The sequence below is a fragment of the Bubalus bubalis genome, chromosome 6 (genome assembly GCF_019923935.1).
Source record: "Bubalus bubalis isolate 160015118507 breed Murrah chromosome 6, NDDB_SH_1, whole genome shotgun sequence".
NCBI lineage: Eukaryota > Metazoa > Chordata > Mammalia > Artiodactyla > Bovidae > Bubalus > Bubalus bubalis.
In genome coordinates, this window is record NC_059162.1 from 48,965,509 (window position 1) to 49,246,998 (window position 281,490).

The following is a 281,490-nucleotide window of genomic DNA, read 5'->3' on the forward strand; positions in this document are numbered from 1 at the left end:
AAACCAACAACTTTCCATCAGCTGCCAAGAGGGCTAGGATAGTTTGGAGGTGGTTTTGCCTAAAGGCTGAGGAATGACCCAGGTGGCCTCTCAAGAATGCTTCTAGCTTTGAGTCTCTGTCAATTATGTTTTATGTATCTGAGAGCTGTTTTGAATGGATTATTTCAGAGACACTTGTAGTTTGCATGGGTTGAGATTCAGTGCCCTTTGTGCTGAGCAGGCACTGGTGATGAGTGCCTCAAAAAAGGGATGGGATTTCACTGGCGGTCCAATAGAAAGGACTCTGCACTCCCAATGCAGGGGGCCTGGGTTCAATCCCTGATTGGGGAACTAGAATCCCATATCCTGTGTGGTGTGGCCAAAATTAAAAAAAAAAAAAAAAAAAGAAGAAGAAGACAAACTGGGGATGATGCAGCCTTTGGCCAGCCAGCTAACTCCAATCAGTCACTGTCACTGCTCCATTGCCGACATGATTGCTGACCTCAGGTCTATGGTGGGCAAGCCCCAAGCAGGCATTCCAAGATCTAAGACACTAAGAACCCTCTCCAGAGCAGGGCAGAGACCATCTCAGCAGAGCTATGTGGTCTGGGGCTGGGGCTGCCTCACACAAGGGGCTGAACAGGGTCTGAAATCAGCCTGCACTCTGCTTGCTGAGCCGTGTGCCCAGCAGATGCTGTGCCCACCTGGAGGACACATTGTCTCTTTCCGGCTCACACAGGCACCACACTGACTAGTTTCTCCCACCAGAAACACACCTTCCTTCTTCTAATCGTTTTCCCACATGAATTAAAAAGGAGTCTGAGGCCCAGCATGAATGATCGCCAGGGACGGGGACACACCTATAGAAGGCAGGTTTGTTCACAGTCCACAGGCAAAAAGATTTAATTTGTTTTCACATTGGATAGGCTGATTACATTTAACAACTAAATTTCTCATTGTCCTCTCATCAACAAAAAGGATTTGGAGCCCTAGAGAAAGAACTTGCCTTTTGTTTCATGCAGGAAGTTCACAGTGTTCCTGTGAACTTAGCTCACAACCAGACAAAAAGATTAGAGCTGGGCGTGTGGAGTTGACTCAAAAGCTTAGAGTGAGACCAGAGAAGAGCAAATATAATTTTTCTTTACTTCTTTTCTTATGGCCATGCCAAAATAGACACATTAGTCAACATCTTGAAATCTTTCCTACCTGTACTACAGGTACCTGAAGCTGAGGTCTTGCCAGAGGCTTGCTGCAGCCCAGACCTCATATGGCCTCTTGGTCACTCTTAAGGGGCACACGGATACCATGTAAGGGGCAAGACTGGCCACTTCTGCTAAGTTGCATCCACGGCAATGACACGTAGACTGAGGGCCTGGGGCTGGTGAGAGCGTTTAGCACATTTGTGCCCCAAAACCTTATTCTGAGTAAGTTGGGAAAAGCCTCTCTAGAGATACTAGAGAAATGAGAATAGAACTTGGCCTTGAGCTGTTCTCCGGGTCCATTTGATTGAATAACATTAGTAAACAAATGCGTAAAAATAATATCACAGATGAACAAGCTAGCCTGAATGATAGGGCCTGGAGTATCACTTGTTTGCTGTAATTTGAGCAACTTTGCCTCTGAGTTTAACATTTGCTCTTACTGAGGAACTTCCCTCTAATGGGAAAGGAACATAGTCACTATACCTTAGCAAGAATGAGTTTGTCATCTGGAACCAAGGGAATAAGAAGAGAGGTCTAGGGGTTGTATGAGGGTTGGAATGATTGTTACCAAATGCAAGTTTGTGTACCTGACACACAGTGAGGCCAACAAACCAAAACATCGACTTTTAGAGCAGAGAAAGGTTTATTGCATGCAAGGAGATTGGATTGTTCATGCTTAAAAAAACCCCAAACTCCTCAAAGTGTTTCCGAAAGCATTTTTTAATGGCCAGGTGAGGGAGAGGTGTCCCAAGGTATGTGATCCTCTCGAGCACAATATTCTTTTTTTTTTTTAATTAAAAATATGTAGTATTTATCTTTATTGGAGTATAAGTGCTTTACAATGTTGTGTTAGTTTCGAGCATGATTTTCTGATTGGCTGAAGGTGATCAATCCTTAGGCCCCAGAAGGTCTGGGGACTACATGCTCATGATCATCAAGTAGTTAATTTCTTCCATTTGGTGGTGGTTTTCAGCATCTGAAAAACTCAGGAAACATGCACCAAACACTATTTTCTGGATACTTCAGAGAGGAGCTACAGAAGATATGAGGATGGATCTGTCCCAGGAAGGCCCCAGAGGGTCCTGCTGGGTCACACAATGATGGAGGAAGACGAAGTGAAGCAGGGAGAAGGCCTGCTGTGTAAGTTTGGCCCCCTCCTGTGAGCTCACCTATTCCATGAACTTGTTGTGGGTTAGGCTATGTCCACATTTCGCCTCTGTTTTGCAGCAGGGAGTTAGGAGAGGTGGAATTCCTTGTTTCTGCACAACAGGGGTGCCTCCGACTTCAAGACATAAACAACAAATGCCACAGCCTGAGTCAGACTTGGGCTGTGGGACCCCACCAGGATCGGGGAACAGCCAGACTGAGAAGAGACTGAGCCTCCCTGAGCAAATCTATTTTGAATTCCAAAGTTAGCCGGAAGCATCTAAGAAAATAAATGCAGCAGAAATAACTGTCAGCAGAACACAGCTGCTCTGTTTGTTCTGTGGGACTAGGTGCCGACAGAAAGCCCTCCTCTTACAGACAGAACAGCACCCAGTAGGATTTGGAGAAAAGAAGCAACAAAACATCCAGAGTATTTATAACTTTGAATTACCTGAGTTCCTTGTGTTCCAAAGTGTTTTTCTGCACAAAAGATCTTAAATCATGTGGAAGTCCACTCATCGATTTACCCGTCATCCACCCATCATGCACTTAACCCATCCATCTGTCTGCCTATCCATTCACCTGCCCACCATCCATTCATTCATCCCTCCATCCATCCATCCCTCCATCCACCAAATGATACTTGATACCTAGTACGTGTGTCAGTCCAAGGACGGTCAGCCACATATACGCATCTACTCGCTGGGTGGGCAGAAAGTAGATAGCTCTTTTCTTTGGTAAAGGAAACAGCTGGCAGATATACTAAGGCCCAGTAAGATGCAGTATATTGTTGTTGTTTATTCACCATGCTGTGTCCGACTCTTTGCGGCTCTATTGACTGCAGCCTGCCAGGCTCCTCTGTCCATGGGATTTTTCAGGCAAGGATACTGGAGTGGGTTGCCATTTCCTACTCCAGAGGATCTTCCCAACCCAGGGACCAAACCAGAGTCTCCTGCAGTGAAGGCAGATTCTTTACCACTGAGCCAACAGGGAAGCCCCAAGATGCAGCATAGCATAGACATAAATAGCATAGTCACTGGAGTTAGCTGTGTTTTAATCATGATTCTGTCACTTTCTAGCCATGCAGGAAAGTTATCTAACCTCTCAGTGTCTCAGTTCCACTCTATAAAGTGAAAAATAATAATAGTTCCTACCCTACAGGACTATTGTAAGGCTAAGATGAGACTATGAATGTAAAATGCTTATCACAGTGCCTGACACATATAATGTGCTCAATGCAACTTAACCAGTGATGTTCAAAGTAGGAATTTGAACAGAACCACAGTAAATTCTGCAGTGTCTAAAGAGGTAGTGAGAAAGGGGAATTTTCCAAAATGCAGAACAATGTGTCAAAGGCCACGACCAAGCTCTGGGGACACTTTACAATGCCCCAGCCTCTGGTCATGGAGAGAGGAAGCTGATGGTGGGGTAGAGGGGAGTTAAAACCTGGGGCTTTTTTTCCCCCGATATGTTTGTCTTCATGGAAGAGACCCAGCAACAACTCAAGCCAACAGTTCTGTCAAAAGCATTCTGGTGGGGAAAGCCAGGGAATGGAGAATGTTCCCAGAAGATTAAAGGAAAAGATCAGAAGACCTAGGAGGAAGAAACCTTGCAGGATCCTAAAAAGGGCAAACTGACAGCCAGGGGAGCCTGCAGAGACTTTGAGAGACAAGACACATCAGAGCCCGAGAGCCTGTGGGACCCTGGCTCTTCTCTATTAAATATTCCCCAAGGAAGCAGTGATAAAGAGAAGTTAAAGGAGAGACAAAGCCCAGGATCAGACTAAGGGTTTCTATAGCCGTGACCACAGTGACTTCTATAATCCCACCTGAATGTCTGGAGAAAGGAGAGACCCTGGTTTAGTATCACACATCTGGTGATACAGAGAAGCCAGATACTGTCTCTGGCGGAGAAGAAAGGTAAACACCCTAAAGAAATCCCACCTGGTCTCTGGAAAATGGGAGTTAGGGTCGGGAGAGGGGAGGATGCTATGATGAGTAGGAGAAGACTCTCTCTGATCTTGCGATCTGCAATTCAACTTCTCTGGAACTCTTTCTGTATATCTTGAAGATAGAGGGTAGGTATCTGGACACCCCCTGCCAACGGCAGTGAGGCCCACCATCTGGCTGCCTCCACGTCAGAGGGACAGGATCAAGGCAAAGCCCGAGGAAGACTGGAGACCCAGGGCAAAGGAAAGAGGATTACTGGAGAATTCCACCTGCTAGTGGTGGATCTGCTCTGGGAGAAAGCCAGACTACCAGGGCGTTCAGTTCAGTTCAGTTGCTCAGTCATGTCTGACTCTTTGTAACCCCATGGACTGTAGCACTCCAGGCCTCCCTGTCCATCACCAACTCCAGGAGTTTACTCCGGGATTATTTTTCCCGAATTATCAAAAAAGTAAGAGAGTTCCAGAAAAACATCTATTTCTGCTTTATTGACTATGCCAAAGCCTTTGACTATGTGGATCACCACAAACTGTGGAAAATTCTTAAAGAGATGGGAATACCAGACCACCTGACATGCCTCTTGAGAAATCTGTATGCAGGTCAGGAAGCAACAGTTAGAATTGGACATGGAACCACAGACTGTTTCCAAATCGGGAAAGGAGTACATCAAGGCTGTATATTGTCACCCTGCTTATTTAACTTATATGCAGAGTACATCATGAGAAACGCTGGACTGGATGAAGCACAAACTAGAATCAAGATTGCCAGGATAAATATTAATAACCTCAGATATGCAGATGACACCACCCTTATGGCTACCAGGGAAGGTGCTGGTTATCTCCAGGCTTACACAGCATAGAGCACACTGCTTTGAGGGCAGACAGTCCTGAGATTCCAGCAGGGCTGCCCTGAGGATTCTGTTTGATACTGTTTGAGTTTGTCCAGTATGTGTCCTGTGCAAGACACACACAGAATCCTGCCTTATCCTTTGAGACTCACCAGGGTTGACTCAAATACCCAATCAAAGACCCTGGAAAGTACAAATCAACCCAAAGATATCTGCAGATTCTAAGAAGGCTTATTCATTATCAGCCTCGAATTGGGTCCATGTCTGACTCTGCTCCCTGTTCTAGAGCTGCTATCCTGGTTTTGCATCACAGTGACCTTTGTAGAACTCATTCCCTTCCCTTGGTTTCCACTAAAAAAGCCGGTTCCACCAGCATGTGTGAACACTTGTGATATAGACTCTTCTGAAGGCACAAGGAAGCTGTGGAGGTGGTTACTTTGGAGCAGAGCGACTGACTGAAGATTCTGAAGTAGATTTCCTTGTTTGTAGGGGTTCATTGGCCTCTCAGCAATTAGGCTGGTCATCTTTCTTCTCTCTCCACTCCCCTCCACAACTGGTAAAGACCAAGACACTGACGTAAAAGGTGCATTGGAATAGTTTGTTCAAACGTATCGCATTGTGGCTCGGTAAAAGCAATATTTCTACATCATAACCATGCTGTGATTTTTAAATATATGCTTTAAACTATTAACCTCTTAATTAATATTTATAAATTAACACACATTGTATGTGATTTGGGACTTCCCTGGTAACTCAGATGGCAAAGAATTCACCTGCCAATGCAGGAGAGGCCGGAGACATGGATTCGATCCCTGGGTCAGGAAGGTACCCTGGAGTAGGAAATGGCAACCCACTGCAGTATTATTGCCTGGACAATCCCATGGACAGCAGAGCCTGGCAGGCTACAGTCCACTGGGTCACGAAGAGTCGGATACAACTAAATGATTAACACTAGCACTGTCTAAATAATAAGTGATTTTAAGTATGTATATGTAATTAAAACAGCACATTAACTATTAGGCACAGATGTGTCTGTTTCATTTATATCCTGACACATTTGTATATTCACAGCAACAAAACCTTAAATGCTCCCTGGGTAAATGGAGATGCTCTAATATTCAGACTTACCTCACCCTTGTTACTTACCCAGTGTTTTGTGTCCACTGCTTCACTCTCCTGGAAGTGGTAGCTATATCTCCACACACACTATCCAGTGCACTGTAACAGTCTGTCCTTAGTCGAAGGTTGTTGAGTTGTTGCTGTTATTTTAGAGATAAGAAATGGCAACTCCAAAGGGTTAGAAGGAGCCAAAGCACACAGCCGTTAATGAACAGAGGTGGCTGATTCTAGAATAGTTTCCAGCATCCCAGCCAGGGCACAAGCCACTCTACCAGGCAAGGACTCATTCCTCCTACGCCTTTGGGAACAGAGCCCCATAGTGAGGCCCAGATTCTGCAGAGCCTTGGATTGGAAGCCATGGAGCTGGAGATATCTGGAGATGTGTTTTTCTTGGATATGACCGTTGCCCAGGCCACACGTAATTCTGGCCTTTGGATAATTTGTTATCAATTGTGATAGCTGGGAACCAAAATTGGCAACATTTGATTATTTGGTTTAGAAAGTCGCATTTTTTTTTTTCATTTCAGACATTATCTCTTTTATTTTCACATTTTTTTCAACACATGATAGTAACATTCTCTGTGGCCAGCAATGTGCTTGTGGGGCGAGCACATCCCTGGGACTCACTTTTCAGAGGGGACAAGCTCAGTGGAAAATTTGCAGATGTATGGGAATGTACGGAATGCGAGGAAAAGGGCTTTGACACAACAGGAATTGCAGCAAGGTTGGTCATGCTGCAAGCTGGTGTGGTTTGATTGCCAACAGTAAATTTAATTATGGAATAAAGAAGATTTTTTAAATCAGTTTTTTCAGATTTTGGAAATATATTCTCATGAGTTGAAAAAATGTAGTCTCCAAATATAGTTTTAAAAACAACAATTTAGACACTTCTGGTGATCCAGTGGTAAAGAATCCACGTTGCAATGCCGGGGACATGGTTCGAATCCTGGTCAGGAACTAAGATCCCTCGTGCCTTGGAGCAACTACTAAGCTGGCGCACCACAACTAGAGAGTCCACGTGTCACATCAAAACATCATACATGACGCAAGGAAGATCCTGCATGCCTCAACTGAGACTCAACGCAGCCGAATTAGTTCATTAATTAAAAAAAAAAAAAAAACACTTTAAAGGAATGCTACCATTTTCCTAAATAGGAAGTGTGTGTGTGTGTGTGTGTGCATGTGTGTGCTCGTGCATGTGGGTATGAACGTGCACATGTTTAAATCTCCCTGACTTCTGGAGAAGGGGACAAGTCAAGCTTTCACAGGCAGAACCATCTCTGGGTGGAATCATGCCGTTGCCATAGGCTGTTTCCTGTCTTGCTGCCTTCCCCCGAGTCAGTGGATCAAAAAGTCCTTGTTGACGTCCCACCTCTCCCCTTTTCTCTTCCATCCCTCTCTAGGCCCTGGCTGGCTCTCAGGGTCGTCCCCCATGAAACACTCTCCTGGGGAGGCAGCTGGGGACGGCACACCTCAATTAAGTGATTAGATCCCAGACCATGAGGGTGAAAGAGACCTCAAGGAATCCTCTGAGGCAAGGCCTTCATTGTACTCATGGAAAAAGGCTTAAGGAACAAAGGCCTGAATTGTCAGTGGGGACATGAGGGTGGACTCTGATAATGATGTTTAGGGGTTCCTTAGTGCCTCCCCAGAACCCAGGACAGCTGGATTCTGATGGAGGGGATCATCCTTGAGATACCAGCACCAGTCTATTCTTGGCCTTGTCTCTCTCCTCCCACACCCCTGCCCCCAAATCTCTGTCTTTGAATAGGCCTTGAGGGTCATACCTCTGAATACAACTGCAGGAAGACCCTTCCAGATTCAGACTGCTGGCAGAGCAGGAGAGCGAATACTTCCTCTTGAGAGGATTGCTGTTTAGTCACTAAGTCCTGTCCGACTTTTCTTCTGTCCCCATGGACTGCAGCCCAACAGGCTCCTCTGTCCATTGGATTTCCCAGGAAGACTACTGGAGTGGGTTGCCATTTCCTTCTCCAGGGGATATTCCTGACCCAGGGATCAAACCTGAGTCTCCTGTGTTGGCAGGCTGATTCTTTACCACTGAGACATCAGGGAAGCCCTCTTGAGAGGATCACCCAGGCTTAAACCATCCTTGTCAAGAACAAAATTTACTGTGAGTGCTTGATTTGCCTATTCTGACTGTGCTGGGTCTTGGTTTTGACATGCAGGCTTTCTGTAGTTGGGTCTAGTTGCCCTGCAGCATGTGGGATTTTATTTCCCCATCCAAAAATCAAACCCTTGTCCCCTGCATTGGAAGGTCAATTCTTAACCACTGGACCACTAGGGAAGTCACACCATGAGCCTTTAATTGGCAGCCTCTAAGATATGGCAAATTTACTGTTTCAGAAAGACGAAGAACCAAAAAGGAAGTTGTTAATTCTCAACTTGATTTATAAAATTTGTTGGCATAAGCGTCATTCCCTTCTTCCCTGACTTATACACACATATAATTCACCACCCTCACCCTACAAAGGAGTCTCATCATTCCAAGGAGATTCCAGGGCCCTGTAAAGGGCCCTCAAGATGGGACCTTGCTTACCTCTCTGGCCTCATGCTGGACCTCTGGCCCTTTCTCTGCATCCAGCCATCTTGTCTTCTTCTTGGGGGATGCTTTTTCTGATTCCCCACTTCCAGTCTGGACCTCCGACCCCACCCCAGGTATCCACTGTCTTAGCAACTTTTTAATCTTTGTAGAATTTATACAATTATATTTAAGCAAGTAATTGAGTAACTAGCTGGTTATTGACTCCACAGTCCTGAATGCCAGCTCCCAGAGGGCAGGGACATCTCTGTCTTATCCCTCAAAACCTTAGGACTGTGCTTTGGTACATAGTGGGTGTGAAACATTTGTTTGAATGAGTTGTAGGGGTGGGAGGTTGGAAATGTCTGGACAGCCACACTGAAAATGCAATGAGTTTGGCCCAGCTGATTAGCTCTGGGAGCCAGAAAGATGCAGCCTGGATGGGTGGGGCAGGCAACCAGGGGCCAGGGAGAGGGAGGCTCAGCCTTGGAGCATCTCACAGAAAGGCCTGCACTGCCCCGCTGATCTGGCTCCTCCAGTGTTGAGCAGAGATAGCACCCAGGGATGTGACTTCTGGTTCCTTGTTTTTCTGAGCAAAACAGAACTAGAAGGAAGAACAACACAACCTTAATGTGTTCCTTGAAGGCCTGGGGATTACAAGAAACAGGACAAGTTGGTGTGACCAAATTCCTTCACACTGCAACCCCAGAGGGCTCTGGTGTTCCATAGGCTTTAGGTGTTTCTGGCTCCTGTTGACTGTGGGCTCTGGAGTCAGAAAGACTCAGGTTCAAATCTCCCTGTTTCTATATGCTGGCTGTGTGAACTCAGGCAAGTGACATACCCTCTTCTCCAGCTTCAGCATGTTTTTTGGTAAAATGGACATGATTCCTGGATTACTACTGTAACTAATAAATCATAGATGAGGCATATGACATAGAGGAGACACTGTAAATAAAGATTATGATGGCTTGTTTACTCCATTAGCTCCTGGAGGAATGTGGGTATTTATTTCTGTGAACTTTGACCCTTCTGTTACTGGGAGTTAAATAGTAACTCATTGTGTGACGGGTGTTTATATATCTGTTGTGTGTGTGCTCAGTAACTCAGTCATGTCTGAGTCACCCCATGAAATGTAACCTGCCAGGCCCCTCTGTCTGTGGGATTATCCAGGAGAGAATATTAATTAGAAAGGTTTGCCATTTCCCCCTCCAGGGGATCTTCCCTACCTAAGGATCAAACCTGTGTCTCCTGCATCTCCTGCATTGGTTGGCAGATTCTTCACCATTGAGCCAGCTGGGAAGCCCTTATATAGCTGTTAGAAAGTTTGTTTTTCAAATAATAAGAAAGTTGCTTTTTCTCTAACTAACTCTTTGGCCCCATTAAATCCAAGTGTAGCACTAACTCTGAGGCTCTGTGCTTGGGGTTATCTCCAGCAATCAGGACTCTCTTGGCTTGGTGAGAAGAGAGCTCCCCGTTCTGCTGTCCTAGAAAAGCTGTGCTCAGGTGTGGAGCCCCATCGCCAGGTAACATGAGGAACACATCAGGAAGCCCACACATTCTTGAACGATGAGCTGAGCTCTTTGTCTGCTCCTTATAAGGAGCGAGTTATCATCAGTCCTGCAGAAAGGTCACTGCTATTTCTTTCTTTCTTTCTGTCTCCTCAAGCGGCTGAAATAAGTTTTATTTTTTCTTTTTTCCTCAGAGGGGTGGGGTGGTGATTAAACAAGGTAAATATGCCAGTGCTTCAGCTATCCAACTATGGGATGTTGATAGGCCCTGTAGTCGGCTTTTTTTTTTTTTTTTTTTTTTTTTTTTGATCCTAAGGACTCTAGGAAGATGGATATTGGAAGCCTCCCCTTCCCCTAAAGATGAGTCAGACTGGGGAGACTTGTTTTGCAGCCAGGGGGCAGACACAAAAGATTTTTACCTTCCCACAGCTGCTTGTTCCTTTCCTCCCTCTATGGTAGCCCTCTGCACTGATGATGAAGTAAGAGGCTGCTGGGAAGGGCAGGGGACCCAGGAAGTGCCAGGTGGTACTTTTCCTCTCAAAAGGACCAGCTCTTCACACCTTACAGAAGCAAGGATGTGAGGCCCCCACTCCAGAATCAATGAAGTTTGAGCCTCCCCTCCTCCCTGAAGCCCCCATCCTGCTGACCCCTCCTCGGTCTTTAGGATGCCCGCCACACCTCCTCACGCCCAAGTCTGACATTCACCTGCCAATCTTTTGAATGGATTGGGGTGCGTTCCTGGTCACGTGGGTCTTAGCTCCTCACCAAGCCCACAGGTTCCTCACAGGCAAGTGTGTCTTCCCCTTCTTCTGTGGGCCTGCCTTAGTGCCGGGTGTTAAGTGGCTGCTCAGTGAAAGATGGTTGATGGCTTGAGGGAAAGTGAATTAGGTGCCATGAAAGAAAGCCTGGATGCTCACCTTTCTATGCTTTGCTGAGAAGGACCCCAACGTGGTTGAGAACTGGCTAGCCATCTGAAGGCATCTAGGTCTCCTCCACCTGACACTTCTCCTAGCTGCCCCTGGAGCTCGCCAGGCCCAGCAGTTCCGCTCTCCCTCCCTCTTGCAGGTGTCCAGTGGTAAAGTCTACTTCCCAGTTGCTCCTCCAGTCCCATGTGACTGAGCCCCAAAGGGCACCCAGCCCTGTGCACAGACTCCAGTGTAAAGCAAGCAGAGCTACCGTCCTCCCAAGGAACCTTCTGTGTAATTCAGGCGTGAAAACGCACACTGGACAGTATCTCCACGGGCTCCCCTTCAACATCAGCCTTTCTTCCATCCCTGAGGGATGTTTTCAAAGCTTTTCTCATCTTATCCAATTTCCTGCTGTTCCTTTCCACAGCCTGAGAACATGGACCAACTTCTCAATGTTCTCTTTGTGGTTCTCTGACATCCTTCACGGACCTCCTTGCTTTTTTATGGATTTTATTGTTAATCATCATAGGAACAAATCAGAGTAACAGGCATGGGAGGTTACAATGTTCCCTAAATTGTTACTTTTTTTTTTCAATCAATTAAATGAACTTTATAATCTGAGCAGATATAAGATAGTGACACACATACACACACAAACAAGCTTACAATGTAAGCTGAAGTAAGGATCAGAACAAAAATACAAAAATAGGATATATAAGGACAAAAAGATTATTTATTTCTTGTTGGAAAAATTCAGACCCAAATCATTACTTTAAACTTCTGCTTAAGGAAGGTAAATTTGGTGCAACTTTTCTGAACAGAAAGTTGGCAATATTGCCTTTAAAAGATCACATACAACCAAATGTAAAAATAAACTCAAAATGGATTAAAGACTTAGATGTAAGACCTGAAATCATGAAACTCCTGCAAGAGAACATAGGCAGTAAGCTCTTTGACCTTGGTCTTAGTAATAATATTTTGGATGTGTATTCTCAGGCAAGGGAAACTAAAAGCAAAAATAAACAAATGGAACTAGATCAAACTAAAAAGCATTTGTACAGCAAAGGAAACTATCAACAAAATAGACAGGCAGCCTACTGAATGGGAGAATATATTTGAGCAAATAATATATCTGATAAGGGACTAATATTTGAAATATACAAAAAACCTCATACAACTCAACATCAAAAATCCAAACAATCCAATTGAAAAATGGGCAGAGGACCTGAAAAGACATCTTTCCAAAAAAGACATAGAGATGCCAACAGACACATGGAAAGATCCTCAATATTGTTCATCATCAGGGAAATGCAATTTAAAACCATGATGAAATGTCACCTCACACTTGTTAGAATGTCTATTATCAAAAAAACAAGCAATAATAAGTGTGGACAAGAATGTGAAGAAAGGGGAACCCTCATTCACTTTTGGTGGGAATGCAGGCTGTGCAGCCCACTATGGAAAACAGTATGGAGGTACCTCAAAAAAAGGTGTGGCTTTCACTTCCCCCTTCCTGCCTCCGTTAGACTGAGCCCACCCTGGCTCCAGAAGGACGCTGCCTTCCTGAATGCTCACTGCTATCGGGAGGCCCTGCTGCTTTCAGGGCAAATACATGTGAACCATGGATGCACACATGCCCCAGCCTATTACTGCAAAGCCCCCATCTCTGTCTCCTGTGGCCGCTCTTCCCAGTCCACCCCTTCCAGGTCTTTCCCCACCTGCCATACAGGTCACAAGGGCATGAACTCCTGTATCCTTTCTCCACCTTTGGTCAGATCTGTGGCTTTGCAAGCTGTGAACTGACAAATTGCTGGGGGGGACTCTCTTTCCCACCATTGTTTCACTGGGGAAACCCACTAACTGGTGCAGGGAGGGGAGGGGTGCAGCAGCTCTGAGGCTCCTCAGTGGCCCCTCCAGCAGCTGTGACCCTTGGCTAGCTGTTTAAGAAGAAAGTGCAAAGGGACTGCAAGGGCACTGCTGGCATGGCCCTCAAAAGAGGTGGATGGAATCCCAGATCTGTCTGTGCCTGCAGGCAACACACCCAGCGGAAGGATGGCCGTGAAGGTTTTAGGAGCTGATACAGGAGAGCACATTGTAAATTGTTCAGCTCTAAGTAAATGCCAGGTGTTGTTACCCAGAAAGGGACATGAGTCAAAGAATAAGACCAGAAAAACTGTGTGATTCCTGTCTGCTTTACTCACGGCTGCATCCCCAGCACTGAGAATGGTGCCTGACACATGGCTGGTGCTCAGTAAAAGTTTTTAAATGAATGAACAAATGAAGGCACTATCTATGGGGTCTTGGTGGTTTCTCCATTCTCTCTTTTGACCTGTGGCATTTCAGACTTATCCCCCAAGAAAGCAGATGCTGTGGGAAAGTGGGAAAATGTACTGGAAGAGAATGGTTTGTTTCTTGCTCTGTGAATTTGGGCTAGTTTTTCATCACTCTGGGCATCAGTTTCCACATCTAGCAAATGGAAATGATAATATGACCCACAATCTTCATCCCAGGGGTAGTGACAATAGCAAATGAGAGCACTAAGGTTTAAAGGCTTTCCTGGGGCTTCCCTGGTGGCTCAGTGGGTAAAGAATCTGCCTGCCAATTCAGGAGACATGGGATGGATCCCTGGTCTGGGAAGATCCCACATGCTTTGGAGCAAAATATGAATAACCTCAGATATGCAGATGACACCATCCTTATGGCAGAAAGTGAAGAGGAACTAAAAAGCCTCTTGATGAAAGTGAAAGTGGAGAGTGAAAAAGTTGGCTTAAAGCTCAACATTCAGAAAATGAAGATCATGGCATCCGGTCCCGTCACTTCATGGGAAATAGATGGGGAAACAGTGGAAACAGTGTCAGACTTTATTTTTGGGGGGCTCCAGAATCACTGCAGATGGTGATTGCAGCCATGAAATTAAAAGATGCTTACTCCTTGGAAGGAAAGTTATAACCAACCTAGGAAGCATATTAAAAAGCAGAGACATTACTTTGCCAACAAAGGTTTGTCTAGTCAAGGCTATGGTTTTTCCAGTAGTCATGTATGGATGTGAAAGTTGAACTGTGAAGAAAGCTGAGCACTGAAGAATTGATGCTTTTGAACTGTGGTGTTGGAGAAGACTCTTGAGAGTCCCATGGACTGCAAGGAGATCCAACCAGTCCATTCTAAAGGAGATCAGTGCTGGGTGTTCTTTGGAAGGAATGATGCTAAAGCTGAAACACCAGTACTTTGGCCACCTCATGCGAAGAGTTGACTCATTGGAAAAGACTCTGATGCTGGGAGGGATTGGGGGCAGGAGGAAAAGGGGACGACAGAGGATGAGATGGCTGGATGGCATCACCGACTCAATGGACATGGGTTTGGGTGAACTCCGGGAGCTGGTGATGGACAGGGAGGCCTGGCGTGCTGCGATTCATGGGGTTGCAAAGAGTCGGACACAACTGAGCAACTGAACTGAACTGAAGCCCGTGAGCCTAGAGCCTGTGCTCTGTAACAGGAGAAGCCACCACAATGAGAAGCCCTCACAAAGCAACAAAGAGTAAGCCCCTGCTCACCACAAGTAGAGAAAAGCCTGAGAAGCAATGGAGATCCAGCATAACCAAAAATAAAAATAAAAACAATTTTAAAAATCTGTCCTATGGTGCTTTTTAAGGATACCTTGTTGTTTTTAAGAAAACCTTTTTAAGTTATCCTGTACTGTTGGAATACAGCAGCCCAGAAAGGAACCCTTAAAAGACCCCTGTAGACCCTCAGCTAGGTTCCACTAACTAGTCAGTCTCAAAGGTGAAAAATAAAAAACACTTTTATTTATTAGAAGTTGCCTGTACTAAAATGAGTGAAGTTGTGTGTGTGTGGGTGGAAATTTGTTTGGTTAGAAATTGAATTCCTGGTCTGTGGCCAACCTTCCCTAATGATCCATATAAGGAAAAGGAAATACTCCTACACAGAATCAGTTTACAAAGTCTTGAGAAATCAATAACTCTCTAGGTTTATCTAACAAACGCGCCCGCTCCTGACTCAGCTTGCTTTAGTCAGGAGCCTTTCGGGAACGCAGCGAGCGTCCTAAACAGACATGAGAGCTCTTCTGTCATCATTGAAACACGTCTTCTGAGAAGCAGGGCTGAGCCCCAGCACACAGACCAGCTCGGACACCCTCCATCCACAGGGCCCAAGGCTGTTTGCAGAGATGGCCGCACTCTTATGCATATCAGATTTCCCGTCTCCTCTCCTCCCTCCTTTGCCCCTGCTTGCTGGCTGGGCCTGAAGTCTCTTTGAGGAAAACACAGTTTTTCACTGATGGTTGGAGAGAGAGCCTACATGAACATACATACCCCAGAACACAGCTTACATTCCTACCAGGCGGTCCCCTGTCAGAATCTGAAGAAGAGCAAGGGACCCAGAAAGGGAGACTTAGGGACAAGGACAAGTTTGACCTACTTTAGAATTTGGTCAAGCATCAGCTCTGGACCACAGTAACTGAGGCACTTTTTTGCCCATGTCCATCTCACCCATCCACACAGAACACCTTCCATCATTGTCTGCTTCTTGACCTCAGAGAGATTCAAAGAAGGTCTTCAAGAAAACACATGCCCTGATTTTTAGCCTTTTGTCCGTGAGGCCCAGGACGTAGGTTCATGGTTTGCTGTGCTGAACAGCGACATGAACTATGTAGGCACATGGAACTTCAGAGAAACCACCTGACCTCTCTAAGCCTCAGTCTCCTCATCTATAAAGTGAGGTGGTTAAACTGGAAAATTTCCAAGTTCTTTTCTAGTTCTAAAAGACTGCTCCACTCCCCAGGTCAACTGGTCCCATTTGGATTCAGTAGAGCATCGGTGATTCTGTCTGTTGCCCTCCCAAGTGAAGAGTCAGTCACAGGGCACACCCGATGTAGTCCTTTGAACCTCTACAATCGATTATGCATGGGTCCTCCAGCAAATCAGAGCTATCTGCGTTCCTGGTCTTTGAAGCTTCCTAGCTGTGTGTGACCTTGGGAAACCTTTGTACTTCAGCTTCTTTATCGCTAGAAGAAAGTGAAAGCCCCTGCCTGGCCAAGTCAGTGGGAGATTAGAGTTGATGGATTTCTTTCTTTCTTTTTTTAGAATAATGCTTGGCTCATCAACAAGGGAGCCAAGGAGTTATTGGCTCCCTTCCTTCAGTCTTGCTGATGGAGTCATAGTGGACTGAATGTGTTAGGAGAAGGTAAATTCCAAAAGTGCTTCACAGATGTATCAGTTAGGCTATTGGCTAAGCTGCTGTAACAAAGAGACTTCGAAATACAGTGGTCCAAATGTGTTCAAATTTAATTTCTTTCTTATTAACAGAGGTCATAGCCAGAGGTAGGAGGTTGCTGAGCAACTCTGCTCTGTGAAACTTTCATTTTCCACATCCTGCTCTTTTTCAAGACCAGCTCAGAGCCCATCTCTCGGAGGCCCTGGGTCCCTCTTGTCCACAAGGATCACATGTAGTCAGTTCTCCTCAGCAGACACTGTACTCACTGCCTCGCAGGGCTGGATAACTCTGCAGGTGAGAAAGCTTTATCTCTCCCACCAGACTGGGAACCCCTTGAGGTCAAGGGTCATGTCTTCTTGACATTTGTCCTCATGATGCTAGCATGTGGTAAGCTTTCTGGGAGGGTTTGCCCCGGGGGCAGGGGTGGGGGGAAGCATTCCTGGGAACTTCAGCCAGCCACAATCATGAAAGCTGAGGTGTTTGCTTAGTCATCACCGCTACATATTTTTCAGATTAATTACCATGCAGTTTCTTCATATCTTCCAATAAATGAAAGAAAAAATGTGTGTTGAGAGTGTGTGAATATTAACTCATAAAAATCCCTGACTCACCACAAAATTTCAAGAAATGTCTTACACTTGAACATGGAAATATGGATTCTCCTGTCGTGTGTAAGTTAAGAGCCTTTGGGTGGCCAAGTTGACTGTGGTGCCCAGTGGAGTGAATATTTTTACTCTATGGGAAGTTTATAGAATCAAATTTCGTAGTGGAAAAACTTGCTGCAGTGGTTAGTTGTGATAACTGCCCCTATTTAACTGGTTTATGGCTAATCCCAGGCTTCCCCAGTGGCCCAGTGGTAAAGAATCTGCCTGCAACTCAGGAGACATGGGAGATGTGGGTTCAGTCCCTGCGTTAGGAAGATCCCCTGAAGAAGGAAATGGAGAAGGACAGCAAGGAGGCTGGTGTGGCTCTGCTGGTGGAGCAGAGTGAGTAGGGTAGTGATGTGGTCAGACAGGTCTGGAAGCCAGACTGTGTAAGGTTTGGAAGGCTGTGATATACTCAGACAATGTGCTATATCAGATGAGAGGTCATCCAAGGGTTCTGACTATGGGGGAGGTGAAAGTTTAAAAAAATCACTCTAATAAGTTGAGATCAGACAAAGGAGACAAAAGTGGAAGCCAGAGAGCAATTAGGAGAGAATTGCAAGGAGGTGACGGTGCCATGAGGCAGCCTGGTAGTAGGAGCAGGTGAGCAAGGGTCTTGTTCTGAATATATTTTGTAGGTAGTGCTAACAGGACTTGTTGACAGATGCAATATTGGTATGAAAGAAAGGGAAGAGTTAAGGTCGACTATGAGGGTTTTGGCAGGCTGGAGCTTTTCACAAGCACAGCATGCTATATTGTGGAAGTACAATATGGGACAGCAGATTTGGACATACCAGGTGTGAGGGGCTGGTTAGACACCAAGTAAGGTTGGGGCTTCCCGGATAGGGCTAGTGGTAAAGAACCCATCTGCCAGTGCAGCAGACATAAGAGTCTCAGGTTCGATCCCTGGGGTCAGGAAGATCCCCTGGAGGAGGGCATGGAAACCCACTCCATTATTCTTGCCTAGAAAATCCTATGGACAGAGGATCCTGGTAGGCTATAGTCCATGGGGTCACAAAGAGTTGGACACAACTTAGCAACTAAACAACACCAAGAACAAGTCAAGTATAGTTGAAACCAGAGCTGCAGCAGTGACATCAAGTCATCACGTCAATGACATCATGTCATTTAAGAAATCTTTACCGAGAGCCTGTCATGTGTGGGCTTTTGGAGCTGGGGATACCAGCCAGCCTCCACCCCCAAGAAGCTTCTATTACAGTTGAGGAAAATGACACTACCTGACATGTAAATAAATACACAAGAAACATAAATTCAAATTGCAACGGATGCTGTGAAGAAACTAGAACAAATAAAGGAAGAGAGGGCAATTCAGGACAGGAGTGGTGGTTTCTCTGAAGACATACTATTTGAACTGAAACCAAGGTGATGAGAAGGAGGCATATGGTATTCGGGGAAGGAGGGAGCGTTCCAGGCCAAGGGAGCAGCCAGTGTGGAGGTCTGAGATGGGAATGTGCTTGGCTGTGTCGGGATGGCAGAAAGTAGACAGCTGGTGTGGCAGGGACACAGTGAAAGGGGAGCTGTGTGGGGGACAATGTTAGAGAGGTGGGCGAGAGGTGGTGTGGTCCAGGTTAAGTCTTGCTGACTTGGCAAGAACACTGGGTTTCATTTCCCAGTGGGGGAGTGGTGGTGGGCTTTGGTTTATCCTGATGGCTGAGTGTGGCACAGCCTGTGAACAAACAGGGAAACAGGCATGAGGAATGTCACAAGTGATGAGAGCAGAAATGTTCACGTGAGGGAGGGGCTCAGGTGATCTTTGAAGACCTTGCTGATGGACTGAATGAATGAAGAGAAAAGTCTAGGATGACTTCTAGGTTTTGGCTTTAGTAACGGAATGGCTGCTGGTGCTGGTTACAAGACAGGGGCAGACTGGAAGAGGGCCAGGTGTGGGGGAGAAATGAAGAGGTCCACAATGACTATGACTATAAGATGATGTTAAATTTGAGATGCCTGTTAGTCACTTTGCAGTTCTGTGTGTTATCTACAAAGGAAGTCACATATACATTCAATTAATAATTGTTGAATGAGTGAGTGGACGCAGGCCCTTTTTAGATGAGGGAGGCCAGACTAGGAGTTAAAGACTGGCGATTCAGAATGATGATGCTAATGTGACACAGTGGGAAGTCATGTCCATGATGTTGTTGTGATCATCTGGAAAGAGTGATCTCTCTTTATAGGTGAAGGGTTTATGTCAGGGAGACACTGCAGGACCAATGCGCCTGCCCCTGGGGGCAGATCCAGACCCTGCACCTGTGCTTCTTCCACTATCCTACACTGCCGGCTGCTGAAAAAGCCACCACGGAACATCCCACGTGATGTGGAAACAAGTGTGGCCCTTGAGGACATGATGGGTGACTCTAGCCAGACAGAAGCTGGGGACCCAATGCCAGCCAGGAATGGCTGGGGCCATCAACCATTAGTAGGCAGCCCAAAGCTGGCCAGAGCTTCCAAACAGGCCTGACCCAGCTCAGTGACAAAAGTGATAACACCCTCAGGCAAGGCTCCTCTCCAAGCCCTATGAATCAGAAATACCTTGGGGGGAAGGTTAGCTCTGGCTTCAGGAATGGAATCCAGGCCAGGTTTCTTCTGCAGGAGCCAGGCCTCTTCTCTGGGCAGTTGACTTCACTAGAGCTAATTAATGAGGGGGAAGGAAGGGTGGGTGTGGTCCCTGGCCAAAGCTATAGCCTCTCATGTCCCTGTCTTCAAGTCTACAATCTTACAACTCTTTCAGAAGGAACTGAAGAGCCTCTTGATGAAAGCGAAAGAGAAGAGAGAAAAATCTGGCTTGAACATTCAAAAAATGAATTTCAAGGCATCCAGTCCCATCACTTCATGGCAAATAGATGGGGAAACCAGAGAAACAGTGAGAGATTTTATTTTCTTGGGCTCTAAAATCATTGCAGATGGTGACTGCAGCCATGAAGTTAAAAGACGCTTCTCCTTTAAAGAAAGGTGATGACCAACCTAGATAGCACATTCAAAAGCAGAGACATTACTTTGCCAGCAAAGGTCCATCTAGTCAAAGCTATGGTTTTTCCAGTGGTCATGTATGGACGTGAGAGTTGGACCACAAAGAAAGCTGAGCACCGAAGAATTGATGCTTTTGAACTGTGGTGTTGGAGAAGACTCTTGAGAGTCCCTTGGACTCCAAGGACATCCAACCAGTTCATCCTAAAGGAAATCAGTCCTGAATATTCATTGGAGGACTGATGTTGAAGCTGAAACTCCAATACTTTGGCCACCTGATACGAAGAATTGACTCTTCGGGAAAGATTGAAGGTGGGAGGAGAAGGGGATGACAGAGGATGAGATGGTTAGATGGCATCACCGACTTGGACATGAGTTTGAGCAGGCTCCGGGAGTTGGTGATGAACAGGGAAGTCTGGTGTGCTGCATTCCATTGGGTCGCAAAGAGTCAGGCATGATTGAGCAATTGAACTGAACTGAACACTTTCAGAAATTTTATTTTGGTAAATGTTCACATCAAAGTTAAAAAGCTAGATATTTATTTTGCAGATCAAAGTAATGTATTAAATAGTAACTGTAACAATGAGTCTCAAGCGTAAGAATTAATGGGGAGAAGAGATGATGTCTTAGTCCATTTGGACTGCAATAACAACATACCACATATCTGGTGGTATAAACACCATAAATTTATTTCTCACAACTTTGGCGGCTGGGAAGTCCAAGATCAAGGCATCAGCATGGCCATGTTCCCTTGAGAGTTCTCCTCCTTGATCATAGCTGGGACCTTCTCTCTGTGTTCACATGATGGAACTTCTGGAAGCTCTTTTATTGTTTACTCACTCAGTTGTGTCTGATTCTTATGACCCCATGGACTGTAGCCCAGCAGACTCCTCTGTCCATAAGTTTTCCCAGGCAACAATAGTGGATTGGTTTGCCATTTCCTTCTCCAGGGAATCTTCCTGACCCAGGGATCCAACCCACATCTCCTGCACTGGCAGGTGGATTCTTTACCACTGAGCCACCTGCGAAGCAGGAACCTCTTTTATATAAAGGCACTAATCATTCATAAGGCTCCCCCCTCATAACCTAAGCACTTCCCCCAAAGCCCCACATCCTAATACCATCACAGTTGGGGCTTAAGATTTCAGCATATGAATTTGGGGAGACACAAACATTGTATCCATAGAAGATAGTATTGTGAAGTGATCAAGAATTCAAAATCTAAAGCCAGAATGCCTGCATATGACTCCAGGCTCTATTACTTACTAGTTACGTGCCTTTGGGAAAGTTTCTTCATCTCTTAGTACCTCAGTTTATTCATCTGTAAGATGGGGATAATAGTAGCACCCTATCATAGATTGTACAGAAGATTAAATGAGTTAAATAATGCTAGATACTTGGGATAGTGCCTGCACATAGTATTCTATAGGTAAAGCTACTATTAAAATAGTATTGTTTTTATTGCTCAGTTCAGTTCAGTCACTCGGTTGTGTCCAACTCTTTGTGACCCCATAAATCACAGCACGCCAGGCCTCCCTGTCCATCAGCAACTCCTGGAGATCACTCAGACTCATGTCCATTGAGTCAGTGATGCCATCCATCTCATCCTCTGTTGTCCCCTTCTCCTCCTGCCTCCAGTCCCTCCCAGCATCAGAGTCTTTTCCAATGAGTCAACTCTTCGCATGAGGTGGCCAAAGTACTGGAGTTTCAGCTTCAGCATCATTCCTTCCAAAGAAATCCCAGGGCTGATCTCCTTCAGAATGGACTGGTTGGATCTCCTTGCAGTCCAAGGGACTCTCGAGAGTCTTCTCCAACACCACAGTTCAAAAGCATCAATTCTTTGGCACTCAGCTTTCTTCATAGTCCAACTCTCACATCCATACATGACCACTGGAAAAACCATAGTCTTGACTAGATGGATCTTTGTTGGCAAAGTAATGTCTCGGCTTTATTGCTAGAAGTTTATTAAAGAGGCAAACTTCAGAGTCATACACATAGAGTTTCTGTTTCAGTGGGTCCCACTGAATTTTTCACAAGCACTACAAGAGATTTTTTATGTAATTGCAACAATGCGATGCTTTGAGAAAGCCCTGGATTATAAGGCAAAAATAGGCATCCAGAAACAGGGCAAGGTGTGATGTACCACAGAGAAAAATGGAAGTAAAGAAAAATGTGCGTGCGTGCTAAGTTACTTCAGTCATGTCTGACTCTTTGCAACCCTATGGACTGTAGCCTGCCATGTTCCTCCGTCCATGGGATTCTCCAGGCAAGAATACTGGAGTGGGTTGCCATGCCATCCTCCAGGGGATCTTCCCAACACAGGGATTGAACCCTCATCTCCGGCATTGCAGGCGGATTCTTAACCACTGAGCCATCGGGGGAAGCTAAGATTAATGTACTCTTCCCCGATTCACAATTTCATATACTTCAATGCTCTGTGTTTACAAAGGAATCCATTGAGCTCTTGCAATAGATGGAAAGTGGTTTTCAAAGAGAATAATTTAATTGTAATAATGATTTTTTTCATATTATTTTATTTTTATATATATCTCTCTCCACTAGATTATTTGAGATGTAATTCACATACCATAAAATTCAACATTTTAAAGTATGGAATTCAATTTTTTTTTAGTACATTGGCAAAGTTGTACAATCATCTCCACTATTGAATTGCAGAATGTTTTCATCACTATCCACTGAGAAAAAAATTATATATATATATATATATATATACACACACACCCATTAGCACTCCCCATTCTCTCCTCCCCCCAGGCCCTGGCAACCACTAATCTCCTTTCTGTTCCTATGAATTTGCCTCTTCTGGTCATTTCATATAGAAAAAAATCTCACAATTATGACCTTTTGTGATTGGGTTCTTTTATTTAGCCTGCTTTCAAGGTTCATCCATCTTGTAGCATATATCAATGTTTTTTCCCTAGCCAAATAATATTCTATTGTAAGGGTATATGATGTATAATTTATCCATTCACAAGTTGTTAGGCATTTAGGTTGTTTCACTTGTTTGGCTATTATGAATCATTCTGCAGTAACATTTGTGTACACATATATATGTAGATGGGGGCTTCCCAAGTGGCTCAGTGGTAAAAGAATCTGCTTGCCAAAGCAGATGTAGATTTGATCCCTGGGTTGGGAAGATCCCCTGGAGAAGGAAATGGCAACCACTCCAGTATTCTTGCTTGGAAAATTTCATGGACAGAGGAACCTGGTGGGCTACAGTCCATGGGTTGCAAAGAGTTGGACCTGACTGAGCGACTAAAAATACAGCATATGTGTGGACAGATGTTTTCACTTCTCTTGAGTATATGCCTAAGAGTTAAAGTGCCCATGTGGTTGCTCAATGTCAATTTTTTTTTTTTTAAAGTACTGTTTTCCAAAGGAACTTCATGATTTTATAGTCTTAGTAGCAATGTACGAGTCTCAATTTCTCCACATCCTTAACAACACTTGTTTGTACACTCTGTCTTTTTTATTTCAGCCATCCTAGTGGCTGGATGGCATCACTGACTCTATGGACGTGAGTCTCAGTGAACTCCGGGAGTTGGTGATGGACAGGGAGGCCTGGCGTGCTGCGATTCATGGGGTTGCAAAGAGTCGGACACGACTGAGCGACTGATCTGATCTGATCTGATCTGAGTGTGTGTGAAATGTTATCTGACTGTGGTTTGATTTGTATTTTTCTAGTGACTAAAGATGTTGAGCATCTTTTCATCTGTCAGTTTCTGGCCTTGCCAGGTTTGGGGTGCCCAAGCTGGGAGACCAGGACGTGATAGTATCTACAACACTGCTGTTGACTCCTTCCCATCAAGCCTAAAGAGGTACATATTTTATCAGGGTAGGAGCAAATATTTAGGCTCTTTCTGCAACAAATGTGGTTTTTACCTGAGAGCATAGCAAAAGAAATTAACCAAAAACTTTAAAAAAATCATTTCACAAACCAAATGAGTAGTTAAAGGAAATAAACTAACATAAATAAGGTTTAAGAGAAATTCTGTTGGAATAAATTTTATTATTAAAATACTTGCTAGAAAGATATTTATTTGCAGTGAAACCTGCTGAGCTGGCTTACCCTCCTATACTTGGTGAGTGGAACCACTGCTCCTGTGGACAAAAAAACATCACCGCCGTTTCAGTAAACAAAGGATGCTGCAGCCATAAAGGTATCAGCCCCTGCAGCTGCCCCAATAGTGCATTCAAGGGGAATTTAGGATGGAGAAAAACTGGATTCAGGGCCTAAGTAAGATACATATCGAAGGAATAATTTCAGGGAACACAGACTTTTATACCTTCTCATACACAGAAAAGATTAAAATCATTAACTTGAGATGTCTGGGTTTGTGCGTGTGTGATTAGCAGTTATCTTTTAATGTTTGACTGTGCAGGGAGTTTTGCTTGTTGTCTCTTCCTCCAGCAAAAACTCCTATATATCCTAGCTCCTCCCGTAGCTCGTTGGAACAGTCCCTCAGGGCTATCTGCCATCTCGGGCTATAGTTCTCAGTAACGCCCCAGATAAAAGGTAATTGTAAACTTTTAGGTTGGACATTTTTTTTCAGTTGACATCCTGGATTTATAGTGGTCCTGTAATATACAAAGATAAACAGGCATTTTCTTGGAACTAGGAGTTAAACTTCTTTCAGAGAGATCTCATGACAACTAACTCACCCAACGGGATGTTTCCTGACTGCCGAGGCGTTTATTGGAGTCCTCAGTTGCTCAATCCTAAGAATTTCCAAGTGTTCCCAGTCTGCTGTCTGGGGATTAGAAGGCTAAATTCCTGGGGGCCTGGAAAGGGAAATATATCACAAAAAAATCTAAGCCTAAATTTGATGGGAAATGGATTTTATTTTCACTTATAGTGCAAACCAGGAATTCTCTACAAATGAGACAGCAAATCCAGTGGGAATCCTACCTAGGACATTCTGAGAGGTTCCAGAACTTTTGTCGTTGTTCAGAAAATTCTAAATTTGGATGTCTCCTCTCCAGGCACGTTCTCTCATCCTGTGAGTGTCATGATGAATTACTCTGCTTTTTAGAGCTTATAGTGTAGAAATCTCAAACCAAGGCAGATTAAAAAAAAAAAGTTTGCAGTTTACACAATATTCTATTCAATGAGGGACTTGTATCAGAACCTGAGTGTTAGAACAGCTTTTCCGTCTGGGAAGCCGGCTAACTTGGAGAGACAATTACAGAGAAAGAAGGGCCAGTGACGGCTGCTATAGGTGGTATTTGTATATCTCATAAAAGGTCTGGCCTTTACGACTTAGTGGCCATGTGGTTTTGGGCAAATTACTTTCTGTGAACCTCCATTTCTTCCTCTGGAACACCATGATAAGCCTGCTTGCCTCAAAAGGTTAATTTGAGGCATATATAAAAAATGAAGGGAGCACTTGGATTTGTTTTGCTTTGTTTTTCTCCTCCAACTCTTCCCAGACCCCAGCCCCAAACCCAGGGAATAATTCCAGGCATTCAGAAAGTATTCTACAACAATTTTCTTAGATGAAACAAATCCAGTTTTCTGGTTGAATAAAATATTGAATAGATGAGTGCATTTTGTCATTTAACAAATATTTATTGGGTGCCTCTTATGTTCTGGAGACTGTTCTAGTACTGAAGAGACAGCTGTGAACAAAACAGACAAAAACCCATGCCCTCATGGAGCTTCCATGCTAGAAAGGAATGAGAGAGACTCTAAACAAATAAATCTTGAAATCAAAATGGATATTAATTCGAAAAGAGTGTTTTGATCAGAAATAAAGTAGAGTAGGAGAATGCAGAGTGGCAATGGGGAGATGCGGCTAGAGATGGGTCAGGGTACTCTATTTTTTTCTTTTTTAGATACTTACAATTTATTGAAGTATAGCATACACAAAGAAAAGTAGACCAGTCATGAGTGTACAGTTCAGTGAGTTACTGCAAAGTTAGAACATCAGTATACCCAATATAAACAACATAACCCAAAGCTCAGAAATGTCCCTGGAGATACTTCCCAATCACTAGTCCCTCCCCTTCCCTAAGCTCAGTGCTATTTTGATCACTAATGAAATAGATTAGCTTTGCCTGTCTTTAAACTCGATCCCCTGGTGGCTCAGCAATAAAGAACCCGCCTGCCAATGCAGGCGATGCAGGAGATGGATTCAGTCCCTGGGTTGGGAATATCCCCTGGAGGAGGCCACGGCAACCCTCTCCAGTATTTTTTCCATGGGCAGAGGAACCTGACGGGCTACAGTCCAGGGGGTCGCAAAGAGTTGGACATGACTGAGCTACTAAACAACAAAAACAAACTCTCTAGAGTGGAATCATCAGAAGGTCGAGATATTCTTAAGGGCTCCACTTTATAGTTTCAAAAGCTAGATTCTTTGGGGGTGAGTTAGCGTCCCAGGGCTCATTTCTAAAGAGGCGTCATCTTCCAGCTCAGTGGTCATTCGACTGGTCCCAGGCGCCAGGCGGACAGGCGCAGGGTCAAAAGCCAGGCAGCAGTTGTGAGGGAAGCAGACAGGCAGATGGAAGGAGACCCTGGAGCCATGCTCCAGGATACTCAACCCTAGCAATTAGATCACTTTGGGAAAGATTCTCCCACCTTAGTTCTGTCTAAAATGCCCCATACTGTGTTTCCTTAAATAGCAATGGATGGAGACTGGCTTCACGCACTTCAAAGCCCTTCCCTGTTTGCATTGCACGAATGACACATTCCTGTCCAAAGTCATCCAGACAAACAGCTGCTAATTTCCTAGCAACACTGCCCTAGCCATTCTTGCATGGAATGGAATTAATCCTGGCACAGAAATAGAGGTTTATATTTCAGAAAAAAAAAAAAGAAAACAACTCATAATTCCTTCTCCCCGCCTGCCCTACTACTCAATCTCCACCCCCAGGGACCGTCTTGGACCAAGCTCAGCCAGGGATTCCCTTTCTTCAGCAACTTAAAAGCCCTGACTATGTGATAGCTTTGTTGAGAGGACTCACATAAGTATTAGTACTTACAGCACTTGAATTTGTGGAAAGCCGCCATGGACTGCTTCTTGACTTCAGGGAATCATCCGTTTCTGCCTCATGACAAGTTTAGCAGGAAGTCTGGGCAAGTGATTTAGAATCACATAATATCAGGGTAAAAAGGCTTTACCCAACTGTCTGGTGAAGAATGGAAAGTAGGTTGTATCCTGCTTGTTCCAGTGCTTGCTGTGGCTCCAGGTAGCATATCTGTGACGGCATCTCAGGCAGCTGGGTGGGAAGGGAAGCAGTGAGTGATTGATTGGCAATGTCTGCCATGGATGAGATGTAGCAAAGGGCCACCTCTTGGGTATTTACCATGCCTGATCTGGATCCAACCTCTCATTTTACAAATGATTGAACTGAAATTCAGAGTTGGAGTGCCCCCATCAAGATCATCCCCCCAGTGAGAAGCAGAATGGGACCTCAAATCCAGCCCTCTAGCTTTCCACCTGAGCATTGTTTTTAACACCAACTCATTTGCTTCTGTTCATAAGGTCTGGAGAGGGCCGATTTAGTGAGGCAAGGGAAGATCAGGGAGCTGGCTGGCTCTAACACCTAACACGAGGCTCAAGGGAATGAGCGGTCCATCTTGGTTCCTGCTTACCCCACCCCCACCAGTGCCAGCAGGCTGCATCTTCAAGCTGTTGTGGACCCAGCAGGAAGAATGAGGGATCCTCCCCATGCAGAAATCCACGGTGATGCCCAGGGGCCTGAATTCCTGATCCAGAGCCTAACTTTATTCCCTCCTCCCTGTATTTATATTGCCCTCATCCAGGAGTCGGGCACCACTTAGCAATGAAGCACCCACCCATCATTCTTACCATCCCAGCTTGGATGTGCTCAAACTTGTGATGGTATGCACAGAGAAGCTTTTACTTTTTACTCAGAGTCATGTTGACATAAATTGCATTTACTTTTATTTTAAAACATAGCTTTTTTGTCTAAGAATAACTGATTTATTTGGTGAGAAAAGACATGTATGTGGATGTCAGTAGAAGGGCAAAGAGACAGAGAGGTTTTTTCCTTTTTAAATTTCATTTTAACTTATCAAGAGAAAACTTTTCTTTAAAAATAAAATAATCCCTGGCTCAATGGAGAATATTTGCCCTTTCTTTTGGCCCAGGACCTGTCTCACGCTAAGCTCCATGCTGGTCGTCACTTCCTCCTGAAATGCTCCGCTTTCTTGCCTGGCAGAAGCCATTCTTCCCTTTTGTGTCTAAAGTTCTCCTTTGCCTTGGGATAAGAAGAAAATATATTTAGTACAACAAACTGAAGTACCTTCAGTGCGTCAGCCTCCGTGCTCAGTACTCAGGACTCAGAAATGAATGCACTAAACCCTCGGCCCTTGAGAAATTTAACTGGAACTTGAGACAGAGAACCACAGTGCTTAGCCTTGTGCCCTGTTATCTCATTTAATCTTCACCCTAAATCTGCTCATCTAGTGGTCAAGGCTGTGTCTCTTTTCTCCACTTTATCCTCAGCACCAAGCACAATGCCATGGTCCTGGGAAAAGCTGTGACTCAGAGAATAACTGATTGCTTAAAACCTCCCTGAAACGTAGGCATCTTTTTCTTTTTTATAGATGAAGAACTGAAGTTGACAGAGACTAAGTAGCCTCTCCTAAGGTTTCCTAGTAGTGATGACTTGGGTCCTTTGTTTCCAAGCCCTTGGTTTTTTCCTCCCTTGTAGCACTTCTTCACCTTCTAGGCCCGGTTTTCTCACCTGTAAATTCAGGGGATCAGACTGAATGATTCTGGATGCTCTAGACAATTCTGGATGATTCTGGACTATCCCTTCAAGCTCTGAATTTCATAGCCAGTGTCCAAAGTTGATATTAGAATGCATATACCCATTTTCTCTGGGAGGATTTTTATATGTTGTTATTTTTAACCTGCATTTCTATTACCCTTATTATACCACCAGCTCTTGGATCTTAATATTTCATTTTGTAACTCATTTGTAGCACCCTCAGATCTATGTTCTATGCTCAAAGACTTCTCATTTTTTATAGTTCATGACCCTCTATAAACACGCTTTATTTATGCTAAGTAAGTCATACACACTTCACTTCCCCAAACCAGATTTTTTCCTATTTTCTCTCAAAAATGGCAGCATGATTTGAGTGCTCTGTGGCAGGCATCAAAAGGTTCTCATGTCATAGGATGCAGAAAATATTTATTGAAAATAATGATTCTTAATTTTGAAAGGAAAAACACAGACCTCAAAATTTTGTGGGATCATAAAAATTCCATTTCATACACTAACAATGAAAAAATGAAAAATGAAGTTAAGAAACAATTATATGTACAGCAGAAAATGACACAACATTGTATTCTATAAAGCAAAGCAATTACTGTAAAGTAATTATCCTTCAATTAAAGATAAATAAATTTTAGAAAGAAAAAGCAATTCTATTTACAATAGCATCAAAAAGAATACAATATGTAGAAACATATTAGCAAAAGAAGTGCAAGATGAAAATTTTAAAACCTTGTTAAAACTGAAGATCTAAATACATGGAAAGACATTCTGTGTTTGTGGACTGGGTTAATATTCTTAAGATGACCACTCTCCCCAAAGTAATTCACACATGCAACAAGATCCCCATCAACATCCCACATGGCTTTTTTCTTTTTGGCATTTGACAAACTAATACTAAAACCCATATGGAAGTGCAAGAGACCCAGAATAGTCAAAACAATCCTTAAAAAGAACAAACTTAGAAGACTTATACTTCCTGATTTCAAAACTGCAAAGCCACAATAATCAGGACAGTATAGCATGAGAATAAGGGTAGACATATAGACCCGTGGAATGGAATTGAGACTATGGAAGCAAACTCTTAAATTTACAGCTAGTCAATTTTGAGAAGATGCCAAGGCAATTCAATATGGGAAAGATAATATTAACCAATGGTGCTGGGATAAATGCATTTACACATACAAAACAATGAAGTTGGACTCCTAGCTCACATGATGTACAAAAATTAACTCAAAATGACCAAAGACCTAAATATAAGAACTACCATTATTAAACTCTTAGAAGAAAAGATAGGTGTAAATTTTCACCATCTTGGATTGAGTGATTGTTTCTGATATGTGACACCTAAGGCATAAGCAACCAAAGGCAAAAAACAGATAAGTTGGACTTCATAAAAATTGAAAATGTTTATGCTTCAGAGGGCACTATAAAGAAAGTAAAAAGACAAGCCACAAAAAGAGAGAAAGTATTTGCAAATCATATATCTGATAAGGGTCTGCTATACAGAATATATAAAACCACAATTTAAAAATAAGCCAAGGAGGAATTCCCTGGCAGTCCATGGTTAGGACTCAGTGCTCTGACTGCCGGGACCAAGGTTCAATCCCTGGTCACGGAACTAAGATCCCACAAGCTGTGCTACACAGCCAAAAAAATAGGCCAATAATTTAAATAGGCAATTCTCCTAAGAAGATAGACAAATGTTCAATAAGATAAGCACATAAAAAGATGCGCGACGTCATTTGTCATTAGGAAACTATAAATCAAAACTGTAATAAGATGCCACCTCATACACACTAGGACGGATTCATTTTGATATTTGGCAAAACTAATACAATTATGTAAAGTTTAAAAATAAAATAAAATTTAAAAATTAAAAAAAAAAAAACCCAAAATAGGATGAGGAAAACGTGAACCTTCCTTCATTGATTGTGCAAATGGAAAATAGTGCAGTTCTTTGAAAAGTAGTTTAGCAGTTCCTCAGAAAGATCAACATAGAGCTGCCATATGACCCAGCAATTCCTCTCCTAGTGTGTATAAATAGGAAAACATTTTTGCACACAAACTCTTATATATGAATGTTCAGTATTATAGCCAGAAAGTAAAAATTGCCAAAATTTCAATTATCTGATAAATGGATAAACAAAATATGGTATATCCATGCAATGGAATATTATTTGGCAATAAAAGGGTGAAGTACTGATTCCTGCTACAACATAGATAAACCATGAAAACATGTCACATGAAAGAACACACTCAGAAAAGACCACATGTTATATGATTTCACTTATGCTGTACATTCTGCCAATCCATAGAAATAGGAAAGAGAATAGTGTTTGCCAGGGACTAGGAGAAGTGAAGAATGGGCATGACTAGTGATGCGCACAAGTTTTTTGAGGGGAGTGGTAATGAAAGATTCTGGGAAGGAATAGTGGTAATAGTTGTACCACAGAGTTATTCAACTCTGTGAGTATACTATAAAGCACTGAACTTTACACTGTAAAGGGGTGACTATTACATATATATTACAAATATACATTATATCTCAATAAAATTTTGTAGAGTTGAAGAAATTCAATAGGAAAATGAGACACTAACAGAGCCCCGGCTAACCACCATTCTTAGCACCCAGGAGGCTCCCCACAACTACGGTGGCAAGTCACACCCACAGAACTAAATCTGCATGGATCCTCAGAGGTTGTCTTGTCTACTTAGTTAATGATTCTTCAACCACCTCTGCAATAGTCCCACCCGGTAATCATCTAACCTATCCTTGACTAGGCTCTTTTTCTTTCTCTCCACGCCTCTGTTGAATGCGTACTATGGGCTCAGCTCTGGGCTAAGCACTGAGAATATACTTTGCAATGTTGTCTCTAATGTAATAAACATTTATTTGAATATTGTAATGTGTAAAATGTTTTGTTTCTATTCCTTTTTGTTTATTGATATCCATTTTAGTTTGGATTCTACCAGAGGAAGATCATGAGACAAAGATTCAAGTGAAAATTGTTTATTTGGGAAGTACAGTAACACTGGTAGAGAAGTGGAAAGGGATCCAGGGAAGGAAAGGAAGCCAAGAAATCAGCTACCACAGTAAGCCACAGAAGCTTAATCCAGAGGGGAAACTCTGAGACAAGGCGTAAAACACTCTCCTGAAAAAGGATTTCATCCAAGAGCCAAGGAGCTGGGATATTTATGCATTAATTCCAGAGTCCCTGGCTGAGCATTCACGCTGCATGTATCTTACATCCTAGCATCCCTGGCTACTGAAGGAAGCAAGGACTATTCAGCCTTCCCCAGATCTAAATTGGACGATGGGAGAACCCTCAGGCACGCATGCAGATTCTGGCAATCGGTGTTTGACGGGACCTGTGCTCCAGAGGATACAGATGGGACGCTGACAGCATCAGCTAGAACACCTTCCTCCTTCCGCACACAGGAGATGGTGTACGGGAATACACAAAATTCCATGAATTAGGTAAAGATGAAGAGAAAAGAAGATATAAAGAAAAATTAGCCTTTCCGGTGAAGGCAAAGATCCTGTTCTGTGCTCATTTGCTCAGCCGTGTCTGACTCTCTGTAACCCCATAGGCTATAGCCTGCCAGGTTCATCTGTCCTTGGAATTTTCCAGGCAAGAATACTGGAGTGGGTTGCCATTCTTTTCTCCAGGGGGTGTCATCCAGACTCAGGGATCGAACCTGGGTCTTCTGCATTGCAGGAGGATTCTTTTACATTGAGCCACAATGATCCTAGTGGGCTCAAAAAACAGATGCTATTTCTTAGCATATCCTTTAAACTCTGGCTCTCCAAAAATACAACACCACACTGCCTTTTGAAAAGGCAAAACTGAGTTGCCTGCTTATCACAAACTTGAAACAGGTCTCAGTGGCATCTCACAGGTGAGAGGTTTGGTGGGTTGGAGATTTAGTTAAATGTTAAGCCTTTCTTGCAGGAGCATGCTTAGAACTAAGGAATCCAATATAGAGAAGACTGGCCAACATGGAAAGGCGATGGTTCTGATGGTAAAGGCAAGGATTTTGAGGTAAGAGTTTCCAAAAGTCTTGTTGGGTGTTACTTACTAAAAAGTTGGACAGTCATGAGTTCATTTAATGGTTTTGAGGCAGCAGTTCCTGAGGTGAGCAGAGTGATTTGCAAGGTTAATCCTCCTGAGCCAGTGTTTTGTGGGATGGGGAAGCGGTGCTGTTGCTGCAGCAAGCCACGTGGGCAAAAATGATTTCTGCTCATAGCTTCAGCCCCAGCTTATGACATCACACGGTAAAACATAATGAAAGTAGTTCCCCAGAAGTCAGCCACACGCAGCCCAGGTGCCCACAATTCTTGCTAAATAAAGGGATAAAAAGGTGCACACATTCCATCTTCAAGGAGGGGTAGGATTAAAGGGGAAATCAGGATGCAGGTGTGTGACAGCCTCTGTGGGTGTCAGCAGGCTTGTGACCCTGGGCCCGTGGGATAGACTGAGAGCCTAAGAGCCCTTTTAATGTTTCCTCAATCAGGGGGTCCCCAACTTCAAGGACCTTAGATGCCTGCTGATCTAAGATGGAGCTGATGTAATAATAACAGAATAAAGTGCACAATGAATATAATGTGCTTGAACCATCCTAAACCCCCCATCACCACCACCACTACCGTCCATGGAAAAATTGTCTTCGTCGAAACCAGTTGCTGGTGCCAACAAGGTTGAGGACTGCTACCCTAAATGACTCCTCTGGTGGAGAGGGGCCCCTGCAGCGGGTCCTGCCTGCCTGACTGCCAGGTTGGGCAATTCTCTCACTGGGGCCAGAAAGGAAGTCACAGCAAGCCAGGCCTCCCCCTCAGCAACCCCTCCCAGCCCCTGCTTCTCCCTGACTCATCCTTGCCATTGTGGCGACTGTCCTGTTCTCTGTGGGGGCGTCCCTGGGAGTGGCCGGAACTCTGGGCAGGACTCTCTCCACTACCCTAGCCTGATAGGATCACCGAAACCGCAGGGTTGCTCCATCACTTCTCCCCAGGGCCACTGATGCCAGCACATGATGCCGGGCACTGTGCAGACCCCAACATGCGTGCGCCACTGCCCTCACCAGGGGCTCGCTGAGCCCCTAGCAGGCAGGCAGGTAGTATCACGCTGTTCTCCCTGGAGAAAAACGAACTGAGGCTCAAGGTCAAGTGAGTGAAACAGCAGGTCAGCCACCAGGCCTTCTGTCTTAGTGCAGAACTGTTTCTGGGGTCATGTATCCCTAAAATAACTGTGATAAAATTGCCGTGTGAGGCTGTGGTTCCACATCCAAACAAGAGAAACTGGTTTGCATTTGGCTGCTGTCCGTTCGGCCTTGCTGTTTAGGCATTCACAAATACACGTGATTATTTTTTCCATGATGATAGTAGTAATAGAGCTCATTGCAGAAAATGTGATTAGAGAGTAGATTTCTGTGCTTCAGGAGGAAAACTTTTGGATGTTTTTTGGGGAAGGTGACCTCATTTTGAATGAATGCTCCAGGGGAGGGCGGGTCCGGTTCAGGGGTTTTGTATTTCTAAGGAAGGACCCACCAGGCCCATCTTACTCTTCAGGAGGGTAATTAAGTAAATAAGTACTTATGTTCTTAAGGGCTTAACAGACCATCCTGTTCTTTCTAACAAGCTGTTAAGACTTATTGCGTAAGATAAGAAAGAGCTTTTGTGTAACGAAGCTGGGGGTGGTGGGCATTGCTCCAGGGGGACAAAGATCGGTAATGGATGGCTCAGCAGCCACACTGCATCAATGAGGGTGGTCTGAAGCTGGGCTCGTGTCCTCCAAGTGCCCAGTGACAGGACAGGGGGAGAGCAGTAGGGGGAATGTTCTGACATCCAGGGGCTGTGCTGGACCAGAAGCTGCTGGACCCATTAGTAAGGGAGAGAAGACCACCCTCCTGACCCCAGAGTACATGACTGACTGATCAATGTGAAGCTTCACAGAAGCCTGCCCATCACACCTCCCCAGCCCAGGACACCTATAAGGCCTGGCAACCTGGTCCTAATTTGAGGGATGGATTCCTTCTTCTGTATTTGGAAGTCAGACAAGAACACCTAGGGCAGCCTGAGCTGGGAAGGGAGGGGAAGAGAGGCCAGTGTTGAAACATACAGAAAGTTGCAATTCCACACACTTGCCCCTCCCAGCAAGCTCAGTTAACAGTCCCAGACTCTGGAGAGCCTTCCACCCGTGATCCTTCCTGGAGATCAGGAGGAGCTGGCTCCAACTCTTTCTCCAACATAGGCTGCAGCACCTGTGCAGATGCAGCCTTTAGCCAGAATGTTCCACCCTAGGAGAAAGGCAAGTCCCAACACTCAGGAGTACCAGTGACATCGCCTTTCACCACCTTCCTTCTTCTCTAAGTCAGCAGCCTCTTGCAGCACCTCAAACTGATCAAAGCTGGCTGGGATTTGGCAATCCAGATCCTTGCAACAGAAGACACTTATCAGTGGAAAGGGTAAGCCCCAACGTCAATAGAGCAGTGAATGTAGTAAGAGGCTCCGAGCCTCTTAGTTCCAGGGTGCATGCAGGGCCTGTGATCCTGCTGTTTCCCCTGCTTGGGGTCTCAGTGGGATGGAGCAACTTTGGGGTGACCCTTCAGACTTGATGAAAGTCCAACCATCTCTGTCTACTGCCTCTCTAGTTCCCAGAACCCCTGTGAGGCAGGTGATGGAATGTGACTGAATCTTGGCTTGCATATTGTAAGGATCACATACATTTTTGTTTAAATTGAATTCAGTAATGTGTAAGCTGCATGGGGGAGGGGAATAATGGCCCCCTCCATTGTTGTTTATGTCTTGATCCCCAGAACTTGTGACTCTGGTAGGTTGCATGGCAAAGGAGAATCAAGATTACAGATAAAATTTAAGCTGCTGGGCCTTAGGAAGCATCACTACAAATAAAGTTAATGGAGGTGATGGAATTCCAGTTGAGCTATTTCAAATACTAAAAGATGATGCTGTGAAAGTGCTCCACTCAATATACCAGCAAATTTGGAAAACTCAGCAGTGGCCACAGGACTGGAAAAGGTCAGTTTTCATTCCAATCCCAAAGAAAGGCAATGCCAAAGAATGCTCAAACTACCACACAATTGCACTGATCTCACACGCTAGTGAACTAATGTTCAAAATTCTCCAAGCCAGACTTCATCAGTATGTGAACAGTGAACTTCCAGATGTTCAAGCTGGACTTAGAAAAGGCAGAGGAACCAGAGATCAAATTGCCAACATCCGTTGGACCATCAAAAAAGTGAGAGTCCCAGAAAAACATCTACTTCTGCTTTATTGACTATGCCAAAGCCTTTGACTGTGTGAACTGCAACAAACTGTGGAAAATTCTGAAAGAGATGGGAATACCAGACCACCTGACCTGCCTCTTGAGAAATCTGTATGCAGGTCAGGAAGCAACAGTTAGAACTGGACATGGAACAACAGACGGGTTCCAAATAGGAAAAGGAGTACGTCAAGGCTGTATATTGTCACCCTGCTTATTTAACTTATATGCAGAGTACATCATGAGAAATGCTGGACTAGATGAAGCATAAGCTGGAACCAAGATTGCCAGGAGAAATATCAATAATCTCAGATATGCAGATGATACCACCCTTATGACAGAAAGTGAAGAACTAAAGAGCCTCTTGATGAAAGTGAAAGAGGAGAGTGAAAAAGTTGGTTTAAAACTCAACATTCAGAAAACTAAGATCATGGCATCCGGTCCCATCACTTCATGGCAAATAGATAGGGAAACAGTGGAAACAGTGACAGATTTTATTTTGGGGGGCTCCAAAATCCCTGCAGATGGTGACTGCAGCCATGAAGTTAAAGACTGTTTCTCCTTGGAAGAAAAGTTATGACCAACATAGACAGCATATCAAAAAGCAGAGACATTACTTTGCCAACAAAGGTCCATCTAGCCAAAGCTATGGCTTTTCCAGTAGTCCTGTATGGATGTGAGAGTTGGACTATAAAGAAAGCTGAGCACCAAAGAATTGTTGTTTTTGAATTGTGGTTTTGGAGAAGACTCTTGAGAGTCCCTTGGACAGCAAGGAGATCCAACCAGTTCATCCTAAAGGAAATCAGTCCTGAATATTCATTGGAAGGACTGATGCTGAAGCTGAAACTCCAATACTTTGGCCACCTGATGTGAAGAGCTGACTCATTTAAAAGACCTTGATTCTGGGAAAGATTGAAGGCGGGAGGAGAAGGGGACAACAGAGGATGAGATGGTTGGGTGGCATCACGGACTCAATGGACATGAGTTGGAATAAACTCTGGGAGTCGATGATGGGCCAGGAGGCCTGGCATGCTGCAGTCCATGGGGTCGCAAAGAGTCGGATATGACTGAGCAACTAAACTGAACTGAATTGAACTGAGCCAAACAACTTTAAGATTGGAAGAATCCCAGATTATTCAAGTGAGCCCAATATGGTAACTAGGTCCTCAAATGTGGGGGAAGAGGGGGCAAGAGGAAGTTGAAGTGGTGAAATGTGAGTGCTCAGTGTATCCCTGCCGAAACCTTGATTCTAGCCCAGGGTGACCCGTGTCTGACCTCTTACTTACAGAACTGTAAGATGATAAAGTTGTGCTGTATCAGCCTCTATGCATGCATGCTAAGTCATTTCAGTTGTGTCCAACTCTCTGTGACCCTATGGACTGCAACCTGCCAGTCTCCTCTGTCCATGGGATTCTCCAGGCAAGAATACTGGAGTGGGTTGCCATAAGAATCCCATGGACAGAGGAGCCTGGTGGGCTATGGTCCATAGGGTCACAGAGAGTCAGACACAACTGAAATGACTTAGCATGCGTGCATAGAGGTTGACACAGCACAGCTTTATCATCCTGAAGTTCTGTAGGTAAGAGGTCTGACATGGATCACCCTAGGCTAGCATCAAGACTGTGGTAATTAGTTGCAGCAGCCAGAGGAAACTAATACACTGTGTAGTTACAAATCTTCAAGAAACAGCTCTCTAAGCATTGATGAATGCTTCAGAGTTTTCAGATCTCTGCTTCAAACAAGGAGATCACTCTTGCTTCATTTTCTAGGTTTCTCCAGATCTTGTGTTTCAAGAAGAAAATATATTCTTAAAGTTCCTAGAATTCCTGGCTGCAAAAACAGCGAGGAATCTCAACTAAGTGGAGAGCGAGTCTCAGAAGGTGTTCTTTTCTCCAGTCCCCATCTCTACCCATCCTGTATTGATGGAGGTTCCATAACCCACTGATCACACTCAGTAGCTAACACAGTCTGGGTCAAAACTCCAACCTCAGATGAGTTTAAATCTCCCCTTTCCTGTCTCGATGGGGAAGTCAGGCTTCAGCTCAGGACTTGAAGTAGTTTGGTGTGTGGTACGTCCTCTCTTTCTTCACCATCCCTTTCAGGGTCAAGTTGCTATAAGCTAGAGGGGTACAGGGAAGAGGAGGAACAGGGAATCAGGGCAATCTAAAATGACAGGTCACCTGTCTGTGCTGGGAAAATGTTGCTAGTCTCATCTTGGCTTAGTCACGGTCCACATGATACTGGATATTTTGGCTGGTGCTCTGATCTCAGCATGGGTGGGGGTAAGATTTTCTCTGGCCTATTCCAGCCACATCTGTGGACTGAGTTCCCCCTTGGAGCAGCTGTATTTCCTTTTGGCTAACATTGTTCTGTGCCTTTACTGTGCTCACTTGGCCTATTGGCTCATGGCCAAGCAGCTACCAGACAGGCCCCTCCCACCTCTACCCAAGCTGAGCCTGCAGGCCTCTGCCTGCAGAAACCTTCAGTTTTTGGTCTCCACACTCCAGGGACATGTGCTGGCCCCCTCAAGAAATTCCTCAGTCTCACGACATTCTGCTTCACTCCGATGGCCCCCTCAGTCTTCCAGCACATCCAACTTTCCATGTAGCTTTGGGGAGGAAGTAACATTTTCCCATGAACACTACCCTGGTGAAAACTTGTCCTCTCCCTCCTTCCCCTGGTTTTCCACTTACGATGTACAGGAGAGCCCAGAGAGGTTGGCGGAGCTGGCAGGGCCAGTTCTGAAGCCTCTTATGAAGCCTTGAGTGAGCGGTCTGGCCCTTCCTTAGAAGGAGGTTCCCAAGGCTCATGTTGTCAAGTATAGTGTGGACCTCCCTTTCCCATTCAACTTTCCAAACCAGCAGCTTTTCAAAAACTCCCATCTTTTGGTGATGCCTTTTCTAGAAGCCTGGGTTAATTTTAACAACCACCCTAATACTAAGACAGAGGACTTGAAACAAAGTTCTCTGTGAGCAAAGTCTTTAGGTTTTGGGTGTAATGAGATGAAAAAACCCAGCCCTATCAAAGTAGAAATGGGAAAGAACTGGAGAGTTTTTCTAAATATGAAAGAACAGCTGGTGGGGAGAAACCAGACCTTTGAGCTCTAGGCACCTCCCAGGACACAGCCCTTACCTTCTCCACACTTCCAGCTGCTAAGAAACTGACTTTGACTCTGGGAGGAGCCCTGCTGGGGCTTATACCGGTGCCTTACCAGTCAGCACTGTGAGTGTAGGTGAAGCCACATTAATGGTAATGTGAATCCACTTGTACCTGCCTCTTATCCTCCCGTACAACGCTCTCTCCCGGCACCCACCGCCCAGTCCCAGAGGCCTCTGCATCCCGAGACAACCCCCGCCTGCCTGTGGAGATCCCTGGGCGCAGCAGTCACTGTGCTATGCCCTGCTCTCTGCTAAGCTGGAGCCTCAGGTGGTCTGTGGAAAGGACGTGGTCCTTTCCCCTCCATGCGCCCCAAGCTTAAGGGTCCCCAAGTAGTGCTCTTGTGCCCTTGGGTTTCCTCACTTTGACAAACACTTGACATGTACGGTGTTCTAAGCAGTATGAAAGCCTTCACTCATTTGACTTCATAGCAACCTCTGAGCCAGGAACTACATATCACCAGTGGACAGCCAAGGAGCCCAGCACAGGGGGGCTTAGGTAGCTTGCCCAAAGCCACTAAGTGAGTGAAACAAAACTGGAATTAAAATAATAATGCCCTTCCTCTTCCTGTGACCCAGATAATACATCCAAGGGGCCAGGCTGAGGTTAGATTCCACTGGGCTGAAGTAGGAACCACACCCGATCTCCAACACCTGAAGCTGTGTTCCAGGTGTGGCTCACTCTCCCTGGCTCTCTCCTTGGAACAGGTTCTCCAGAAGGTTCTCAACCCCTTAAAAGCCAACTGCTGGCAGGCAGTCCAAGCAGGCTGAGAGGCCTGAGCTCCCCACAGAGGAGGAAGAAACTGGCTCCGTTGAGGCGAGTGTGGACCCCTTGATCTGATACAGGACTTGGGGTCTAGCTTAACTGCTTTCTTCTCAGGCAGGATCTTTGGAGAATGACCCTTCGTTGACCTGCAAAAGACCAGTGAGGAGGAGCACCATGGGCTCCACAGGCCAGGCTGGAAGTACCCACTCCCTATCTCCAAGCTCGAGGAGACTCACCTCAGAAAAGTCCCTGGGCTCTGCCTGCTCAGGAGGGGAGCCCAACGCAGAGTGAGTGCTAGGTCAGGAAGGGATATGTACCCTTTCCTGCCCTCCACTGTCTCCTGATTAGACAGTTCAGCTATGATGCTGTTGAAAAGAGGGGGCTGACGGTACACCTCAGGGAGCTTCAGTCTGTTCTAGTGTGGGATGAAGGGGGTTTACACTGGGAAGTTCTCTTTGCTGCATTCAGAACCTGGGAGAAGTGGGGAGGCGATGGCTGCCTGCTCGTCCTAAGGCCACTTCTACCCTAGGCTACTGTGACCCAGCAGCCCCAGGTCATGCTGAGCAGCATCATAGACTCCACCAACTGGAGGGCGGCTGACCGCAGGCCAAATGTTTAGACGAACACACACTCAGGGTGAAGGCAGACTCCTTCCCCAGCCCTTCCTTCCCACCAGAGTTTGGGCTGATCTCCCCCAGTGCTAATGAACAGCTCAGAAATACTAACAAGTGCCTTGGCACCCAGAATCCAGGCAGCATCACTTCCAATGTGAAGCTGGGCCAAGTCTCAGCCCCATTGCAGTCTCAGGGGTTTCCTAGGCCCCATGGAGCCTGGTGGCGTGGGACAAGCAGAAAGGCTCATGACGTTCCCAGAAGGCTGGCTCATTAGAGCCAAACGGGCCTCACACAGACCCATTTCTAGGTCACAGAAACTTCCACCTGCCAGGTAGGTGTGAACCCCGGCCCCTCCTTGATACTTGGAATATGGAGCAGGTTCAAGAAAGCCTGAGGTCAGATCCTGATCTCAGAGAACATTTATGTGAGGATGGAAAACAAGAATCACAAGACATTTCTCCCCAGGGCCTGCCCCTTACATGGGAAGATGCTGTGGAAATTGTACAGGGGACACGCTGAGCCCATCCTCAGGCTGTGAAGGCTCCATGTGTAAGGTTAATTCAAACCTGTTTCCCTGAGCCCTTGTGTGTTTTCAGAAGGAAACTGCTCTCCAGGGAGAGCTGTATGAAACAACACCTCCATTCCCCTGGCTCCCACCCCCCTACTGCCTGGTGGAGACAGAGGCCCACACCCCTGGGGTTACATTCCTCTCCTGGGGGCTGGGTATCCATTTCACCATTCCCACGCATCCTGCTGGCTTTCCTCTGAGTGTGCACACCCCTGCTCAGCTGGGGCTGCAGGGGACAAGGCAGACAGAAGCTATGAGGCCTTGTCCAGCTCCACTCCCACTCCCCTTTCCGTACCCCTGCACATTCTGCAACTCTGGATCTCTCTGTCTGTGGGAGCTCTGGCCTACAGGTGGGGCAGACTTACCAGGGGCTGGTAAGTCTCCACCAGTGAGTGGCAGAGGGAATTGACCGACGGGTCCTTCAGCTTCCTCACCCAGGCTAGGGGGAGTCAACACCAGGACAGGTCTAGACCGTCTCCTAGAGGTCCCCAGTGGGAACGGAGCATCTGTCTACACAGCACCCTGTCTGGTCCATGCACTTGGAATTTTATCCCCTTCATCATGAGCCCATTTAAATCCACAATGGGTAGAAAGTGTTAGAAAGAGGGAACATCAGAGAAAAAGTGTCTCCTTTAGGACCTCATCAAGCCCAAATCCAAGAGCAGACCCGGGTGAAGACTTTTTTCGAGCAGTGGGTTTGGGTTATTGTGTCTTTGGGTCAATAATGACCTCTGCGGGCTGCATGTCATCTGAGGCCACCAATAACAGAAACCGTGGCACAGTTATCCTTTTCCTAAGGTGCCTGGCACAGGCTTGGTACAAGTAGGTTCTCAGTAAACATTAAACTCAGTGGAGTTCCCTCACTCCAGGGAAGTTTGGAAGCAGCTTTCCAGAGACACCCACTTGAGAGAGAATGGCTCTTGGACTTTCTGTCCAACGGAAGCCACCAATGAACAATAGTTGAGGCATCCCAACATCTCATTCATCTCCATTACAGGAGCAGTCTGCATGCAGGTTCATGAGTGGATGTAGGGCCCTTGTGTGAGGACTCTGGGATCATCTTCACAACAGGGAAACTTAGAGCCCAGCCTCCCTCCAGGGCAGAAGGCCAAGGCCTAAACTGAATATTGCCGTGTGCCCAGAATGGCAACCAGGATGTCCAGGGCTCTTTTATGTGCTGTTTCTACAAGGCCCACTCTGAACACTGATCCATGATATAATAATATTTGGTCATAGCATTTATTTATTATGCATAATTTATTATCACGCAGGGAACTGGGAGGGTGTGGAAAAATCCTGATTTGAATCTGAGCTTGGGAAGAGTATCGAGGAGTCCATTTTCTATAACCCTGCTGAAAAATTCCCTAAAAAGTTAAAGAAGGAAAAAGAAGAAAAAAATGCCATTGGCACTTTGCAGTGAAGACCAGATCATCAGGTAGGATTTGTCACCTTCAGGTCTTAGACAACTGGTCCCCAGACACTCCCAGTTACTGCCTTGAGATCTCAGTGTCTGCAGACACTGCTGGGTTAGTAAGCTTGGGAGGAATTGGTGAACCACCATGTCTGGGCTTTTCACTTCCTTGGCCTGAGTCATGCCAGGCAAGCTCACCTCTACTTCCCAAGAAAGGCGGAAAAATGAGGAAGGCATGCATATCTGGGCGTGATGTTGCTGGGACCCAGCCAGCCCCCGGATTCTCTGATTGCAGAGTGACCTGGCCAGCTCACACAGGTAGCACTCTTGTACTTTTAGAAGGAAAAAAAGCATCCGAGTAAAAGTGGAGGTGGAAGGAAGGCTGGACAGGAATATTTTCCCAGTCTACTCTGCTTAGGAATTAAAAGTTTGCTGGGAAACACTTCTGATGGCTTTAAATATTACAAATGATACATTCAGAGGGAACACAGTCCCCACTGGATGTGGCCCCTGGAAAGTATTTAATATCGCTGACTGTTGTATTTTTCTACAACCAAACTAGACCCCCTTGAAAACAGAGGCTGATTTTCACTGCTCATCTCCTATGCAGTGGTCCCCAACATTTTTGGCACCAGAAATGGACTTCATAGAAGACAATTTTTCCAGGGACCAGGGCAGAGGGATGGTTTCAGGATGATTCAAGTGTATTGCATTTGTGTGCACTTTATTTCTATTATTTTTACATCAGCTCCACTTCAGATCATCAGGCATTAGATCCCAGAGGTCGGGGACCCCTGACCTACATACAGGTCCTTTCATGCATGTGCTCAAGAGTATATTGATCTACTTTGATCTCCTGTTGTGTAAGACGATTTCCTGCAGGAAAGAACAAGTGGTGAATTCATGAAACTTGGTACAGGTTTTGATCTCGATTTATAGATGGGACCATCTATAAAATGAAGCGGGTTGGGCCAGTCTGTGAGGCCAGTTCTGGCTCCAAATCGTGGCATTCTCTGAGTGTGGAAGAGTGTGGTCAGAGGGAGGCGACCGGCTGCTGGCCAGTAGGGCGGGTGGGCGCTGGGGCCCAGGGCTCTTCAGAGACCAAGTCCGCATTCCCTTTTTGCCACCACCAGGATGTACACACAAATCACATCCCAAGGTATTGTCTCTGGGTGTGTAGGCAAATACTGATTTAAATAATTTAACGAATTAGTATTTGCTGAGAACCTCCTGCAAACAATGGACTGAGGGGCTGGGTTGTGAGGGATACAAAAGGTGAGCATGTCAAGACCCTTGCCCTCAAGGAGGTTGGGCCCAAGTGCCAGCTCCATCTGCAGCAGGCTGTGTGGCCCTGCACACACAACAACCTCTCTGTTTCCTCATCTGTGAAACAAGGAAAATCAAAGCAATTTTAGTTGTTAGGAAAATGAGAGATAATATTAATCTATGTACAGCTTGTTGGACTGCTTCTAGGACTGGATTGCTGTTAAAAAATAGATATTACCTGTTAAGTTTCCAGACAGTGCCTAGCACTTGGTAGGTATTAAGTAATTGGTAATGTGGGGAAGCAGAATTTGCCACCCCAAAATAGGTCTCTTTAGCACAAAGATTATTTTAGGCTGGTTATTTTATATTTTGATTTTTTCCCTTTTTTTAAATTAAAATACAATTGATTTATAATGTATTAGTTTCAGCTGTACAGCAGTGATTCAGGTCTCTCTATATATTCTTTTTCAGATTCTTTCCCCTTATAAGTTATTACAAAATACTGAATATAGTTTACTGTGCGATACAGTAGGGCCTTGTTGGTAATCTATTTTATATATAGTAGCATGTATATGTTAATCCCAAACTCCTAATTTATCCCTTCTCTCTTTCCCCTTTGGTATTGTCTGTTTATTTTTTTAAAAACAGAAGACATAGAAGAAGCTCTGAAAATCAAGAATTTACACCTTGTAAGAGACACTTACCTATATAAGGGAATCTCGACTTGTAGGGGTGTCTCCCTTGCAGAGGGAGATGACTCAATTTCTTGAAACTCTTATCTGTGGAGAAGGCAAGGACTTAGATCTGCATGATACCTTACTCTTATTACTGTGCTTTCCCTGATATCCTCTCATAACTCCCCTCTCCTCCAGCATCTTCTTTTATCTTCAGCTGAGAATGGTATTTTGGATGAGGGTTTCTACCATTTCAAGGAACTACTTGGTTTTCCTGGGTCTCTCCCAAGTATACAGGACATAGACATATTATTAAACTTTTGTTTGTCTTTCTATGTGTCTCACGGCAATTTAATTATTAGACCAGTAGAAGAACATAGACTGGAAGAAGGGAATGTTTTTCCTTCCCTACAGTAATTGCTGTAGCTGCTGTTAATAGGCTCTTATCATTTTCTTAGCATGGGCCAAAGATAATAATACTTTCTTAAGCGAGGAGACCTGAGAGGCCCCAAAGGAGGGGAGGGCTCAGTGAACGGAAGCTCCAGCCAAGAGCTCTTTGTTTACCACACGCACCACCTATAGCCATCACACCCCCACCTTCGTTCCTAAGAAGCTACTCACATGCTTGTCATTCATTCTCCAGAACCCTTTCACTCACCATTCCACAGGTCTTTCTAACAGGAAATACAACTGCCAGCAGATTCCTTTTTTTAAAGTTAAAATCAAGTCTTAAGAAGAAGAGGTGGCAAGAATACACAGAAGAACTGTACAAAGAAGACCTTCATGACCCAGATAATCACGACAGTGTGATCACTCACCTAGAGCCAGACATCCTGGAATTCGAAGTCAACTGAGCCTTAGGAAGCATCACTATGAACAAAGCTAGTGGAGGTGATGGAATTCCAGTTGAGCTATTTCAAATCCTAAAAGATGATGCTGTGAAAGTGCTCCACTCAATATGCCAGCAAATTTGGAAAACGCAGCGTGGCCACAGGACTGGAAAAGATCAGTTCTCATTCCAATCCCAAAGAAAGGCAGTGCCAAAGGATGCCCAAACTACCGCACAATTGCACTCATCTCACACGCTAGTAAAGTAATGCTCAAAATTCTCCAAGCCAGGCTTCAATAGTATGTGAACCGTGAACTTCCAGATCTTCAAGCAGGATTTAGAAAAGACAGAGGAGCCAGAGGTCAAATTGCCAACATCCGTTGGATCATCAAGAAAGCAAAAGAGTTCCAGAAAAACATCTATTTCTGCTTTATTGACTATGCCAAAGCCTTTGACTGTGTGGATCACAATAAACTGTGGAAAATTCATAAAGAGATGGGAATACTAGACCTCCTGACCTGCCTCCTGAAAAATCTGTATGCAGGTCAGGAAGCAACAGTTAGAACTGGACACGGAACAACAGACTGGTTCCAAATCAGGAAAGGAGTATGTCAAACTGTATATTGTCACCCTGCTTATTTAACTTATATGCAGAGTACATCATGAAAAACACTGGGCTGGATGAAGCACAAGCTGGAATCAACATTGCTGGGAAAAATATCAATAATCTCAGATATACAGACGACACCACCCTTATGGCAGAAAGCAAAGAGCCTCTTGGTGAAAGTGAAAGAGGAGAGTGAAAAAGTTGGCTTAAAACTCAACATTCTAAAACTGAAGATAATGGCATCCAGTCCCATCACTTCATGGCAAGTAGATGGGGAAACAATGGAAACAATGACAGATTTATTTTCTTGGACTCAAAAATCACTGCAGATGGTGACTGCAGCCATGAAATTAAAAGACACTCCTTGGAAGGAAAGCTGTGATCAACCTAGGCAGCATATTAAAAAGCAGAGCTATTATTTTGCCAACAAAGTTTCGTTTAGTCAAAGATATGGTTTTTCCATTACTCATGTATGGATGTGAGAGTTGGACTATAAAGAAAGCTGAGCACCAAACAATTGATGCTTTTGAACTGTGGTGTTGGAGAAGACTCTTGAGAGTCCCTTGGACTGGAAGGAGATCAAACCAGTCAATCCTAAAGGAAATCAGTCCTGAATATTCATTGGAAGGACTGATGCTGAAGCTGAAACTCCAATACTTTGGCCACCTGATGTGAAGAACTGACTCATTTGAAAAGACCCTGATGCTGGGAGAAGAAGGGGACAACAGAGGATGAGATGGTTGGATGGCATCACCGATTCAATGGGCATGAGTTTGAGTAAATTCTGGGAGTTGGTGATGGACAGGGAGGCCTGGCATGCTGCAGTCCATAGGGTCACAAAGAGTCGAACATGACTGAGCAACTGAACTGAACTGCAAACCCACACTGTCTTTTGATTGGATCCCTCCCTGCTCTTTGAAAGAGGTAAGCCTGGTCTGTGTGTGGATCCAGAAAGCAGCTTTATTATCTTCCACAGTTCAAACTGGGTGGGCTTTGGAGGCTCTCCCTTAAGTGGGGCTGAGGCAGGTAGGACCAGGCCACTGCCTCAGAAGAATGTATGGAATCCCTTTGATCCCTAAAGAATGGATTAACAAGGCTTCTTGGTGAGTGAAGAAACCTGCTACAAATTCTAGCATCCAAATTCAAAGGTTTTCAAATTCTTATTTCTTCAGGCTATTCTCTTCATTAATTCCATGCACATCAGATTTTTTTTTTTTTGCTCTTTTCCTGAGCTCCTATTTTTCTCTGAAACCATAACCATATTGCAGGGGTTGGGGGGTGGGGGCAGCAGGGATTAATAAACTACTAATTGTAGAAAAGGTTTTTACTTCTCTCTCCCACAAAAGCTTTATAGGCAGAACTTTTATTGCAGTTTCCTTTTTTGCACTTTATAGATTTTGTGTTTTTTACAAATTTAAGATTTGTGGCAACCCTGTATTGAGAATTCTCTGGATGCCATTTTTCCAACAGCGTTTGCTTATTTTGTGTCTCTGTGTTACATTCTAGTAATTTTCTCAATATTTCAAGTTTTTTCATTTTTACTTTATTTGTTATGGTGACCTGTGATCAGTGGTCTTTGATGTTATTACTGTGAATGTATAAGATGGTCATGTAAAATGGGGCACTTAATCCATAAATGTGGTGTGTGTTCTGACTGCTCCATTAGCCATTCCCCCTTTCCCTCTCCTTAAGCCTCCCTTATTCCCTGAAACATGACAACATTGAATTTAGGCCAATTAATAACCCGACACTGGCCTCTACGTGTTCAAGTGAAAGAGTTACCTGTCTCTCGCTTCAAATCAAAAGCTAGAAATGTATGATTCAGCTTAGTGAGGAAGGCATGTCCAAGGAAGACTGGCCAAAATCTAGTTTCTTGCTTCAAACTCTTAGTCAAGTTGTGAATGAAAAGAAGAACTTCTTGAAGGAAATTAAAAGTGCTACTCCAGTGAACACACGAATGGTAAGAAAGCGAAACCGCCTTATTGATGATGTGGAGAAAATGTTAGTGGTTTGGAAAGAAGATCAAACCAGTCACAACACTCCCTTGAGCCAAAGCCTAATCCAGAACAAAGCCCTAACTCTCTTCAGTTCAAGGAAGTCTGAGAGAGGTGAGGAAGCTGCAGAAGAAACTGGCATGTGGCACTCCGATTTTCTGGGCCCCACTTTCTTCAACTGTGATCTGAAGTTAATCATACTTCTGAATACCCTGTTGCTGTGAGGGGTAAAACATGTGCAAAGTTAGAATGTGTGGCATCTGGCACAGTGCTGAGTCACGAAATACTAGAAATATTGATTCCTTCTCTCTTCCCTGCCTCCTGCCCTCATTGTGTTGCCTTATTGCTGCTGAAATTTCAGTAGCTGAAGATATCTTAATATTGAAATGTGGAACTTGGAAAATACTGTATGTTTATAGAGACAGAAGTAAATCGAGTTAATCTTTTTTGCATGGCTATTTACACATTTTCTAAATATCCTGATTAATGGGGAAGGAAGATCCAGAAAAGGAATCAGGGACTTTGCCCTAAATATTCATAAGCCTGGGCGTTGAGCTTTGGTTTCAGATGCTATTGTGACCCTCAGAGCACACAGGCCAGGGAGCATCTGTGCTGTTATGAAATTATCTTCCCAAGGTCCAAAGACTGCAGCTTCGGAGACAACCATGAGTCAGCACCAGTAGTGATGTATGAGTAGCGAGACCATCAGTGATAAGGAACAGATGACTCAACAAACGAGTCTTCAATTAAGTATGACTACCTGAACAAAGGTGGCTCAGTGGTAAGGAATCTGCCTGCCAATGCAGAAGACACCGGAGACGTGGGTTTGATCCTTGGGTCGGGAAGATCCCCTGAAGGAGGAAATGGCAACTTACTCGTGTTCTTGCCTGGAGAATTCTATGGATAGAGGAGCCTGGTGGGCTACAGTCCATGGGGTTGCAGATTCCAACATGGCTGAGCACGCACCCCCCCCCACCCCCACCCCACCCCCACACACACCTGAACGAAACTCCATGTAGGTGGGTATGCTGTGCCGAGTTGGGGAGAAGGGACAGAAGTCATCAGGACCATGAAGTAGGAGCATTCTTCCTGAAGAAACTTGGGAGGTGCTCCAGCAAACACCCATGCACCCCTCTCTGCCAGCCCCTTCCGCTCTCGGATCCCTTTTTGCTCCAAGAATCATCCTCTTGGGGAAACATTTACTCACTTTACTCATTACTGCCACTCTCCTTTTTTTCTTCTCTAAACCACACTTCTAAATGCCAGGGCTCAGGAAAAGAGCCTCTCCCTTCTCTGCCCCTCCAGTGTTACAGAACAACAAGCACCTATCTTCGAAGGTCACGTGAATCACCCAGGCATTTCCCAGAAAGAGTCTGGCCAATTCTATTTATAAAAGCGGTCACAAAAGGAATTCTGTATTGCATTCAGTATAAATGCTGATAGATCAGCATCTGCCTGGGGCGTCTTCAGGGGCACAAATGAACCATCTTATTTCTCTCCAAGCCTCAGTTGGTTCCTGCCTCCCACTTAGGTCCCAGAGCCTCGCATGCTAATGTGAATGACTTCCCGAGCAGCAGGGCAAGCGGTGAGATGCTGCAGGTTTTACTCATCAAGATTTTCAGCTCGTTCTGTGCTCTGGGGGATCTGCAGGCTTTGAATCAGGCTCTTCCCTCGGTCCTGGTGGGGACAGGGATGGAGCCAGGACAGGGTTTGACAGGAGAGGCTCCCCAGCCAAGCATGGCCCTGGTGGCCCTGGTGGCCTTGCAGTTACAGGTGAACTGCTTTCCCCTTTTGCAGCTGGAGCCCGGATCTCCTCTTCTATCTGGCTGCTACTGTTCACACACAGACCGCTCGCCCCAAAGTTAACAATGACTGATCCCTTCTAGAGCTCTCTGCCTGCACCTCTCCTTCTGCCTATCTTTGTTCCCCTACTATTTCCTAGAAGACCTTGTATGCCCCTTACCTCCTTGGCTAATGAGACCAGGAAGTTCTGGAAGGCAGGGCTCTGGTCCGGTTTTCTCCCTCCCCAACTCTCATCTCCCTGCTTGGAACAAGGCTTCAGATCTACTTGATTGTTTCCAAAATGCCGACTTGACCAACTCCAAGTGAATCTTTACCTTCAAGGATCCCTCAACCAAATGCGTGTCCAAAGTTAGAGCTGTACCCATCTGACAGATCCACAGATGTCATTGGCTCAGTCCTTCTTATCTGGAGCTCTCTCTGGGCCCTGCATCCTCCTCAATAAACATCCAAGCAGAAGGTAAGGGCTGAAGGGATAAGAGGGACCTGCTAGGTCCAAGACCCATGGAGGAAACCGAGGGAAGCAAGAGGAAGGGAGAGAATAGGAAAGAGATTACAAAAAGAGGAAGAGGAGGGAGACAGGCAGAGAGGAGAGTGACTGGAGCAGAGACAGAGAGATGCACAGAGAAGCAGAGAGGAAGGCAAAGGGGACAGAGAAAGGCAAGGGAACCAGGGTGGAATGGCAGATGTCTCAGGTGGGCTGGGGGTTGTTGCGCCACAATTTGTCCTGATTCTTGAGTGCCTGCTGTGGGCCAGGATCTGTTGCAGACCCTCAAGGATACAGTGGTCAAGAAGACTCTGTGACAACCTAGAGGGGTGGGATTGGGTGTGAGGTGGGAAGGAGGCTCAAGAGAGAGGGGATATATGTATACCTATGGCTAAGCCATGTTGATGTATGGCAGAAACCAACACAATATTGTAATTATCCTTCAATTAAAAATAAACAAAAATTTTAAAAGACAAGCTCTTTGTTAAAGGTGTTTATATTCCCATGGATGACTGATGACAAATAAATCAGTATATAATAAAAGTTGTTGAAGAAAAATAAAACAGGTGCTAGTACTCTTGCCTGGAAAGTCCCATGGATGGAGGAGCCTAGTGGGCTGCAGTCCATGGGGTCGCTAAGAGTCGGGCACAACTGGGTGACTTCCCTTTCACTTTTCACTTTCATGCACTGGAGAAGGAAATGGCAACCCACTCCAGTATTCTTGCCTGGAGAATCTCAGGGACAGAGGAGTCTAGTGGGCTGCTGTTTATGGGGTTGCACAGAGTTGGACACGACTGAAGCGACTTAGCAGCAGCAGCAGCAGTCTATTCTCAAATAGAAGGTTCTGGCTCCTAGTCCAGTGCTGTTGTGTTAATGCAAAAGACAATGCCCCAGACACTGAAAGAGATGCTTTTATTCAGTCTATTGCAACAGGGAGAATGTTCATTAAGGAGGAACATCTCAAAGAAAAGGAAGGGACCTGGGGCTTCATACAGGCAGGTGAACAAGGGAGTCATCCTGAATCTTACAGGAGCCTTGAGGAAGGATGAAGATGGGTCTATCTCAGAATATTTGAGGGTGGTGGTCCTTTGAGGTTTCACCTATGGATCACAAAAGGATGGTGGTTGGGTGGTGAAAACTCCAAAGGGTAGAGGATTTTGCGTGGCTGTTTTCCTCAGGTTAAGTTCAACCTTGTCACAAATATCACCCTAGCTCCATTATTCTAAAAGCTAAATGTGATTGCTTCCCTGTGCTTATCACCTGCCCCTTAACTCTGGACTTCCCTCAAGCCGCACACAGGGCCCTTTGGGGCCCGACTCCTCCTGCTCCCAAGGAGCTGAACTGGGAAGGCGCAGGGAAGGGCGCACAGGAGAGGACCCTGGGCGGGGCCCCCCATCACCCATCACCTCTGCACACCTGCCTCTGGCCAGAACTCAGTCACGGGGCCACACTCACCTGTAAGGGGGACTGGGTCATATGGTCGAACTGTGCACCCAGCAAGAAGGAGAAAATGGATGTTAGTGGTCACGGCTAGCTGGCTTTTCAGGCTGTTTCATCTCTAGGAACATCCCTCTGCCCCCTTCCTGGACCTTTCCTGATTATATGACACCTATGCATCCTTCCAAAGTCATTTAAGCATTCCATCCTTTAGAAAGTCTTTCTTGACTATCAGTGTGGGCCAGGTACCCCCAAAGGCCTGTAGCACCCAAGGATCTGTTACAATACCAATCACGCTAATCTACAACTGTTTATTTTCTCATCGGTCTCCTTACACTAGACTTTGAGGCACTAGAGACTGCCTTCTGTCTCTCTGTCCTTGGTGCCTAAGCCCTGCTGGGGCACTGGGTACCCAGTGATCCGTAATGTCTGTCAAATAAATAAATGGATTCTGGTTTGCTTCTAAACTACCAGGATAATTTTAACCAAAAGAGACCAGAGGGTCCCCCTCGTAACCCTAATAAAAGGTTTAATTTGAGACCCGGGCCTGGATCAGTTCTCACAGTGAGGCCTCCCCAAAAGACACCAAGCATTGTTGATATTAAGGTGCAAAGAGAGCTCAGATGCCTTACTTTGAGTTCAGCTCACTAACCCTTTTTCACAGCCTGATTGGCCCTTAGAGAGGAAAGAGAACTGCATCCCCGCTTCCTGGCAGATGAGGATGGAGGGAACAGGTAGGTACCCTTTGTGTGAGTTGGGCGAGGACCGTAGCAGACCTGGAGGGAAGGTGACAGGTTGCAGTGGCCTTACGCGCATCTGGGTAGTCAAGTAAGCAGTTACACGATGACACATGGGCACAGCATCCGTGATCTCATCACTCCAAGCCAGTTTGAGTCAGGACCAAAACCAGTAAAATCTTATTAACACACGAGAGAAAGGCTGAGTCATTTCTATAATGACTGGCTTAAGGCAGGAATCTTTACTAAGCCTGAGGATGAGAAAATAGCCTCTTTTCATGTCGAATTATTGGCTGGAGTCTCATCTTTATAACTTTTGAAGAAGGAATTACATGGCTCACACATCCAAGACAAGTAGGGAAATTGCCTTAGGGCACATAAGTAACCAGACCACAAACAGGACTCGGACCTAAGGCCTGAGAGGGCAGAGCAGCTACCCACAGCATCCTAGGTCTCCTGTTTTCTCCTGTGGAGTCCTAGTTATGTGCATTGGTTAGGCAGGAACATTGAGCTGCCCAAGTGATAAAGATAATGATTATAGCTTACATTTACTAAAACTTAAAATGCACTAGGGGGCTTCCCTGGTGGATCAGTGGTAAAGAATCCTCCTGCCATTGCAGGAGACACGGGTCTAATCTATGGGTCGAGAAGATCCCCAGGAGAATGAAGTAGCAACCCCCTCCAGTATTCTTCCCTGGGAAATCCCATGGACAGAGGAGGCAGGCAGGCTACAGTCCATGGGGTCACAAAGAGTCAGACATAACTTAGCAACTAAACGACAACATAAGGTACTAGGCACTAAGCTGGGAGATTTACACGTGCAACCTTGATTGATCTTTGCAATTATACATACAATTCTCAACTCTATAATTACTACATGCATTCATTGCTTTATGTGGGAAACACAGTGTGTGGAAGATGCTGAAAAATTCAGCTTGCTCTGCTCCAGCCACACTGGGCTTTGTTTTCCGAAGACTGCGTCAAGCTTGTTTCCCACCTCAGGGTCTTTGCACAGGCTGTTTCTTCTGTCTCAGCCACGCACTTTGCCCAGATCCTCCCCTGGGTTTACTTCTTACCTCTCAGGCCTCTGCTCAAATGCCACCTTCTCCAAAGAGGCTTCCCTGATCTTCCCACATGAAATAGACCCTGACCTGTTGTTCTCCCACCTGTTGTTCTCTGTCTCATTAGTTTCCTTGTCTTTCTTCATAGCATTTAATAGTACTCAAAATTATACCAAAGATTTATTCATCACTTGATGAGTGAAACAAGGACTTTTTCATACTTACACTGAGTCTCCAGGATCTTGAAGAGAGCCTGGCACATAGTAGGAGCTCAATAAATATTGGTTGGGTAAATGAATAAATACAGTCTCTGGAGAGCAGGGCCGCATCAACAGCTGCTCAGAGCACACAATTCTCAATGAGAACCAACAAAGCAGGACTTCCCTGGTGGGTACAGTGCATAAAAATCCACCTGCCAATGCAGAGAACACAGGTTAGATCCCTGGTCTGGGAAGATCCCACATGCAGAGGAGCAACTAAAGACCATGAGCCAAACTACTGAGCCTGCGCTTTAGAGCCCGTGAGCTGCAACTGCTGAAGCTTGTTCGCCTTCCTAGAGCTTTCGCTCCACAAGAGAAACCACTGCAGCGAGAAACGCAGGCACTGTAACTAGGGAAAGCCAATGCCCAGCAACGAAGACACAGCACAGCCAGAAAAAAAAAAAGAACCAACAAAGCAGAGGGGGGTGGGAAAAGGAGAAGAAAGGAGGAGGCAGCAGAAAAGCTCTATTCAGATTTGAATTTAGCTACATTTGTTTAGTTTTCCTTATGCATCAAACTGAGTGACCCCCAGTATCTCTTTCAATTCTCATATCCTGTGTAGTAGGCAATTAAAGGGAAAAAGGGGAAATATAAGAATAGACAGCAGAAACACACTGACATCAATTCCTTGATAAACTCTTTATCCATAACAGGAAAGAGGCTTTTATATTAAAAAAAAAAAAAAAAACAGATTCCCAATTGCTTATCTTTGTGTAGCCCAAACCACAGGATTTTGTGTTTATTTTTTTATGATTCAGCTTCATAAAACCCACAGGCTATTTAATTTACTATGTTTACTTTTACTATAACTTCAAGACAAAAGATTTATTACTAACCTCCACCCTTCCCTCAACTCAGCTTGCGAAATCTCTTCCATAGTTTACATATATTGATTCAATTCTCTGGATGCCTGTGCATTTCCTCTATAAACTGTTTCGTCAACTTTTATGGAAAAGGAGGCTGAGTTTTTCTAAAGGTGTGTCCAAACTAAAATTTCATTTTATAATAGCATTAAAACAGCATTTTAATTACATGTTAGAACAGTCTGACCTGACAAAATCTTGCAGGATCCTAGTCTGAAATCCTGGGAGCCTCTAACACCCTCCACCCCCCCACCCCCACACACAAAATCCTGCCCCTTATTAAAATTAAGAATTCTTCCGTGGGTTTGGCCTCTCCTTGTTCCCTTTGGCTGGTCCATGGTCACAACTAAACTTATGCACTGAGGGTGTGGCTACCATTACAGGGGTTGTGCAAAATGGGGGAATCTGATGGGCTCTGAGCTTTGAGCAGGATCCCAGTTTATGTAACAAGCCCCAATCTGACAGCTCCCTAGGCCTATCTGCCAGCTGGTGAACTTGACTGGTCCCTCCACTCCACCCTCTCTACACCAGTGGGAGCCCATAAATCCAAGCGGTGGCTAGGATTAGGGTCAGAGGTCACCCTATCAGGGCTCAGACGTACTTAGAGCTGCAGCAGCCCACAGCCTGCTTTCCAGAGGTGCCCGGAGCTCTTAAAGGAAAGTGCTTAGTTGCCCAGTCATGTCTGACTCTTTGTGACCCCATGACCTTGTAGCCTGCCAGGCTCCTCTGTCCATGGGATTCTCCAGGCAAGAATGGAGTGAGTAGCCATTCCCTTCTCCAAGGGATCTTCCCGACCTAGGGATAGACGCAGGTCTCCTGCATTGCAGGCAGATTCTTTATTGTCTGAGCCAGGAGGGAAGCCCTCTTAAAGGAATAGTTATGCTGAAATAATAGACACGTAACCCCTGAACAATGTCAGGGAGATGGAAACGGTAAACCAGTGTAACTTCAGAGAGATTCTTTGGGTGCTCATCCCCTTCTTTGTGTCCTGATGAAGAGAAATTTGTGTACGCTGTTGAGCCCCAATTCTCATCCACCACACTAAGCTTCACAGGAGGAAATTTGGGGAGACCCCTTCTCCTTTGAACACTCCTCCTATATCTACCAGAATTATGCCTTCCTGTAAACAACTCCTCTTCAAAACTTACTTCTGATTAAATATCTGCTAAAGGTGGGATGTGAGCCTCAGAAGGCATTTTTTCGTTAAACCAGCAAACATGACACAGCACCTTATGGCTTACAACAGGGTTCAATCCTTAACCCTGGATATTCTAACTACCTTTTTGATAGTGGGAAACCCAAAGCTGAGACCATAAAGACAGATGAAGACTGCAGTTTGAGTTTCAATCACTTTTGACCATAGGTTCCCTGGTGGCTCAGATGGTCAAGAGTCTGCCTATAGACCTGTGTTCAGTTCCTGGGTTGGGAAGATCCCCTGGAGAAGGAAACAGCAACCAACTCCAGTATTCTTGGCTGGAAAATCCCATGGACAGAGGAGCCTGGAGGGCTACAGTCCATGGGGTCACAAAGAGTACAACATGACTGAACAACTTCACTTTCTTTCTTTTGATATCATATTACAAGCAAGTAGGAATAATGATTCTTCCCTGGTGGCGCAGGTGGTAAAGCATCTGCCTACAATGCGGGAGACCCAGGTTCGACCCCTGGGTCAGGAAGATCCCCTGGAGAAGGAAATGGCAACCCACTCCAGTACTCTTGCCTAGAAAATCCCATGGACGGAGGAGCATGGTAGGCTGCAGACCATGGGGTCGCAAAGAGTTGGACACGACTGAGCGACTTCACTTTAGGAGTAATGAGAGCAAGCCTAAGTAAGCCTGGCTGTCTCTGGGCAGAGACCCCACTGCCACTGCCAGACGGGGTGCCACATTTTAGAGTTTACAGAACATCCCCAGGCTCTTGTCCAGGAAATGACGCTGGGGCTTACTGGACCACAGCTACGAGCCCATTGAGGGCAGGGGCAGACACCAACACACTCTAGTAGCCTCAAGGGCAAATTCAGAATGACCCCATAACTGATTTTCATAATGATCTTATGGGCAAATGGGACCCAATTTCCATTGCACTCGTGTTTCAAAAAGCAGTGCGTATACAAGGAAGTCAGGAGAATCTTCCATCAAAAATGTTTAACACAGGCACTGAATTTTTCAAAGGATAGGACTTAAGTAATTGAGTATGTGATTTCTCTGAAATGTCTTGTCCCCTGATGACCCCAGATTAATGAGGGGTTACCACACATGCCCACTACTCTTCCAAACCTAAGTTCTAGCACAATATTTTTTTTAAATCTGTCCAAAGTTGCTGCTAAACAATGAAAAAATTTAAAAATTTCCCCCATAAGCTTAAAGTCTTTTATTCTATTAAAATGAAAATAAAGCCTTCTTTTACCCAGTAAGCCTCCAAAATTCTCAAATTGTTGGCAAGGAATTAAAATATTGATGTGACATATTGCCTTCATGGTATTCAGTGCAACATTTTATTCTTTTTCATTTTTGTGCACCATATTTTCAGTGAATGTCAGAGAAATAAACGTTTTCTGCAGTAAATATGTTTCAGATATATTTGCAATCTTAGAGCTCTAAGAGAGAAATCAACAGACCAACGCCCAGATCCCCACAGCTGCCTGCCAGGCCGCAAAGGCCTGCTGGGGAAGGAGACAGGGTTTGACATCTTATCAGGTGCAGAGTTTTGATTGCTCTCCTGGACCGGACATGCTTGTTGCTGAGTCAAGTCGATACTGCCTAAAATGACTCTAGGATTGCCCATTATTAAGAATAAGTAACATGTTCTTGGGGCCTGCTAGAGTTCTCCAGGGGCAGGAAGGATTAGCAATAGTAAACAGATCATACAGAATGCAGACAGACTACAAATAAAAATGCATTTTGATTACTTTATGAGTCTGCTGTGTAAGACACAGGCTACTTCTGTTGATACATTGATATTCACACAAACACAGATGCCCTGCAGGAAGTTGGAGAGACCTGCCCTTCTGAGGAAGGCCTCAGGTGTCACATCAGAGGGAGCCACTTTGAGCTTCAGAGGACACAGGTGATGTGCCTGGCCAACTAGGGGAGGAGGCAGATCTTCTGTGAGGGGACAAGACTCTGGAGATTTTTTCTTTGGGCCAGTTTCTTCTAATCCACAAGGAGGTCCAGCAAGGGGCCTCTACAGCTGGTTGAAGCTGGCCTAGACATAGTATTCCTAAGATCATGAAGGGTTATGACTTGAGACCTGTGGAGCTTCAAAGCACCCACTGGGGTTCCTCATGTCAAGCTTATGAGAGTGTTTCACCTCGGAGGACTGCTCATTCTTCCATACTCTGTTGGGTGTCATGGAGGTGGGAACCCTTGCCTCTGAGCTGCCTTCAAGGAAAGATCCTGGAAAGGAATTGCTGTTCCTCCCAGGTTCCTCACCTTCATGGCCAACTCTGCCCCAACTCTATCAGACAGTCTTTCAAATGGGCGGCACTATGGCCATCACCACCAGGGCTTCCCAGGACTTACCTGACCAGGTGTGCACAACATGTTCATCACACCTGAAACAGGGTTGTTGTTTTTTTTTTTTATTACAAAGATTAAAATAAATAGAAATCAAGTAAGAGAAAAAAAAATGCAAATGGTGAGATCTACCAAGCACAGGGTTGTTCTGGGATAACCAGCTCTAGCCACACCTTGTCTGGGCTGCCGACACAGCTTCTGGTCCTGGCTGCATCTTCCCTTACTTTAGTAGCCCCTGAGAGACCACATCCCAAAGCCAGCTTTCAGTCCAGAAAGATTATATACACAGAGTTTGGGGGAAGAGGAAGGAGTCCACTCAAGTCCCAGTTTGGACAGTGGAGTTGCTGGAGGGGATAACAGGAACACACACTCTTCTAGGTGGACAGTGATAAACAGAAGACATAGACATAATGTCACACCCACTGGCAACCAGCCTCTCAGTTCCTCTTGTCTCATAATGGCTTTCACATGAATTCATTCATGCCACAAACATCTCCTGAGCACCTACTGAATGCCTGGGCCTGGGTTAGGTGCTGGGTTAGGTGTTTATGGAAATATTAATAAATAAGGTTCAGCTCCTGCCTTTGAGAAGCTCAGATCTAAAGGGCAAGTCATTGTAATCTCTAGAACATTTTACTAGCTTTCTAGCTGTCTCCCTGCTTCCCAACGTTCCCCCTTCAATCCATCCTCAGTTTAGTAATCACGGGAATTTCATTAAAACTTAATCACATCTTGTTACATATTTGTTCCCACAGCTTCCCATCTTGCCCATAATAAACCCAGCATCTTTATAATGGCCTAACAGCTGAATATACTCTGACTTCCCTGTTGCCTCTCATCCCTCTTCTTGCTTCTCTTCCTCTCATCCATTACAGCCGCCCAGCATGTTCCTGCCTCTGGATCTTTGCTCTTACACTTTGCTCTTCCTTGAATTATCCTCTCCCACATAATCCCTAGATCATTCTGCTGCATACTTCAGATACACCCTTGAAAGCTATCTTTTCAGGGAGAACTTCTGTAAATCCCTGCAATGGACTGAACTATGTTGGACTGAACTGTGACCCCTCAAAATTCATATGGTGATGTGACTACACTGGAGGGAGGGTCTTTAAGGAGGTAATTAAGGATAAGTGAGATTATGAAAGTAGAGCTCTGATTTGACAGAGCTGGTCCCCTTATAAGTAGAGGTAGAGACATCAAAGCGCTCTCCCTACCATGTGAGAACACAGAAAGAAGGCAGCCATCTGCAAGCCAGAAAGAGAGCCCTCACCAAACCCTGACCGTGCTGCTAATCCAGACTGCTGGCTCCAGAACTGTAAGAAAATGCATTTCTGTTGTTTAAGCCACCCAGTTTCTGGTATTTTATAATCACAGCCTGAGCTAATTAATATACTCTCCTGCTGCTGCTGCTAAGTCGCTTTAGTTGTGTCCGACTCTGTGTGACCCCATAGACAGCAGCCCACCAGGCTCCCCTGTCCCTGGGATTCTCCAGGCAAGAATACTGGAGTGAGTTGCCATTTTCTTCTCCAATGCATGAAGGTGAAAAGTGAAAGTGAAGTCGTTCAGTCTTGTCCGACTCTGAGCGACCCCATGGACTTCAGCCTACTGGGCTCCTCCGTCCATGGGATTTTCCAGGCAAGAGTACTGGAGTGGGGTGCCATCGCCTTATCCGAATATACTCTCCTACCCTATATTAATTAGCTCAGGCTGTGATTTTAATTTCTACATCACATCCTAACTTTGTTCCTTATGTCATTCATCATGGTCTAATATTCTACATATTCTGCTTATTTTATTTTATTTTTTAATATAAATTTGTTTATTTTAATTGAAGGTTAATTACTTTACAATATTGTATTGGTTTTGCCATACATCAACATGAATTTGCCACAGGTATACATGTGTTCCCCATCCTGAACCCCCCTCCCACCTCCCTCCCCGTACCTTCCCTCTGGGTCATCCCAGTGCACCCACCCCAAACATCCAGTATCATGCATCGAACCTGGACTGGCAATTTGTTTCATATATGATATTATACATGTTTCAATGCCATTCTCTCAAATCATCCAACCCTCTCCCTCTCCCTCTCCCACAGAGTCCAAAAGACTGTTCTATACATCAGTGTCTCTTTTGCTGTCTCGCTTACAGGGTTATCGTTACCATCTTTCTAAATTCCATATATATGCGTTAGTATACCATATTGGTGTTTTTCTTTCTGGCTTACTTCACTCTGTATAATAGTCTTCTAGTACAATGTGGTATGAATGAGGACATACAAAAGAAAAGCAAAAAAAAAGAAAGGGCAAGACACTCCTGTACAGACAGCGTCTAAGGGAGAATTGGCAGCTGTTCATCCCACCCCCACCCCTCAGCAGACTCTGAGACAGAGCTGAGTGTGAAGGGTGCCCCTGAAGTCTCATCTGTGGAAGGGCAGGAGAAAAAGCAGAGTGGGCAGAGGAGAGGTCCAGTGGCAATGCATGCCTGGTGATGGTGTCAGTGACCCACGGGCGCTCTGGCACTAAAAGGCCCTTCAGAGTTAGGCGGAGATTACTTCACAATCTGCATTGATCAACCATCTGGCCACCAGAAAGGGGCATGACTTGGGCAGCTGGGGCAAACCCTGGGGAGCTGGACAGGGTCTACTGACAGGTCATCCAGCAGATGGGGCAACAAGCCCTGGGATTCGAGGGACTGGGGTGATGTATCGTAGTCCCCATCACAGCACCCAGAGTGTTTAGAGAGCAGCGAGATGAGGATCAGAGGGGGTTTTAGTCTTCTACCCAGAAGAATTGTGAAGGCTTCACTGAGAAGAGTCCCAGATGATGAGGACCACTTTTCAGGCAGACAAAGAGGGGCAGAAACACGAGATATAGTGCCCACGGATTATTGTTGCCTGGTGGACTGGGGAGGGTGTGTTGAGAGGAGGTGAGAGGGTAATTCTCTCCTTACCCACCGTGGAGACCTGACTTCATCCCTTCCGTGTCAAGCAGGGTAGCCTCAACTTGTTCCATATACACTCAATGAGCATAAGTATGTGGATAAATATTAAACCCTTGTGGCCAGAAAGATAATCAAATCATGACTGGCTGATAAACTCAACAAGATCTTTCAATCGGCAAGTATTTAGTCTGTTAATAAACACAGTCTGTTCCTCCCTGACAGTGGGGCTGAAGTCCATCCCGTGCAATGGACAGGGAGGAATGGGCCCCGCACCCCAGACTGAGCAGCTGGTTCTGTGTGATCTTAGTCCAGTCGCTTCACCTTTTGGGATCTATTATCTGTAAAGCAGAGCTAATATCTTCTTACTGGGTGCTGTGGCTTAAAGGTGATACTATATTACATGGTGGGCCTTGGTACTGCTCTGCAGCCCTCAACAGCTCACTGGGCTGCAGGAAGTGCACCCGCCTGCTTTAAGGCCACCGCGGATCTTGGCTGCTCTGTCACCAAGACACCATTAGGGCCAGAGCAAGCCCGAGGACATAGTTATGTAAGCCATCTGCTCAGACAAACCCAGGACTGGTAACGAGCAGAAATGGGAAACGAGCAGCCTTGGTTTTTCTCCTCTTGCTGGTCCCGGGCTGGGGTTAGAGATGGTTGCTTAGCAACGCCGCTAATTCATCCTTGGGGCCATCACGCCAAGGCCCCCGGTTCCCACCAGGGAAGGAATGCCAAATGCCTCGGTGCCAGTCTGAGCTTTCATTTGTGAGGATTATTTTGACACTTTTTGCTGAAGGGGGTTCTATTCTGAGGTAAACTGGGGACATTCCTCTGATGGGAATTACCGCGGGATAAAAGAAGGGCTGGGAGATGGGGGTGGAGGGATGGGAGCTGCAACTTAGGGTTCCTGCCCACCCTTTTCATGAAGCAAATTATTCCGGAACAGCACTGTGACTAAAGAGAAGCTCTACAAATGGGCCTTTGTTTCATGCTTGGCAGGGAGAGTGCTGGAATCCTTTTTTCAAGTCTGAGTCCCAGCCCAGTGCTGTGCTGCCCTCGGACTCGAAGGCTCCTAAGCCATTTCGAAGTGGGGCTGAAGGAGATGAGTCAGAGCGCCTGCAGGCACCTGCCCTGGGCTGTGAGCTAGGAGTTTCTGGATTGTTCCCACCGAGCTGGCGTCCCAGAACTGTCAGGGCCCCTCCACGCTGGGGAGGGCAAACACCGGTCACTCTATGAGCCCACAGCCTGGATTCCAACTGCTTTTGAAGGTTGAGAACACTAAGGGGTGAGCCTGTAACTGTCCGATTTTCCATAAGATTAAAAGGAATGAGCGACAACGTTTTAAGAAAACATGATTTCCTGGGTCAGTTGCTTCAAATGCAAGGAGGAAAACATTGAAAAAAGCAGTTAGAGTAGCCTGGCTTGTTTTAAATTCATTTCATAATGCAAGTTTACAATTAGAGGACTCATCCTAAGGGCAACTAACTGAAGAAATCAACTTTCAGTGAACTTCTAAGTGAAAAAAAAATTCCGTAAATCACTCAATTGTCCAGCAAAACCCCTCCTTGAAGACAGAAGTATGCCGATCCCACTGGGACATGTCCGGTAGTAACAGGGTCCTGCCCTCAGCAGGCGTGGCTCTCCAGTCCCCCTGCACAGGGGCAGAATTTATACCCATTCAGCTGGGACTGTCCCTCATGGATAACACTCTGATCAGTAAGCACCAGATGAGCTGAAACTGCCCTACAGTTCACAGCTGCTACCTGAACCTTTTATTTTTTTTTTAATAATGTCCAACAGCCTGATATACAAATCAAAGACTAGTCTGTGTCATGGGGTGATGAGCCTTTTCTAGTTTCCGTCTCCAATAGTCTGAAAATCCAAAATGCCTTCTTGAGGAATTCCCTCGTCTCCTTTCTTAAAAATCCCAGGGAGAAAAAAACATGGGAAGCAACCACTTAGAAGTGCCCATTAGTCCTTTCTCAGTAAGAAGGAGAACCCTGTGTACAAACTGCTAAGAGAACCAGAGATAAGGAGAGTGGAGTGTAATTATTGAGCCCTATAATTCAGGAATGGTATCAGTGTGAGGTTTGGAAGACTTGTAGGGTCACTGATGAGTTAGCAAACCCTATTAGCATGAGTATCCATTACAAGAATAACCCGAGATCCTCATCCCTGCCCTTACCCACCCCCGCCCATGCCAGTCACTGGAAGAAAGGAAGGGTGGGGGAGAGAGTTGGACGTCTACTCTGACTTTTCCAGTTTGGGGTGCAAGACATAGATATTTATCCAGGTCAAATCAAAAGAAGAGAATTGCACAGTAGCCCTGAAAAAGAATATTTATGGAATGTTCTCAACTACTCTTCTCCTGCTCTTCTACCTCTATCATGTTCTCGTCCTCTGTTCAGTCTTATTTTTGTCTCCTGGCTCATGCTTTGGGTGTTACTACACCTCCCCACCCTCTACTCCCCTTAATTTTGGATGCTAAGACCATGGACCCTGCATGGTCCCAGCTTCATCTGCTTCTGAATGTGCCCTTCTGGGTTTTGCTCCTGATGTTAACTCGTCCTCTAGATATTTTTAGCTGAAACTCCTGGGTGAGCCCATCATCTTGAGCTAGGTCATGTCCGAGGTTGGTGAACAGACTATATATATATGACCTTGGGTTAGCAACTTATCCAAGGCCATTTCCTGTGGCTGGAGGAGAGCCTTGGGGAGGGAGATAGAAAAACGATCTTGTGTATCAGATATGGCTAAGGCAGACCCTTCAGCAGATGACCCCAGTTTTCTGGTGTTTAATGTAGACAACCCTTTGGTTCTGGCTGAATAACATAGCACCAGTTTTCAGCAGTCTGTATTGGATAGTAGGCAAGCATCCGGGGGATTATTTCATTTTGCATGAAAATGTTCACATTCAAGGGTACAGACATGAACAAATTGTGAAGTGCTTTCAGTGTTCAATGAATTGCTGGTCTTTGGAGAAGACCAAACCTAAGTAAGGCACAGTCACACAGAACTAAAAGGTTAGAGTGTCTAGAGTGTCTCAGCCTTTGGTGCAAAAGCCTTGATCCTACAGCTCTACTTTGGGCCTCAGCTCTACTTTGGATCCAGGGAACTTTGGAGAAATAAGAAGAGCTCTGGGCTAGGGTCAAGGGAGAGAAACTGTCAAAGCTAAGGGTCCAGATGAAGGAGAACTTCACCCATCCCCAGACAGCTGGGTCTCTTACCATCTTGCCCCTTCTCTCACTCCCACACGCCCCACACCCTCACTAGATGACTTCATCTATGCTTAAAGGAAGGTTTGTGACAGTTTGTTCTTTTAGAAAAATCACCATTAGGGGCTGTAAGTCCTAGCCTCCTTGTAAAAGTTATGCGCTCATGCTCCTCATTCTGACCCCATAAAGGGGCTCTTTGTGCTTCACAAAGGAGAAAATCTCCTTTGTTTCTCCTCTCAACACTCTGCTTTCAGTACTTCACTTCTGACACTCAGAGCACTTCCCCTCTGGTCACCAAATGTGTGTGAGTTTTTCTCCCATACCGAGAGATTTTCAGGCATCAGTGGGTGTCCTCTACAATTTATTCAATTCTGACACTCTCTACGTAGAGATAACATTAGATCACACACGTGAAGGGTTCAGTCCCCCACTTCAAATGCCAATTGCAAGTCCAGATTGTTCCCTGTGCTTGTGACCAATAGGCTACAAATTAGAGGCTCCCATGACCCCTCTTTGGGCTCAAGTAATTTGCTAGAGTGGCTCAGAACTCAAAAAAACAGTTTACTTACTGCTTACCAGTTTATTGGAAAAGGATACATCCATAAAGGGTACAGATGAACATGCAGATGGAATGTTCATAGAACAAGTTATGTGGGAAAGGCTATGGCACTATCTTCTCTGGGCCCCACTCTCCCGGCACCTCCATGTGTTCACCCCAGAAGCTCTCCAACCCTTGTACGTTTGGGATTTTTGTGGAAGCCTCATCCCATAGGCATGCTTGATTATTAACTCTGTTTTTAGTCTCTCTCCCCTCTCTGGAGAATGGGGGGTAGAGCTGAAAATTTCAAGCTTCTAATCATCAGTTGGTCTTTCTGATGACCAGCCCCCATCCAAAAGCCCACCAAGAATCACCTCATTAGAAAAAAAATGTTCCTCTCACCCAGGAAATTCCAAAGGATTTAAGAGCTCTATGTTAGGAACTGGGATCAAAGACAAAATATGGGATCAAAAGAGGTTCCTAATGTTTTTCTCACTTAAGAAATCAAAAGGGTTTTAGAAACTCTGTGCCAGGAACCCAGGACAGAAACCAATATATATCTTTTTTCTATTTTCTCACACTGTGGAGGTTCCCATGGCCCCCCTCTTTGGGTTCAGTCATATCCTAGAGCTGGTCACAGAACTCAGGAAAACAATTTACCTACTGTATTAACAGTGTACTATGAAAGGATATAGTCTTCTCTTGTAGCTCAGTTGGTAAAGAATCTGCCTGAAATGCAGGAGACCCGGGTTTGATTCCTTGGTCAGGAAGATCCCCTGGAGAAGGAAATGGCAGCCCACTCCAGTATTTTTTCCTGAAGAATGCTATGGACAGAGGAGACTGGCTGGCTACAGTCCATGGGGTCACAAGAGTTGGACATGACTTAGCTACTAAACAATAAAAGGGTGTAACTCCAGAACAGCCAGATGGAAGAGATGCATAGGGCAAGGTGTGGGAAGGAGGCAGGAAGCTTCCAAGCCCTCTCCAGGTGCCCTACCCTCCCAGCGTCTCTATGGACAGGAAACTCTCCAAATTATGCCCTCTTGGGTTTTTATGGAGGCTTCATTCCAAGGCCCAATTGATTAAATTATTAGTCACTGGCAATTAAGTCAACCTCCAGCCCCTCTCTCTTCCCCAGAAGTGGGAGGGGAGGAACTGAATATTCCAACCCTCTAACTGTGTGGTTGGTTCTCTTAGAAACCAGCTCTTATCCTGTGATTGTCTAGAGGCTTTCCAAAATTCACCCCATTAACATAAACTCAGATGTGGTTGAAAGGAGTTTGTTATGAATAACATATCAATTTCATGCTTGTAATTTTGAAGCTATTTCAGGAACTGAAGACAAAAATCAAATGTTATAACAAAAGATTCCTGTATCACTCTAATCAATCGCAGCAGCACATGCTTCTTAGCAAAGGAGGGAATCAGTAAGTGGTAATGGATCATCAGTGTTGGGGGTACTGAGAGTTCCTGACATCACAGTGATCCCCCACATGAATAGCAAAATACAGTTCCTTATTTGAAAGAATTTTGAGAAGGCATTCTTTCCAACTTTAGGTTTCCCTGGTGGCTCAGGGGTAGAGAACCCACCTGCCAATGCAGGAGATGTGGGTTCAATTCCTGGGTCAAGAAAATCCCCCCTGGGGAAGAAAATGGCAACCTACTCCAGTATTCTTGCCTGGGAAATCCCATGGACAGAGGAGCCTGACAGACTATGGTCCATGGGGTCACAAAAGAGTTGGACACAACTTAGCAACTAACCAACCACAGCAATTCTTTCCAGCTTTAAGTTTCTTGGATGTCAAATAGTGTCTCAAATTATATTTAAATAACTTTTAATATTAATAAATGAAAACATGGGTTCAATTTTCCTTTTAAATGTAATTTTTAATGAAAAAATACATAACTAACCTCATTTTAACATTTTTTATGACTCCACCACCTCATGATATTCCTTCTGATAAGCTCAAAATATATCCATATTCCCACATCTTTACTATCATAAGACAAATCAATTAAACCAGTTTTGTTCTTTCGTTGAAAATATCTAGGTGATTCAATTAATATATTTGCATTCTTATTAAAAATCCATGGGAAAACTTCCATCATCAACCAATCAGTATAAAAATAAAGAACAACTAGAACACTTAAAGAACTGCTAGCACTTCAGTGCTCAAGAGGCATTTTTGTGGCCTGTGTCCCAGCATCCTTGCATCTGAGTTTTTTCAGCCACCCTCTAAGATTAGGTGACTATGAGAAATTTCAGATCACTGAGTAAAGTCTATAAAACCCATGCCAGCTGGTAATCACCACTGCCATCTTGCCTGAAAGAACCCATGCCTTCCTGAAATCTTTGTGAACAAAAGTAGTTTTGCTGATAGCCCACATGACCCCAGCAAGAGTACCTGTAAAGGTTCACAACCTCATAACATAACCTCATAACAAGGTTCATAATAATTTGTCTGTCAACGGTGTCTAAAATTCCTGATATAAAAAGCTGTAAATCATTAGGCCTCTAAGAATCGTGAACACTTGATTGTGTTTGCCATAGATGTCATCATGGAAAATTTTGAAAAGTCTTGAAGGGCTTGGGTGTGCTCAGTCACTCAGCTGTGTCTGACCCTTTGCAGTCCCTTGGGACTGTAGCCCACCAGGCTCCTCTGTCTATGGGGTTCTCCAGGAAAGAATACTGGAGTGGGTTGCCATTTCCTCCTCCAAGGGATCTTCCTCACCCAGGGATCAAGCTCACATCTCTTGCATCTCCTGCATTGGAAGGCTGATTCTTTACCACTGAGCCACCTAAGAAGCCCTAAAGGGCTTTCTCCCCAAATAAGCTGTAAATGCAGAAAGGGTGAAAGCTTAAGTAGGGAGGGGGTGTTGCACTGGATGCAGAAAAGAATTTGGCCAATGAATTCAGATTCACTTTCCATATGTCATTTTTTTAAGAGCTTGCTTTTTAATTAAATGAAGCAGATATTATAAAAAGGGTGCATATTATCAATGTACAGGTTGATGAATTTTTACAAAGAACATAGTTGTGTAACCAGCATTCGGAACAAAGAAATCCAGGTTATCACTAACTACCCAGAAGACCCAGGTAGACTTCCTTTATGAAGGGCAATCCCAAACTGATTGGTTTTCTATGTTTTCTGTAAAAGGTAGCACATAGAGTTCCCCTTTAGCCTCTGTCTGCCTCCACTCACTCCCATGTTTGAGAGTAACCACAGTGATGCACTAGAGGGAACTGTTCCTTCCAACCCCAATAATGCACTCCACTGTGGGGAACATGCCCCGGAGAATTCAGTGTATTACTGATGGGTATTTGGGCCATATACTCTGAACCAATGGTTGTTGTCTGGTTTGGTAAAGTTCTAAAAAAATAATCACACATTTGAGAGAGACAAGTCAGGATTTTGATGCCAACATAGACAAAAATAATAGAGGGACCACTTTACTTGCTTAGATCTCTAGCTTTGTTCTGTTTTGCTTCCCCTGTCCAGCCCCTAGACTCAGGAGAAAAAAGTGAGTCATGCTTCGGAGAACATAACTGTTACAAGGAGGAGATTTGGAATTTCAGAGAATGAAGGGGACCCTTGGGTCTGCTCCAGTGGACACAGGAAGTTGCACGTGTGTGGAAACTTCAGAGAAGCCATCTGGTCATTGGAAAACCCTCTGCAGACATCTTGGAGCAGCTGGGATGCCTTGCTCCACCCAAGGTTATTATGACTTCAGTCTCCAGTGTCTCAACAAGTGAGGCTATCTGGCCACTTCCCACACCCCAAAACTCTCAAGAGAAAGTGAGATCGTGAGATGTGTATTTGATTCAACAAGCAATGGGGCTTAATGAGATAGATTTACCTTTCTATTTTCAATATAAATTTGACCAAAACCTTCCCTAGCATTCAGCTCACATTTCTCTCTCTTGCTCGCAAACATGGCAGTTAACCTGCGGAGGACTTCTTTGGGGAGCTCACTGTTCTCTGCGCACCTCATTTACTATAACTTGAGGTAAAGCTAGCTTATTTCCACAATGTTTCTGTCTGTCTGGGTGCAGTGATTTAATATATTCCTAAATACTTTAGTCAGGAAACTCTTGGAATTTACTCTCTGATCACCAGTACATAATTTCCAAGTGACTTTGGGATCTAAAGAAAACAAGAGTAATCATTTGAGGGAGGAGACTGAGAAAATACAAGGAAGTGTAGTGTTTAGATTCATTAGAAAGATTTTTAAAATATTTATATTAGTATCAAGAACTTATTTATGTTTCATTTCTTGCCAAGGCTTTGAAGAAATTACATGTATATCCTCAAAGTTTTAAAGCATTATTTCATAAAGAATATGCTACTGTTTATAAATGTAAATGTATGAGATGACTTTTAAAGAATTAAGGCTTTTATTATATTTTTTCTTTTTTCTGCCTTTCTTTACTGCATACGCTTTTTTCTTGGTTTTTTTTTTTTTTTTTTCCCCCCAAACTTTGTAATTTCCCATTCCAGTAATGTGATGGTGGTTTCTAAAAGGACATCTGGAAAACAAATTACTGATTTCTCAGATTGAGCGGGTACCTATTCTATGGTTCAAGAGCATCAGTCTCCTGATAAAGTTCATGGAAAGGCTTGATGTACAAAAATATGATGATGATAACATTTTTCCAGTTTTGTTGAGAAATTATTTACATACATCACTATGTAAGTTTAAGGTATTCAGCATGATGGTTAGATTTACATATATTGTGAAATGATTACCACCATAAATTCAGCTAACATTCAGTTCAGTTCAGTCACTCAGTCATGTCCGACTTTTTGCGACCCCATGAATTGCAGCACGCCGGGCCTCTCTGTCCATCACCAACTCCCAGAGTTCACTCAAACTCATGTCCATTGAGTCGGTGATGCCATCCAGCCATCTCATCCTCTGTCATGCCCTTCTCCTCCTGCCCCCCAATCCCTCCCAGCATCAGAGTCTTTTCCAATGAGTCAGCTCTTAGCATGAGGTGGCCAAAGTATTGGAGTTTCAGCTTTAGCATCATTCCTTCCAACAAACACCCAGAACTGATCTCCTTCAGGATGGACTGGTTGGATCTCCTTGCAGTCCAAGGGACTCTCAAGAGTCTTCTCCAACACCACAGTTCAAAAGCATCAATTCTTTGGCACTCAGCTTTCTTCACAGTCCAACTCTCACATCCATACGTGACCATTACAGAAACCATAGCCTTGACTAGATGGACCTTTGTTGGCAAAGTAATGTCTCTGCTTTTTAATATGCTATCTAGGTTGGTGATAACTTTCCTTCCAAGGAGTAAGTGTTTTTTAATTTCATGGCTATAATCACCATTATCTCCCTATATAGATTCAATAAAAAGAAAAGAAGGAGAAAAAAGTTTCTCCTTGTTATGAGAACTCTTTCCTATGTATCTCACAGCAGTGTTCGCTGTAGTCATCATGTTGTACAGTACATCCTTAGTACTTAGCTATCTTACAATTGGAAGTTTGCACCTTATGACCACCTTCCTCCAATTCGCCCTCCACTCTCCACATCAGGTAACCACAAGAGTCTGATCTCTCTTTCCATGATTCTGTGAGTTTGGTATTTGTCTTTGTCAGACTTACCTCTCTTGGCATAATGCCGTCAAGTTCCATCCATGTTGTTGCAAATGGAAGGATTTCCTAATTTTTTAGGCTGTGTATGTGTGTGTGTGCGTATGCCACTACTTCTTTATCTATTCATTCATCACTGGACAGTTAGGTTTCACAATGATAATACTTAGGATAGCTATAATATTAAAAATAAATCTAAAAATATAATAATAACAATAATGTTCTGTGTAGACCCTGAAAGCATAAAAGATATAGAGAGTTCTTCTTCCTACCCATGACTGTCAGTTCTTTAAGCCAACACTTTCTGTGCTTTTAACTTTTTGTGCCAGTCACTGTGTACTTTAATTTGCTTTCAAAATTAATCTTCACAATTACTCTATGAGGTAGGTAATAGAGCCTTCCGCTTTTTACAGATGAGGAAACTGGGCTTAGAGAGGTTAGTGCCTTGCAGAAATTACACGGTTATGAGTGACAGAGCTGGAACTTGAATCCCACCCTGACCTGCAGCTTGAGCATCTGCCTCTGCTATGTCCACTGCTCTTACACGTGGAAGCCGCCCATGAAGACTGACAGTGAGGGCAAATAAGTCTGAACTCAGAGGCACTGCCAGGCCTGGGAGAGCCAGAGACTTAAATTGCTAACTCCAAAGTAAAGACAACTTCCATTGAATTTACTGAAAATAATGAAAACTAGTTCTCCAACAATTTAGGGGACAATATCAGCATTAAAATGTGGTTGTGGTTTTGTCTCTCTTTTTAAGCTGGTGACATGAAGGGAATTCTACTGGAGTGCGAGGAGTATTATGTCCATTGAATATCTACTTTGTGCTGTTAGGTGTTAGGAATAGAAAAGTGAACAAAACTGGTTCCTACATAAAAACGTTTAAACATGTAGCCACTGCATCTTTGACACTGGGCAGATTGTTTTTCCTCTTAAATCTGCATTTATTATGAATACCTAGTCAATCTCTTAAGGATTAATAATCCATAGTGGATATCTCTTTGTCTAAACTGCTAAAGGGTATTCTTCCCTACCATAGGTAAGTTATTCATGAATAACACCATCAAGTGACCGAATAAGAATGCAGACTTTTTTCCTTTAAAAGTTCATTTGAAAATTTTCTGAGTGAACTATAGGTTTAATTTTCTCCTACAAACTTTTCCCACATTTATGTAAGTCTCTCCTTCCATCTTGCCGGGTAGAGTAGCCTTGTGCTAAAATCAAGCTCAAAAACAGATTTATGTTAGGCAGGATCCCAGTGAGACAGAATTCTAGAAAGTGAGAGCCAATGTAGTAGAACTAGCCATGTAGGACACCTGATCCTATTTCCTCTTTGAAAAATGGAATTACTGAAACTTTGAGAAACGAAGTGACTTGCCTATGCTCAGAAAGAAATAACTAACAAATCCAAGATATAAACCCAGGCCATCTTTTTTTTTTCTACAGTCCGATGGTTCATGTCAAATTTAATCCTAAGGTCATAAAAGACCCTAGTGTGTGCTCTGGCTCATCACTTTTTCATAATGCTTGGATGGCATCACCAACTCAATTGGACATGAGTTTGAGAAAACTCTGGGAATTGGTGATGGACAGGGAAGCCTGGCGTGCTACAGTCCATGGGGTCGCAAAGAGTCAGACACGACTGAGTGACTGAACTGAACTGAACTGGAACAGGCAGATTCTTAGTGAAAGTTGTTTGAGTAAATACATGTGAGGGGACTCCCAGTTTCTGGTGTAATCCCAGTTACCTCCCCATTAGCCATCTCTGTGCTGCATCTCCCCTGCCTTCTTGGACCAAATTATTCAACAATGCTAATACCTCTCTTGCCTGAGCAGCAATAGCAAGCACAGCACCTACAGAGATATATATATATATAACTTGGGCAGAGGTGGAGAGCACTCAGAACTATTTAACCAGTTCATTTACAAGGATGTATTGAGCCCCCCCAGACATGCCACACAGATACTGATGCAAGAGTGTTGTAGTAGTAGGAGTTGGTGACAAATCTAGGGCATAGAGAATAGAGAAAAGTAAAGGGAATGTCACTAAAGTGAAAGTGAAGGTTGCTAAAGCATACAAGAATGCAATGCAAAAGCAGGAGAAAATTGGTGACTTAACTGTCTCGATCAAGGTCACATAGCCACTTGGTACCAGAGTAGGGATTTGAACTCTGGCATTAAGATTAGTCTGGCAGCTTCACATGCTGCTACTCTTCCAATAGACCAGAAGCCATAGTGCCTAGTCTGGGAAATACTTAAATAGGGATAAAGAATGGTACAGAAGCATAAAGGGCAAGGGACAAAAGAAGATGCATATAATCAGTGAAAATGTTTATGGAGAACCTAATTCCTGTATGTCAGCACTTATTATGGACTAAACTGTGTCCCTCCCACATCCATATGTTGAAGGCTTAACCCTCAGTGTGACTATATTTGGAGACAAAGCCTTTAGGGAGGTAATTAAGGTTAAGTCAGATCATCAGTATGGAGCCTTAATCCAGCAGGATAGACGTCCTTAAAAGAAGAGGAAGACACCACTGGAGAATGTGTACACAGGGAAAAGGCCATGTGAAGACACAGCAGGAAGGTGGCCATCTGTAAGCCAAGGAGAAAGGCCTCAGGAGAAACCAAACCTGCTGGCACCTTGATCTTGGACTTCAAACCTCTGGAGCTGTGAGTAAACCAGTTTCAGTTGGCTAAGCCACCTAGTTTGTGGAGTTTGTTACAGCAGCCTGAGCAAACTAATACAGCAAAGATGAACAACAGTGAGGGGCTTCTGGGGACAAATTCTATCTCAGTCTCCTTCTGCTCCAAGCTTGCCTGGGCCCAGAGAGGAGATGGGGAGCTGACACAGGCAGCTGAAACGTCACCAGGTATTTTCAAGTTACTCGGTGCCATGCTGAAACAAACAGGTAAAAAGACATAAGTAATGATGAAAGTTGTAGAAAGCCATGAACAATTTATCATTTTCTGTGGCTTATCTGTTTGTATGTACGTTGTCTCCTTGGTGGTTTCACGAGAACAAATATTTGTCTCAGAAAACTCATTTCTTGAAAACTCGGAACAAATCTAAACTATTTGGGGCTTCAGATGATCAGTCAAGAATGAATTTCATTGGAAGAATCTGTAGAGGGATGTCAGCAAAAACAGCAGAGAAAAGACCTCTGGAATAATCTTTTCTATAAAGCAATTAGAACACTGGCAAAAAATTGTCAGAATCAACTTTTTTCAGAACTCTGGAAATTAATCAAAGACTTGTGGCAAACTGAGAAGAGTTTATTCAAGAAACAAGGCTGAATTTCAGAAAGAGCAGCAAGTTGTATGACATTTTAACTTGCTGTGTTTCCCCTCCCCAACTCAACAGTAGCTTTGATACCAACAGCCCACAAGTGCAGTGAAAATCAGCAGCCTGGCAACCACAGGAGGAGGCAGATGGGGCTGAAACCCCTTCAAAGCCCTATTCCCAGGTGATTGTTATTATTTGATCTACCTGGTGGTTCTTGGGAGACCCACTCACAAAGTTGTCTTTATTTAAATTGACTTGAAGTTTTACTCACTGTGAAAAAATCCTTTGCCCAGAGGCATTAGTCGAAAACAGTACAGCTGCCTAAGGTGGCAAATAATATTTGGGTCAAACAGTAGGCTAGCCAAAAATCTTAGAAGAAATATCTGGGGAATGAGATATCTATGCTGCTGCTGCTAAGTCACTTTAGTCATGTCCGACTCTGTGAGACCCCATAAACGGCAGCCCACCAGGCTTCCCCGTCCCTGAGATTCTCCAGGCAAGAACACTGGAATGGGTTGCCATTTCCTTCTCCAATGCATGAAAGTGAAAAGTGAAAGTGAAGTCATTCAGTCGTGTCTGACTCTTAGCGACCCCATGGACTGCAGCCTATCAGGCTCCTCCGTCCATGGGATTTTCCAGGCAAAAGTACTGGAGTGGGGTGCCATTCCCTTTTCCGGAGATATCTATAGAGAACCTTGAAAAACTTTGACATGTTCCTGGGAATCTAGAGTGCTACATGCATGTCCAGGGCTATGCACGTGCTCAGGAAAGACCCAAGAAGGACCAGGCTGACCCTGAGGCTCTACACAAGCAGGAAGTTAAGGCTAAGACCGAGTTTGGAATCTGCCTGTCTGAATGTCAAAGGTGTTTCCCAGAGACTCACAGAGTTCCTCAGCAAAGACCGTGAGGCTTACTAGTCCCAAGCATTTACTCAGGTTTCTGGGGCTTCCCTGGTGGCTCGGGGTACAGAATGTACATTCCAATGCAGGAGACATGGGTTCGATTCCTGACCTGAGAAGATCCCACATGCTGCAGAGAAACTAAGCCCATATACAACTACTGAGCCTGTGCAGGAGAGCTTGGGAGCCACAACTACGACACCACGTGCTGCAACCACTGAAGCTCTCACGCCCTAGAGCCTGTGCTCCACAGCAAGAGAGGCCTCCGCACTGAGAAGCCGGCGTGCTGCAACAGGAGAGCGGCCCCGCTCACCACAAGAGAAAAGCCCACACAGCAGCGAAGACCCAGCACAGCCAGAAACAAATATTAAATACCTAAATCAAATTATTTTTTAAAAACCAGGCTTCTGTCCAATCATTAACCACAAAGCTAAATAAGCGGAGACTTTAATAGCCACACAAGACAAAATATACAGAATTAAACTACAGAATTAGTTCAGAAAACAGGTCATCACTAAACAAAGCACCAACAACACTAGATGATGAGTGGAGAGACATCGATTTCCAGAGTTCCCGTGTTATGTTTTTTAATGTACCATTTTCAACAACAAAAAAATATGAAACACGCAAAGAAACAAGAAAGTTTGGCCATACTCAGAGGAAAAAGCAGTCAATAGAAACTGTCTGTGTGGGAGCCCAGATGCTGGGCTTACTTAACAAAGGCTTTAAATTAGCTATTTGAAATATGTTCAAAGAACTTAGGAAAACTATGCCTAAAGAACTAGAGCAAAATATGAGAAAAATGGCTTACCAAATAAAGAGATGAAAATTATTAACAAGAACCAAGTAGAAACTCTGGAGTTAAGAAGTACAGTACTGAAATGGAAAAAGTCACTAGAGTTCAACAGCATGTTTGAGTTGGCAACAGGAAAAAATCAATGAACTTTGAGACAGGTCAGTTGACATTATCCAGTTTGAGGGAAAAAAAAAAAAACTAATGAAGAAAAATGAACAGAGTATCAGAGAGCTGAAGGACAATACAAGAATAGCAAAATATGCATAATGAGAGTACCAGAAGAAGAGGAGAGAAAGGATTAAAAAGAAGAATGAAGAAATAATGACTGGAAACTTCCCAAATTCTATGGAAAACACCAATCACCCAAGAAGCTGAAAACAACAACAACAAAAACAACGCCAAGTAGAATGAATTAAAAAATGAACACAGATAATAATCATATCATAATCTAAGAGAACACTTAAATCATAACCAAAGCTTAAGGGAAAGAAAGAATCTTGAAAGCAGCAAGAAAGAAGTGGTTCATCATGTACAGAAGACTTTCAAGAAGATTAAAAACTGATTTCTCATCGGAAGCCATGGAAACCAGAAGGCAGTGGGATGATGTATTCAAAATACTGAGAGAAAGACTGTCCATCAAGAATTCTAGGTCCAGCAAAACTACCTTTCAAAAATGAGAAAGAAAGCAAGATATTCCCAGATAAACAAAAACTGAAAAAGAAAATCTGTTACTAGCAAACCTGCCCTACAAAAAAATACTAAAAGGATTTTCAAGCTTAAGTGAAAGCTTACAGTAACATGAACCCATATGAAGAAATAAAGAGCACTGGCAAAAGATAACTATGTAATAAATATAAAAGGCAGCATAACTGTGTTTTTTGTTTTTAATTCCTTTTTCCTTCTATTTGATTTGAAAGACAACCACATAAAATAACTATAAATCTGTGTTGACAGTCAAACAATGTAAAAAGATGTGATTTGTTTGACAACAACAGCAAAGGAGATGGGAGAGAATGGAGCTACACTGGAGCAAAGTGTGTGTCTACTTATTGTTAAGCTGTTATTAATTCAAAATGGACTTCATAGGTGGCAGTAGTGGCAGAGAATCCACCTGCCAATGCAGGAGACACAAGAGACTTGGGTTCGGTTGCTGGGTCTGGAAGATCCTCTGGAGGAGGAGATAGCCACTCACTCCAGTATTCTTGCCTGGGAAATCCCATGGACAGAGGAACCTGGCAGGCGACAGTCCATGGGGTCACAAAGAGTTGGCTATGACAGTGGCTGAGCACACGCACTATTAATTCAAACTAGACTGTTGTAAATTAAGATGATGATTGTAACTCCCGAGTCAACCATTAAGAAAACTTTGGAATAATCTGGGGTACAGATGATTAAATCCAGCAAAGCCTCACTAGTACTAGCAAAACAGTGGTAAAACCAGTATGAATTGGTGAAATCTCTAAAGAAAGGAAATTCTTCATTGAGGACATCATTTTAATTAATTAATTAATCAATTAGTTTATCAATACACAGTAACTGGAAGAGCCTACAAGATGTTCTTTCATTCGCCTTAGACTAAGGGTCTATTATGTGTCAGGCACTCTATGATGCTGTAGAATAGATGCTTAGCTGAATCTGTCTTAATGAAGTTATGGACCCATAACTTCTAGCAAGGTGTCTATTTCTGTTATTTTAATTTCCTAATAACGCTGGTCTCCCTTGATAGTCTCCCTCATTAACCATCTTCATATCTAATCTAATCCGTTTACTCCCTCAGCAAATATGTGTTGAATTCCTGCCATGTGTCATCTGTCAGCGATACAGTGGGGAACAAGGCAGGTGGCATTCTTGTCCTCCTGGCCTTAGGGAGTTTCCACATCATGTGTGACGTTGTGTGATATATGGTAAGGGGTGAATGTGCTGGAAAGAAAGTCAAACCCCAGGCATAGGGAGGGGATGCTTTCAGATAAGGGTATAAGGAAAGAATAGAAACCTCAATAAAATGCAAAGATCTGGGGAAGGAGTGTTTCAGGAAGGGGAATAACTATGAAAACTGAGGGGGACTCCCGAAGCTGAAAGCTCTAGAGCCTGTGCTCTGCAACAAGAGAAGCCCCCGCAGTGAGAAGCCCGTGCAGCACAGCTAAAGAGCAGACCATGCTCGCCACAACCAGAGAAAAGCCTGCGCAGCAACGAAGACCCAGCGCAGCCAAATAAGTAAACAAATACATAAAATTATTTTTTAAAAAACTGAGGCAGAAAGAGCTATACCTGTGAGGATTAGGAAGGTGGCCAATGTGAGTGGGGTCTCTTCTTTCAACATTCACCCTGCCTTCTGTGCCTCTGACTACAATCCAATCCTTAGCTGTGGCACTCACGTCTAAGTTACTTCAAGAATCTTCTTATTCTTTTTGCCCCAAGTCTGTGTCCCACATAATTTATTCTACACTCCACTGCCAGAAACATTTTCCAGAACACTTTCATCTTGTCACCTCACAGTCAAGAGTTCCAACAGCCCCTACTGCGGCCAAGCCCTTCAGTTCCCCCACAGCATTCACTGGTTTCCGACCTTGTACCGGACACTTTTCTGGGCACTTGCCTCCACCAGTGCAGCATGAAGACCAGCTTCCTGCTCTCACAGGGCTCTCGTTCCTGAAGGACAAGACCGACACCAGACACATATCAAGATCATTTCAGGTAATAGTGTTGTTGTTAGTCACTCAGCCACGTCCAGCTCTTTGTTACCCCATGGACTGTAGTCTGTCTGTGGAATTCTCCAGGCAAGAATACTGGAGTGGGTAGCCATTCCCTTCTCCAAGGGATCTTCCTGACCCAGGAACTGAACCCAGGTCTTCCACACTGCAGGCAGATTTTTAACGTCTGAGCCATCAGGGAAGCCCAAGGCAATAGTAAGCGCCAACAAGAAAACAGAGAAATTGTGACAGAGTGGATGACCTGAAGAGTTCTGAGGTGGTCTGGAAAATCTGGGGGTGGAATCTGTTCCAAGAGTGGGAACAGCAGGTACCAAAGCCCTAACATGGGGCCCTTCAGGGGCTGACCTCCTTGGGGAAGTGTCCATCCTCTATCTGAGTGCTTGTCAGAATGGTCGTTTGTCACCCTCCTGCAGACTACAAGACCATAGAGCACAAGAACCCTATCTAATTCTTACCAGACCACCTGCAGTGCTGTGGGTCACTGATGACCTCCTAGGGAACTGAACCGAATCAAGCTCAGTGTCCTAATCTGGCCAGTGGGGTCACAGAGTGTTGAGCTCCAATCCAACCTTAACTCACATTCCTGAACCTTTTTAAGCTAGCATCCTCTCTGTCCTCCCCTCGCTGGGTAAAACTTGGCAAAGTTTACAAACTTTAATAAATCAATATTATATGAATATAAATTTTCAGAACACAAGTTATTCTTTGCCTCATTAGATAAATCTCCTCTCAAGAATGAAAAGGTTTTACCTGCTGGACAGATTTAGACAACTCTTTGAAAAAGCATTTAAACTTTTGAAATTGATATTGACAATAGTGACTTGTGGAAAAAGCTTTATCTTGATGTAGCAGTTTTGTTTAAAGATGTTTGTTGAAAGGCTGTCACTGCTTTACTCATTGAATTAATATTAATAATTAATATCACCTTTGCGCTTCCCCTGGTGGCTCAGCGGTAAAGAGCCTGCATTGCTGGAAACATAATGAGATACAGGTTCAATCCCTGGGTCAGGAAGATCCCCTAGAGGGGGGCATGGCAACCCACTCCAGTATTCTGGCCTGGAGAATCCCATGGACAGAGGAGCCTGGCAAGCTAAGGTCACAAAGAGTCGGACACGAGTGAAATGACTCAGAACGCATGCAGTATTACCTTGAAGCACTTCTGTGTGTTAGGTATGTCACATATTCCTGGGCATACAAGGGTGAGTAAAATATACGCATTCTGTTGCCCTTATATTTTACAATCTTGTCAGGGGATACAGGTTAGGAAATAATAAGAGAGACAAATACATAATTTTGGCTTATGATACATTCTGTTAAAGAAACAAACAGCATACAGGACAGAGAATAACAGGGAGAATTTTGCATAGAAATTTGTGGTCAGGGAACACCTTACCTTTAAACATTGACTCAGCTGTGCAAACAGAAGGGATAAATTTCACAGATTTTATTAAATTCTAAATAATTTGCTTAACACTGACAGGTAGTTTCTGATCTTCCATGGCTAGTATACCTTTGTACATTCTTACAGAAAGGATGTATTAGCTGTGTCGACACTCTGTTCTTTGTGTCCCAGAAGCATATTCTCTACCAGTCATTTGAGCTGGATAGAGTGACAGTGTGTTTCCCAATGAGATCTATCCCTCTGAGGAGTTCCAAGCATGCCGATGGCTGTGGTCTCCTGGTGGTCAGGTCCCACAGACACCCGGCAGAAGCCCTGCAGGGCACACAGTTCACCTGGCTAGAACGTGGTGTCCACAGAACATCTGGGGGACACTGGGGTTGGAGACCAGTGACCATGTCCGTCCCATGGCCACAGGCCTCATTCCACCCTTGACCAGAGACTTCACAGCCCTGGGCTGTGGGTCCTGTGAGGCCCACAGGAGAGCATAGACGAATTAGGGCCGATACTTCAGGACCTCACAGAGTTAATACAGGAAGGCACTTATGAGTCCAGTTAAATGGTTTTTTCTGAAGCAGCTGCCCCAATCTTCTCAGGGGCATGAGAAGCATGAAGCAGGCTTGGAGAGCTGTGTCTGTGCATGCCCGACACAGACAGAAATTGTTGTGAATACCAGCGACCAATGAACACATGTGGCGCGTCCCTCCCTGCATTCCTGAAGGGAATGTGGAAACACTGATAATGAGAAGGACAATTAGAAAGTCACAGGACAGAATTTGATGAGATCCCTGAGCTGGTTTTAAGCAATTTGAGGTATTCTGAGCAGGAGCCCCCAACAAAGAAACATGTCTAGGATTGTTGGACGACTATCAGTTAGTGGTTCATCAAATAAAACAAAGTGTTTCTAGTCCAGGCCTGCAACAGGTGGAGAAAGATAAGAATAGCAATCAGGGAGTCAAGCGGGAGACCCCTGTGTGAGGCCGAGTAACCCAGATGTGTGGCCATTTCATTTCTCCTCAGATGAGTTCCCAGTGCAGGGAACACTTACTTAGTCCAAAGACTAAACTCAATTAAGAACCTTAGATATAAATTGATCACTGTTATGAGAGCCCATAATTCCCATAAGCATTTCTGACCAAGGATGGTTTCTCCCTTTTATTCATTCACCAAAATTTGTTGAGCTCCTACTATGTGCCAGGTACTATTGCTGCTCTGTCATCGGGGCCTCCAAAGTCAAAGAGACAGTCTCTGCCCTCACAGAGTTCACTTTCTAGTGAAGTCGGTGGGGGAGACAGAAAATAGACTAATAAATAAGCAAGTGCTATGAAAAGCACTAAATCAGGTAAGAAGGGGATGAGGGTGCAGGGTGATGCTAAGGGGGCCTTCAGAAAAACCCTTTTTAAGGGATATTGCATAGAGGGATCAAGGAGGCCCTTCTGATAAGTGACATCTGTGTAGACAGTACAGAGTAAACTGTCTGGGAAGATGTAGGGAGAGGATTCCCGCAGAACAGGAGAAGCAAGTGCAAACCCTGGGGCAAGGAGTGTTCTTGGCATGGTCGAGGAAGAGCAAGAAGCTGTGTTGCTGAGCAAATGAGGGAGAGGATGGTAGGGAATGAGATCAGAGATGTAGGCAGGGGTTGGACCGTGTTAAGCCATGAAAAAGACTGGGATAGGAGCTGTGGAAATGTTTTGAGCAGAGAACAGATGGTATCTACTCCAGACTTTGAAGCAGTCACTCTGGCTGAGTATACAAAACAGAGAGGAAGCAGGAATAGCCCCGGGAGGACACAAGGGAGTTAGATCATTCACAGGTTGTTCACATGAGATTCCCCAGCCATACCAGGAAGCCCTGGTGAAGGTGAGTTAAGAATGAGTCACATTTCAAAATTATAGAATTTCAGTTAATCAGAAAGTCTGTGAAATGCCACAGTCCTATATAGTAGCCACTAACCACATGTATATATTGACAACTTGAAATGCAACTAGTCTGAATTGAGATGTTCTGTGAGTGTAAATTACACTGAGTTTCAAAGACTTGGTACCAAAAAAAAAAAGAAAGAAAAGAACAAGGAAAAAAAACCTGAAACTAGAATGTGAAGCATCTCATTAAAAATTTTATACTATACTAATTAAAAGTTGAAATGATAATGTTTCTAATATACTGAGTTAAATAAAACATACTCTTTTCTCTCCTTAGAATTTTTATCACATAATAACACATATGTCACATGTTAATTTTTTACTATATATTGCATTCCCAGGTGGCTCAGTGGTAAAGAATCTGCCTGCCAAGGCAGGAGAAGCAGGTTCAGTCCTTGAGTTGGGAAGATCCCCTGGAGAAGGAAATGGCAACCTACCCCAGTATTCTTGCCTGGGAAATCCCATGGGCAGAGAAGCCTGGTGGGCTACAGTCCATGGGGTTGCCAAAGAGTCAGATATGACTGAGTGACTAGATAACAACCACAACCCTGTTAGCCACACAGTTTAAATGCTTGATCTTGGATTGAAAGGAAGGTCATGAGTGCCAAGCTGTTGACAAGCTGCTCTGAGAATTTTCAAGCTTGTCTTAACATGGGCATTCACAGAGCAAGCTGTAGACAAGTTTTGATAAGAAGAATAATGTGGCCTCTCTTCTCAAAGGATTTAATTTAGCAAAGTTAATGACAAAGGAAAGTAATCTCATTTAAATTAGGACCACATTTTTCAAATGAAGTCAAATGCTTCCATTACAGGCTCTTTCTCTTTTTCCTGCTACCTCTGACCCCATGGCCTCCAAACCACATTCCTTATGGTGGAGTTCAGTCGTTAACGGATGTAAATATGACTTGCCTTAGGGCTCATGGAATCCAGACATTAGGGCTAAAATTTATCCCCTCAACCAGGAGGAAGCAAATCCTTCTTAGACTTGGAAAAACCTGCTCTAGAAATTAACTTCACCTATTTCTTTTTACTTTTTAAAATGGAGCTACTAGGAAATTTAAAATTAAAATTTGTGGCTCACATTATATTTCTGTTGGACATCACTGGTATTATAAACTGACTTACTTATACAAAGAAATCCTTTGTGATTTCAAGACTTGAACGTTTTTCTAAAATGTGTTGTCCATTTTCCGGTTTTAGTAGCCAAAGTTCTGCAAAATATAGCTAACGTAATTGGACTTACTTTCATTAAGCAGCTGAGCGTGTCAGTGATTTTGCATCACCAAAGCTTTGTTCTAAACATCTCTCAGTGTCCCGGTTCTTGTAAAGACGGTAAAATGGCTCTTCCACACTGGCTTTGCCCTTGGAGGGGCCCCTGGCCTGGAGACCTGAGCCTCACAGGTTCATAACACGAACTTCATAGGTTTCCTGGCTGAGCTCCTAAGGACAAATTTCTCAAGAGTTCATATGAGAACAGTGACTTTCCAGAAGGACAAGCTTTTCTGGGTCATTCTATCTGGCATCTTGCTAATTAGTTTTTTCGCCTGTCAAAGGTATCTATGTCATGGGTTGGGCTCCAAATCCAGGTGGGGCAATGCAAGCTACAGGTTGGATCCATTGCGCAGGGGCCAAGCTGTGCTAAAGATGAACGGCTTTACAAGTGCAAGGTTGCAGTGTGGGAACGGGGTGGGCAGACCTCACAGAGATGGCCACTAACGTGAGCTCACCTCAGCTGTATGTCTCCCAGCCACCCCCCCCCCCCCGCCCCAGCTTTCCAACATCTCACTTCCCAGGAATAATCGAGCTTTACAGGAACAAGTTGAACATTCAGATTCTCTAAAGGTGTCCATACCCTCTCAGAAAGCAACTTAATAAGAAAGGAATCATCAGGAATCAGAACATTTGGGTTAGACCATCCCATCGCTCTGCTCTCTGTGGGAGAGATTGTTCAGGAGGGCAAATCCATCCGTATTTGGAGTCTGCTTGGTAGGCAAAGACTGTGAGTAGGAGAGATAGAAGGGTGTCCTAAACATTTGGAAAAGGGAGAGGGGTTAAATCATAAAGCCAAATCGCCCAGTAGGTTGAAGAAGAGCCATTTCTATTGCTTACCTTGGAATAAATATTCAAGAGATATTTATGGTCTACGTGCATGTCCAATCTAAGAGTCAGTGAGACAGAATGATTCCTGGGGCAGAGCAAGACACGACTGAAGTATTAACATATTTTATGGAGGAATGAGTTGATCACCCACAGAAGCACAGAAAGGAGGGAGTTTCAGAAACAAGCTTTGGCTGTGCCTGTTGGTATCATCCCAGGAGACTAGGGTGAATTTATTTGAGGTGGATTAGAGGTCAATGCGGAGAAGGCAATGGTACCCCACTCCAGTACTCTTGCCTGGAAAATCCCATGGATGGAGGAGCCTGGTAGGCTGCAGTCCATGGGGTCGCTGAGAGTCAGACACGACTGAGCGACTTCACTTTCACTTTTCACTCTCATGCACTGGAGAAGGAAATGGCAACCCACTCCAGTGTTCTTGCCTGGAGAATCCCAGGGACGGGGGAGCCTGGTGGGCTGCCAGACGTCTATAGGGTCGCACAGAGTCGGACACGACTGAAGTGACTTAGCAGCAGCAGAGGTCAATGAGGACATAGAGGGCCCAACTGAGGAGAAGGACATACCTGGCTGTCAGAGCCCAGATCATCCAATATCTGAGTCCTAGAACTATTAATATGCTACTAGGTTCTTAATCCAGGATCACTCAGGTGACAATTTGGCTTCCTGCAGCTTTCCACTGTGAGAGACTGTGCTAATGAGATTTATTTGATTATCTAGCCTGTCTAAGAGTTATATTTTTCTATCCTGGTTAGTTAATTGAATTTATAGTTAAAGATAGCAACATTTTTGAGCATAGAATTTATTCACACAATGAAGCATTTAAATGAATTGTGTCTTCAAGTCCACGAGACTTACTCAAATGGCAGATTCAGTAAGTCCAGCTAGCGCATCCTTCCTATCGAGATCCCTGTGTGTTACTGAATTCCACTGCCTTCCAATGCAGTCTTCAGCAGTGAGTGCAAAGAATCACATTCCAGTCTGACTGAGATGGCCAACTTGGAATCTGTAAATCCAGTCAGCTGACCACAGCCCCACACTTTGGATAGCTGTGTGGACTATAGGTGTTGTTGTTGTTCAGTCTCTCAATTGTGCCCAACTCTTTGCAGCCCCATGGACTGCAGCACACCAGGCTTCCCTGTCCTTCACCATCTCCCAAAGTTTGCTCAAACTCATGTCCATTCAATCGGTGATGCCATCCATCCATCTCGTCCTCTGTCGTCCCCTTCTTCTCCTGCTTTCCGTCTTTCCCAGCATCAGGGTCTTTTCTACTGAGTCAGCTCTTAGCATGGAGTGGCCAAGTATTGGAGCTTCAGCTTCACCATCAGTCCTTCCATTGAATATTCAGGATTGATTTCCTTTAGGATTGATTGGTTTGATCTCCTTGCAGTCCAAGGGACTCTCAAGGTGTTGAGAAGAGAAAGAAACTGAGTTGAATGTTTACTTACCTGAAAACAGCTCTTGGATGTTTTTCAAAGGTCAGTCTCTATTATCAGCATTTTGATGTATGAAAATATAAAATCAGTGTTGTAGTTTATTCATGCCTGCTGTATAGTCAGGCCACTCAAGATGGGTGCTCTCTTGCTCTCTGTACATCCTCTGCTCAAACACTGCCTGCTACACCTACACCACACTCACATGACTGACCTTCCTACATACTTGACGCAGTATTGATTTTGAATCAATATTGATTCAAAAATACTGATTATTTTTGAATCAGTGTTTCATGTAACTTTTTCTCTTTTTAAAATGTTTTATTATTTTAATATTTATTTCATTTTATTTTTCCCTGGTGGCACAGATGGTAAAGAATCCACCTGAAATGGGTTGGGAAGATCCCCTAGAGGAGGAAATGGCTGCCCACCTAAGTATTCTGGACTGGAAAATTCCATGAACAGAGGCAGACTACAGTCCATGGGGTTGCAAAGAGTCAGACAGGACTGAGAACACATGCATATGCATATTGGTTATGAAGGTAAATGTCAGGCTTAGAAACCAAAGAGGACACAGGAAAGAAATCTTGAGGGGAACAAAAGTGGACTTTTCTACTCCCCCTGGGGATGGAGAGACAACAGGTCGTGTCCCAGGGTGAGGACTATCTCGTTGGGTCCATGGAGGAGATGCAGCCAGCAGTGGGCACACAAACCAAAGTAGGGGCTGGGGATGGGTGGAAATACCTCAGCTTCTCCCTTCCTCTTGCCTTCTAGTCTTATACCAATTCCTCCCAATGACTTAATTTAGCAGTGAGGAGGCAAGGGAGCCTGGAAAATACATTTCCCTACTTTAAAGGGCTAGACAGAGAAGGGCCAATCTTGAATCTAAGAGCAAATAGACACTATGCAAAAATCAGCAATGTAGTGGTAAGTAAGCCACAACTATGGCAATGGGTGGGTGGGGATGGGGAAAAGAGAGACTGAAAGTTTACTGTAGCCAGTGATTAAAGAGAGGAGTTGGTGGCCCACAAGGACTTTCTTCTGCTTATCTTGAGCAAAAGTGATTTTCAAATATTTTAAAGGATTTTTAGGAAAGTGAGGGAGAGTGTCATTAGAATGAGCTAAAATCCAGGAAGCGTAAACTAGTAGGAAGTATTAAAGAATAATGCATGCTTGGTTTGCAAAATAAAATGTTTAGAAGTAGCACTGAACTAACTTCTTATGGATACAACTCATTATAATAAAGGTGGTCTAGAAGGATGGAGATTAAAAACAGACTGAGGAGGAGCCCCTAACCAGGACAGAGTCAGCCCCAGCTCCGGAAGAGAATGGAAGGCTATAGGTCTGGACCCCCACGTGTCTCACTCTAGGATTGCAGAGGGCAATCCCAGCTGATGTTTGCAAGGCTGTCCCATCCCTGGGGTGAGTAACCATCATTTAGTCACTCATTTCATGTTGACTCCCTGCAGTGTACTGAGAACTATTCTAAGCAATGCCAAGAAGAAAGCAAGCAAATAATAGGAACGCCTCAATCCTTCATGGGAGCCAAAACAGTATAATCTATCCCACTGGGAGGAGGAGAGGGAGGGAGGCTCCTGGCAGGGAGTGATTGGAGAGAACATTTAATCCCTACTTCCTGGGTTATTCCTAGTTCTGATAGACACATTTATGGTAGTTAAACATGCACTAGGGACATATCTTTGTCATTAATAAAGATAATACTCCAAAGTCCAGTATTTCCCCCTGGGTCCTAGTTTATTCAGTTTAATTCAGCAAATGTTTGCTTGCATGCAAGCCAAGCCGCTTAAGTCGTGTCCAACTCTTTGAGACCCCATGGACTGTAGCCTGCCAGGCTCCTCTGTCCATGGGATCCTTCAGGCAAAAATACTGGAGTGGGTTTCCATGCCCTCCTCCAGGGAATCTGCCCCACCCACAGATCAAACCCACATTGCTTACATCTCCTGCATTGGCAGGTGGGTTCCTTACCACTAGCGCCATCTGGGAAGCCCAACAAACATTTCAGTTCAGTTCAGTTCAGTTCAGTCACTCAGTCCTGTCCGACTCTTTGCGACCCCATGAATCACAGCACGCCAGGCCTCCCTGTCCATCACCAACTCCCGGAGTTTACTCAAACTCATGTCCATTGAGTAACATTTATGGTGTATCAATTCTGTGCCCAGAACTAGAGATACAGAGACAAACATTTTCTTAAAAAAGCATGGATCCTGCCCTCAGGAGCAAAATCCATGTGGTTTCAACCCAGAAATTGCTGCCAGAGACTTGAGTCCTCTGCAGGTTCTTGCAGAAGGTAGAAAGTGACTTCCCCACCAACACAAAGCAGTGGTGTGGTCAGGGCAATGTGAAGTTGACCTGAACTGTTTCTTCAGCCCTCCAGTCACTCCATCTGAGGGCTGGTTCTCAAGAAGGGAAAGGTTTTTTGACTTGGCCTCCTAAAAAGAAGTTCCGTGCTCTTTTCAGCAGCACTACAGTAAAATTAGAGACATGGAGAAGATGAGCACGGCCCCTGAGGAAGAATAACATACAAATTCAAATGAAGCATTTCATATTTTTCTAAATAGGTGGAGCACAGGGCTTCCCTGGTGGCTTAGAAGGTAGAGAAACTGCCTGCGATACAGGAGACACAGGTGCAATTCCTAGGTTAGAAGATCCCTTGGAGAAGGGAATGGCCACCCACCCTAGTATTCTTGCCTGGAGAATCCCATGGACAGAGGAGCCTGGTGGGCTATATAGCCCATGGGGTTGAAAAGAGTTGGACATGTCTGAAGCGACTAACACACAGAGGATTTTTAGGGCAGTGAAATACTCTGCATGATGCCATAATAATGGATGCATGTCACCACATTTGTCCAATCCCATAGAATGTGTATCATCAGGAGAGCACCTCAATGTGAACCATGGACTTTGGGTAATAACAATGTCACTGCAGGTTCATATATGGTAACAAATGTCCACTCTGGTCGGGGATGTTGATCACAGTGGAGGCTGTGCATGTAGGGACCAGCAAGGGGGTTGGGGGGATAGTGGGAAAATCTCTGTACCTTCAATTCAACTTTGCTGTGAACCTAAAATGGCTCTTTTAAAAAACAATCTTAATTTTTTTTATGACTAAAAATAAACAAAAGAAGTTAAGGCAGCTGAATAAACTCTCTGGAACAGCCAGACAGAGGTGAGGCAGGCCCCTGAGCCACTCTGCAGGGGCCTGAGGAAGTTCAAACAGTTCTACAGCGTGAGGACCACACAGGCCAGCTCTGCCTCCCCATCTGGCAGTGGGGAGGGGGTGGAGACTGGCATATTGTAGTCTGATTTCCCCCTCTTATACTAATGCTTTGCAAAAAAACCTAAATAATTTAGCTTACTCCAGTATTATCATTTACTTTTTGATTTACTAATAAGTAGGGGGGAAATATATCTGAACAAATTTCTTATATTGTAAATCTTTTTCTTCATAAAACAAGTCATGTCCAAACCTGGACATCCTTGGTACAGAATCTCCATCTACTGGAACATCTATTTGCCTTGGAAAATTAAATTTGTAAGCATAAGCAAGGCCGTAGATAGCCAGCCAAGTGTGTCTGCTTACTCAGTCACAGGATACTGAGTATCACGTGAATAGCAACTTGAGCAGAGCTTGCAATCTGTGTGTTCCAGAAAGGAAAAGCGGTCCTGGAGTCCTGCTGGGGCCTTCCCCACCCTCTGCCCCTACTAGATCTGAAGCCTGGAGCTGAGCGGGTTCATCCAGGAAGCACCTCTCACCTACTCTAGCCCAGGGCAGACCTTCTCACCCACCTCACCCCTGGCTTCCTGCTGCCTCTTTCTGAGTTAGTTTGTCTAGAAAAAAAAAAGTTAGCCTGCTGGATCTGTTCATAAATAGCATTTTAATCATGACACTAATCTAAAGGTTCGTGTTCCTTTCAACACCTGGAGACATCAGTGAACATTCAGACTTTGTCTAAACAGTATCACTATTGTCATTGGCTGGAGTGACTAAGTCAAAACATTGCACATTGATCCAAAAACCGTTTGGGGATGAACTTGAGGGTTGGGTGAATTTTTGGTTTGCTTGATTTTTCGGCTTGTTGGTTAAAGCAACCGGAGTTTAACAGATATGGGAGGGCAGGGTCAATTTCAGGGCCTGCTCTTCCTCCCTGGAATTAATTAAAAAGTTATATATCAAGGTTAATGCCTCGGCAATCAGCAAGCGATGAACTTAGCTGTTAATAGAAGCTGAATCCACCCTTGGAGAGAATAGACAATACAAGGGAAAACAACAACAAAAAAGAACAGAAGGGCATCCAAACATTCCCTGCCTACCACTCACCAGGGGACGCAAATAAGGAAACAGACTCTGGAATTTTATTTAAAGCCCTACACCTTCTTTGTTTGTTTGTTTGAAGGAGCACTTTTCCCTAGTTTTCAAAGTCCGAGTTGTCGTTTTAATATATATTAATTTAAGAAAGCCAAGTGAGACTGAAAAAATAAAATAGCTCCCCACCAAGAACTGATGGACAGAGGAGCCTAGCAAGCTGCAGTCATGGGGTCACAAAGAGTTGGACACAATGGAGCATGCGCACACACACACACACACACACACACACACACACACAGAACTGACCATTCCTCTCTCGAGCGCCTTCAGCATTTGTTGTTCTAACCAGGTCTAGGACAGCATCTTCTGTGTTACAGCACATACATCTGTCTTCACCTCTCTGGGCCCCCTTGAGGGCAGCGGGGACATCTTGATCTTCCTGGTACTTCTGCAGTAACTTGCCCTGAGCTGGCTCATAGTGGGTGCTGAGGGTGGGGTGCTAGCAGGCTGGGTCATGGTGAAATGTACATGCTCTGGAATCAAAGTACCTGCTTTGAACTCTGGCTCTGACACATCCCAATGTGTGACCTTGAACAAGTTTCCTTAGCCTTGCAGGAGACTAAGCAGGGACAGTTACAGTACCTGCTTCTCAGGAATTTCATGAGAAGTAAATTAGATAATCCCAGGTCACAGCAAGCACTCAATACATCCTTTGACCAAATCATGATGACCTAGACAGAAAAATTCATCAATGCTCGTAAAACAATTAGTACCTATCTCTCTCTCTCTTTTTTTTTTTAGTACTTATCTCTGAAGTGTTCGGGGAAAAGGGAAACCTACTCATTTCAACCAGTGCTTACTACAGATGGGAGTGGTAGGAGGTGGATATCAGGAAAAAACACACTACTTGTCCAGTATTATCAAGAAGGCTTTAAATAATTGAGGTCTCAAGAGCTCTTAATTGAAGAGAGCTTGCCCAGGAGAGTCTTACAGGCAAGTGAAAGAATCCCTGAAAATCACTCTTTGCCTGGCTCTGAGCTGCCCCCCTCGGGCTCTGTCTTCCTGAAAGCCCTCCCGAGACACACATCACGGCTGCACTTGGAAAGGGATGGACGCCGAGGAGGTTCAGAGCCTGTTGTGCAGTCATCGGCCTCCCAGCCTTGCCCTAGGACGTCGCCCACGTGTCCACCTGTCTCCTATGTGTAATGTGCTCCTCAAGTGTACCTGCTTACGTCACTCTGCCTGGGACCTGGGTATTCATTGTCTGCCAACTGCACAGCTGGGTCTGAGTAACACTAGACACTGCTAAGCCTGTGATCACCAGAATCATTGTGTGTGCCAGTGAGGAAATAAAATAAGCAGACCCACAGCAAACGGCTCCTAATATCTCAATTAATTCTAGTGACAAAGAAATGGTGAGTCTGAATTTGGTCTCAAACTCTCATAACCAGTTTATATCTGGAAACACTGGGTGTTTTGAACCCAGTCTGTTTAGAAGGTATGTTCACAGAAACTGAACTATAATCCTTAGAAAATAAATATTAATTTTAAAAGTCATTTAGAAATAGTAATATTTTGTACAACCAATGTATATCAGCCATGAATATAAGCTCTGGACCACATTCCCAAGTCTCTAAGATAACAAAAAATAGACTGTGAGGTTTGGATCACTGTGCCTTTTGTGCCCGTCTTACAAGTGGGAAAAAGTAAAATCCAGAGAAACCAAATGGCTTACATAGCTGCATCCATGTACACACAACACATACATTGCTCCCTCTCACTGGAAGGAGCACGTGCCACTTTTCCATGACCACTTTTGATTTTAAGACTCGGCTAATTCACAAGGCCTCAAAATCCAGTCTGCTTTGCTCTTGGATTAACTGTGCTATTTGAACTAAAGGCTTAACTTGTTCTTAATCTTCTTTTGGAAATGCTGACTTCGAGAATTAGTGCTCAGCCCAACAGGCCCCAGGCACAGATGAAGCAAAGAGCCAGCACACACACTTTTCCAGCAACAGAGAGTGCTTGGATGGGAGATCTGGGAACCAGATTGTCAGGGCGCCTGTGTTAGAGACAGCATACCAGGGTTAGAGATCAAAGCAAAGACAAGGATCATGGAGGTTATCTGGGGAGTCATCAGATATGATACGATCGGAAAAGAGCACTGTGGCCAGAGCCAAGACTTAGTGTTCGCAGCAGCTCTCTTGGGTAACTCAAGAGTGGGTGGACTTCTCTATGTAGAAGAACCACGGGGAGGGCGCCTTTCACACGCCTGCTGTTATGGCTATCCATCATTGATGAAGGACGGGGAAGCCTAGAGTGCTGTAGTCCATGGGGTCACAGAGCCGGACATGACTTGGAGGCTGAACAACAGCAACAACCACTTTTGAGGCTGTGGAACCATCCATGCCCCACCAGGTTAACAAGCAGCTGGGAATCAGAGTCTATGAGTACTGCCTGGCAGAACTAGAGTAACGTCTCCAGTTATAGCATGACATTTCTACCCTATGTAGATAGAGGCAAAGTGACTTTCTCAGGTACAGGGACAAGGCACTCCTTTCTGTGTGGGTATTTGAGTGCAGCTGGTAAGAACTTGTGATTTGTGTCCATACAGTCAGCTCCAAACCCCTCCATTATCAAAAGAAAATTCTCTCCATCTGACCCCACAGCTCCCTGACATCACACACACTATCTCATTCAACTCGGGTTGCCCCTGTGGGGTTTTTCTCTCCTGGCTGCCCTCAATGATGATTGGAACCTTATTTCTAAGGGATAATCACGTTTCTTATGAGAGGAAGAGAACCCAAGGTGATTTTTTCCCCTAGGATCAGACTCAGTTAGGGGTTCTCAGGCACCATCAACATTTTTCTAGGCAGCTTTAAAGGTGATGCAGAAGTGACCACATAGGCAGGGCACAAAGCTAATGACTTCAATAAGCAAGGAAGGCCTGGACATCCAGGCACTGGTGTCTCATGACCTGCTCCCAGAGGCAGGCTTGGACAAGAAAGGTTGCTATGAAGCAACCTGGACTGCATTTGGGGAAGTGACACCCATGGAGGAGTCAGTTCCATAGTGGAGGCAGCCTCTGTACCCCATGGTGGGAATGGAGCTGCAGAAGCCCTCCAGGGCTCTCAAGTAAAGAGGGATCATCAGATAGAGACATGTGGAAATACAGGTGACTCCAACAAGCTCCGTCTTGAGCCTGGATATTTGCATCATGATGACATGAATTTGTAAGTGAGAAAAGGCATGGAGAAGGCAGATAAGTGGAGGTGATACGGATTAAACAAACACATTAGCTCCATTATGCCATAAGCAAAGAGTAGGTCAGAAGGAGCCTCCTGACCCAAACTCTTAATTTATTCATCATAATCATGACCTATGTTTCTTAATTGGCACCAGAAATGCTGAGGAACATTTAAATTCATGCTGTCAGGGCAAAATAAGCCAGTTTAAGATACAGTCTCTTTTTTTTTACTGGTCTAGAGAGGAAAAAAATATCTGAATGTGGAAAAACATTAAGGACAAAGTGAGTTGGAAATAAAGCAAAAGAAGCCCTTTATTCTCAAAGAAGGCCAGATTTTGGCTTGACTTTCTTTGGGAAATCTGGTCCCCCAACTTTTTTTAAGCCTGGAACCTCAGAGTTGGTCAGCTTTCACAGGTAGAAAATATTGAGGAAAAAAGAAAAAAGGACTTGAATCCAAGAAGTGTTCTCCACAGAGCTTTCATAGGACATGTGCACATTTCAGTGCTGTTCCTGGGGAGGGCAGCACATACCCCATAGCTCAACTGCCTGTGTTCAAGTCCCAGCTCTGCCTCTTGTCAGCTGCATAACCATGGACATATTCCTAAACCTCTCTGGGCTTTGAGTTAACTCAAGTTATAAAATTCTACCTACCTCTTACAGGGTTGTTGTGAGGATTAAATAAACTAATACCTAGAGGATGCTAGAATGATATTTTACAGACATTTTTACTAGTTGCAAATAACATAAATAGATTGCTGATAAGGGCCACTGAATATTTCCAAATACTCATTTGTTTCTCCACCGGCATCATGACATCACCTAAGAAGAAATAAAAGGCTAAATATAAAGGGAACAAAGTTAGTTTGCAGATTCCCTGGATTCTCAGAAAGTGACATCATGTCAGAGCTATGTCTAGTGTGTTATCCATTCATCTGGCAAATATTTGATAGGAGCGTCTAAGCGTTGGAGGTCCTGGCCTTCAATGAGGGAGCAAGGCAGACATGTTCCCACCTGCATGATGCTTAGACCAAGGCAGAAGAGAACAGCATCCTCATAACCTCAATACAGGTCAGTGACAGTGCGAGAGGTTAAGTATGGGATTCTGACTGCCGACCAGATGGAAGGCTGTGTCTTGAACAGACCCAGCTCCCTGGGTGCCCAGCATAGGCCAGACACATAGGAGGTGCTCAATAAACATTCAAGGAACTAATGGATACGGCACTTACTGTGCTGTATTGTATGTCTCACGTTGTCCTTTATTTCCTAATCTTCAGAGCAAATCTCCTTCATTTTTGTGACCCCAGCACCTAACATCATGCCTAGCATACAGGGTGGTGGTGGTGGTTTAATCACTAGGTCATGTCTGACTCTTGCGATCCCACGGCCCCTCGCCCATGGGATTTTCTGGGGAAGAATACTGGAGTGGGTAGCCATTTCTTTCTCCAGGGGATCTACCCAGCCCAAGGATCAAGCCAGGTCTCCTGCATTACAGGTGGATTCTTTACCAACTGAGTGTGCCACTAGGGAAGCCTCCTAACACATAGGGTATGGGGGTGATAAATGTTTGTTGAATTGATGTGAATGACGAATATGCCTAATGCGTTTCTCCCCCTGTTCAACTGTGGAGGCCTTTCTTGCTTTAATCCAGAAGTGAGAAACTTGACAAGAGTGGTAGCCAAGTTATTCTCAGGAGTTGGATCTTTTCATACCATTAAAATTACATACCTTACTGGTTTTCTGTTCACTCTCAGCTGCCATGGCCTCTTCTTTCTTATGAAAACTCTCCTCCTTTAGGGTTAGGGTCCCACCTGTCCTCTTGCATTCCACTGGAAACTTTTATATCTCCCCTTGCTCCCAGGCCATCAGCCTCCCCAGCAAAATAGCATGATCACCTCCCAGTCTCAGTCCTAAGCCTAGTGGTAGCCATTGTTGCTGTCAGATCACTAACATTATCAGCCTGCTCCCTCTAGAAGCAGACCCACCCCTTGACCCCAGGAGTGGACGTGCGGCCAGACTTGTACTCCTCTGGCAACAGTGCTTGGTCCAAGGAGGAGACATGCGCCTCAAGCAGGGGCAAAGTCCTTCCCGGTCATAATGGCTGGACCCTGGTGTGATGAAGCTGAAAGGATGTCACCCTGGCAGCAACCAGCCCCTACCACATGGAGTTCCCTCGCAGGAACAAATGGAGACCAACTGACGAGTGGGAGATGAGAGACAGAATAGACAAGGGCGAGAGAGAGACAGTCTTAGAGACTCTCGTTTCTGCTTCCGAGACTCATAAGCCTGTGGATTCCCCTGTAACATGAGGTAGGCGGAGCAGGGTGCTGCTGCTGGCCAAGCGGTTTGCTGTCCTCAAGACCCTCCTTCGAGACCTTGTCCACTTTTACAGCTTTGACCAAGCTCCTAAGCAAATGGTCCCCAGTTTCTATCCCTAACTTCAATCTCTTCACAAGCCTGTACCTCATTTCCAACTCTCCACGTGTGGCATTTTTCCTGGATGTCACTGCCCACCTCCCAACTTCAACTTGTGTAAAGCTCTTCATTGCTGAGCCAACAACTCCCAGACTCTATCTTAACCTGTGGTGCCACGTTTCTCTCCCCTAAGACCTTCCTCCTCTCTCTCCTTCATGCCCCCACCCACAATCAGGCACTGCAGTTTCTTCCTTCACACTGATTCCTACAGCTGCCCTTCCTAGTCCTCAGCCACCACTTGGGTTAGGGGCTTAGCTTCCTGATGTGGCCCCCTGACTCAGTTCTTCTGGAACAGAGTGACCAGGGGAGTAAGCGTCCTGAGGTTCTGTCTGCTGAATCAGGTCCAGGCTTCTTAGCAGAACCCACAAAGCTGCCCATGAGCCGTTGTCCTAGAATCCAGCCACACTTTTCACCTACAGGATTTAGAACTGTGAGTTGCTGAAACATTGTAACTTAAAGGGTGATGGTTTAGGAAGGCAATCAGAACTAGCCAAACATTATAAACATGCTCCCAGTGTAGAAATAACTTGGCTAATTCAGGAATTACTTCCCAACTTGAAAGCTCTGTTTTGCAAGAGGAATTGATAGAAGAGGATGAAGCATTATTCACTAAAGTCAGCAAGACATTGGATGCTGCTGCTTCTGCTAAGTCCCTTTAGTCATGTCTGACTCTGTGCAACCACACAGACAGCAGCCCACCAGGCTCCTCTGTCCCTGGGATTCTTCAGGCAAGAATACTGGAGTGGGTTGCCATTTCCTTCTCCAGTGCATGCATGCATGCTAAGTCGCTTCAGTTGTGTCCAACTCTGTGCGACCCCATGGACAGCAACCCACCAGGCTCCCCTGTCCACAGGATTCTCTAGGCAAGAATACTGGAGTGGGTTGCCATTTCCTTCTCTAAGAGATTGGATGAGGTATGGGCTAAAATTTTGGAGCAATCTGTCACCTATACTATTTTCTAAAATGTCCGCAAATGAATTATTTTTTTAAAATGAATCTTCCTATGCAAATGATTTTAAACTGGTTATTTCATTATTTAAAAAGATATTTCATCTGAGGTGGTTATTTCAAAAAATTTTTTTGCATTTTTAATCTGAGGAAATCCACATCTAATTATTTTTTACTATTAGACTTACCTTTTTAATAGAATTGCCTTTCTGGATTGCAATTCATTTTTTTCCACATACAAAACTTTGAGAGTTCATCAATACATCCAACCTGATAAAGTATATGTACTTCATTCAAGCCCACAGCTAATTTTCTGAGTTAAAGACACCTGTTTGAACGACTGACTATGATATACCTAGAGCTTATTTTTTTAAAAATTTGCATGAAAGGAAATTTGTTAATAAATAACATAATTAAGGTTTTTCATATCCAATCCAAAATGCTGACAGAAAACCATACAAAACCATTATACAGGAGTGATTTTTATATAACAGGAGAAAGATTATTTTTGTTTTATACCCAAAGTCTAGCAGGGAACTCAGCATCAGGTAAGACACTCAAGCATTTTTTGACTGACTAGATTTTCTGTTCCTCAGGTTAGTGCATCTGTTACTGTAAGGCCAGGCCACTCAGGATGGCAGGTCTCTTGCTCTTGGTACATCCTCTGCTTGATCAGCACTTGCTTGTGTGCATGCTAAGTTGCTTCAGTCGTGCCCAACTCTTTGCAACCCCATGGACTGTAGCCTGCCAGGCTCTTCTGTCCATGGAATTCTCCAGGCAAGAATACTGGAGTGGGTTGCCATGCCCTCCTCCAGGGGAACTTCCTGAGCCAGGGATCGAACCCACCTCTCTCACTATCTTCTACATTGGCAGGTGGGTTCTTTACCACTAGCGCCACCTGAGAAGCCCCCAGCACCTGCTTGGCCACACGACTATCCAGTCCTCCGAATGATAGGGCTTAATTAGTCCCTGGAAACTGATAAGACAACCTGATGTCAATTTCCCCTGTAAATAGTAGCCTCCTCCTCCCACAGGAAATGCTGCCATTTCCTGCTCACTATTTGCCGAACATGGTGGGGTGTCTCTCCAGGACCCTTCGTGTAAGATTCCCCCATCCATTAAACCATTAATGTCTTTGTCACTGTCTCCCGGCTTTTTCATCAGTCTGCATCGCCAGGCTGGGCAACTGCAAGGCTTACAGTCCCTCAGGGTGCAGCCACACTGTCAGGTATAAGGAGTTATAGAAGTGAGGAATTAAGGGATGTTGCCATAAAATGATACTATATAAAAACTTTTAAATCATCTGTGTTATATTAAGAAGAACATGTTAAAGGTTTAGATTTTAAATGACTTTTTGTTACTAAAACAATATCCACTATTTACATTTATGATTTATTTTATCAATATGGTATGTAGAGAATGTATGATGAATATTTACTGTTTCTCAAAATGAAATATGGCAGGTAGTTTGATAAGCCTTAAGCTTATAAACAGAGTTGTGTGCTGAAAAAATAATCTAGTCCAAGGTTTGAACTGGAAGCTTTTTCTCTAAGATTATACTTTTCAGAATACTGGTGCTATGGGATAATATATTTGGTAAAGTTGCTTGTAAGGTAAGCTAATAGATGTATTTTTGAATGACCAGGATAATATATTCCATTGTATGGGCTGTCAACTATTTAATTTCTGTCTAAATGTTAACTGTTGGGCTAGTATATATTTTCACAAAATGCAAAATCATGACTGTCAGTTTTTCCATGACTAACTATTCCCTGCCAGATGTTTTTTAGGTTCTGCTAAGTCACATTTTTTCCCCCCAGAACTCTGTGTTCCCACTCCCTATTCCCTTTGCCTTTTACCTGAATTTTGGGCCAAATGGTTTTATTGCTCTTTTCACTATTTCATATGAATATAATAGTTTCACACAAATTACTCTCAATTTCATCTTCTGTCATAAAGTTTAACCTATCCTTTTGCATCTGGTCCCATCACTTCATGGGAAATAGATGGGGAAACAGTGGAAACAGTGTCAGACTTTATTTTTTGGGGCTCCAAAATCACCGCAGATGGTGACTGCAGCCATGAAATTAAAAGACGCTTACTCCTTGGAAGGAAAGTTATGACCAACCTAGATAGCATATTCAAAACCAGAGACATTACTTTGCCAACAAAGTTCTGTCCAGTCAAGGCTATGGTTTTTCCTGTGGTCATGTATGGATGTGAGAGTTGGACTGTGAAGAAGGCTGAGCGCTGAAGAATTGATGCTTTTGAACTGTGGTGTTGGAAAAGACTCTTGAGAGTCTCTTGGACTACAAGGAGATCCAACCAGTCCATTCTGAAGGAGATCAGCCCTGGGATTTCTTTGGAAGGAATGCTGCTAAAGCTGAAACTCCAGTACTTTGGCCACCTCATGCAAAGAGTTGACTCATTGGAAAAGACTCTGATGCTGGGAGGGATTGGGGGCAGGAGGAGAAGGGGACGACAGAGGATGAGATGGCTGTATGGCATCACTGACTCGATGGACTTGAGTCTGAGTGAACTCCGGGAGTTGGTGATGGACAGGGAGGCCTGGCGTGCTGCGATTCATGGGGTCGCAAAGAGTCGGACACGACTGAGCGACTGAACTGAACTGATCCTTTTCCAGGGGAGAGATACATTTTGTGCAATTTATTCAAAGGAATTATTAAGCCTTTCTATGCAAGAAAAGCTATCAGATGACTGAAAATCTTCTGAATCACTCCAATATCAAATCTTGTAGGAAACTGAAAATGAAAACCAGTTCACAAATTTTGCATTTGCTTTCTGGTCTTCAGCTGGTTCTCCTGATTAGCTTTTCTGGCTGTAGCAAGGACCATTACTCATTAGTTAGATCATTGGAGCTCACTGTAAAGTGATGCTTTACAACACATGGTTGATTTGTATTTTCTTACCAAGTTGAGTTCATATGGAATATCCACTGCAGGCCAGTAGACAGAAAAATTCCAGTGACAAATTTCATCTTTAGAATGCCAGTGAAAATATCTGGCTGCATGCGTGGTTTCAAAAAGTGTTTATTGATTCAAAACATATTAAAACCCTACCATGTGATTAAAATTGTATGAGAAATGTAAAGAAAAAACCTAGTCCTTATTCCCCCAAGGAATTGTAATGGGAAAGACAGACAACAAACACAAGTTGAAATCAAGTAAAATATTTGATGAAATTAGGTCTGTGAAATCAGTGGGAAGTGCCATAAAAGTACAGAGGAAGCACTGAACATTACCCCAGCCACTGTTAGACTCATTGCCCACATTTCATCACTGGTTATGCAAAGGAAATGCAACCTCTTCTACATGACTCCACGCATGTGTGTTTGAAGGAGAAACCATCAGAATATTCCTGCTGGAGAACAATGAGGTCCCTAAACTGCAAATATTTTATACGCCAACTGCAGAGCATTATTGGATGCCTATGGATGAATAAAATAAAGTGAGCCTTAGTTTACGACCTAATCTCACTTCCATGCTTTGAGAGAAGAAAGTGTGGTTGTGGAAAGAAAACTCCTGGGGTCAGAGAGCAGATCTGCATTGTGAGATGACACAAGCAGGTTCACGCAGGCCAGCTGAGCACGGGATCTTCATCTGTGAATGCACGTCTGTGAGGTCCCCCCCAAGTCTGACATTCTCAAATCTCAAATAAGTGGATTGGTCAGGCCAGCCTGATTATCATTATAGCTTAGGAACTTTTCTAACTTCTGAATTTCCTAGGTGTATCATATAGGAGGAAACTTTGGTAACTGCTGAGCTCCACTTTATTGAAGGGGATAAAAATATTGTTTTAATAATTTGTCTCTGTGCAAAAATGATCAACAGTGAAATTTTAGGAATGTACTTTGTGTAGAGCAGCATTGGAAATCATTTGGCCACAGTCTGATCAACCAGGAAAAAAACTTTACTATGCAATGTTAATTTACCATAGCCAGTTTTCTTCCTCTTCTTCTTGAAAATGGTAAATTTTTTTTAGCATTTTCTGAATCTTAGAAAATGTCATTCTATATTCACTCAAAAACCCATGCTAACACCCAACAAATTCCTCTTCCCTGCCTAGTAACTTTAGCGAATATGCAAAATACATATTCATCTAATTTACCAAGCTTTATGGCAACTTTTGTATCACAATATAACATTGAACATAATTTTTCTTATCGAATTGCTGATCTTGACATTATTTAAAGCCTTTCATGATTTCAGGAGAGTCGGTGGCTCCAAATACAATCCAAATACAACTCCAAATACAATTACCGTGCAGACAGAGCAACAATTCCTTGCATCTTGTATGGCAGTGGTCCCCAACCTTTTAGGCACCAGGGGATGATTTTGTGGAGGACAATTTTCTGCTGATTGGGGTCGTGGGTGCTTTCGGGATGACTCAAGCACACTGCATTTATTGTGCATTTTATTTCTACTATTATTACATCAGCTCCACCTCAAATCATCAGGCATGAGATCCTGGAGGTCGGGGACTGCTGTTGTAAGGCATTAGGTTGAAGTGCAACATTTTCTCCCAGCTGTTTTCAAAGAATCACAACCCAGGTGGCCAAAGATCTGTTAGGGAAAATGCCTCAGGCCAAAGACTGCAAAAAGGAGACTTGCATGGCTTGGTTTTGCAAATATAAGCTTTGTGGGTTTTAGAGTTGGAAGACAGCTCAAAGAGGAAACCAGCAAGTGCAGCTTTCAGTTTCTAGGAAGGAAGGACTCTGCTAAACCTGGACGTGCTATTTCAGTTCAAGGATAGGAGAAAATTAAATTTTGCAAAGTTGTATGTCTTTTAAAGAGAGTTTAATGCTATGCTTCAAGAGGCTATATGAAAATGTGTATACAGTGTGCACTAAAATGAAGGGCTAATTTCCCTGGCGGGGAGGAAAATGGGAGAGGAAAGAAAACAGACTCGATTCTCCTAAAAACTCTCCAGTCTGTCTCGGAGGCAACTACAGAGTAACAGTAATGATAGATGGCAATACTTTGACAAGACCCCGTACAGAGCCACTCAGCAGAATAAGAGTTAACCTTCTCCTGCCTTATAACTTTACAGCAAAGCTCAGAAGAGGAAGCCAGAAAAATCAGAAATCTTGACTGATTACATTAAAAATTTTCATTTAATGGTTTCTTTAATTTGAGCGGAACTATCTCAATCCCACAAATGTCTTCTTCAACGTGAGAACAATCCTTTCGGGAACCACAAGGCGGCATATGTCACGCCGGAATTCTCCCAGAGGCAAACTGCCAGATTTAGGAGAGTCCTTCCTCGGTCACTAACACGAATTGGTCTGCGTTGTGCCTGGACTGACTGACCTTCGGACCGGTCGCAACACTTGCATTGGCAGCACCTCATAGAAGACACCTAGGCTAAGGGCCCCGGGTGGTGGGCAGGCCAGGTATCATTGCCTTGGGTGCGAACAACGAAATTGCCGATGCTGGCAGAAGGCTCTGCTCCTCGTCATGCTGTTACTTGGCTGCAGATTCTAAGCCCGCCCGACGTGGGCAAAGCGCCCCAGAAATGCTCTCTGGAGCCAGAGAGGAGCCCGCGGCCAGTACTTTCTATTAACCTTGGTAGGTGCTGCGCTCCCGCCGGCCTGGACATTGCATCGCCAAATGGAAGGGAGGGAATCCCTCTCTTCCTCCCCAAACTCCTTCCAACCTCCCTTTATTCCTTCCCCACAGACCTGCCGCCCACTCAGGCGGGACATCTGGATAGGTGATCCCGGGGTCAGGAAGCTGGGGCGTCAGGGGATCTGAGCGACTGGGGACCCTGATTACCCTCGGCACCTGGACCGGCCAGCAGCCGAAGGACACTCACGCTCGGCGGCGGGTTGAATCACGGGTGAATCAGTCCTTGCAGGGTCCCGGAGTTTCCTACTCGGAGGAGGCGGGGCGGGGTGTGGACTCGCCAGGGGCCGCCCACCGAGGCGACGAAGGCAGGCCGGGGGCGGGGAGTCGGGAGGAGAGGCGGGGGCGGACTCAGCGGAGGCGGAGGCGCAAACGTGCGCTCCGCTCTTTAAAGCGCGGCGGGGACGAGCTCCCACAAACTCTGGGCTCCCCGCATCCCTCCCGGTTCATCCCGCAGCCCCAGGTGCCTCCAGCCCAACCTCCGCAGCATCCTCACTTCTCCAGCCTCCGGGGCTCAGCAGAATTTTTGAGACCTCGCCGTCAGCTCCGGGACATGGCGACCCCCAACGGGCCCCGGGTGCCCTGCCCCCAGGCCGCCGTCGCTCGGGCTCTTCTATTCGGCTTAGTCCTCATCCAGGTGGCTGGAGTCGCCGGTGAGTGGCTCCCGCCTCGCAGAGCCCTGGGGCGAGCCACCGGGAGGAGGGAGGACAGGTCTGGCTGACCGCGGGCTCTCCCCGCCCCGAGGTGCGGCTCGCCAGGGACCCGCCGCCCCTTCTGCTCGAGATGCTTGCCCTGGGCATCCATTGTTGCCTAAGTGCCTTTGGGAATCTCGCTTTAGTTTCCCAGGGAGCCGACACCTTGAAAGTGATGAGACAAGGCTCCGCACCTGCAGGGGTCGACAGGCAATGTTTGAATGTTATCCTTCATTGTATGTGGACTTTCCTTAATGAGAAACGGCTCTCGGTCTTCTCTTGATCGTCAGTGTTTTAGATTGGGTTAGTCAGTCCTTCCAAAATGTCGCTTGGATTGGAGCAGGCGCCACATTTTGCATGCCCTGTAAGCCTGTTCTATGTGAGACGCAGGCAGAGACTAACCTTCTGAGAACTGGCAAAGAAGACCTTAACAATAAGGCATCCTAACCGAATACAGCCGACAGTGTACATGCTTATTGTCTGCCCGGGTGTCTGTGGAAGTTTCAGTATAGTGACTGAAATTATTCATGGGGATTAGATAAAAGTGAAAAAAGTCAAGTTTTTTTTTTTTTTTTTTTTATTGGATGCAGTCCTAACTCTTCTGACACGTGTGGGCTTTGCCCTTGAACATAGTTTACAGAAACCCATCCTAGCCGGCTTTCCCTGCTAAGTTAAACCTGGAATCCTGCCCTTCCCCCTTCTCCAGTTGGTCCGTGGATACCCTGGGCCACTGAAGGCTCCTGAGCTGTGCTTCGGTCGTTCTCACAGGGCTTTCCCCATGAATAATTTCAAACAAGGACTTCAAGATCCTTGTGTGTTTCCTTAGATCACCAGGTCGTCTTGCCATGAGGAAACTCTGGGTTTAGGAAAATATTGCCGATTTTTTTTCTTATGATAATTGAGTTAAAGCCTTTGTGGTTAGGAAAATATTAATGTGAGGTTTATGATGATGTTACGGAGTTGGAATGTTTTATACCATCAACATAAAATTGTGTGCTGAGAAGTTCATGTAAACATTAATAACTGTTTCTCTGTTGTTTAAAGGCACTACAGATGTAGTGGTAGCATATAATATAACTTGGAAGTCAACTAATTTCAAGACCATTTTGGAGTGGGAACCCAAACCCATCAATTATGTCTACACTGTTCAGATAAGGTAAGCTAGGTACCAAAAAAAGAAAAATAAGATTTTTGTTGTTTCCACTTTCCTGTGCTGAATATAGATGTCTTTAAAGCTGGTTGATGGATGAAATTATTTAACAGATAACAAAGAATAAGAGGGCATTCATGGTAATTTCTTGGAGAAGGAAATGGCAACCCACTCCAGTGTTCTTGCCTGGAGAATCCCATGGACAGAGAAGCCTAGTAGGCTGCAGTCCATAGGGTCGCACAGAGTCGGACATGACTGAAGCGACTTAGCAGCAGTAGCAGCATGGTAATTTGCTGGCCTGAGTCATGCTCATCAAGCCTGTAACACTGACAGACCTTAAACTGATAGAATGTTTTGTTTTCGGAGATGATTGGGGAAATTTGTGAGTATAAGCTGTGGAGATGTGAACTTTCTTGAGCAAGCCATGGGGGCACTGATAGATGTGGTCGTGGATCAGTGATAACTCATCTCTCTAAGTACACACAGCCTTTTCCGTGCTGTCTAGACTGCCAGCTGGATCTAACATGTTAGAGAAGAGGTAGGGAGGAGTTCAGACGCATACGTTGCCCTTAAGCAGTGTTTGATTCATTAATCTTTGGATTCGTGATTCAAAATTCTGTTGCATACATGATCTTGGAGGAGGTCAAATCCGTGACTCACTGAGCAGGGAAGGAATACACCATCAAGTTTTTGGTTTTAGCAAGTTTTTTGTTTCTGAAATGTTCTAGGAGGCTTGGTAGAGATCTTATTAAGTAGAGGACAGCAGCTATGGAAACTAAGACTCCTTATAGAAGGTACAGACATGTTGCTGACTAAAATGAAAGGTTTTTTGCTGTTTTAACTTGTGCCAAGTCTTTTATAGCATTTGAAATGCAGCTCTTAAGTATGGAGTGGGTCTTTTAGGCGGATGTTCTTTTTTTTTTTTTTTCCAACATCAACTTCATGACAACTATTGCCAAGCCAACAGGGAAGAAAATTTGTGTGTGCATGCATACATGCTTGTATATATACAAAGAAAGATTTAGAGGAATTTAAAAGTCGAGGTAATAATTACAATTATGGCCAAACTTGTCAAATCAGATTCCACTCGATGAAAGTTACTAATTCCACAAATGCAGGCAGGGCTGAAGCTTACCTTAGTAGACACTTTGTTTCTGGGTAGTGAAAAGAAGATTTTAGGAAGGATGCTTACGTCCTAAATATATTGAATCTTAAGTTTGGTGAACGTAAGAAAACATATTTCTGATTTACCAGAGTTTTAAACATTTAGACTTCGTCAATTCTAAGTTCTCAGACTGCAAAGCTACTGTTATGTAAGCGTGTCAAGTCAAGTTCTCAGCTGCAAGGCTGCTATTATTTAAGCGGACATGGCCTCTGTGTGCAAACAACCTAGCGCAGAGCTGCAGCTTGGGGGCGCCCGCGGGCCCTGGGTGGGGCTGGTTCTGGCCCAGCCGGCCGTCTCTCTTGTGTGCTAGAGGAACTGTGAGTGGTTCCAACCCCCTGCTGGAGACCCCCACTCTTCCATTACCAGCCCACGGGTAAATGGGATTCCTAGGTAAAGGGTCCATAGTAGTCATTTTATAGGCGAGGAAACCGGCCCTGGAAAGGTAAGGGACTTACCTTGGTGTGCGCCCAGCAGGGTCAGGAAGCAAGGCCTACGGAGCAGCGCGCACCCCCACCTTCTCAGTGGGTTGCGTGAGTCTTACGTGAGACTCCAGAGCCGGGAGGAGGAAAGAGAGCCGTTCCACTGGTCCCCTCAGTGCGCCTTTCTCCCTCCCAGTCGTCTTCCCTAGAGAAAGCATCTTGACCCGCCGCTCCTCCGGAGCCAGCCGCCCCACCACCAGCCTGTCCCCAGACACAGGGCGCCACAGCTGTGCCCGGAGCTCCAACTGCATTTTTCCCTTTTGGAAACAGTTTTCAGTTGCAAAGTGTTACTGGCTCAAGCCTTACCACCCAACCATCCCCTGAAATACTGGTTCCATAAATTCTAAATTGGAACTTCCAGAGCTTGTAGAAAATAACCTGCTCCTTAATTGGTGGGTCTGAATTATGTTGGGATTTTTTAGAAGTTCAGGCGGGACTTTTATTATTTCCAAATCAGGAGATTTTGCAATACCCAGAGGAACCTTGGAGGCGTTTATCGTGTTAATGCTGATAATAGCAGTCAGAGGAACTGACTGCAGAATTGCCCCTTCCCAGCCAGTTTGCAGTACTTAAAAGCTCTATAACTTTTGGTGATTATTACCTGTGCTAAATTTTTCCAGAGGTCTGTGGTTCCTCCTCTGAGCTGAAGGAACCACAGATGCTATCTCTCAGATGGAATGTAGCCACAGCACCCAGAAGTGTTTCTCCTGTTATCTGAACAACTTGTTTGCCATAGCAGTGGAGAAGAATCATCAGGTTCTTGTTCACTTTTTAAAATAGAAATGATGCAGTTTTAAAAAAATGCATTCTGGAATTAAGGCTGCATCTCTACTTTTATCACAGAAAATTAGAGAAATCTAAGAGTATGTAAACATATTTCTGTCTTAATCTTAGTTTGTGAATTTAAGGACCAAGAGTGTGTTTATCCACACCCTCTTAGCCTGGTTATTTAGTTCAGACTTTTAAAAGATTCTTTTTTATGATTCTTATGCCTGGATCTAGACAGTTAAATCCCTGTGGCAGCTCGTTTCCTCCCCAGTTCAGCCTCTAAATGTAAACCATCTAATGCTCCACAAATCCTGACCATGTGCAAGCCCTAAAGCCCCACTGTTTGATGGAGGAGCACAAGGGCGTGGAAGTACCAGGCTCGCTTAAGTGCTTTAATGAGATATCCGTGCTGGGGCCAGGGAAGGGAGAGATCAGTTCTGAGCAAGGAGATCTGGAGTTTCCTGTAGACGGTGGGATTGGAGTGTGGCCTGGGATGATGGGCAGGACACTCTGGGGGTTGATGATGGGAAACAACAGAGCGGCTGTCAAGTTGCGTGGGACACTTGTGCGTGCATCAGGTGGCACTGACATTTTAATTGTTTCAGTTCTGTAGAATAGTTTCACTTTTTTCATAAAAGTTCTTTATATCATTTCAGGATAATTTCATTTTCATTTTAGTGCTTTAAATCATTTTCTGTTCTACGATCTTACAAAAGAAAAATCTGTCTTAAGAGACAGACTCAGATCTGTCCCAGTCTCAGACTTTGACAGACACTACCTGTATCGTTACTCCATAATTTTTGATGGCTCATCCTGTGAAAGTGAGGGAGGCAAGTACTGATCGTATAATGAGAGGGACAGACCCAGCTCTCTTCTCATAAGCTGTAAGACCTTATACAAGTTACCTAGCAGCTCTGAGCTTCAGTATCCTCATATGTGAGAAAGATCCAGTACTTTCTTGAAAGGATTAATACCAAACGAAGTAACATGTTTAAGGGTCCAGTAGAGTGCCTGGCTTATGGTAGTTTTAATAACTGTTAAGTAACCACACCAATAATGGTCACAATAGAATGTAATAGAATAGAATGTATTATTATATAGACTCTATGACCGCATTGACTATATTCAACATAGAATACAGAATGTGATAAACAGAATATAATGATATAATAAGTAGACTAGTAAATAATTGAGTCTTGATGGAAAATTGTCCCTTCTCCCACATAGTCATGACAGATCATCTACATTTTAAGAAAGGTATTTAACAAAATGATTCAGAGCACAGACCCAGTAGTCGAACTGCTGTCTGGCTCAAAAATCCAGCTGTGTGACTTTGTGCTGGTCACGCAACCTCCCTTTGCCTCAGTGGCCTTATCTGTAAGAACAAAGACAATTACAGAGCGCCCCCGCCCCACCACCAAAGGTTGCTGAGAGGACCTGATGTGTTCAGCGTAGCAAAGACTTCCTCAGGATTGTTTGTGGAAGTCAGTGTTGGAACACAGCACCCCAGCCAGAAAACAGTTACCTTATTGGATGCAAATCATAATGTTCCATTTCTCTTCCTTCCTTTCCTCAGCCCTAGATTAGGAAATTGGAAAAACAAATGCTTTTACACAACAAACACGGAGTGTGATGTCACTGATGAGATTGTGAAAAATGTGAAAGAGACATATTTGGCGAGAGTCCTTTCCTACCCGGCGGACACCAGGGGTTCCACCGGGGAGCCTCCGTTTACCAACTCCCCGGAGTTCACACCCTACCTAGAGAGTAAGTAGCTCGATTTGTAGTAACCGTTCATTCTTGTTTTCATAAACTTCTAAATATTCCGTGAGCTTGTGACCCTTAGGAATGATTACATTAAAAAAAAGTTTATCCGTAAACACATCTTGTTTTCTCAGAAAGCAGGACGTGCCACAGCCCTCTTCGCTCATTCTGGATGTGGTAGGAGGCTCATGGGACGTGAACTTTGGAGTTGATAAAAATGTCATCAAGTAGCTTTCTCCACCAGTCTGTCCCCAGACCCTACCAGTAACTGGCTGGATAGGGGGCAGAGAGTAGGAAATTCACAAAGGCTGGCAGGTCCAGTATTTCCCCATATATATTGCTGACCAAAAAGTTCCATAAGATCTTATGGAAAAGCCCAAATGAAACTTTTGACTGACCCAATATTTAGGAGATTTTATATACCTTCTGAATTTTGTGTCCCATCATCAGACCAGAAATCCCAATTAGGGTTTTTCACAGGTTACAAATCCACGGGGCAAGTTTGGTTTCCCTTCCATCCCGTCATTGGGCTGCTGACCTTTTTCCTTGCTTGACCAGGATTTGAGTCCTGTGATGTGCTGGCACTTGCCAGGCCAGCTCCCATCGTGCTTCCTTCATGCTGGCCTTGAAAACACAGAATGCTTTTCTCCCCAGCCTTTGCTAAGGGAGTACAAAGGATTCCTGCCAAGTAGGAGATGCAGAATTTTCATCATGGCTATGGTTCTGAACTAAGTATTTTAAATAAACAAACATGTAGCACATTGAGAAGAGGGACATCAGCGGCTCTAGTAGAAGATTTAGAATGAAAGTGTTGTGTTACTGGTGTTTTTACGTTTACCCCGCTGATACCCCACGGGGAGCTTCTCCAGGCAGGGGTGGAGAGAAGGGGCAGAGAAACAGGCAGCCCCCTTTCCCTCGGTGTGTACTCTGAGGGTGGAAACGGGAGGCAGCCTCACCCCAGGTGAATCGGACGACCTGCCCTGAGCCATCTGCCAGAGCCTGTCTTCAAACTCCTTAGTGCTTTTAGTCGTGTGCCTCTCCCAGTTCTGAGCTTAGATCCCACCCATGACCACCTATAGTAACTACATGTTCATTGATATTTATTCTCCCTCCATGGGCAGCATCCTCATGATTTCTTTTTATAGTTCTTGAGGATTTTTTAAAATAATTTTATTTATTTTTATTTTTGGCCGTGCAGGGTCTTCTTGCTGCATGAGCTCCTCTCTAGTTGCGGTGCACAGGCTTCTCATTTCGATGGCTTCTCTTGTGGAGCACGGGCTCTAGGGCGCATGGCCTCAGTAACTGTGGTTTCTGGGCTCTAGAGCACAGGCTCAGTAGTTGCTGCGCAAGGGCTTAGTTGCTCTGAGGCATGTGGGATCTTCCCAGATCAGGGATCGAGTCCCTGTCCCCTGCATTGGCTGGCAGATTCTTAAACACTGAGCCAACAGGGAAGCCCTGTTCTTGAGCTTTTTGTAAGCTACTTCAAATCCTTTTTTGGTGCAAGAGAGAAAATAGCTTATATTTCTGTGTGCTTATACACACACACCCTTGCCTATAATTCCTATTGAATTATGAGGATTCATTTCACTATTATTCAACCAAAGCACATGAGCTAATTGAGCCATCGAAGAGACCTGGTGGTTAAAAGTGATTTTTTGAGATACCAAGGACGTTTCATGGGCTTTCCCACAGCCTCTATTGTATTTAAAATATGGAATCTTTTGCAGCTGTTTGGTTAACCACATGTGGCTGTTGAGCACTTGAAACGTCAGCTAATGCCATATGTGTAAAATATACACTGGATTTTGAGAAAGATCTCAAAGTTTTCATATTGAGTAAATGTTAAAGTTAGAATATTTTAGCCATATTGGGTGAAATGAAATAGATTAACTTCACTCCTTCCTTTTTACTTTTTCTAACGTGACCACAGGAGATTTAAAGTGACATCTGTGGCTCCCTGTGCATTTCCGCTAGACAGCTCTGCTGTAGAATGTCTCGTGGTTCAGCTCCGGTGCCAGGGAGCTGGTTCTTTGAGGTATTTTGTGAGGGATGACTAGGTGGTTATTAACCATGATAACTCAATGGGGTTCTACTTCGTATAGAACTCTTTGGTCCCAACGAAGCTCATTTTCTGTGTTATAGCAAACCTTGGACAGCCAACAATTCAGAGTTTTGAACAAGTTGGGACAAAACTGAATGTGACGGTACAAGATGCACGTACGTTAGTCAGAGCGAACAGCACATTCCTAAGCCTCCGGGATGTTTTTGGCAAGGACTTGAATTATACACTTTATTACTGGAAAGCTTCCAGTACAGGAAAGGTGAGCATTCTTTTGTCTTTATAACTGGTTTTAAATTGCAGATCCTTGATTTCATTTCTTCTCCAAGTCAAACATCAAAGCAAGTGGTTGACAGGGCAGTGTTGTGGAGTAGGAAGCAGACTGCTGTCTCGGTTCTGCCTGTGACTTCCAGCTGCTTTGCACTGGCCCGCCTCGGGAACCCAGATTCCCAGCCAAGGGGCAGGACCAGTCATCTCTAAGGTTCCTACCAGCTCCCACATTTCTTCTTCTATTGAGGATCCCAGAGACAGAATTTGTTTTTCATTCAACAATTAGTACTTCTTTCCTTTTTTCCTTTCTTGCAGGTATCTTCTAAAGGGGCTAAATATTGGGTTGACTGTATCCAAAGTGGATGTCTTCATCCTTGGGGAAAAAAATCCTTAGCAGTTATCAGGGGGAGCTTGATGAGTCAACTGACTTCCAATCTTTATGTCAGATGTGTCCACATAGGCTGGGCTTCCCTGGTGGCTCAGACCATAAAGAATCTGCCTGCAATGCAGGAGACCCAGGTTCTATCCCTGAGCTGGAAAGAACCCCTGGAAAAGGGAATGGCTGCCCACTCCAGTATTCTTGACTGGAGAATTCCATGGACTGAGGAGCCTGGTGAGCTATAGTCCATGGGGTCACAAAGAGTCAGACACAACTGAGTGACTAACACTTTGATTTTACTACCACAGTGACTTAGTAAAGGCAACAGAATTCACTCTGAGCCTGGATGAATAAAGAACTCTTATCTTTTAACAGAAAAAGGCCACGACAAACACTAATGGGTTTTTGATTGATGTGGATAAAGGCGAAAACTATTGTTTCCATGTTCAAGCAGTGATTCTATCACGAAGAGTGAACCAGAAGAGTCCAGAAAGTCCCATCAAGTGCACTAGCCACGAGAAAGTTCTGTCCACAGGTGAGGCTCTGCCCATGATCTGGGAGGCAGGGCTGCCTTCCACGGGACTAGCTCTATCCTCAGGACTAGATGTACTATCTTCAGGGGAAAACTGCCTGGGTTTTTTGTGGTTTGCGGGGGGCAGGGGGTACTCATGATTTTAGACATTTAGTTTCTGTGTTGTTCCCTTGTATTAACAGGTGTTTTTTAGTTAGTTTTTTTTTTTTTTTAGCACCTAGCATGCGCTAAGCTCTCTGCTGAGTGAGCCCTGGGCCCATGGTAGATGTTTAGGATTTAGTATCAAATCACAGATTTCTCTGGGCATTTTTTCATACTTCTGGTTTGTGGGGAGCTTCACCAGCTCACCTGGTGAACCAGGTGCAACAACACCCCATAGACGTTTGTGAGCACCTGTCATGGGCTGCTGTTACCCCAGGGTCATAGCCCATGAAGCAAAGGGATTGGGGCTAGCAGATATACCATGTGTACATGTGTGTGCCTCACTGGCACACATGTGTGTGCACATGTGCCACACCAGAGCACAGACGCCAGGTGAGGAGTGGATCTTATCTGGAGGTGCCATGGAGGCTCAGATGTGCACGAGGCTGAGAACCCAGGAATCTGCCTCCAGGCTTGATTGGGATGGTGCTCTGAGTACTTCAAGGGAACAGAAGAGTGAGAGGATAGTAATAATGACCTAGTGCCTTGCTGAGAGGCAGTTTAAATATTTTAAAGTCACTTTAAAAATTCTCTCCTGTTAACTGACATTGACAGAAGGAAAGGGCTCTGCACCGTTTGGGCCATCACACCCGCAGCCCTCACATCCATCTTCCTAAAGCCAGCTTGAGTTCCCCTGCCTCGCTGTCTTCGCGCACACCTAGATCACTGCTTCCCCTGCCTCTTCTCTCTCTGCTGAAATGTGTCCTCTGAGAATCGTTTCATGTGCCGCCTCTACCAGGAAGCCTTCTTATTGCCCCAACCAGTTATCTCTTCTTTATGTGAATCTGGGTAGCACTCTGTATCTCTCTTTGCACTGATAGCTCATCTTCTACTATAATCATTGCTACCCAACTCGGCATCATCTTTAGCCACTTGTTTCTAACAGCTATTCTTGCTTCTATCTACATGTATCTTTCTAGACTGTGAGCATTATCCAGTTTGTTAAATGCTTTTTCATTGTTGTCAATTGCCTGCAAACATCTAGGGTTTGAGAGATTCTTTCCTAATAAAAATGTGTGGTGGAGAAAAGAGATTTCAAGTTACACAAAAGCTGGATGGTGTAATTTGGGGTTCTGCCCACTGAAAAATGAGATTCAGGCTCTCTCTCTGAGTTGACTTGGTACCTTTTATTTTTCAGAACTTTTCTTCATCATTGGCACAGTGATGCTGGTGATCATCATCTTCGTCGTCGTCCTGTCTGTGTCTCTGCACAAGTGCAGGAAGGTGAGAGCAGAGCGAAGTGGGAAGGAGAATGCGCCGCTCAACGCTGCATAAAAGATCCTGCTCTTGGAGCTTTCTGCCAACGCTGCAGAGCTCGTGCTGCACTGTGACCAAGAGCTCTTAAGGCGGTAGATCACATGGAAACACAAGTGACTGTTCTGGAGCATACAGACCCTGGGGCTCGAAAAAAGTTCTTATCTGACCTCTTCTTGCGATTAGCATCTTGGTTTCAACATCAGCATTAAGACACTTTGGAATGTAATGAGCGGTACAACCAACTCCAAGTTTTTAAAATTGCTATTTTAACACTAAGGCACCTTTTGCACGTATCCTGCTTTCAGACTGATATTTTCTACGTTCAAGTTGAAGCCAGATTATCTAAGGAAAAACAAATGAACAAATGCCTTCAAAATTCCTGCGTGGACTTTCGGAGAACTTTTGAGAGGCTGACATCAAACCATGTGGGAAAGTAAGGTGGAAATTGGGTGGACTTTCTAACGTATGTCTGTCTTTTTGTAATATGGTGTTTAAGGTCTTTTTTTTTTTTTTGAGTGCTTTTGGTGGTTTGAACAATTAGCAAACGTTTATATGAATGTGTTAAAAGCAGAAGACTTGTATTTGGGGCACATTCTTAATACGCATTACAGTTTAGCACTTTAACTGACAAGCGCTGTCAATGAAACACTTGACGGCTAACTATGTTTTTATAAGACTACTCTACCAGCAAATCATATTGAGTTTAAGGTTTAAGGTACTTCAGACTTTATGGTCCACATTGTATGTATTTATATAATTTGAAAAAAGGTTTTATATATGGGGATTTTCTATTTATAGAGGTAATATTGTTGTTTGTATATTTTGAGATAATTTATTTAATATACTTTTATATAAATAAAGGTGACTGGGAAATATGACTATTACATGTTCCAGTTATTATTTATGGTTTGGCCTTTGTATTGGTTGATTCTACTGCAGTACCAAGTGACCCTGAAATTTTCAGTGGCTTATGACAATGCTATCTTTATGTTACACTTATGGTTTGGTGGCTGTGGATTGACTGCAACTCTTCTTAAATGTCTTCTCATTCATTCTAGGACCCAAATCAAAGGTGAAACCCCTTTTAGGATCAGGACAGTGAAATGAATGTGGCTCAGTCATGTCCGACTCTTTGCAACCCCATAGACTGTGCAGTCCATGGAATTTTCCAGGCCAGAATACTGGAGTGGGTGGCCGTTTCCTTCTCACAGAGGGCAAAGCAAAAAACAGGTAGAACAGGCAGCCATGTCTTCAGGCTTTAAGCTGCCTCCTAGGGCTTCCTAGGTGGTGCTAGTGGTAAAGAACCCACCTGCCAATGCAGGAGACTTAAGCTGCCTCCTAAAACTTCTGCTCCAGAGTGGCAATATGTCACTTCTGCTTACGTACCCTTGGTCCAGGCTGGACATATGACAAAGCCTGACATTACCCTGTGGGAAGCACCACAGGTCACACGGCAACGGGCATGGATGTATAGTTTCCAGGGAAGGGAGGAAATTGCCTGCCATCTACCACCGACTTAATGGGAGAGAGTTCTTCCCATGGGCATTAGTTTGAGTTGCACATGAAGGTTAGAGAGGAGAACAGAAGAAAAATTTTTGGATCGTTCAAACAAAATTGGATAAAAGGACAATGTAAGATAGGAAGAGAGAGAAGTAGAGTGGGGTTTCTAGAATTAATTAAAAGCAAACTAGATTGAGGGGCATCTCAGGTGGTGCAGTTGGTAAAGAATTCCCCTGCCAATGCAGGAGACACAGGAGACATGGTTTTGATCCTGAGTTGGGAAGATCCCCTGAAGTAGAAAATGGCAACCCACTCCATTATTCTTGCCTGGAAGATTCCATGGACAGAGGAGCCTGGTGAGCTACAGTCCATGGGGTTGCAAAGAGTCAGACATGACTGAGTATGTGTGCGCACGTGCGCCCGCACACACACACACACACACACACACACACACACACACACACACACGGTTGAGAGCCCTGTGGCCTTGCCAATGGGCTGTTAGACACAGCTGGGTCGAACTGACTTCACTACCTCTGTCTGGAATGTAGAAAGTGAGTCCTCCATTCAAATGCAAATAAAATCTAACAGACGGGTCCTGATCTCACAACTGTATTGAAAGAGGATTCTAAGTAGAGATGAAAATGAGACTCCTGGCACCCCAATGAGTCACGGTCTTGTTTGCTTCCTGTGCGGCGGGTGGGGGGGTTGGGGCAGGGGGGTGCGGCGGGGGGGAAGCTATAGTGCTGTCTAGGGAAGGTCTCAGAGGGCACCCCCACCTGCACATGGTCCCACAGAGGAGACCCTCCGCAAACACCCAGCTCACTGCCCACTGTTCACGAATTTTAAGTGCATTTTGTTCTTTTGCTCTAAAGAACTCTAAGCATTGTCAGTAAAATTCTAAACATGAAATGCTAGGTATAACACCATATTCTAAGGAAGCACAGGCCAAACAAACCTTTCACGTCTTCATAAAGATGGCAGCCTGAAAGAAGGGGGAAAAAAGTAGATATTTTAGAGAAATTAAGGGAATCAGACCCGTGGTTGGTTCATTGGGCTGATTTGGTTGGGTTGTTTGCCATAGTCAATCTGTGTCAGTGCTGAAGTGGCATTCACACCAGAGAAGGAGGGTGTGCACACAGAGCAGAGAGAGGTTGCAGCAGAGAGAGGTTGGCATGGGGGCATGTCCCGAAAGAAGTGTGCGCTGGCTGTTATCTTGAATTCCTGCTCCCATGGGGCTAACTGGGACAAAGAGCTTAGCGCACGAGGGTAGAACAAGCTCCCAGAGAGGGCATCTGGCTGCTCTTTCCTTGGCAGGAATTAGCACCGCGTTATGCAATCCCATGGCCTCATAATCTAAGGAATGTGAGTGGTCCCACTAAAGTAAGTACTGGTAGACTGAAAGCTGGTTTGGGTAGAAATGAGATGTCTGGCTGTTCACAGGGAAGGAATTCATTATAGATCCAAACAAGGCTACAGTACAATGATTGGGAAGCTTCAACACTGCAAATTCTAACCACGACTCGGGTTTCCAAGCCCGTCCCTATTGCTGAGACGAACATCATCAACATCGTAGTTAGTGCTGGGGCAGAAAAATAAACTTTTGACTGTTCTCCAGGATCTGCTGCCCTCCAGTGGGCCAAATCATACTTCGTTATTTATTCTGGCCCCTTAAAGCGTCCTGAAAAGCTAACTGCTAGTAAACTAAACGTTTGTGCTTTGAAGACAGGTTTTTACGATCTTAAATCATTAACCAAGTTTGACTTACATATAAGAGACTAATATTTGTGAAATCCAAAGATATTTTACCTTAGTTACAGCTGACAGGCAGTAACCTAAGGACTTGTCTCAAATAAACAAAGGAAAAACTTCAACCACATAGTAAATAAACTCATTTCCAAATGCAGTTTTCACCTGTTCTGACGTGGTAGCACGTGTGATTCTTCTCCAGTAGTTACCTGAGAAGCATGGTGACGGTTACAGCGTTCACACCACACGCATTCACTGGACTCTAGTTCCTCCCCGTACCCCTGCTTTTCAGCTGCAGACAGACGTGATTCTGGCTTTGCCATTCAGCACATTCCTTCCTCGTGGCTGCAGAGATTGGCACATGTGCTAACCTGGTCTAGGAAGGGTGACTCTCAGGGCTCTTTCTGAGAATGTCGGGATGCTCCTCTCTTGCTGAACATAATGAAAAAAATGTGTTAGCCACAATGTTAGCTTAATCCAATGGTCCTCAAAGTGTGGTCCCATATCGCAGGTGATGGAATAAGAATGAGCATCATTCGAGAACTTATTAGCGAAGTAAATTCATAACCCTGACCTCAGACTAACTTACAAATCTATATTTTAACAAGAAGTCTTTCAAGTGATCTAATGCTCAGTAAAGTTTCAGAACCATTGGCTTAATCTCTAATTCACTGCCATAAGAGACTAGGAATAGTTTTATTCTCAAATGGGACATTTCTGAGCCCTGAGAGAAGTCTGAACTCAGTCTGCTGTGAAGCCTAAATCAAAGGAAGAATACATAGAGCCTAGATAAGATCCTCAGTCTGCAGCTGCTGCACTGGAAGGTCTATCACACATGGTCTGTTAGGACTTTTCCTGTTGTAAGGTGCCGAAAGTCAGGAGAACTTAAGCAAAATTGGGAAGCCTATTCTCTCTTTTTGTCAAGTGAGCTAGTTGTTCGAAAGTTCTTCAATAGTTTTAAGCTTAAATTCTGTGATTATGTGTTATTAGATACAGCACAAATAATTACCAACTGCAAGATAACAGTACCTCTGGCAGAAATGGAAATACTTTATAACAATCCAGGAGTTTTGTAACAGAAATTGCAATTCACCTTGAACACACAAAATCCAACAAACATTTACAACGGGGTTCTAAAAAAGCTTTAAGAAAGGTTTTTGACGTAATGTAGCCTGAATTTCAAAAATCACTGGAAATCTATGCTCCATCTGTGAAGCAACATGTCTTCTCTAAGTTTTTAAGGTCAGAGAACAAGAAACTTTCAGAGGGGCAGGACGATGCTTTTCCTTTGCATAACAGCGTCTGGGTGGGAAGTACCCTTTAAGACCAAGATTGTGGCGCCATCTTCGGTTCCTCAGAAAGATTGCAATTTGACTAGAATTCATGAACTGGGCTTCCCTGGTGACTAAGCTGGTAAAGTGTCTGCCTGCAATGTGGGAGACGTGGGTTCAATCCCTAGGATGGGAAGATCCCCTGGAGAAGGGAACAGCTACCCACTTCAGTATTCTGGACTGGAGAATTCCATGGACTGTACAGTCCATGGGGTTGCCAAGAATCGGATACGACTGAGCGACTTTCACACATACATAGTAAATAAAACCCAGAACACCTATAAATGATTAAGAACGAAGGAACATGGGGGTTGGAGTGGTCAGAATCACTGGACCAGAGAACCTTCTCCAAGGTGCTACAAGTCTACCTGTGATGGTCTCTTTAGTCTAAAGCTAGAGAGCTCCACTCCAGAATCTGCTTTCAATACTTAAAAGTGTGGCCGTGGGACATCATTTGAGAGGTAGAGATAGAAATTTTCGGATCCTACCCCCGTCCTACCAGAATCTGCATTTTCCAGGTACTTTGTATGCACACTGACGTCTGGGAAGCTCTGTGCTTTCCCCAATCATTTAGCCCACTCTTCTGATTTCACAAAGGCAGGGTAGGGGAAGTAAGGTGGAGAAGGGAGAGAGACACTTCAGCAATGGACAGAAGTGCACAGCCCTGACAAGAAGATGCCGTTTAGCAACCTTAAATATCAGCAAGTTATTAATCCATGCCAAAACTAAAAGCAGAGACATGATCATACTCAAATACTACACATTTCACTAGGATAGTATTTTGAGGACCTCTGCTTTAATTCACAAGTTTCTTAAGACCAAAAGCTTTCCTGCCTCAATTTCACAGATTCATGCGCCCTGCTTCTATCTACCCAGCCTCCAAGATTGTGGATAATAATTCCTGATCTCACTCAGGTGCCTTCCTCTCCCAGATGCCCAGTGTACTCTTTCTACCTCCTTCCCGCACTCTCACAGGTCTTTCCTCCCACCCTTAATGTTGTATAGAATATTTACTTGCCATGGCCCCTTTATAGATGGTAATTTTTTCTGGCAAGAACCATGCTTATGCATTTGAATTCATTCATTTATTCTAATATTGTGTGTACTCAGTCGTGTCTGACTCTTTTGCAGCCCCATGGACTATAGCCCACCAGGCTCTTCTGTCCATAGGATATTCCAGGCAAGAATACTGGAGTGTGTTGCCATTTCCTTTTCCAGGGGATCTTCCTGACCCAGGATCAAACCCACATCTCTTGCATCTCCTGCGTTCTAATATTAAGCACCTACTATTTGATAAAATATAAACGGTACAATCTCAGCTCTTGTGGAGCTCATGTATTTGTGGGCTAAAATGGCAAACAGGTAATGAGAACAGAACATAAACATTATGATAAGGGAAGTCTAGGGCGCTTTGGGGAACTCAGGTGGGACCCTCTAACCTGGACTTGGAAGGGCTATCTAAAAATATCAGCTGAAGGACAGAGTTAACAAAGTGGATGGAGGAAAGGGTGAGGAGGAAGCATGAGAAGGGTTCCAGAAGAGGGAAGGCTTGATCACAAACAGTAACTTGAACATAGGAAAACGCCAAAAATAAATGTGTGTTTGACAAAATCTGGAGTTTTATATTGCCTTCAGCATCCCAAAGTCAAAGCCATCTGGCCAAATATCTTTGGCTAAATTAAGAGTTGGGCCAATTAATTTATGTTTAAAGTTTATCTTTCTAGGGGATATATGTATAACTGATTCACTTTGCTGTATAGCAAAACTAACACAATATTGTAAAGCAACTATACTCCAATAAAAATTTAAAAAGAATACACAGCCTCTGTCCTCTAGGACTTCATAGTCTGACATGGGAGACAGATATGATGGTAAATAATTGTCATGCAGTACACAAGCGAGTTCTTCAACGGAGCAGGTGCAGAAGTAGCACTGATTAGGAGTTTCCTCCCCTTTAGAAGAGCAGCATTACACGGTGTGGTCAATTCTTAAGTTACTTAGCTGCAACAGAGCTTCCCCATTTCCCCACACAACTTCCAAGTCAAAGACTATTATCTAGGTTGAAAACAAAGAGACCTTTATCAATTAAAAAATAAAAATATACCTTTCTTTAAAAAAGTTTTAGAAAGTACTAGCTCTATTTTTTTTTAATTTAGGATGATCATTAATATTTTAAGACGCATTTTCAAAGAACCAGAATGACCAGTCACAGAGCTTGCTCTTTCATTCGAAGAACTAGCAAAAAGAGCTTTACCTGAGTCAGCAGAACATTCTAAAAAAGTTATACATCATGGGTCTCTCTACATAATCACTGGAAATATGATACTCTAAAGAACACCTCAGAATCATGGCCCAATTTTTCATTTTGAGTTTTCTTATATGTATTATCCTCTTTACTGCTAAAATAAGCAAACTTTTGTGGAAAAAAAATAAATATAATGACTTTTAAAAGTCTTTATGGACTTCCAAAGATGAAACATGCTTCTCTTCTCCTTCCTAAGACCCCACTACCATGATACTAAGTAATCTTAAAAGGTTATAATCTATAGGGACAAAGAAAAAAAGAGAGAGGAAATTAATGCACTCAGTAAATAATGCACTGAGGCACAGAAAAAGCTTATACGCAGAAAGGGGAGTCATACCCTATTGTGTGCGGAGGAGGAAAGGAGGAGGAAAATTAATTTGCCTTCATAGAGCTCTCAAGAGGCTCAGACACACCAACTTGCCAGATATAGCAGAGGATATTCTTGAGACTATATTCAGTGACTATAAATGGAAGGACAGTGGCTTAAAAAATATTTAGGGGAAAATGATCTTAAGCTTAAGTTCAGTTATTATAGCTGAACTTCCCACCAAATGTAACAGAACAGGATATTTTCACACATAAGGGACTTCCCAGAATTTTCCTTCCGTGCTTTCTTTCCCAGGATGCTGCTGTAGGACACGTTCCACTAAACAAGTGAGTAAATCCCAAACAGAGGAAGATGTGGGATGCAATGCAAGAGGGCTCAGTGTCAGGCTGATAGCTCGGTGGGCCTACAGAACCACAGTGAAGAGGGACACAGGAGCCCAGGAAGACTATCTCTGGCAAGTAATAGAACATTGACATGGTGCACAGCTGGGAATAATTGAAGATTGTTATCTGACAATTAAAGCAGATGGGGCAATTTTTTTTTAAAGGAAGGCAATCAGAAACTAGAGGGGAAAGACAGTAAGAAAGGGACACAGTTTTCTGCTTGGTTCTGCAGTAAAGAGTATTACAGATTCATTATAGAAAAACACTGGAAAAAAAGAAACAAACGCTGATCATTAATTTTAAATGATTTAACTGGAACTTCTGCTGTATTCTATCAAGTGCAGAAGTATTCTATAAATGAGCCAGAGGCAGCTATTCAGTAATCACCTATAATGGCTCCTTTGTTGCTTATTTCTTCACAGGAAGTTAGGATGATAAGCTAAAAGCCCACCTGTGACAAAGTCAAACCCTCACACATCGACTGCTTTAAATATAGTCCCAAACCATGGTTTTAGCTGATCAGAGCCTACCTACTTTACATATCCCATGAAACTGTACTGAACATCTGCCAGCCACAGGTAAGATAACCCTGTTGTCAAACCACTGTTGTCACCGAGCACTCGCTGCTGAGGGACACCACCTAGACATGTGACCCCTTCTCTGATTTCCACGACCGCCCTGGGAGTCCCCTTGTCCTACTGCCTTATAGGCGGTGGTCTCACGCCACCATCACTGGAACTAATTTTTTCTTAGTTCTGTCAGTTTTCACATGTTGAAGGGCTTCCTCTCATGCAGTCCTGTCCAAGTGCTGCCAGATAAAGTTTACATGTTACTGCCTCCCATGATCTTGTCTCCTTGATCAACTCCCAAGCCCCCGAGCTTACCACCAGAAGTTACAAAGGTTTACAGGCACAAGGGGAGGGAATACAGACCTCACTTCCCGATGCAGTATGTTGATCCCACACTGCAGAGAACATGTGGGGTGGGACCATCCGTGGAAGACACTATGTGTCACAAAGGCACATTTATAAAAAGTAACAACTAGGAAATAAGACAGATATAAGAATCAGAAAATAAAATAGGATCAACAAATATCAAATGCCCAGCAATAAAGCTAATGAAAATATGTAATACCTCTACACTGAAAACAACAAAACATTCAGTTCAGTTGCTCAGTCGTGTCCGACTCTTTGAGACCCCATGGACTGCAGCCTGCTAGGGTTCTCTGTCCATTACCAACTCCCAGAACTTGCCCAAACTCATGTCCATCGAGTCGGTGATGCCATCCAACCATCTTGGATGGTTGTCTGTCGTCCCCTTCTCCTCCTGCCCTCAATCTTTCCCAGCATCAGGGTCTTTTCAAATGAGTCAGTTTTTCACATCAGGTGGCCAAAGTATTGGAGCTCAAGCTTCAGCATCAGTCCTTCCAATGAATATTCAGGACTGATTTCCTTTAGGATTGACTGGTTGGATCTCCTTGCAGTCCAAGGGACTCTCACGAGTCTTCTCCAACACCACAATTCAAAAGCATCAATTCTTCGGTGCTCAGCTCTCTTTATAGTCCAACTCTCACATCCATACACAACATAGAAAAAACTATTTGACTAAATGAATCTTTGTTGGCAAAGTAGTATCTCTGCTTTTTAATATGCTGTTTAGGTTAATCATAGCTTTCCTTCCAAGGAGTATCTTTTTAATTTCATGGCTTCAGTCACCATCTGCAGTGATTTGGAGCCCAAGAAAATAAGTCCGTCATTGTTTCCATTGTTTCCCCATCTATTTGCCATGAAGTGATGGGATCAGATGCCATGATCTTCATTTTTTGAATGTTAAAGTTTTAAGCCAGCTTTTTCACTCTCTTCTTTCACTTTCATCAAGAGGCTCTTTAGTTTCTCTTCACTTTCTGCCATAAGTGTGGTGTCATCTGCATATCTGAAGTTATTAATATTTCTCCCAGGAATCTTGATTCCAGCTTGTGCTTCATCCAGCTCGGCATTTTGCATGATGTACTCTGCATATAAGTAAAAGAAGCAGGGTGACAATATACAGCCTTGACGTACTCCTTTCCCAATTTGGAACCAGTTTGTTGTTATATGCCCAGTTCTAACTGTTGCTTCTTGACCTGCAGATTTCTCAGGAGGCAGGTCAGGTGGTCTAGTATTCTCATCTCTTGAAGAATTTTCCACAGTTTGTTGTGATCCACATAGTCACAGGTTTTGGAGTACTCAATAAAGCAGAAGTAGATATTTTTCTGGAATTCTCTTCCGTTTTCTATGATCCAACGGATGTTGGCAATTTGATCTCTGGTTCCTCTGCCTTTTCTAAATCCAGCTTGAACATCTGGAAGTTCTCAATTCACATACTGTTGAAGCCTAGCTTGGAGAATTTTGAGCCTTCCTTTGATAGTATGTGAGATGAACTGAAAAAGTCTTAAATAAACGAGGAATCTATCATGTTCAGGAATTTTGCAGTTGTTGGGTGCACACGTTAATTAGGTCAAGGTGGTTAGCTGTGTTCAATATTTATGTGAGGTTTTGTTTTGTTATTGGTTGATGAAGCCTTTATCATTACGAAATGTCCTTTTTAATGTTTAGAAATGCTTGCTGCCTTAAAAGTATACTTTGGGTTCTGAGACAAGATGATGGAGTAGAAGGATTTGAGCTCACCTCCTCTCACAAAAACACCAAAATCACAATTATCTGCTGAAGAACCATTGACAAAAAAGATTGGAACCTACCAAAAAAAAGATATTTTACATCTAAAGACAAAGAAGCAGCCACAATGAGATAGTAGGAGAGATGTGTGATATAATCAAATCCCATATCTTCCAGGTGGGTGACCCACAAACTGGAAAATAATTTTAGCACAGAGGTTCTCTCACAGGAGTTAGAGTTCTGAGCCCCCATCAGGCTTCCCAGGCTGGGGGTCTGACATCAGGTAGAGGAGCCCTCAGAGCATCTGGTTTTGAAGGCCAGTGGGGCTTGATCAAAGGAAGTTTACAGGACAAGGGGAAACAGAAACTCCACTCTTGGAGGGTACACACAAATCTCATGTGCACAGGACCCAGGGGGAAAGCAGTGACTTCCTAGGAGCCTGGGCCAGAAGCACCTCGTGGTCCTGGAGGGACTCTGGGAGATGTAGGGGCAGGGTGTGGCTATGGCTCATTGTGGGGACAGGGACACCAGTGGCAGAGGCACCCCCAACAGCCCTTAGGTGCTAGTGCTGGGACGCCTCAGGCAGACAACAAATAGGGTGGGACAGGGGACAGGCTGCCTAGTCTTCCTGAGCCCACAGCCACCTGCAAACACACCTGTTGACACAGCTCTGCCCACTAGACAGACAGACATGACTCAGCTCCACCCACCAGTGGGCAGGCACCAGGCCTTCCTACTAAGAAGCCTACACAAGTTTCTAGATCAGCCTCACCCACCAAGAGGCAGACACCAGAAGCAAAAAGACCTACAACCCTGCATTCCAAGCATCGGAGGTCACACACACAGAAAGTTAGACAAAATAAGACAGCAGAGGAATATGTTCCAGATGAAGGAACAAGACAAAACCCCAGAAGAATAACTAAGTGAAGCAGAGATAAGTAATCACCTGAAAAAGAACTCAGAGTAATGAGTGTAAAGATGATCCAAGATTTTGGAGAAAGAATGGGGGCACAGACTAAGATAGAAGAAATGCTTAACAAAGAGCTAGAAGATACAAAGAACAGTTGAACAATACAATAGTTGAAATGAAAAATACACAAAAAGGAATCAATAGCAGAATAAATGAGGCAGAAGCATGGATAAGTGAGCTGGAAGACAGAATGATGGAAATTACTGCTGTGGAACAGAATAAAGAAAACATAATGAAAACCAATGAGGACAGTTTAAGAGACCTCTGGGACACAATTAAATGCACCAACATTCACATAATAGAGGTCCCAAAGGAGAAGAGAGAAAGAGCCTGAAAAAAATACCCAAAGACACAGTAGCTGAAAACTTCCCTAGCGTGGGAAAGGAAACAGCCACCCAAGTCCAAGAAGCACCGAGAGCCCCATACACGATAAATCCAAAAAAGAACATGCTGAGACACATAATAATCAACTTGACAAAAATCAAAGACATTAAAGAAATTAAACAACAAAAATTAAAGAAAAAACATTAAAAGCAACAGGCAAAAGCAACAAATAATATATAAGGAATCCCCATAAGGTTATCAGCTGATTTTGCAGCAGAAACTCTGCAGGCTACCAGGAAGCGGCACAATATTTATTATAGTGACAAAAGGAGAAAACCTACAACCAAGAATACTCTACCCAGCAAGGTTCTCATTCAGATTCAACAGAGAAATTGAAAGCTTTACAAACAGGAAAAATCTAAGAGAATTCAGCACCACCAAACCAGCTTCCCAACAAATGCTAAAAGAACTTTTCTAAGTAGAAAAGAAAAGACCACAGCTACAAACAAGAAAATTATGAACGGGAAAGCTCACTAGTAAAGGCAAACATAACAGTAAAAGCAGGAATCATCCACACACAAGTATGGTATCAAAACTAATAACTGTGTTCAGTTCAGTTGCTCAGTTGTGTCCGACTCTTTGCGACCCCATGAATCGCAGCACGCCAGGCCTCCCTGTCCATCACCAACTCCCAGAGTTCACTCAGACTCACGTTCATTGAGTCAGTGATGCCATCCAGCCATCTCATCCTCTGTCGTCCCGTTCTCCTCCTGCCCCCAATCCCTCCCAGCATCAGAGTCTTTTCCAATGAGTCAACTCTTCGCATGAGGTAGCCAAAGTATTGGAGTTTCAGCTTTAGCATCAGTCTTTCCAATGAACACCGAGGACTGATCTCCTTTAGAATGGACTGGTTGGATCTCCTTGCAGTCCAAGGGTCTCTCAAGAGTCTTCTCCAACACCACAGTTCAAAAGCATCAATTCTTCGGCACTGTGAGGAGAGTACAAATGCAGGATACTGGAAATGCCTCTGAAATTAAGACACTAGCATAAACCTAGCTAAACCTAGGCACCTATGATCAATTAATCTAAAACAAAGGAGGCAGGAATGTACAGTGGAGAAAAGGTATTCTCTTCAATAAGTGGTACTGGAAAAACTGGACAACTATATGTAAAAGAATGAAATCAGAACATTCTCTAAAACCATATACAAAAATAAACTCAGAATGGATTAAAGACCAAAATGTAAGACTGGATACTATACAATACTTAGAGGAAACATAGGCAGGACACTCTGACATAAAGTGCAGAAATATCTTTTTGGATCCACTTCTAAGAGTAAAGAAAATAAAAACAAACATAAACAAATGGGTCCTAATTCAACTTAAAAGTTTTTACAAAGCAAAGGAAACCACACACAAAATGAAAAGATAAACTATAGAATGGGAGAAAATATGTGCAAGCCATGTGACCAAAAAGGGATTAATCTCCAAAATATACAAACAGTTTATGCAGCTCAGTATTAAAACAAACAATCCAAAAAATGGGCAGAAGATCCAAACAGACATTTTTACAAAGAAGATATACCATAATTTGAAAATATACATGCACCTCAATGTTCACTGCAGCATTATTTACAATAGCCAAGACAGGGAAGCAACCTAAATGCCCATGGACAGATGAAAGGATAAATAAAATGTGGTACATCTATACCACGGAATATTACTCAGACATAAAGAATGAAATAACACCGTTTGTTACAACACAGAGGTTATCAAACTAAGTGAAATAAGTCAGAGAAAGACAAATATATATCATTAATATGTGAAATCTAAAAAATGATACAAATGAAATTATTTACAAAACCTAGACAGACTCACAGACATAGAAAACAAACTTATGGTTACCCAAAAGGGCAGGTTGGGGTAGAGGAATAAATCAGGAATTTGGGATTAACATATACACACTACTATATGTAAAATAGATAATTAAGAAGGACCAGCTGGCCTAGGTTTTGTAATCAGACAATTTAGAACTCAAATTGTTGGTCTGCCATTTACTTCTTCTATAAGCCCAATAATTTACTTTGTGCTATGAGTCTTAACCTTTCTGGGGATCATTTTAACCATCTTATAGTATACTTGTCAAATAAACAATAAACATGAAGATCTGGCAAGTTTTAAGAGTCTACTTTGATATTTAAACATTCATCTAACAAAGGACTCATATTCAGAATATATATAAATCTCTAACATCAATAGGACAATTCATAAAAGGAGGCCCAAAGATTTAAATGGCCCCTTCAAAAAGGAGGCTATCCAAATGGAAACATGAAATGAGCTCAGTTGTTACTGGTCAGGGAAATGCAAAATGAAACCACGATGATTTACTGTTGATGGCTAAAAATACATAAATAAAAGAGAAAAAACATTCATAATACCAAGGACGGGGAAAACAGATTCTCATACACTTACAGTGGGAGTGTCAAAATGGCATTTCAGTGAACAGTTTGGTGGTGGTGTACGTACCAAAGTTGAATACATTACATTCCAAAAATGAACACGTATGTGCACCAAAAGACATGCATAAGGTTTATAGGAACTATTTGTAATAGCTCCGAAGAGAAAGCACAATCCCCAATGATGGTAAGATTAATGAAGTGTTATCTATTCATATAATTAAATATTATACAGCAAATAAAAGTGAAGGCACTTTTGCCACATCTAAAATGTATCAGTCATTTTCACAAGGTTGACGGAAAGAAAACACACACAAAGGGTATTTAATTACATATGAAGCTCGAAAAGAGGTAACCAAATTTATAAGTCTAAATAAAATGGTTTTTACAGTCATGATTGAACGAAGACATGAAGGTGGCCTTCAAGTGGGACAATGTCCTATTTCTTGATCTGGGTGGGGATGGTAATGAGCATGAACACTTTCTAAAAATTCAATGAGCCTAAGATTTATGGGCTTTTCTGTTTACATATTATATTGCAATAAAGTGTTTACAAATTTTTTAAAATGATTTAACTATATGCGGTGGGTGTGACAGGAATACAGGCAGTAGGGAATGCCTAAAACTGATAAATTAAGAAACAGTTATGTAACACACTATCTAAAAAATAAAAACCACCACAAAACAATTAGAAGTTAAAAATGGTTGCCCTCAGGGCATGGGGAAGGGCTGTTATTCATTAATTTCTGGTACTAGAATTTATTAAGTGACGTGCTTGTTTACAGGTTAGAGCATTTCAATTCTTCACAAAGGAAAAATAACTGACGTAGGGAAAAATGTAAACCATTTCCTACAGTTAACAATGCTGAAGTCCATCTACTAGAAGAAAATTCATTCTGCTTTTAGGCAAATTATGGTTTTAAACATCAAATTTAAAAGTTAAAAAATTATATAAGGAAATGACAGATGTTATAACATCACCACAGTTTTAAGTCAAATGCTAATCATTAAGTAGGGTGGAGGTGAAGGGTGGCAGGATTTGTCATCCCAAAATACCCACTTTGCAATAAGGACTAGTTTGAGTTAAAGGCACTTAAAACAGCAGGTGCAGGAAGGTCACTCTGACTCTCCCCCCCTTCTTCCTAAAAACAGGAAGTAAAACCTCCATAGACAAGATGTCCTTCCTACACCAGAAGGAAAATAACACTCTTACCAAGGACAGGATGTTGAGGCTGACAGAATTCTATACAAACCTTATTAAAATAATGCTTACCTTCCCCTAGGCTCTCCACAGTTACGTTTCCACAGTCACCTCTCTTTGCAGCATCATCGGCTTTAGTTTTGCCACTTCTTTGGGGCTTCCTTTCCTTATAAGGGCTCCCGTAAAACTTAAAATAAATGTGTCTGTTTTTCATCTGTTAATCTGTTTTATGCCAACTTAATTCTTAGGCTGGGCCTAAGAGGGTAGAGATAAAATTTTACCTCCCCTATAGAGGCAAACCCCAGGTACCTGCTATTCTGTTAGTGCACAGCATACAATGCTAGCTGTTTACATCCCTGTTTTCTCATACAAAAGTAGAAGCTTGCTACGAGAACCAAGTGATAAACTTGATATGCAGTGTTGCTCATGGATGAAAGCCCTTATCTTTAGCTTCAGTTAGTTCAGTTCAGTCGCTCAGTTGTGTCCAACCCCTTGCGACCCCATGGACTTCAACACGCCAGGCCTCCCTGTCCATCACCAACTCCTGGAGTTTACCAAACTCATGTCCATTGAGTTGGTGATGCCATCCAACCATCTCATCCTCTGTTGTCCCCTTCTCCTGCCTTCAATCTTTCCCAGCATCAAGGTCTTTTCAAATGAGTCAGCTCTTTGCATCAGGTGGCCAAAGTATTGGAGTTTCAGCTTCAGCATCAGTCCTTCCAAAGAATATTCAGGACCAATTTCCTTTAGGATGGACTGGTTGGATCTCCTTGCAGTCCAAGGGACTCTCAAGAGTCTTCTCCAACACCACAGTTCAAAAGCATCAATTCTTTGGCATTCAGCTTTCTTTATAGTCCAATATGACTACTGGAAAAACCATAGCTTTGACTAGATGGACCTTTGTTGGCAAAGTAATGTCTCTGCTTTTTAATATGCTGTCTAGGTTGGTTGTAACTTTTCTTCCAAGGAGTAAGTGTCTTTTAATTTCATGGCTGCAGTCACCATCTGCAGTGATTTTGGAGCCTCAAAAAATAAAGTCTTTCACTGTTTCCCCATCTATTTGCAGATTAAACAGCCATTTATTTCCCACTGCAGTCTATGGATGATGCTAACAGGAATTATGTGGAAAAAGATGTCCCATGGTCAATCACATCTTAGAAACACTGGATTCCTTTATTGTAAGCCTTCCTAGAATTATCAAGTTAATGTACACGGTGATTCTCCAGGGAAGGGATCTTCTTTCACACCTCAAATGATGAGGCAATTTTTAATTTACAGGGAGGAAAAAATCAAGGAGAAACATTTTTTTTTTTGATCACGAGAGGCATAACAGGGCAGTTAGGAAAATACTTCCATTAGTAGGCTTAGGGTATCTTAGCGATCTGATAATTTGAAACTTCCCCCATGTCATAAAATCTTCCCTAGGACTGACATGATCTTCCAAGGTCCCCTGACTATTTGGTAGCATTTGTGAAGTACACCTAAGGTTTTTTCATGATTTTTCTAAAAAAGGAATTCATTTCAATAAAACCACATTTGACAAAACTTTTTAAAATTGAGACACTGGGTGCAAAAAAGGCCTTCTGAATTTTTATTTTTGTATTTTTCAAGTCAAGACTGTATGAACTCTGTATGAACTATCTAGGATTTATATACCAGAATAAAAAGAATGAGCAAACACTGTATAGGATATGATTCTTTTTTAATCTGAACAGAAAATAAGTAAGTATACAAGTTTGCTAAACAGAAGTTGTAAAAACTGAATGTTATGTATTATGGAATCAGTACAAGTTTTACTTCGGTAGTTGGTGATTCTTAGAGTTAATTTTGCAAAAAAACCAAACCAGTTATGCAAAAACAAGAATATAAAAAGCCCCTTTCTGAATCCCAGTTTGATAAAACTGATTTCATATCTAGCTTATTGATAATACTCAATTGCAGTTCTCCCTGTGCAAATAATACACATAGTCATTAATGGTGGTTTGGTGAGATAAAATTGATTTCTCTTAGGATATAGTTCAATATAATAACCCAAATATAAAAAAGTTATTCAAGATTCACAGAGATAAACCAGTGCCTCAGGAAACATAATTCACCCACGTGCATAATTTTATAACACACTTCTTAAACATACAATCACGGTCAAAGACAGTGATAACATTGCATACTCAGTGCTTCACTTGATGCAGTGCACTCTTAAGGCTCATCTGGAGTTTAACACCGTGTAACCACCATGCATTTAATGAATGGGCTTCTAACATACACAAATCCACTCAATTCATTAGAAATTCTAAAAACCTTAGAAGACTTTGAGCTTGACATGTAAGGACTTTGTGTTCTAATATCCCAATCACTGAGAAGACTAGGTGGAAACACAGTAACCCTCCCCTGTAAGCAAGACTGCGCATGTACTTTCGTTGCAGCATCACAAAGAACCCCAAAACAACTCAATACTGAAGACTGTGAGGGGCATATTTATTACTTAGGCAAAGAAAATTCAAATGGCTTTCTTGGAGTCCAGTGTACCCCAAGACATATGCAAGGAATGAGGATAACTGTGGCAGCCCGAGAACTCTGCCACGGTGTCATAAATGCCATTATGCCAAGATACACATTTTGATAAAACACTGTGATTTGTTTCCCACTATCATGGGACACAAGAAAATGAAACTCAAGACTCTTGTTAGAACAGGACAAGTGATGACCCCAGTTTTAAATAGGGTTCTTCATTGAAGGAAAAGATAGAGCCATAAAAGTCAAAGTAGCTGACTTCAAATGGTTTACATCCCAGGATGAATCAGGTTACACTGATTTAAGCCCAATTTAATTTAGGCAGGTTTTTAACCACAAGAATAAGGACATTCTTAGTACATATTAATAATTAAACCAACATATACACAATTAGCAATATCCTATATAATATTAAATGTTTCAATAACTTGTTCTCGATTATTTGGTACCTAATTTGTTGCTTTGTTTTAAAAAACAAGCTCAACTTTATTTTACAATGTACTTTGTATTTCTAATTGTATTGTGTAGTTATTTCATTGAAGCTGGTACAATACAGTTCTCCGGATTCTAGGAGCCAAATTCAACTGTATCTTCTGTTATCTGTTTGAATTCATAATTGCCTCTGCCATCCATATGCAGGTAGTACTATGGGAAAGAAGGGAGAAAGAAATCAATAACTGAGAATCTTCTTTCAGTCAGGAATTTATGTAGAGGTCATCATACAAGAAAATGACTGGAAACAATCATTTTAAGCCACTAAAATTTTCAAAAGTTTATACTCAGAAATGCATACCATTTTCCAAGGAAAGACTAAATGACGAAGTTTGCTCTTTTTAAAAATAGTCACAAAATACCTCTGCTTGTAGCGGATATAGCACTTTCCATTATGAGAACTAAAACACCAGACCTCCTCATTCATTTTAAAGGAGCCAAATCTGTAAGCATCCCACAAAGTAGAATGCTTCTGTCACTCCACAGCTGATCTGGTCAGCAGAGGTGCAGCTGCGCTACGTGCAAGCCTATCAGGCAGGACAGCCTCTGAAACATTCACTTCAGCTGGTTTCCCAGATTGGTTCCGAACCTCTGACTTAAGGCTTTTTGTTCAATTGTTGACTTGGCAAAGGAGGAAAAGAGCCCATATAATTCCATCCTACAAAGATGCTTAGGATAGCAGCTACAAAGCCTTCTGTTTTATTTAGTGGTTTTTTTGTTTACTGAAAAGATCTTCTTTTTTCCAGTTTTCTATATTGTTATTATAAGCTATTTTGGACTCAACACTGCAGTTCTTTGTGTCTCCCCCTCCATCACACGGTCACGGATCCGATGGTTACTTTGCTACTTGTCTACACCTCCAGGAGAAGAGGAAAGGGGAAAGCCAAGTCCTTTCACTGTCTATGGTTGTAATGTTTATGAACTTCTGTGAAAACACAAAGGCTTGGGTTTGTTTTAAACTGCCTTGATATCCAGTTAGTCTTCCATTCAATTAACAAAAATGGGAAAATTTTAATGTGCCATTATAAAACTATCTTTAAAAGTCAACAGCTATACACAATTTCATTAAAGTTTATTTAGAGCTTTCATACAGACTACATCTGATCCTCATGGTAACCTATGAGACACAGCTGGGCAAGGATCAGTAACTCTATTATACAAAGGAAACAATGTCAGAAACAGTGTTGCCTAAACCCAGGTATTCTGACTTCAAATTCCATGATCTTCATTTAACCATCTGTACACTACCATTTGGACCATAATATTCCTGAGAGCAAAGACAGTACTCTGTATCCCTCATAACACTTAGCCCAGTATTTGGCTTTTTTTTAAAAAAAGGAGCTCAATCAGGGGTATTTTATGGGACAAGATAGCCTTACCATGTTGCAATTTTTCTCAAACCCTTTCTTTCACCTGAAATTTCTGTATCATTTAGGAAGGAAAGGAGGAAGGAAAGAAAGAGAGAAAAAAAGAGAGGGAGGGAGGAAGAAAGAAAAAGAGAGAGCAAGAGAAAGCAAGCAGGGAGAAAGAAAGAAAAAAGGAAAGAAAGAAGAAATGAACTAAGCTGGGTTTATTCTTCGGGGTTGATCATTTTACATTAGGAGAGGAAAAGAACTGCTATGGTGAGAATGGCTCTGTGATACTGCCGGAGAACCTGAACTGCTGCAAAACTCACTGTAGTATCTTTGTAAATTAGAGGGACCACTTAATGAATTCTATTTTATTATAGTGTGTGATGATAAACAGCTTACATTATAGTTTCCTCCTTGTAGTCCTGATTTCTACTAAAGCTGTCCCTAAACTTTTTGCCATCTGATCCTTCTTAAGACTCTCTTTCCTTTTGGTCAGTAGAGAAAGGTTAGAAAAGGCTGTGATCAGATTATGTACATTTTAGTCAGTTCATTATGTAACAGTGATTTATAAAACTGGAGAATCATTAACTGGTTCTCTAATACCTTTCCTATACAACTAGAGACTATCCATATTAATATACATTATATAGCCCTCAAAATTGACAACTACAATAATATTTATAAAAATGCTATTTTATACCAATGAATTAGAATCACCTTTTCCCCTTAAATTATATATCTATGATGGAACACACACCAAGAAATCTAAAGTCATAATCACCTAAATTCATATTATGAAAATAAAACAAACTCTCACTATACCATTCAATATAAGAAATACAAACCTCATGGTGTTTCCAAAGAGACTTTCTATGTGACACAGTGAAGAGTGTAATGCCAACCTAATACAAGGAAAACGATTTAGGTTTACATCAATAACACAGTTACAAAGTAAATTAGTTTATATAATTTAAGCTGTTACGATGACTGGCTTCAGTAACTATAGTTAAAAATCAACTGATACCAAATGTTTAAAGTAACAGAAAGTATAGGCCATCCACTACATAATAAAAACTAACAAGTATCAATAGAGTCTAAGAAAGAAAAAAAACTAAACTAACAGTTACTAGCTTAATTAAGTGTATTATTTTGTTTTGGGCACAAAATATATATCCTAGCATATTTTCTATTTGATTGTGAAAAATATATGAAAAGAGCATAAGGATGGTAAAAATAGCAAAAGGTCAAAATCAGGAAAATTAAATCAATATAGTATTGCCTACAATAAATCTGTTTTTCAAATACAGTACAATCTTTACTAGAACCCCTTAATTTGGAACATGTCTTAGAATTCAGACTTTGGAAAAGCAGCATTTACCACTCCCAGAGGGTTCTGAGGTAGAATTCTGAAATTAACACATCAATGTTTCTGCAGCAACACATATGGACATGGACATTCAGTAAGATAAATATCAATAAAAGGGCTTAAAAATCTATTAGTTCAGGCCAGCTCTGGCTACCCAGTAAGCTTGCCACAAAACAATGACAAATCTTTTTCAGTTTTAAAAGCTTACTGGATTTTAGACTGTGAATTAGGGTTTATGGACCATTCTTCAGATTTTCAAAACAACATCAAGAGATGTAGCTAGTTGCTCTGGATCAGTGATTCTCAACCGGGGAGAAGAGGCAGGATATTTTGCCCCGTAGGGGACACATTTCAAGGTCTTCTGATTATCAAAACTAACAGTGCTAGAGACATCTAATGAGTTGAGATCAAAAATGTTCCAAACATCCCACAAAGCAGAGGACAGCCTCCCACAACTAAGAATAATCCACCCAAAACGTCAACAGTGCTGAGCCTGAGCAACCCTGCTCTAGGATCATGGTTTCTCAACATGGGTCTCTCGAGGCTGAGAAACAGGCTAGGGTAACCAGGAAATCTCCACCATGAGTTCCAAATCTTACTTTCATCTTGAGAATTAAAAAGAATTGGGGTAAGTATATTCTTCTTATCACTTCTATCATGAGATTTAAGTGCCTAGGTTCATGCATACCCTTCTGCTGGTACCATGTGATGACTTAAGCTGGTATCGTTTAAAACTTTTAATGTGTAATAAGTTCGGGTGCCAAAGGAAGGTTATCAGACAGGTCAGAAACTGCATGACAAATATACTGTCAGTTATTAATAAAATATATATTTCAATGGTGCAACACGTGATTTTTGAAAGCTTACTTCAGATATTATTTCTCTTATAATTCTAAAATAATTAGATCAGATCTCAACTGAATGAAGGCATTCTTTATTACAGAATTATTTAAGTCAAAATACATAGGCAAAATTCAAAACATAAGATCTGGACTTCATATTATATTTGGACCTCACATTCAATCCAAACCAGTAGTTTAGTTTCAGCAAAACAGTATCAAATGTCTTTCTAATGCTGCAATTTTGAAACTGTGTTTTAAAATTTCTTCTGTACTTAATTTGTAAGTTTATACTGGTTTTGTAGCTGTAAAGGAGTTTTAAGTTTAAGTTCATACCTCATTTCATGTTTATCCATTTTTAAGTGCCATTAAAGTAATACAATTTATCAACTGGGGGCCCCACAGCAATTTTTTTCTTTTAAATGGAATCTATACACAGGAGAATTGCATATTTTATGCAGACTTGTAGCCTACAGCTAGATATAAGAGGAAATTGCATGGAGCTTCTAAGTCACTAATCAAATAGAGACTACATTGTTTTATGTATAAGAGAATTCCACAAACACCTCTTAATACCTTCAAATCTGAAAATCTGTATAGATAAATGGATTAAAAAAAAAAAAAAGGCTACTATACTAAAAGAAGCCTTGGTAAAATATTGACCAGGCCAGACAAAAAAAACAGATACATTAAAAGTTGTCAAATAATTAGCCAATTTTTTTTAATTAAAAAAATTTTTAAATTTTCTTTATAAAAAAAATGATATTTAGGTAAAGCTAATTGGAACAAATTAAGAAAATATCAGTTTATTAACACTGAGGATAAGGAATGAGATGAAAGGGGAAATTTTTAAATCTTTATTTTATATCTAACACATGGCTAGAAAGAATTATATACAGAACTCACTGACAATTTTCTCTTTTAGTCGTATCTATTTATCAGTTTAAAATCTTTATTAAAGCAAGATGCCTTCCTTTGATAGTAATTTTGTCACTCCGTAACTTGGAATCTTCTCTTGGATAGATATTTGGTTGGACACAGTAAAGTGGGAGCAGGGACTGAGAATTTATCACACTCACCTCTCGACAATGACTGTAAATGTAGTCTTCCACATCCACACTAACTGCACTTGTACATTCATCCAAAATAGCAAACTGGGGCTTATGATAAAATAATCTTGCCATCTGAAGCATGAAAGGAAATACTCTGTATAATCATATATCACACTACTGAATAAAATTAGTAAGCTAAAACAGATTTACTTTAAATTAAATATACATTTATATTCTTGTAAACAAAAAAGGAAATGTATTCTAACTCAAAAAATTTACTTCTCAGAAACAAAAACAACATAAAGAAACTTGATTGCTTTCATTGCCTTCCCAAGCAAAGGGAAAAATGTAACACATGAGAAATACTGTTAAGAGTAAAGCAAAAGCTCTTGACTGATACCAGATGAAGTTGAGTTTTAAATTAATATTAAAAAATTCTCTAAACAAGATTAGAGGATACACATTTTCATGAAATCTTAGAATTCAGACTATAGATAACTCAATGCAAAAACTGACTATTTTTAAACAGTCTGTTGCTTAAGTAATGCCAACTAATATTAAGTTGTGAATTTATATTCCTACCAATAATGTCTGAGTGCACATGTTGTATATATCGCTGTGGTCAATATTGGGCATGCTCATTTTTAAAAGTCTATGTGAATTTTATAAGAGAAAATTAACATCAAGACTGTTATAGCTTAACATTTCTTTGATTAGCAGGAATGCTGAACATGTTGCTATTTATTTTCCATATGTATTTTATTTTCCGGGAATTATTTACCCTGACCCTTTGTCTAACAGATATTCCAAATTGTCATCTGCCTCCTAACACCAATCTCGATGATATAAAGTGGGCACTTTTTTTCCTTGCCCAATTTATCTTCTCTGCAACACTGAACTCAGGTGACCATTCCCTTCTTGAGAAAGTGAGAGTGAGACCATGCCAAGTATCTTAAGCTGTTTTCTGAAGTTTCTTTTCCAGCATTTTCTCTTTTGCTGGACCATTAAATGCTGGGGTCCCTGAGGGTTAATTTCTAGGCCCTCTTCTGTTTTTCCTATTTTGTTTCTCTGAGTGATCTTTTCAAGTCTCATGATTTCAAATATTATTTACATTTACTCCCCCAAATTTCTCTCCCACCCATACTTCTGTTCTAATTTCCAGGCTGATACATAAAAATTCCTATTTAATCTTTCTATTTGGATATCTTACAGGACTCACAGACTTAAAACATAAATCCATTCATCCATTTCCTCCACCCCATATTGAACACTTCAGAGCAGCTGCTCAAGCTAGAAAGCTGTCAGTCCTCCCTGGTCTTCTCCTCCTCCCCTACCCCCATCTTTAGTCCAAGTCAGCCCTGTGACGTCTACTCACTTTCCCCCAGCTTCCAATCATGCCCTCAGCCCAGAGCACAACCTTTTCCTGCCTGGATAACCACAAATAGCCTCCTGCTTCCTCCTCTGTGCCTCTTTAATTCTCCATGTAATCAGAGAGGATCTTCCAGAAATGTGAGAATTTCATGCTTCTACTTAAAACCCTTGAATGACTTCCCATTTCACTCAGAATAAAATCCAAACTCCTTACCATGACCTACAAGACGCTGCACAACCTTATTCCTACTCACTCTTTAAACTCAGCATTCCAGCACCATCACCTCCTCTCAACGACCAGGAGACAAGGTGTCATAGGCCTTAGAGGAGGCTTAGTACATGTCACTTTCCTCACGTCTCAAACGCCTCACTCTGCTCCTTGCATCATTCAAATTTCTACTTAACATCACCTTCTCAGACAAACCTACCTGATCTCTCCCAACCCAAGCGGGTCCCTTTTGTAACATCTCTGTAGCTCTTCACACAGCATAAACTATGTTGTCTGTTTCTTTGTCTATCCCTTAGGCTGTAATACTCACAAAAGCCAAGACACCATTTTAATCACTACTGCATACCTAACGCCTGTAGAGAATAGCAGACATTCAAATATTTGATCAATGAATAATCAAAGCAGCTTTCTTGGAGTTTGCACTTTATTTATAAAGGGTGAGGAAGGGGAAACAGCAAGGGCAGACTATCGAGAAGTTCAGCTGTGCAGAGAATGAAAGGTATAGACAACCTGGGACCTTCGGTTATGGGAGAGTTTGGTCCTTAGATCACAGCAACCTGAAAATATCTTTCTGAAAGAGGGCTGCTGCTGCTAAGTCACTTCAGTCGTGTCCGACAGACTGCAGCCCACCAGGCTTCCCCGTCCCTGGGATTCTCCAGGCAAGAACACTGGAGTGGGTTGCCATTTCCTTCTCCAATGCATGAAAGTGAAAAGTGAAAGGGAAGTTGCTCAGTCGTGTCTGACTCTCAGCAACCCCAGGGACTGCAGCCTTCCAGGCTCCGCCATCCATGGGATTTTCCAGGCAAGAGTACTGGAGTGGGGTGCCACTGCCTTCTCTGGAAAGAGGACTAGAAGAAATTAAATATAGGTGTGTGTGTGTGTCAGGGTGGTGCAGAACTGAAGGAAAGGGATGTGATAAAGTTGGAGGAGGGAGGGTCCAAAAACACAGATGGAAACAGTTAGCCTAATTAGGCTTTCTCAAGAGGAAGGATGATATGTCCTCCACAAACAGAGGAAACAGGAGTTCAGGACAGCCCAGTGCAAGGTTATTAAGAGGAATGGTTATTTGAAAGCATTCAAATGCCCCTCCTCTGCGTTCCCAGGGAATGCTTTGCATTCCTCTGTCTCCACACTTACCACACTATAAGGAAATTTTCTCATCATGTGTCTTTCTCTCTCCTACTATGTGGTTAGCCACTTGGTAGTGCAATACAAGTAGATTTTGAAGAATATGAACACTGCAGTCATACTGCTGCCTGAGTTTGACAAGCCACCCACAGCCTTCTACCAGCTTTAACATTTACTAGATATCTTTGCCTGGCAAGCCACTTAACTGTTCTACAGTTCTATTCCCTCTGCGGAATGGGATTCTCATAGCTCTCATCTCACAGGACTGCTGAGAGAATGAAGTCAGATAACCTGTGTAAAGTGCTTGGCATATTGCCTATCACCTATTAAGCACTCAATAAAAATTAGCTGTCATTTAACTGAAATAACAGCTTCTCTTTTTTCTTTAAGGAATAGGAGGTAAGTTATTCTGCTGAGAGTGGTGGGGTAATAATGGGGTAGAAGGCCTGAAACTGGTAGTTTTCATATGATTATCATGAAAAATGAGACAGAGGGACAAAAATCAGTAAAATGACTGCCAAGACATGCTGTGAGTGCCTGAAAGACTGGAAACCATGGAAGTACGCTGGCAGCAATCCATCTCTTTCTCTGACTTTTTTCCAGCGGTGCTCAGAAGCCCGTGCACAAAAATGCCAAGGCAAACAACTGCTCCTGGGTCGGTATTTAAATAATATGAGAAAACAAAAAGTGAAAAAGGAAGTTAAGGGGAAGAGATCATTTGTTCATGTAAGAAATATCCCCTCTGTACCTCCTATGTGCCAGGGCCTGGATTAGTAAGTCTGTGCTGGATAGGAAAAAAGGCAGAGTCAAAAGGGAACCGATCAATTGTAGAAAAGGAATGAGTCAATATTAGAGAGATCTCAGTGACTTTGAGGAATGGGAACAACTGCCAATAAGGTAAAAGAAATAATTACAAAACGGACTTAAAAAAAACACTAAAAATCTTATGACACTGGAATCTCTGGTAAGAAGCTTTGCACCTTTCTTCATACTTTTGTAAGTATTTCAACCTTTCCATTATATATATGTTTTAATTAAAAAAAAAATCACTAAAGAGGAATAGGAAGGAATAGTGGAGCAGAGGCACTTCCCTGGTGTTCAGTGGCTAAGACTTCACGTTCCCAAATGCAGGGGGCTCGGGTTCTATCCCTGAGCAGGGAACTAGACCCCACACACCACAACTAAGAGTTGGCATGCAGCAACTTAAAAGAAAGATTCTTCATGCTGTGACTAAAGATTCTGTTTGCTGCAACTCAGACCTCATGTAGCCAAATAAATTTTAAAGAAAGAATAGTGGAGCAGAAAAGACGACTATGAGTCAAAGAAATGAAGCAGACCAATCTATAATATTATCTGGAGCAACCCTGGCTGATGGTGCTGGACCCAAATGAGTGTAATGAAGGAAAGAGACATGTCACCCAATCACTCAGTGCTCAATCACTTCAAATTCTCACTCCTCCAGCCCAATATCCACTTTGAGAATGGCTGATCTCTCTCTTCTGTTTATGATTTATTCATCAGTCTAGATTAATTTCACCTTATAACACTAGCCAAATGAATCACAATATTAGGTTGATATTAAGTTCATAAAGAATGGGTATGAACTGGGGGAAAACAACATGCAAAACATGTTCCTCACAGAGTGGGAGGCAACCATGAGGCTGGATATAACCTGAAGACACAGAGTAAGCAATTCAGCAATATGTCAACTCTTGTGCTATGCTTCCTTGGCTATGGTTTTCTCTAATTTACACAAAGTTTACACTCCCTCCCTCCAAAATTCCTCTGGATCTGCTCAAATTATGGTACTAGTTAGAAAATGACTCTTTAAAAAGTTATCCCTCTTTACAGAGTACTCCACGAATCACTCTTAATATGCTGTGTTATATAGCCATGTTGGATTGGGATAAGTTTAGTCAATTATAGAAAAATTAAAACAATTCCTTTCAAATGTTTCTTTATATTAGGAAATTTTGAAATTCTAACTTTAAGTAGTAAACATTGAGCTCTGAAACAGAATACATATAATGATAGAGGGAAAGGGCAAGAACAGAACAAAGAATAAAAATAAAATAAACTTAACATCTCTAACACCTTCAGCTACTTTAGAGAGAACAGTCTGAGTAAGACAGAGAGATGTCTACAGGAAAAAAGTACTAAAAGGGATCTCAAACCCAACCAGGACCAATGTGCTACAAAGTTCCCCTAACTTTTAGAAAAACAGATTAATGGTATATAATTGGATCTGCATCTTTTCCTTTCAAGGGAATATTTATGAATTTTTCAGAATTCTAAATTTATATGCAAATTATCCTTTTATTATCACATAAACAACTATACTATAATCATTGATAAATAAAAAGATTAATAAAACTGTATGCCTTGATTATCAAAACGCTGGAGTCTAAGAGTGGACTTCATGCAACCAGCTGCATTGCTGTGCAGTGTCTTCAGAGCACACTTACCGCCATCCTTTGCTTCTCTCCACCACTTAGCACATCCATCCAGTCCTGAACACTGTCCCAGCCACCTTCACGTTCAAGGATATGACTCAACTGGACATTATCTAAATACTCCTTCAGCACCTTTCAGCAAAATGATTAAAGATGAAATTGTGTTGAATATAAACCATTATCTGTCTTGCTGTATTTTTGAAACTAGAATTGCTATAATTCTATTGCCAATATCACTAAAAAAAGGTACATTTCACCAAAGAATGTGAAAGGTAAACCAAAAACTCTTTTAGTTCCTATTTTAGTAATTTTGACAAAATAAATCTAGCAGCTTAAAAAGAATAACATTATTCTGCACAATTAAGGGATGAGGACAATGAGGAAACAAATAATAGTGTAAAGATGATACTAAACATTCAACAGTCATATTTAAGCAAAATGGTTAACATCTTACCACAGCCTGAAAAGTTATAATTAATGATAAGGTTTTAGAAGTCTTTACAAAAGGTTAGGATTAACCACTTGGCATCTAAAATACTTAAGATACAGACTCTGAAATGGAGTGTTTTCAGTAAGGCTAGTATATAAACATTTCCTTACGAGGTCAGAAATCCCCTTCTTCTTCTGATCTTCCTTTCCATCAGGATATATCACTTGGTCTCGAAGTGTTCCAAGGGTCATATAAGGTCTCTGATAGTAAAAGAGCAAAAATCATTAGAAGTAAATTTATTAAAAACAAAAGATCTTTAAACCAAAGATTGTAAAATAGCTCAAGCAAGGCCTTACCTGAGGAACATAAAATAACTTTCCTCTCTCAGGTTTAGTTAGACGTCCTCCAAAAAGAGGCCATAACTGTAAAAGCAGGGGAGGAAGGGGAACAGTTGTAAATTTCATAGTGTGGTATAGATGATAGGGCAAAGCAGGACTGCAAAATCCTAAGGCCAGTCTTTACTTACTTCACCAAGAACACGGAAAAGTGAACTCTTTCCACAGCCGTTTGGACCACAGATTAGAACGTTGGCCCCAGATCGAACCTGAAAAGAAATCAGTCTATGAATTAATTAAATAGAATATACACACAATGAACATTTCCTCAGGGTCAAATAAGCTAGTGATAAGCTTTCCATTTTGTCTACAGATGTGATATTAGATAGAGGCAGTGGACGGTATGGATGAAGAGGCCTTTTATTTTTGTTTACTTTCCATTTTTACTCAGTCACTTCTTTTCCTCACTTAAAAACCACTATTGATTGATATCAACTTAAATCTCAATCAGAATACAAAGAGCTAAAGCTTGAATTCTTGAAAACAGCAATTATGTATATACACAATCTTTTATTTTTAAATGCAGTTGTTCTATATATACTACTCTATAACTTGTTATTATTTAACAATATATCACAGATGTTCTTTTAGGTCAGTATATTCAGATTCTCCCCATTCTTTTCTGTATTCCATAATAAGGATGTATCAAAATTTATCTAAATACTCTCCTTTTGTTAAGTATTTAGGTCATCTGCATTTTGTTTGCTTTTTAATAATACTGCAATGCAACTCCAAGTCAGGAAGCAAATTGATACACTAGTGAGAACTATTTCTATAGATCTTAGAAATTATAAGTTGCATCGAAGTGTATGTATATTATAAATATTTATAAGTTCACCAAATTGTTCTGCAAGAATGTAAAGATGGAGGTTAAATGCAAAAATGTCAAGAGGGATTGAGTTCTAAGTTTATATAATGTGAGTTAATCAAACCTGTGATGAATCAAAAACCCTGGGTCATAATTCTAGCCTTCCCAGCAATGTAGCGCAGCAGGAAACACATCAGAGAGAGATGAGTTACCCTAGCTGCGGAACCTGCCTTTTTAAAAACTGTTGAGTCTTAGGTTCCTATTACTTAACTCAATGAATATGTATTGAATACTAAGTGTCAGGCTCTGTTCTAAGGCAATACAGATACATTAGTGAGTAAAAGAGACCAAAAAACCCCCCAAACAACAACACACCAAAATCCTAACCCTTACCGGTATACATTCTAGTGGGAGACACATACAATGAGGAACATGCATAATAAATAAGTAAATTAAACAGTACGTTAGAAAATAAGTACAATGGGGAAAAAATAGATCAAGGTAAAAAAAAAAAAAACTAGGGGTTGGGGGTTGCTGCATTTTTAAGCTGGTCAGGCCAGGCCTCACTGAAAATGACAACTGGGCAAAACTTTTGAAAGAAGTAAACTAGAAGTTTACCTGGAGGAAGATCATTATAGTTTCCACCCACAAAGAGGAGCTACAAAAGCTGAGCAGGAATGCACCTGTCCTGTTCAAAAGTCAGAGAGGATTCTACTAAAGAAGTAAGAGCAGAAGAGAAGAACGGGAGAACTGAGCTCAGAGGGGTAGACGGAGTGTCAGGGCAGTAGTGGGCAAATGCTACAGGGCGCTGTAAGCCACTGAAGGAGCTTCTGATGTAACACACCCAGCCACTTGCATTATTCACACCAGTCAAAAGGTGGAAGCAACAAAATGTGGCATATACATACAATGGAATATTACCATTCAGCCTTAAAAGGAATGAGATTCTGTGTGTGCCACAACACGAATGAACCTGAAGACATGATGTTACGCAAAAAATGCCAGACACAAAAGGACAAATATGATGACCCCACTCACGAGGCCCTCAGAATAGGCAGATTCACCGAGACGCAAAGTAGAACAGAGGCTACGCAGACTGAGCGTGGGGAGAAAAAGGAGCTACTGTTTAATGGGTGGTTTCTGTTTGCTGTGAAGATGGTGGTGACGACTGGACCATACACTACATGTACTTAATGCCACTAAACTGTACACTTAAAAATAGTTAAAATGGTAAATTTTATGTTGTGTGCATTTTACCACAGTTATCTCTAACAAAATGCCACAACTTATGCATGTCAGTATTAGAGAAGCAGCTATTGTGAATGAGTTTTCCAAATGATGAGCAGTCTCTTTTTCCGAGAAATTAGAGAGTCATTTTGATGGACTTCTAAACACATACTTCTTGCTTCTATACAATTGAAAATAGCGACGATTCCTAATAATACATTATATATAATAACTGTATTCTATTATAATAGTGATGCCTTGAGGAGTGCCTGAAGTTCAGAGAACTATTAATTAAATGGATCCCTATCACCCTGATTTATCTAGGTAATGTTAGCCATAAGTATGTTTTTCCTGCACCTAACTACTTATTGTGGTTTTCACTGCCATCCTATAGCTCTCCACATTATTTGATTCAACATGCCAGGAAACCTAGAAACCAAGTTTGTAATGACATGTATAAATAATAACTAGAGTTACTGAAATCCTTAGATACTCTTATGCACAAATGTCTTGAGACTCAGCATTAACTTTTCTTTACTCCACGGTAATAATAATGTTGGACAAAACTTCCAATTATGCCATCAGCCATGGTAAGCCAATGATAATTTTTCCAAATTCAAGAGTTATAGGACCGTATTTCCCCGCCCCTGCCCCGGATTGAATTACGACTAAAAGCCAAGGAGAACTTTCACTGAAAACCAAGTTCTTAAGAACACTCTATTACTGAGGATCCTGGATTGCTTTACTAGGGCAACGAATGCTTTGAACCACATTATGTTTCTTTACTTTCAAGCAAGCCAGATGCGGAGAAAACAATCAGATGCTAAAAAAAAAGGATGTTTGAATTAAAAAAAAAAAATTACGTTAAACAAATATTGGAAAAGACAAAACAAATGAGAAAAAGGCAAACCTAACTTAAAATATCTTAAGTCAGAAACAGACAGAAGAAAAGCTTTTAACAGTGGACCAAAAGGACAGATGTCAAAGAAAGGTCTCAGTGGAGAAGAAAGCAATACAAGAATCATAGAACAGGTCACAGTGGTATAGAATATGATCACAGAGTTAAAAAACTTAAACAAGCAGGATTGTAAAATAAGACTTTCCAAAATGAAACCAAAATAAAAGCAAAAAAGTAAGGGCCTCTCTCAGGCTAAAAAAGTGAAGTTACCAGGACTGGCCAGAAGTATACTAAAATTCAAATATAAAGGTTTTAAAGGGAAGGGCTTTGGACTAGGATGAAAGGACAGCAGTAGTGTGGTTGCTTTATGACAAAGTGAGCAGACCAAAATCATGATCTACTTTCTCCTTGTATCTGTACACACAGATGGCAAATCTCTCCCCACTAGGCACAGGACATGTGTGCCTCTGTGCTGCTGGTGTATTCTCTGCTGCATAAAGACAGAAGTAAGGGAAAGTAGGAGAAAGGGCCCAGAGGATTCTTCAATGGAGAAAGTCTCATGGCTCTTTCTATGCTTGGGTGATAACAATACAGGGGCTACTGGAAACCTATCAAAGAGGGGGTTTTGAGCTCTGTTTATTCCTGATACCAAGCCCTGTAGGTGGCCACGTACTCTGCCAATGGAGCCTATTTGACTGTAGCACCCAGGGCTAAATGAAAAACACACTTCTGTAATACTTGTGCCATTAAACATTTATCAACCATATTCATATTTTCGGTACTTCCCTTTGTTTCCTGGCTTTAAAACAAACATGACAATATATAATATTCAATACTAAGTCCCAAGTACTTTACAAAACTAACATTTTACAGTTTTATAGTTTTTTTAAAAAAAAGTGGAGATGTACGTAATAAATATACATGCTAAAAGTAGAAAAACTGAAGACTTACCTAATAACACTTTGAAAACAAATCTAATAACTCTACTTCTATTTTATAAACTATCAGACAACATTCTTTAATGAAAGCAATTGGAAATAATCTCCATATATAACACAAATTACAGAGGGCCATGAACATAGAGCATGTGGAGAAGAATTCTGGAGTTGTACTTTCTAATACAATAACCACTAGTCACAAGTGGCTATTTAAGGGCAAATTTATTAAAATTAAGAAAAACTTAAAATTCAGTTCCTCAACTGTACTAGCCACATTTCAAGAGTACAATAGCCACATGTGGCTACTATACTGGACAATGCAGATACAGACCATTTCCATATCACAGAAAGTTCTATTGGATAGTGTTATTCTAGAGTAATGGTATCTGGAACTAGAGAGGCAGCACATGTAATAGACATTGATTACTGTCTTCAAGATTTTCAGATGTGAACTATTCATAAAGTCACAATAGATACAAACAAAAAAATAACCCCTCGGTCTGTGAGAATCGTATAAAATCATACAATAATTCTCATGTTTTGCTTTTGCTTTTTAATTTGGCCTGCTCTTTTGGTTAACGGACTCTTCTGAATCAGCATCACAGTTCACCTGGCTCGAGCTGTCTTGTGCCTTGGGTGAGGAGCAATCTGCAGTGCTATCGTGCTGGTCTCGTATGGTTTTCATCAGTAATATAAAAAACTGTATTTTGTTTTTATAGGTACAGATCTTCCTGTACCATCAAAACAATACCAACTCATAAATTATTTTAATTTAAAGAGACTAATGTTATATACGCAAGTTTAAATATTCATCTTACAGTGAAGATTCCAATTATCTATATCTTCTATGGCTTTCTTGAAAGGGACTTTATTTGCAAAAAGGTTTTTTGATAGCAGTATTTGAAACTTTAAAGTTCTGTCAAATAAAAATAGATTTCTGTTTCAAAGACTTATTTTTTACTTTTTATTCCAATTATACTGAGATCTCACTGACATGCAGTACTGTTTAAGGTATACAGCACAGTGATTTGACTCCCATTCACTATGAAATGATTATCATAGTAAGTTCAGTGAACATCTCATACGGATGCCAGATTAAAGAAACAGAAAAAAAAAGTGTGTGTGTGATGAGAACTCTTAGGGTTTCCGCTCTTAACAACTTTCACATATAACATCCAGTATTGTTTTTATATTTTGTTTTTATATTTATCTTGTTGTATATTACATCCCTAGTACTGATTTATCCTGTAACTGGAAATTTAAAATACCTTACTCCAAGGCACTCCTCCTTTATAAAAGCTTACTTTTTAAGGCAATTTTGTGGATTAAGAGACTAAGTCAAGCCTTAAAATTCTTTTAAACATTCAGACAAGTTTCTCAGTTCACGTTTTGAAGATGATTTAAGCTTTTATATAACCATGTAAAAACTTACTTCAAAATTAAGGTCTCGAATCAAGATATCTCCATTTGGCGTTGCTAAAGGAACATGATCAAATCTATAGAGGAAATTAATAAAAAGAGAATAGTTTGACGTTAAACACTAAGTAGATGTAGCTGAAAGAGAAAGGCTACTGTGTAGTTTAACAAATGTTTATGGTGCTAAAGAACCCTTTTCTGTACATACTTTATAATGTTATCTGTATTGATGATTTCTCCAACTCCAGGTATCAAGGGAATGTCTTGTGCTCCTTCAACACATTAAATGGAAAAATAAGTGTTAAAGCACCAAGTCATGTCAGCAGAAACTTATGTGACTGCGTGCATGCATATTTACCCTTTTCCTGTTGTGAGACCATAGTGCGCTCATATTTGCCCTGATTTAAATCCTTTAGTACTTGCATTAATTCTGTAATCCGAGCAGTAAAGCTGGAATTAGAAAAAGAAACAAAGAAAGCCATAAGCAAAACTCCAAAGGCTATCATATCTTTTATTTTTATTATTTATTTGAATATAATTGACATGTAACATCAGGTTCTTTTTATTTTATACAAACCTGACTTAAGTTTCTAAACTTATTATGTAGTCTCAATGAAATCACTTAAAAGAATTCTCACCAACATTAGTGGTATTATACAAGTATTAGTGATACTATACACATTTTACTATTATGGTTTAGTAGGAGAGCAGGAAGATGGGGCTAAGAAAAGAGGTCTCGTAGGATCCCACCTCAACAGATACTGACTTTATTAATAGGCAAGTCAAGAAGGTTGTCTGCCACTAGGACTTTAAGGAATTTCCCAGTAAATACTAAAAAAGGACACACGCGTGAAGCACGAACCCTGAGTTCCTGCTGGGGTGAGCTACGCAGCCTTGGATAAAGCTGGCCTTTCTCTCTGAGGACATCATTTATTTTAAGTATGCCACATGCACACTACTTTCCTGCAAACAGGGAAGAACTGGGGAGATCTTTTTCCTTCTTCCTCTGAAGAGGGGAAAAGATGAAGTGTTCTTAATATTAGAGAGAAATCACTGTGGTGATAAGAAAGAAAGCAAAACTACTGACAAGAAGTTGAAAAGTATGAATGGCATGATGGCCAAGGAGAAAGCATTCTAACCAGAGAAGCAAACAGAATTGTCCTGTGAATAACAAGCAGAAACCTCCTAAAGGAATGGACACATCCTCTACGCTAGGAAATGTAAAGGCATGAGGAAGTTATTAACAAGTTGGAAGAAAGTCAGCATTCTCAAGAACGACTCCGCACAGTAGTCACAGCTTCTTCTATCCTGTCATGAAGACCTTAACTGCTAAAGGAGTAGAGAAGAAGGAATAGAGGAAATAATGCAAATAAATCACAGGCCTGGAAAAGATCCAAAGTCATTCAATTTCTTCAGATAACCTGAAACTTAAGGCTTTTTTACATTATGTGCTGTCTTAAATATCATACCAAGCCCTTTATACTAAACTTTGAAATTCTGAAATATTTAATTCCATTTGATGGTCTAAGAATAATTTTACCAGACACCCTGACTGGTTTACAACTGGACTTAGAGCTACTACAAGGTAACTTTTCTTTTTTTTTCCCATTAAAATAAATTTCATCCTTGCTTATGCATTACCAGTACCAAAGACCTAATGGGAAGAAAACTCTGGTAGGGGACAAAAAAGTCCAAATGAAAAAATTTTATTCACTAACTTAATTTTCTGTAAACTAAGGAAAGACTGCCATGATTCAACATTTCCCATCTTACTGAATACCAGTATTCACAGAGCAGACAGCTTGAGAACAACTAACCTAGTTTAAGGCTCAAAACAGCTATCTTAAGGAAACATAAAAAGCACACTATCAGAAAAAAATCTTCCTAATTTTCTATCAAAACCAGCTTCCAAGAGTAGGAAATATGGGGATTCAGGTGCTCCTTATCTCAACCTCAACTGGTCACAATCATTAAGGATAACATATTAAAAAAAAAAAAAAAAGATTCTCTGAGTTGCTCAGTATTACAAATCTTAACTTACCCAGCCAATCGAGTCATTTCACGGCCAGCCAAAACTATTCGACCCAGAGCCTGAGACATTCGCAAAAGCATTCTTCCACTTTGGTAGTAATCCTGAAATAGAAAGAAATATTAGTTTTCACTTGTATTGAGAAGATTAAAACTAGCTTTTTTAAAATTTTTGTTTTTAAGATTTCAATTGAGTCTGACTACCATTACCACTTTACCTCCAGAAGTTCCGAATGTGAGCTCTTAAGGTGTCGAGGGTGAGACAAGTCTAAGAAAGGACGACTGACGACTAGGTACCCGACCACAGTGGCGAGATCTGAAACCAAACAGTTAAGACTGAAAAACATCGACACCACCTCACTTGCCCCACAAATTCCATTCTACTATCTCTTTTAAAGCATACTTACATTTGGCAATTATGCTGTCAATGAAGCCCATAGAAAACCGAAACAAAATGAAATTATGTAGGTGCTCCACCTGACAGAAAGCAAAAACAAAATATATATATACTTCCAATGTATTAAGAAAAATTAATCTACCATGAGGACAAAAGAAACTGTATAATTTATGCATTCAACAAATATTTACTGAGTACCTATAATTTCTGATTACATTATACATCACATTTCATTGAGCACAATGCTGATCACAGAACAGGTGCCAAACAAAGCCTTCATGAATCCATTTTTATGCAAACAGAGTGGAAAACACAAAGAATATGTGTTTGGCGTCCCTTGCATGAAATAGTACAATGATACTGTATTCATAATACTGTCGGATACATATATGCAAAAATTGACAAACAAAAAACAGAAACAGATAATTTAGGTGAAACCAGCTGTCTGGAAATAGCATTCAATGCTTTACTTTAGTTGGAAACACCTGGTCTTTCGCTAAGACTTGTACTACATTCAATTTGAGCCAAGTGCTAATATAACACCTCATAACTTGAGTCTGTAGTTTTAATCTCAGCATGTATTACCCCAAAATTGCAAATCTAAAAATGTATTTTATTCTGCATTTTTAATGTTCTTGACTTTTTCATCTATCAGATTACTCAGGCCCTGCATGATCTGCCACTGCGCTTTATCTTCAACCTCATCTGCTTCTACTTTGCCCTTTCTCACTGAGCTCCAGAAATACTGGTTCCTCAAACATGCTTCTGCCTCAGGCCTTTGCTCGCCTTGTTTCCTCTGTCAGGATTACTGATTTCCAGATATAAATGCCACCTTCAAGAGAGACTTTCTTGTCATCCTAAATTGCTTGGCAATACCCCCATCACACTCTACCACTTTATCCCATTTTATTTTTGGTCACAGAATTCACTATGACCTGAAAGCATATAAAATGTTTACTTGTTTATATCCCCCCCACTAAAATGTGGGTTTCCTGAGTACAAGGTAGCTTGCTCTTAGTATCTTCTGCAAAAGAGCAATGGCTGGAACATTTATTCAGTGAATGCCAGATGTTATATATTGAGCTCAGCAATGAAGACGCAACAATGAATAAAAAGACAAGGTTCCTGAGCTCATGGAATTTACATTCTAATGAAGAAGACAACCAGTAAAAAAACAAGATAATTAGAAATTGTAATGAATGCTTTTAAGAAAACAGATCATTAAAATGGGAAGTAACTGGTGAAGGTCACTTTAGATGGATTAATCAAAGAAGACATGGCCTCAAAAGGTGTTAACTTTGGGGCTGAGCTCTAATGCAAAAGCATGGGCAAGCCACATGAAGAGTGAACTAGTTAACAGCAGTCCCTTAGACAATTACCGTAAGTGCATTTTATCAGTGAATGCTATCAAATTTCAGTCATGTTAAACATAAAAAAGACAAAAATTCCATTTCTTTAACCTTAATTTAAATAATTTAAAATAACAACTTCTTTAACCTTTAACAATCACCTCAAATACGTATTTGATTTCAAAACTTTCCACTAAAATGTAAGCTCCTTAAAGGCAGGATTTGGTCCATTACACACCACTGTCACCTGGACACACAAGACACCTTTAGATGGTGCTCCGTATCTTCTGAATGAATAATCAACAAAATTAACTAAATTCAAATCTTCCCCGTGGCAAGTAGATAAAAACCGAAGCCCAGTTTACATACTGTTTACATAAGAAACAATGTTTATATTCTAAGTAAAAGGTCAGCAAACTATGATCCACAGTTCATATCCAGCCTGCCACTTACTTCAGTAAATAAAGTTTTATTAGAACATACCACATCCATTCATTTACATATGGCTACTTTGAAGGAGAGAGTTGAATAGTTGCAAGAGAGACCATAGGGCCTGAAAAGCCTAAACCATACGTGGTACTTATCGTGCCCACTACAGAAAATGTTTGCTGAACTGTGCTCACAGTATTCCCAGAAATACTACAGAACAAATCCTTTCTGTAATTATCACTAAGTTTATCATTAAATAAGACTCCTAAGTAACCACTTCAAAAATACACTGATAATTATTTTAATAAATCTCCCCATTTTTATAACTGGGCAGCTTAACGTATTGGTTTGATAGTTTTTAGGAAAACACAGCATTAAAATTCTTTATAGCTATTTAAAAATAAATGTTTTAAAGATTAAAGGTATATACGTATCCTGGCACAGGTCAAGATTTTTTTTTTCATACATACATGAGCCTCCAACATGTTTATCTTACCAGTTTTTGGAAGACTGAGTGGATTGTCTGCTTTTCTCTTTTATTTCCATTGTAAAAGGCAACTTCTTCACTATTAAGGAAAATAATTTAGCAATTAGTTTTAATGCTACTTAAGCCTAGAAAATAACTTAAAATACCATACTTATTGACTAAATATTTGTATATAAACGGACACTCTGTGACTAACAGTTTATTGGGTACTTCTCAAGCCATGATCTACACATAGCTCAACTGATCAGAGCACAGTTACCCCTGTACTGATACACCTGACTGCATCACAGGCTGCACTTCTGACACGAGTTGCATATCCCACATGTAGCCTGGCTGGAAAAGATGTGCTGAGCTAGTTCTCCGAAAAGTGAATAAAGAAACAAGAAGGAAGATACCATGACATATAGGAAGGCAGGACTGGGACAGCCATCTCAGATTACAAACTGAGTAAAGACTCAGCCAGAAGGGAAAGGAGACAACAAGAGTTAGGAAAAAAACAGGTAGTGATGCATGACATATAGCCTTTAAAGGACAGAAAAACAAATTAATTCCTGCCCGCCTGACAGGTGCCAGCTCCCAGAGGCCTAGCTGCACAGTTGTCCTTATTCTTGGAACCACACCATATCCTCACATCAATTCCTCTTTCCTTGAGCTGATCTGAATGGGTACATAGGGGCCACAACAATCTTAACTAGGAAAAAAAGGGCATTTTATGAGTGAAGAAAGGTTTAGTGTAGTTAATGTGCAGAAGTCATGCAGCTGACAAGTTAAACAGCTGAGACTATAACTTGTATCTGACCCTAACATCTAGTTTTCTACTCTACCCAGATTGATGCAAACTGTCCCAGCAAAGTACCTCTTATAGCAGAGGAAAGGAAAGATTTACGTGCGAGTCTAGAAGGCAAAGTTAAAACACGGTATTTCTTAAAAGTCTCTTCCCCCGCCTCAAAAATTTATGTGAACATTATATTGTAGTCTAAAATGTACCTGTATTTTTTTTGCATCATAAAAACATAAAAATCAATACCTTTAAGTAAATTAACTTTCCATATAGTTGCATCATGTTTGACCAGCCTTTCCCAGTTTCCTTTACACAATAATAGCCCCAAGGAGAAGGCAATGGCATCCCACTGCAGTTCTCTTGCCTGGAAAATCCCATGGATGGAGGAGCCTAGTAGGCTGCAGTCCATGGGGTCGCTACGAGTCGGACATGACTGAGCGACTTCACTTTGACTTTTCATTTTCATGCATTGGAGAAGGAAATGGCAACCCACTCCAGTGGTCTTGCCTGGAGAATCCCAGGAACGGGGGAGCCTGGTGGGCTGCCGTCTATGGGGTAGCACAGAGTCAGACACGACTGACTCGACTTAGCAGCAGCAGCAGCAGAGAGCCCCAGGGTATCAGAATCCTAGTTTAACACAATTCTGTACCTAAAATGTCTTAATTCCTTCTACTTCCTCCGCACATTTAAGTCCATTGAGAAAGACAAGGTGAGAACTCTACTTCTCCTGAACATTTTATCCTAAACTTAAAACCTGAAAGCTCAGAACTTCCAAAATACTAACAACTGCCTATTCAGCATCTTTTCTCTTCCATATCCTTCCTCCTAAAAGAACCCCAATTTTCTTAAAGTTTTGTATCCTTTTCTAGGCACCCAAATGGTTGAGGAATAGCCTCAAGCCCCAATCCAAAGGGGAAAGAGTTCCAACTGATCTAAGCCAGTGACTTTGCTGTAACTGCTTTAGTGATAATTCTGGCCAATGAGATGTGAAAAGAAAGTTGTAGTGGGGGCTTCCCACTCTCTTAAAGAGACAGCAAAAGTGGCTGCTTTTGTTTCTGGACTTTTTGCAGGAGACGAGGGCTGGTGGATCTAGATCTAGAACTGCTTTTGCCATCCTATGATCAGAAAAATAATTAGCCAGAGGAAAAGGGAAACATATAGAGGAGGACAGAGTCAGGAGAAGAGTCAGACACCCTGATCATGCTGTGCCTGGAGCTGGTCCATCTTAAAAGTTTTTAATGTGAAGTAGTAAATGTCCTTATTGTTGGAGCCACCCGAGTCAGGGTTTTCCGTTTCTTGCATAGGAAAACATCCTAGCTAATAGCTCTTTCATTCACTTGGCAAATCACCTCTGTACAAAACCTTTTATTCTTCTGCCTCCCTACAACACAAAAAGCCTATTTAAAACCAGTAAGTACTGTTTTGTCAATCCAAGGAAATAAAGGAAGAAGGAACTTTTAAAAGACCATTTCCTAAATAATTCTGTAATGCCAACAGGGTAGTAAATAAATATTAGGACCCTCAAAATGACTTAAGGTTGACAGATCATCAATACATGAGAAAATTTATTGAGTACCTGCTACACATTAAAAACAGTGCTGGAAGTTTTATATATATCATATTAATCCTCATGACAACCCTGAATTAGCTACCTAGTATAAATAAGAAAAGTGAAACTATAAATAACTTTCCAAAAGTCATATATTATATAATTAATAGGTGGAGAAGGTAAATTTGGAAACTAGGCAGGCTGGCTCTAAAGCCCAATACTTCTTCCTACTTTGGATTTTTAAACTATCTAGAAAATAGACAGAGACACATGCAACGAGACTGTATTAACTTTGAGCGTTCCAAATATAGACTCAAACAAAAAATACTTGTGGATAAACTGAGATAAAATTTTCTCTGAAGCAGTAAGTAAATTTGAATTTAAATTTATGACTTTGCTTTATGTGAAATTAACAGAAAATTAGCCAACAGAAGACACGAAGAGGTCAATCAGGGATACTAAATAGTTAATAAGAAAAAGGGTTAGAAATGTAGTTATTAAGATTACTTAATAAAGCCAATATCCTTCATAATATATATTTTCAAAAGAAGTAAATACGCAGAGACATAATTTCAGTAACAGTGTTACTAGATTTTTTGGAGTTGGCTTACATGACTTCAATATCCACACAAAGGAATTTTTAGTACAGTTAAATACATTTAATACATTTGTCCTTACCTGTTTGTGATGAGCCGAGAATTAACATATCTATACTCTCCTTCAAGTTTTTGCTCAGTTATTGTCATCTTACCAATGGGTCGTCTAATTCGAGTTAGGAATAGCCCAGAAACAAGCAAGTAGGCCATCATGCTTGCTGGGCCCTGATATTATTAGGAGAGAAAGATATACAAAGATCAAGGATATCATAAATTCACTGAATGCAACATGCACAATTTATAATTAACTCCAGTTACCTTGAAAGAAATCACTCTTTTGACTTTTTCCCTTGTTTCTTTTCTAAGAAGATACCCACTGGGCCTCTTTGTTTTCACTACTCATTTACTTCTCCTCCCACCATACATCTCTCCCCCAGCTCTCCCAAATTTGCTCACTTAAAAACTCCTAATTGCAGTCCTCACTCTTTCTACAGCATCTAAAAACTCTTCTGACGGAGCTCTTCTTGATATTCTTGATTCCACAATAATGTGCAGAACTCTCTTTCACCTTCTCACTGACCGTTAGTATTGCCTGAGGTTTCCTTTTCTTGCTCCCTTTACCTCCCAAATTTATATCTCTAATCCCATCACTCCTAGATACTGTTTCCAAATATTTACTGTACATCTTTAGTTTACTTCTCTGTAACCTCAAGCTCAGTTCCCTCAGATGAGCTCAATTTGCCTTTCCCTTCTCCGGCGTCTTGCTTCTAGCTGCCATAATGTAGTAAAGTACCTCCATGTGCATCGACCCTTCCAAGAGAGAAGCTTCAAGCTTGCCTTTTCAAACTCTTCATTCCCATATATATCCTTTATGTTCTGCCATACTGAAATAATTGTTTCCTGAACATGCTACTCAATGAAGTTGTTCTTCTGTTTAGCAAGCCTGACATATCTAAAAAAGGCCGACTTATCCTCAAAGCAGCTCCAATATCACCTCCAATTCTTCTGGACGCTAAAGACATTATTCACTTCCACTACTGGGCTCATCACTCTCCATTACAACTGTTTGACTATCTATCCTTTCACCAGATCATAACTTCTCTTGAGTAGGAGCTGTGTCTTACTCATCTTTTTATTCAGACAGTGTATATGGAATATAGCATATATTAAACTGGAATATGGTGTATATTATTTTTAAATTCAATGTGACTGATTCAATGCTTTTCAATAATTACTAGAAGTACGGATAAAAGAGATAACTAAAGCATAGTCTCTACCTCTAAGAAATACAAAATCAGAAAATAAGAATATATGGAGACATTTTAAAATACAAATATAATACTTAAGTGTTATAAACATGTAATAAGTACCATAAAAAGTTATACCAATAAGAGGCATTAAGACTATTTACTTATTTATAGTAAAAACAAGTTATAAAAATGATTTAACCCAGCTTATGAGGTATCAAAAGGTTAGGAAGATAGACAAGAACATTAAAATAAAAAACTATTTTCCCAAATGTTTTGAAATGGAACAAAAATCACTATATAAATTATTTATTAATAACCACAAAAATACATACATATGTATATATATACATAAAACAACCACATTATTATATGATTGTGTTATAAATATATAACAATAACCTTACATATTAAGTGACTAAAGTTAGACTTCAATAAGAATACTCAGAACATTTAAAGATCTTACCAACACAAATGTCAGAGAGACCTAATAAGATGACCTCATGGGACAGTCAACAATTTATATTATTATAAAATACTATTGAAACTGTTATAGTCATTCTAAATGTAATTAAACATTCATATTTCATATTAAAATAGCTGTCTCCAAATCTCTTTTTAGGCACTGAAATAAAAAAGAAAGTGAAAGTCGCTCAGTCGTGTCTGACTCTTTGCGACCCCATTGACTATACATACAGTCCATGCAATTCTCCAGGCCAGAATCCTGGAGAGGGTAGCCTTTTCCTTCTCCAGGGGAGCTTCCCAACCCAGCAGTCGAACCCAGGTCTCCCACATTGCAGGGGGATTCTTTATCAGCTGAGCCACCAGGTAAGCCCAGGAATACTGGAGTGGGTAGCCTATCCTTTCTCCAGGGGATCTTCCCAACCCAGGAATCAAACCTGGGTCTACTGCATTACAGATGGATTCTTTACCAGCTGAGCTACCAGTGAAGCCCCTTTTAGGCATTACCTTGCAACAATAAATACAGGTGTGTTCAATGTTTAAGCATTTCTGGTTATTAAAACCACAAAAATTTTCCAAGTGTCTGGCTTAAGAAAAACTGAAAAGCTGAATCAGAAAACTTTAAAAATCTCTAGTAGAGTATTATTTTATAACCAGACTTTATTAGCTACACTTATAAAATTACACTCTTTGAGATACATAAAAATTCCAACAAACCATCCAGCTATTCACAGCACAGTATTAAAGCAATTTAAAAGACAGAAAAAGTAAACTCACCTGAGCTCCTATTGCACTGGTTAACCTGAAGATATACAAAACTATGTCTAAAAATGGCTGTAAAATAAACATCAGAAGGCACAGAATTAAAAAGAACAAAACTGCCTACACTGATAGCTAATAGGCATGTTAAATACACAATGCTAGTCAACATTTAACACATAATTGTCAACATGTAGAGTTCTCACTATGTACAAGGTACTGTACAGTACGTAGCTCGATGAATACATAAAAGACACAATTCTTATTCTCAAGAAGCTCAAAATGGAGACAGCCTGACCAATGTCTACTGACCATCAATTAGGGAAAATATTTACCACTTTCCATCAACTAAGATAGCTCTACTGTGACAACTAACCATTACTTACTTAGCAACTTCTTAATGCACTACAAAGATGCAAGAAAATGATCTGAGTTATAACCCCAAATCTACTACCTGTTTTTCTGGTTTCTATATATCTTCATCTGAAAAATGAGAGACTCTTTCTGCTCTTGATGTTGGACTTTACCACAACATCTGTATGTTGAAATATGTTGAGTAAGTTTATAAATCTTAATTTTATGATCTAAAACTCAAGCTCCTAAAACTAAAATAACATTAATTTACTGGTCTTCACATAGAGACAATTTAATTGACATACCAAAAGTTGTACATATTTTGAAGTGTTTTTCAAGAAACCCAAATCGTGTTCATTTAAGTCCATAGCCACCTTTTCTAATATCTATATCATTACTAGGATAGATGGGTTGGCTCATAATTGGCTTGTACTAAGATGAACCTTTTCTTTCCTATCTTATGAACTATCAAGAAGTTAGGCATACTTACCTATACATATAAAGTTCAAGTGCACTTAAATTACTGACAAAAATAATGATTCAGTTTAAGTCAGAGTTCAATTACATATTTTATAAAGTAAATATACTGTAGTATATAGCACCACTACAATTAGTTAATATGCTAACATTTTTCTTTATTGCAGATGTGATAAGTCCTGAGCTATGGACTAACTCAAGTGCCAAGATGTAATAAAGAATACACAACAAGGTCTACAAAATTACCAGAATAATATATACAGCACCTCTCCTTCCCGACCCCAACCACCATACACACACGGAGAACAAACTTTAAAATGTGGTAAAAGGCAGAGGAAAAAGGCAGCTGGATTACCGAGCAATTTGTTGCTACCTCAGTTTCTAGAGTCTGGATCAGTAAAGACTTAAAGAAAGAGCTAAATAAAGGACAAAGTTTGGCATGAAGTGAAAAGGCATCTTAGTAGTAGGCCTGTCAAGAGGGGTAAAGTTCTTGTGAATACACATTACTTTTCTAACACCTGCCTATACTTCTTCATCCACATGGCTGAAGAGGAAGTATTCCTAGTCTTCCATTGTGACCCAGCCCCTTGTATACAGTTTTCTGTCTCAAGACTGGATACTTGGATTAACTGTGGCCCAAGGCAAGATACTATAAGTGGTCCTCTTTGAGACAAGTTCCGACCACAGACCAAGAGTAGTCATGTGGGTCAGATGGGAAGTGGGGCATCTGAGAGGAAGAGGGGGAGGCGGTAATGCTAAGCAGAAATCTTCGAGATGACCACTGCATCTCCCAGCTAATGCAGGAAGTAAAGGCAAAGAAAATGGCTTAATGAAAAAATCACAGCAAAAACTGTAAGGATGGTGAGATAAGAAGAGTAAGTCAGAGCTGATAAAACCAGCATGAAGAACACTGGTCAAGGTCAGAGTCAAAAGCTCTGGCAATATTCTGGAAAGGGGGAAAAACAGTAATTAGAAAAATTGAAATATACTGATATCTTGTGAAAAATTTTTGACTATTACTTAAATGAGCTATTAGAATTAGAAATACTGAAGCAGAGAAATGGGTAGGAAGACATCCATGCCTAGGGTTATGGTTGTGCATTAAAAATAAATTGACCATTAAACGTTAACAACTGCCAGAAGTACACAGGTCAAGAGTTAAAAAATCCAAGTTTCTGCTATTTTACTGAAATCAGCCTGCAAAATTCTCATAAAATCTTTATGAGACACTAAATTCTCAGTTCTTGGTCAAGGCACCTCACAACAGTAACTTAAAAAATTAAGTAGCTGTAGTTAAGAACTTTATAATTTTTTTAATAAAAGCATTAAATACTTATAGGCTGCTGTCATGTTCATCATATACATTTGCTTAGATTCAAACTTTAGCAAATTAACAACAAAAACAGACAAACTTACCTTACTAAGATTTGAATACAGATCAACTACACTGTTACAAAACTTTTCTACATCTTGTGTAAGTAGCTGGTCTGGATTAGCTATTCTGTTGTCCAGATTTCCCATTTTATAATATGTGAAAGCTCTAAAATAACAAGAAGATGATTTTAAAACAAATGATTCTAAAAAACAACAACAATAAAATCACGTTATACTATGTAGTACAAATCTGTAGAAATAGAAAGCTTTGGAGCTAGAAGAGGACCTAAAGATTGCCCTAATTTATTTTAGAGATGAAGATGCCAGTCTAGAGAAGGATGATTTGCCAGTTAATGGAAGAGTCAGGATTAGATTCCAAATAGTTGAGATCTTTCCATATATGCTCTGGTTCAAGAGCAATTCACTTGAAAAACATATCTAATAAAAAAGAAAGACTTCTATAACTCATTATCATAAGTATTATTTTTAAAGTATTTTTAATATAAAATTAGGTTATCACTTACTGGAGATATTCCTCATAGAGGTACTTGGTTAATCTTACTCGGAAGCACAGTTTGAGCTCATTTAACCCAAACTTCAAGAAGTTATTAACCAGAGAAATCTAAAACAAACAAACACACATTATTAGTTCTGCTTCATTTCTGCTTACGAAATCATAATTTATTTTCCTATCATTGGCTTTGTCCCCAAATCCTATAATTTTTTAATAACTGATAGTTTGAATGGATACAACTCAGTTTTTACTTAACATTCCCAAACACACAAAGAGAATATGCTACATCAAATGCAATTAGCTATTACCCTTTACTTGAAAATTAATTTTAAAATATATTAGTATTAATTATGGAAAGAATCTTGCAACTATTTGCGGTGGGAAAGGTGTGTATAAACAAACAAAAGGCCAAATTTGTCACCTGTGTATTCAATGTAAAGAACCTGCTTCAGGAGTACTGACACTTATGCTTAGTATGTCTTTTCTTTGCTACCTCCAGCACAACAATCCTAGCTAATGGGATTCTATACACACCGCATTTGCATCTGTTAAAAAAAAATACCACAAGTTTTACACCACTTAACGCCATTTCCTAGATTATTTCTGGAGTCACCTTTACTCTTTTCCACCACTATATTAAAATTAATTCTTCCATGGTTCTAAAGTCACATTTACGTAAAAATTTTGTCAAGAAAACACTGGTCTGCTGAATCTTAATCTTTGATTGACACCAATGCTGCTTAATTTTCTCTTTTAGAAGGATTTCCATGTATGACTATCCTCAAGCTTTATTAAATCTGACATATTTTCTAATAATTAGATTTTACAATCAAGTAAATTTTACAATCAAGCTCCTCCCTATTACTCTCACACAAAAAATACTAAAATTCTTACTGTGCCAATAAAATACTCAAGCTAAGAAAATTACTTATGATTTGGACCACTTATCTTTATTTTTAATAAATCCACGCAATAAATTCCAATTCAACTTAAATCACGTTAGTGGTTCAAGTAACAGTTTATAGCCCACATCAATGACTCTCAACCAGGATTTCTGCCCTCAGCTCACTGCCTCCACAACCTCACCTGAGCCCTCACAGGACATCTGGCAACGTTTGGAGACACTGAAGACATTTTTTGTTGTCACAGCTTGGGGAGGATACTATTTCCATCCTGTTTACTATGTTACTATGAGAAACCCTGGCCTAATGGTCAGAAAACATCATCTCCAGTTGTACATACCCACATATGATGCAAAGAAATTGATCCAAGCATAATTCCTTTAAGTTTTTCCATCTAGTATAAAGGTTTGCATTGATACATTTCCTATAAGTTACAAAACTAAACTTGAAAAAATTTAGCATATAAATCTTTAAAGAACTTAATAAGTAAAAATCCTTAAAAGATTTTAGTAAGATTCAATTTTTTTCTATGTAAAAATTTTTAAAGAAATAACACTTACGAGAGGCATAGCAGCGATGAAGTTGAATAAGTATTTCTTGAAATCTTTTCTGCTACGACCAATGATACCACTGCAAACCACCACATGCAATGCATTAGTTGCAAAAGAAGCAGTATTTGTCACACACAAAAAAACTCTGTAAATCTCTAAAATTATTTTTGGAAAAGTTTATTGAATCAAATGAATCAATAAAAAAAAAAGATGCTAAAATTATTTTCTAACAAAAGCTTGAACTTTTGAAATGTTACCATTTTAAACAGCTTGCCTGGAAATCACTCTATAAATGATAAAATTAAGTAAGAATGACAGCTAGTTCTTTCCCTCATAAAAATGACAATTAAACAGCAGGCTTAATTAAGCAGTCACAAAAGGGGTTTTATATGGTGAGACAATTAACTTTACAGACCCAGGAGTGGATTACTGTGGATAAAACAAACTAGTATTTGTTTGTTTTAAATATTTTAACATATTGATTGTCATTTGTATGAACTAATGGCAGAGAGACAGACTAATGAGAGATCAGTAAACCCTTCTTAGCTTTGCAGGCCGTAAGGTCTCTGCTGCAACTACTCAATTCTGCTATTGGAGAGCAAAAACAACTAAGAAAGCAATTAACTGTAGTCCTAAGACAATTTTATCAAAACAGATGATACTGGGATTTCAATGAAACAAGATCTTCTGTTTTTAATCTATTTAAAATATTTACTGTTTTTAAAATATCCACTAAGAATTTATTTAAAGGATTCTGCTACTTTTAACCTAGAAAGCCACGATATCATTTTAAGTAAAGGATCTTTGACTACCAAATGCACTAGTGCAAAAATATAATTTGATCATGTACTCTTTTTCCAAATAATACTAATATTCCCCAAAGCAAAGTAAATATATTTTTAAAAACAATTGTGCTAAATGATTCAAACCTAGCTCCACACACACACACACACACACACACACACAGACACACACACAAATGACTGGGATACACACTGACAGAGAAATAATTTGCTTTTTATGAGGGAGTAGGTGAATAATGCCAAGTAACATCAACTGATCTTTTAGGGCAAAAAAAATCCATGGTCAAAGAAATTTGGGAAAACCTGAGTTAAAGCTAACAAATTTCTTTACCAAAGAGCCTCTCAAAGCTCTCAAGTATATTATACATTGTAAAACTCTCTGAGATAGTTTTGTAGCACTGTAGCATTTCCTTCCCCATAGCTAAGATTCCCAAGAACATATTTTGGGAAATGTTACTCTAGACCAATAGAAAAATTAATAATCCAATCTTGACATAGCTGCTAAAAATTTAACAAGAAAAAAAATTTAAGCTGAACTAGAAAGAAGTTACAATAGAACCACATAAAAATGTTGTCTACAGCAATAAGAATATTAGAGATGAGCAGCAATTAAGACAGTACAAAAGTTTAGAGGTTTAAATTAAAACTGAACCAAATTTCACATAAAATCAAAGTGCTTTAGTGCTGCCCAAGCTGTGAAACACACAAGATTATCAAACACTGGTAAAGCACATGCCACCATTCAGCAATGGTTTACCATTGGAGTAGCAGCTATAAATTTAAAAAATGGTTTCTTGAATAAAGCTTTATTTCTGCTTATTATTCCGCTGCAAAAGAAAAATAATCATCAATAAAGAGTAATTTTACAGTAGTCCCAATCATAACTACTTCTAAAACATATAGGAATTAAGATAGTTTGGTAATTTTAAAATGTTACTTACAGCCAAGCAGGTGTAAATAAAATATACATTTATGATTACATATGGCAGTATAGCGGAACACAATTTGCCAAAATGCATCTCTTTGGCCTCAAGCTAGTTTTAGGCTGATTATTTTTAAGAAACAGAAGTGTCAGGAAGCCTTTCTTTTTTGCCTTCCCTTTAGCTACCTAAAGAATTTACAAAAAAGGGCCTGCTCCCAGGACAGAGCTATGACCACATTTATCTGCAAAGCACAAGGGCCAAATGTGCTGAGGGAATCAGATATCAGAGTCCACTCTGAGTCCACTCTAAGTCTGGGCCACAAGGGCCAACAAACATTTGTTTACCAAACATTTACTTTTCCGTCTTCATGTAAATTGCCTGTCTCCCCTGTAAAGCCCCAAACCACTACCCCTAACACCCTCTTCTGTTTTTAGCTGTCTTTAAGATGAGGGCTTTGGCCATTTTGGAGAGTTACTAAGTTCTCCAGGATCTCTCCCATGTATATATGTTATTAAAATTTTGTTTCATTTTCTCCTGTTAATCTGTCTCATGTCAATTTAATTCTTAGATCAGCCAGAAAAACCCAGGAGAGTACAGGAAAATTTCTTCCTCTCTAGCAGCAGCAACAAGATATGAAGGATTACCTTCCATATCATAGAACTGTCAACCTCTACCTATGCTATTAAAATTTGCCCCATTCCAAAGACATCAGTCACTGCTAACAAGTAAGCCTAAAAGATATAAAGGATACTAAAATTAAGTACATCAAGGATCATAACAAGTCTCTTTGAGACTCTATTTTAGCAGAAGTGTATATGAATCTAAACACACTTTGGAAGAGTCAAAATGGAAAAGACAAATTTACAATGTAGCATTAGTAGCAGGTTAAAGAAACATGTTACTTTTTCAAATCAAATTGTTTTATATTATGAATTCACAGTATCTTAGAACTTTAAGATTGACCAAATATCAAATATCTCATGCACAGCAGAAGCTCAAAAACATTCAGGAGAAAGTTAACAACTAACTTTTTTTAATTTTTAGAGCAGAGAAAGGTTTATTGCAAGGTCAAGCAAGGAGAATGGGTGGCTCCTGCTCAAAACCCATGACCTCAACAATTAACTTTAAAACAACTGCTTTAGAACCCATGAGGGTATGTTAAGAATATAATGAGAAATAGAATATTTCCTGTCATATCAGTAAACAAAGGATGTCACTGTCATCAGCAACTGAAGCCACCACAGATGGTTAAGCTGCTGAGCCCTGAGGGTACTCAGGAAGGAAAGAATACCTGCCATCTAGCAGCCATCAGACTGCAGCTGCTCCCTCAATGAGCTCTGAGGAGAGGAGGCTCAGGATGTGAAAGCAGAACACTGGCCCCAGATAGATGAGGTGCATGTTAAAGGAATGATGAATTTCTGTGAGCCCAGACTCTTGCATTTTCCCATACATAGAAAAGCGCTAAATTCCTTAACTTGGGATATTTGGTTTTCTTTAAGTAACAATAATCTCTTGATGTTCAGACTACCTGCCCTTTGCTGCAAAACTTCTATATAACCTGGCTCCTCCCCTCGCCTCCTTGGAGCAGTTCTCTCTGGGTCACTGGAGATGCTGTCTCCCAGGTTTGAAGTCCTAAAAATTCCTACCGAATAAAACATAACCCTCAGCTTTTAGGTTATGAGTAATTTTTTAAGTCCACAATAAGGAGATCCTTGTACTATTCTTGCAACATCTCTGCAAGTTTAAATTACAGGAAAATAATATGCTTCTTAAAACTCTTCAAATTTTTTGTTTTCTTACTTTTTCTACATCTCATAACTAAATTTTAAAACTGAGTACCCAACAAGTTGATTACTCTGGCAGAATTATAAGCTGGCTCATGCTACACAATAATTTCCTCTTATCTATCATCACCAATTAATGCACCACCTACTCTTAGTCTAGTCAAAGCTATGATTTTTCCAGTAGTCATGTATGGATGTGAGAATTGGACTATAAAGAAAGCTGAGTGCTGAAGAATTGATGCTTCTGAACTGTGGTGTTGGAGAAGACTCTTGAGAGTCCCTTGGACTGCAAGGAGATCCAACTAGTCCATCCTAAAGGAAATCAGTCCTGGGTGTTCATTGGAAGGACTGATGTTAAGGCTGAAACTCCAATACTTTGGCCACCTGATGTGAAGAGCTGACTCATTGAAAAAGACCCTGATGATGGGAAAGATTGAGGGCAGGAGGAGAAGGGGATGACAGAGGATGAGATGGTTGGATGGCATCACCGATTCAATGGACATGAGTTTGAGTAAACTCTGGGAGTTGGTGATGGACAGGGAGGCCTGGTGTGTTGCAGTTCATGGGGTCGCAAAGAGTTGGACACAACTGAGTGACTGAACTGAACTACTCTTAGTAATGCATTTTCTCCAGAGCATTCAGTCTTTGAGAAAATTAAAATAAGCATCTATTTAATTAAAGTTGGAAATCCCTAGTTTAGAAAATTAAAAATTATTCTTTTAGGTTACAAAAACATGAAATCACAAAATCTGAATAAAAGGGGAAAACCTTTTAAAAATAATCTTCTATATTATACCATGATTGTGCAGGGTTCTTTATATGTATCATGTGACATATTCTACATACATATCTAATATAATGTTCACAGTGGATGTAACCTGTTATTTTTGCCATAGGTAATTAATAACACTATAGTTAGGAAGCCTATTTTTATTAATAGATATGGCAGTTAAATAATAAGTAAAGCCAAAGGAAAAATATATAAAATTCCATAGTTTGTAAAAGGATATATAAGTCTTCTCTATATTAATTATACAAAGGACTCAAATTACTTGTGCACAAAGCTCACAGAAAGAGAAATTAGCAATAAAACTGATCTAGCTAAAGTTGATGTGCTAGCAGCAATAAACAAATACTTCAATTATATTAATGCTTTACGTCTCAGGATTCTTTAGATTTCTTAGGATTCTTTAGAAGATTTCTCACTGGGACACACACACACACACACACACACACAAACTGGCCAGACTCTCCCTACAAATCCCCTTCAGGGACACCAGACAATCAACAATCCCACAACTTGGCTTCTGACAAGTTAAATATGAATACATAGCCAAGAGTGACTGCTTGAGGAAAGCTCTAACATGAATGACAAAGATCAGAATAACAAAGGACAGTGAAAGTCAAAGACTTGAAAGAATGACTACTACCAAAAATGAACATTCATACAAAAAGACAGTACTTGGAAATAAAACAAAAATTCACTGGATGATAAAAGAAATCTCCTAGAATATACAATAAAATGTCAGAGATGTATATAGAAGAGAAATTACAGTCAGATGATCAGTCCAGGAAGTCCAACACTCAACTAGTAAGAATTCCAGAAAAAAAAAATGGAGAGGAAGAACTTTTTTAAAAACACAAGAAATTACTTTGGAATGAAGAATGAGACTGAAAGAGTCACAATGACAAGGAATGCAAAAAAAAATTCACACTAACATTCAGTGAAATGCCTAAACCCTAGCAATACAGAATCAATAATAAAGAAATAATAAAGCTTCCAAAGGGGGTAAAAGCAGATCTGCTACTAAGGGTGGGCAACCAGCACAGGAATGGGCCTAACACCCAATGTGGAAACTGGATCAGTAGTTTCTAACCTTGGCTACACAGAAGGATTACCTGGGATGCTTCAAAAAAGGAATAACTAATTGAATCAGAATCCCGAGGGGTAGACCCAGGCATTAGTAGTTCTCAAAATTCCCCAGATGAGTCTAATTATTCTGCAGCCAGGGTTGAGAACCACAGAGCCCTATAGAAGACAATAGGGTGATGCTTTCCACATTCTGACAAAAAGTGATTTCTAATTTAGAATGCATAAATAAAGCTAAATTACCAATCAAGTGTGAGAACAGAAGACTTTATCAGACCTACAAGTTCCCAAAATTTTACTTCCCTTGTAACCTATTCTCAGAAGAAGATTGCATCTGCCAAAAAGACAAAGTAAACTGAGGAAGAGGAAAACCAAAGATCCAGAAGACACGAGTTATTCAATGCAGGAGAGGAAGATGAAAAAAATTCCTAAGATCATGATAAAAGTAAATTCAAACATGACTGCTATTTAGTGGAGCTAAAGCACAATCAATCCTGATGAGAGCAGGAAGACAGAAAACTAACAAGAGGTATGGGGAGGGATGGTAAGAGAAATAAAAATCAGTAAGTTATCTGATGTGTTTGGCATATTACAAAATTGAGATTTTAAACTGTTGACAATAAGCTTGAGCTGAATTAGTAAGTAGGCAAAAAATTAATGTACACAAAAACCTGCAGTTTATAAATGGCAGGAAAAACAAAAAGTTGTATGTAAAAGAAACTACAAAAGAGCATGTGGCTCAGCTGTAAATAATAATCAAAATTATGTAAACAATAAATTTTGATTTAACAAAAAACTGTGATACAACATTGAGAGAATGAGCATGGACAGGCATAGGACTGTAAAACAGCTAACTCTCATCTTCTAAGAGATAAAGAAATACACACATAGTGTCTAAAACTGAAAATCTAGAGACAGCAATGTAAGTATGTTACAAAGAAATGCAGACAAAGTAAGAGATGAAACAGTAAAAACAGAAGGCAAGCGGCTCCAGGAATCACAGAGGATTGATGGCTTTGTGATTAAGTTCTGTAAGGTTATTTGATATTAAACTATATTCATGTTTTACTTCTTAAGCTATCCATACATTATCTTGATTAAAATAAAAAGCCATGGGGCTAACCAAAGGATTCAGGGAATCCTGAGTTGAATACTAGCATCTATACCCCATTGACTAGCCTGCCAGGCTCCTCTGTTCATGGAATTCTCCAGGCAAAAATACTGGAATAGGTAGCCCATTCCCTTTTCCAGGAGATCTTCCCAACCCAGGGATTGAACCCAAGTCTCCTTCACTGCAGGTGGATTCTTTACCATCTGAGCCACTAGGAAAGCCCCGGGACACCCATACACGTATTCTAAGGCATATGGAATTTACACGTTCAGAGATCTGTGGTTGGGGCCTTACTCCCATGCAGACAATCTTCTTAGTTTTCCTAGAGACAGGAGTCAGAAAATACCTGCATAAAACATTCTTCCTCTCCTACAAATCCTCTTAAATCAGGAATCAAGGATGTCAAAGAAAAAAAAAAACCTTCAAAATTTGGGAGCATTTAAAAATTTTAAGTACTGTCATTTAAAAAGTTATCTTAAATGTTTTAAGAAATTTTCTGATAAAATACTACATGCCAAGAAACAAAATTTCAAGAAAAAATTTTCTACTGACATTCAAATTGGTATTATCACAAGGAATAAATCCTTTATTTACAGATAAAAGTTAATATCACAACTGTTATTTTTGTTTTTAAATTCAAAGTCATCTATTACAGCAATTAATAATATAATATGTACAAAGACTATAAAAAACATACACAAAGCACTAACTTCAGAAACTGAAGGAAATGCCTTATAATTTTTGTTTAATAAACATTCACAACATTATTCCCTGAAATGCTTTGATATTTTCCTCAAATTATCTCATTAATATCAGACATCCAATTTGGTGACTTAAGTTTCCACTACAGAATTTAATATACAGCACATCCCTTTTTTTTTTTTCTTTTTGGCCACGTCACACAGCACCTAGGATCTTAGTTCCCAACCAGGAACCAGATCACTGGCCCTGCAGTGGAAGCACAGAGTCTTAACCACTGGACCACCAGGGTGTCCCATAATTTTCCGTTTAGAGTCACCTTGTCTCTGACCCTAAACTGCCAGCTCTGCTAGGGTCTCTCCTGTTCACTAACAGGTACATCCTCATCTCTGCCTATGGCACAAGGGAGACAATCAAGCAATAGCTACTAAATACATGAACAAAGACATAATTGACTTATGTTATTTATACCTAATTAGAATCTATTTCTTGCTTAAGATAATCTTAAATATGACACAAGTTAGTATTTCATACAAAAAAGGAGGAAGATGAAAAGTACCTTTCAATGAGCGTCCCATTTTGAATCATCCAAACATCACAGTATGTTCGAGACACCAGCATAACAGCAATAAGTATCAAGTAACCTGTCTAAAATAAACCAGGTAGAGTAAATCAATTATGTGCATTTTAGAAAGTTAAAAGAAACATTACTTTGATAAAGATTTTTGGTTTCTAAATTCAAAGCTTTACTCTACTGTAGTTGGCTGACATTTTACTGATAGGTAACTTTTTTTAATATAAATTTATTTAATTGGAGGTTAATTACTTTACAGTATTGTATTGGTTCTGCCATACATCAATATAATTTTGAAAGAAGTTTAAATATATATTACAAATGGAAAAGGCCTTGTAGATCAGTTAATCTAACTTTTTCATCCAGAATTAAAAAGTGCTTCCAGCTCAAGATGGTGGAGTAGAAGGATGTGCCCTCATCTCCTCCTGCGAGAACACCAAAATCACAAGTAGCTGTTGAACAACCATCGACAGGAGGATGCTAGAACCTACCAAAAAGAGACACCCTATATCCAAAGACAAAGAAGAACCTGTAGCAAGACGGTAGGAGGGGCACCACAATCATGATAAAATCAAAGCCCATACTCGCCAAGTGGGTGATCCATAAACTGGAGAAAAATAATACCAAAAGAAGTTCTGCCCCTGTTGTGAAGGTTCTGAACCCCACGTCAGGCTTCCCAGCCTGGGGATCTAATAAAGGGACTAGGAATCTCCAGGGTATCTGACCTTGATGGCCAGTGGTATTTGATTACAAGACTTCCACAGGACTGGGGGAAACAGAGATTCCAGTCTTGGGAACATGAACGTGAACGTGAAGTCACTCAGTCGTGTCCGACTCTTTGCAACCACATGGACTGTAGCCTACCCGGCTCCTCTGTCCATGGGATTTTCCAGGCAATAGTACTGGAGTGGATTGCCATTTCCTTCTCCAAGGGATCTTCCCAACCCAGGGATCGAACCCGGGTCTCCCACATCGTAGACAGGCGCTTTACCGTCTGAGCCACCAGGGAAGTCTAGGGAGGGCACAGACAAAACTCTGCACACACCAAGACTTATATGCAGAGTACATCATGAGAAACGCTGGACTGGATGCAGCACAAGCTGGAACCAAGATTGCCAGGAGAAATATCAATAACCTCAGATATGCAGATGACACCACCCTTATGGCAGAAAGCGAAGAACTAAAGAGTCTTTTGATGAAAGTGAAAGGGGAGAGTGAAAAAGTTGGCTTAAAGCTCAACATTCAGAAAACAAAGATCATGGCATCCGGTCCCATCACTTCATGGGAAATACATGGGGAAACAGTGGAAACAGTGTCAGACTTTATTTTGGGGGGCTCCAAAATCACTGCAGATGGTGACTGCAGCCATGAAATTAAAAGACACTTACTCCTTGGAAGAAAAGTTATGACCAACCTAGATAGCATATTAAAAACCAGAGACATTACTTTGCCAGCAAAGGTCCGTCTAGTCAAGGCTATGGTTTTTCCTGTGGTCATGTATGGATGTGAGAGTTGGACTATAAAGAAAGCTGAGCGCTGAAGAATTGATGCTTTTGAACTGTGGTGTTGGAGAAGACTCTCGAGAGTTCCTTGGACAGCAAGGAGATCAAATCAGTCCATCCTAAAGGAAAATCAGTCCTGAATGTTCATTGGAAGGACTGATGCTGAAGCTGAAACTCCAGTACTTTGGACACCTGATGCGAAGAGCTGGCTCATTTGAAAAGACCCTGATGCTGGGAAAGATTGAAGGCGAGAGGAGAAGGGGATGACAGAGGATGAGATAGCTGGATGGCATCACCAACTCAATGGACAGGACTATGAGTAAATTCCGGGAGTTGGTGATGGACAGGGAGGCCTGGTGTGCTGCAGTCCATGGGGTCGCAAAGAGTCAGATGCAACTGAACTGAATTGAACTGAAGACTCAGAGGAAAGGAGTAGCGATCCACAGGAGACTGAAACACAAGTCCCTGCTAGTGTTGGGAGGGCTTCCTGCAGAGGCATGGGTCAGAGGGGTCCCTACAGGGACGCGGGCACTAGGAGGGGACGGTCCCTTTGGTGTAAACCCTCTTGAAGGTCACCATTAACCAGAATTACATTAAAAAGTGAATCCTAGGCAGGTCAATGATTTGCCTTCACATAATCAATGACAGAAACCAGCAATATAACCTAGACTACCTAGATTACAATGTATTGTGATTTTCCTATGTTTTGAATATGCGATTCTAATAAAGAAAAATGACAACTACCAACATACAGTTATCAACAAATACTGAAGACTAAAATTTTGCTTAAGTAGAATAAATTTGGTTCAATTTGTTAGGAAAACCTTTAATAGGCAGTGCCCCTGCCCTAGCAGGGCTTTCAATTTAGTTATTAAGGCAAGATTTACACACAACAAGAAAACAGACCAATATAAGTAAGTATATTTGCATCGCTTCTTGGAGTAAGTGGCAAATTGGAAGGTGTGAAGTAACAAAAGAGGGTTATGACATTAGAAATACATCAAATAAACCAAGTAAACCAAAAAGAGAATGAGGATTATGAGTTAAAAAAAAGATTTAATGGAGAATAAAAAATAGATTAAAACCACATGAATTATCATATCCAGCAGAGCTTAAAAAACTACTGCAAGCTTTCGGCTTGAACAAAATATTAAAAACTGTTGTTTAAAGAACATTACTTAAGCAATGCTGGGAGAGAGAGATTACTGAGGATAGATGAGAGACTGAGTCGCTGGTGAGGAGTAACTGTCTTGTGTGCGGGACGAGAATCCACACTCCAGTCTCTAACTCCCACACACACCCACTCAAAGCCGACCTTAATCTTTCTAAATTGGAAGAATATATACAGCAACACAGAAGCTAACATCAGAGAGGAGGGGTATGGCAGGGGAAATGTTTGCTGGATAAAGTGTTTGATTTTGAATTTACAGAATTGAGGGGCAAACGCATCTACGACTTCTGCAATTTTTGCAAACAAATCTTGTTTTCAAAAAAGGTGAAGGTACTAAAAATGTGAAAGACAAGGCAGGGAGTCAAAAACACAGAAGTAACAAATGAATCCATAAGAAAGAAAACAATGTCAAAAAAGAATCTATGGGACTGAGCTGTAACAGCTGCTCCCCCAACGTTTCCCAGAGTTGGCTGGCAAGAAGGGTACCATCTTCCTACCTGGTCCCACCACCTCAAAGCTAGGTATTAAACTGACAACAGAAGAACCCATTGATTTTTAATAAATGCTCTCTGTAGATGACACTCTAGCTATAATGCTAACTTTTAGTTCAGACCTTAAATGCAGTCTCAGTCCTAAATTAATCATTTGAGGATTAAAGGTAACATTAGACAAAGACGGTTTATATTTTCCTTTATGTACTTTGCTTATTCTTAAAATAACTACCAAGTTTATTTGGCTCACTTTAGCAAAATCTACTAAACTTTTGACTACTGACCATCCGGAAATGCATTTTTTGTGCAAAAGATGTCCTTAGAATCACCATAATTCCGTTCCTGGGTTTGCAGAATATGTCAGAAACTAAAGATCACCCTGATTTAGGCAGTCTCTCACCTCATGATATAGATGAACTTCCATATATTCATATGCAGTATTTTTATTTATTCCATAATCTCTATCTCTACATCTAATTTATCTGTGATTTCTACTGGAGTTTATTTCACTTTCTTGAACTCAAGTTAAGCTTGGATTTTTCTGTCTCTCAAACATGATTCATAAAATGGCTCTGTGGCATGGATATACCTTGACAGAACTGGAAGGTTGGCCAAGTTAGGCTTGTCAAGCTACGTACTAACTCCCAGAGATCTATCCAAAGTCTCACATTCATTTTATATTCAGCAAACCCCTGCCTAAAGGTTAAATGAACATTAAGCTATCAAGTGATGGAGGGGGAGGGGTACATGTAACACAAATCTTTCCAGCGAAGCTTATATTTTAAATAAAGATTCTTCAAAGTCAGGTAGGTTGTGGAAAGAGGAAACAATTAACTATCCCTGGAAGATACATGGGGCACCTTCACAAAGAAGATAATGAGCATAAACATGGTGTCATTAAAAAATAAGAACACAGGGCCTGGCTATAAAACAGCAAAGAATCTTATAAGTAGATGATATTGAAAAGAAAAGTAAAGTCAGGTGGTGATTTATAAGATAAAAGAAGCCAAATGTCCTTGTAAGTGTTTCAGAAAGAAAGACTAGTTAGAAAAGAAGACCAATTAAGAGATTATAATAATCTAAGTAATAGAGAACAGTATAAAAGGAAAGTAAGGGACTAATCAAAGAGAAACTCAAGGATACTCGGGAAAAAAAAAACATTTAAAATATAAGGGATGAAGCAGATTTAAAAAGTGCATATCTAACTTTCCTCCATGAAACACATACTGTTGTTCAGTCACTAAGTCATGTCTATCTCTTTGCGACCCATGGATTGCAGCACACCAACTTCTCTGTCCTTCACTATCTTCTGGAATTTGCTCAAATGCATGTCCACTGAGTTGGTGATACTATCTAAACACACATTATCTCTATCTAATTAGGAAAAAAACAAATGTTATTACATTACTTTTTAGAGTTTCTTATGGGTAGAGTCAACAAGACACGATGCTAAGTGAGGGGAAGGAGAGCAAGCCCAGTGTATGGAGGAATGTGTCTTTTCTCTGAGAATTACAGTGCTTTAATGTCTAACCCTTTTCTTGTTGTCACTAGATTATAAGGCTAATGATTTTTAAAATGTGAAGAATAGGAAACAATTATGTTTGAAGAAGACAAATTTGGCAGAAAAGATTTTAAAAGGAGAGATTCTTTGAAATGAGGCCAATTGAAAAACACTGTAGTATCTAGGTAAGAATATTCAGAAAGAAAAATTAGCAGATACCAGTGACTAAAAGGATGACAGGTATGTATGGAGACGAGAGTCAAAGGTGATAATATTCCCAGTTGTACAAAAGGAGAATACTAAGGTAATTAAAGATGGAGAACACAGTATTATTTTATTTTTTAATCATTAAAAATAATAAATAGTGACAAAGATAATCTTGATAGAAGGGCAAAGGAAAGAATAATAAACCTTAATTCCGACAACCTAAAGTTCACTTCCTAAAAATAAAGAATTCAGGTATCTTAAAAACATTAAATCAAATATGAAAAAGCAACCTTCAAACATATTTCGTATCAATGTTACTTGTTAACATCTTAATGTAATAAAAAGATCTTTCTAAATTTAATCTTGTCTTCAATATAACAAAGCAACACCATTTAGGATAGCTGTACTGAAGTACTCCAGTATTTCACATAAAATATAATAAAATAATATTTCACAAGCAATAGAAAATCATTTAAAAACTGGCACTGAACAACAGTGATATTTGACTTGTAGCAGAACAAAGGCTTTATAATTTTGTTGTTCTGACCTCATGTAACCATTAAAGGTGAACAGTGAACAGTTTCATAAAGCAATAATTTCGTAAGACTTACCTCTTTACAAAATGTTTTAGGTACCATGATTTTCAGAATTCGCATGAGCCTTGAAAAAAACACCCTGTCCACCACAGCTCGCTCTTTTTTCCCCTCTTTCTACATTAAAAAAAAAAGAAAGAAAGAAAGCTTTTTAAATAGCTATAACAAATAAGATTTTAAAACCATGTTTCATCTAAGTCAATATAAACAACTATCAAGATGGATACAGTATTTGAAGAACATAGTCCTATACTGGTCTTCATATTCAAACATGCTTTCAAGAAAATAAGATATAACCAAAAACTGAAAAAGGAGGTGATAAGTTCTGAAATTTCAGAAAATATATGGAAAAAGAACACTGCAAACAGAAGAAACAGTAAGTGCCAAATACCAAGGTGAAAGCCCATTTAACAACAAAATGGCCAATCTGGCTGGAGCTGTGAGCAAGAGACAGCAGTAGAAGATGAGGTCAGAGGACAACTAAGAAATGGTCAGGTACTTACTGTTTGTTCATTATCCACTTCCTGATTAACAACAGAATTTTTAAAAAATCTTGAACAGGAATTTTCCTTCTATCAATTACAGGAAACGTTTGGATTCCTAGATTTATCATTTAGCATTTCTAATGTGCACTCTCTTCCTTAAGAATTCAAAGACAGACAAGGTTCCCTTACTCATTCAGTTCACATTCTAGCAGGGGAAACACAGATAAAAATAAACCAATAACCAAGTTATTACAGATAGACCAGGCAGGGTCAAGAGAAAAAGAATGACTTCAGGAAAGTATGAGAAGAAAGATCCCTTTGGGTGAGGGCAGTAAAGCACGGGCAACACCAGGCACAAAACCCAGTTCAGGAATAAAGCTGGTGTGCACGCTGAAGCACGAGATGACAGCAGAGGAGACAAGGGGAGAGAAGAAGGGGGGCGGGGCCCCGAAGAACAGAGCCCTGCAGCCACAGGCAGGATTCAGAGTTCACTGTCAGTGCGGAGGGGAACCACTGAAGGCAGTTAAGAGCAGAAAGCCATCCTACTAGTAGTGTTAGTCACGCGGTCGTGTCCAACTCTCTGCGACCCCACGGACTGTAGCCCACCAGGCTCCTCTGTCCATGGGATTCTCCAGGCAATACTGGAGTGGATTGCCATTCCCTTCTCCAGAGGATCCTCCCAAACTAGGGATTGAACCCAGGTCTCCCGCATTGCAAGCAGATTCTTAACCATCTGAGCTACAGAGACTACTCTCAGACATTTCTTCATTGCCACTGGTCCATGAAAACCTAGATACAAACCACTTGCAAGGATAAGAAAAAAGTGATGTGCACTGGGTATAGTGGACGTTATTTACCTTATTAGTTTTGGGCTGTCTGTAAGAGCGGGCAGAAGAAATTTATCAGAACTGGCAAGACTCTCCAGAAGGACCTCATCCTCAATTTAGCTCCTTTCCCCAACTCCCATAATCTCTGCTCACTTATTTACTAACTACTATGCTCTTGATACTATGCCCATGATAAACAAATAGCCATGGTATAGTAAATTCTATTAGACAAACTTTGTTGTAAATGTGCTTTAATTAAATTAATATCTTATTAAACCCTGTGAGTAGTCTATAAACTGAATTAGAATAATAAGCTACCATCCACATGTTAGACACTGTACTAAGTGCTTTATATATATAATCCTAATAAACAGTCACTGCATAGATTACAGAATTGTAGACTAAAACATGAAGGCACTGAATGTGCAGAGTTAGGTCAGAAAGACTAAGACAGAAATAACTGGATAAGAGTCAACTTATCATGTACCTTTGATTCCTGCTGGAACAAAGTTCAGGTCTTTCAAAACTTATAAAGGTTATAAACCTCATCCTACTGAGTCACAGGCAAAAGTCTACTCCATTCACACGTATATGCATTCATTCATTCAATATTTACCTGGTCCCAGGCGTTGTTCTAAATCATAGGGTCCACTAGTGAGCAAAACCTAAAACGCCCTATTCACAGTCGATTCACTCGAGCTAGTCTATTCTCCTCAAGCCAAACTTTACAACTTCAACCTAAATCTCTCCTTTCACACCCCCCTCACAAACTAAGTATAGGAAGAACAAAGAGAAAGCAATATAACATCAACTACCTTAAAAAGAAAAAGTGAAACTGCCCCCCAACCTCACCTCATCCCACCTGTAGTCGATACCTTCTCCATTTCTAGCTTGAGCCTTAGAATAATTTCAAGATAAAATGACCACCTCTGATTTAAACAAAGGACTACTATTTCTAGCTGCTCTAAAGAAAGGATCTAGGGCAAACCATGAAGAAGGTTTAAAAAAAAAGTTATAAAAAAGTAACAATGAAGCACCTGGTATATAATTAGCACTTTACCTGGTATATAACTTCCCCTCCTCTTTTTCTCCTGTTCCTATTGTCACTGCTCCTATTTCTTATGCTGTCTGAAAGCTGACTTTATTATTTTTGTTAAATTTGAATCCATGAAGGCAACTATATACTTCCTAAAATAAGGAAACAACAGACACCTGGACTGGAGGGCTGACTCAGAAAGGCTGAAGAAATATCAAGGTGCTCTACCATTCCTGACACATAATAAAATTCATACCTGAAACCAATCTAAATACAAATAACTACAGAGACAGTACAGCTCATAAACACTACAAGTCTCTTCTAAGAATTCATTTTAAATTCTCAATTGATTTCCCCCACCTATAAACTTCCCAGTAATTTTTTAAAATATTAAAAAACACTTTGATGATATAAATCTGACATGCAAATCATAGGGGAAAAAAAAACATTCAAGACCATTTAAGAAGCTAAAGTAATAAAGCATTCAGAAAAAAAAATTATATATATATACATAAATTATATATATATATATATATATATATATATATATATATATGTCCCTGACATTCAGGAGGCAACAATGCCAAAGGGCAATGAGATTCTACTGATGTGTCAACCAACTTAGAAAGGTGACATGAACTAGAGTCGACAAAAAAGACAGATGCTTGAAATAGCAAATAAAAGGTCAAAGGGTACTGACAAAGTGTAAGCACCTCTGTATATTGTTAGAGAAACTATAAATCAACTATTATGTTGTATCCATCAAAATGTACAATGTATACTCACTGTTATAGGTAAAACAATCCAGCAAATTTACTTTCAGAAACTTATCCTAGAGGTATTCCTGCACATGTGCTTAAATACATAAAAAAATGAAAAAACTCATATACTGTTTTATAATATTATAAAATTAAAAACCTAAATGTGCATCAATTATGAGATACTATATAAATCATGGCAAATTTATACAGTGAAGATTCTACATAATTGCAGAAAAGGAAGCAGCTCATATTTATACAAGACAATACTACAGAGTGGTTAAATTAACTAGGTCTATATGGATCTTAAAAAAACAATATGCTGAAAAAAAGTAGAACAATAAATACAATGATTTGATTTATAAAAGTTTCCAATAAGCAAAATAATTCTACCCATAGTGTTTATGGAGCTATACACATACCTCAAAAGGATAAAAATATGCATGGGAATGCTAAATGCCAAACCCAGCACAGAGTTACCTTTACATATTTTGAATTTTATATCCTGTGTATTACATCAAAATCAAAAGAATTATTATTTTAAAGTCAAGTCAACACTTTTTATACTCTTCTCTAAAATTTTTTCTCCTTAAATCTCATGTCTTATGAAAATTATCTCACCTCAACCCATCCTACCAAAGACTAAAACTTTCAATGAAAAAAATTCTAATTGCTTCCCCTCATAAGAGACGCATTCACTGTAGAAAAACTAGAAAATTCTGACAAGCAAAAACAGAGCCTATACCTACCATTTAGAGATGTCAACTATTAACATTTGGCACGTATCTTACCAATATGTCCGTGTGTGCACTTCTTATAAATTTTACAAATGTGGTACCAACATGTACATTGTCTTAAACCTTTTTTTGCCAACCATTTGTTCTAAAACTAAATTTATCTTGCTTATACTATACAAGTAGCAAACAAGTAGATGTTTTTTAGAATATACAAAAAATAGGAAGAATTTTAAAATGTATGAACAAATACTGATGTACTGAATAGTTTCAGTCATGTCCTAAAACTTGCAGGTACAGTGGTATACAGAGAATGATATAACTAAGATAACTAAGCTTTGAAGACTCAGGTATAACTTACATATGAGAGACTATGAAGATGGAAATAACAAGATAAGCATAAAATGTCTCATTTTTTAGACTATGGAAACGAAAGAGTAGCAATTTGATATCAATATCCAGGATATGCAGAGAACAGACATTCATATGAGGGCTCAGGAAGACCCAAGAGACTCTAATCACAAGAAGCCAGCAGAAGTTTACTAGGAATGAGTCATATCAAACCCTTCTAATTTTGTTGTTTGACAAGAACATCGTATTAGTATATTAGCTGACATAAGCTCCATGATGGTAGGAACTTTTCTAACTGCTATACACACAAAACCAGACCAATGCCAGGCATACATGAGGTGCTCAATCAATACATGGTGACAGAATGACTTAATAAAAGGAATTTGATATTTCTTATAAAACTATTGTGGCCTTAATGGAGAAATAAAGACCAGATTTTGTGACAGTTGGATATAGTCATAGCTAAATAAACCATAACCAAAAAAACCAAGATTAAGAGATGCCACAGAGGAATTTTCTTGTCCTAACTTAGACAATACCATCAGCAATTGTGAGAAGACAAATTAAATTTGTACATAATACCTTCCACCTAACACATTAGGTGATAGAATTATATTCAAAATTACACTAGGAGTTCCCTGGTGGCCTCGTGGTTAGGATTCTGGGCTTTCATTGCCATGGCCCTGGTTTATATCCTGGTCAGGCAACTGAGATCCTGAAGGCCGTGTAGTGTGGCCAAAAAAAAAAAAAAATTACAGTAATAGAATACATATATTATAGAATAGACTAGTAGTATAGACCCTACCCACTCCAGTAGTCTTGCCTGGAAAATCCCATGGACAGAGGAGCCTGGTAGGCTGCAGTCCATGGGGTCACTACGACTGAGCGACTTCACTTTCACTTTTCACTTTCATGCATTAGAGAAGGAAATGGCAACCCACTCCAGTGTTCTTGCCTGGAGAATCCCAGGGACGGGGGAGCTTGGTGGGCTGCTGTCTATGGGGTCACACAGAGTTGGACACGACTGAAGCGACTTAGCAGCAGTAGCAGCAGCATAGACCCTGCAGGTTGACTTAATGTTTATCTAAAAGCAACAACCTGAGTTCCCATATGACCTAGAAATTTTACTCCTAGGTATATACCCCAAGAGAAATGAAAACATATGTCCACATGTCCATATGAAAATCTGTACATGAATGCATGAAAGTTCACAGCAGCATAATTCATAATGATCAAAAGGGAGGAAACCACTTAAATTTCCCACAACTAATGGTTAAGCAAATGCGGTATATCTAAACAATGAAATGAAGTGAAGTGAAGTGAAGTCATTCAGTTGTGTCCAACTCTTCATGACCCCATGGACTATAGCCTGCCATGCTCCTCCATCCATGGGATTTTCCAGATAAGAATACTGGAATGGGTTGCCATTTCCTTCTCCAGGGGATTACAATTCAGCAATTAAAAAAAAAAAAAAAAAGAAGTACTGATGCATTCAACAACACATATGAACCCTAAAAACATCATGTTAAATAAAAGAAGCCAGTCACAAAATGCCAAATATTACCACATGATTCTATTTATATGAAATGTCCAAAATAGGGAAATCAACAGAGACCAGTGGCTCAGTGGTTACCAAGGGACAGGAGGAGAGGGTAATGAGGAATGATTACTAATGGGTGTGGAATTTCTTCATGAGGAATTGAAATTTTTTAAAAATTAGATAGTGGTGATGGCTGTATACCTCTGTAAACATACTAAAACCACTAAATTGTACACTTAAATGGATGGATTTTATGGTATATGAATTACATCTCAATAAAACTGTCACCCAAAAAAAGAAATAACTGATGAATACAGGTATCTGTTAAAAAAGCTGTTCATCAGAAAGATACCTCAAGCTTACAATTTACCATAAACTCCATTAATGTAAACAGAAGTAATGGCTAAAAAAGTAAAAGCAACTTTAGGCTGAATTTTAGCAATATGGTATTCATATCAAGAGATGTAATAGTGCAGATGCATTCCATGCTAGTCAGACCATTTCTGGACAACTACATTTTATCCTAAACATAGTGTCTGGAGGAAGTAACTAGTACAGATCCAGAGGAATGTATACATAATTAAGAACAATCAGAAACCATGTTACCTGAGAAACACTTGAAGGAATGAGAACTGCTTAGCATGGGGGGAAAAAAAAGATTCAGAAAATACAACTATCTTCACACAACATCAGAGTCTGTTAGAGAAAGCAGAGTAAACTTGTTCTGTGTCTCTACAGAAGACAAAATAGAATCTTAGAGAAAGATTACTTGTACCTTGGATTTGAACTAACAAAGTTACAGCTGTCTCCTAGGTAGTACTTTCCACCAAATGAACAGATTTAAGTAAATACTGGAAGTCACCTATCAAGGCTTTCTATCTTAGGATATGTAGTAGGTTTGGGATGATACTTAAGTTCCCTTCTAACCCTAAAATTCCATGACTTTATCCTAGTTCAAAAATATATAATGAAACAAATGAAGTAAATGCATGAAATCCCAAAGAGTAAATGATATAAATTTTACCTCATTGTTCTGTAATGGTGGTTTTCCATTTTTCTTACTGCAGAGAAAAAGAAAAAAGAGCAAGAGAGCTTTATTTGCAAATTGTTTCCATCATAAAAAAATTATTTTAAGAAATAAAAAGAATATACCAAATTCTCCAAATGAGTTTCTTCTTTTACATGTCATACTGAGACAAACTATATTAAATACAATAGTCCAACTGCCTCTTACGAACTATAATTCACAGAAAATGCTCAATAAATGTTAACTACCACTATCATGTGTCAGGCATTACATTGTAATTTTTTCATACACACACAAATATACTTATTCTATGATTTCTCCCATGAAGATCTGGAATCTATCTTTCCATCCTTGAATCAAGGCTTGGCCATGACATTAGCCAACTGATATAAACAAAGGCCTGAAAACATTTGTGTACTAGGCTCACTCTCTTGCTGCTGGGAATCCTTTCCTAGCCCTGTGAGGGATCCCAGTTAGTAGCCTAAAGGATGGGAGACTGTGTGTCATTTCCACGTTACAAATGAAAAAACCGGCTTGGAAGAGTCAGTAGCACCACCAAGGTTCATGCAACTCAAAGTAGTTAATCTACCACTTGAACCCAGATCTGACTACTAACCCAGGCTTCCTCCCCTAAACAATCTAATAACCAAACTTGGCTTCTGTTTATATACACTACCACCTCACCCTATGCTTCTGTATAATATTGATCACAGTTAAAATCTCTTGTTTAATGTACGTTTCCTCCCAGTAAATTAGTTCCATGAAATCAGGAGCTACTGCAGGTTGGTCTCTCCAAAGTAGAGTACTAAGGTCTATTAGAGATCAGCATCTGTGAAAGAAAGGCAAAGAAGGAAGCTAGGCAGAACTCAAAACTGAGATACACACCAACAAAATTTCAGCCAACCAGGTGGGAAGCCCTGAAGCAAGAAATGTTCATCCTAGTGCTCTGAGACGGGATGAAATGGTAGGGTTTTTTACACCTCTTCCTAACTCAATAAGCAAATCTACCCCGCTCCAGCAAGACCATGACCTTGGAGAAGGTAGCTCTGCAGCTGAGGCAGACCCTAAGACGTGTGCAGAAGGGGTTACCTGGTGTTTCACACTGCTCATAGCTGGACAATAAGCCCTTCTTTGAAGGGGAATCTGGATAGCACATCTCCTTTTCTACTACAAGGGTCATATATTACCCAATCTTCTATGTTCAATACCTACTTGAGCCCCAGAGTTTTGCAGATTGAACATTTTCATTACAGGACACCATGTCACTGAGTAAGGCAAGAAGACACACAACTACAATGCGGTAAATGCTATCATTTTTAAAGTGCTTAGGCATATTATTACTGTTTCTAATTTCAACTATACTGCAGGATTGCTCATTTGTTTTTACATTTTCATGAGACTACAAAACCGTTTCAGAAGATGCCTCTTATATATATATATATATATACACGTTCAAGCATGCACAGTTAATTATAAGCCCATTTTATAAGGCTTTCTAAATTCCTATTTTTAAAGAATTTTTTAAAGTTTCCTCAGTTTTGAAGATACCAGCTATATGTGATTTAGTCACTAAGTCATCTCCAACTCTTGCGACCCCATGGACTATAGCCTGCCAGGCTCCTCTGTCCATGGGATTCTCCAGGCAAGAATACTAGAGTGGGTTGCCATTTCCTTCTCCAGAGGATCTTCCTGACGCAGGAATCGAACCTGAGTCTCCTGCACTGCAGGCAGATTCTTTAGACTGAGTTACCAGGGAAGCCCTTACCAGCTATATAAACACATATAAATTGCTTAGGATATATGAGAGCAGTATATTAGAATCCTGTTTAATAGATTACTTTTTTTTTACTTCATATGTCAAAAAGATTATTTTTCTTTTTTTACTTCATATGTCTAAAGTGTAGAGAGAAGTCAATGTACTTCCAAAAACAAGATCTACTAGTAGGCAGATTCAAGTCTAACAAAAATTCAGTATTTTCCTTTTTTTGATTTTTATCCTATGAAACTAGAAAGGCTCTACAACAGACATGTCTTCTACTCATCTGTTTCTTTTGACTACCAAAAAAAATCAACTTAGCAGCTAAATTAAATTCATTAAATAAAAGCATTCAACGTGTTCAAAATATATTACCAGTATGAACACAAAATGGTGAAAGTGAAAGTCACTCAGTCATGTCCGACTCTTTGCGACCCCATGGATAATACAGTCCACGGAATTCTCCAGGGCAGAATACTGGAGTGGGTAGCCATTCCCTTCTTCAGGGGATCTTCCAAACCCAGGGATCAAACTCAGGTCTCCTGCATTGCGGCCGAATTCTTTACCAGCTGAGCCACCAGGTGAGGTATCTATAATCTGATTTGGAGCAGTCACTAAATATCAGCTGTTTTGTTACATCTCAGGGTATAACCGAATGAAATTATTTTTAATCTAATTTTGTGACTATGTGAATGATGACCTTAAACCAGTCTATTATATCAAAATCGATGTTATGTTCAGACAGGAGCTGCTCATCTATTTTCTTCTTGTTCAATAAATCAGCACACTGGATGGCAGTCCTACATCAATTCTTTTCATTGACTTCCCAATAGCTCCGCCTGGGCAGAGGGAAGGAAAAGAGAATCACAGTACCAGGATAAGATGTATAAAAACAGTTTGGTTGCTAGAGTAAGAAACAGAGGCACACAGAATAGATACATTATCAAATGCACGTGTTACTGAAAAGACAGGTAAATTATAAAGTAACATGGTCAAGACTCATTCAGACATCTACTAATTGCTTACTGCATGCTAAGGACTGTTCTAGATCAGCACTTCTCGAACCTTCTGGTCTCAGGATCCTCAAGAACTTTTATTTATTTGTGTTACATGAATACTTATCACACAGAATTTCAACCTCAGAAATTTAAAAAAAAATACTTATTTACTCATTTAAAGATAATAAACACATTATACATTAAGTAAAATTTTTATTTAAAAAAAAGCTGTATTTTCCTAAAAAGACAATTTAGTAAGAAAAGTGGCATTGTTTCATATTTTGACAAATCTCCTTAACGACTGGCTTAATAGAGGACAAGTGGATTCTCATATCTGAGTCTGTATTTATTCTATCTACAGCAATACAGGTCTGTTGTTGCTGTTTAGTTGATAAAGTCGTGTCTGACTCCTTGTGACTCCATGGACCGTAGCCCACCAGGTTCCTCTGTCCATGGGATTTCCCAGGCAAGAATACTAGGTAGCTGTAAAACAGGAGTATTCTAGAAGTGTGGACATTCTTCTGTGATACTATAATGTGGCAATGCAGTCTGAAAATTGTATCAATAAACTTATACTCTGATACAATAAAATTCACTAATCTACATTATATTCCATTTTCAATGGCTCTTTTTACCCATTCTAGATTTTCTAAGATCAGGTACTAGTCATTTGGACAATAATGCTTCACTGAGTTCAACTGCAGGCCTTCCAAATGCAACACATTTTATTATACAATGTTTTTCAAAATTACACTTGTTAATATTGCCGCCAATCTTACCAGAAAGGAAGGCCTTAAGCACTGGGAAGCTAGCAAGCTCATGGTAGCAAACAACTTTTTCAAATTCCGATTTTTCACTTGAAAGCCTAAATTATAATATTAGCAACAAATACTGCCAGTTGTTTTTCCTTGAAGGCAATACAAGAAAATGTCTGCAATATTCAAGGCTGAATAAACACAGTTATTCAGTCTTTCTTCCAAGTAAAAATGATGTCACACACACACACACACACACACACACACACACACACACACACAAAGTAGCTAGTTCAGTTCACAACTCAAATAATTGAACAGTGCTTTCTCTGAAGACAACCTCTGTACTTAGTACACTGCAAGAAGTACTTTTGCAGATTTCTCATTTTTCTCTGCCAAAGACATTACAAAAAAGAAAGACAATAGTAACCAACTATTTATAAAAATGTTTATCAGGGTTTTATTTAAGAAATGCAAAATCAGGTTCAGTTCAGTTCAGTCGCTCAGTCATGTCTGACTCTTTGCGACCCCATGAACTGCAGCATGCCAGGCCTCCCTGTCCATCACCAACTCCCGGAGTTCACCCAAACCCATGTCCACTGAGTCGGCGATGCCATCCAACCATCTCATCCTCTGTCGTCCCCTTCTCCTCCTCCTGCCCTCAATCCTTCCCAGCATCAGGATCTTTTCAAATGAGTCAGCTCTTCACATCAAGGGGCCAAAGTATTGGAGTTTCAGCCTCAACATCAGCCCTTCCAATGAATATTCAGGACTGATTTCCTTTAGGATGGGCTGGTTGGATCTCCTTGCAGTCCAAGGGACTCTCAAGAGTCTTCTCCAACACCACAGTTCAAAAGCATCAACTCTTTGGCACTCAGCTTTCTTTATAGTCCAACTCTCACATCCATACATGACCACTGGAAAAACCATAGCCTTGACTAGACGGACCTTTGTTGACAAAGTAATGTCTCTGCTTTTCAATATGCTGTCTAGGTTGGTTATAACTTTCCAAGATCATGTTAACATTTGAAAAATCAATGCAATTCATCCTATTAACAGTTTAAAAAAGAATAAACAGGATTCTTCAATATCCGCAAATCAATGTAATACACCACATTAATAATTGAAAAATAAAAACCATATGATTATCTCAATAGATGCAGAGAAAGCCTCTGACAAAATTCAACATCCATTTATGATAAAAACTCTCCAGAAAGCAGGAATAGAAGGAACATACCTCAACATAATAAAAGCTATATATGACAAACTCACAGCAAACATTATCCTCAATGGTGAAAAATTGAAAGCATTTCCTCTAAAGTCAGGAACAAGACAAGGGTGCCCACTCTCACCATTACTATTCAACATAGTTTTGGAAGTTTTGGCCACAGCAATCACAGCAGAAAAAGAAATAAAAGGAATCCAAATTGGAAAAGAAGAAGTAAAACTCTCACTGTTTGCAGATGACATGATCCTCTATATAGAAAACCCTAAAGACTCCACCAGAAAATTACTAGAACTAATCAATGATTATAGTAAAGTTGCAGGATATAAAATCAACACACAGAAATCCCTTGCATTCCTATACACTAATAATGAGAAAACAGAAAGAGAAATTAAGGAAACAATTCCATTCACCATTGCAACGCAAAGAATAAAATACTTAGGAATATATCTACCTAAAGAATCTAAAGACCTATATATAGAAAACTATAAAACACTGGTGAAAGAAATCAAAGAGGACACTAATAGATGGAGAAATATACCATGTTCATGGATTGGAAGAATCAATATAGTGAAAATGAGTATACTACCCAAAGCAATTTATAGATTCAATGCAATCCCTATCAAGCTACCAACGGTATTCTTCACAGAGCTAGAACAAATAATTTCACAATTTGTATGGAAATACAAAAAACCTCGAATAGCCAAAGCGATCTTGAGAAAGAAGAATGGAACTGGAGGAATCAACCTACCTGACTTCAGGCTCTACTACAAAGCCACAGTTATCAAGACAGCATGGTACTGGCACAAAGACAGAAATATAGATCAATGGAACAAAACAGAAAGCCCAGAGATAAATCCACGCACATATGGACACCTTATCTTTGACAAAGGAGGCAAGAATATACAATGGATTAAAGACAATCTCTTTAACACGTGGTGCTGGGAAATCTGGTCAACCACTTGTAAAAGAATGAAACTAGAACACTTTCTAACACCATACACAAAAATAAACTCAAAATGGATTAAAGATCTAAATGTAAGACCAGAAACTATAAAACTCCTAGAGGAGAACATAGGCAAAACACTCTCCGACATACATCACAGCAGGATCCTCTATGACTCACCTCCCAGAATATTGGAAATAAAAGCAAAAATAAACAAATGGGACCTAATTAAACTTAAAAGGTTCTGCACAACAAAGGAAACTATTAGCAAGGTGAAAAGACAGCCTTCAGAATGGGAGAAGATAATAGCAAATGAAGCAACTGACAAACAACTAATCTCGAGAATATACAAGCAACTCCTACAGCTCAACTCCAGAAAAATAAATGACCCAATCAAAAAATGGGCCAAAGAAGACATACAGATGGCTAACAAACACATGAAAAGATGCTCAACATCACTCATTATCAGAGAAATGCAAATCAAAACCACTATGAGGTACCATTTCACGCCAGTCAGAATGGCTGCGATCCAAAAGTCTACAAGCAATAAATGCTGGAGAGGGTGTGGAGAAAAGGGAACCCTCTTACACTGTTGGTGGGAATGCAAACTAGTACAGCCACTATGGAGAACAGTGTGGAGATTCCTTAAAAAACTGGAAATAGAACTGCCTTATGATCCAGCAATCCCACTGCTGGGCATACACACTGAGGAAACCAGAAGAGAAAGAGATACGTGTACCCCAATGTTCATCACAGCACTGTTTATAATAGCCAGGACATGGAAGCAACCTAGATGTCCATCAGCAGATGAATGGATAAGAAAGCTGTGGTACATATACACAATGGAGTATTACTCAGCCATTAAAAAGAATACATTTGAATCGGTTCTAATGAGGTGGATGAAACTGGAGCCTATTATACAGAGTGAAGTAAGCCAGAAAGAAAAACACCAATACAGTATACTAATGCATATATATGGAATTTAGAAAGATGGTAACAATAACCCTGTGTACGAGACAGCAAAAGAGACATTAATGTATAGATCAGTCTTATGGACTCTGTGGGAGAGGGAGAGGGTGGGAAGATTTGGGAGAATGGCATTGAAACATGTAAAATATCATGTATGAAACGAGTTGCCAGTCCAGGTTCGATGCACGATACTGGATGCTTGGGGCTGGTGCACTGGGACGACCCAGAGGGATGGTATGGCGAGGGAGGAGAGAGGAGGGTTCAGGATGGGGAACACATGTATACCTGTGGCGGATTCATTTTGATATTTGGCAAAACTAATACAATTATGTAAAGTTTAAAAATAAAATTAAATTAAAAAAAAAAGAATAAACATATGATCATATCAATAGATACAGAAAAGGCCTTATGACAAAACCCAACACCTGCTCATCCTAAAAAACTCTCAGACTATAAATAAAAGAAACTTCCTCAATATAACAAAGGACATCAACAAACACCTACAACTATCACCATACCAAAAAACAAAAGACTTAATATCTCTGTAAGATCTGGAACGTGCCAAAGATGCCAACTCTCAGCACTTTTATTCAATATCATTACTGAAGTACACACTACAATAAGGCAAGGAGAAGACACAAAAGGCACATAGAATGAAAACGGATAAGTATAACTACCTTTATCACAGACTCTATTAATATCTATATAGAAAACCCTAAAGAATCTACAAAAAAGCTAAGGGAGTTCAACTAGTTTCTAGGATATAAAATCTATACATAAACATCAACTGCATTCTAAATATGAGTGTAGAACAACTGGAAATTGAAATTTTAAACATACCATTTTCAAAAGCATCAAAATATTAAATATTTAGTATTAAAATGAAAACAAAAGATGCACAAGACTTGCATGCTGAAAAATACAACACCCTGCAAAGAAATGTGCAAAGAAGACTAGAGAAATCTATCATGCTCAAGGATAAGAAGAGTCAATATTATTAAAATGTCAATTCTTCCCTAATTGATCTAGAAATTCAATGAAATCCCAATCAAAATCCTACCAGACTTTTCTGTAAAGAGTAACAAATTGAATCTAAACTCCATTTGTAAACGTGGAGGACTTAGAATAACCAATAAATTCTGACAAAGAACAAAATTAGAGGAACTGCACCTGACGTCAAGGCTTATCATAAAGCTATGCTAATTAGGAGAGTTTGATATTGGAGTATAAATAGAAGTCAAGAAATAAAAAAGTCCAAAGTAGACCTATACATATATGGTGCAAAGGCAACTCATTAAGGAAAGGATAATCTTTTAACCAATGGTATTGGATCAACTATTCCAAATCCTGAAAGATGATGCTGTGAAAGTGCTGCACTCAATATGCCAGCCAGTTTGGGAAACTCAGCAGTGGCCACAGGACTGGAAAAGGTCAGTTTTCATTGCAATGCCAAAGAATGCTCAAACTACCGCACAGTTGCACTCATCTCACACGCTAGTAAAGTAATGCTTAAAATGCTCCAAGCCAGGCTTCAGCAATATGTGAACCGTGAACTTCCTGATGTTCAAGCTGGTTTTAGAAAAGGCAGAGGAACCAGAGATCAAATTGCCAACATCCTATGGATCATGGAAAAAGCAAGAGAGCTCCAGAAAAACATCTATTTCTGCTTTATTGACTATGCCAAAGCCTTTGACTGTGTGGATCACAACAAACTGTGGAAAATTCTGAAAGAGATGGGAATACCAGACCACCTGACCTGCCTCTTGAGAAATCTGTATGCAGGTCAGGAAGCAACAGTTAGAACTGGACATGGAACAACAGACTGGTTCCAAATAAGAAAAGGAGTACGTCAAGGCTGTATATTGTCACCCTGTTTATTTAACTTATATGCAGAGTACATCATGAGAAACGCTGGACTGGAAGAAACACAAGCTGGAATCAAGACTGCCGGGAGAAATCTCAATAACCTCAGATATGCAGATGACACCACCCTTATGGCAGAAAGTGAAGAGGAACTCAAAAGCCTCTTGATGAAAGTGAAAGTGGAGAGTGAAAAAGTTGGCTTAAAGCTCAACATTCAGAAAACGAAGATCATGGCATCCGGTCCCATCACTTCATGGGAAATAGATGGGGAAACAGTGTCAGACTTTATTTTTCTGGGCTCCAAAATCACTGCAGATGGTGACTGCAGCCATGAAATTAAAAGACGCTTACTCCTTGGAAGGAAAGTTATGACCAATCTAGATAGCATATTCAAAAATATAGAACAGTCTTATGGACTCTGTGGGAGAGGGAGAGGGTGGGAAGATTTGGGAGAATGGCACTGAAACATGTAAAATATCATGGATGAAACGAGTTGCCAGTCCAGGTTCAATGCACGATACTGGATGCTTGGGGCTGGTGCACTGGGACGACCCAGAGGGACGGTATGGGGAGGGAGGGGGGAGGAGAAGATCTCAGTAATCTTGAGCTAAATAAGTAAAGCAAAGTGAAGTCGCTCAGTCGTGTCCAACTCTTCGCGACTCTATGGGCTGTAGCCTGCCAGGCTCCTCCATCCATGAGATTTTCCAGACAAGAGTACTGGATGGGGTTGCCATTTCCTTCTCCAAAGAGTTAAATAAAGATTCATTAAATAGAATAAATTGCACAGTAATAAAAAATCAATAAATTAGAATTCATCAAAATCCTAAATGTTTGTTTCTCAAAAGATACTGCTAAGAAAAGTAAAAGACAAGCCACCAAGTGGGAGAAAACATATGTAAAATACACACCCAAGAAAAAAAACTGTATTCAGAATAAATGACAGACTCTCACAATCAAGTAAGAAGGCAATTCATTTAAAGATTTAAACAGATATATTGCCAAAGAAAATGTACGGATGAAAAATAAACAGGAAACATGCCCCATATCATTGGTTCTAAGGGAAATTCAAATTAAAACCACAATGAGAAACCACTACATACATCCACTAGAATGGCTAAGATTAGAAAGACCGATCCTTGCAAGTGTTATCAATATGTGGAGCAACTGGAATTTTTTTATTCTGCTGATGGGAGTATGACATGGAACACTCACTTTGGAAAAGTTTCTTAAAAAGTTAAACATAACACCCACCATATAACCCAGCCATTCCACTACTAAGTATTTGCTCAAGGAAAATAAAAGTGTATTTCCAGACATAGACCTTACACAAATGTTCACAGTAGCTTTATTTTTAATAGCCAAAACCTTGAAACATCCAAATGTTCAACAAGCAAGTGGATTTTAAAAATCAAAGTATTTCCATAAAATGTATTCAATAATTAAAAAAAAAGATGCATGCAATATGAAAATATCTCGAAATCATGATGCTGACTGAAAGTAGCTAGACAAAAAATGTGCATTGTTAGATTCCACTGATGTGAAATTCCAGAGCAGCCAAATCTCATCTACAGTTTTATGCAGTAGGTCAGTGGTGCCTTTAGGCTGGTGGAGGGGAGAAGACTGACCACAGAGGGGTAAGGGGGACCTTTGGAGTGATGGAGATGTTTGTTATCTTGATTGGAGTGATGGTTTCACTGATGCTTACATGTGAAAACTTACTAAGTTGTGTTTTAAATATAAGCAGTTCATTATGCATCAATAAAGCTTTAATAAAACTCTAAAAGAAAAAATGACCCACTCCAGTACTCTTGCCTGGAAAATCCCGGAGCCTGGTAGGCTGCAGTCCATGGGGCCGCTAAGAGTCAGACGCGACTAAGCGACTTCACTTTCACTTTTCACTTTCACCATTGGAGAAGGAAATGGCAACCTACTCCAGTGTTCTTGCCTGGAGAATCCCAGGGACAGGGGAGCCTGGTGGGCTGCCACCTATGGGTTCACACAGAGTCGGACACGACTGAAGTGACTCAGCAGCAGCAGCAGCAAAGGAAGATGACCAAAATTTAGGAGAGACATTTTCCTAAGAATACAATATAAAAGTAAATTTTGTTTGTTCTTTATTGGAAAAGCGAGGGAGAAGGAGTTAACTGTTCTTTAATAAAGTCAACAAAATATGTAAAATTAATAAGCAGAAACTTCCAACAAACTATGAGACTACGAAAAAGAAACTGACAAAAACTGAAGAGAAGCTTTCAGACAATTTCTAGACTAAGCAAAAAAAGAACACAATTCTGAAAACTTTAATCGGAGTTTAGTTATCCAGAACAATAATTCTGATCCTAGAATTTCTCACTTAGTTCATTTTCCTAGACCAGTGTTTTCTAGACTTGGGGTAATGGATTAACCTCTCCTGAAGGAAAAAAAATTCTTACAGACTCCAGCATTGCCTTAAATTGGTTCTTTCTTAAATATGTATAAGAATACAATTAAGTACAACTGACCCTTGACATGAGGTTCAGGGGCACTGATCCTCCACGAAGCTGAAAATTCACTTATAACTCTACAGCAGGCCCTCCATATCTGAGGTTCCAGATCCTTGGATTCAACCAAGGATTGTGTAGTACTGAAGTGAGTATTTAGTGAAAAAAAATCCACACGTATGCACACTCTCACAGTTCAAAGCCATGCTGTTTAAGAGTCAGCTGAATATATTCTTTTCCTTTACGGCTCCTCTACATTCACAAAATACAATGTATCACTTAAAAACAAGCAAAAACGTTAAAGCCAATAAAAATGGAATCAATGTTCATTTAAAGTGACAGGTGAGACAGCACTGCTCCAACTACTCGCCAGTGCTGGGGTAAAAAAGCAGGAGCAATTATTTATGTGTTACATATGCTAGTTAATAGCTGAGAGTTCTTAATAATACTATTTTTCCTTTGTAAACAATGAACTGGTTTTAAATCACTGCTTTATGAATGCTGATGAGATAATCAATTTATTACTATACCCCCAAAGAAAATTCTAAAAAATCAAAAAACTCAGAGAAAATATCATAAGCCTTATTGCAAATAAATATTACAAATTGGTATTTATAGAGATAAACAGGGATTCATGTAATATAACTGCTCACAAAAAGAGAACTCTGCATAAATAAAACATACGTACACACATATGTACACACATATATCCACCCACACAAGCATATACATACACACACCCACAACAGGTCACACGATCAGTCAGTCAACTCTGCCATCACTTTCTCCCTCCAAGCTTTCATAAAATATCTTATTCAGTGTGTACCATGACATTTATGAAGCCTTCACTGGCCCTCAACACATCATCCACGCGAAAGCCCTACGTTCTTTTATGTTTGTGACAATTGCAGTAATACACTGCTCAGCTGCTCTATGTCTTTTTCATTATTTAAATCCAAAGCTTCGTTATAGTAAGAGTTCAGTTACTTAGAAATCCTATGAAGACAAGTTTCACCTGTAATTATCACTACAAAAGAAACTTTTAACAGCAAAAAAATTCAGTACAAATATAAAACTTGATGGTTTTGAAATGTGGTGCTAGAGAGGATTTGTGAGAGTCCCTTGGACTGCAAGGAGATCAAACCAGTCAATCCTAAAAGAAATCAACCCCGAATAGTCAATGGAAGGGCTGACACTGAAGCTCCAACACTTGGGCCACCTGATGCAAAGAGCCAACTCATTGGGAAAACCCTGATACTGAGAAAGATTGAGGGCAGGAGGAGAAGGAGGCAACAGAGGATGAGATGGTTAGATAGCATCACTGACTCAATGGACATGAATTTGAGCAAAGTCCAGGTGAGAGTGGAGGACAAGGGAGTCTAATGTGCTACAGGCCATGGGTTGGCAAAGTCGGACACGACTCAGCAACTGAACAACATGAATTTAAAAGCTTAAAATGATTTTCTTAGTTTTACATTACTACATGTCAACCTAATACAGGTTCTAATGCAGCAGGTCTGTTTACTGTTTACATGTGGTCTCTTTGGAGACAAACAACCATTCAAACACAAACAGAAACACAAATCTGCAATAGTCATTCAGATGACCCAGAAGGTGCATATATTCTTTTATTTATAACATTACTAAGATGAAAAATTTAACAAAGTTAAAAAATTATCAGAATCATTAGATCCATTAGAGTCTAGAGATACCGCTCTAGAACACCTCAGTCAAAACCATGATAACAGCTATCACCTGTACTCCAAAGACTCCCCAAACCTCTAGTACCCTCATCTTTCCTGAACTCCTGACTTGAATATCCATTTTTTAAAATAAGATATTTGTACTTGTATCTACTGAAACTACTTTAAACTTTCCATGTATTTGTATGTCTGAACTTACTGTTCCACCCCAAATCTACTCTTCCATTTTCTCATACTGAAATGGATCCTAATTCAGTGAATGTACCTTTTTCTACCCAACCCCAGCCACAAACTTGAGAATTATTCTTAGATAATCTCCCTTTCGCTTACTCTTTTTATCCAATCTCTCTCCATGCTCTCCTCTTCCTCTATTGCCCCGATTTCAATTCAGGCTATCAAAATTTCTCATGTACTAACGATTTTCCCACCTGCTTTCTAAGAAGGATTTTCCTTGTCATTTCTATTCTCTCCCACTTCACTTCCATAGCCACATCAAACACTGAGTGTGTTTAAGGGGGTGGGGGGTGGGGCTGGGGAAGCACACATGCACACACACAGCCAAGGTCAATCAGGGACCAGAAACAATGAAGAGCTGAGCAAAGCTGGTGGCTAAGAAAATGGAAAGAAAGATGCAAAAAAAATTTGCTAGAAATAACAGGATGAGGGAACAGATAAGAGCTACTGCTGCTAAGTTGCTTCAGTCGTGTCCGACTCGGTGCAACCCCACAGATGGCAGCCCACCAGGCTCCGCCATCCCTGGGATTCTCCAGGCAAGAGTACTGGAGTGGGGTGCCATAAAGGCCTAACTAAATATGGAAATGAAAGAAGAACAAAGATTTAAAGAACCATGTAAAGATACTGGAAGTATTAGCTCCAAATTTATGCCCTGAAAGGTAAAGATCATTTTAACTCTTGCCTCACAAATAGTTTACACCTTGAGTGACCTGAGGACAGTGATTCTATTTACCATAATAATCACAGAAGCATTCAGGGAAATAATAATGTGAATGTGCTAATTTTCAGGTTCCAATAAGATAACTATATGGGATTGTCCAGAATATAATTTTTTTTAAGTTGAGATTTGAAGTTCAAAAGTAGAGACGTTAATTTCAAAGGAATTAACCTGACAATGGACTCGACTTAGCCACTAAACAACAACATGACAATAATGTGAATATAGAATGATATAACACCTTTGGGAAACAAAACTATGAAACCTGAAATGTGAGTCTTGCGTCTGCTTATTAAGATACTGTATTAAAAATTTTAGTATGTTCTCTTAAGAAATTTGGTTTAAGTTGTTCCCTAACTAACACTGCTCCTAGGCACTTTAAGAAGTAAACGTTCCTCTTAAAATTAAAGTATTGTTTACTATAAACCTCAAAATTACTCCTACAAGTGATTTTAAATAACATGTCCAGATCATAATCAAAAATAATCAAGCACACGGGAAACTAAACTCCATAACCAAGAACTAGCAGAGATCAGAGAAAACAGAAGCAGATCTAAAAAGATTTCAGATACTTGAATTTCCAAACATATCCTATAAGACAACACAGCCTGTATTTAAGGAAATAAAATAAAGATATCTACAAAGACAAGGAAATAATAAAAAGCTGCACAGACTTAAAACCAAATGGAATTCTTAAAAATAAAAATAAAAAATACAACAATTAAAATTAAATATCTCATCAATTGGTTCAACAGATCTCAGATAAAGGCTGAGAATATTCCAAAATGGAAGAAAGACACCAATCCACAAAAGTTAAAAGGCCTGTGAATCCTAAGCAAGATATATAAAAAATAAATCCACGCTTAACCAAATTATAGTGAGCTTCAGAAAACCACAGACAAATATAAATTCTTAAAAATTGCTACAGGTGAAAAAAAGAATAATTACCTTCAAAGGAGCAACAGTTAGAAACTGACAGGCGACTTCTCAACATGAATAAAGGAAACCAGAAGATGATGGAATCAAATCTTCCATGTACAGAAAGAAAACTACTGCCAATCTACACTTAAACATTTATGGAAAAAAGACACTTACACAAATGAAGGCAAATAAAGACATTACCTGACAACATGGAGAGGGGTCATCAGGAGCAGACTTGTACTAAAGAAATTTCTAAAGGACATATTACGGGGAAGAGGAGGGTTGATTCCAGCTGGAAGGCACAGATTGCAAGATGGAATGGAAAGCAAATATCGCAAATATATAATTACCTCTAAGTGAATATTATATAAAACAACAACATAATGACTTATAGTACTAAAAAAACCAACAACAGCAACAAATGGCATCTAAATCAGGGGCAAAGTTAATGGGGTCACTGCTCTTTTACTGCCTGGGAGGATGATGAAGCATTTCTTATTGATTAATGGTTTAGACTTGAAAAGGTAAGCAGATGTCAAAATTTCTAGGGTAATCAGTAAAAAATTTTAAAAATTTAAATAGAGAATAACTTCCAAACAACTAAAAGAGGTAAAAACAAAATGATGAAAAAACAAATCAATACTCTAACCACAAAGCAATTTTGCTGGTAATTAACAGCAAAAAGAAAAATACAAGAAAAACCCCTAAATGTCTGGAAATTGTGGTAGATTAAATACTGAGACAAATTCCTAAAATGGAGGAAATCTTCTCCCATCCTTGAATCTGGGCCAGGCTTCTGACTTGCTCCAGTCAACAGAATGTGTGGAACCCTTTCTGCTTTCACCTTGACTTCTTGGAATGCTGACCTGAGACTACCATTTGAGCAACTGTTGAGCCTACTGAAAGATACAAAATCACTAAAATGAAAACCAGGGCATCCCAGCCACCAGCCAGCACCAACTACCAGATACGAACCACAAAGCACAGCCAGTCCTCTACTGAATACAGCTCATAAGGGAAGCTAGACAAACCTGGCAAAGGAACTACGCAGCCACTCAGAAATAACTGTTGGGATGGTGTGTTACAATTGACAGAAAGAGATTCAATTTTTCTTGTGAAAAGCCATGGGTCTAAGAAATTTTTCTAAATATTTGAAATGAATGACATATAGCTCAAATTATATGTTTACAAAATAAGAGTTTACGTATCAAAAAAACCTGTGGGATGCAACAAAACAGTGCTTAGAGAACTTTATAACCTAAAATGCATACATTAGAAAAGACTGAAATCATTATCTATCTGAACATTTGAAAAAGAACAAAATTAGTTGAAGAAAATACAAATAAATGAAATAAAAGACAATAGAGGTATAGCAAAACTAAGAGTCAATTTTTTTAAAAAAACTGACACATTTTACAATCATAGCAAGATTGATCAAAAAAAGGCAAGGGCAATATAACCAGTATTAGAAATTAATCTATAAATGAGACAAAATTCTCATCAATATCCCAACATGCTGATTCTAAAATTTAAATAGAAATGGTACCAATGCAAGAGTTGATAACTGAGGCACATTTCATATATGTATAAGATTCACTGCATTCATAAAGGTTCCTCCAAAGCATCTAAAAGAGAGTAGTAAATTCTTCTTTTCAAGGAGTAAATCAATAAGCTCATAATGACACTTAAGAAAAACTCACTGATCATCTTTGGAGAATAATAAGAAACTAATACATTATTGTTTTTTTTAATTGGAGGAAAATTGCTTTACCATGTTGTGTTGGTTTCTGCCATATAAACTGTATTATTTTAAAAACTAAAGAAGAAAATATCTATCCTGCCTTTCCTAACTGAACTGTGTCACTGGATAACCAAACAGATGAAGAAAAGTTTCTTTTTATGGAAGCATTCCACCTTACAAAGGAAGTAAGAACACAATTCAAATATCACCATTTTGTAAGCCCTAATAAGTTCATTGTTCTAGGCATCAAATATCAATGGCTGCTCAAATTACAAAAAGAGAAACAACCAGACATTATATACCTTGCAACAGAGTATACCACATCAACACCTAGGAAGCATTCTTGTCCAAAACCCAAAATCTAAACTTGATCAAGCCCTTCAATTCAACTACCAATTTAGAGGAAATACAGAAAATGAGGAAAAATGACACAAGAGGCATAAGACAGATTAGCAAACCTGTATAGGTGGAAATACCTGGTTGCTTCAACAAATAAACTATAATAAAGAAAAGGGAAAGAGAAAGGGCATGGGGACACAGAGATTAAGAGAGACTTGAACAAAAAAACCCCCACAAACACAATTAAATTACAGTGCTCAGGAGTGTAGCTTTGGATGATAAAAATTATAAAGAAATACAAAGATGCCATTACCAGAGAAGTCAGGACTATAGAGGGAAGGGGCTGTAATTAGGAAGGGCCAAGTGGAAGGCTTCTGGGTGGATGGCAAAGATATTTCTTGACTTGGGTGCTAGTTACACAAAAAAAAGACATTAATTCATATATGTATTTCACGCACTTTTCTACATTTTGTTGCATGCTGCTGCTAAGTAGCTTCAGTCGTGTCTGACTCTGTGCGACCCCATAGACAGCAGCCCACCAGGCTCCCCCATCCCTGGGATTCTCCAGGCAAGAACACTGGAGTGGGTTGCCATTTCCTTCTCCAATGCATCAAAGTGAAAAGTGAAAGTGAAGTCGCTTAGTTGTGTCTGACTCTTAGCAACCCCATGGACTGCAGCCTACCAGGCTCCTCCATCCATGGGACTTTCCTGGCAAGAGTACTGGAGTTGGGTGCCATTGCCTTCTCCGACTTGATGTCATAAGTAACATTTAAAGTGAGTTTTCAATTGCTGTTTCCTATAGTGTCACTCAAGAAACCTTAACTTAAGGCCTAACAGCAAAGTGAAGTCCTCAAAACCTCAGTTCTCTAAGAGAACAAAGTATGTAGTTCAAATATGCTGCTGCTAAGTTGCGTCAGTCGTGTCCGACTCTGTGCGACCCCAAAGACGGCAGCCCACCAGGCTCCCCCGTCCCTGGGATTCTCCAGGCAAGAGTACTGGAGTGGGCTGCCATTGCCTTCTCCGACATTTTGTTGTATAATGTACAATAAAAAAGCTTTCAAGATCTTAAACAGTATTTCACCATGACTGTAATATGCTCAGTGCCCAGTTGCTCAGTTGTGTCCCACTCTTTTGCGACCCCATGGACTGTAGCTCACCAGGCTCCTCTGTCCATGGGATTTTCCTGGCAAAATACTGGAGTGGGTTACCACTACCTCCTCCAATGATTATAATACGTCAATACTAATGTACTATGACAAAACTGTTAATGTAACAATTAACTTCACTTTGAATTCAACATAAGACTTCTTTCTAACCTCTGAATAATTCTTTCCCCTCCCTACCCCACCCCCAATGATTCTTGGCTATTCTTTTGAATCTAAGCTCCCTTACTGAGTTTATGATTAATCTCTCTAACCAATTCTTTACTCCTTTTTTGTCCCCTCTGACCTCAATCCTGTGCTAACTGAACACTAATCAACCACAGTCAGATGACTAAAATTGCTGGTGTCGATAACATCGTTAATGTACTAAAATCGCTAGTCTGTGTATCATCATTAACATACTAACCCAGGTTGTTTCTCCAGGGCAAGATCAGATAACAGACCCCCAAGCCATGGACCACCTGGTCTGAGACTCCTAAGCTAGAACATCCTGACTCCCAAAACTATGATTAAAAAAAGTCACAGATGATGATTAGGCCCATCCTCTTTGTTCTTCCCCTTTAAGACAATCTCCAACTCAAAAAACAAAATGGATCTGAGGACAGGCTCTCACTCCCAGGCCTGGCCTCTTGCAACAAACCCTTACTTGGCTGAAAACACCTGCTGTCAAGAGTCTGGCTTTCTGCAAGAATGGGCGCATGAGGCCTTGCTTGGTTACAAATCTAAGTCAATCTGAAGGACTGATATAAGTGTTTTACTCCGTCCTTTACCCTCTACATGGCTAATTCAACCATAAGAACTCTTATCATCAGGGGTCATTTTTACCTTTCTGATTACTCCCCAATAAAATAAAGATAATAAAACAACTATCTCAAAAGACTGTTGTAAGGAATAAATGCAAAATATTTAAACCTAGAATATGACAAGTGCTCAATAAACAGTTAATAGTAATGTTACCAGCTTCATGTCTTGAAAGTCCTTCTCGAATCATAATTCCACCGACACCATACCTTTGCTCATGCTACCTTCCCTACCTGGAATGCCTTTTACTCCTTATCTCTTAAGATCAGGTCCAAGAGTGAAACCTCCCCAGGTAACAACCAAAACAATCAAACATTCTCAGCTCAGAGCTCCCTCCCACAGAATTATTATTAGACCAAACGTCTACTGATATTGATTTGTACAATAAAACTTTTCTATGTATTTGCATTTCCATAAAACCGAGGTTAGAAATAACGTTCATCAATTTGGTATCTCAGTACTTACCTAGCCTAGTGACATATAACAAGCATTCAGTAGAATGTACTGGATCAATGTTTTATTTCCTCCAACACTGAAACTTTCTTCAGTGATGGGGAAGTAGCTATTTTGTTGAGCCAATGATAAAATACACAGAGAAATGTATTCACCCATCAATAGTTAAACTGGAAATTACCCGATCTATTAAAAATGGGGATCATTTCATTGATTCTCTGACACTTGCTTCCTAAACAACACATCTTGGGCATTACTGCAGGGGAAAGCAAATGTTTAAAATGTTGAATTAAATCTCATTTCCTGATACAACTAAACTGTATTCAGAGGTATATGCAGAAATAATATTTTAAATAAAATATACCAGATGTTCTAAACTAGAAATTCAGTGTGAAATGTTAAGACACAGGATTCTTTCAATAGTTGTGAGTTTCTTAACAGCAAAAATTCTAATTCAATTTTTAATCTTCCCAAGTGCCCAATACAAAACTAAAATGAAATAGGTCTTCTCCCACTATGGGATCCATCTAGGAAACAGACCTACCTCACTTACTACTGTGTGTCCTCAGGAGCCACCACTAAGTGTTGAATGAAGGTACAGACTTGGATCATACCCCAACTCTTGAGAACAGGAGCTTTTATTCATCTCTACAGACCCAGGACGAGAGGATGAGATGGTTGGATGGCATCACCGACTCGACGGACATGAGTGTGAGTAAGCTCCAGGAGCTGGTGATGGACAGGGAGGCCTGGCGTGCTGCACTCCATGCGGTCACAGAGAGTCGAACACAACTGAGCGACTGAACTGATAAACCCAGCATCTAACATGTAGCAGGCATGCAACATTTTATGAGTTAGTGCATGATCTTTGGGTTCCTTTCTTTGAGTGGTTCACTGATTCCCATGCCAACCTACGCCTCCAGTCCTTGTTCTGAAATGAGGAAAACATCTGACCGTACCTCAGTTCCTTCTTCTGCTATAACCTAAGTTCACTTCTAAGATACAATGAAAAGAGAATGATAGTGACACTGAATTTAGAGCCAGAAGATTGAGTTTGATGCAAATTATTATGAAGCATTTTTTACAAGCAAGTTGAAGATATGCAAAATACATGCATTCACATAATTCATTTTTAATGCCAATAGATAACTTCTTAAGCAGAGAATAAATCATATAACCCACGTTTATTTCTATTATTACAGTATCATTATAGCAGTGATTCACAGATATCAATATAGCTGAATGCTTTGATGAGCTTTATTTTCAATTTTATACTTTATTAGTCTAACTGCATTCATTTAGGACTGCTAATTATCCAAAGGACAACAAATGAATTAAAAAAAAAAACACTTTTAAGCACACTTACTAGTTTCACCTAGCAGGGCTTCAAACTATCTTAAATATGCATAATAGTCCCCACAACTATTGGGAACAACCGATCAATTATCCAGAGCATTTTATCCTAATGCTATGGAAGGTTATATTCCTGATAGAGATGCCTAAAACAAAAGTTATTTCCTCATAAAAAGAACGTTATGATAAAAGCCATATTCTTAACCAAGGGCCTTATGCCTAATTTTTTCTAGAAATGACTACACATGTCATTTTTAAACATCTCTAACATTCTGTAAAGAATCATTCCAAAAAAATAACAATAGAGAAATACACTACCCATTTTGAATAAAACTTAATTTGGTATATATAACTCCATAAAGAAAATTACAAAGAGTGCCTATCTCTACTTCACAATTCCAATTCAGTGAATTCCCTGGTGGTCCGGTGGTTAGGATTCCGCCTTTCCACTTCAGGGGGCACAGGTCTGATCCCTAGTCAGGGGACTAAGATCCTGCAGGCCATGTGGTGTGGCCAAAAATTATAATTTCAGTTTCTATTCATTGCAGCAGAGTGGAAGGTGGTGATATTCATCATCCATGACGAAAAAAGAAAGACCCTTCACCACTGACTCCAGCAGAAACATCACAGAGCAGGAAGGACTCTGGCCCTGACACCTAGCCCTGTTGTCAGAGGACCAAATCATCACTAGAAGAAAACATGTGAAAAGGAACCAGGTTAAAGATGAGAACCAATATAACACCCAGAGGGCATCATTTAAAAGAAAGGTTATAGTGCTACAAATATATTGTTCTACACTTAGTCTTATCCAATAACTTAATTTACTGACTAAATATACAGAAGGAATACTAATGTGCAGGATAAAAAAAATTTTGCAGGAAGTAACATGCCCAAAGATAACTTGTAAATACCCATACCCAGGTTTAAAAAAAAAAAAAAAAATCAAACCAGCAAGTTGAGAAGGGGAAAGGAGAGAAACAATTGTGAAAGCTAAAATATGCGTAAAGAATACTTACTGCCACAATAATGAATGCAACTTCATCTATTTTAACAAAAGCTTTGGATCTACAAAGCAGGTAACAACCTATTCCACCCGATCAGACCACACTTAGAATAATGAATTCAGTTTCAGACCTCCTCTTTAAGGGGCTGGGAAAAAGAGTATCATATTCAGGAAGCAACAACTGAAAAACACTAAGGCTTGAAACCATGTCACATAAAAAGTAACTTAAATACTTTCCAACTCTGATTCAAAAGGTTTCTTTAGGGAGATTTTTGTGGGCATATTTTTTTTTGTGAGGAAAATTTTTAGGAAGGTTCAATAATTATTGAGAACCTCACAATGGGTTTTTGCTGTCTGTTAGCAAGCAAAGGGAAAGTTAAAGTTATCTTTTATCCCTGGTGGCTCAGACAGTAAGAGCATCTGCCTACAATGCGGGAGACCTGGGTTCAATCCCTGGGTTGGGAAGATCCCCTGGAGAAGGAAATGGCAACCCACTCCAGTACTCTTGCCTTGAAAATCCCATGGACGGAGGAGCCACGGACGGATGCTACAGTCCACAGGGTTGCAAAGAGTCGGACACTACTGAGCCACTTCACTTTATCTTCTGAGCTTTGTTCCAGCTACTGAGTTAGGACATTTCCTCATTTAATCCTCACAACTACTCAGTTAAGTAAATACCATTATTCACGTTCTACAGATAAGAAAACTGAGGCTCAAAGAAGTTGAGTAATTGACCAAGATCACAGGTCTAGCAGACAGTTGAATAAAACCCTGAACCTGTATCTAACACCAATGACTATGTTTTATACTATACCAAGCGTCTCCATAACAAAGATAAGTTTCACATGTAAAAATATGCATTTGTGACAATTAAAATAAGTCTTCAACATTACTTTACCCCTCTAAAATAATCCCCCTATCAAAAAAATTCTAATATCCCTTAATGATGATTCAGTTCAGTTCACTCGCTCAGTCGTGTCCAACTCTTTGCGACCCCATGAATCGCAGCACGCCAGGCCTCCCTGTCCATCACCATCTCCCGGAGTTCACTCAGACTCACATCCATCGAGTCGGTGATGCCATCCAGCCATCTCATCCTCTGTTGTCCCCTTCTCCTGCCCCCAATCCCTCCCAGCATCAGTCTTTTCCAATGAGTCAACTCTTCACATGAGGTGGCCAAAGTACTGCAGTTTCAACTTTAGCATCATTCCTTCCAAAGAAATCCCAGGGCTGATCTCCTTTAGAATGAACTGATTGGATCTCCTTGCAGTCCAAGGGACTCTTAAGAGTCTTCTCCAACACCACAGTTCAAAAGCATCAATTCTTCAGTGCTCAGCTTTCTTCACAGTCCAACTCTCGCATCCATACATGACCACTGGAAAAACCAAAGCCTTGACTAGAAGGACCTTTGTTGGCAAAGTAATGTCTCTGCTTTTCAATATACTATCTAGGTTGGTCATAACTTTTCTTCCAAGGAGTAAGCGTTTTTTAATTTCATGGCTGCAATCACCATCTGCAGTGATTTTGGAGGCCAAAAAAATAAAGTCTGACACTGTTTCCACTGTTTCCCCATCTATTTCCCATGAAGTGATGGGACCAGATACCATGATCTTCTAATGATGATTAGAGAATTAAACTAGCACTCATTCATAGTATTCTATGGCACAATTCTTAAAAAGTAATATGTAGAACTTGTGTAGCTCTAGAATGTTTACACCTTTTCTGGAAAAGGAAAGATATAAACTAAGGTATAAACTACACTAAGGAAAGCTTGTAACTTTCCTTCATTAATCCTATTTCTGGCAATTATTCCAAGGAAATAATTCAGCAGAGAGAGAAATGTTCACTCACAAATACATACAGTATTGTCCATAAAAATTACAGAAGCAATCTAGATATCCAATATTTAAGGGTAAAATAAATTATGATATAGTCATACAAAGGAGTATTTATAGATTTCTTTTAAAATATAGTAGAGGTTCATGTAAATACACAATAATGATGTCTATGCTTTAAAATGAAAATAGCAAAGCATGCATACAGCTATGTAAAAATCTATGCATATAAATAATAAAGGTAATAAAAATAAAACAATATGTATATTATGGTGATCCCATTATACATGATTTTCAATTTTTTAAAACTGTTTTTAATGTTTTCACTCTACTGCTAACTATCAAAAGCAGGTTATAAAATATAATAATAATGATACTATTTTTATACATTTCTAAGATATGCTTTATGCATACATATAGAAGCGGCCCAGCTCCTAAAGAGTTCATAATATACTTAAGGAGACAACATTTACATTTGTAGCAAGAAAAAAACTGTTATTTAAAACAATAGTAACTAAAGCTCTAAGAAATGAGCATTTCAGAGGTAGTCATTTAACAAACTTTTTTGAGTGCCTACTATATGCCAGCCATAGCTCTAGCCACTGGACTTATAACAATGAACAAAACAAACAAAAATTTCTTGCCCTCATGGAACTTACATTCCAGCAGCAGAGATACAATAAGTAAGTTAATATGTGAATTAAATAAGCAATTGATAGTGCTAAGTGCTACAGAGAAAAATAGAGCCAAGAAAGCAGGCAGTGAGGGTGTATGTGAAGGATGTAGTTTTACACTAAGTGCCAGTGGAGGGTCTCACTGAGAAGACATCTGCTAAAAGACTGAAAAATGGGAGAGAAAACAGTAGTGATAAATGAGGAAAGAGAATTACAGGCAGGGGAATGGCAATAGCAAAAGCCCTAAAATAGACTGCCTGGCTAATGATGCTAATGTGCCAAAAACTGAGACGTGTAATTTACTAAGCGGTCTGTACCCAGTTACCTGAGGCACCACAGACAGCTACACAGTTCTGAGGAAATGAACTTCATCAGTTGGTTTCTGTACATAGCTGCTTTTCCTGGCAAATCCTTTGAGATCTTCTTCACCTATAGCTACTTAAGCATCTCCTTTTTATTCTGAGGATCCATATGGGGCCAACCCCTATAGCATCCAACAAAGCTAACAAATTTCTAACAGGGGGAATGAGACCCTTAGGGTGAACCATGAGAGTGGATGTTATAGGGGTGGCCCCCATATGGGAATGTCCAAGAAACTTGTAAATAAAAGAACTTCATTTTAAGCTGTTCTCTGTGTCGTGATATGGTGCTTCCCCAATGGCTCAGAAGTAAAGAATCCTCCTGCAATGCAGGTGACCTGGGTTCGATCCCTGGGTTGGGAAGATCCCCTGGAGAAGAGCACTCCAGTATTCTTTCCTGGGAAATTCCATGGACAGAGGAGCTTAGTGGGCTACAGTGCATGGGGTTGCAAAAGAGTCGGACACAACTGAATGATTAAACAACAACAACAACATGTTGTGATATAATCCCTGCCACTATTTCCAAATTTTCAAAAACCTCTACAACAAAACCTGATTTGTGAATTTAGAGGAATCAAGGCAGATACCAAAATGACAGGTTCAAGAGACAAGATATAAGTGGAAGCTAAAATAGAGCAGAAACATAGAAGTGAAGCAAGGCATGACTAAGAAAAACACAACTTTCTGAAACTCTTCAGAAACATTTGGCTATTCCTACCATCTACAGACTGGGGCTTTGAAAAAGACAAAGGACCACCCCATAAGCTGGTGGACATGGCTACATTTTGATGGCCAACAACTAGATCACACTCAAACAATTAATAGATGAAACAAAAAAAGTACCTAAACACACGGTTCATAAGACTAAAGGGGAATGCTTATCATTCAGATTAAAAGTTGTTTAAAAACACTTCATGGAAAAGGTGACCTTGACCTAACCTTTAAAGGATAAGAGTTGAAGAACAAAGAATATAGAAAGAGATATTCCAGGTATGGCTAAACCATGAATAAGGCTCCAAAGCCAAGAAGCAGTGTGGCCTGTTCAGAAAACAGTGCAGAAACTGGTCTATTTGGAACAGGTTACGGAATAAAAGATTAGCAGGTAAGGTGAGACCAGATAAAGGCAGATTCTGAAACCCAGGATGAGAAATCTGAACTCTGACAAGCATTCATGAGAAGAGAAAGAAAACTGCTTTGTTCTGCTTCTGCTCTTTGTTTTTTTTTAAGATCATAAAATAGTTTGGCAATGTTGACTGGTCCCTGCCTTGCCTTCTAAAACTGGCCCACTGATTTCCTACCCTCCCCTACCCCCAGTTCCTGTTATATAATCTCAGGCACACAACTATCACCTCTCTGAAGATAATGCCTTTAACTCATGTTTGTGCTAGTACCCCATCTCCAACTGCCTGTCAATTATCCTTAAAAAGTCTTCAACTATCCTGTATCATTTGTCCACCCTATAAATGCTTCTGAATGTCTATCCTGTGACATATGCAAACTAGGAATGTAAAGATAACTCAGTTCATAGCCTCCAGAAACTCACAGTCTGATGCAGACAGAAGCCAAGAAAATAAACTGGTACAATACAGAGCAGAGGAATGCTTAGCGCAGCATGAGAGCAGAGGACAACAACATCAGTTTGGAGATCAGGAAAAGACAGACAACATTTAAAAGAAAGTGCTAACTGAACTGAGTCATGAAGGAAAATACACATCAAAGGGTGGGAAGAAGTGGTGGGGATGAGAATGATTACAATTAGACGGCAACGGCTGGGCAGAGCTCATCCTGCTCAGAGACTATTAATTTCATATGGCTGGCTAAGTAGTAAAGGACCAGATCACGAACACCATTCTCTCATGCTAAGAATTTTGTATTTTAGAATAGCTGAAGGAGTTGAATGATGAAATAACATGACCATATTTGTGTTTCTTAAAAAGAGCTCTCGTGGCAGTGGACACTGGACTGAAAGAGCACGACCATGCCTCACAAAATGCAACAAAAATCTGATAAAGGCTTCTGTTAACATTCAATTTATCTCCAGTCATTCATTCCTACCCTCATTCTAGGCTTAGCTCATATCCTTCATAAAACCTTCCTTAACTCTTCCCAACCATATTAATCTCTTCTTTCAGAAATGTCTAAGGCCTGTCTGTACACTGCATAGTCATCATCTTACATTTTTAACTAATTCACACTTAAAGATGTCATATATTTTTTGAATGTACGTGTGACACATGCATACAAACACCTCCATCTCACAGCACCTAGTGTGGTAATACATTATGAAACAGATAATTCCCTTGAACTGAATACATGAGTCTCCTTTATCCATGAATAAAATGATTCCACTATTCTCCATATAAATAATAAACAAATAAGATGTATGACTAATCAAAACTAGGGTGAAAAAGTTAGTACAGTGGTCATATAAAACAAATACAAGGGAACTTTCTGGGGAGATGAAAACGTTCTAATTTTGCAAAAGGAATGTGTTAAACTGTTGCATCTATTTATTTTAAAAATACGCAGGATGTGTACAGCTCAATATATACAAATTTTACCTAAAAATCTTTAAAAAATAAGGGGTAGGGAGCAAGGAGCTATAGATGAAACAAGAATGGTAGAATGTTGATGGTACTTTTTGTGTAGAGTGTATGGGGGTCCACAAAATTATTCTGCTTACTTTGAATGCGTGTGAGATTTTCTGTAATAAAAAGTATATTTCTCCCAGTCAAATCATATATAACTAAAAACTACTCAGAAGATTAAATTACTCATTCTCCCAATGTCTGGAATAACGTAACATTGTATCTTTTAAAGTGATTTTACTATCTTTATTACCTATCTGGTTCTAAGGAATATCTTCTAAGACAAATTTGTCAATAGCACAGACAAGCTATAAAGGTCAAGCAGTCACAATTTCTTTAATTAGGCTCTAGATAGTAAAGTTAATTAGCCCTGTTACCAAAGATACCCAAAAAGCCAGTAAAATATAAAGTTAGAATTTTCTAATCTTCAAACTATTGAAGGAGGAAACAGACAGAACAAGCTCCATCTTGAAAGCAGCACCCCATCTTGGCCGGACTGTGGACTTTGAGCTATATGCCCAATATCTATGGAAACGACATACCAACTGGAAAACCAGACCCCCGGGATGTAAGAGCCCCAGGGCTCGTACCTAGACTCTCCGTAGCCTAAAAGAATATCCTAATTATCTGTGTAACCAAATAGAATCATAAATTTTATTATGCTTATTGGGGTATGGCCACAGGCCTATTGATAATTGTCCACTGTTAATTACCTAGGCTTAAGGCATATGAATCACGGATTAACTTTGTATCTTTCTTTTCCTTTGTTCAGACTAGTTTCAGGGAATTTGGGGAGGTGGGTTTGGGCACGTACACTTAAGAGTATATAAGGTTTTCACAAAAACTGGTCAGGGTCCTTGGCTAAGAAGAGACTCTGCCTTGGGTCCCCCAGTGTAATAACTGCACTCCACCATCTGCATTGTCCTTCTGAGTGAGTTTGTTTGCCGGAATGAGTGGCTACAACACTAGGATGCCAAAGACGGCAACTGAAAGATATCCAAATGATTCTGGAAGTATATTATCTACAGAGATAGATTTGACACCATTCTTCATGACTTTAAAATAATTCAACCACTTTATCTCTGTAATTTAAAATTCAAGCTTATCTGCTCATAATTTGCATTTGCCTCCCACAAATGATTTAATGTGTAAAATAAAGATTTTCCTTAGTACTGTACTGCCAGTGCAAAAGATTAACAAGAATCTTTTGTTTAGTAAATTAACTGCTGCATAGTTTAATCCCCTCCAAAGTTTACAAAATTTCTCAAAAAGAGATCTATAGAGCCTTTTACATTAATAATGAATAAACACCCAAAATTACTTACTAAGCCAGATTATATTATATTGTTTTGCTATTATAGCTACTATTTCCCATCAGATTATGCTTAAACTTTCCCTCACTCAATTATCTATGGCCTTATTAATCAGGAACTACTTTAGCTGTGACTGGAAGGGACCTGAAGGACTTGGAGAGTGTTTCTGGGATGCTGACAATGTTCTTAACTGGGTGCAGATCTGAGTGATGATTACATGAGTGAGTTTCATTTGTGAAAATTCTTCAAGCCCTACACTTACATGTATTTTTCTACAAGTATGTAATTCTACAATAAAATGAAGTTTTTATTTAAAAAAAATCATAAAAGCAAGCCAGAGCTGTTAGGGCAGTCCTCAAATCCCCCTCTCCCATAATAAAACACCTGTTTCATGCCCTGAAATACTTCTCCGCAAAAGTGTAATTCAAAGTTATTTTACAACATTCAACATTTTCTACTGGCATATTGCCAGATAAGGCATAACTTCCATTTGCAACTGGGAGCTCAGAAAACATACAATCTCATCTAAAATTTTGTTTATATTTTCCAGAATAAGTATTTTAAAAGCAAACTGGATAGAAGAAAAAGCTCTGTATTGTTCCGACGAAGATGCCAATCATTTTCAACTCTGTTAAGCAGATTTACGAAGGAAAAGAAAGGCCACTACTTCAAACTTTAATAAGATAAAGAAATCAGGGACAGGGGAAGGTTTAGGAAGAACTTCATGGGAAGGAAGCCCACTTGTCAATGTTTTAAATCAACGTTTACTACTAATCAGATATAATAGGCAAACCAAAAGAGAAGGCAACAATACCTGCCCAAAGAAATGAATGAGATAAAATGTATGAAAACACTATGCCAAGATTCCATATGAAACACCTAATACTTTCCAGGCAAGCAGACTTGACATAGCCTTTTCTCATTCATTTGCTGAAGCAAATAAATTATATCTATAACCCCACAACAAGTAACTCAATTCTCTATTCTATTCCTTCTCTAATCTTATAATCTCCCAAAGTTAAATTTAAACATTAAAATTCTCGAGGGAGAAGCAACGGAGTATAATCAAAAGAGCTCCTAACCCTGATCTAAAGCACACTTGCACCTTCCACCTGCGAATCAGGAAAGGGAACCTTGCCCTCCAAACACCTCGGAACCCATTCAGCCTTTTCGGCTGAAATGCCAGGGCGTCCACTGACCAACTCCAACGGACACCACTTTAGAAAGCAACTTTACAAGTGGATCTGGGATAGTTCACATGAACCATCCTAGCGACTTTCAATGGCAACTACTAAGGATTCATGCCAAACCTCACCCACTGACTTAAACAACAGCCTCCAGCCTGTGGGTCCAATCCTCATCCTCAAATCACACATAAACGTCCACAAAGCAAACCCACTGACAGTCAGATGAGATGGCAAACCTATAACACACCCAGAAAGTTGATGCAAAAAAGGAGGTGGTGGAGTTGATGTAAAAAGGGGAGGATATGGGGGGCGACTCCTCGGGTCAGAGGCACAGGTTTGCTAGCGGGTGCAAGAAAAAGATTCACACCCCCGGGGGCAGAGTGGGCAGCTAGACAGGCAGGCTGAGCGCAGGGAACACGGAGAACTCCCGCGTCGCGGGACACCCGGACACCCTGACATTGGAGCCCGGCAGCGCCCGCGGCCAGCCCCGGCTCCACTTGACCCCGCGGAGCAAAGGGGATCGTCCGCCGGGCGAAGGAGAACAGAGCCCGGGGAGCTCCAGCTCGGGCCCGGGAAGACGGCGCGGCCACGGGCCTTCTTACCCGTGCAGGCCGAGGGCGCGGCGCCGCTTGTGGAGCAGGCAAAGCAGCAGGAACGTGGCCCCCGCCAGCGAGGAGTTTCGCACGGTCAGGTACTTGCTGAAGGCCGCCATGGCACAGCCAGCACGAGCGAGACAGGGAAGGGATCGGGGACGCGGACGCGGCGGCGACTACCGTAGTGCAGGAAGCGCGAGGGAGACTGGGAGGAGAGGAGCGCGCGGAGGGAGGGCGGTGCCGACCGCTCAGGACCGCCCCCTGGCGCGCGCCGCCGCGCCGGCCGCGCGCCGGAGCCCACCTTGGACTTTGGCTCGGCGGGAGCGCGCGCGGGCGCCACAGGGCCGGAACAGACTAGCTCTGCGCACGCGTCTACCCTCCTGGGTTCGCCGAGCACGCGAGCGCAGAGACGCCCCTGAGGCTCTGTTTGCCGAGGCTCGCTTTTAACAAGCCCTCTGGGTATCCCGCGATCTCACCCTTAGCCGCCCTCCGCGCACGTACACGCACATGCACATGCACAAGGCTTTCACAAGAACTGGAAAAGCGGGACTGGGCTGTGTCAGCGACTTGGTGAGACTTGCCACTCCGCCTCCACTGTTGGGCAGTTACCACCCTCTTAAAGGAGCCAGGAAGAAGGGGACCGGCCCCATCACAGATCCTTTACACAAAACTGAGGGCGCAGTAATCCTTTAGAGGAAAACAATTGCAGGAAACTCTCAGAGGTGTACGGAAACGTGGAAAGACTGACTACAAATCAAAAGTCTTTTTCCAAGCCAGTGTTTTCTAAACCATAAATTATCACCTCTAGGGTATTATATATCGGTTTGGTAGATGGAGACCATCACTTTTTTTTTTTAAATGAAATATAGAAGAATAGAACAATCTCAGGGTGCTTTACGTGTAATGGAGTTGTTCTGAGAAATTTTTATACCAGTCTTTTGGATCTATGTGCCCCCAGAAGTGAAACAAAATGTATTTCTTAATGTGGCTCTGATCAAACACATTTGAGAAACACTATTCTCTGCAGAGGGACATTCAGCCATAACAAGAGTGCATTGTGATCATGCTGGCCTTACTCCCGGAATCAGAAGGGCATTAGAGATTACAGCATTCTTCAGCTAGGGCCTGTGATACTGAAATCCTTAGCATTTAGACGGCTTTGTACAGTGACTAGTGAGTCTCTGTCTTTAGTTGAGGAAAGGAGAAAAAAACAGGTGTGTCAATCAGAAAACAAGTTCATATATTAAAGTAGCCCATTTGAAGTAGCCCACAAAACATTGGTTTCCGAAGGTGTTTTCTCAATTTAAATTGACACTTTCTTGATACAGATTACAAGAATCACTCAAGAAGGCAAAAGGGAAAATTACTAGTTCATTTAAAAATTGCATAGCACTGTGAAAGTGTTAGGGACAAATGGAGAAAGTTTATCATCTTGGAGTTTCTAGCAGTGAAGAAAGGGCATGCAAGGTTAGTCCAAAATATGTCTATTTAGTAAATAGATTTTATTTAAAAAAAAAAAAGTACATTTAGGAAGTAGACTACAGATCAGAGAAAAGACAAGAATGATTCACTGGGCAAGATATTCTAAAAATACCCTTGTTCAAGATGCATCAGTGGACTTCCCTGGTGGCCCAGTGGATGAGAGTCTGCCTGCCAATGCAGGAAAAATGGGTTAGATCCCTGGTCTGGGAAGATTCCACATACCTCGGAGCAACTAAGTCCTTGAGCCACAACTTCTGAGCCCAGATGCTGCAACTACTGAAGCCCACGTGCCTAGAACCCAGGCTCCTCAACAAGAGAAGCCAGGGCAATGAGAAGCCCATGCACTGCAATCAAGAATAGCCCCCGCTGGCGGAAGGGATTGTTAGGGACTTTGGGAAGGTCATGTACACACTGCTATATTTAAAATGGACAACCAACAAAGACCTACTGTAAAGCTATGAAATTAAAAGACGCTTACTCCTTCGAAGGAAAGTTATGACCAACCTAGATAGCATATTCAAAAGCAGAGACATTACTTTGTCAACAAAGGTCCGTCTAGTCAAGGCTACACTTTTTCCAGTAGTCATGTACGGATGTGAGAGTTGGACTATAAAGAAAGCTGAGCACCGAAGAATTGATGCTTTTGAACTGTGGTGTTGGAGAAGACCCTTGAGAGTCCCTTGGACTGCAAGGAGATCCAACTAGTCCATCCTAAAGGAGATCAGTCCTGGGTGTTCATTGGAAGGACTGATGTTGAGGCTGAAACTCCAATACTTTGGCCACCTGATGTGAAGAGCTGACTCATTTGAAAAGACTCTGATGCTGGGAAAGATTGAGGGCAGGAGGAGAAGGGGATGACAGAGGATGAAATGGTTGGATGGCATCACCGACTCAATGGACATGAGTTTGGATGAACTCTGGGAGTTGGTGATGGACAGGGAGGCCTGGCCTGCTGCAGTTCATGAAATTGCAACGAGTCAGACACGACTGAGTGACTGAACTGAACTGAACTGATAGCACATGGAACTCTGCTCAAAGTTATGTGCCGGCCTGGATGGGAGAGGGGTTTGGGGGAGAATGGATACATGTATATGTATGGCTGAGTCCCTTCCCTACATACATGAAACTACAGCAACATTGTTAATCAGTTATACCCCAGCAGAAAATGTTTTTGGTGTTAAAAAAATAATTTTCGTTTAAAACTCAAAAAAAAAGAGTAGCCCCCACACTGCAACTAGAGAAAGCAAAGATGATCCAATGCAGCCAAAAATAAAATAAATAATTTTAAAAAGAAGCATAACTGATTCTTAAAAATGAAGTTAGTTAAATATGAGCTCAAATAATTTTATCCCATCATATAAATACCACCAGGGACAAATCTGTAACCCAACAAAGTTACATTTACTAATTTGCTGCAGGAAAGGAAACCACAGAGCAGAGGAAACCGAGGAATTATGGGTATGTCTCCAAAAAGGGAGGAAAAGTGGACGGTTATCATATTAGGGGAAATAAAGAATTTAGGTAGACTAAATGAAACAGTACTTAATAGATTCAGAGCGAATCAGATCTATATGTAAAGGAATTAATATCAGACCTGCATCGAGAAGCAGACTAGGGGATCTGATTCTTGAAAGATAAGATTAATGTAGAATATGCGTGTGTGTGCTAAGTTCACTTCAGTTGTGTCTAACTCTTTGCACTCTATGGATTGTAGCCCACCAGGCTCCTCTGTCTATGCAATTTCCCAGGCAAGAATACTGGAGTGGGTTGCCTTTTCTTCCTCCAAGGAATCTTCCTGACCCAGGGATCAAAACAGAGTCTCTTTTGTCTCCTGCATTGGCAGGCAGGTTCTTTACCACTTGTGCCACCTGGGAAGCCCCTCACTAATAGGAGTTCCAAACAATGAATTTTCTGTCAACCTAGGATTTTAGAAAAGGTTCCTTAGTACTGTATCCTTCAATAATTAACCAAAGCAATTTTTTAGATTCATACTTTGTAATTTTTTTAATGTGATTTTATTGGGCAATCTCCAGAAGCTCTGATTTTTAAAGAATTTGAACTATTGAGAATAGGGAAGAGAGGGGCATATGGAGCTAAGGAATCTAGAAAACCTCTTGAAGAGCCTCCAGCACTGTCCCAGGTGATTCTTGCTTCCTGGTATTCATACCTTTGTGTAATCTCCCACATACAAGGGCTGATGTGTGTGAACAAAAGATTATGGCAAAGGTGATGATACATGACTTCTGAGATTAGATCATGAACGGTGTTGTAGTTCCTGCTTTGGTCTCTCAGATTGCTGCTGCTGGGGAAGCCAACTGCTGCAAGGAACAAACAGCCCTGGGGAAGAATTGAGGACTTATGGCACTCCACTCCAGCACTCTTGCCTGGAAAATCCCATGGAGGAGCCTGGTGGACCGCTGTCCATGGGGTCGCTAAGAGTCGGACACGACTGAGCGACTTCACTTTCACCTTTCACTTTCATGTATTGGAGAAGGAAATGGCAACCCACTCCAGTGTTCTTGCCTGGACGGGGGAGCCTCATGGGCTGCCGTCTATGGGGTCACACAGAGTCGGACACGCCTGAAGCAACTTAGCAGCAGCAGCAGCCAAGAGCCAGTACCAGGTCACTGAGCCCTGGAAGCAGATCTTTCATCTCCAGTCAAGTCTCAGATGACTGCAGCCTCATGAGCCATCACCAGCTGGAACACTAAACCCAGATACCCCTGAATTCCTAGCTGACACGAGCTATGAGAATACATGCTGATCGCTGTTTTATTTTTTATTTTTTTTTTAAACTTTACATAAATGTATTAGTTTTGCCAAATATCAAAATGAATCCGCCACAGGTATACATGTGTTCCCCATCCTGAACCCTCCTCCCTCCTCCCCTCCCCATTCCATCCCTCTGGGTCGTCCCAGTGCACCAGCCCCAAGCATCCAGTATCGTGCATCAAACCTGGACTGGCAACTCATTTCATACATGATATTTTACATGTTTCAATGCCATTCTCCCAAATCTTCCCACCCTCTCCCTCTCTCACAGAGTCCATAAGACTGTTTTAAACTACTGAATTTTGAAGTAATGTATTATGCAGCTGATGTGATTAGGGCTAACCCTTGTAAGATGGGTGGAGGAAAAGGACTTTAGGAGAAGATATAATAGGAGGAAAAAGACACAAAGACAAGAAGATACAAAGCAGGAAGATGATTAAGTCTGGTGTGGATGGAGGTTCAAGAAGGGGTGTGAAATGACAGACGAGGATGCAATGTTTAATGGAAGGTCTAAAACACCAAGATAACCAGTTGGGACTTTATTCTGTGTATAAAAGGGAGTATTGCAGGTTTCGGGGCCTCAGCTATCATTTAAGAAAGGTAGTGTGTAGGATGGATTGAAGGAGAGTAGAGAGACCAGTTTGAACACTTCTGAAATAATCTAGGTAAAAGGTTGTGGGCATCTGAGTGAGAGCAGCACAGAGCAAACAGGAAGGAAAGCACTTTGTGGATTCAGATTGGATGGAGATGGGTGAGATTGTTGTTTAGTAGGATCATTATTTAGATATTTTTTAATTAACTCTGAGAGGACCATAATATTTACCAGAAGGCAGAGGCGCAGAAATGGCACCTGCTTGTCAGGAAAGATAATGAGATGCAGATAAATGAATTCCTCACTAGTTCCTCATCACCAAGATAAACCCCAAGATTCTTAGCATCCTATTCAAAGGCAATTATATAAACTCTGTCTACCTCTCTGAAGGGAATTCCCTGGTAGCTCAGTTGGTAAAGAATCTGCCTGCAGTATAGGAGACTGGAGTTCAGTCCCTGGATTGGGAAGATCCCCTGGAGAAGAAAATGGCAACCCACTCCAGTAATCTTGCCTGGGAAATCCCATGGACAGAGGAGCCTGGCAGGCTACAGTCCATGAGGTTGCAAGAGTTGGACACAACTTAGCAATTAAACCACCACCTCTCTGAATTCCTAACTTTGCACTCTTCCCCAGCCCTGGCAGCTATATTCTACCCCTGATGCAAGAGACAAATGCACATTCCTATTCCCCTCTGTGGTTTTCCCTTGAGTATGTTATTCCTTCTACTTGAAATACCAATCCCGTTTTGTCCTAACATACTTTAAGATGAAGCTTTGATGGTCTCCTACCCCAAACTGTCTTTTCTGAAACCACTTCCCCACCACCATCCACCCCAACTCCCAGCAAAGTTAACCACTCCCTCCTTTGTACTACTTCTGTTTAATGTATAGCAGGTTAATGTATAGTAGCCATGAAATCAAAAGACACTTGCTCCTCGGAAGAAAAGTTATGACCAACCTAGACAGCACATTCAAAACCAGAGACATTACTATGCCAACAAAGGCCAGTCTAGTCAAAACTATGGTTTTTCCAGTAGTCATGTATGGATGTGAGAGTTGGATTATAAAGAAAGCTGAGCACCGAAGAATTGATGCTTTTGAACTGTGGTGTTGGAGAAGACTCTTGAGAGTCCCTTGGACTGCAAGGAGATCCAACCAGCCCATCCTAAAGGAAATCAGTCCTAAATATTCATTGGAAGGACTGATGCTGAAGCTGAAACTCCAATACTTTGGCCACCTGATGTGAAGAGCTGACTCATTTGAAAAGACCCTGATGCTGGGAAAGATTGAGGGCAGGAGGAGAAGGGGATGACAGAGGATGAGATGGTTGGATGGCATCACCGACTCAATGGACATGAGTTTGAGTAAACTCCGGGAGTTGGCAATGGACAGGGAGGCCTGGTGTGCTGCAGTCCATGCGATTGGAAAGAGATGGACACAACTGAGCGACTGAACTGAACTGAACTGAACTGATAGTAGGTTATCAAGGAGGCAGATCTTAAAACTTTCTTTTAAGACAAACTGCTAGTCATTTCTCTGACAAAGTAAACCTCAAGTCACCAGGAACAGTTCATCTTTGCTTAGAAAAGAAACACTTGAAAGGCCCTTCTTACTGACACATTTATAGGAGTGTTTTGTACCCATTGGATTGGGGAAAGTATGTAACAGGACATCTGGACAAGACCATTCCTCCAAATAATCCTAGTTAGCCCAAGTTGGTAATGAGAAAGTTTGCCTGGAATTGCCTCTTGGGAAGAAAGATTGAGATGTCAACTTCTTTGCTTTCCAGGTTCAACATTATTACAACCTTTTGATAGATTTTGATAGACAGAGATAGTCCTATCTCACAGCTCAGGATCCTAAAGAGAAACTCCCAGGTGAAATAGGAAGCCTGGGCTGGTGAACCAGTTCAATAACAGAGTCTCATGGGTGCAAGAGCTGTTTCCAGCACAGTCCTTGGCAAAGCCACGCATGGCCCATGTGCTCCATCGTGTCTGACTTTTTGCAATCCCATGGACTGCAGCCTGCCAGGCTCCTCTGTCCATGGAATTTTTCCAAGCAAGAATTTTCCATTTCCTACTCCAGGGGATCTTCCTGACTCAGGGATTGAACCTGCATCTCCTGCATTGGAGGCAGATTCTCTACCGCTGAGCCACCTGGGAAGCCCAGCTAAGCCATGAAAGCCATCTGAATTTAAATATATATATATAATATAAATAAATTAAATAAATAAATCCAGTCATGTAGGAATACCCACATTCTTTGGGAACAGTATCCAAACATAGAAACACCTTGGGGATCCATGCTTCAGCTGCTCTACAAGCTGTGTACCCAGGATGTCATGACAGGGGAGCAAGGATGGTGAGGAAAGCCAACTTGCAATGGCAACACCAGCTAGTAGCCAAAGATTTTTGGCCACAGTTTCCTGTCTTGTGTGGAGACAGAGAACTAACTTCTGTGAGCTGAATTAGCACATGAGGTGAATTGGCTGAGAAAGGCAGTCTCAAAGATCAGGTACTGGGTTTCCTAATAAGGACCTAAACTGGTCAATTAACTGAAAAAATAAATGATGTGAAGTGATATGTGAGTATTACCGCAAACTGATGAAGCAGGTCATACTGATTAAAAGCATACACACGTGTGTGTGTACTCAGTTGTGTCAGACTCCATGACCCCATGGACCATAACCTGCCAAACTCCTCTGTCCACGGGATTCTCCAGGCAAGAATACTGCAGTGGGTCGCCATGTCCTGTTCCAGGGAATCTTCCTGACCCGGGGATCGAACCTACGTCTCTTATGTCTCCTGAATTGGCAGATGGGTTCTTTACCACTAGTGCCACCTGGGAAGCACCCCCCTACATACACAGTTGTGCTTTTTGTTTTCTATAGAGTAGGTACATTCCTAAGCCCTGTATACTGTTGACATATAGCAGACACATAGCAAATGTTTGTTAAATTGAGCAAATATTTTCTAGTGTTAACAGGAATGCCCTGTGGAAAATGCCCAGCAAGTGATTACAAAATTAAGATCTAGTTCATAGGGAAAAGACTAGTACTAAACATTTTTTCATTTGAAAATATTTATTAATGACTTACCTTGGGCCAAGAACTGAGGCCAATGGTGAGAAAAACAGAATAGCCCTCACCCTGAACAGATATTAAGCAAAAAATAAAATAATTATAAAATCCAAATACAGTAAGAGTTTCAAGTATACATTTAGAAAAGATATACGGTAGAGCTAGTGGTAAAGAACCTGCCTGCAAATGCAGGAGACGTAAAGAGACATGGGTTCGATTCCTGGGTCAGGAAGATCCCCTGGAGGAGGGTGTGGCAACCCACTCCAGTATTCTTGCCTGGAGAACCCCTGGTAGGATATGGTCCACAAAGAATTGGACACAACTGAGTGACTAAGCACACACACAGACATGGATTTAGAAGTCTTCTGTTTACAAACAGATGAATTCTTGGAATGGAATAAGAATTAAAAAGAAAAAGGGGCAGTTGAGAAGTGAAGTATAATCTTATGAAACACCTACATTTCAGGGATAAAGGAAGGAAAAAGAGCTGGGGCAGTGAGAATAATTTATATGGTAGTATAGGAACACAAAGGCATGATACTCACAGAAGTCAAGATAAAAGAGAGTTCCAGAAGGGTATAGGATTATTAATTCAGATTATTGGTAAGTATTGGAGATATATTCTTTTGTGAAGCCTTTCCTGGACTCTCTTGTCCTCTCTCCGGTGTCCCTAATGCACACTGTTCTGACTTTTGTGACAGCTTCTTTACAATGCTTATTCATGTTAATGGAAATAGCAAGGGGAGGAACCAAGTCTTATTTTTCTTTTTTTTTTTTTTTTTTCTTTTTTGATGTGGACCAATTTTAAAGTCTTTATTGAATTTGTTATAATATTGCTCTGTTTTATGTTTTGGTATTTTGGCCCCAAGGCATATGGGATCTTAGCTCCCCCACCAAGGATCAAACCCGTACCCCCTGCTTTGAAAGTGAAGTTTTAAAACCCAGGTCTCCCAAATTGCAGAGGGATTCTTTACTGTCTGAGCCACTAGGGAAGCCCTTAGACCACCAGGAAAAAGTGAAAGTGTTAGTAGCTCAGTCGTGTCTAACGCTTTGTGACCCCACAGACTGTAGCCTGCCAGGCTCCTCTGTCCATGGGATTCTTCAGGCAAGAATACTAGGGTGGGTGCCATTCCCTTCTCCAGGAGATCTTCCCAACCCAGGGATTGAACCCTGGTCTTTTACATTGCAGGCAGATTCTTTACCACTGAGCCACCAGGGAAGCCCCTTATTTTTCTGTAACCCCATATCACCTCAATAAAAAAATTGGAACCATACCTCATACTGCAAACAAAAGAAACAGAATAATTTCTAAACTGCTCAAAGAATGAATAAAAAGAAAAAAGAAATTAAAAGAAACTATTAAAATCATTGACAGAAAACAAAGAATTCCTCATGAAATAATTATAATCTTGACATGAGGAAGACCTCCACAAATATTAAAATCCAGAAACTGTAGATGAAAATAATTGATACTGGTTACTAAAAATAATGTCTTCTTGATTAAAAAAAAAAAAACCATAAACTAAGCAAAAAGAAAACTGTAGGAAAAAACTGCACTTTATTTCTTACACTAGAGGTTCATTTTCCTAAAAGTACATCAAATCAGTAAGAAAAAAGCCACAGCTAAATAGAAAACTGGGTAAATAATATGAATAGTTCACAGAATAAAAACTTCAAATTTGAAAACTTTTATCACACATGATATGTGACACAAAACAAAGCTACGCTAAAATACAATTTTCACCCACCAAATCAGCAAAGATCCCAAATTTTTAAAACATACTATGTCATTTTTTAATGACTATTTCTGAGGGCCAGGCAAATTAGAGCAAACTGTAAGATAATTGGTCAAAAAGATCTCAGAGAGACAGCAATGAGTGGTCCTGAAGAAAGATCTTAGCTGCCTGTCCAGGGATTGAACCTGGGTACCCTGTATGAAAATCAGAAATCCTAGCCACCAGACCACAAGAGGCTATAGGCCAGAAGGAAAGTGTCCTCGGCTCTTTCTCCTGTTTGAAACCAAGGCTGTTTCAAGGAGGCAAAAACTGTAAAAACAGGTTCAATGTTTATTATTAGAGACACAGTATGACACGTGGGAGAGCACATAGAAAAACAGTTTAAGTCAGAAACAAGGCAGAAATACACAGCCAGAGAGGAGTGTGGGCATCCTGAATGAGGAGCGCAGTAAAAAAGAAATCTAAATCACTTATATAGGACAGTTCTTCTGAGATTTTGCTTACCTTTGGCAAATTATCTTGTTTCTTTTTTCACACCTCGTCCTAGGACCACCTCTCCCCCCAAATATGTGTGCACAAGTCTTTGCTAAGATGGATCCCACTGCAGAGGTCTATGGGTACACGTCCACACTTATTACAGGGGTGGCACCCTCTTCCCTTTTTGACCTCCAAGAAGCCTTCCTGGGCAGGTGCAGACAGGGAAGTTTACCTTGACATCAGAAGTGGGCACCTTATCTCTTTACTTTAGCAGAGCTTAGCTTTTGCCACTAGCTTTGTCCTTGGAGTGTCTGGTTGAGACCAAAGCTTCAATTTTACTGCACTTGACAAATACCAGCTGTCCAGTCCAAGGGCCCATCTATCTCCTACCTCAAAAAGCTTTAAAATAGTCCCAAATATACATACTTTCTGACCTAGCAATTCATTTCACAGAACTGATTCCATAGATTTACTCTCACATAGATATGATGCATCTTTCTGTAAAAGCAAGGAATGGGAATATTCTTTAATTCTATAATGTAATGTATTCCTGTAATGTCATTCTTATTAATAATGGAATGTTATACATGCACTAAAAGAATGAAGCCATTCTGTATGTACTATGATGGAATGATACTAAAATATAATGTTAACCAGGGGGGAAAAAGTTAGGAGTAGAATAATTTGTAAAATATGTTACCATTCATAAAAGTGTTTATAGATAAATATAATACCTTTAAAAGGATACTCATAAAGTTGATTATATTGGTCAGTTGCAGGAAGGGTAGAATGGAATTGAGAAGTAGAAAGAAAGATTTGCACTGAATAAATTTGTACCTTTTATGTTTTAACCATGTGAATATATCATCTAATACATTTCAGAAAAAAATTCAATGAGTTGAAATTCATATAAGATAATATTACCTATTTTTAAATCAACAATTCAGTGGCATTTAGTATGTTTACAATGTTATACAACTACAACCTCTGTCTAGATCATCATCATTTTCATTACCTGAAAAGAAAACCCGTACCCATTAAGCATTTCCTCTTCACTGTTCCCCTCCCTCAGCTCCTGGCAACCACCAATCTTCTGTCTCTATGGATTTATCTATCGTGGATATTCCATATAAGCAAAATCATACAATATGTGACATTTTGTGTCTGGCTTCTTCCGCAGAGCATACTGTTTTCCAGGTTAATCCACATTGTAGCATTCCTTTTTATGACTGACTAATGTTACATTGTATAGACAGACCACATTTTATTTATCAACTAATGGAAGTTTGGATTGTTTCTACCTTTGGCTACTGTGAATAATGCTGTTATGAACACGCATGCACAAGTGTTAGCTAGAGTACCTGTTTTCAATTCCTTGGATGTATACCTCAGAGTAGAATTGCTGGATGTATGGCAATTCTGTTGACATTTTTTGAGGAGTCACCAAACTGGTTTTCACGGCAACTGAACCATTTTGTGTTTCCACCAGCAGTAAATGAAGGTTCCAATTTCTCAACATTTTCACCAACACCTGTAATTTTTTGGGTTTTTAATTATAGCCACCCTGCTGCTGCTGCTGCTAAGTCGCTTCAGTCATGTCCAACTCTGTGCGACCCCATAGACTGCAGCCCACCAGGCTCCCCCGTCCCTGGGATTCTCCAGGCAAGAACACTGGAGTGGGTTGCCATTTCCTTCTCCAATGCGTGAAAGTGAAAAAATACAGTCAAGTCGCTCAGTCGTGTCTGACTCCTAGCGACCCCATGGACTGCAGCCCACCAGGCCTCTCCGTCCATTGGATTTTCCAGGCAAGAGTACTGGAGTGGGTTGCCATTGCCTTCTCCTAGTGAGTGCAAATACTCATTGTGGTAATAATTTGCATGTTCCTAGGAACTAATGATGGTGAGTATCTTTTCATGTGTTTGTTAGCCATTTGTGTATCTTCTTTGAAGAAATGTCTGTTCAAGTCCTCTGTCCTTTAAAAATTGTCTTTTTGTTGAGTTGTAAGAGTTCTTTACATATTATGGATACTAGATCTTTATCAGATATTTGATTTGCAAATAGTTTCTCTCATTGTTAAAGTTGTCTTTTCACTTTCTTGGTAATGTCCCTTAAGACACATTCATTTTTAATTTTAATCAAGTCCTGTTTATCTATTTTTTCTTTTGTTGCTTGTGATTTTGGTGACATATCTAAGAATCCATTGCCAAATCCAAGATCATGAAGATTTATCTGTTTTATCTTATAGAGTAAGTTTTACCTTTGACATTTAGACCTTTGGTTAATCTTTAGTTAATGTTTGCACATTAGTATGAAACTGTCTAATTTTTTCCTTTATTCTTTTGCATGTGAACATTCAATTGTCCTAGAACTATTTTTGAACCTATTATATTTTTGAAATGAAATTTAAGTATGAAACAAATAGATAAACTTAGTCTTTTCAAGCTTTCCTCCTTTGGGGCATGTCGATGTTTTGCGGTCTCTTACATGACTTAGGAGCTTTAGAGGCACCTTCCTGTATCAGTCCTCTGTGCTAGCTGCGATTGAAGCATCGTCTCAGCATGCACAGTTCCTTCCATGCCAGGAAACCTTGGATGAGGCTGGGATCTTCTGATCTAGTATTTAACTGACCTGGTGCACTATGCAGCTAAGAACCCCCTTCCTCCTCCAGTCTTGGGCATGATCTTTTTATTTTTCTTCAAACTCCAATCTCAGTGTAAGCTTGGACAATCAAAAGTCATGAAGCCATCCTACCAAGCCCAAATGAAGCAATGTAGCAGAAGCTTTCTTCTGTGAATGGGGAAGGGAAAGGGGAAATGATAGGGAGAAACATAAACTGATGCCTCAAGAAATTATCCTGCCACACATGTATTGGGAACCTACTTACAAGAAATTCAAAAGTAAGTAAGATAGCCCCTACCCTCTTGAAATGAACAACATAAGGACAAATACAGGCTAGCGAATTATAAGGAGCCAAGTTCCTGATAACACTTATTTCTACACTTGAATTTTGCATTTACACTCACTTCAGTTCTCCGTCTGGTACACCGTGCCCCACACTTGTATGATCAGTTCCGATCATTTTTAAGCAAACCTTGATTCAAATAGCAGTTACAGTCGTTTTAAAATTTTTATTTATTTTTGGTTGCACTGGGTCTTTGTTGCTGCATGAGGGCTTTCTCTAGTTGCAAGGAGGAGGGGCTACTCTTTGTTGTGGTACGTGGGCTTCTGATTGCAGTAGCTTCTCTTGTTGTGGGGCACGGGCTCTAGGCACTCGAGCTTCAGTAGTTGTGGAGCACAGACTTAGTTGCCCTGCAGCATGTGAAATATTCCTGAACCAGGGATCGAACTCATGTCCCCTGTATTGGCAGGAGGTTTCTTCTCCACTGTACCACCCGGGAAGTCCATAGTTAAAGTTTTGATGCCCTATCTGACTGGCTAAATTCTCAGTCATCCATTTGTATAGGGGACCTAGTCAAAGAGACACAGTTATGGCCTCCGTAATGATGTTTGACTCATTACTCACCTGGATACCACTTTATCCCTCTTTCAGGACTAACGTGTTACCCTGACCCCAACTGGGATTAGACACTGTGCTGAGTCTTCTCAGGCCTCCTGCGTAGAAATAGAACTTTGCACAGTTACTTGCCCAGCCTAGGGTCCTGCTCCACAGCCTCTTTGTTTGATGATCAGCTGTTGTCTGATTCCTGGATTCTCTAGCACTGTGTGCTACCCACCAGGATGGAAACTTAAGAAGTTGCTAAAATTTGGTGTGTAATAATAAAGCCAGAAAGTTTTGAAATTAAAAAACTATAAAAAGGCCAAAGAACTCTTTATTATTTTTATTTATATAAATTTTTAACAACTGAAAATATACACTGTTTTATGAATACAATTGACCCTTGAACAACACGAGATTGAACTGAATGGGTTCATTTTCATGCAAATTTTTAAAGTAAATATAATACCTGTATCTTCATTTTATAGATCTTTAAATTAGCAAGTATGGGGGAAAGTTAGTGTTTGATAAGGGATCACAATATGTGTAATCAATATAACTAAAATGTGAGTCCTGATTCTATCCAAACCGACTGACTGACTTTGTTTACTTTAATGCTTGGTATTTATTTTATATTTATTTGGGTCCTACTTTGTGAAACAATTACAAGAAGATGATTATTTAAATCATAATGATAGCTATGAGGGGGAAAGCTATAAAAAGGTAAGCATGAACAGTTTCTAAAGCTGATGCTGATGCTTTTTTCTAATTGAAGTATAGTTGACACACAATGTGATGTTAGTTTCAAGTCATGGCAAGACATATATATCTATGTCTATTCTGTTTTAGATTATTTTCCCTTATAGGCTATTACAGAATATTGGGTAGAGTTCCCTGTGCTATATAGTAGGTCTTTGTTGATTATTTATTTTCTACATGGAAGTATCTATATGTTAAGCTCACACTTCTAAGTTATCCTTCCTTCTCTTTCCCCTTTGGTAACCTTAAGTTTGTTTTCTATGTCTATTGACCTATTTATTTTGTATATAAGTTCATTTGTATCATTTTTTTTAATATTCCACATGTAAGTGATATCATATGATGTTTGTCTTTCTCCGTCTGGCTTATTTCATCTAGTATGATAATCTATAATCTATAGGTCCAGCTATGTTGCTGCAAATGGTATAATTTTATTCTTTTTTATGGTGGAGTAATATTCTATTGGATCTATATGATTCCCCAGTGGCTCAGCAGTAAAGAATCTGCCTGCAATGCAAAAGCTGCAGGAAACTCATGTTTGATCCCTGCATGGGGAAGATCCCCTGGAGAAGGGCATGACAACCTACTCCAGTATTCTTGCCTGGAGAATCCCATGGACAGAGGAGGCAGGCAGGCTACAGTCCATGGGGTCACAAAGAGTCAGACATAAATGAAGCAACTTAACACATGCACACACATATATGTGTGTGTGTGTGTGTGTGTATATATATATATATATATATATATATATATATACATCTTCTTTATCCATTCATCTGTCAATAAACATTTAATTTTTAAAAAATATTTGTATATTTCATTAAGCTATGAGGGTCTTAGCTGTGGCATGCAGCATCTTCAATCTTCGTTGCAGCCTGTGGGCTCTTTAGCTGCAGCATGCAGAATCTAGTTCCCTGACCAAGGAGTGAACTTGGGTTCCCATGCATGGGGAGTGTGGAGTCTTCACCATTGAACTACCAGCCAAGTCCCAACATTAGGTTTTTAAAAAAATGAAAATAGGGCTACCATATGATCTTGCAATCCCACTCCTGGGCATATATCCGGAGAACACCATAATTCAAAAGTACCCCAATGTTTACTGCATTGCTATTTACAATAGCAAGACATTGAAGCAACCTAAATGTCCAGCAACAGATGAATGGACCTTTATATCTAGACCCATGGCCTGTTTACAGATGAAGAAACTAAATTAAGGAGAGGTGAAGTACCTTGGCTAATATTCTGTGATTAATTAGTGACAGAATCAGTACAATCTTCCCTGTTCCATTTTTTTTATTTCTATATCTTTCTCACTTCTTTCCTCTTTAATACAGTTATATTAAGAAGACAGACCCTTTCAAAGTAGTGTATTAATGTTACTACACACTTGAATTCAGATATTTCTATTTAAAGTTGTTAACTTGAGATTTTAATAATCAAAGCAGGATTATTAGAAAATAAATAATGAGATTCATTAAACAAATTAAGAAATTGCTAATTAAATAGTTATAGTTAATTGAACAGTTATAGCTAATTAACTATTAACTGTAACCATTTAATGATGCTGAAGCTGAAGCTCCAATACTTTGGCCATGTGATACAAAGAGCCAACTCACTGGAAAAGATTCTGATGCTGGGAAAGATTGAGCGAAAGAGGAGAAGGAGGCAATCGAGGATGAGATGGTTGGGTTGGATGGCATCACTGACTCAATGGACATGAATTTGAATAAACTCCAGGAGACAGTGGAGGACAGAGGAGCATGGTGTGCTGTAGTCCATGGGTTCGCAGAGTCAGACACAACTTAGCAACCAAACAACAACAAATAGCTGATTAAATCATTTTAAAGAATACTCTACATAGGAAAAAGTTGACTTGACTACCAATCACTGATCATTAAGAAGGTTTAGATTGTTTTGTTTAAAATTGTTATTTATTTTCTGCTTGGAAGGTTAGGTTCCTCTTTTGGTCTGTTCATTCTCTTGGTCTTGCTGCTGCGTTGCTTCAGTCGTGTCCAACTCTGCGCAACCCCATAGACGGCAGCCCACCAGGCTCCCCCGTCCCTGGGATTCTCCGGGCAAGAACACTGGAGTGGGTCTCTTGGTCTTAATTGTTTCCTAATACACCTGATAGCAGCTTTGTTCATAGTTTCATTTGTGCTACAATAATGGATGGATAGTTTTTCATTTTAACAAATATTTATTTATCTGACTGCACCAGGTGATAGTATACAGCCTTGACGTACTTCTTTTCCAATTTGGAATCAGTCTGTTGTTTCATGTCCAGTTCTAACTGTTGCTTCTTGACCTGCATACAGGTTTTGCAGGAGGCAGTTAAGGTGGTCTGGTTTTCCCATCTCTTTAAGAATTCTTCAGTTTGTTTTGATCCACACAGTCAAAGGCTTTAGCATAGTGAATGAAGCAGAAGTTGACTTTTTTTTTTAATTCTCTTGCTTTTTCTATGATCCCACAGATGTTGGCAATTTGATCTCTGGTTCCTCTGCCTTATCTAAATCCAACTTGTACATCTGGGAGTTTTCAGTTCACATACTGTTGAAGCCTAGGTTGGAGGATTTTAAGTATGGCCTTGCTACCATGTGAAATGAATGCAATTGTATGGTAGTTTTTGAACCTTCCTTGGCACTTCCCTTTTTTGGGATTGGAATGAAAACTGACCTTTTCTAGTCCTGTGGCCATTGCTGTTTTCCAAATTTGCCTGCATATTGAGTGCAGCACTTTCACAGCATCATCTTTTAGGATTTGAAATAGCTCAGCTGTAATTCCATCACTTCTACTAGCTTAGTTCATAGAAATGCTTCCTAAGGCCTACTTGACTTCACACTCCAGGGTTTCTGGCTCTACGTGAGTGATCACACCATCTTGGTTATCCGGGTCATTGAGATCTTTTTTTAATAGTTCTTCTGTATTCTTGCCACCTCTTCTTAATATCTTCTGCTTCTGTTAGGTCCTTGCCGTATCTATCATTCATTGTGCCCATCTTTGCATGAAATGTCCCATTGGTATCTCCAATTTTCTTGAAGAGGTCTCTAGTCTTTCCCATTCTATTGGAAAAGCAAAGGAGAAAGGGAAAGATATACCCAACTGAATGCACAGTTTCAGAGAACAGCACAGAGAGAAAAGAAAACCTTTTTAAGTGAGCAATGCAAAGCAATAGAGAAAAACAATGGAATGAAACACAGCTATGTCTACTCATTTCTGACTTGTCTATGGCTGCTTTTACACTGCATCAACAGAGTTGAGTAGTTGCATTAGAGACCTTTAGATCCTCCTGTCTAACATATTAACTCTCCAGTTCTTTGCATAAAATGTTTGCTGCGCTCTACCCTAAAGAAGCAATGATAAAATTATCTCAAACCATAAAAAAGTTATAAAAAGTTATAATAGCAAGATATAACTTTGTCATGCAAAAATCAATAACATTCATATATACAAATAACAACCAGTTTAGAAACTACAATAGATGAGAAAACTCCATTAACAACAGCAATAAAAAAGAAAAACTATTTCAGAATAAACTTATTAATAAAATACTCAAAACCCATATGAAGAAAATTATAAAACATCACCAAAAGACACAAACATAGCTTTGAACAAACAGAAAGACATCCTGTTTCTTGGTTAAGGTGTTTCAACATCATCAGTATGTCAGTTCTCCCTTAGTAAATGGTACAATTTCAAGAAAAATCCCAGTGAGCTTTGTATGAAAGTGGATAAGTTAATTCTAAAGTTCATATGGGAAAATAAACACACAAGAGTAACTGAGAAGAAAAGATTTAACCCTTTCAAATATTAAAGCATACTATAATGCATCTATAATTAAAAGTGATGCCATTGACACATGAATAGATAGACCAATGGAATAGAATAGAAAATCCAGAAATGGAGCCAACTGTGTATAACAATCTAGCATTTGATACAAGTAGTAGCTCTCATCACTGGGCAAATATTATATACTTTTTAAAAATAAATTATATTCAGAGAACTGGATAATGATTTGAAAAATACATCATCTTAAATCCATTTCCCACATCATACACCAGAATAAATTCCAAATGTAAAAAATAAATTACACAAGTACTGCAAGAAAACATAGACAAATTTCTCTTTAACCCAGGTATCAGAAAAGTTTTTCTAACTGTGACTAAAAATCCAAATGCAATGAAAGGAAAAAATTGATAAATATAAGTAATAATAAAACTTAAATATGTCCAAAAGACAGCATAAGCAAAGTCAAAAAACAATGGTAAACTAGTGATAGAAAAAAATAAAAATATTTGCAACCTGCATTCCAGTTAATAACATTCCTAATTTATAAATAATGTATGTATAAAACTTGAGGGAAAAATGAACAAATGACAAAAACCAGACAGTTCACAAAAAGAGATAAAAAAATGGTCTTTGAACATGTTGAAAAATGTTTAATAAGAGAAATTGAACTATAAAGAAAGCTGAGTGCCAAAGAATTGATGCTTTTGAACTGTGGTGCTGGAGAAGACTCTTGAGAGTCCCTTGGACTGCAAGGAGATCCAACCAGTCCATCCTAAAGGAAATCAGTCTTGAATATTCATTGGAAGGACTGATATTGAAGCTGAAACTCCAATACTTTGGCCACCTGATGTGAAAAGCTAACTCGTTTGAAAAGACTCTGATGCTGGGAAAGATTGAAGGCAGGAGAAGGGGATGACAGAGGATGAAACGGTTGGATGGCATCACCGACTCAATGGGCATGAGTTTGAGTAAACTCAGGGAGTTGGTGATGGACAGGAAGGCTTGGCGTGCTGCAGTCCATGGGGTCGCAAAGAATCAGACATGACTGAGTGACTGAACTCAACTGAAAAGAAATTATCTGGGGTACATTTCTTACCCGTAATATTGGCAAAAATTAAAAAGCTCAGCAATGTTACTCTGTGGCAAGAATTCAAAAACTTAACAAGGTTACCCTGTGGCAATACTATGAGGAAAATGTTCTCACATGTTTGTCCCTCATACATCACCACGGGAATGAAAAAAAATAAGAGAAGTTTGGCATAATTATACACACATATAATTATACATGCAATTTGCCTCTTGCCCTACTTCTAGGGATTAAGAAATCAGAGGAAATAGATCCACTTCCAGAAATACAAAACTGTATATGCACAAAATTCTTTCTTGTAGAATTATTTGAAATTGCAAAATAATGGAAACTAAGAAGACCCTTGAGAGTCCCTTGGACTGCAAGGAGATCCAACCAGTCCATTCTAAAAGAGATCAGTCCTGGGTGTTCTTTGGAAGGAATGATGCTGAAGCTGAAACTCCAGTACTTTGGCCACCTCACGCGAAGAGTTGACTCATTGGAAAAGACTCTGATGCTGGGAGGGATTGGGGGCAGGAGGAGAAGGGGACGACAGAGGATGAGATGGCTGGATGGCATCACCGACTCTATGGACATGAGTTTGAGTGAACTCTGGTAGTTGGTGATGGACAGGGAGGCCTGGCATGCTGCAATTCATGGGGTCGCAAAGAGTCAGACACAATTGAGCGACTGAACTGAACTGAACCCAAGATTCAAGTGTAGGACATTGATTGAAGAATCTTTGGCATGGGCACACAATGAATTCTATGCAGCTGTAGATAATAATAATAATAATAGAAAAGATCTCTGTAAATTGAAATAGCATAATTTTGATGATATGACAGTTTTAAAAAGTAGAGTGGCTTATATAGGATATTACCTTTTATGTGCAAAAGAGGAAAAGTAAGGATACATACATATATTTGCCTATCTTTACAAAAAGAAACACTGAAGGAGAAACCAGATAATAATGAAAGTGATAGCACACCAGAATGGGAGGAAATAGGGTGGAAGGCATGTGAAGAAGCATCCCTTCTCTGAGGTTACCTCCATGAATAGAGGAGCCTGGTGGGCTACAGTCCATGGGGTTGCAAAGAATCAGACATGACTGAGTGACTGAGCACAAACACAAAATATGCATATGGGGTGTGTGCATACGTAAGTGTATGTGTTTAAGTATGTATATTTATATTTTTAATTCTGTCCACTGCAAGGACCAAGAAGCAAAGATACTGGTAGCAGTGATTATACCTAATATCCAAATGGATATTAGGTATATCCAAATTTGGAAATACCTAATATCCAAATCTTGGTCTTTAATACCGTTCTTTGCTGAGTTGAACCAGGGCTCCTCAAAGAAATGATTAACACCAGAGATGGAGCAAAGTGGGTATTAGATGAACCTGAAACATCTAGTTATGCCAGAAATAAGGAAGTGATACGACAAAAATCATGGAGGAAAGAATGTCACAAGAATACGACAGCCATCTTGAAGAGACGCCTCTTGGCCAAATCTGGAATAATTTGTGTGCCAAAGTAAGTGATGAATTGTAAGCCATTGAGGAAATAGAAATTAATGAGTTTGTACCTATAATAAATAAATAAAATTGCAGAGGAAAGAGCTCTTGATTATAGTTGAATATTTGAGAGCCAACTGGTAAGTGTGGAGGAGTTAGCAAGTTGGAAAATGATCATTTTGCCATAATCACAGTAAAGATTGTATCAGGCAAGAATCACCAATGATGCTAAATCTAGGAGGAGACTTTCATAAGGAACAGGATATTTTCTTGATTCTAAATTATCTCCCCATAGACCACCTATTAGTTATAACAGAGAAAAACAGTAATTTTATAGTGAGTAAATTAGAAACATCTTGACTGGGAAATCCAAATTAACATCACCAATGCTGGACAGATGGACATGCTTCTGGTTGTGCTACTCTGAGAAGGATATAGCATCTCCCATGCAGTATTCTGATCTGCATAATATGAATCTAATTGTGAGGAAATATTAGAACAACCTGAAATGAGGAACACTTTTTTAAAAAGAGAAGAGGTACCAATTTGTCAAATATATAGTGTCATAAAGACTTCAGAAAAGTCTTTTAGAAAAAAAAGGCTTTAGAAATATTTCAGATTAAAGAAGCCTCATGAGAGGTGACAATGAAAAGCAATAGCTGACCCTAAATGGGATTTTTTTTTTTTGAATTTTATTTTTTTTAATTGGGGAAGTAGGGCACTCTGTTAAGGACATTCAGTTCGGCTCAGTTTAGTCACTCAGTCGTGTCTGACTCTTTGCAACCCCATGAACTGCAGCACTCCAGGCTTCCCTGTCCGTCACCAACTCCCAGAGCCTGCTCCAACTCATGTCCATTGAATTGGTGATGATATCCAACCATCTCATCCTCAGCCTCCCCCTTCTCCTCCTTCCTTCAGTCTTGCCCAGCATCAGGGTCTTATCCAATGAGTCAGTTCTTCGCATCAGATGGCCAAATTTTTGGAGTTTCAGTTTCAGCGTCAGTCCTTTCAATGAATATTCAGTATTGATTTCCTTTAGGATGGACTGGTTGGATCTCCTTGTAGTCCAAGGGACTCTTAAGAGTCTTCTCCAACACCACAATTCAAAAGCATCAATTCTTTGGCGCTCAGCTTTCTTTATGGTCCAACTCAGTTAAGGATATTACTGAGTCAATAACTGACAAAATTGGAATACAATTGATAGATTAGAGTATTACATTGATGTTAAATTCACTGAAGTCAGTAACTATACTATGACCATATTAGAGAATATCCACATTCTGGAGCTTTTTGGGAGTAAAAGTCTGTAATTTTCAAGCAAAGGACCTTCAAATGGTTCAGGAAACACACACACACAAATGTAAAAGCAACATTTATATAGTTACAATAGACAAATCTGGATAAAGAGTATTTGAGTGTTTTGTTTGCAAGTTTAATTTTTGCTACTATTGATAAATTCAAAATTATTTGTTTTTTGTTTTAATTTTATTTTATTTTTAAACTTTACAAAGTTGTATTAGTTATGCCAAATATCATAATGAATCTGCCACAGATATACATGTGTTCCGCATCCTGAACCCTCCTCCCTCCTCCCTCCCTATACCATCCCTCTGGGTCGTCCCAGTGCACTAGCCCCAAGCATCCAGTATCGTGCTACAACATTCGAATCATAGGGGTCCCAAAAGAAGAAGACAAAAAGAAAGACCATGAGAAAATACTTGAGGAGATAATAGTTGAAAACTTCCCTAAAATGGGGAAGGAAATAATCACCCAAGTCCAAGAAACCCAGAAAGTCCCAAACAGGATAAACCCAAGGTGAAACACCCCAAGACACATATTAATCAAATTAACAAAGATCAAACACAAAGAACAAATATTAAAAGCAGCAAGTGAAAAACAACAAATAACACACAAGGGAATTCCCATAAGGATAACAGCTGATCTTTCAATAGAAACTCTTCAAGCCAGGAGGGAATGGCAAGACATACTTAAAATGATGAAAGAAAATAACCTACAGCCCAGATTATTGTACCCAGCAAGGATCTCATTCAAGTATGAAGGAGAAATCAAAAGCTTTGCAGACAAGCAAAAGCTGAGAGAATTCTGCACCACCAAACCAGCTCTCCAACAAATACTAAAGGATATTCTCTGGACAGGAAACACAAAAATGGTGTATAAATTCGAACCCAAAACAATAAAGTAAATGGCAACGGGATCATACTTATCAGTAATTACCTTAAACGTAAATGGGTTGAATGCCCCAACCAAAAGACAAAGACTGGCTGAATGAATACAAAAACAAGATTCCTACATATGTTGTCTACAAGAGACCCACCTCAAAACAGGGGACACATACAGACTGAAAGTGAAAGGCTGGAAAAAGATTTTCCATGCAAATAGGGGCCAAAAGAAAGCAGGAGTAGCAATACTCATATCAGATAAAATAGACTTTAAAACAAAGGCTGTGAAAAGAGACAAAGAAGGTCACTACATAATGATCAAAGGATCAATCCAAGAAGAAGATATAACAATTATAAATATATATGCACCCAACATGGGAGCACCGCAGTATGTAAGACAAATGCTAACAAGTATGAAAGGAGAAATTAACAATAACACAATAATAGTGGGAGACTTTAATACCCCACTCACACCTATGGATAGATTAACTAAACAGAAAATGAACAAGGAAACACAAACTTTAAACGATACAATAGACCAGTTAGACCTAATTGATATCTATAGGACATTTCATCCCAAAACAATGAATTTCACCTTTATCTCAAGAGCACATGGAACCTTCTCCAGGATAGATCACATCCTGGGCCATAAAGCTAGCCTTGGTAAATTCAAAAAAATAGAAATCATTCCAAGCATCTTTTCTGACCACAATGCAGTAAGATTAGATCTCAATTACAGGAGAAAAACTATTAAAAATTCCAACATATGGAGGCTGAACAACATGCTGCTGAATAACCAACAAATCACAGAAGAAATCAAAAAAGAAATCAAAATTTTCATAGAAACGAATGAAAATGAAAACACAACAACCCAAAACCTGTGGGACACTATAAAAGCAGTCCTAAGGGGAAAGTTCATAGCAATACAGGCACACCTCAAGAAACAAGAAAAAAGTCAAATAAATAACCTAACTCTACACCTAAAGCAACTAGAAAAGGAAGAAATGAAGAACCCCAGGGTTAGTAGAAGGAAAGAAATCTTGAAATTATTTGTTAAAAGAAGTTTTTAAAAAGAGGAAATTTAAAGAATAATTTGAGAATATCCATAGCAACCTTGTTCATAACATCCTAAAACTGGAATCCCCCTGTGCCCATCGACAAGAGAATGAGTAAATAGACTGCAATATAGCCAAATCATGAACCTCAGCAGGGAAAAGGAAGAACTACTGATAAGCACAGCGATATGAATATCCAAAATGCTGGATGAAGGAAGATACATGTGCATACACATGCACACACACACATGCGCGCACACACACACATGTACTACTTGAGTCAGTGAATGTGGACTGCAATAACAAGCAAGATAACAAAAGCAATAACAAAAATAGATGTATGAAAGAAGTCAGAAAATGGTTGTATTTGGAAGTGGGGTAAAATCGACAAGAAGGAGCATGAAGAAGCTTTCTGGGGTGATAACATATTCTCCGTTTTGTTTAGGGTGGTGGTTTCATGGGTGTTAACAAATATCAAAATTCATCAGATTGAACACTTAAGATCTGTGCCTTTTGTGGTCTGTAAATTGTAATTCCAACTAAGTGAATAAATATGAATGAATAAGCAAACAAATTAATTATTGTTTTTTAAAGGAAGATAACTTAAGGTAAATTTCAGGTTGAAAGAGAAGTTAAATATCCCTGGAATTTGTTCCAGTATTAAGAGCATTATGTACTGAAAAAGACCTGGTTTTTCTAAAAATAAGAAAGGGAGATAATTCATCTCAAGAAGACCTAGGGTATCTGAAAATATGGAAGGGAAATAATTTGTCTTAACCTTCCCTCAAACAACCTTTAGAATAGTTAAGAATTCCCTGTGGGATCTATGGCTAATTTCAAAACATAACTTAACCAGTTTGTTAACCTCAAACGATGCGTATATTGCTAAACTTGGGAGGATGTCCTGATTTTGCCACTGGTTTTTTTTTTTTTTTTTTTTTTCCGTACATATAAAGAGGGGCATGTCTTCATAGGGGCCTGTTAGGGCATGTTTTCTTGGTTTGCCCACGCTTGTCACCAACCAAGGCTGCAACTACACATGTTAGCTGAGTTCCACCAGTCCAGGCATCTGTCTTTAAGCTGTACAAGAAGGAGTTCATTTTATTCAAATAACTAAAGGGATTAGTTCACAAAAACTAAACTGCAAAATGGACGTAATGTTGAATATCTACACCATTTTTCAAGCACTCACAGCTATAATCATACATAAAGATTTTTTACAACCCTTCATGACATAACACAGAAAATAAGAATCACCCCCTTCTAGCACATGACTGCCCCTTTATCTACAGCTACAGAAGCTGAGGCCAAAATGTTCTACTTAACACCTCATCGTTGTTTTACTGGTTGTCCGTTTCATATTCACCCATATTTGCGTTGCAGGATGATCTGAGCACATGCCTTTGAACAAAACACCAGGAAGTAAAAAGAAAAATGATCTGGGAGTTTTGAGTCTGAGTTCCACCTCAAGTTAGTCATAACAAAACTTGTGTGGCCTTAATCTCTGATTCTCAGCTTTCTCATATGTGAAATAAAGGTTATTCTGAGGATGGGGCTTGGAACCATAGCCTACTGGGCCAAATTAGGACCTACCAATAGAGATAAAGAAACTACAGATGTCAACAAGATCTTACATGTTCACAAATGCAAACAACTAGGGGAGAATTGTTTTTCACATTATACTTTTCTCTTCCATTAAACAAAAATGTGTGTGTATTGTATTAATTATAAAAATACAAAAATATATATAAAATAGAGAAGTTTTGGACAAGTTGATTTCTAAATTCTTTATTATATAAAATGTTTATCATTTTACCAGAAGGTGTTATAGCAGGGGGAAAGAATGTATGAAAAATACATTATACAACTGCATGTGGATAGGAGAAGAGCTGGCCTAAGTGATTTGGGAAAAGAGTGTTTTTACCGGAAACTGTAAGACTAAAGACAAAAAGAACTGATGAAAACACTGATGTGTTTTACTTGGTAAATGTGTGGCACACAAGAGTACAGTTTAGCAATTCTGATACTGGTTCTGATACAATTCTGATTCAAGTATACTAGGGGTAAACAAAACCAAGTAAATGGTAGATAACGGAAATCATGGTTTTCATTGCCAGAGAAAGCAAGTTACAAATAAGCAAAGAAGAAAAGGCTAGAATGAACCCTGTGGAATTTGGTGAGTCAAAGATATCAGCATAAACTTATATAACTAGATAGGTAGATAGAAATGATACAGAAATAAAAAGAGCTTCATTGACCAAACTTGGAGGAATTTGAGCAATAAAATTAATAGGAATATTGTTGGGCTATAACTTAAAGAATAAAATAAATATCTATTCCATACTGATATAAGTAATTGATAAAAATGGAGAAGAGAAAACTCTTCCTTATAGAAAATTCCAAAATTCCAAACAATAAATGTAGCAGGAATGAGGGCAATAGAAAAATCAGTATTTGAACACCACAGTAATAATTACTGTGGGCAAGATTCAAGGATGAATGCTAAAACTAGTAAGTGAAGATTTAAGGAGAAAGAGAATAGTTGCAAAGCCTCAATGTATCTTCCCCCTAGAATTTATTAAATGCTTTAGTGGTTTTAATATATGTTCACACATTCTTTAATATGCCTCCCTCCAGAAGATGTCATTTATTTCCCCAGATCTTGCGTGTTCACTGGACTTTGACTTCTGATGAATATAACACGGAAACAGGAAAAATGACAGTGCAGAAAGCCGGCAGACACCACGTAACCAAGTGATCACCGGTAATGAGTTGATTAGTACATGGTGATATCACGAATCTTTGATATGATACAATGAGAAGGGTGCTTTTTTGTGTGGTATTCTTTAAAAAACCCGCAACTTCAGTCTACTCATGAGGAAACATTAGACAAACTCAAACTGAGGGACCTTCTACAAAATATCTGGTCAGTGCTCTTCAAAAGTGTCAAGTTCATGAAACACAAGGAAAGACTCATCCCAGGTTGGAGGAGACTAAAGAGATATGGTGACTAAATGCAGTGTGGAATCCCACTGAATACAGGAGCAGAAAAAGCATAAGTGAGGAAAGTGGTGGAACTCAAACACAATCTGTGATTTTGATAATAATGCTGCAGAAAAGTTGGTTACTCAGGCTTTGATAAATACAACACAAATGTAATAACAGGAGGGGAAGATAGATAAAACATGCAAGAATTCTCTGTACTGTCTTTGTAACTTATCTCCGCACTGTGTACCTTGTCTTTGTCCTATCTTTGTACCATCTCTAAATCTAAATTGTTTCAAAATTAAAAGTTAAAAAAAATGCCATGACAAAATGCATTCAGTGTTGATATAAAAATATGCACATCTATTCAGGTTCTGTATCTATTGTTGAACCCAGAACTCAAAAAAGAAACTAGCATTTTAAAAAATCCTGAAAAAAATATTAAATGTAAAGAAATAAAGGCCACTATATCTTTTTTTTCCCTTGGAATACCAGCCATCTACATCTCGGACTCATCAACAAAACCTGTGCACATACCTTACACGTCATGGAATTCATTATTTTGTCATTGCTTGCTTTTCAAATTGCTCAAAGAACCCCAAGAGTCCATCAAGTCCCAGGCTGGGGAATCATTTCATTCCTATCCAGACCAATAGACCCATAGAAAAACATAAGCATTAGTACAAAGTGATTTAATGCCATTTTCAGCTGCTGTTGTTTTTTCAGAGATAGAAATGTATAATGCTATATTCATGTGCATATAAAATTAAGAAGAGTTTACATGAATCTGTTCTACTATAAAGGTAGAAAAAGGTAGAAAAAAAAGACAAACTTCTATCCACACTAGGAAGTACATAGAGTGAGAAGGAAAGGAGAGAGGAAGAGAGATGAGGAGGAGCTGCCTGCTACCCCAAGGCAGGCACTGACTTCATGGCTGAACTTCTTGTGGTGCCCTAGAGAGTGAGGTTGCATGAGAAGGCAACCCTTGAGAATAACTGCAGCCAGTGTCCTGGTAAAGGAAGACTGTTTAAGTCCACCATCAAGATTCTGTTGTCAGGTCTGAGAGTTAAAAAGGGGAGTGAAGTGAAAGTCACTCAGTCATGTCTGACTCCTTGTGACCCCATGAACTATACAGTCCATGGAATTCTCTAGGCCAGAATACTGGAGTGGGCAGCCTTTCCCTTCTTCAGGGGATCTTCCCAAGCCAGGAATCGAATCCAGGTCTCCCACATTGCAGGTAGATTCTTTACCAACTGAGCCACAAGGGAAGTCCAAGAATACTGGAGTGGGTAGCCTATCCCTTTTCCAGCAGATCTTCCCTACTCAGGAATTGAACCAGTGTCTCCTACATTGCAGGTGGATTCTTTACCAACTGAGCTATCAGAGAAAGACTGAATGATTATTGGAGCTTTCACTTATAGGCACATAGCTCATTTTATTTACTTTTAAGGAAACTAAAGCCTTCCAGTGTTCTTGCCTGGAGAATCCCAGGGACGGGGGAGCCTGGTGGGCTGCCATCTATGGGGTCACACAGAGTCAGACACGACTGACGCGACTTAGCAGCAGCAGCAGGGACATTAAGAATACTTGCCAAATATCACACGGTAACTGGGGAAGCCAAATTGGAACTTAGTTTATGTGACCTCAGAGTTTGAGCTCTTAACCACAACATGAAAAGAGTAGTAACTGAGCAGACACAGGAACCAAGCTAGGCAGGAATAATGTGAGAGAGGTTAGTATTTGCCTCAAACACCTGAGATTCACTTTTAACAGCTGCTGGGTTTCCCAGGTATAGGCCCTAACATTGGCACAAATAAGGAAATGGCAATGGACATAGCTCTCCCCGACCTCCTTACATACACACACACACACACAAGCACACACACACACACACACACACACACACACACACACACACACAGAAATCTCAGACTCAGAGAGGACATGGAATTGGAATCACCACATGTAACCTTATACACCTTCTGAAGCAGCTTTTCTCTCTTCCCAGGGCCAGCTTTCCATCTGGTTCCATTCTGAAAGGGCCATGAACTTGGCAGAGTGGAGGCTGGTTGGATAGTGACTGGGAACTATCCAGTGCTATCTGGAAGTGGTTTGGGGCTCTCATACCTGCTGGTGAGATAGTTTCTAAACTGGCGAAAAACAACTAAAAAGCTAGAGAAGGCCAAAATGATGTTCAAAGCCTCATGTTCCTCATGGTCCTCTTCCCCAGCCTCTTTGTTTCAGGTGACATCTTGTGTGTGTCTTCTCCAGAAAGCATCTTGTGCTCAAACTCTGCCTGATAGCATCTTCCTCTCTCCGCCTCTGTGAAAACTTGACACCTTCAAATCAGACCCTCTATGAATCCAAATCCAAAATCCCCAATTCTGTTTCTAAGTTAACTGAAGCAAGCAAACAACTAGAAGGAAAGATTAAAATTGCAATGGCCCTTGATTCTTCATAGTAGACAAATATACTCCAGAAATTCTGGTAGAAAACTTGCTTTATGGTTCTGGCAGTCTGTTTAAGCCTTTTGGTAAGTTACCTATTCTGTTTCAGAGGGGGAAACTTTGTTTTAAATTAGTCCACTTAAGAGGCACACTTAAAAGAGAAGAGACAATGGAATCCATTTTGTAATTTTTATGCACAAGTTAATTGATTCCAAAATAGCTCTAAAATAATCCTTACAGCATACAAAACAAACAAAAACTTTGATCACCTGGGCAAGTAAACTTAGTCCATCTACCAAAAACACAAGTTGTATCCAACTATTCTTTTGAGTTTGTATCTGAGACATGACTAAAATTTAAAACAAAGCTATGAGGTTCCTGTTTGCATCTGTCTGTATGCTTATGTTTGTCTGTATACATACACATGTATGGGCTTCCCAGGTGTCTCAGAGGGTAAAGAATCCAACTGCAATGCAAGAGTCACAGGCAGATGCAGGTTTGATCCCCAGATCAGGAAGATCCCCTGGAGAAGGACATGGCAACCCACTCCAGTATTCTTGCCTGGAGAATGTGGTGGACAGAGGAGCCTGGCAGGGGTAATGTCAGTCTTCCAACTTTGTTTTTCTCCTTCCATAAATGTGTTGGCTGTTCTGAGCCTTTTTTTTTTTTCTTCATATAAACTTGAGAAGTAGTTTGTCAGTATCCATAAAATAACTTTAAGGGATTTTGACTGGGATTGTGTTGAATTTATGAATTAAATTTATGAATCTGTGACTCAAGTTGAATGTAATAATCAACTGACATCTTAAACACTGAGTCTCCCTATCCCTGAGCATGGAAGTGCATCTCCATTTACTTATTCCTTCTTTAATATCTTTCATCTGTTTTGTTGTTTTCCCTCAAGTCTTATACATATCTTAGGTCCATTTCATTTAGTGCTAATGTAAATGGTAGCATCTTTTAATTTCAAATTTCAGTTATTCACTGCTGCTTATATAGGAAGACAATAGACTTTTGTGTATTAACTTTGTATTCTGCAACTTTGCTGTATCTTTCATTAGTTCCAGTTGTTTGCTTGTTTTTGTAAATTCTGGTGGACTTTCTATTAATACATAATCATGTTGTCTACAAATTAACACAAGTTTACTTCTTCCTTTTCAATCTGCATATATATTTTTTCTTTCCTTTTTGTATTAGCTAAGACTTCCAGTATGATGCTGAAAAGCAGAGGTGAGCCGGGAAAGACATTTTGCCTTGTTTGTGATCTTAATGGGAAAACTTCAAACTTCTCCTCTTAGGTGTGATATTAGCTGTAGGTATATTAGTTGTAGGTTTTTGTAGATGTTTTTAAAAAACCAAGTTGAGGAAATTCACTTCTATTCTTCATTTACTGAGGTTTTGGTCATGAATGGTGCTGGACTTTGTCAAATGCTTTTTCTGCTATATCCATTGATAAGGTTATGTGATTCTGATACAGTTCATACACTCGCAGATTTGGGCACGACTGAAACAGCTGAGCGTGCGTTCATATACACCTAGGTATTGTTGATATGTGGCATTCTTTATCTCTGGATGGTATTGCTAAAATTTATTTGTAAAGAGTTCTATTTAGTTGGCTTAAAAACAAGCAAGCACTATGTGAAGTAAAGAAATGTTACAGAAACTAACCCCAAATGCTTTTCAAGTTCACATAATCTAGGGTGGTGGCTGTTGTTGTTGTTTAGTTGCTAAGTTGTGTCTGACTCTTTTTTGACCCCATGGACTGCAGCCCATCAGGCTCTTCTGTCCATGGGATTCTCCAGTCAAGAATACTGGAGTGGGTTGCCATTTTCTTCTCCAGGGGATGTTAACTTTTATTTGTATAGGTACATATCAATATATGTGTTCCAAAGTTGTGTGAAATCTCTAAAATTCTAAGTTGTCCTGATACAATTTTACTGGCCATATTTTAAAATGTATGTCACAGAAATAAACAGATCCCCTTGTCAATCTCATTATAATGAAATCTCAACAGATCTTTAATAATGGTCATCTTCAAGTCTTTTTGCCATTTATGGAAAGTTACTACTTCAGTCTGGTGTTTTTGCAAAATGCTTTTCATCTTCAAAAACCTTCGTGGAAAGGATTCTGATAGGTACTCTGTAATACAGGGTTTTTTGGATACGTTTAAGATTATAACACTGAATTGGATAAGAATTTCTAAAACTCCAATGGAAAACTAATTGCCTTAGTGTTTTATGTTTCAGATGTAAAGGATCCCTTTTTGTCCTCTCCTCTAAGCTACCTATAACTTATAGCAATTTGATAAACGATGTCTTCACAATAAAGGTTGAAGCAGTTATTTTTTTCTGCCTACTTGATCTTTCAAAGTGTTCTGAAGCGCTTATTAAATATTCTTTTTTCTCATGACAATGTAAGTATTTGTGTAGGTTCAATGGCAGGCTGTTCTCCTTGTAATGGAATGCCCAACACACCTTGTTACTGCATCTTTTGATCCACAACTGATAAAGGGAGACAGATGTTTACACTGTAAAGGCCTAAATTGCTTCTACTAAAAACAGCCTTGTTCTGGTAGAGCACTCTTTTTCATTATGCACCTAGAAGACAAAGACTCCAGACATCACATGCTACAACCTGGAGATTTTGTGTACTGGAAAAGGCACCTCCAAAAGGTGCCTCCCTCCAGCCTGAAGGGCAATTATCAGCTCCCATTAACTAACCCCTGTGCCATCAAAGGCCCGGGAGTAGACTCCTAGCATTTGCACATGCTGCACCTAAGGAGGCACCAAACCCCAGACTGGACCTACGTATTGTATGGCAACCTGAAGATAAAGCTCACTAGGATCTGATGCAGAAGACATCTGAGGCTGGGAGCTTTCCCGAGATGTCTGTGCCAGGCCTGTATACTTTTCTTTCAGTACTGTCTCTTACCTTATTTTCTCATTCCTCTGTGGAAGGACAATGCCTTGGTCCATATTGCCCAATTCCTTGTGAAAGAAGGAAAGCTCTCCAATTGCTGGATCTGCCGCTGAAAACCTCGGTCCATCCAAGATAGCAATGACCCTTGGGCTCAGTCTGTCCAAGATTGCAATGACCCTTTGGTTCTTCCTAGAACTAATTTCACTGGGGTTCCAGAGGCTGTTGTCTACCTAGATTCTTCTGTGGGTCCATTTTATAGAGTCAGTGACTGCCTAAATTTATTCCTTGCTTCAACTGGACCCAGTTCTAGAATGGGTAAACAAGATCTTTTGAATATTTATATGGAAGTTTCTCCAGTTAGAAATGCAAGTTGGATTATTTATAAATTTGTTGAATATCTATACACATAGGTAACCTCTCAGGATGTAACAATATAATGTCTAAGGCTTTGTTAAGTAATGCTAATGCGTCTGTACCAACAAATAGATCCATAGATACAATCTCTTATGTGGGGACCTTAAGTACACCAGCTGCTTTTATTTTCATATATGGAAGTTTGAGAAATGGCCTCTATGCTTGAGCAATCCATTGCCTTGGTAGCTAGAGAATACAAGGTCAGGGTGTCTTTGTTGTGTTCACTGGCCTATTCTCCCTACATAACTGAACAGAAGCCTCTCATTGATCTGTCCAATTAAGCTTCTATAACTGCCTTAAGTGAGAACTTCTGGGAGGTGTATGTAATTCTGGTTTTGCCTCCCTAGGGAGAGCTTTGGAGTACAAATAAACAAATGGTCAGGAGCCTCTCCCGACATTAGAAAGTTAGTTGATTCTGTAGACAGAGTTTTAGCTCAGCAATGGTCACTGAAATCCCTGGCCAAAGTGGTTTTGGATAATCACATAGTCCTATATAATGTCTAAGGCTTTATATAATTATATAATCACATTACCTATCTGCTGAGCAAGGAGGGATCTGTGCAATAGCACACACCTCTTGCTTCACTTGGATAAAAGCCTCTGAAATAGGTCAAACACACTGGTCACATCAACTTCTACCAGACTACCCACTGTCTCTTAGTTTATTCACCTGGCTACCTTCGGGTCTCGATTCCTGGTATAGAACCATCTTACAAACCGGGTTTATTATGTGATTTTAAATTCTGCTCTGTATACTTGTTAAGTTCTGTATTTATTGCTTGTCAGGCCTTTATAAAAATGACTTGCCTAATGTAAGAAGGTGCTACGCTAGCTCATCGCTTTGAGATTATTTCTACCACTTACAACCTTGACTTTAAATGGACTTTTAACCAAAAAATGCATGAAAGTTTTCCCTACTACTTTCCAGCTTCGTGCGGTTTCTGATTTGTGTACTTTCTCTTTGATGTGGGACATGACAATCAGGCAAGGTCCCTTCTGGCACCAAGGGACAAATCAGTACATGTGGAGGTCCTGACTTGATCTGCAATCCTTAGAGGAAAGATCTTGACCAAAAGGAGGGAATGTAGAATTAATTAAAGAAATTTCAGTTAAAATTAGAGTTGGGACAGGCCTGCAGGGCTAACTCTCATGCTCAGCCATCATAAATTACTCCAATCAGGAAGAGATGTACATTTATATCTCTGACAGGAAAATGTTGCCTACTTTACTACCCAGCAGGAAGAATAAAACTTCTCTCTGCCCACCAACAGCCCGGTCAGTCATAGACTATAGCAGGCCAACAAATCAGAAGCATCTAACTTTTTACTCCCAGTTTCCTCTAGTGGACCCTGGTTAGACAGTCCTTCCCAGCTTCTCCCTTTTCCCTGTAAAAGCAAGTTTCCCTTCCTTGTTCTCTGAATTTTCTATGATCTGCCAAAGTTCTCATATCCCAAATTGCAATTCCTCTTTCAATTCCCAAATAAACTTCCTTGTACTGATAAAATAACTGGACATTATATCATTAAAGTCGACAAAGTATAGCAGAACAAAGGACCAGAAAAGCAAGGAGACCTAGGTTATAATTCTAACCCTACAGCTAACCTATTTGTGATTTTGTTCAGTTCATTTAATCTCTCTGACCTTGTTCTCTTGTGTGACAGGTGAAGATATTGATCAAGATGATCTTTTCATTCCTTCTGAGCTCCAAAATTCTTTAGACCATGGAAGGTACAAGAGTTCTAAATTTCTGTGCTATGGGATGTGAAGTGCCTCACAAAATTTCCCTTGATTCTTTTTTTTTTTTTCAAATTTTAAGCTTTTTATTTTCTTTTGGGGTATGGCCGATTGACAATGTTGTAGTGGTTTCGCGTGAACAGCGAAGGGACTCAGTCATACATACACATGCATCCGCTCCCCCACAAACACCCCTCCCATCCAGCCTGGCATACAACATTGAGCAGAGTTTCACGTGCTGTCCAATAGGTCCTTGTTAGTTACTAGGCTCTAAATGTTCTCAACCTTTGCCATAACCCATCTTTGTCCAAGGCACTGTCTTGGCTCCCCTCTTTGTTCCAAATTCAGTAACTTAAAGCTTATTTCACCCCATTCCTACTCCAAGTGAAAAATGGAATTACCTGGGTAAGCCCTACCCCAGTGTCACACAGTAGGGAATGATCCCCTTCTAGTGGGGAAAGGCTTAAGATAGTATCACAATACTGAATTTTCTTCTGTGGAGGGCATAAATGTTCCTTAAACAGTAAGTCCAAAAAGCTTTTCTTAAACTGCTTGCAATACAAATAAATATTGAGAAGAATGTATTCTGGCAAATTCAGCAAATTCCTCGGGCCTGAATGCTTTCAGTTAAAATAAATGGTGTATACAAATTCTTCTTTAAGCTAGATTTTTAAATGACTTCAAGCAAATTACCATATATACAGATTTCTCAATTCACTAAATTTTATTCATGGCTGCTCACCTGTTTACATAGACATCCACAATCACATTGCCTCCCCCACATGGTTGGGAGTTACTATAGATTAGAGGGCTTATGAAGAGGGATGGCTTCTAAAAGTGCTGTGTCAGAGACACAGAAACTTTGAATATAATTTCAATGAAAAGCACTGAAGGTACACTTCCAAGAATCTGTCTTTAACCAAAATGTAAAAAATGCAGTCAAAGCTTCCTCAGGCTCTTGACCTTGACTCTGTGTCCTGACTTCAGGCTATACCATGTCTGAATATAGTGCGCCCAGTATCAACCGCACTGCAAGGTATATTTTTAGTCCTGCCAGTTTAGTGCCCTCTCTTTTGTGCAGTATTTAATAAGCTTGATTATATATATATTAACTTTGTTATGTTCGGATTTTCTTTTCTTTTTTTTAAATGGAGTCTTTTCTTAAATTTATTTTATTTTATTTTATTATTTATTTTGGCTGTGCAGGGTCTTAGTTGCTGTGTGTGGCCTTTCTGTGGTTGTGGCGATAGAGGGCTGCTCTCGAGTTGAGGTGTGCAGGCTTCTCTTGTTGCGGAGCTCTGGCTCTAGGACATGTGAGCTCAGTGGTTGTGGCACGTGGGCTTACTCGCCCCTATGGCAGGTGGAATCTCCCTGGACCAGGGATTGAACCCATGTCTCCCGCATTGGCAGGACAATTCTTAACCACTGGACCACCAAGGAAGTCCTATATTCTTTTTTTTTAACTTCCCACATTGCACAAATCTTACCAGGATTATAAGATGTCCATGCCCAATGTACTGTGGAGCAGAACCAACTTCTCACAGATCTATAGTAAATGGGATAGACTGCTTTTTTTCCTTAGTGGCAACTGGTGCCAACCCTCTCTTCGCTAGTTCTTGAACTTGGTAGATGAAATCAACATTCCCTTGTCTGGAGACACTTGGGAAAAAAAATCACAACTGAGGCAGATTCCTCTCAAGGTTATACTTTTTTTCCTCAAGATCTGACCTATTTCCCTCATTGCCTTCAGACGGGTAACTATGGTAAGAGCTCAGCATAGTCCCAGAGCAGAAATACAGTTCCTATTCTGGGAGGAAGTAGCCTACCTGCCAAAGAAATGTCAGGACCTGGTGAATATGAATATTTCAGGAGGACACATGTACAAGGATCTTGAGGATACTGGATCAGGAATGGTGGTGGTTGGTGGGGATATAAAGCTCGGTGGAGTATAGTTTATTGACATGGGAGCACTCCTCCATGACTTAGATTCTGGCAAGGACACAAGGAGCCCATTTCACATGGTGCTGCTAAGATGACTCTTTGAAGCTTGTGCACTAAGAGCCTACCATTAACATAAATGAGATGGGGATGCTGGAACTGCCTTGACATAGTATTGAGGAAAAATGCCAATGATTCAAGGAGGTAAAAATGTTAGAATAAATTTATTATGTATGATCAGGAAAAGCTAGCACTGGACAATCTTCCCTGGGAAAACGGAGAGGACACTTCTTTTGCTAAAGCAATGAGGAATACTTGCTAAGGGACATCAGCTAATTTAAGAAGCTCAGTGACAACTATCCCATTTAGGATGGGGTTGACAGAAGAAGGTATTGCAAAGGAATTGAGATCACTAATATCAAGGTGCTGATAGGATTCTGGAATGGCAGAGACCAATGGCAGCACTTAGAATAAAGAGGACATAAGCCATAATAAGGCAATGGCAACCCACTCTGGTACTCTTGCCTGAAAAATACCATGAACAGAGGAGCCTGGTAGGCTGCAGTCCATAGGGTTGTGAAGTGTCAGACACAACTGAGCGACTTCACTTTCACTTTTCACTTTCCTGCTTTGGAGAAGGAAACGGCAACCCACTCTGGTTTTCTTGCCTGGAGAATCCCAGGGACGGGGGAACCTGGTGGGCTGCCGTCTATGGGGTCGCACAGAGTTGGACACGACTGAAGTGACTTAGCAGCAGCAGCAGGCTATCTGTTATAGGATTCAATCTGCCTTAACAACCACCCCCCCTACCCCCGCAGGAATCAGTAGCAATAACTCATAAATCATGGTATTCTCCAAGGGCAGATCAGGTAGTGAACCACTCAGAACATTATTTAACTTGTAAAAAGAAGAATAAAATTAAAAAACTGGTGAACAGAAAACCTTCACCAGCTTTCACTTCAGCGGAAAATAGTCCATCACCCAGTTTCCAAATATGTTATTTCATAGACTCAAAGCTCACTCATTGAAAGAGAGGTGGATCCCCTTGAGGAAAGACAATGCAATGTTACTGTAAGTATGTATGATAAACATGCTCATGATCCTAGCCAAAGGGGATCTAAGATTGTTTATCAGGGTTAATATACCTGACAGAAAGGGAATCCTCAGACTTTTAAAGAACTGCTGAATATTGGGACTATGGTTCTGTGTTCATACTGACTCAAGGGTGCTGCGGCCCCTTCATTATCCTCTCTTGAAAGGGGTTATAAGGAGGGCCAGGTTAGAAATGGAGTTCCGCCTGTCTCAGATGGGTTCAGTGGATCTGTTGGAGCTACCCTGTGGTTATTTCTCTAGTTTTTGAGTATGCAGTTAGGGTGTATACAGTTAGTATTAATAGCTGGGGGAAGCCGTACATTGGTATCCCAACCTGTGGAGAGCCGTTATGGCAAGAAACTTGAAACTGTCTCTTCCCTCAGTCAAGTTAGCATGCCAAAATAATAATACACACTGGCAGGATTGCACACCAGCTACCCAGCATGGTTGCTAAGTCAATAATATATCACAGAATTTGGAGGTAATTTTTTTCCTTCCATGTTTTACTCTTTCAGACCCTCAATCTTGCTCTTTGGGATTACTTCTTAAATAAACTACTTGCATACAAGACTGCTTTTGGGAAGACTTGGGATAAGATGATTCCTCAATGGCCTTGTCTGTGATATTCGACTTATTCTGGGGAGCCATACCTCTATCTTCTGTGGCTACATTATCTGAATGGAAGCTGCCATATTCTTAGAGGACTTCTTTTCCTGGCAGTAGTAATTTGTCAAGGGATGGATATGGGACACAAAATGGGCCAAGAGGAATGCTTCTCCAAATTTCCTCTATATGGAGCTTTTGGGGAAAATAGCCTCAAGTCTGAGCACTACTGGCAGAACAGAGAGTCTGCCCAGACCTGCGAAAACTCATATTCGCTAAAGCCACCATATCAGCTATACCTCATCTGGAAGAATGCATTCTATCTGCCTTCCCTTCCCCAGATAGTTTGAGAGTATCTTACTGAGGCATTTAAATTACATTCAGAATTATAGTTCCTGAGCTTCCAGTCCCTTGAATACAAGGGAAAGCAGAGAAGAAGGTGGAAACAACTGCTGATTGCTAATAAACAGTATCAAATAGGAGAGATGTTGTATACTTCACAGGATTGGGGATGGCTAAATGAGATTATGTGCAATGGCTGGTTCAGATTAGGAATTAAATATATCAGAGGAAATTCAGCTAAAAAAAAAGCAGGTAAAGCAGTATTGCCAGGTGAAAGATTTTATCTGTTACAACCTATTTCTCTTTAACACTTCTAAAGGGATAAAACAATCAGCCATTTCTATAAACATATGACATAAAAATGTACCAACTTTTGTACCAGTATATTATTGTTATCAGTCAGTCAGTTCAGTCCCTTAGTCGTGTCCGACTCTTTGCGACCCCATGAATCATAGCACTCCAGGCCTCCCTGTCCATCATCATCTCCTGGAGTTCACTCAAACTCACATCCATCGAGTCGGTGATGCCATCCAGCCATCTCATCCTCTGTTGTCCCCTTTTCCTCCTGTCCCCAATCCCTCCCAGCATCAGAGTCTTTTCCAATGAGTCAACTCTTCACATGAGGTGGCCAAAGTACTGGAGTTTCAGCTTTAGCATCATTCCTTCCAAAGAAATCCCAGGGCTGATCTCCTTCAGAATGGACTGGTTGGATCTCCTTGCAGTCCAAGGGACTCTCAAGAGTCTTCTCCAACACCACAGTTCAAAAGCATCAATTCTTCGGCACTCAGCTTTCTTCACAGTCCAACTCTTGCATCCATACATGACCACTAGAAAAACCATAGCCTTGACTAGACGTATCTTTGTTGGCAAACTAATGTCTCTGCTTTTCAATATGCTATCTAGGTTGGTCATAACTTTCCTTCCAAGTGTCTTTTAATTTCATGGCTGCAGTCACCATCTGCAGTGATTTTGGAGCCCAAAAAAATAAAGTCTGACACTGTTTCCCTATCTATCTGCCATGAAGTGATGGGACCGGATGCCATGATCTTCGTTTTCTGAATGTTGAGCTTTAAGCCAACTTTTTCACTCTCCTCTTTCACTTTCATCAAGAGGCTTTTTAGTTCCTCTTCACTTTCTGCCATAAGGGTGGTGTCATCTGCATATCTGAGGTTATTGAGATTTCTCCTGGCAATCTTGATTCCAGCTTGTGCTTCTTTCAGCCCAGCATTTCTCATGATGGACCTAACAGAAGCAGAAGATATTAAGAAGAGGTGGCAAGAATACACAGAAGAACTGTACAAAACAGATCTTCATGACCAAGATAATCATGATGGCGTGATCACTCACCTAGAGCCAAACATCCTGGAATGTGAAGTCAAGTGGGCCTTAGAAAGCATCACTACGAACAAAGCTAGTGGAGGTGATGGAATTCCAGTTGAGCTATTTCAAATCCTGAAAGATGATGCTGTGAAAGTGCTGCACTCAATATGCCAGCAAATTTGGAAAACTCAGCAGTGGCCACAGGACTGGAAAAGGTCAGTTTTCATTCCAATCCCAAAGAAAGGCAATGCCAAAGAATGCTCAAACTACCGCACAGTTGCACTCATCTCACATGATAGTAAAGTAATGCTCAAAATTATTGCTATAGATATTACTTAATCTCTGAGCTAGGTATTATTATCTTCATTTTACAGATGGAAAAATGGGCTTTGAAGAACTATGTATTTTCCTTTAGTTTATGTCATTAGTAAGTGACAGAAATAGGTCTTGAACTTAGTGTTTTTTAGCTTCAAAGTTTATGGTCTTTTCTCTGTATCATGTTGACTTCTAATAGAAGTACGAATGGTCTTTGGAGTACAAATGAATTAATCCCAGTTGGGGGAATCTGAGAACCATTTTGAAGGAAGTAAGACTTATGGCTGGCCTTTTGAATAACTCAACAGGTGACTATGAGGAAGGAAAGCACATTCCAGGTAAGGACAAACCTAGAGAGAGAAAAGCAGAGAGCGTATCTGGAGAGTGATGAGTAGCTTGGGGTTCAGAATTCAGTGGGGGCCAGAAAGCATTTCCCAGATGAAGCTCAGCAGGGCCAGTGACTGGGTCTGCACCACTGTGTCCTCAAGAGCCCAACACAGCGCCCGGCACAATACTGTAACAAGTTCAATAAAGACTTTTAAAAAGGTTGAAGCCAAGAAAAAGAAAAGATAATGATCATAGCCTGGTGCTATGTAGGGTAAGGAGGGGCTCCAAGAACTTGTAGGGTCGGAAATTGCTGACTTTGTGCCTTTTGTTGTTGCTGTAGTTCCCGCAGTGAAGCCACCACCCCACTGCTAGTCTCCACCCAACCAATACTAAGTAAGTGATGCGGACAATATCACACCACTCAAGGCCTCTTGTTAAATAGAGGCTGGGAGAAGTGCAGGAACCACCCAAGAAGACAGAGTGACCTGGGCAGTGTCAAGCCCAGGCTGTCTTACCCCACGATTTGACAGAAACATTGGGGAGGGCATCAGCTTTTCCTTAAATTATGAAATGGAGGTTCAAGCATGTCTTAGTAGGATAAGTTTAACATAGAAAAAAGTGCACAGGTAAAGAACCAAAGGCAAATAGTATATCTGAGCATATTTACTGAAAACAAAGTATTAGCAAATCAAAGAACAGTTAAAATTCTTATAGCAGCTCAAAATGATCACCATAAACTCTGAGACACTGAACTCTGAAAATTAAATCGAATAAAAGAAATGTTGCTCAGAGAAACCCTTAATTGCGCCAATGAATTTTTTCAGTGCATTTCTTTAATGTAATGATAAATATTTGACTGCTTAGAAAATCCAAATATTTACATTTGTAATCCTCATAATGACCCTGAAGGATTCAGAAAGTATAAAAAGTTATTGTGAGCATTCTACAGCATTATAACTGCCTTTGCTAAATCTATTGTATTCTGACCTGTGATATTGTTATGTACTTGCATTTTCTCTTCCACTAGATCGCAGTTCAATTTTGCAGTCCTTCAAATTGCCTTGTACATAGTAAGTGATGAATAGATGCTGAATTCAAGTGACAGTTTTCCCAGTGTTAATCATATGTATTAGAAGAGAATGAAACATTAGTTACCTTAGTAATTTAACATTTGCTTGAAAAGGGTAAGAATGTGTTTATGAAACTCTTACAATTTAATTATTTCCAATATGAAATTAAAATATAATTTAGAATCACCTGAATTTTTTTGGTTTTATTTATTTTTTATTTTTTGGCTGTGCTTCTTGGCATGTGGGATCTTAGTTCTTCTACCAGGGATTGAACTTGTGCCCCCTGCAGTGAAAGCACAGAGTCTTAACCACTGGACCACCAGGAAGTCCCAGAATCACCTGAATTGTTATCACACTTTTTCTCTAAAGAGCTCATTGCTCACCATGGACTTTAAGGCCACAATTTCAGTAACAGATGGCCACTGCTGATCCCACACAGACATCTACCCATCTCTGGCTCAGAGAGAGATGTTTTGCTTAGAATGGAGAAGTGGTTCCTGCAGTGAAGGTGGGGGAATACAAATGTGTATCAAAAATGAAGATGAAAATGAATATAATCTTGTAAACAATTTGGTGAATATATTTCCATTCTTTTTTCCTGAACTTTTTTCATATTTACAGTTATGTACTATATGGTCTATTGGTATCTGTGTATGTGTGTGTGTGTCTGTGTATTTCCTCACTGTTTATAAAAATTTCAGACAAGTCCTTAGTGACATAGATAAACATCTCCTGAAGTTGGATTAGGGTGACATTTCTCAAGTTATGTGTAATGAATGACAGAAAATTCATAACTCAGACAGCAGTTCAGTTCAGTTCAGTTGCTCAGTTGTGTCCGACTCTTCGTGACCCCATGAATCACAGCATGCCAGGCCTCTCTGTCCATCACCAACTCCCGGAGTTCACTCAAACTTATGTCCATTGAGTCGGTGATGCCATCCAGCCGTCTCATCCTCTGTCGTCCCCTTCTCCTCCTGCCCCCAATCCCTCCCAGTGTCAGAGTCTTTTCCAATGAGTCAACTCTTCTCATGAGGTGGCCGAAGTATTGGAGTTTCAGCTTCAGCATCAGTCCTTCCAATGAACACCCAGGACTGATCTCTTTTAGGATGGACTGGTTGGATCTCCTTGCAGTCCAAGGTTCTCCAACACCACAGTTCAAAAGCATCAATTCTTCGGCGCTCAGCCTTCTTCACAGTCCAACTCTCATATCCATACATGCCACAGGAAAAACCATAGCCTTGACTAGACGAACCTTTGTTGGCAAAGGAATGTCTCTGCTTTTGCATATGCTATCTAGGTTGGTCATAACTTTCCTTCCAAGGAGTAAGCGTCTTTTAATTTCATGGCTGCAGTCACCATCTGTAGAGATTTTGGAGCCCCAAAAAATAAAGTCTGACACTGTTTCCACTGTTTCCCCATCTATTTCCCATGAAGTGATGGGACCGGATGCCATGATCTTCTTTTTCTGAATGTTGAGCTTTAAGCCAACTTTTTCACTCTCCTCTTTCACTTTCATCAAGAGGCTTTTGAGTTCCTCTTCACTTTCTGCCATAAGGGTGGTGTCATCTGCATATCTGAGGTTATTGATATTTCTCCCGGAAATCTTGATTCCAGCTTGTGCTTCTTCCAGCCCAGCGTTTCTCATGATGTACTCTGCATAGAAGTTAAATAAACAGGGTGACAATATACAGCCTTGATGTACTCCTTTTCCTATTTGGAACAAGTCTGTTGTTCCAAGCCCAGTTCTAACTGTTGCTTCCTGACCTGCATACAGCTTTCTCAAGAGGCTGGTCAGGTGGTCTGGTATTCCCATCTCTTTCAGAATTTTCCACAGTTTATTGTGATCCACACAATCAAAGGCTTTGGCATAGTCAATAAAGCAGAAATAGATGTTTTTCTGGAACTCTCTTGCCTTTTCGATGATCCATAGGATGTTGGCAATTTGATCTCTGGTTCCTCTGCCTTTTCTAAAACCAGCTTGAACATCTGGAAGTTCATGGTTCACATACTGCTGAAGCCTCTGAAATGTGAAGTTACTTGGAAGATTAGTTACAAATATATTCATGGGCAGGAAAATAGAATTTGTCCCTGTTTAAGGCAGTGACTGATACATACATTGGAAAAGACTCTGATGCTGGGAGGGATTGGGGGCAGGAGGAAAAGGGGACAACAGAGGATAAGATGGCTGGATGGCATCACCAACTCAATGGACGTGAGTCTGAGTGAACTCCGGGACTTGGTGATGGACAGGCCTGGCGTGCTGCAATTCGTGGGGTCACAAAGAGTCGGACACGACTGAGCAACTGAACTGAAAATAAAATGGATTACATAATTCATTTCTGATTTCATAGATCAAGTTTTTTCCATTTGAAGAGCAGTTTAAATGTTCAAAAACAACTTTGGTTGTTTAATAAGAGTTTTACCATTTAAATTGTTAACTTGGATTCAATAAAAGTGATTTTGAGAATTTATGGTTTTTAAGATACCAAAAAAAAAAAAAAAAATGTATACCATCAGGTTCATGGCAGTCAAAGGAACGTTGACAGAGGCTGCCCATAAGGTGATAAGTGCTTTGTGTAAGAACCTGTTTCTAGTTCTTGGGCCCTCTTTTTTCGTAACTGCTCCACTTCAAGTGTAGTCTCTTGATGTGTTTGCTCCCTTCCTTCCTTCTCAGCTTGCTCTCTTTCTCTGCTTTGTATTCTGAAGTCACTTCAGGTGTTGTGAAATCTAGAATTCACATTCCAGTACAGGATTACATTTTAATTGGTCAAGACTTCTAGACTTCCTGGAATACCGAGTCCAAGAGTATCTCCTTTGTTTGCCAACATTCACCTTAACGTATGACCACTTGCCCTGTCCCTGGGCTAAGAGAATGTCTCAGTGCTCACTCTGGAATAAGCCCCCTAAAATATTTCAGCGAGGATAAGATCCAGCCTGCCTAGATCTGGTTCTTGGTACAGGTACAACCTCAGTTTTCAGGACTTCATCTTTGTAGCTCCCAATCTGCTTCCTTTCTTGGATGCCTTCAAAATCATCCACAGTGGCCACCATTTTTTTAAAGCAAGTTCAGCCTCTGAATGTACCTGGTCTTTACATGTTCACTGCCCTTCAGTGCTGAATGAGCCAATAACTCCACTGCTCCTGTCTCTCAATCTACTTTGCACTTTGGAGAGACACCCAGGCTTTTGACTCTAACTTTGCTCACCACTGCTTTCTCTAAGGGCTCTGAGCAACCATTCACACCTAAAAGTGTTTGTCTGGCTTAAGAGGGAGCTACTGCTGAGTTGAGAAGAGCTACTGCTCTTTTCTCACTCTGCTGAGCTTTTAGAATCTTCCTCGTACATCTGAGACCACTGGGAAGCAGAGTAAGTCCCACAATCCTCCTGAGAGGTTATAGTTTTAAGACATTGTCCTTCATTGCAGAAATGCCCACAAAAGTCCAGGGATTGGCATTTGCTTTAATTGAAAGATCAGTTTCAGAATTGACTCTCAGAGCAATAAGTTAAGGTAGCAGTAGTGCTTAGGATAAGAAATGTTTGTATTAACTGCTAATTATTGAGTTCCCAGGTTGGGCCATGTTCTCAACATATGTTATTTCATTTTTATCAACACAGAACATATAATAAAATAAATATTATTTGCCCCATCACAATTAGCCAAAGCTAAGAAAACTGATTTACTTTCCAAAGGCACAGAGTTAACAAATGGCAAAATCGAAACTCAAATCTAGGACTCCAGATTCTAGCTCTTAGTCACCAGGCTAATAACCTCCCACAGAGAAAACACTGAGATCCACTCCATCCACATGAGAGCATGGGTCACATTATTTTAACACAGGTTATTTGGAATCTGCTCTAGTCAGTCAATGATTGACAGAGTCCAACTATATGCAAGGTACATGGGCAGGTACACTGAAGGACAAGCCAAAGTATGACATGGTCCGTGCCCTGAAGTTAGAGAGAAGGCATCACACTGAGTGAAGAATTTAAAGGCAAAAAGTTAGAGAACAACATTAGGCAATAATGCAAGAGATACCACAAATAAACCAGAAACTTTAGTATGTATCAGACCCTGTTCCTTTAAAACCATTTTTATTGTGGTATAATATACATAACAAAACTCACCATTTTCAGCATTTTAAGCTTACAGCTCAGTGGCATTACATGCATTCATATCGTTGTGCAGTTATTACCACTTTCCATCTCTAGAACTTTTTCATCACTTCATATCAAGGTTCTGTATCCAGTAAACAATGACTCCCCTTTCTTTCCTTCCTTCAGCCTCTGATAACTTCTCTTCTACTTTCTGTCTCTATGTATTTTTCTGTTCTAGGAATCTCATACAATATTTGTCCTTTTGTGTTAGGCTTATTTTACTGAGTGTAATGGTTCAAGGTTGATCCACATTGAAGTTTTCATTAGAACTGCACTTTTTTTAAAGCTGAGTAAGAAATACTCCATTATATGTTTCTATGTCATTTTTCAGTCCATTTGTCTGTTAATGAACATTTGGGTTGTTCCAAGTACCTTTATAGGAATTAACTTAGGACTTCCCTGGTGGTACAGTGGTTGAGAATCCACCTGATCATTTAGAGGACATGGGTTTGGTCCCTGGTCCGGGAGGATTTCACATGCCGCAGGGCAGGTAAGCCCGTGTGTCACGACTGGGCCAGTGTTCTAGAGACTGTGCTGCACAAGAGAAGTCACCATAACGAGGAGCCCATGCTCCAAAACGAAGAGTAACGCTTGCACACTGCAGCTAAAGAAAGCCCTTGTGCATCAACAGAGACCCAGAACAGTCAAAAATAAAGAAAGAAATAGAGTTAACTTGACCTTTGAGGTAATTATTATTATCCCCATTTTCAGATGAAGAAACTGAGATAAATTAAGAAACTTGGCCAGTAAACAGTGAATTTGAATCCAGAAGCCTACGTAAAGAGCCTGAAATCTTAGTCATTATGCTCTCCTCTCCCTGTGTTTTTAAGTGGAAGATACAGTTAACAAAATTCAGTATATCTAAGGATGAGGAAATCACCACAGGTTGAATTGAGAGAGGAGCTCTTCATGGCAGCTGTCGTTCTGGTTCTGAACCTTACAGGAGATGAAAGACTGAAATAAACCTTGGGCTACAAAGCCAACATCTGAAGGGGTGGAGGCAGGGCTTGCTTTGACGGAAGGGCCATTTAAGGACCTGCAGGATCAGCCATTTTCCACAAGGGATACCGTGTGCCAAGGAAAGCATTGTGAACAAGGTGAGATGACTTCAGCAGCTCCATAGCCTACTTGACACACATAGCCTTGTCGGAACTGTACTGCCTTAAACACAGCCGCTGAGTCCAGAAGATTAAAGGGCTTTGAAAACTGAATATACATTCCCCCCCAAACCTGTAGTAGACTTCACTTTTTAAATTAACTGACATTTTAAGTGCCCTGGAAAGACTGGCTCTTAAATACGTCATTCCTTTTTAATGTAGCATGAACTACAGGCCATTTCCTTACATTGTTTTTCACAGAATCATTCAACACTATTTAAAGGCAATCCACCTTTTCACTGTTTTACCTCCTCCTGCAATGCTTTCCAGGTGGCGCTAGTGGTAGAGATCAGATCAGATCAGATCAGACAGATCAGTTGCTCAGTCGTGTCCGACTCTATGCGACCCCATGAATCGCAGCACGCCAGGCCTCCCTGTCCATCACCAACTCCCGGAGTTCACTCAGACTCATGTCCATCGAGTCAGTGATGCCATCCAGCCATCTCATCCTCTGTCGTCCCCTTCTCCTCCTGCCCCCGATCCCTCCCAGCATCAGAGTCTTTTCCAATGAGTCAACTCTTCACATGAGGTGGCCAAAGTACTGGAGTTTCAGCTTTAGCATCATTCCTTCCAAAGAAATCCCAGGGCTGATCTCCTTCAGAATGGACTGGTTGGATCTCCTTGCAGTCCAAGGGACTCTCAAGAGTCTTCTCCAGCACCACAGTTCAAAAGCATCAATTCTTCGGCACTCAGCCTTCTTCACAGTCCAACTCTCACATCCATACATGACCACTGGAAAAACCATAGCCTTGACTAGACGAACCTTTGTTGGCAAAGTAATGTCTCTGCTTTTGAATATGCTATCTAGGTTGGTCATAACTTTCCTTCCAAGGAGTAAGCGTCTTTTAATTTCATGGCTGCAGTCACCATCTGCAGTGATTTTGGAGCCCAGAAAATTAAAGTCTGACACTGTTTCCACTGTTTCCCCATCTATTTCCCATGAAGTGGTGGGACCGGATGCCATGATCTTCGTTTTCTGAATGTTGAGCTTTAAGCCAACTTTTTCACTCTCCATTTTCACTTTCATCAAGAGGCTTTTGAGTTCCTCTTCACTTTCTGCCATAAGGGTGGTGTCATCTGCATATCTGAGGATATTGAGATTTCTCCCAGCAATCTTGATTCCAGCTTGTGTTTCTTCCAGTCCAGCGTTTCTCATGATGTACTCTGCAGAGAAGTTAAATAAACAGGGTGACAATATACAGCCTTGACAAACTCCTTTTCCTATTTGGAACCAGTCTGTTGTTCCATGTCCAGTTCTAACTGTTTCTTCCTGACCTGCATACAAATTTCTCAAGAGGCAGATCAGGTGTTCTGGTATTCCCACCTCTTTCAGAATTTTCCACAGTTTCTTGTGATCCACACACTCAAAGGCTTTGGCATAGTCAATAAAGCAGAAATAGATGTTTTTCTGGAACTCTCTTGCTTTTTCCATGATCCAGCGGATGTTGGCAATTTGATCTCTGGTTCCTTTGCCTTTTCAAAAACCAGCTTGAACATCAGGAAGTTCACGGTTCATATATTGCTGAAGCCTGGCTTGGAGAATTTTGAGCATTACTTTACTATCGTGTGAGATGAGTGCAATTATGCGGTAGTTTGAGCATTCTTTGGCATTGCCTTTCTTTGGGATTGGAATGAAAACTGACCTTTTCCAGTCCTGTGGCCACTGCTGAGTTTTCCAAATTTGCTGAAACCATACTCACAGAAAACTAGTCAATCTAATCACACTAGGACCACAGCCTTGTCTAACTCAATGAAACTAAGCCATGCCCATGGGGCAACCCAATAGGGGCGGGTCATGGTGGAGAGATTTGACAGAATGTGGTCCACTGGAGAAGTGGTAGAGAACCTGCCTGCAAATACAGGAGACATAAGAGATGTGGGTTCTATCCCTGAGGTGGGAAGATCCCCTGGAGGAGGTCAGGGGCAACCCACTCCAGTATTCTTGCCTGGAGAATCCCATGGACAGAGGAGGCTGGCAGGCTACAGTCCATAGGGTCACAAAGAGTTGGACATGACAGAAGTGACTTAGCAGGCACACACGTGATGCTTTCAGCTGAGGTATGGGTAGGTGATGACACCCAGTGCAGTTAAAACTTGCATGGAACCACTAATTTTTAAACAGTAGCACTTTGAGGCTTTAGGACTGCAAATACTTTGAAAGCAAAATCCTTGGCTTTGTCTTCCTTGGAGCCTAGCATCAAGTCGTCATCTAAAACTTTGGAAATATGGCCTGCTGGATGAAATGAAACCAAAAGGCAGGGATGCTTGGATTGAGGAGGAAACAAGGCCCTAGTCTGACCTCAACCACTCTAGCATTGTGACCACAAGCAACTTACTTAAATGTCCTAGGCATCAGTATTCTTAGTTGAAAAAATAACATTGTGCTTGTTGTTGAGAATAAAGATGTTCCTTTATCTTTTCTTTATCAGCTCATGACTCCTCAGCTTGGATGTCTACCCACTCATTGAGAAATCAGTGCCCCAGTCCAGCACAGCTGGTGTTGTTTACCTAAACTCACAGCTGCTAGTTTCTACAGTGAGAACACTCAGGCAATAACAGACAAAAAGAAGGTTAATGACAGACTAAAGTTACCCAAGTCAGAATATGATAAACTCAGCTAAGGCAGGCAAATGCTATGGGATAGCAAAAATGGAAAGTTATTGTTTAATAGGTACTGAGTTTCAGTCTGGGTTAATGAAAAAGCTTAAAGGTGGTGTTAGGACTCAGGGTGGGCCACCCCAAAACATGTTACAGTGGCATCTTCATTATGTTGAACTGAAGTTGCTTGAAGCTGAAGTTGAACAGTTCTATGGAGACCAGAAGACCTTCTAGAACTAACACCCCAAAGGATGTCCTTTTCATTATAGGGGACTGGAATGCAAAAGTAGGAAGTCAAGAGATACCTGGAAAAACAGGCAAATTTGGTCTTGGAGTACAAAACGAAACAGGGCAAAGGCTAACAGAGTTTTGCCAAGAGAACACACTGGTCATAGCAAACACCCTCTTCCAACAACACAAGAGATGACTCTACACATGGACATCACCAGATGGTCAACACTGAAATCAGATTGATTATATTCTTTGCAGCCAAAAATGGAGAAGCTCTATACAGTCAGCAAAAACAAGACCAGGAGCTGACTGTGGCTCAGATCATGAACTCCTTATTCCCAAATTCAGACTCAAATTGAAGAAAGTAGGGAAAACCACTAGACCATTCAGGTATGACCTAAATCAAATCCCTTATGATTATACAGTGGAAGTGAGAAATTGATTCAAGGGATTAGATCTGATAGACAGAGTCCCTGAAAAACTATGAATGGAGGTTCATGACATTGTACAGGAGGCAGTGATCAAGACCATCCCCAAGAAAAAGAAATGCAAAAAAGCAAAATGGTTGTTTGAGGAGGCCTTACAAACAGCCGAGAAAAGAAGGGAAGCTAAAGGAAAAGGAGAAAAGGAAAGATATACACATTTGAATGCAGAGTTCAAAGAAAAACAAGGAAAGATAAGATAGCCTTCTTCGGTGATCAATACAAAGAAACAGAGGAAAACAATAGAATGGGAAAGACTAGAGATCACTTCAAGAAAATTAGTGATACCAAGGGAACATTTCATGCAAGATGGGCACAATAAAGGACAGAAATGGTATGGACCTAACTGAAGCAGAAGATATTAAGAAAAGGTGGAAGAATACACAGAAAAACTTACAAAAACTATGTCTCCTGGTCATCTTCATGACCCAGATAACCACAATGGTGTGATCACTGGAATGCAAAGTCAAGTGGGCCTTAGGAAGTATCACTATGAACAAAGCTAGTGGAGATGATGGAATTCCAGTTGAGATTTTTCAAATCTTAAAAGATGATGTTGTGAAAGTGCTCCACTAAATATGCCAGCAAATTTGGAAAACTCAGCAGTGGCCACAGAACTGGAAAAGGTCAGTTTTCATTCCAATCTCAAAGAAAGGCAAAGCCAAAGAATGCTCAAACTACCACACAGTTGCACTCATCTCACACGCTAGCAAAGTAATACTCAAAATTCTCCAAGCCAGGAGTCAAAAGTACATGAACCATGAACTTCCTGATGTTCAAGCTGGATTTAGAAAAGGCAGAAGAACCAGAGATCAAATTGCCAACATCCGTTGGATCATCAAAAAAGCAAGAGTTCCAGAAAAACATCTCCTTCTGCTTTATTGACTATGCCAAAACATTTGACTGTGTGGATCACAACAGACTGTGGAAAATTCTTTAAGAGATGGGAATACCAGACCACCTGACCTGCCTGCTAAGAAATCTTTATGCAGGTCAAGATGCAACAGTTAAAACTGGACATGGAACAACAGACTGGTTCCAAATCGGGAAAGGAGTACGTCAATGTTGTATATTGTCATCCTGCATTTAATTTCTATGCAGAGTACATCATGCAAAATGCCAGGCTGGATGAAGCAGAAGCTGGAATCAAGATTGCCAGGAGAAATATCAATAACCTCAGATATGCAGATGACACCACCCTTATGGCAGAAAGCAAAGAAGAACTAAAGAGCCTCTTGATGAAAGTGAAAGAGGAAAGTGAAAAAGTTGGCTTAAAACTCAAGTCAGAAAGCTAAGATCATGGCATCTGGTCCCATCAATTCATGGCAAATAGATGTGAAAACAATGGAAACAGGGCCAGACTTTATTTTCTTGGGCTCCAAAATCACTGCAGATGGTGACTTCAGCCATGAAATTAAAATCGTTTTCTCCTTGGAAGAAAGGCTATGACCAATATAGACAGCATATTAAAAAGCAAAGGCATTACTTGGCCAACAAAGATCCAGCTAGTCAAAGCTATGGTTTTTCCAGTAGTCATATATGGATGTGAAAGCTGGACTATAAAGAAAGCTGAGTGCTGAAGAATTGATGCTTTTGAACTATGGTGTTGAAGACTCTTGAGAGTCCCTTGGAGAGCAAGGAGATCCAACCAGTCCATCCTAAAGGAAATCAGTCCTGAATATTCATTGGAAGGACTGATGCTGAAGCTGAAACTTCAATACTTCGTCCACCTGATGTGAAGAACTGACTCATTTGAAAAGACCCTGATGCTGGGAAAGATTGAAGGCAGGAGGAAAAGGGGACGACAGAGGATGAGATGGTTGGATGGCATCACCAACTTGATGGATATGAGTCTGAGCAAGCTCTGGGAGTTGGTGATAGGGAAGCCTGGTGTGCTGCGGTCCATGGGGCCGCAAAGAGTTGGACACAACTGAGCAACTGAACTGACTGAAGTTGCTTGAAAAGCAGGTGATTCAAGAAGGAAACTCTGACCCTTCTCTGTCTCCTTGAAAAAAGCAGGAAATAAATCTTACATGAAGGGTGCACCCTCTGCATCTGGAGGGAGGACACCATCACCAAAGTTAGGAATTCAGAGCAGAGAAGCCTGTATTAATAAAACTTGTTACTTATTCTCATTTATCACCTCAAGCCAAGCTCAGTTTACATTCTTCACCCCAAACCTTTGACCTGTCAATTCCTCACAGATATATTTCTAATTTTTCTACAAAGTATATAAGCTGCCTGAACTGCTTATATATTCTTTGGCAATGCCAAAGAATGCTCAAACTGTTGCACAATTGTACTCATCTCACACACTAGTAAAGTAATGCTCAAAATTCTCCAAACCAGGCTTCAGCAATACATGAACCGTGAACTTCCTGATGCTCAAGCTGGTTTTAGAAAAGACAGAGGAACCAGATATTAAATTGCCAACATCCACTGGATCATCAAAAAAGCAAGAGAGTTCCAGAAAAACATCTACTTCTGCTTTATTGACTACACCAAAGCCTTTGACTGTGTGGATCACCACAAACTGGAAAATTCTTTAAGAGATGGGAATACCGGTCTACCTGACCTGCCTCTTGAGAAATCTGTATGCAGGTCAGGAAGCAACAGTTAGAACTGGATATGGAACAACAGACTGGTTCCAAATAGGGAATGGAGACTGAACTGAACTAAACAGATATAAGCTGTCTATTTTGGCCACTTAAGTTCTATTTCCATGGGACTTCCATGTGCAGAAAATAAAATTTAATTCTTTTTCTCCTGCTAATCTGCCTTGTGTCAATTTTATTATTAGTCCTGTTAGGTAGTTAGAAAGGGGAAAAGGAGTCCAGAATGGCAGCGGCTAAAAGACAAGGAAAGAAAAGCCCACGAAAACAGAACAAAGGAAGGTCGGAGGACCAGAGTGAGGACCTCAGGTAAAACAAACAACACTCCTGGCTGGTCCAGTTTACATAGGACAGGCCCAGGGAGAGGAAAACATGTAAAAAGAGGAGCCAAAGGGCTGGGGCTCTCTCTCTCTTCCCCACGCTCTCTGTCCCCCCGCCACCCCCACGCACTGGGGCGCTCTTCTCTTTGCATCTTTGGGTCAACATGCCCTCACACCTCGAAGATGGATTTTCCTGTTATTATCTAAATAAAATAGAGCTGTAAGACTGAGCTGTAACACTGATTTGTCTAAGAGCTATAACACGGTCCGCTCGAGACCTGAGAGCTATAACATGGTCTGTCCAGGGCCCGAGAGCTGTGACATGCCGAGGGGGGGCTTTAATGTCCGTCACTCCAAATCTTTGTTGTGACGAGACAGAACCGAGGAGCATACACTCGCCTGACAGTCCAACCACAAGAACTCAAGAAAGGTAAAGGGGGAAATGTCCCTCTCCTTGACACTGGGTAGATGGTTGCACAATTCCAATGTACTTAATGCCACTAAATCGTACACTTCAGTTCAGTTCAATTCAGTTGCTCAGTCGTGTCCAACTCTGTGACCCCATGGACTGCACCACACCAGGCTTACCTGTCCATCACCAACTCCCAGAGCTTGCTAAAACTCATGCCTATTAGGTTGGTGATGCCATCCAACCATCTCATCCTCTGTCATCCCCTTCTCCTCCCGCCTTCAATCTTTCCCAGCATCAGGGGCTTTTCCAGTGAGTCAGTTCTCCACATCAGGATTGGAGTTTCAGCTTAAGCATCAGTCCTTTCAAAGAATATTCAGGACTGATTTCTGTTAGGATGGACTGGTTTGAGCTCCATGCAGTCCAAGGACTCTCAAGAGTCTTCTCCAATACCACAGTTCAAAAGCATCAGTTCTTTGGCGCTCAGCTTTCTTTATAGTCAGACTCTCACATCCATACATGACTACTGGAAAAACCAAAATTTTCACTAGATGGACCTTTGTTGGCAAAGTAATGTCTCTGCTTTTCAATATGCTGACTAGGTTGGTCATAGCTTTTCTTCCAGGGAGCAAGCGTCTTTTAATTTCATGGCTGAAGTCACCATCTGCAGTGATTTTGGAGCCCAAGAAATAAAGTCTGTCACTTTTTCCATTGTTTCCCCATCTGTTTGCCATGAAGCAATGGGACTGGATGCCATGATCTTGGTTTTTTGAATGTTGAGCTTTAAGCCAGCTTTTTCACTCTCCTCTTTCACTTTCAACAAGAGGCTCTTTAGTTCTTCGCTTTCTGCCATAAGGGTGGTGTCATCTGCATATCTGTGTATAAGGGAGAAGAATTAGCCACCCCAAAATATCTCTTTGGCATGCAGATTTTTTTCAAGACAACCTGAAAATATAGAAGACTCAAGAAGCCTTTTTTTCTCCCCCTTAGCTGCTCAAAGAATTTAAATAAAGGGCTTGTTTTCAAAATAGAGCTATGACCAGAGATATCTGCAAAGCATATGGGCTAAGTGTGGTGGTGGGAACTAGCAAGGATGTAGAGATCAGAGTCCACTCTGTGTCCCATAGTCTCCACATGACCCATCAAAATTTATTTACCAGACATTTGCTTTTCTATCTCTATATAAATTGTCTTCTTTCCCTGTGAATCCCTAAACCCCTACCCACAAGATCTTTTGTTTTTAACTGAAAATGGTATTTAAACTGAAAGTTTAGCCTGTTTTGGCAAATTACTCAGTTTTGGATTATTAAACTTTTGTATGATTTCTTCCATTAACTTGTATCATGTCAATTTAATTCTTAGACCAGCCAGAAGAACCTAGATGGTAGAGAAAAATTTCTTCCTCCCCAGTACATGAAAAGGAAAAAAAAAAAAAAAGCTACCTCTCTGAAAGACAGTCATATCTTTAGGATTATACCTTTTTCAGTGTAAGTGATAATATATGGAAGTAGGAGGAGTAATGGAGAAGGCAATGGCACCCCACTCCGGTCCTCTTGCCTGGAAAATCCCATGGGCAGAGGAGCCTGGTAGGCTGCAGTCCATGGGGTCACTGAGGGTTGGACACGACTGAGCGACTTCACTTTCACTTTTCACTTTCATGCGTTGGAGAAGGAAATGGCAACCCACTCCAGTACTCTTGCCTGGAGAATCCCAGGGACGGGGGAGCCTGGTGGGCTGGCGTCTATGGGGTCGCACAGAGTCGGACATGACTGAAGTGACTTAGCAGCAGGAGGAGTAGTCTTGGGAAAGTTATATATAACATATGACAGTGATACTTCTTTTACTAGTTTTTGTTTCTTTATTCAAATTATAAGAGTTAGTGAGTTTGCATTTAAAAACTCATTTTTTAGAGTCCTTACTAAGAAACTTGAGGCTGACTCCATTTCAAGATAACAAAATGATACTGATGAACCTATTTTCAGGGCAGGAATAGAGACACAGGCATAGCAAACAGACTTGTGGACCAGTGGGGGAAGGGGAGGGTGGGATGAATTAAGAAAGTGGTACTGACATATATACACTACCTTGTGTGAAATAGCTAGTGGGCAGCTGCTGCATGGGCACAGGGAGCTCAACCCGGAGCTCTGTGACAACCTAGAGAGGCAGGATGGGGTCGGGGAGGTGGGGAGGCTCAGGAGGGAGTGGGTATATAATATGTGTACTTGTGGCTGATTCACTTTGGTGTTTGGCAGAAACCAACACAACATTGTAAAGCAATTATCCTTCAATTTAAAAAAAGCTTAATGACATGGCAGAACTTGGACACTTCTAGAAGAGGAGATTCATTTCAGAGATTTCAGTCAGAAAATAGCAATATCGAGAGGCATCTGGGGAGTGATGATTTATCCAGTGAAGTAAGCACCTGCCTTTGCCCTTTGTCCTTTCAATGCTTGTCCTTCCCAGGTGCCTGGGGTAGTCATATCAGCTGTCACTCCACAGAACAAAGTTCCCCTCCTTATTTTAACTAAGTCTCTATTCACAGTCTGTGAATTAAAACCAACACATCCACAATCTAGCTGACTGAGCAACTAGACAGAAAACTAGGAAAGGTACAGAAGAACTCAAGAAGACATCAGTCAACAAGACTGAGCAGACATTTACAGAACACTCCATTCAAGAACACATCTTCTTTTCAAATACTTTTGGACCATATACCAAGATACATGGTACCTTGAGTGGTAAAGATACCACTACGCACCTCCTACAATGGCCCAAATCCAAAAATCTGACAACACCAAATGCTGCTGAGCATGTGGAGTAATAGGAGTTTCTCAGGTTCCTCAGACACCTGGGCCCTGGAGGCAGGTAGCCTGGATTGAAACCTGGCTGTGCCACTTAAAGTATGACTTTGACCCAAGTCATCAGCCTCTCAGAAGCTCAGACTTCCCATCTGTTAATGGAAATAGTAATAACTATTTTCTCTTAAAGCTGTTGCAGTTTTTAAGCTACACTGAATTTTCACAAACTTAACTCATCCATGTAACCAGCACCTTGATCATGAAACAGAACATTTCCCTGGCTCCAGATGTGGTTCCTGTGCTCTCCTCATTATGTCCCAAAGTACGACCTGTTTTTACAGATTAACTTTGCCTGCTTTGTACCTCATCTCAGTGGAGTCATATAACATGTATTTTTTTGTATTTGGCATCTTTCCTTAACACTATGTTCAGAGATTTATCCATTGTATGGAATTATAAATTCTTCATTCACATTACTGTACAGTATTCCACTGTGCGTTTAAAATTCAGTTCTTTATGGGCATTTACGATCATAGAGTTGTTTGGGGGATTGAGTGATATGTACTGAACTCTTACAAACTGAAAACAGACCACATCTGTTTTAGTTTGGCATTGCATTCCTAATGCATAAATGCAGTAGGATCTTAAAAATACTTACTCAATAAAGAAGCATTTTTTATTCTCTACATTAAACATATTGCCTTTAAAAACTAAAATATATCTGACATAAATATTAGTTTCAGGTGTACTACATATTGATTTGATATTTGCATACATTATGAAATGAACACTGAGATAAGTAACCACCTGTCTCCACACAGAGTTATTACAATATTATTGACTATATTTCTTATACTATAAATTTCATCCTCATAGCTTAGTTTATAACTGGAGGTTTGTACCTCTGAGTCTCCTTCACCAGTTTCACCCCTCTACCATGGGCTTCCCCTCTAGCAACCACCAGTGAGTTCTCTGTACCTGTAAGTCAGCTTTCATTTTGTTTGGTTCATTTTTTTAGATTCTACAAGTAAGTGAAATCATATGGTGTTTGTCTTTGTCTGATTTATTTCACTTAGCACAGTACTATCTAGAATTCATTCATGTTGTCACAAATGACAAGATTTCTTTATATGACTGAGTAATATTCCACTGTACATATACCACGCCTTCTTCATCCATTCATCTGTTGATGGACTCAGGCTGCTTCCATGTCTTGGTTATTGTAAATAATGCTGCTATGAACATTAAGATGTGCATATCTTCTCAAATTGATGTTTTTTTTTCCCTTTGAGTAAATACCCAGAAGTAAAATTGTTGGATCATATGGTAGTTCTATATTTAACTTTTTGAGGAGCTTCTATGCTGTTTTCTATAGTGGGTGCTATGGAATTTACAATGTCATCAACAGTACATCAAAGTTCCCTTTTCTCCATATCCTCACTAACACTTGTTATTTGTTGTCTTTTTGAAGGTAGTCATTCTGACAGGTGTGTGGTGTCATCTTCCTGGGATTTAATTTTCATTTCCCGGATGATCAGTGATGTCGACATTTTTTCGTATGCCTATTGGCTGTCTGTATATATTCTTTAGAAAAATGTCTCTTCAGGTCTCTGTTCATATCTTATTCAGGTTTGTTTTTGATGTTGAATTATCTGAGTTTTTGGTGTGTTTGGTTGGAAATTAATCCCTTATTGGATATATCGTTTGTAAATATATTCAGTAAGCTACTTTTTCATTTTGCTGATCGTTTCCTTTGTTGCGCAAAAGCTTTTTAGTTCGATGTAGTCTCATTTGTTTATTTTTGCTTTTGCTTCCCTTGCCTGAGGAGATAGATCCAATAAAAAAAAAAAATGTTGCTAAGATCAATGCCAAAGAGCACGCTGCCTGTGTTTTCTTCTAGAAGTTTTATGGTTTCAATCCACTTTGAGTTTATTTTTGAATATGGTATGAGAAAGTAGTCCAGTTTGATTCTTTTGCATGTAGCTGTCCAGTTTTCCCGGTACAATTTATTGAAGAGGCTGTCTTTTTCCCATTGTATAATCTTGCCTCCCTTGTCATAGATTAATTGACCATAAAAGTCTGGGTTTCATTCTGGGCCCTCTGTTCCGTTTCCTTGATCTATGTGTCTGTTTTTGTACCAGTACTATACTGTTTGGATTACTGTAGCTTTATAGTATAGTTTGAAGTCAGGGAATGCAATGCCTCTGGCTTTGTTCTTTCTCAAGATTGCTTTGTCTATTGGAGGTCTTTTGTGTTTCCACACAAATTTTAGAATTATGTGTTCTAGTTCTGTGAAAAATGCAATTGGTATATGGATAGGGATTGCACTGAATCTGTAGCGTGCCTTTGGTAGTATGGACATTTTAGTGTTATTAACTCTTCCAACCCATGAGATGGTTTGTCTTTCCATTTGTTTGTGTCACTTTCATTTTCATCAGTATGTTATAGTTTTCAGAGTATAAGTATTTTACCTCATTGGTTAGATTTATTCCTAGGTATTTTATTCTTTTTGATGCAATTGTAAATAGGGTTCTTTTCTAAATTTATCTTTGTGACAGTTTGCTATTAGTGGATAGAAATGCATCAGATTTACATATATTAACTTTGTATCCCACAACTTCACCAACCAAACTCATTTATTGGTTCTAATAGCTTTTTGGTGGGCATCTTTAGGATTTTCTATATATAGTATTATGTCATTTAAAATGCCAAACAGTGACAGTTTTATTTCTTCCTTTCCAATTTGGTTTCCCTTATTTCTTTTCTTTGTCTGATTGCTGTGACTTCCAATACAATACTGAATAAAAGTGGTGAGAGTGGGCATCCTTGTCATGTTCCTGATTTTAGAGGAAATGCTCTCATCTTTTTGTGGATGACTGTGATGTTAGCTGTGGATTTGTCATATATGGCCACATATGTTGCATTTAAAATCAATGAAAAAAGACTATCACACTATGGTAGTAGTATGGTATGCTAAAAATAATATTATTATAAGACTAACTAAATAAATGCTTGTTATCTAAAATGAAGATTTGTAGTTTATTCCCAAAGATAAACACATTACTCTGACCATTTCCTTGCACTGAACTCTTCTGTTAATAAACCAGGGGGACTCTCAGCAAAGCACTCTAACAAAATACATAAGCCTTTCATAATTTTAGTTCCTTTATTTTTTCCCATATCTATTATCTCTCTCTCTACATTTTGTCTAGAGAAAAGAATGCTTGATTTTTTTTTTTTACATATAAAATAGGTATTTCTTCCATAGTGCATACAAAGAAAAATCCCAATCTTCTCTGGGCATTGTCTTCTTCAGCTATCCATGTGAAAATGAAACCTCTCAAGACTCTGACCTTTTTCTTCAAAGCAGTGTGAGTTACTAAAGAGACTTTATGTAGAGTATCATGTCATCTGCAAACAGTGAGAGTTTTACTTCTTCTTTTCCAATTTGGATTCCTTTTATTTCTTTTTCTGCTCTGATTGCTGTGGCCAAAACTTCCAAAACTATGTTGAATAGTAATGGTGAAAGTGGGCACCCTTGTCTTGTTCCTGACTTTAGAGGAAATGCTTTCATTTTTTCACCATTGAGGCTAATGTTTGCTGTGGGTTTGTCATATATAGCTTTTATTATGTTGAGGTATGTTCCTTCTATTCCTGCTTTCTGGAGAGTTTTTTTTCATAAATGGATGTTGAATTTTGTCAAAGGCTTTCTCTGCATCTATTGAGATAATCATATGGTTTTTATTTTTCAATTTCTTAGTGTGGTGTATTACATTGATTGATTTGTGGATATTGAAGAATCCTTGCATCCCTGGGATAAAGCCCACTTGGTCATGGTATATGATCTTTTTAATGTGTTGTTGGATTCTGATTGCTAGAATTTTGTTAAGGATTTTTGCATCTATGTTCATCAGTGATATTGGCCTGTAGTTTTCTTTTTTTGTGGCATCTTCGTCAGGTTTTGGTATTAGGGTGATGGTGGCCTCATAGAATGAGTTTGGAAGTTTACCTTCCTCTGCAATTTTCTGGAAGAGTTTTAGTAGGATAGGTGTTAGCTCTTCTCTAAATTTTTGGTAGAATTCAGCTGTGAAGCCGTCTGGACCTGGGCTTTTGTTTGCTGGAAGATTTCTGATTACAGTTTCAATTTCCGTGCTTGTGATGGGTCTGTTAAGATTTTCTATTTCTTCCTGGTCCAGTTTTGGAAAGTTGTACTTTTCTAAGAATTTGTCCATTTCTTCCACGTTGTCCATTTTACTGGCATATAATTGCTGATAGTAGTCTCTTATGATCCTTTGTATTTCTGTGTTGTTTGTTGTGATCTCTCCATTTTCATTTCTAATTTTATTGATTTGATTTTTCTCCCTTTGTTTCTTGATGAGTCTGGCTAATGGTTTGTCAATTTTATTTATCCTTTCAGCCATTTTTTTTAAAAAGAATACATTTGAATCAGTTCTAATGAGGTGGATGAAACTGGAGCTTATTATACAGAGTGAAGTAAGCCAGAAAGAAAAACACAAATACAGTATACTAAGGCATATATATGGAATTTAGAAAGATGGTAACAATAACCCTGTATACGAGACAGCAAAAGAGACACTGATGTATAGAACAGTTTCTTGGACTCTGTGGGAGAGGGAGAGGGTGGGATGATTTGGGAGAATGGCATTGAAATATGTATAATATCATATATGAAACCAGTCACCAGTCCAGGTTCGATGCACGATACTGGATGCTTGGGGCTGGTGCACTGGGACGAACCAGAGGGATGGTATGGGGAGGGAGGAGGGTTCAGGATGGGGAACACATGTAAACCTGTGGCAGATTCATTTCGATATATGGCAAAACCAATACAATATTGTAAAATTAAAAAATAAAATAAAATTAAAAAAAAAATAAAAAAAAAGAAAAATGAAACGAACAACCCCAGACTTGTCAAAATAAATAAATAGGAAAAAAAAAAAAAAGAGAGACTTTACAGTTTTTTCAGCTCTAAATTCAGATCAGTTCAAAGCATCTGCTTCCTTTAAGATTCTCTTAAAAGGAAACTTGAGATGTTTATTATACAAAAGACTTTAGGGAAAAAAAAAAAAAGTCCTCCCTGTTTAGATCTAAGGAGATCTTGTAGAGTTTTAGAATTTCTCAAATGTGAAGTCTTCCCATCTCCATTTCATTCAAGATAATGCATTTTCTATTCAGATAAATCTTGAAATGAGTTACTCAACATTTCCATTGTAGACACTTAGAGGTAACTTCAAACATGTTAGCGCTGAAGGAGTACTGCCCCAGGATTAAGCAATAGTACTCCTGATTTAATCAAACAGAGCCAGCCACTGATCACTTCTGACCTCCAGACTTAAAATACCTTTCACCTTTCTCTCAGTTTCTTTGATGATTTTTTACAAATTCTAGAAATTTATCTGACAGGTTATTGAAAATAGCGTTAGGCAGCAATAATGCTGACAGGGAAGAGGAGCAGCAGAAGTGTCCTCACGCAGTCTGGACTTTCCCCTAGTCATTGGCTGGGGAGAACGTCAGCAGAAGCTAAGAACTTTCAACAAGAAGAGGGAATGAGACTTCCCTGGGCAAAGGGCAGGGGACGGAAGGATAAATGGATTGATCCTCTCTGTTAATCATGTCCCTCCTGCTATCAGAATATAATGTGGGGGTAACTGTGCTGTTTGTCAGATGATTAAAATTAGGAGATGAGTATATGAGGCTTTGATAGAGGCGGGATTTTCTTACGCTATATAAGCTTTGGTCCAAAAAACATTTTAAATATATTCAAATACATTTTATTTCTCCAAGAGATCTTCCCAACCCTGGGATTGAACCCAGGTCTCCCACATTGCAGGTGGATTCTTGACCAGCTGAGCCACCAGGGAAGCCCTAAATATATATATATATACACATACACACATGATCTGGCTGGCAGAAACTGTTGTTGTTGTTGTAGTTGTTTAGTCACTGTCATGTCCAACTCTTTGCGACACCATGGAATGTAGCCTGTCAGGCTCCTCGGTCCATGGGATTTCCCAGGCAAGAATACTCTTTCCTGAAAGTCCAGACAACAGATGTTCTTTGAAGAGATTGATCGTGTGTGTACTGTTGCTTCAGTCGTGTCTGACTCTTTGCGACCCTATGGACTGTAGCCCACCAGGCTTCTCTGTCTATGGGATTTTCCCAGTAAAAATACTGGCATGGGTTGCCATGCTCTCCTCCAGGGGATCTTCCCGACCCAGGGATCGAACCCATGACTCCTGTGTCTCCTGCATTGGAGGAAGATTCTTTACTGCTGAGCCACGAACTCCTTCAAACAGATTTAAACATTTAAAAACATTTTTTTCACTGCGTTGTGCCTTTGTTGCAGCACATGGGCTCTTCACTGCAGCATGCAGGCTTTCTCTAGTTGTAAGGGCATCTCTCGTTGTGGAGCATGGACTCTAGTTTCTGCTCACAGGCTTGTTGCCCCAGGGTATGTGGGATCTCAGTTCCCCAGCCAGGGAATGAACCTGCATTGGAAGGTGGATTCTGGACCACTGGACCACCAGTAAGCACTTAGGAAATGTATCATCTTGCATAACAGGTAGCGCAGAGTTGAGAGCTGGCTTCACAGCTCATTGACCAGAATTGATCTGTGGGCAAAGGGAGTGAATGGGTTACTTTCAGACCAATCCATTTCACTTCTGAAGCTGGGGGTGGAAAATAAGTGAATGTCTAAATGGTGTTTGAATTCCATCAGAAATCATCTTGCAGGGGGAGTGGTGATGGTAGAGAATGAATGCTGCCAACCAGCAGCACCACCTACAACTCAGGTAGACAGTGAGCAAAGACAGGCTAGAGGGGTGAGATAGGATGGCCCAGCAGAGTGTAAGAAGTAGGGCCTGGAGACATCAACTAAAGTTATTTTGCTTTCTAAGAGAGGGCTGTTTAAAGAGCACAGGCAAATCTACAAGTGGAGAGAAAGCCGCAAAGGACACCGAACGTCACCCTAATCCCTCATCAGTTCTTCTTTCCTGTGTGGAGAGGAACGGGATTTTCTAAGTTCACTTGATGGAGGAATTTAACCCATTAAGAGTCTCATAAATAAGATGGACTGATGTTAAAACTTTAAGGTCTCACATTTTACCCTTCTTGCAAGCTAATGGATGTGATTTCATGCATGTTGGAGGAAGACTTGAGATTCCTGGGTCAAAGACAAAGTACTTTATTACTCAAAGCAATGGCAGTTGTGAAGGTGTGAGCATTTGTGTTTGTTTCCCAGGCCCCAATTCCTATAGTATGATGCAAAAAAGGACCGGGTGACACTTGCGTATGTAACAGGTATCTTCATAGGCGAGGAACGCTGAGCTTTTATATTATATAAAAGCCTACATATATATTATATGCAATATATATAATATAAATGTATGTTATATAGTATAAACATATACTATATATAGGCTTTATATTATATATGTGTGTATATATACATATAGGCTTCCCAGGTGGTGCTAGTGGTAAAGAACCCACCTGCCAATGCAGGAGATGTAAGAGATGCAGTTCTATTATTGGGTCAGGAAGATTTCTTGGAGGAGGGCACAGCAACCTACTCCAGTATTCTTGCCTGGAGAATCCCATGGACAGAGGAGCCTAGTGGGCTATTGTCCATAGGGTTGCAAATAGTCAAATATGACTGAAGTAACTTAACACACATGAATATACATACATATATATATACACACACACACACACACACACACACACACACACATATACATGTGTGTGTGTTAGTCATCCAGTCGTGTCCAACTCTTTGTGACCCCACGGACTGTAGCCCACCAGGCTCCTCTGTCCATGAAGTTCTCCAGGCAAGAATACTGGAGTAGGTTGCCATGCCCTTCTCCAGGGGACCTTCCTGATCCAGGAATCAAACTCTGGTCTCCCGCGCTGGGGCCGATTCTTTACCCTCTGGAGCCACCTGAGAAGCCATATACATATGCATATACATATACATGAGAAATGCCAGGCTGAATGAATTACAAGCTGTAATCAAGATAGGCAGGAGAAACATCAGCAACCTCAGATATGCAGATGATACCACTCTAATGGCAGAAAGTGAAGAGGAACTAAAGAGCCTCTTGAGGGTGAAGAAAGAGAGTGAATGAGCCAGCTTAAGACTAAATATTAAAAAAAAAAAACTAAGATCATGGCATCCTGCCCCATTACTTCAAGGCAAATAGAAGGGACAAAGGTGGAAGTAGTGACAGATTTCCTCTTCTTGGGCTCCAAAACCACTGCCGATGGTGACTGCAGCCATGAAATTAGAAGACATTTGCTTCTTGGCAGGAAAGCAATGACAAACCTAGATAGCGTGTTGAAAAGCAGAGACATTACTCTGCCAACAAAGGTGCATAGAGTCAAGGCTATGGTCTTCCCAGTTGTTGTGAGAGCTGGACTGTAAAGAAGGCAGAACACCAAAGAATTGATGCCTTCAAACTGTGGTGCTGGAGAAGACTCTTGATAGTCCCTTGGACACCAAGGAGATCAAACCAGTCAATCTAAGGGAGATCAACCCTGAATATTCACTAGAAGGACTGATGCTAAAGCTGAAGCTCCAGTATTTTGGTCATTTGATGTGAACAGACGACTTATTGGAAAAGTTCCCGATGCTGGGAAAGACTGAGGGCAGAAGGAGAAGAGGGTGTCAGAGGATGAGATGGCTTGACGGTATCACCAATGCAATCAACATGAACTTGGGCAAACTCCAGGAGATGGTAACGGATAGGGAGGCCTGGCGTGCTGCAGTCCAGGGAGTTGCAAAGAATCAGACACTAGGCAACTGAACAACAACATACATATACATAATACATTTATATTATAATAAAAATAAAGTTTCCTGTTCTTTGCTGCAAAAGGAAACATTATCTTTATTATACTAGACAATGAGCATAACTATCTATGCTGTCTTGGATATCTGGAAAAATATCCCATGAGTCTACTACTCCACTGGCCACTCAGATTAGTCTGGACCAATAAAACCAAATCTGTCCAACTTTTTCTCACACTGCATTCAATTAACATGTTATCAATAGGAGTCAAAGTCTCAGGACAAGGCCAACCTGAAGTATTGACCTCAAACTTGCCTCCCAAGAGTCCAGACCCAGGCAGCTGAACAAATTCCATATATCATCAGGTTCTACCTTAGAAAGTCAGGTGATTTTGCTCTGTAAGTTTCTATATTGATTTTTCCACTAGGCCTGAGATATTAATCCAGGTGCAAAAGAATGTATTGGTGATTGTACAGGCTCTGTCTTGGGCCTCAAACAAGTCTAGGGCAATCCTGTCATTTGTAACAACCCTGACCAGTGAGTTGAGGCCAACTTGAATGCCTTCCAGGGATAAGGTAGTGCCATTGATCACTTCAACTAAAGTCAGGAACTAATTTTCTAATTGGATGACTTCTGCCATAAGGATAACTACAGTGCGCATAAATGTCAGTTATCTCTCTGGGAATCTTTCCAAGGCAGCTTCTTTTTGGAGAGGTTTCTGCAGTCCTAAGGGCTATATTTTGGTATTGGAGGAGACTCTTGAGAGTCCCTTGGACTGCAAGGAGGTCCACCCAGTCCATTCTGAAGGAGATCAGCCTTGGGATTTCTTTGGAAGAAATGATGCTAAAGCTGAAACTCCAGTACTTTGACCACCTCATTCGAAGAGTTGACATTGGAAAAGACTCTGATGCTGGGAGGGATTGGGGGCAGGAGGAAAAGGGGATGACAGAGGATGAGATGGCTGGATGGCATCACCAACTCGATGGACGTGAGTCTGAGTGAACTCCAGGAGTTTGTGATGGACAGGGAGGCCTGGCGTGCTGCGATTCATGGGGTCGCAAAGAGTCAGACACGACTGAGCAACTGAACTGAACTGAACTGAACTGAAGGGCGATATAGTCTACAGGTTCTTCCTTTAACCCTGGAAGATTTCTTATGACTGCTGCTAAATTGTAAGTCACTGTGTTTTTAGAAGGCAGGGAGGTTAATGCCTGGATTCCACAAAAGAAGTATAGTACAAAGGATGTACATCATACCCATGGAAAGAAAGCGTTATTGTAATTGTTGGGGTTTCCTATATAAGACCTGTATCATTTAGGGGAAGGTGTTGACAGTGCCTCTAACATAAGCTCTCGGCAAACTGGTAAACCTTACATTCCCAGTTCAGTTTAAGCAATTAAGTTTAATCATTGTTTTCAGAAGGCCTGCCTAAGGGCAGTCAGTCCAACCTGTCCTGTTTGTCTACACCACCAGCTGGGTGGCCTTTGTCTATCAGAGGAACTGACATAATTGTGAAACTGGGGCATAGGGAAAATATCTAGAGGAGTTAACAGATTTGTTTTGTGTGTGAAAGATTCAGGAGCTGAGGACAGCCTCTGTTGTTTCTGATTGACTTCTCGGTGAAGTTAGAGGAAATGGGCCAAACTGTGGTCAGAGGCATCAGGCAGAGGATAATAGATCCAGCAGTCAATAAAACAGAAGGCACATGCAATGGTTTGGGAGAAACTCACCAGGTGGTTGCCCATCATGAAGAAGGCTCCAAGGGTGATTCTGAAACACAGAGGTCATGCAGATCCATCTCTCTTCTGTGTCTCTTGGGGTCTAAAGTGTTCCCAATCCCAGGTACTATTCTTGTCTGTCCTCCATTGCTTCAAAACTGGTGTGTTCAATTACGCTATTGATAATTTCATGCTTTTTGTAGTTACTTCCTAATCACACCCAGACCTTTTACTGAGGAAAAAAGGTGCAAGACTTGGACATTTTAATAGAAGTTATACGAACACCTTATGTACCCCACATCAACCTGTCTGGACCACTGCATGGGGGTTTGGTGATAGTGTGATCAGTCAAGTGGCATTATCTTTATGATCTAGGACCAAGTCCATCTAATTGGAGAATCCAGATGGTAGAATCAGAATTAAGTTGGAACCTCCTGGGCACCATTTTGACTGAACTGCCATCTAGAGAGTATACCAGCTGGGCTGGCCTGGAATTGCTATTAGGGGAGAGAAAGACATGTGCAAGAATGGTCAGGAAGAAATCTCAATTTTTCAAAATAGGTCTATGTGACCTCCTACCCCTTTTATCCTGACCAATAACTAGAAAGCAGCCAAGGAGAAGTGAACCCTTTCTGAGGACAGCAGCATTCAGTGACCAAACTGCCTTACCAAAGTGCATGGACCAGGAGAAGGTGAAGGAAGTAGAATTAGAAATTTTTTAGTCGGTTTTTGGGGAGGCCATTCCAGTGCTAGATGTCTGTGGCTGGTAGGGAGCATGGAAGTTCGTCCAAATATCTGTAATATCAGCAGCCAAGGTGAGAGTTGAGGGGGCGGAGAGGTACAAAGGGAAAAGAGCCTTGTACGCCAGTAAGGCTTTACATTTATTAATTTTTAGTTTCAAATTGGGTGTGGCTGCTCATGGCTCCAGTGAATCAACTTGCAATGCTTAAGGCTGATTCAAAAATTTAAGGTAGGTAAATTTCCTCATGGCTGATATTGCCTACTTTGAGTTTGGGAATCATGACCTCATTCTTTTCTGGCTGGTGTCACTGGATTTGCTTCTTCCTGCTCTGCTGGGCTTGGCTCATAGAGTGGCAAGTTTTTTAAGGAGTCAACTCATCAGAAAAACTCTGATGTTGGGAAGGATTGAAGGCAAAAGGTGAAGGAGGAAGCAGTGGATGAGATTGTTAGATAGCATCATTGACTCAATGGACATGAATTTGAGCAAACTCCAGGAGACAGAGGAGGACAGAGAAGCCTGGTGTGCTGCAGTCTGCGGGGCCAGAAAGTGTCAGAAACAACTTAGTGACTGAAAAAAATGACAACTTCAACCTGAGGTATTTAATGCCTCATTATCAAAAATATCCCTTTGGCTTCACCTAGTTCCAGTGTCGGAAAAGGCAATGGCACCCCACTCCAGTACTCTTGCCTGGAAAATCCCATGGATGGAGGAGCCTGGTAGGCTGCAGTCCATGGGGTCTCGAAGAGTCGGACACGACTGAGCGACTTCACTTTCACTTTTCACTTTCATGCATTGGAGAAGGAAATGGCAACCCACTCCAGTGTTCTTGCCTGGAGAATCCCAGGGACGGGGGAGCCTGGTGGGCTGCCGTCTACAGGGTCGCACAGAGTTGGACACAACTGAAGTGACTTAGCAGCAGCAGCAGCAGTTCCAGTGTTAAGTTTTCCAGGGCTAAGAATTGACAGTAAGAATACATGTAGAGTTCTCTGGGTCAGTTTCCCATTCTCCAATATGTCATCTGCATCAGCATTAGAAACCCAATCCCAGGCAGGAAGAGCTCTGCTGCTGCTGCTGCTAAGTCACTTCAGTCGTGTCCGACTCTGTGCGACCCCGTAGACGGCAGCCCACCAGGCTCCCCCATCCCTGGGATTCTCCAGGCAAGAGTACTGGAGTGGGTTGCCATTTCCTTCTCCAATGCATGAAAGTGAAAAGTGAAAGTGAACTCACTCAGTCGTGTCCGACCCTCAGTGACCTCATGGACTGCAGCCTACCAGGCTCCTCCGTCCATGGGATTTTCTAGGCAGGAGTACTGGAGTGGGGTGCCATTGCCTTCTCCGAGGAAGAGCTCTAGTATTAGTTAATACCTCATCCATGGATTCCCATAGACGTTTCCCCTCAAAGAGCCACTGCTCCATTTAGCAGCCAGGACAATCTGCAAAATAGCCTGAGACATTCTGCTCTAAACTGAATGGGTTAAAGTTTGGCATGAGAGATGGAGTCATAAAACAGTCCAGCTGTTGTCACCCAGGGTGAATATTAGTACTAATTGTGGCCGTGGGGCACACGTGAAACTAATCAACAGGTTGAGAAAGTGCCCTGCACAGAGGAGAGTTAGCAACACCCCAGGCACTGTTTCACATGGTTGGCCTTCAACCTACTTCCTAGTACTCAGCCTGCAATAAGAAATTACAGAAGTATTTAATGCCTGATTGATAATAAAATTTGGTCAACATGTTCAACACTAATTCCCAGGGATTTCCTCAAAATCTTTTAATTGGTCTATGAGGTCCTCATCCTTGCTCTTTCACATTCCCTCTTGGTTACCAAGACTGTCAATAACCATAGAGTGTGATTTTTACCATCCAATAATCTAAGCTAGCTTGCCACAGTTTCATGAATGCTGGGAGAAAACACAAGACTGGATCATAGACAAAGGACTTTGTTAGTCACAGCACTGGCAGTAGTCAGATCTCAGATTTGTGTCAATTTCCTAGACCCCAGCTCCAACAGGCAATTCAAAGAAGACCAAATAACACCAATGTATGTGACAGATAGAGAGAAATCCTGAGTTTAGGGAACCCAGACCTCTTATAATAGGCAAAAGCAAACATGTACTGTCTCCGTCTTCCAAAATTGTTTGTTATACAAACATCTTTAAAAAGATAGTCCAGGAAGTCCAAGAAAGCCATAGAAAGGTCACAGATAGCCAAATAACTTGAACTCTGCTTTTGCCTATATAGAAGCAAATTTTAAAAGGAAGAAAGGAAAGAAAAACGGAAATGATGAAAAATAGCAAAACAGAAAGATATTCCTGGAACTCTTTCTACCAAATATAACCAAGTATTTCTAATTTCCTTACAAGACATACACAAATAATTTCATAAGACTGAAACATACACATACTTCTAGGCTAAGTTGGTAAGTATTTATATAATTTTGGAGTATAGGCCATTATAAAGCATAAAACCAAAAAAATCATTAGGAAAAATTTATAGATATGATTATGCAAAATTCAAGCACTTCTCTCTTATGTCAAAATAAAATGAAATGCCATAAATAAAATTGTAAGTGAAAAAGAACCAATTGAAAAAAATATTTGGAAAATATATTAATAGATTCATTTTTAAAATACCTAACAAATTAATGATAATAACAATAATAAAATGAATTCATCATTTGGGCTTAGAAACTGAACAAGGAATTCAGATCAGAATATATATATATATAGCCAGGGAGAATATGATAATATGTTCTATCCTTATTTGTAGTTATACCAATTCACATTAAAATAAATGCATTTTACTGATGTGGAAAAAAAAGTAAAGAAAAAGATAGTCCATAACAACAGTAGTCAGTCTTTGTGCTTGTGTGATGTGTAGAAACATGAAAGACCCATGGAGAATTTCTTCCCAACAACGTGTTTCAGTTCAGTTCAGTCGCTCAGTCATGTCTGACTCTTTGCGACCCTATGAATCGCAGCACGCCAGGCCTCCCTGTCCATCACCAACTCCCGGAGTTCACTCAGACTTATGTCCATCAAGTCAGTGATGCCATCCAACCATCTCATCCTCTGTCGTCCCCTTCTCCTCCTGCCCCCAATCCCTCCCAGCATCAGAGTCTTTTCCAATGAGTCAGCTCTTCGCATGAGGTGGCCAAAGTACTGGAGTTTCAGCTTCAGCATCAGTCCTTCCAAAGAAATCCCAAGGCTGATCTCCTTCAGAATGGACTGGTTGGATCTCCTTGCAGTCCAAGGCACTCTCAAGAGTCTTCTCCAACACCACAGTTTAAAGCCATCAA

At 40.9% G+C, this 281,490-nt stretch overlaps 2 protein-coding genes, 2 long non-coding RNA genes and 1 other non-coding gene across 12 annotated transcripts; 2 read left to right on the forward strand and 3 right to left on the reverse strand.

The window, feature by feature from the left end:
* Positions 1–21,949: 21,949 nt before the first annotated feature.
* Positions 21,950–101,950, reverse strand: LOC123334049. Of its 6 annotated transcripts, XR_006551797.1 has the most exons (7): positions 101,823–101,950; positions 77,983–78,065; positions 53,733–53,919; positions 27,055–27,291; positions 24,736–24,855; positions 24,143–24,174; positions 21,950–22,006 (listed from the first exon to the last, which is right to left on the reverse strand). It is a non-coding gene; the product is annotated as an uncharacterized LOC123334049 (long non-coding RNA). The 6 variants fall into 6 exon arrangements; XR_006551800.1 differs by lacking the exon at positions 21,950–22,006 and having other exon boundaries at positions 24,066–24,855; XR_006551796.1 differs by lacking the exons at positions 21,950–22,006; positions 24,143–24,174; positions 24,736–24,855; positions 27,055–27,291 and adding an exon at positions 51,168–51,372.
* On the reverse strand, positions 37,514–50,932 carry LOC123334050. Its single transcript, XR_006551801.1, has 3 exons — positions 48,985–50,932; positions 44,586–44,660; positions 37,514–43,491 (listed from the first exon to the last, which is right to left on the reverse strand). It is a non-coding gene; the product is annotated as an uncharacterized LOC123334050 (long non-coding RNA).
* LOC112585836 lies at positions 87,460–87,564 on the forward strand. Its single transcript, XR_003110416.1, has one exon. It is a non-coding gene; the product is annotated as a U6 spliceosomal RNA (small nuclear RNA).
* On the forward strand, positions 101,703–113,226 carry F3 (coagulation factor III, tissue factor). 2 transcript variants are annotated; one of them, XM_006057558.4, is made up of 7 exons: positions 101,703–101,846; positions 102,090–102,285; positions 103,369–103,480; positions 107,463–107,653; positions 109,793–109,971; positions 110,734–110,893; positions 112,230–113,226. In XM_006057558.4, exons 2-7 carry the CDS (start codon positions 102,186–102,188, stop codon positions 112,364–112,366), a joined length of 879 nt encoding a protein of 292 aa, XP_006057620.3. In that variant the 5' UTR covers positions 101,703–101,846; positions 102,090–102,185; the 3' UTR covers positions 112,367–113,226. The 2 variants fall into 2 exon arrangements, with proteins under 2 accessions (XP_006057620.3, XP_045022008.1); XM_045166073.1 differs by lacking the exon at positions 101,703–101,846 and having other exon boundaries at positions 102,043–102,285.
* A 16,007-nt stretch (positions 113,227–129,233) lies between these two features.
* ABCD3 (ATP binding cassette subfamily D member 3) lies at positions 129,234–211,150 on the reverse strand. Of its 2 annotated transcripts, none has more exons than XM_044944664.2 (23): positions 210,965–211,150; positions 180,694–180,730; positions 173,957–174,055; positions 168,459–168,547; positions 160,719–160,788; positions 159,267–159,364; positions 158,785–158,908; positions 156,556–156,612; positions 154,152–154,294; positions 151,153–151,222; positions 148,889–148,958; positions 148,700–148,797; positions 148,495–148,586; positions 146,812–146,903; positions 146,662–146,725; positions 146,470–146,533; positions 141,298–141,375; positions 141,128–141,193; positions 140,942–141,031; positions 140,354–140,473; positions 135,188–135,292; positions 132,749–132,805; positions 129,234–130,704 (listed from the first exon to the last, which is right to left on the reverse strand). In XM_044944664.2, the coding sequence occupies exons 3-23, from the start codon at positions 173,999–174,001 to the stop codon at positions 130,627–130,629; spliced, it is 1,770 nt and encodes a 589-aa protein (XP_044800599.2). In that variant the 5' UTR covers positions 174,002–174,055; positions 180,694–180,730; positions 210,965–211,150; the 3' UTR covers positions 129,234–130,626. The 2 variants fall into 2 exon arrangements, with proteins under 2 accessions (XP_044800599.2, XP_006057618.3); XM_006057556.4 differs by lacking the exon at positions 210,965–211,150 and adding an exon at positions 210,673–210,893.
* Positions 211,151–281,490: the final 70,340 nt, after the last annotated feature.

Excerpts from the sequence above, each read along its gene's own strand:
- F3 (XM_006057558.4), top strand. The coding sequence starts at position 102,186 with ATGGCGACCCCCAACGGGCCCCGGGTGCCCTGCCCCCAGGCCGCCGTC. Across the intron at positions 103,481-107,462 it reads GTCTACACTGTTCAGATAAG|CCCTAGATTAGGAAATTGGA; the intron begins GTAAGCTAGGTA and ends TCCTTTCCTCAG. Across the intron at positions 110,894-112,229 it reads CGAGAAAGTTCTGTCCACAG|AACTTTTCTTCATCATTGGC; the intron begins GTGAGGCTCTGC and ends TTTATTTTTCAG.
- ABCD3 (XM_006057556.4), bottom strand. The coding sequence starts at position 210,782 with ATGGCGGCCTTCAGCAAGTACCTGACCGTGCGAAACTCCTCGCTGGCG. Across the intron at positions 146,904-148,494 it reads GAAATGACTCGATTGGCTGG|CTTTACTGCTCGGATTACAG; the intron begins GTAAGTTAAGAT and ends TTCTAATTCCAG. Across the intron at positions 141,032-141,127 it reads AGTTATTTTATGTTCCTCAG|AGACCTTATATGACCCTTGG; the intron begins GTAAGGCCTTGC and ends TTTTACTATCAG.